General features: G+C 47.6%; 76 protein-coding genes across 76 annotated transcripts; 45 read left to right on the top strand and 31 right to left on the bottom strand.

The window, feature by feature from the left end:
• Positions 1 to 869: 869 nt before the first annotated feature.
• F5147DRAFT_774598 (uncharacterized protein) lies at positions 870 to 3,098 on the bottom strand (the record flags this gene model as incomplete). Its single annotated transcript, XM_041441620.1, has 12 exons — positions 870 to 1,023; positions 1,072 to 1,540; positions 1,587 to 1,855; positions 1,910 to 2,017; positions 2,076 to 2,231; positions 2,285 to 2,357; positions 2,410 to 2,436; positions 2,495 to 2,603; positions 2,659 to 2,730; positions 2,784 to 2,795; positions 2,852 to 2,870; positions 2,923 to 3,098. The coding sequence occupies 12 exons, from the start codon at positions 3,096 to 3,098 to the stop codon at positions 870 to 872; spliced, it is 1,644 nt and encodes a 547-aa protein (XP_041291933.1).
• A 1,727-nt stretch (positions 3,099 to 4,825) lies between these two features.
• On the top strand, positions 4,826 to 8,178 carry F5147DRAFT_746108 (uncharacterized protein; the record flags this gene model as incomplete). The annotated part of the gene is made up of 14 exons (XM_041439818.1): positions 4,826 to 4,972; positions 5,146 to 5,197; positions 5,249 to 5,276; positions 5,325 to 5,572; positions 5,625 to 5,686; positions 5,798 to 5,997; positions 6,046 to 6,108; positions 6,461 to 6,507; positions 6,617 to 6,708; positions 6,761 to 6,869; positions 6,919 to 7,146; positions 7,203 to 7,408; positions 7,463 to 7,594; positions 7,645 to 8,178. 14 exons carry the CDS (start codon positions 4,826 to 4,828, stop codon positions 8,176 to 8,178), a joined length of 2,148 nt encoding a protein of 715 aa, XP_041291932.1.
• Positions 8,179 to 9,997: 1,819 nt separating this feature from the next.
• Positions 9,998 to 11,786, top strand: F5147DRAFT_218248 (uncharacterized protein). The gene is made up of 8 exons (XM_041428654.1): positions 9,998 to 10,209; positions 10,269 to 10,440; positions 10,491 to 10,609; positions 10,659 to 10,826; positions 10,888 to 10,963; positions 11,013 to 11,147; positions 11,208 to 11,392; positions 11,447 to 11,786. The coding sequence occupies exons 2-8, from the start codon at positions 10,368 to 10,370 to the stop codon at positions 11,711 to 11,713; spliced, it is 1,023 nt and encodes a 340-aa protein (XP_041291931.1). The 5' UTR covers positions 9,998 to 10,209; positions 10,269 to 10,367; the 3' UTR covers positions 11,714 to 11,786.
• A 1,646-nt stretch (positions 11,787 to 13,432) lies between these two features.
• On the top strand, positions 13,433 to 14,777 carry F5147DRAFT_578329 (uncharacterized protein; the record flags this gene model as incomplete). The annotated part of the gene is made up of 7 exons (XM_041431435.1): positions 13,433 to 13,505; positions 13,561 to 13,679; positions 13,729 to 13,878; positions 13,939 to 14,014; positions 14,067 to 14,198; positions 14,259 to 14,443; positions 14,502 to 14,777. 7 exons carry the CDS (start codon positions 13,433 to 13,435, stop codon positions 14,775 to 14,777), a joined length of 1,011 nt encoding a protein of 336 aa, XP_041291930.1.
• A 409-nt stretch (positions 14,778 to 15,186) lies between these two features.
• F5147DRAFT_837595 (quinon protein alcohol dehydrogenase-like superfamily) lies at positions 15,187 to 17,929 on the bottom strand (the record flags this gene model as incomplete). Its single annotated transcript, XM_041444081.1, has 8 exons — positions 15,187 to 15,405; positions 16,095 to 16,214; positions 16,267 to 16,401; positions 16,451 to 16,501; positions 16,554 to 16,748; positions 16,800 to 16,829; positions 16,881 to 17,538; positions 17,595 to 17,929. The coding sequence occupies 8 exons, from the start codon at positions 17,927 to 17,929 to the stop codon at positions 15,187 to 15,189; spliced, it is 1,743 nt and encodes a 580-aa protein (XP_041291929.1).
• A 1,801-nt stretch (positions 17,930 to 19,730) lies between these two features.
• Positions 19,731 to 20,931, bottom strand: F5147DRAFT_218153 (uncharacterized protein). The gene is made up of 4 exons (XM_041428653.1): positions 20,237 to 20,931; positions 20,161 to 20,190; positions 19,913 to 20,101; positions 19,731 to 19,859 (listed from the first exon to the last, which is right to left on the bottom strand). Exons 1-4 carry the CDS (start codon positions 20,552 to 20,554, stop codon positions 19,773 to 19,775), a joined length of 624 nt encoding a protein of 207 aa, XP_041291928.1. The 5' UTR covers positions 20,555 to 20,931; the 3' UTR covers positions 19,731 to 19,772.
• Positions 20,932 to 21,754: 823 nt separating this feature from the next.
• Positions 21,755 to 23,939, bottom strand: F5147DRAFT_218151 (uncharacterized protein). The gene is made up of 5 exons (XM_041428652.1): positions 23,689 to 23,939; positions 23,449 to 23,639; positions 22,773 to 23,394; positions 22,514 to 22,725; positions 21,755 to 22,464 (listed from the first exon to the last, which is right to left on the bottom strand). Exons 1-5 carry the CDS (start codon positions 23,921 to 23,923, stop codon positions 21,823 to 21,825), a joined length of 1,902 nt encoding a protein of 633 aa, XP_041291927.1. The 5' UTR covers positions 23,924 to 23,939; the 3' UTR covers positions 21,755 to 21,822.
• A 621-nt stretch (positions 23,940 to 24,560) lies between these two features.
• F5147DRAFT_699009 (CDP-alcohol phosphatidyltransferase-domain-containing protein) lies at positions 24,561 to 26,558 on the top strand. Its single transcript, XM_041437593.1, has 11 exons — positions 24,561 to 24,713; positions 24,767 to 24,848; positions 24,900 to 25,018; positions 25,074 to 25,121; positions 25,172 to 25,227; positions 25,281 to 25,303; positions 25,359 to 25,476; positions 25,529 to 25,612; positions 25,663 to 25,807; positions 25,855 to 26,169; positions 26,222 to 26,558. The coding sequence occupies exons 1-11, from the start codon at positions 24,649 to 24,651 to the stop codon at positions 26,439 to 26,441; spliced, it is 1,275 nt and encodes a 424-aa protein (XP_041291926.1). The 5' UTR covers positions 24,561 to 24,648; the 3' UTR covers positions 26,442 to 26,558.
• Positions 26,559 to 26,714: 156 nt separating this feature from the next.
• On the top strand, positions 26,715 to 29,041 carry F5147DRAFT_699007 (uncharacterized protein). Its single transcript, XM_041437592.1, has 8 exons — positions 26,715 to 27,035; positions 27,097 to 27,441; positions 27,492 to 27,599; positions 27,651 to 27,749; positions 27,797 to 27,890; positions 27,946 to 28,073; positions 28,122 to 28,589; positions 28,639 to 29,041. The coding sequence occupies exons 1-8, from the start codon at positions 26,733 to 26,735 to the stop codon at positions 28,906 to 28,908; spliced, it is 1,815 nt and encodes a 604-aa protein (XP_041291925.1). The 5' UTR covers positions 26,715 to 26,732; the 3' UTR covers positions 28,909 to 29,041.
• A 491-nt stretch (positions 29,042 to 29,532) lies between these two features.
• Positions 29,533 to 30,464, top strand: F5147DRAFT_746105 (uncharacterized protein; the record flags this gene model as incomplete). The annotated part of the gene is made up of 5 exons (XM_041439817.1): positions 29,533 to 29,663; positions 29,713 to 29,827; positions 29,879 to 30,028; positions 30,083 to 30,149; positions 30,202 to 30,464. The coding sequence occupies 5 exons, from the start codon at positions 29,533 to 29,535 to the stop codon at positions 30,462 to 30,464; spliced, it is 726 nt and encodes a 241-aa protein (XP_041291924.1).
• A 5,875-nt stretch (positions 30,465 to 36,339) lies between these two features.
• Positions 36,340 to 37,245, bottom strand: F5147DRAFT_653579 (uncharacterized protein; the record flags this gene model as incomplete). Its single annotated transcript, XM_041433796.1, has 2 exons — positions 36,340 to 36,817; positions 36,869 to 37,245. 2 exons carry the CDS (start codon positions 37,243 to 37,245, stop codon positions 36,340 to 36,342), a joined length of 855 nt encoding a protein of 284 aa, XP_041291923.1.
• A 396-nt stretch (positions 37,246 to 37,641) lies between these two features.
• F5147DRAFT_217837 (WD40-repeat-containing domain protein) lies at positions 37,642 to 38,929 on the top strand. The gene is made up of 3 exons (XM_041428651.1): positions 37,642 to 37,711; positions 37,773 to 38,708; positions 38,762 to 38,929. The coding sequence occupies exons 2-3, from the start codon at positions 37,803 to 37,805 to the stop codon at positions 38,813 to 38,815; spliced, it is 960 nt and encodes a 319-aa protein (XP_041291922.1). The 5' UTR covers positions 37,642 to 37,711; positions 37,773 to 37,802; the 3' UTR covers positions 38,816 to 38,929.
• A 7,915-nt stretch (positions 38,930 to 46,844) lies between these two features.
• F5147DRAFT_774585 (kinase-like domain-containing protein) lies at positions 46,845 to 47,614 on the top strand (the record flags this gene model as incomplete). The annotated part of the gene is made up of 2 exons (XM_041441619.1): positions 46,845 to 47,093; positions 47,144 to 47,614. 2 exons carry the CDS (start codon positions 46,845 to 46,847, stop codon positions 47,612 to 47,614), a joined length of 720 nt encoding a protein of 239 aa, XP_041291921.1.
• Positions 47,615 to 53,713: 6,099 nt separating this feature from the next.
• F5147DRAFT_578343 (uncharacterized protein) lies at positions 53,714 to 54,729 on the top strand (the record flags this gene model as incomplete). Its single annotated transcript, XM_041431436.1, has 3 exons — positions 53,714 to 53,915; positions 53,983 to 54,137; positions 54,190 to 54,729. 3 exons carry the CDS (start codon positions 53,714 to 53,716, stop codon positions 54,727 to 54,729), a joined length of 897 nt encoding a protein of 298 aa, XP_041291920.1.
• A 585-nt stretch (positions 54,730 to 55,314) lies between these two features.
• Positions 55,315 to 55,900, bottom strand: F5147DRAFT_837586 (uncharacterized protein; the record flags this gene model as incomplete). Its single annotated transcript, XM_041444080.1, has 2 exons — positions 55,315 to 55,649; positions 55,697 to 55,900. The coding sequence occupies 2 exons, from the start codon at positions 55,898 to 55,900 to the stop codon at positions 55,449 to 55,451; spliced, it is 405 nt and encodes a 134-aa protein (XP_041291919.1). The 3' UTR covers positions 55,315 to 55,448.
• A 1,367-nt stretch (positions 55,901 to 57,267) lies between these two features.
• Positions 57,268 to 60,408, bottom strand: F5147DRAFT_746102 (uncharacterized protein; the record flags this gene model as incomplete). Its single annotated transcript, XM_041439816.1, has 7 exons — positions 57,268 to 57,533; positions 57,596 to 58,432; positions 58,485 to 59,071; positions 59,125 to 59,433; positions 59,487 to 59,665; positions 59,722 to 60,314; positions 60,384 to 60,408. The coding sequence occupies 7 exons, from the start codon at positions 60,406 to 60,408 to the stop codon at positions 57,268 to 57,270; spliced, it is 2,796 nt and encodes a 931-aa protein (XP_041291918.1).
• Positions 60,409 to 60,929: 521 nt separating this feature from the next.
• Positions 60,930 to 62,820, top strand: F5147DRAFT_774579 (uncharacterized protein; the record flags this gene model as incomplete). The annotated part of the gene is made up of 4 exons (XM_041441618.1): positions 60,930 to 61,157; positions 61,222 to 61,798; positions 61,854 to 62,027; positions 62,078 to 62,820. 4 exons carry the CDS (start codon positions 60,930 to 60,932, stop codon positions 62,818 to 62,820), a joined length of 1,722 nt encoding a protein of 573 aa, XP_041291917.1.
• A 242-nt stretch (positions 62,821 to 63,062) lies between these two features.
• Positions 63,063 to 64,196, bottom strand: F5147DRAFT_774578 (uncharacterized protein; the record flags this gene model as incomplete). The annotated part of the gene is made up of 7 exons (XM_041441617.1): positions 63,063 to 63,307; positions 63,357 to 63,467; positions 63,517 to 63,579; positions 63,631 to 63,756; positions 63,817 to 63,900; positions 63,959 to 64,051; positions 64,100 to 64,196. 7 exons carry the CDS (start codon positions 64,194 to 64,196, stop codon positions 63,063 to 63,065), a joined length of 819 nt encoding a protein of 272 aa, XP_041291916.1.
• A 218-nt stretch (positions 64,197 to 64,414) lies between these two features.
• F5147DRAFT_774577 (uncharacterized protein) lies at positions 64,415 to 66,737 on the top strand (the record flags this gene model as incomplete). Its single annotated transcript, XM_041441616.1, has 8 exons — positions 64,415 to 64,558; positions 64,613 to 65,197; positions 65,243 to 65,362; positions 65,415 to 65,444; positions 65,509 to 65,538; positions 65,591 to 65,701; positions 65,753 to 66,131; positions 66,181 to 66,737. 8 exons carry the CDS (start codon positions 64,415 to 64,417, stop codon positions 66,735 to 66,737), a joined length of 1,956 nt encoding a protein of 651 aa, XP_041291915.1.
• Positions 66,738 to 81,439: 14,702 nt separating this feature from the next.
• On the top strand, positions 81,440 to 81,949 carry F5147DRAFT_653569 (uncharacterized protein; the record flags this gene model as incomplete). Its single annotated transcript, XM_041433795.1, has 3 exons — positions 81,440 to 81,480; positions 81,524 to 81,635; positions 81,689 to 81,949. The coding sequence occupies 3 exons, from the start codon at positions 81,440 to 81,442 to the stop codon at positions 81,947 to 81,949; spliced, it is 414 nt and encodes a 137-aa protein (XP_041291914.1).
• Positions 81,950 to 85,503: 3,554 nt separating this feature from the next.
• On the top strand, positions 85,504 to 86,881 carry F5147DRAFT_217706 (WD40-repeat-containing domain protein). The gene is made up of 2 exons (XM_041428650.1): positions 85,504 to 86,613; positions 86,670 to 86,881. Exons 1-2 carry the CDS (start codon positions 85,940 to 85,942, stop codon positions 86,683 to 86,685), a joined length of 690 nt encoding a protein of 229 aa, XP_041291913.1. The 5' UTR covers positions 85,504 to 85,939; the 3' UTR covers positions 86,686 to 86,881.
• Positions 86,882 to 87,058: 177 nt separating this feature from the next.
• On the bottom strand, positions 87,059 to 89,861 carry F5147DRAFT_698962 (cytosol aminopeptidase family, catalytic domain-containing protein). Its single transcript, XM_041437591.1, has 17 exons — positions 89,438 to 89,861; positions 89,211 to 89,386; positions 89,113 to 89,148; positions 88,988 to 89,057; positions 88,911 to 88,933; positions 88,804 to 88,859; positions 88,645 to 88,744; positions 88,558 to 88,585; positions 88,452 to 88,506; positions 88,327 to 88,398; positions 88,205 to 88,275; positions 88,085 to 88,151; positions 87,990 to 88,035; positions 87,809 to 87,934; positions 87,614 to 87,745; positions 87,420 to 87,472; positions 87,059 to 87,369 (listed from the first exon to the last, which is right to left on the bottom strand). The coding sequence occupies exons 1-17, from the start codon at positions 89,823 to 89,825 to the stop codon at positions 87,333 to 87,335; spliced, it is 1,536 nt and encodes a 511-aa protein (XP_041291912.1). The 5' UTR covers positions 89,826 to 89,861; the 3' UTR covers positions 87,059 to 87,332.
• A 115-nt stretch (positions 89,862 to 89,976) lies between these two features.
• Positions 89,977 to 91,307, top strand: F5147DRAFT_698959 (uncharacterized protein). Its single transcript, XM_041437590.1, has 2 exons — positions 89,977 to 90,716; positions 90,774 to 91,307. The coding sequence occupies exons 1-2, from the start codon at positions 90,067 to 90,069 to the stop codon at positions 91,225 to 91,227; spliced, it is 1,104 nt and encodes a 367-aa protein (XP_041291911.1). The 5' UTR covers positions 89,977 to 90,066; the 3' UTR covers positions 91,228 to 91,307.
• Positions 91,308 to 92,139: 832 nt separating this feature from the next.
• F5147DRAFT_698952 (uncharacterized protein) lies at positions 92,140 to 94,134 on the bottom strand. The gene is made up of 5 exons (XM_041437589.1): positions 94,055 to 94,134; positions 93,867 to 93,997; positions 93,394 to 93,812; positions 93,090 to 93,336; positions 92,140 to 93,034 (listed from the first exon to the last, which is right to left on the bottom strand). The coding sequence occupies exons 2-5, from the start codon at positions 93,972 to 93,974 to the stop codon at positions 92,213 to 92,215; spliced, it is 1,596 nt and encodes a 531-aa protein (XP_041291910.1). The 5' UTR covers positions 93,975 to 93,997; positions 94,055 to 94,134; the 3' UTR covers positions 92,140 to 92,212.
• Positions 94,135 to 94,836: 702 nt separating this feature from the next.
• On the top strand, positions 94,837 to 97,149 carry F5147DRAFT_803567 (pectin lyase-like protein; the record flags this gene model as incomplete). The annotated part of the gene is made up of 16 exons (XM_041443325.1): positions 94,837 to 95,367; positions 95,427 to 95,443; positions 95,491 to 95,575; positions 95,627 to 95,719; positions 95,780 to 95,863; positions 95,920 to 95,936; positions 95,987 to 96,094; positions 96,144 to 96,222; positions 96,305 to 96,366; positions 96,422 to 96,481; positions 96,537 to 96,552; positions 96,607 to 96,692; positions 96,744 to 96,788; positions 96,835 to 96,896; positions 96,947 to 97,026; positions 97,084 to 97,149. The coding sequence occupies exons 1-16, from the start codon at positions 95,071 to 95,073 to the stop codon at positions 97,147 to 97,149; spliced, it is 1,257 nt and encodes a 418-aa protein (XP_041291909.1). The 5' UTR covers positions 94,837 to 95,070.
• A 435-nt stretch (positions 97,150 to 97,584) lies between these two features.
• Positions 97,585 to 98,030, bottom strand: F5147DRAFT_578244 (histone H3; the record flags this gene model as incomplete). Its single annotated transcript, XM_041431432.1, has 3 exons — positions 97,585 to 97,646; positions 97,701 to 97,809; positions 97,872 to 98,030. The coding sequence occupies 3 exons, from the start codon at positions 98,028 to 98,030 to the stop codon at positions 97,585 to 97,587; spliced, it is 330 nt and encodes a 109-aa protein (XP_041291908.1).
• Positions 98,031 to 99,311: 1,281 nt separating this feature from the next.
• On the bottom strand, positions 99,312 to 100,464 carry F5147DRAFT_698944 (uncharacterized protein). Its single transcript, XM_041437588.1, has 2 exons — positions 99,887 to 100,464; positions 99,312 to 99,828 (listed from the first exon to the last, which is right to left on the bottom strand). Exons 1-2 carry the CDS (start codon positions 100,188 to 100,190, stop codon positions 99,548 to 99,550), a joined length of 585 nt encoding a protein of 194 aa, XP_041291907.1. The 5' UTR covers positions 100,191 to 100,464; the 3' UTR covers positions 99,312 to 99,547.
• A 296-nt stretch (positions 100,465 to 100,760) lies between these two features.
• F5147DRAFT_698935 (uncharacterized protein) lies at positions 100,761 to 104,638 on the bottom strand. The gene is made up of 8 exons (XM_041437587.1): positions 103,981 to 104,638; positions 103,292 to 103,918; positions 102,953 to 103,223; positions 102,681 to 102,898; positions 102,105 to 102,622; positions 100,998 to 102,054; positions 100,894 to 100,943; positions 100,761 to 100,845 (listed from the first exon to the last, which is right to left on the bottom strand). The coding sequence occupies exons 1-6, from the start codon at positions 104,540 to 104,542 to the stop codon at positions 101,134 to 101,136; spliced, it is 3,117 nt and encodes a 1,038-aa protein (XP_041291906.1). The 5' UTR covers positions 104,543 to 104,638; the 3' UTR covers positions 100,761 to 100,845; positions 100,894 to 100,943; positions 100,998 to 101,133.
• Positions 104,639 to 104,696: 58 nt separating this feature from the next.
• On the bottom strand, positions 104,697 to 105,694 carry F5147DRAFT_637003 (signal recognition particle, SRP9/SRP14 subunit). The gene is made up of 4 exons (XM_041432927.1): positions 105,538 to 105,694; positions 105,412 to 105,484; positions 105,239 to 105,354; positions 104,697 to 105,182 (listed from the first exon to the last, which is right to left on the bottom strand). Exons 1-4 carry the CDS (start codon positions 105,559 to 105,561, stop codon positions 104,907 to 104,909), a joined length of 489 nt encoding a protein of 162 aa, XP_041291905.1. The 5' UTR covers positions 105,562 to 105,694; the 3' UTR covers positions 104,697 to 104,906.
• Positions 105,695 to 109,346: 3,652 nt separating this feature from the next.
• Positions 109,347 to 111,173, top strand: F5147DRAFT_761464 (uncharacterized protein). The gene is made up of 10 exons (XM_041440530.1): positions 109,347 to 109,438; positions 109,489 to 109,644; positions 109,700 to 109,818; positions 109,869 to 110,030; positions 110,101 to 110,176; positions 110,233 to 110,361; positions 110,421 to 110,605; positions 110,661 to 110,916; positions 110,968 to 111,063; positions 111,123 to 111,173. The coding sequence occupies exons 2-8, from the start codon at positions 109,569 to 109,571 to the stop codon at positions 110,862 to 110,864; spliced, it is 951 nt and encodes a 316-aa protein (XP_041291904.1). The 5' UTR covers positions 109,347 to 109,438; positions 109,489 to 109,568; the 3' UTR covers positions 110,865 to 110,916; positions 110,968 to 111,063; positions 111,123 to 111,173.
• A 1,270-nt stretch (positions 111,174 to 112,443) lies between these two features.
• F5147DRAFT_637000 (uncharacterized protein) lies at positions 112,444 to 114,211 on the top strand. The gene is made up of 8 exons (XM_041432926.1): positions 112,444 to 112,626; positions 112,677 to 112,832; positions 112,886 to 113,004; positions 113,055 to 113,216; positions 113,287 to 113,362; positions 113,419 to 113,547; positions 113,607 to 113,791; positions 113,845 to 114,211. Exons 2-8 carry the CDS (start codon positions 112,757 to 112,759, stop codon positions 114,031 to 114,033), a joined length of 936 nt encoding a protein of 311 aa, XP_041291903.1. The 5' UTR covers positions 112,444 to 112,626; positions 112,677 to 112,756; the 3' UTR covers positions 114,034 to 114,211.
• Positions 114,212 to 114,594: 383 nt separating this feature from the next.
• Positions 114,595 to 115,954, bottom strand: F5147DRAFT_698901 (uncharacterized protein). Its single transcript, XM_041437586.1, has 7 exons — positions 115,860 to 115,954; positions 115,683 to 115,801; positions 115,471 to 115,632; positions 115,337 to 115,412; positions 115,150 to 115,284; positions 114,908 to 115,089; positions 114,595 to 114,853 (listed from the first exon to the last, which is right to left on the bottom strand). Exons 1-7 carry the CDS (start codon positions 115,930 to 115,932, stop codon positions 114,635 to 114,637), a joined length of 966 nt encoding a protein of 321 aa, XP_041291902.1. The 5' UTR covers positions 115,933 to 115,954; the 3' UTR covers positions 114,595 to 114,634.
• Positions 115,955 to 116,688: 734 nt separating this feature from the next.
• F5147DRAFT_653559 (uncharacterized protein) lies at positions 116,689 to 117,388 on the top strand (the record flags this gene model as incomplete). The annotated part of the gene is made up of 3 exons (XM_041433794.1): positions 116,689 to 116,835; positions 116,984 to 117,139; positions 117,161 to 117,388. 3 exons carry the CDS (start codon positions 116,689 to 116,691, stop codon positions 117,386 to 117,388), a joined length of 531 nt encoding a protein of 176 aa, XP_041291901.1.
• A 115-nt stretch (positions 117,389 to 117,503) lies between these two features.
• F5147DRAFT_217299 (aldehyde dehydrogenase domain-containing protein) lies at positions 117,504 to 119,862 on the top strand. The gene is made up of 12 exons (XM_041428649.1): positions 117,504 to 117,836; positions 117,883 to 117,896; positions 117,943 to 118,143; positions 118,202 to 118,305; positions 118,355 to 118,405; positions 118,458 to 118,485; positions 118,533 to 118,902; positions 118,953 to 119,121; positions 119,170 to 119,359; positions 119,409 to 119,521; positions 119,577 to 119,671; positions 119,722 to 119,862. Exons 1-12 carry the CDS (start codon positions 117,718 to 117,720, stop codon positions 119,768 to 119,770), a joined length of 1,503 nt encoding a protein of 500 aa, XP_041291900.1. The 5' UTR covers positions 117,504 to 117,717; the 3' UTR covers positions 119,771 to 119,862.
• A 2,169-nt stretch (positions 119,863 to 122,031) lies between these two features.
• On the top strand, positions 122,032 to 124,054 carry F5147DRAFT_774559 (MFS general substrate transporter; the record flags this gene model as incomplete). Its single annotated transcript, XM_041441615.1, has 14 exons — positions 122,032 to 122,210; positions 122,260 to 122,286; positions 122,337 to 122,365; positions 122,422 to 122,470; positions 122,521 to 122,598; positions 122,650 to 122,734; positions 122,783 to 123,135; positions 123,193 to 123,289; positions 123,339 to 123,531; positions 123,589 to 123,646; positions 123,699 to 123,730; positions 123,790 to 123,807; positions 123,859 to 123,926; positions 123,977 to 124,054. 14 exons carry the CDS (start codon positions 122,032 to 122,034, stop codon positions 124,052 to 124,054), a joined length of 1,344 nt encoding a protein of 447 aa, XP_041291899.1.
• Positions 124,055 to 124,255: 201 nt separating this feature from the next.
• On the top strand, positions 124,256 to 126,575 carry F5147DRAFT_698880 (uroporphyrin-III C-methyltransferase). Its single transcript, XM_041437585.1, has 2 exons — positions 124,256 to 125,708; positions 125,760 to 126,575. Exons 1-2 carry the CDS (start codon positions 124,530 to 124,532, stop codon positions 126,396 to 126,398), a joined length of 1,818 nt encoding a protein of 605 aa, XP_041291898.1. The 5' UTR covers positions 124,256 to 124,529; the 3' UTR covers positions 126,399 to 126,575.
• Positions 126,576 to 126,903: 328 nt separating this feature from the next.
• On the bottom strand, positions 126,904 to 128,501 carry F5147DRAFT_217215 (uncharacterized protein). The gene is made up of 3 exons (XM_041428648.1): positions 128,252 to 128,501; positions 127,074 to 128,189; positions 126,904 to 127,020 (listed from the first exon to the last, which is right to left on the bottom strand). Exon 2 carries the CDS (start codon positions 128,167 to 128,169, stop codon positions 127,120 to 127,122), a length of 1,050 nt encoding a protein of 349 aa, XP_041291897.1. The 5' UTR covers positions 128,170 to 128,189; positions 128,252 to 128,501; the 3' UTR covers positions 126,904 to 127,020; positions 127,074 to 127,119.
• An 893-nt stretch (positions 128,502 to 129,394) lies between these two features.
• F5147DRAFT_698876 (RecF/RecN/SMC N terminal domain-containing protein) lies at positions 129,395 to 135,459 on the top strand. The gene is made up of 19 exons (XM_041437584.1): positions 129,395 to 130,668; positions 130,731 to 130,922; positions 130,975 to 131,490; positions 131,542 to 131,649; positions 131,705 to 131,833; positions 131,976 to 132,120; positions 132,173 to 132,378; positions 132,430 to 132,507; positions 132,572 to 132,730; positions 132,780 to 133,459; positions 133,511 to 134,015; positions 134,066 to 134,175; positions 134,231 to 134,445; positions 134,498 to 134,709; positions 134,759 to 134,893; positions 134,942 to 134,986; positions 135,038 to 135,159; positions 135,211 to 135,275; positions 135,328 to 135,459. Exons 1-19 carry the CDS (start codon positions 129,430 to 129,432, stop codon positions 135,390 to 135,392), a joined length of 4,926 nt encoding a protein of 1,641 aa, XP_041291896.1. The 5' UTR covers positions 129,395 to 129,429; the 3' UTR covers positions 135,393 to 135,459.
• Positions 135,460 to 137,183, bottom strand: F5147DRAFT_698870 (kinase-like protein). Its single transcript, XM_041437583.1, has 6 exons — positions 137,104 to 137,183; positions 137,027 to 137,042; positions 136,787 to 136,972; positions 136,326 to 136,738; positions 135,933 to 136,278; positions 135,460 to 135,886 (listed from the first exon to the last, which is right to left on the bottom strand). The coding sequence occupies exons 1-6, from the start codon at positions 137,151 to 137,153 to the stop codon at positions 135,512 to 135,514; spliced, it is 1,386 nt and encodes a 461-aa protein (XP_041291895.1). The 5' UTR covers positions 137,154 to 137,183; the 3' UTR covers positions 135,460 to 135,511.
• A 3,987-nt stretch (positions 137,184 to 141,170) lies between these two features.
• F5147DRAFT_653553 (uncharacterized protein) lies at positions 141,171 to 143,491 on the bottom strand (the record flags this gene model as incomplete). The annotated part of the gene is made up of 12 exons (XM_041433793.1): positions 141,171 to 141,383; positions 141,430 to 141,545; positions 141,593 to 141,816; positions 141,880 to 141,992; positions 142,026 to 142,289; positions 142,361 to 142,581; positions 142,631 to 142,658; positions 142,747 to 142,767; positions 142,924 to 143,086; positions 143,138 to 143,226; positions 143,328 to 143,382; positions 143,412 to 143,491. 12 exons carry the CDS (start codon positions 143,489 to 143,491, stop codon positions 141,171 to 141,173), a joined length of 1,587 nt encoding a protein of 528 aa, XP_041291894.1.
• A 2,348-nt stretch (positions 143,492 to 145,839) lies between these two features.
• Positions 145,840 to 148,840, top strand: F5147DRAFT_746092 (uncharacterized protein; the record flags this gene model as incomplete). The annotated part of the gene is made up of 13 exons (XM_041439815.1): positions 145,840 to 145,899; positions 145,953 to 146,138; positions 146,169 to 146,324; positions 146,374 to 146,733; positions 146,791 to 146,939; positions 146,993 to 147,226; positions 147,302 to 147,402; positions 147,466 to 147,585; positions 147,606 to 147,744; positions 147,793 to 148,224; positions 148,249 to 148,445; positions 148,496 to 148,743; positions 148,781 to 148,840. The coding sequence occupies 13 exons, from the start codon at positions 145,840 to 145,842 to the stop codon at positions 148,838 to 148,840; spliced, it is 2,442 nt and encodes an 813-aa protein (XP_041291893.1).
• Positions 148,841 to 149,309: 469 nt separating this feature from the next.
• F5147DRAFT_653550 (uncharacterized protein) lies at positions 149,310 to 150,232 on the top strand (the record flags this gene model as incomplete). Its single annotated transcript, XM_041433792.1, has 6 exons — positions 149,310 to 149,414; positions 149,463 to 149,537; positions 149,673 to 149,738; positions 149,811 to 150,017; positions 150,066 to 150,116; positions 150,149 to 150,232. The coding sequence occupies 6 exons, from the start codon at positions 149,310 to 149,312 to the stop codon at positions 150,230 to 150,232; spliced, it is 588 nt and encodes a 195-aa protein (XP_041291892.1).
• A 5,124-nt stretch (positions 150,233 to 155,356) lies between these two features.
• On the top strand, positions 155,357 to 156,697 carry F5147DRAFT_698860 (uncharacterized protein). The gene is made up of 7 exons (XM_041437582.1): positions 155,357 to 155,437; positions 155,488 to 155,605; positions 155,665 to 155,678; positions 155,736 to 155,748; positions 155,810 to 155,986; positions 156,037 to 156,209; positions 156,263 to 156,697. Exons 1-7 carry the CDS (start codon positions 155,404 to 155,406, stop codon positions 156,304 to 156,306), a joined length of 573 nt encoding a protein of 190 aa, XP_041291891.1. The 5' UTR covers positions 155,357 to 155,403; the 3' UTR covers positions 156,307 to 156,697.
• A 4,108-nt stretch (positions 156,698 to 160,805) lies between these two features.
• On the top strand, positions 160,806 to 163,001 carry F5147DRAFT_216976 (carbohydrate-binding module family 21 protein). The gene is made up of 3 exons (XM_041428647.1): positions 160,806 to 160,868; positions 160,919 to 162,143; positions 162,197 to 163,001. Exons 2-3 carry the CDS (start codon positions 160,919 to 160,921, stop codon positions 162,901 to 162,903), a joined length of 1,932 nt encoding a protein of 643 aa, XP_041291890.1. The 5' UTR covers positions 160,806 to 160,868; the 3' UTR covers positions 162,904 to 163,001.
• A 3,771-nt stretch (positions 163,002 to 166,772) lies between these two features.
• F5147DRAFT_613746 (COX5A, subunit VA of cytochrome c oxidase) lies at positions 166,773 to 167,813 on the bottom strand. The gene is made up of 3 exons (XM_041432488.1): positions 167,291 to 167,813; positions 167,160 to 167,221; positions 166,773 to 167,103 (listed from the first exon to the last, which is right to left on the bottom strand). Exons 1-2 carry the CDS (start codon positions 167,676 to 167,678, stop codon positions 167,187 to 167,189), a joined length of 423 nt encoding a protein of 140 aa, XP_041291889.1. The 5' UTR covers positions 167,679 to 167,813; the 3' UTR covers positions 166,773 to 167,103; positions 167,160 to 167,186.
• Positions 167,814 to 168,200: 387 nt separating this feature from the next.
• Positions 168,201 to 169,088, top strand: F5147DRAFT_578272 (ribosomal protein L28e; the record flags this gene model as incomplete). The annotated part of the gene is made up of 5 exons (XM_041431433.1): positions 168,201 to 168,233; positions 168,298 to 168,357; positions 168,410 to 168,463; positions 168,515 to 168,697; positions 168,984 to 169,088. 5 exons carry the CDS (start codon positions 168,201 to 168,203, stop codon positions 169,086 to 169,088), a joined length of 435 nt encoding a protein of 144 aa, XP_041291888.1.
• Positions 169,089 to 169,272: 184 nt separating this feature from the next.
• On the bottom strand, positions 169,273 to 169,759 carry F5147DRAFT_653545 (uncharacterized protein; the record flags this gene model as incomplete). The annotated part of the gene is made up of 3 exons (XM_041433791.1): positions 169,273 to 169,558; positions 169,614 to 169,671; positions 169,723 to 169,759. The coding sequence occupies 3 exons, from the start codon at positions 169,757 to 169,759 to the stop codon at positions 169,273 to 169,275; spliced, it is 381 nt and encodes a 126-aa protein (XP_041291887.1).
• A 144-nt stretch (positions 169,760 to 169,903) lies between these two features.
• F5147DRAFT_698786 (uncharacterized protein) lies at positions 169,904 to 171,102 on the bottom strand. Its single transcript, XM_041437581.1, has 5 exons — positions 170,954 to 171,102; positions 170,881 to 170,904; positions 170,737 to 170,791; positions 170,367 to 170,683; positions 169,904 to 170,319 (listed from the first exon to the last, which is right to left on the bottom strand). Exons 1-5 carry the CDS (start codon positions 170,959 to 170,961, stop codon positions 170,142 to 170,144), a joined length of 582 nt encoding a protein of 193 aa, XP_041291886.1. The 5' UTR covers positions 170,962 to 171,102; the 3' UTR covers positions 169,904 to 170,141.
• F5147DRAFT_698784 (ribosomal protein L21e-domain-containing protein) lies at positions 171,091 to 172,033 on the top strand. Its single transcript, XM_041437580.1, has 5 exons — positions 171,091 to 171,124; positions 171,174 to 171,242; positions 171,296 to 171,410; positions 171,462 to 171,655; positions 171,709 to 172,033. Exons 2-5 carry the CDS (start codon positions 171,182 to 171,184, stop codon positions 171,819 to 171,821), a joined length of 483 nt encoding a protein of 160 aa, XP_041291885.1. The 5' UTR covers positions 171,091 to 171,124; positions 171,174 to 171,181; the 3' UTR covers positions 171,822 to 172,033.
• Positions 172,034 to 176,545, bottom strand: F5147DRAFT_613734 (quinon protein alcohol dehydrogenase-like superfamily). The gene is made up of 22 exons (XM_041432487.1): positions 176,241 to 176,545; positions 176,018 to 176,179; positions 175,933 to 175,968; positions 175,824 to 175,881; positions 175,750 to 175,774; positions 175,332 to 175,697; positions 175,245 to 175,275; positions 175,087 to 175,194; positions 174,805 to 175,036; positions 174,625 to 174,754; positions 174,529 to 174,568; positions 173,776 to 174,472; positions 173,690 to 173,723; positions 173,575 to 173,636; positions 173,387 to 173,520; positions 173,289 to 173,329; positions 173,220 to 173,234; positions 173,019 to 173,169; positions 172,937 to 172,967; positions 172,805 to 172,886; positions 172,568 to 172,748; positions 172,034 to 172,511 (listed from the first exon to the last, which is right to left on the bottom strand). The coding sequence occupies exons 1-22, from the start codon at positions 176,248 to 176,250 to the stop codon at positions 172,213 to 172,215; spliced, it is 2,925 nt and encodes a 974-aa protein (XP_041291884.1). The 5' UTR covers positions 176,251 to 176,545; the 3' UTR covers positions 172,034 to 172,212.
• A 453-nt stretch (positions 176,546 to 176,998) lies between these two features.
• On the top strand, positions 176,999 to 178,101 carry F5147DRAFT_698774 (uncharacterized protein). The gene is made up of 3 exons (XM_041437579.1): positions 176,999 to 177,313; positions 177,376 to 177,567; positions 177,642 to 178,101. Exons 2-3 carry the CDS (start codon positions 177,380 to 177,382, stop codon positions 177,700 to 177,702), a joined length of 249 nt encoding a protein of 82 aa, XP_041291883.1. The 5' UTR covers positions 176,999 to 177,313; positions 177,376 to 177,379; the 3' UTR covers positions 177,703 to 178,101.
• Positions 178,102 to 178,745: 644 nt separating this feature from the next.
• F5147DRAFT_803509 (uncharacterized protein) lies at positions 178,746 to 180,857 on the top strand (the record flags this gene model as incomplete). The annotated part of the gene is made up of 13 exons (XM_041443324.1): positions 178,746 to 178,805; positions 178,860 to 179,087; positions 179,152 to 179,332; positions 179,386 to 179,412; positions 179,467 to 179,619; positions 179,670 to 179,694; positions 179,745 to 179,773; positions 179,824 to 179,846; positions 179,902 to 180,150; positions 180,204 to 180,320; positions 180,377 to 180,419; positions 180,473 to 180,504; positions 180,554 to 180,857. Coding segments are annotated over 13 exons (1,302 nt in total), but the record flags the coding sequence as incomplete, so codon positions are not given.
• Positions 180,858 to 181,185: 328 nt separating this feature from the next.
• On the top strand, positions 181,186 to 183,846 carry F5147DRAFT_698758 (uncharacterized protein). The gene is made up of 17 exons (XM_041437578.1): positions 181,186 to 181,394; positions 181,461 to 181,539; positions 181,664 to 181,704; positions 181,736 to 181,774; positions 181,835 to 181,878; positions 182,062 to 182,115; positions 182,293 to 182,308; positions 182,363 to 182,405; positions 182,464 to 182,561; positions 182,615 to 182,674; positions 182,733 to 182,760; positions 182,820 to 182,874; positions 182,932 to 182,956; positions 183,005 to 183,110; positions 183,159 to 183,182; positions 183,235 to 183,763; positions 183,825 to 183,846. The coding sequence occupies exons 1-16, from the start codon at positions 181,336 to 181,338 to the stop codon at positions 183,364 to 183,366; spliced, it is 903 nt and encodes a 300-aa protein (XP_041291881.1). The 5' UTR covers positions 181,186 to 181,335; the 3' UTR covers positions 183,367 to 183,763; positions 183,825 to 183,846.
• A 592-nt stretch (positions 183,847 to 184,438) lies between these two features.
• Positions 184,439 to 186,976, top strand: F5147DRAFT_698753 (uncharacterized protein). The gene is made up of 21 exons (XM_041437577.1): positions 184,439 to 184,763; positions 184,825 to 184,903; positions 184,967 to 184,980; positions 185,040 to 185,138; positions 185,192 to 185,201; positions 185,255 to 185,272; positions 185,332 to 185,357; positions 185,408 to 185,433; positions 185,486 to 185,520; positions 185,573 to 185,597; positions 185,649 to 185,660; positions 185,717 to 185,732; positions 185,781 to 185,823; positions 185,875 to 185,975; positions 186,021 to 186,080; positions 186,136 to 186,163; positions 186,221 to 186,278; positions 186,332 to 186,356; positions 186,413 to 186,533; positions 186,582 to 186,608; positions 186,657 to 186,976. The coding sequence occupies exons 1-21, from the start codon at positions 184,705 to 184,707 to the stop codon at positions 186,789 to 186,791; spliced, it is 1,017 nt and encodes a 338-aa protein (XP_041291880.1). The 5' UTR covers positions 184,439 to 184,704; the 3' UTR covers positions 186,792 to 186,976.
• A 45-nt stretch (positions 186,977 to 187,021) lies between these two features.
• On the top strand, positions 187,022 to 188,077 carry F5147DRAFT_613730 (uncharacterized protein). Its single transcript, XM_041432486.1, has 7 exons — positions 187,022 to 187,200; positions 187,252 to 187,358; positions 187,414 to 187,476; positions 187,532 to 187,577; positions 187,641 to 187,752; positions 187,805 to 187,847; positions 187,906 to 188,077. Exons 1-7 carry the CDS (start codon positions 187,172 to 187,174, stop codon positions 187,956 to 187,958), a joined length of 453 nt encoding a protein of 150 aa, XP_041291879.1. The 5' UTR covers positions 187,022 to 187,171; the 3' UTR covers positions 187,959 to 188,077.
• A 38-nt stretch (positions 188,078 to 188,115) lies between these two features.
• F5147DRAFT_698748 (autophagy-related protein) lies at positions 188,116 to 189,212 on the top strand. The gene is made up of 6 exons (XM_041437576.1): positions 188,116 to 188,260; positions 188,316 to 188,432; positions 188,493 to 188,588; positions 188,656 to 188,741; positions 188,795 to 188,832; positions 188,884 to 189,212. Exons 1-6 carry the CDS (start codon positions 188,225 to 188,227, stop codon positions 189,060 to 189,062), a joined length of 552 nt encoding a protein of 183 aa, XP_041291878.1. The 5' UTR covers positions 188,116 to 188,224; the 3' UTR covers positions 189,063 to 189,212.
• On the top strand, positions 188,964 to 189,479 carry F5147DRAFT_216548 (uncharacterized protein). The gene has a single exon (XM_041428645.1). It carries the CDS (start codon positions 189,121 to 189,123, stop codon positions 189,400 to 189,402), a length of 282 nt encoding a protein of 93 aa, XP_041291877.1. The 5' UTR covers positions 188,964 to 189,120; the 3' UTR covers positions 189,403 to 189,479.
• Positions 189,480 to 190,577: 1,098 nt separating this feature from the next.
• F5147DRAFT_216455 (uncharacterized protein) lies at positions 190,578 to 191,996 on the top strand. The gene is made up of 4 exons (XM_041428644.1): positions 190,578 to 190,598; positions 190,654 to 191,041; positions 191,123 to 191,763; positions 191,810 to 191,996. Exons 2-4 carry the CDS (start codon positions 190,738 to 190,740, stop codon positions 191,867 to 191,869), a joined length of 1,005 nt encoding a protein of 334 aa, XP_041291876.1. The 5' UTR covers positions 190,578 to 190,598; positions 190,654 to 190,737; the 3' UTR covers positions 191,870 to 191,996.
• A 3,291-nt stretch (positions 191,997 to 195,287) lies between these two features.
• Positions 195,288 to 196,390, bottom strand: F5147DRAFT_216437 (uncharacterized protein). The gene is made up of 6 exons (XM_041428643.1): positions 196,129 to 196,390; positions 196,042 to 196,074; positions 195,813 to 195,985; positions 195,684 to 195,766; positions 195,417 to 195,626; positions 195,288 to 195,359 (listed from the first exon to the last, which is right to left on the bottom strand). Exons 1-6 carry the CDS (start codon positions 196,279 to 196,281, stop codon positions 195,310 to 195,312), a joined length of 702 nt encoding a protein of 233 aa, XP_041291875.1. The 5' UTR covers positions 196,282 to 196,390; the 3' UTR covers positions 195,288 to 195,309.
• A 1,901-nt stretch (positions 196,391 to 198,291) lies between these two features.
• Positions 198,292 to 201,232, bottom strand: F5147DRAFT_636950 (glycoside hydrolase family 5 protein). Its single transcript, XM_041432925.1, has 16 exons — positions 201,097 to 201,232; positions 200,657 to 201,031; positions 200,572 to 200,603; positions 200,455 to 200,518; positions 200,273 to 200,396; positions 200,099 to 200,173; positions 199,944 to 200,044; positions 199,866 to 199,890; positions 199,666 to 199,813; positions 199,331 to 199,607; positions 199,187 to 199,279; positions 199,123 to 199,129; positions 199,029 to 199,074; positions 198,825 to 198,979; positions 198,709 to 198,770; positions 198,292 to 198,654 (listed from the first exon to the last, which is right to left on the bottom strand). The coding sequence occupies exons 2-16, from the start codon at positions 200,755 to 200,757 to the stop codon at positions 198,540 to 198,542; spliced, it is 1,425 nt and encodes a 474-aa protein (XP_041291874.1). The 5' UTR covers positions 200,758 to 201,031; positions 201,097 to 201,232; the 3' UTR covers positions 198,292 to 198,539.
• Positions 201,233 to 201,397: 165 nt separating this feature from the next.
• Positions 201,398 to 203,282, top strand: F5147DRAFT_698721 (acid protease). Its single transcript, XM_041437575.1, has 7 exons — positions 201,398 to 201,716; positions 201,769 to 201,947; positions 202,000 to 202,029; positions 202,085 to 202,251; positions 202,301 to 202,772; positions 202,826 to 202,969; positions 203,022 to 203,282. Exons 1-7 carry the CDS (start codon positions 201,526 to 201,528, stop codon positions 203,111 to 203,113), a joined length of 1,275 nt encoding a protein of 424 aa, XP_041291873.1. The 5' UTR covers positions 201,398 to 201,525; the 3' UTR covers positions 203,114 to 203,282.
• A 664-nt stretch (positions 203,283 to 203,946) lies between these two features.
• F5147DRAFT_636945 (uncharacterized protein) lies at positions 203,947 to 207,036 on the bottom strand (the record flags this gene model as incomplete). The annotated part of the gene is made up of 8 exons (XM_041432924.1): positions 203,947 to 204,379; positions 204,428 to 204,717; positions 204,791 to 205,260; positions 205,316 to 205,404; positions 205,471 to 205,651; positions 205,716 to 206,504; positions 206,561 to 206,602; positions 206,656 to 207,036. 8 exons carry the CDS (start codon positions 207,034 to 207,036, stop codon positions 204,174 to 204,176), a joined length of 2,448 nt encoding a protein of 815 aa, XP_041291872.1. The 3' UTR covers positions 203,947 to 204,173.
• A 76-nt stretch (positions 207,037 to 207,112) lies between these two features.
• F5147DRAFT_698719 (uncharacterized protein) lies at positions 207,113 to 209,180 on the top strand. Its single transcript, XM_041437574.1, has 5 exons — positions 207,113 to 207,228; positions 207,282 to 207,288; positions 207,460 to 207,934; positions 207,983 to 208,617; positions 208,671 to 209,180. The coding sequence occupies exons 3-5, from the start codon at positions 207,545 to 207,547 to the stop codon at positions 208,846 to 208,848; spliced, it is 1,203 nt and encodes a 400-aa protein (XP_041291871.1). The 5' UTR covers positions 207,113 to 207,228; positions 207,282 to 207,288; positions 207,460 to 207,544; the 3' UTR covers positions 208,849 to 209,180.
• Positions 209,181 to 209,431: 251 nt separating this feature from the next.
• On the bottom strand, positions 209,432 to 211,083 carry F5147DRAFT_636937 (uncharacterized protein; the record flags this gene model as incomplete). The annotated part of the gene is made up of 7 exons (XM_041432923.1): positions 210,527 to 211,083; positions 210,352 to 210,470; positions 210,140 to 210,301; positions 210,000 to 210,075; positions 209,816 to 209,944; positions 209,569 to 209,750; positions 209,432 to 209,527 (listed from the first exon to the last, which is right to left on the bottom strand). The coding sequence occupies exons 1-7, from the start codon at positions 210,603 to 210,605 to the stop codon at positions 209,432 to 209,434; spliced, it is 843 nt and encodes a 280-aa protein (XP_041291870.1). The 5' UTR covers positions 210,606 to 211,083.
• Positions 211,084 to 211,085: 2 nt separating this feature from the next.
• F5147DRAFT_698714 (Alpha/Beta hydrolase protein) lies at positions 211,086 to 212,445 on the bottom strand. The gene is made up of 8 exons (XM_041437573.1): positions 212,108 to 212,445; positions 211,901 to 212,047; positions 211,822 to 211,851; positions 211,712 to 211,771; positions 211,609 to 211,662; positions 211,519 to 211,542; positions 211,302 to 211,445; positions 211,086 to 211,235 (listed from the first exon to the last, which is right to left on the bottom strand). Exons 1-8 carry the CDS (start codon positions 212,322 to 212,324, stop codon positions 211,174 to 211,176), a joined length of 738 nt encoding a protein of 245 aa, XP_041291869.1. The 5' UTR covers positions 212,325 to 212,445; the 3' UTR covers positions 211,086 to 211,173.
• An 83-nt stretch (positions 212,446 to 212,528) lies between these two features.
• Positions 212,529 to 213,980, bottom strand: F5147DRAFT_698712 (Alpha/Beta hydrolase protein). The gene is made up of 8 exons (XM_041437572.1): positions 213,557 to 213,980; positions 213,349 to 213,504; positions 213,267 to 213,293; positions 213,159 to 213,218; positions 213,052 to 213,105; positions 212,974 to 212,997; positions 212,775 to 212,918; positions 212,529 to 212,716 (listed from the first exon to the last, which is right to left on the bottom strand). The coding sequence occupies exons 1-8, from the start codon at positions 213,783 to 213,785 to the stop codon at positions 212,649 to 212,651; spliced, it is 762 nt and encodes a 253-aa protein (XP_041291868.1). The 5' UTR covers positions 213,786 to 213,980; the 3' UTR covers positions 212,529 to 212,648.
• A 372-nt stretch (positions 213,981 to 214,352) lies between these two features.
• F5147DRAFT_216204 (uncharacterized protein) lies at positions 214,353 to 216,151 on the top strand. Its single transcript, XM_041428641.1, has 8 exons — positions 214,353 to 214,409; positions 214,488 to 214,593; positions 214,649 to 214,767; positions 214,818 to 214,979; positions 215,046 to 215,121; positions 215,173 to 215,298; positions 215,353 to 215,534; positions 215,588 to 216,151. Exons 2-8 carry the CDS (start codon positions 214,521 to 214,523, stop codon positions 215,804 to 215,806), a joined length of 957 nt encoding a protein of 318 aa, XP_041291867.1. The 5' UTR covers positions 214,353 to 214,409; positions 214,488 to 214,520; the 3' UTR covers positions 215,807 to 216,151.
• F5147DRAFT_215744 (uncharacterized protein) lies at positions 215,866 to 218,220 on the bottom strand. Its single transcript, XM_041428639.1, has 18 exons — positions 218,149 to 218,220; positions 217,933 to 218,091; positions 217,777 to 217,858; positions 217,717 to 217,730; positions 217,558 to 217,666; positions 217,469 to 217,486; positions 217,391 to 217,416; positions 217,310 to 217,335; positions 217,216 to 217,259; positions 217,124 to 217,148; positions 217,054 to 217,065; positions 216,972 to 216,987; positions 216,782 to 216,922; positions 216,667 to 216,726; positions 216,589 to 216,616; positions 216,479 to 216,536; positions 216,206 to 216,429; positions 215,866 to 216,151 (listed from the first exon to the last, which is right to left on the bottom strand). The coding sequence occupies exons 2-18, from the start codon at positions 218,010 to 218,012 to the stop codon at positions 216,095 to 216,097; spliced, it is 1,020 nt and encodes a 339-aa protein (XP_041291866.1). The 5' UTR covers positions 218,013 to 218,091; positions 218,149 to 218,220; the 3' UTR covers positions 215,866 to 216,094.
• Positions 218,221 to 218,403: 183 nt separating this feature from the next.
• On the bottom strand, positions 218,404 to 219,617 carry F5147DRAFT_216175 (uncharacterized protein). The gene is made up of 4 exons (XM_041428640.1): positions 219,419 to 219,617; positions 219,132 to 219,179; positions 218,762 to 219,068; positions 218,404 to 218,697 (listed from the first exon to the last, which is right to left on the bottom strand). Exons 1-3 carry the CDS (start codon positions 219,528 to 219,530, stop codon positions 218,803 to 218,805), a joined length of 426 nt encoding a protein of 141 aa, XP_041291865.1. The 5' UTR covers positions 219,531 to 219,617; the 3' UTR covers positions 218,404 to 218,697; positions 218,762 to 218,802.
• On the bottom strand, positions 219,237 to 220,602 carry F5147DRAFT_698673 (uncharacterized protein). The gene is made up of 6 exons (XM_041437571.1): positions 220,299 to 220,602; positions 220,086 to 220,202; positions 219,884 to 220,039; positions 219,591 to 219,833; positions 219,419 to 219,487; positions 219,237 to 219,258 (listed from the first exon to the last, which is right to left on the bottom strand). Exons 1-4 carry the CDS (start codon positions 220,312 to 220,314, stop codon positions 219,634 to 219,636), a joined length of 489 nt encoding a protein of 162 aa, XP_041291864.1. The 5' UTR covers positions 220,315 to 220,602; the 3' UTR covers positions 219,237 to 219,258; positions 219,419 to 219,487; positions 219,591 to 219,633.
• Positions 220,603 to 222,589, top strand: F5147DRAFT_698663 (uncharacterized protein). The gene is made up of 6 exons (XM_041437570.1): positions 220,603 to 220,737; positions 220,788 to 220,907; positions 220,966 to 220,979; positions 221,031 to 221,440; positions 221,494 to 221,935; positions 222,013 to 222,589. Exons 1-6 carry the CDS (start codon positions 220,698 to 220,700, stop codon positions 222,124 to 222,126), a joined length of 1,140 nt encoding a protein of 379 aa, XP_041291863.1. The 5' UTR covers positions 220,603 to 220,697; the 3' UTR covers positions 222,127 to 222,589.
• A 1,525-nt stretch (positions 222,590 to 224,114) lies between these two features.
• Positions 224,115 to 224,985, top strand: F5147DRAFT_578200 (kinase-like domain-containing protein; the record flags this gene model as incomplete). The annotated part of the gene is made up of 4 exons (XM_041431431.1): positions 224,115 to 224,331; positions 224,437 to 224,474; positions 224,524 to 224,745; positions 224,797 to 224,985. 4 exons carry the CDS (start codon positions 224,115 to 224,117, stop codon positions 224,983 to 224,985), a joined length of 666 nt encoding a protein of 221 aa, XP_041291862.1.
• A 114-nt stretch (positions 224,986 to 225,099) lies between these two features.
• Positions 225,100 to 226,936, top strand: F5147DRAFT_216301 (uncharacterized protein). The gene is made up of 8 exons (XM_041428642.1): positions 225,100 to 225,177; positions 225,236 to 225,355; positions 225,404 to 225,607; positions 225,667 to 225,747; positions 225,807 to 225,854; positions 225,903 to 226,268; positions 226,326 to 226,397; positions 226,448 to 226,936. Exons 3-8 carry the CDS (start codon positions 225,408 to 225,410, stop codon positions 226,641 to 226,643), a joined length of 963 nt encoding a protein of 320 aa, XP_041291861.1. The 5' UTR covers positions 225,100 to 225,177; positions 225,236 to 225,355; positions 225,404 to 225,407; the 3' UTR covers positions 226,644 to 226,936.
• Positions 226,937 to 227,951: 1,015 nt separating this feature from the next.
• Positions 227,952 to 228,739, top strand: F5147DRAFT_698641 (Rho family DH domain-containing guanine nucleotide exchange factor). Its single transcript, XM_041437569.1, has 4 exons — positions 227,952 to 228,283; positions 228,333 to 228,396; positions 228,456 to 228,530; positions 228,553 to 228,739. Exons 1-4 carry the CDS (start codon positions 228,081 to 228,083, stop codon positions 228,703 to 228,705), a joined length of 495 nt encoding a protein of 164 aa, XP_041291860.1. The 5' UTR covers positions 227,952 to 228,080; the 3' UTR covers positions 228,706 to 228,739.
• Positions 228,740 to 229,268: 529 nt separating this feature from the next.
• F5147DRAFT_653523 (uncharacterized protein) lies at positions 229,269 to 230,514 on the top strand (the record flags this gene model as incomplete). The annotated part of the gene is made up of 10 exons (XM_041433790.1): positions 229,269 to 229,319; positions 229,425 to 229,463; positions 229,516 to 229,548; positions 229,752 to 229,790; positions 229,864 to 229,876; positions 229,906 to 229,962; positions 230,014 to 230,091; positions 230,145 to 230,199; positions 230,244 to 230,347; positions 230,399 to 230,514. 10 exons carry the CDS (start codon positions 229,269 to 229,271, stop codon positions 230,512 to 230,514), a joined length of 585 nt encoding a protein of 194 aa, XP_041291859.1.
• A 3,653-nt stretch (positions 230,515 to 234,167) lies between these two features.
• F5147DRAFT_653522 (uncharacterized protein) lies at positions 234,168 to 239,216 on the top strand (the record flags this gene model as incomplete). The annotated part of the gene is made up of 18 exons (XM_041433789.1): positions 234,168 to 234,218; positions 234,282 to 234,879; positions 235,254 to 235,597; positions 235,652 to 235,800; positions 235,823 to 236,180; positions 236,246 to 236,392; positions 236,450 to 236,773; positions 236,814 to 236,897; positions 236,940 to 237,194; positions 237,492 to 237,626; positions 237,716 to 238,082; positions 238,151 to 238,282; positions 238,342 to 238,395; positions 238,453 to 238,512; positions 238,566 to 238,787; positions 238,852 to 238,905; positions 238,959 to 239,009; positions 239,098 to 239,216. The coding sequence occupies 18 exons, from the start codon at positions 234,168 to 234,170 to the stop codon at positions 239,214 to 239,216; spliced, it is 3,504 nt and encodes a 1,167-aa protein (XP_041291858.1).
• Between the last annotated feature and the right edge of the window lie 2,006 nt (positions 239,217 to 241,222).

Below are 241,222 nucleotides of genomic sequence, written 5' to 3'. Positions count from 1 at the left end.
TATGTGCCAAGACTACCCAGAAAACATACCGAAAGAAAAGATGTGTTCCACTTGCCATGTCAAATAGTATTCCACGGTATCGCAACACTTGAGTACTGAGTTCCGTCGCGCGTAATCAATGATCTGCGAAAAGGGGACGTCGTCTGGTAATTAAACGACGTCACAGGGGGACAACCGATCAGAAATATCTTGCTTTCGCCCCGGCATTGGTTTGGCTGCGGCGCTCAAGCGAATTTCTCGATGGAAAGTGACGATAGAACTCACAGGATGTATGTCTACCGTGGACGATATCGCCGCTATGTAATCAGCGCTCAGCCTTTGGGAAACGATACATCCGAATTGAACATCGGAGACGAGTCACTTACAAGTCAACATTCCCATCACAAGATCATACAAGCAAGTTTTGCCCAGGTCCGAGAAGACCTGGGACCCATAGATCTGAAGGTACCGCGTAGGAGAGCCCAGGAGAGCTGGTGCCTACTTGGAGGACTCTCACCAACATCCTAAGCCGACGATCAAACCATGTACTCTTGCCTTCCTGATAACGATCGAGCACATGGAGATTACTGAGACAGTCCGCCCGCTTGAGTTACTTAGCCAGTGTCAGTATCCCCTAGGATATTTTGTCAATCATGGAAGAAAGACAGTTTCTTCCTGCGTAACTTACTCACCTTAATATCATGATCCCATAACACAACCACAGCGTGCACAAACATTAACGGACATCAGGCAAGAGAATAGGTCATTCCAAGATCATCCACTACGATATAGTAGGTACTACGTACAGGCGTACAATATATCACGAAGTCGTATTACAGGCCAGAAAACAAGAAGGCCAAGCGCATAAATGTGAATCGCGTCGGAACAGCTCAGTCAATCCATTGAGGCTCCACCTTTAGTTTCGCCTTGGGCCAGTATTTTCCACCTGTAAGGTTATCCGCCTCCATGCGAATCTTGACACTCCTATGGAATTTGATGCCATGGCTTTGGCGCTGAATGTGACGGCCGCGCCCCATGTTGATCCTTCAATCAAAGTGAGTGTGATAATAAATAAAGCACAAAATGACGCACGTATACTCGTCAATCAAATTGTTGCTCTTGTCATCCTGGTAGTGAAGCATTTGTGGAACGACCTCCAGAATCCACCAATAACGTGCAAGGCGGAGTTGGTCATACATCGGGCAAGTAGCGTCAGCCAAGTCTTCATGTTCCTCACTCACGAATGCAGAACCGTCCGTATAGACGATCATCGCAGGATCATCGGTGACAATTTGAGGCTTTGGAGTCAAACGGTCCTTGATCGTCAATTTCCCCGAGCCAGGAGATGGGGCAGGCGGAGTTTGATATATTGGAGGAGGTCGAGGCTGCCTAGCTACGGATACAGGGTAGAGCGTCTTGGGATCCATGCCAATTTTTGTGAACATGTTCCGGTGGAAAATGATGCCGATATCAAGCTTGAACAATTCTCGAACCATCCACCGAAGCGGTATGCGAGCTAGGCTATTGCGGGTACCGTTCGGGACAGAACCTCCGCCGATGTCTGCTTTGTGATTAGAACTGCACTTCGCCAAAGACAAGGTTCTTACCGCAATGACACCCAGCAAACCAAACCTCTTCGACGTCCGTCTCCCTGATGGGATCCGCGTCTGCAGTTGCAAATAATTGTTCCATTTGATCCTGAGACTCGTGATGGTGATGTGACTTCTTGGTTGCTTCGCTGTCTGGGCTATTTCGACTGTGGAGTTCCTGTACTTTCGGGAGAAGCTTCTTGAAGCTGCGAGGCATGTGTTCACGTTGAACACCACACTTCTTGTGGTCCTCGTTCGCGCGTATCCAAAGACTCGGCTTGAAGCGCCTGCACATTGCAAATTAGATGGCGAGTCTCTGAAAAGAAATTTGAGACACATACACCCGATGTTCGTCAAGAGAAATTGCGTGACGGAAGTACTTGATACTGTCGTTCGCCTTCGTAAATGGGAGTCGTGTAGGGATGAGTCCTACTGAGCTGACGGTATCCCTATTCACAAAATGGAGTTTAGATCATAGCTCATTCCAAACCACCGTCACGAACGTACCAAACACCAACAAATTCGATGTCCACGTTGATGGAGAAGGCCTTCTTGAATTTAGAGCTTAGTGCCCAGCCTTCTTCGTCATCACGGCTGTACATATTGTAGGCAAAAGGAACCTGCTGATGATTGCAGCGGGGTAAAAGTCCGACTTTGTGAATCCTGCAAGTATGGTATGTTGGAGCTATGACCGCCAACGATTTGGGAAAACTTACATTCCAGCAAGCGCGCGCGCCGTGTATGCGCCTCTTGAGAACCCGAATATGCATATCTTATCACCAGCGTCATCTGCAAGAGCTAAAATTAGTCGCATCACGTGAGGAGCGCGTTCTAACTTTACAATTCTGCATGAGAAACTCGTATCCTCCTATTTGAAATTAGTAACTGTAACGTTCAGAAGATAGAAGGAGTTAAGTATGACTGACCCATCACATGAGCGTTGAGATGATTCCCAATCATCATGTCAACAGTCTTGGAAAGCTTGGCCATCGCGGGTGTAGCAATTTCCGGTATAGTGTACGTTCCTATACCGGCCTATGGTATGTCATAGGTAAGCCGAGTTCAGGGTCCAAATACTGTTTAATATTACCTGATAATAGACCATTTGCAGAGCGGGACTGTCCTTGACGAGCATGCTGAATAGCTGGATGATGTTCGAGTTCTGAATGGCCAGTCAGGATCCGAAGGACACTCTAGGAACAAACTGCAACATACATCTGTATCAAACTGTTCACCGAGGATTATCAGCCATTAAGCGCTATAAGAAAACGATGTGCGCTGACCTGATCACCGGTTCCATCACTCAACAGGACAGTCAATCAATGATGAAAACGCTTTATCAAGAACAACGTACAAACACAACACCAGCGTTCTGTTGGTATGTGCAGGAGGTAGAATCTCGTCAGCCAGATTCAACGTATCTTGCCCGCTGGAGATTGAAGAACCATTCTGATTTTGAGGATAGTCAGTGAACAACAGTGGAGCGGGTTGCGGCTTCGCCTGCAACGATGGCTGCATGTTTTGTTCCATAGGGAGGGATGAGGTACAGTCCGGATGGCCTGGCCTGGTATCTATAGTTCTGGTGGCTTTTAAAGAGCCGGAAGGGCGCAACATCAAAGCGTATATTATTGGGTAGGAAAAGCTTCCGTGGATCCTTCCACGATGGCTAACCACACTGGTTCTCGCCTCTCTCCCGGACCGAGTAACGACCGATTAATTGGACCCTGGCGCTAGTCTCCTCGATATTGCCGGTCCCGAATAAGCGCAGACGTACGTCTGACAGTCGCTGCTAGTAATGGTATCCATCATACATAAACGGCCGCTGGAGTATCCTTGAACAAAAGTGCAACACCAGCGCGAGATGTCATCAAGATGTAAGGATGTAAAATGTCTGCAACAGTTATAATTTTCTCAGCGCTACTTCAGCGGCGTTCACGTGCACATAGCTTTAATTTGCTTCCTAAAGAAGAAGTGCCAAGTTCTAAGGCCAAGGCCTAAGGCTTATAGCCGGTTTATTTCAAAATTAATCCCTTATGTAGGAAGGAACCTCCTCCTGGTCTAGTAGAGAAAGCCGACTCCCGAGCTGGAGGCATTGACAATTCAAATTCTCTGAATCCGCTATGTAGGCATTGTCAGGTATCCGAGGAAAGGCAGGTCGTGCTTAATCTGTTGATGCGGTATCACATAGTCTCGCCAGTAGTAACGGCGAAGTATATTCTAAGACAGGAGGGAACTTCGAAACGATGCTGTATCACGTTATAGAAGCGATGTGATATTATATGAGACAAGTCAGGGTGTACACTGAACTTCAAGCTTGCAAGTCTCAAGCTCTCTAGATCGATCGGAAATGCGGCGGCAACACCCACCCCATGCACCAGAGGCGTGCTCAGCTCAAGGCTAGCCCCATGATAAGCCACCAATAGCCCTGAACCTTTTCAGAATGGCTTCTGTAAAAGATAAGGTTCAGGAAGTGCAGCGTAACATGATCCCACTTTAGTGGCTTATGTGATTGTTCGGCTTGAGCTGAGGAACTCATATTACCACATGATGAACGCTGTCACTATCGAAATGGTTAGCTCAAGCGCCGCACTATTTCAGTGGACGGGGCGTACGAAGGTTGCAACGAAATCTTTCACAGGATATGATATGCTAGCATGCTCCGAGTTCGCCGTCCATTCAAACAGGTAGGCCAAGACTTCTAGCGCATCAGCGATCCTGAGGACAATAGCCTCGATATCCTCCCAGCGGTACTTGAACAAATATGTTGATCAAAACGTACGCGCAATGACAGCTATCTTCTGATGGGCCGTCCAAGTTTAAAAATGTACTAGCCATTTTTATATGTTATTGGAGCGACACCGCAAACAGTCTCTCTGAGAGGCGCATATAAGAGAAGGTACTGCAACAGTCAGGTATTAAATTCAAAATACCTTCATGCTTTCACTTATTGCAACATCCTGTGTTGTAAGTAGACGAGCCTGAGGACGACCGCTTGCCAGAGGTCTTTGAACAACAGACCCATATGTGACTCGGAGTCGTGAGAGCCAATGCACTCGATTGATTGTTCGATGGCTGTTACCTGTGTGCTTCCCAGCCTCTGGTGTATATATATCGACTGTTTCCATGCATGATGATGGGGGTCGGTCGGCAGTCGTTGTACCCAAGTGATAACGTCCCGGGCGATCATGATGGCGCGTGCTCATCAATTCGTCAGCGGGTGCCGAGGGCTATGTAAATGTTCAAAGTCCTGCTTAGTCATGTCAAGTTGTCAACGATTCGCGCTCCTATTCTTGCTTTCTTTTTGCTATCATCGTAATGACCAGGACAACAGAGTCGAAGAATGGCGAGCAGAAGGAAAGGAAGAAACCTGGCAGAGTACCCACGTCTTGTGCAGAGTGCAGAAGGTGAGCTTTAATTTGGCTGAATTTAGACGACATGTTTGACGAACCCAGTTTGTGATCCATTGCTCGTGTCCCTCATTCATTCAGACTCAAACTTCGCTGTGATCGCAAGGTTCGTGTCCTGTTATGTACAACGTACTACATATCAGACCATTGCTCACTTGATTGCCATGTAGGTTCCATGCGAGACCTGCGTAAAGCGTGGCTGCTCCACAATATGTCCTAGTGGTTTGCTCTTCCCGTCATTTATAAGATATCTCAAGTCTCAAACATCTTCAGGATCATTGACAGCGGGAAAGGGCAATCGGTACGCGGTCTTTTTGTTTCCTCTCTCGCTGTTCTGAGATCTGCACAGCCTTGTGCTCGCAAATACAGAGGAGTTACACAGCAAAATCGAAGTCATGTCAACGCGAATACGTGAACTTGAGGAAACCCTCCGCCAAATGCACTCTAAAGCATCCGATCTACCTCATCCGCTACTTTCAGATACCGATACGGTCATCTCAAACGATAGTCCAGAATCCAGCTCAAGCAGTAACTTTCCAGAACAACAGCCCCAACCTTCGAATAAGGCCGATGCTGATTCTGTTATAGATGCATTTGGTAATGCCAATTGAACTTTGTGGTTGACGCACGTAGCTAAGTTCGGTTATAGGCACGCTCACCATTGGCACTCGTGGAGAAACCATTTTTATGGGCGGCACCGCCCGTTCAGAAGTAAGTTCTACATTCAGAAGTAATGAATACCTGCTGAACATCCTGGTAGTATCTCATTCAGGTAGGGTCCGTCGTGACCGCTTTGCGACATTTGTGTGACGTTTTTTTTAGCCACCTCTGAAACAACAACCAAAGCCTCCCTTTTCTGAAACCTTTCCCCGACTTTCGAAACAGATTCTCGATGCTTGGTTGCCTGGTTCTGACTGTGTCCCGAGTGATAATGGCCTCTGGAAACCTGTTTATTCATATCTACCTCCATTGTCAGAGGCGGTCCGCCTCAGTGAGATTTACCTTGAATGGGGTAAAGTCTTGTATGTTCATGTGCTCGTGACAGAATGATGCCTAACCACTCCTGCCAGGTGGACTCCCCTGACACGATCGGAACTTTTTGATAATATCCTTCGAAGTGTTTATCATGCGAAGTAGGCTTATTCTGCTCATTCCATGTCATGCTCCTGAGCAGATGTACCCAACAGATGTTACGAGGAAATACCTGGCTCTCATGATCTCTCACTCCTGTTCAGCATATTCGCTCTCGCCACCCTCTTTGACTTTGAAAAGCCATCTTACGCCGTGGAGGCACAGGAGTATCATATTTTATCGCACGTGTCGATGCACTTTACTTCCCCCTGCACGGAAACGAGCGTCCATACTCTTATCGCACTGGTCTGTTTCTTCTCTGAGCGAGAAATTAGCGTGCAGATGCTAAAATTCACATTAGCTGCATATTGTGCAGTACCTGGAAATGAGTGACCTGCAGATGGATTCAAGTAGATCATACTTGTTCATTGGGTTGGCCGTAAAACTTGGGTATAGGGTTCGTTTTTTCACTCCACGTATCACAAGTCTCTTATTCATTTTCCTAGATTGGCGTTCGTACGTCTTTCAGGCTACTCGCTCGGTTTATCTGGGACTGATGGCATCTTCAAGATCTTTCTGGTGCTAGGTGGAAACTCAGCGACGCTGTTGTTCAAAAACGTAGCTCCGTCTTTTGGCAGATGTTCATGTTGGATACCTGGATCGTGCGCCATCCAAATCAGTGCTGTAATTTCTTCCTCATGTCGTATATTTCAGAGTTTCTATGCTGGCCGCCCACCGAACGTCTCTCCCGATTGGATCGACACTCCTTACCCAAATGATGATTTCGCTGTAGTCAACGACAAAGGGGAAAAGGAGATGAGTGGTATGCGTTTCTTGTTATTGTACTTTACTGTCCTCACACATCTCCTTAGGACATATGTGGTCGTGGAAATTTTCGCGGCTCCTGCACCACGTAATGGTCAATGCATTTGGAGCCAAAACACCCACCTACGGCACGATCCTCGAACTCGATCGGAAAATCCGCGATTTCCCTGTCCCACCTCATCTCCAGCCCCGCTGTCCTACAAGCGAAACTCTCACAAAAGCCGCGATTCTCCAGCAAGTCCAGACGTCTTTTCTCCTCACAAACAAGGAAACTAGTGGGTATATGCATCTATTCTTATCAGTCCGTGAAACTTATTTGCGGCGTGTTTAGCGTTGTTAAATATCCATCGACGATACTTCACGCAAGCTTTGGAGGACCAGCCCGATGACCTCTTGAAGCATAAGTACGGCCCCTCGGTCATGGCGATGTATCGCTCTGCATGGCGAGTGATAGAAAGTCACTCGCATGCAGCTAGGAAGATTCCGCAAGTGATTGAGCGATTAGGTCTGTTCTGGTCACATGCTCTATCCGCCGCCGTGAGTAGTCCTGTTCAACTCATTAATTGGAGTGCATGACGACGCGTGTCATAGATCGTCATGTGCATGATCGTTAATCGTGCGCCTCAATCAAACATAGCGCCTCCTTCATTGCGCGAGCTTGATGTCGTTTATGAAGTATTCCAGAAGTCAGCGCCTACCTCAAAGCCTGCCGCTGTGCTCCTCGTAAGCATCCTCTCTATGCGTTCAATGCAGACCCCTCATCCCGCGTCCAGGACTCAATAACAAAAGTCTGGAAAAAAGGCCACGACGCTGTTGATTACCCTCTTTATGACGATCACTCCAGCTTATCTCGCGCCGAGCTCGATCGCCTTGGCGGTGGCAAAACTCATCTAATATCCCAAACGAGCCCTCGGTCTAGCGCCTCACCACCGTCTGTCCAACCTACACCATCAGAAGCCGAGTCAAGCAGCTCGTCCCAGTCATGCAGACAATTTACATGGGAAGGACAGGGCGTCGGATTCGATATACACCCGCGCATCATGCAGGACATGCGCGTCTTTGACAAGTTCGAGCAACCACCGTTCACTGCGGGCGGCTCTTTTGACTCGCATGAGTCTTTCTTCCAGGCGATGAGCGACGTGCAGTTTAGTGGGTCGAGTGTGTATGGGGCAGAGATCTATAGTGGACAGCCGCAGGTGCTGAATACGTTTCATCCGGCACATCCATACAGCGCCCCGAATGGGATACAGGAGGTGCCGGTGCTGGATGCGGCGTGGCAGAGCTTTGTGGAGCAACTGGGGTTTTGACTACTACTGTCAAGATGAACTATGATACTTACTCATGAATGATACTGCTCACCGCTTTTGCGCTCACTTTGTCAGAGGTTGGTTTCGGTGCCGAGGCATGACAGGGAATGTACAAGTGATGAGTACTGAGTACTGAGTGGTTGAGGAACCATATTACCTACAGAATGATTGACGCCAAGAGGTGTGCGATCGAGTAGTTCAAGACACTAGCCTGTCGTAACTTGGGTACCCCCTACGCCTACCGTGACAGCGTGATGACAGCGTTACCGATCATGTAATTTAGCCATATTAGGTAGTCGTTCGTCGTACAATGTTAAGTCAAAATGAATCAATTCAACTATCGCAAAGCAAAACAGACAGCTGCAGCGTGAAAACGAGTACGTATGCGACTGGAATAGGTGCGTAAAGTAAGTAATCAAGCACTAAGTACAGCAAGAGCAATCGGAGCAGTCGGAATGGTCGTTCGAGCCTTCTTTGATGAACGGGATGAGCCTGCTTGTGCTCCAGCACGTTTGGAACCAAAAAAACTTACTGGTTCTTTCAAAACGACCTCCTCGGGAGTGTTACTGATGTGAATGATGATTTGATCCGTAATGCGTCATTTGATAGGAATCGTCCTCGAAGTCCATGATGTATGCAGTTTTGTCGTCGTTATTACTTGAAGCAAACCATGAGTCGTAACGTGTAAATTGATGAGTCGTAGAATACATAATGAATGAGGTTTAAGAGAGAGAGATGCGAGTCGTTGACGAGACGCGTCGAATCGATATTGACGCGTCGTATTGATATTAATCACTCACGTGTTCTCGAAAATCACATCCAAGATCTGACATTTAGCAGGTACCGTCTTTACATGCTCGTGTTTCATTAAGATAACTATCTAAACCTATTCTACAGTAGTAAAAACACCCCCTTTACAGTACTCGCCTAACGATTTTACGATGATTTGAGGCCGCTGGCGAGGAACTCAAAACGTGTCGCTCGTAACTTCATGTGGCTATGTATTAAGGTTTTTTTGCTTATCTAATGTTGAGCTCTGTGTTCGGGATTTTGCGAACGCACACCTCTTGCTTCTTCCCCACCTCTTAGTCCCTTCAACAATCGAAATCAACAAGCTCGTCCCCATGGAGTCAGGACAATCAAGGTCACAGGATCTTCCTGTAGCACGCATACCGTTCACACCGGCGCAACGTCAAAAGCTTGATCAAGCCATAGGCAACACACTTTCTTCCACTTTTGTGCAGATGATTCAAGACTCAGACGAGAACTCGAGTCTCGTAGTGCAGGATTATGCTGCGGTCATCTGTTGCGCTTTAGTTGTGACCAACCATGCACTCAGATGCAACCACATGGAAAATGTGCTCGATAACGATAACTCCCCGGTTGAGACAGTGCGACAACATCCTGAACTATGCAAGATAGTCCGCACCGCCTGTCAGACTGGCTGTTTTTCCACCATATGTGACACAGGTGTGTTTGAGCCAACTATATTAATGCATTTCTGCTGACCGTTACTGACAACACAGAGATATTGCAGATACCCAATACTGGCTCACCCGTGTTGGCCGACTCGGGGTTTACTCGAGGTCAGTTTTATCCTGTGATATCATCCACAGTTTTATCTCATGTTATTCTAGAATAGGGGTAGGTGTTGCGCTTTCTTTTTCTCTTACATAATTTTCCGCAAAGTTCCAGCCACATCGTTTATTGTTTATCCTTACCACATCTTCAAATCGTACATCATGATAGTTCCGATAGTGACAATGATAGCTATCAACATCAAACACTATCGCTGTGGTGCATTTCTTTTATGCCTTATCTAAGTTGAGTTGTGTTCACTTCGATGAAAAGTTTTTACTACCCCAATCCGAATATCAAGCACGACGCACTCAAATCTCAGAGCCTCCATCCTGTAAGCAATCGTTTCATTGGGTTTCAGCGCTAGCGCTCAGCACGTGTGGGAATATTTCAAGTCAAAGTTGTACAGCGAACATGTGTAGGTCACAGCTTCACTGATTCCACGAACGATGAGTAAGGACTAGAAGTGCTGCATATAAATATCCGCCTGATGGATGACCGGTGCCATTCAGGATCATCATGATTGGTTTTAGGTTCTGGTAGATACATGAGACTGGACACGGGACTGTGAATGTGCCAGTGTACATCCCCAGGGCATCCTCATCTCCACCATGGCTATTGGAAAAGGCATGCCGCTCGATAGTGCTGCATTAATGTCAACAGTTATCGAAGGCATTTTATACGGTCAGTTATGTAATGAATATGTTCGTCCATCCCATACTCACGTTCTTCAGGCTTATCTGTCCTCATGTTTATTGGCACCATCTGGGCGCTGATCCATGAACGCCACATGCGGAGCGTCAATCGTCCGATCACAGCTGTGGCCGTCTTGCTGTTTGTACTAAGCACTGCGGTTAGCTTCTCGCCTTACTATCTGATGTCATACGCTGAAGTTCTCCAAGCACATGGTCGTAGACATTATTCGAACTGAAGAAGGACTAGTGCAGCACCGCAACATATCCCAAAGCGGGCCCGGGTCGGAGGCGTTCTTCACAGAAATCTCCCGAGAAACTATTGTGATCCACAATGCAATATACGTTTTGCAAACTCTACTCGGTGACGGGGTGGTGGTGGGTTCAATCATATATTTCCCATTCTGAAATTGATATATAAGGGCTTTTTTGGAAAAAGATTTATCGTTGTTATGTTGTTTGGAGAAGCATCCGGGTCATCGTCTTACCCAGCATGATGTGGTGTAGTGTCGCAGGTAAGGTTTCAAATACACATAGCAAGTCGCGTGCCCTGATGTTTTGAAGTGACCGGTGTGTGCTCGATCTACAAATTTTGGCATGCATCTATCATCTCCGGAAATGTCTTCGGCCTGCTGGTGATTCGCGATTGGATCTCGGCGTTCTATGCCTTGACACTTGCGACTAATTTGTTGAGCTCAGGTGAGCGCGCTTCTGCTCGTGCGTAGTATCATATCCTCATACCAATCCGAATCTGTTCAGGATTACTGGTGTACCGCATCTGGAAAATAGAACATAATGTTGCTAGCAGTCGCACTACGAAGATCACCACGACGAGTATACTACGCGTGGTTATGGATGCTGCTATTTTATACTCTATAGCGCTCCTCTGCACATTAATCGGTGTGGTCTGCTCGAACAATGGATCGCTCGTTATGATAGACATGGTGATTCCACCAATAACATATATCATCGAAGAGTACTGACCTTTGTTCAACCAGCTTACGTCGATCATCTCTATCACATTCTATATGGTGATCATTCGCATTGCGATGGGTAAAAGTACTCACAGTCACATTTTGAGTGTCCGTCACGGGTCGGGCAGTGACACAGATGGAGGAAACTTACAGCATTATGCCCTGCCTTTGCAGGTGCATATATCCCAATTCACCCATGGTGATGGCGCGTCGGTGTACAGAAATGGGAATCTGGACCGACCATCGACAGGCAAGTCAAGATTTGTGGAAGGGGCATCTTGCAACGTGTAGTCAGATGAACGTGTTAGCTTCATACGGAAGTTGATTGTATTTTTAACAATGCCGGACGATAACTTGGAGCACGATAACTTGAATGACTTGTATGTATACTGCATTAGCAATCAATTATTTACTTCGTAGGATGTGGAGAACAGAACTGGACTACAATTTCAACTTACTGTGGGCAATTAAGATCTAACCTGCTGAGGATGGCTGTCGTGACTCGGTGCTTGGTGAAGGAGTAGTAGAAGGCACACAACCTCTATCACGTATACAGTCGTTGTGCCATCATAGGAGAGTTCAAACGAGGATGTGGCACAAGAGATGCAAATAATCCATTGCTATCTGATTTGTACAAACAGTAGGCAGAATACGGAATGCACGAAACTATTTGGCTAAAACCTGCAGCCATCCTTTTGACCCGAAACACTAGCACAGTTTCGAATGCAGAAAAGTCCGGAATCCGTGAAGCTTTGAAGGCTGGTGGGCCATGGTAGCTTCACAGCGCAGAATTTACAAGACATTACGCTGTCAAAAGTGATGTAAGTTCCCAGTAGAGTGTAATGAAAGAGGTCGGTGGTCACCGAGTAAAAGGAGTCGTCAAAATGAGACGCATGCTGCGAAAAGGACAGTTAGCAGGTGCACAACGAAAATGGGAGTTCGAGTTGACCAGTAAAAAATGCGAATGGGGCCTGTAATGATGTGACAATAACGAACTGAGGTGTGAAAAGCTGTGTCGATGCATTATACATTCGTTCTTATCATGATGCAAGCAACATACTGAGGTTATAAGTGTCGTCGAGCTCCGCAACTTCAGATTGATGCAATGACTCACCAGATCTCTCCTTCAAGATATGCATCGTGCATCAGGATCTTGCCAATGCCAGTGAATCAGGATCGATATCGTGTTTCAGGCTGACACATTCAGGGCTGTGGTTGATGGAGGAGACGGAGAAGATGATGAGAGATAATTCAGTGTCCATAAACATACACGCACGCACCACAAGATAATATTTGTGTCGAGACTTACAAGCGACTAACTGAAACACTGAACTCATCCGAATAGACAAAAGCGGCCAAGCAGAATCACAAAGAACATGATTCGATGTCAGGAACATTGCGAGGACGTGTAAAAGGACTCAGAAGGCTGGCATCCTTGCCAGTACATATGGTAACCTTGGAGGTAACTAGCAGGGGACGTCGACGATGCATATCAAAATCTAAATGTAAGTGTCTTGGTCATGATTATGTAACTTAATATTCAAAGTTCTTCGAAGTTGAAATTTAAAAAGCTATGTACCTTCTAGATCTTCGAATCAGCATCACATATCAATTTGATATCATTCAGCACGTAGATTTGATGGTGCACCCGACTAGGTGTTTGCCAGATATGAATATCAAACACTATCATTCATACCTTCAAATCGAGTCCAACGCCAGTGGTCATCTCAGGCTCGATGAACAGTCGCCAATACTACTAGCTACATCGAAATATCAACCACGAAGCTTGTGAATTCCTGTAAGCAATCATTCCGTTTCCAAGCACGTATGGGAAGCAACGTTCGAATTAAAGTTGCATAGCAAACACGTTCAGATAACAGCTTCAGCCGTTCCGCAACTGATAAGTAAGGTCCGAAGCGCTCAATATAAATATCTGTCAGATACCTGCTGATTCAATGAACACGGGACTGCAAATTTGCTAGCATACATCCCCAAGGCATCATCTCCGCTATGGCTATTGGAAAAGGCATCCCGCTCGATAGCGTTGCATTAATGTCAACAGTCCTGGAAGGCATTTTATATGGTCAGTATACGAATGTGTTCCTCCATCCCATACTCACCAAGATAGCATTCTTCAGGCTTTTCCGTCCTCATGTTTATTGGCACCATCTGGGCGCTGACCCACAAACGTCACATGCGGGACGTCAATCGTCCAATCACAGCTGTGGCCGTCTTGCTGTTTGTACTGAGTACTGCGGTCAGCTTCTTGCCTGGTCATCTGATGTCACATGCTGAAGTCCTCCAAGCACATGGTTGTAAGTATTATTCGAACTGAAGAAGGACTGGTGCAGTACCGCGACAGGCCAAAGATGTTATTCGCAGAGATCTCCCGAGGAGCCTTTATGACCAATGGTGCGATATTTGTTTTGCAAACCCTACTGGGTGATGGGGTGGTGGTAGGTTCAATCATATATTTTCCATTTTGAAATTGATATAGAAAGGCTTTTTGAATAAAGATTTATCGTTGTTACATCGTTTGGCAAACCGTCTGGGTTATCATCTTACCCATCATGCTGTGGTGCGGCATTGCAGGTCAGGTTTCACATACACATAGGAAGTTGCATACTCTGATGTCGTTTCGAAGTGACTGGTGTATACTCGATATACAGCTTTTCGCACACAACTGGCATCTACGGACACGTTTTCAGCCAAACGACTCGCGAATGGATCTCAGCATTTTATGGCTCGACGCTTGCAACTAATTTGTTGAGTTCAGGTAAGTGCGCTTTTGCTTGTGCGTCGTGTCATATCCTCACACCAACCCGAATTTGTTCAGGATTACTGGCGTACCGCATCTGGAAAATCGAACGCAATGTCGCTAACAGTTGCGCTACAAAGATCACCACAACTGGTATACTACGTGTGGTCATGGATGCTGCCGTTTTATACTCCATAGCGCTCCTCTGCACATTAATCGGTGTGGCCTGCTCGAACAATGGAACACTTGTGATGTTAGACATGGTGATTCCACCAATAATGTATACATACCATTGAAAATCACTGACCTTTGATCAAACAGCTCACGCCCATCATTTCTATAACTTTCTACATGGTTATCATTCGAATCGCAACGGGTAAAAACACTCACAGTCACATTTTGACGGCTCGTCACGGGTCGACCACAGGCAGTGAAAACGATAGAGGAAACTTGCGGCATTATCCTCTGAAGCCTTTGCAGGTGCATATATCGCAATTCACTCACAATGACAGCGCGGCGGTGTATAAGAATGGGAATCTGGACCGACCGTCGACGGCCAAGTCGGGATTTGTGGAAGGGGCATCTTGCGATGTGTAGTCAGATGAACATAATGACTTCATATGAAAATTAGTTGTATTTTTGATAGCATCAGGCAATAACTCGTAGTACGATTTCTCGAATCACATTGTATTTATACCGTGTTGGAAATCACAGAACAAGACTACAGACTCGACTTCTGTGGGGAATTGAAATCAGATTAGATGTGGCAGAGAATGCGATATGATACATTGGCTGGTATAGTGGGTATACTCGGGGTCAATGCTTTCTGGTATCTACTGAGGATGGCTGTCGTGATTCAGCATTCGAGGAAGAAGGGGTAGAAGGAACGTAGCCTTCATCAGGTACCCTGAGTCGTCGTCTTTGATGGTAGCACCCGATGCAGCATTCGGCTGTAACTGGATGCACAAGACCTGCCAGTGAGATAGACATCGAATGAAGTGAGGAGCTAAAAAGACTCAAAGGCCCACAGCGTGATTATGATGACGTTGTAGATAGAACTGCTGGCGAGAAGTATGCGGTCAGAAGAGAGTGCCAGACCACCGACGACATGAGTGCCCGAGGTCCTTTGAAGGGCGCCCCAATGGTTGGCGCGTGACCCCTCAAGGTCATGACCAAGACCTATGTCAGGATCGATGTGTTTTCTGCTGCACCGTGCTGGGTCAAGCTGTAGGCCATGTCAGTCGTATTTGCAAGACAATGACAATTTGAAGTTGGTAAGTATGCCGGTTGAATATGTGGATATGGATATGGATATGTTCGAGTGCCAGTTGAATTGAACTTGTTCGACGAGAGACGATGTGCTCTGTCTACAAGAATATACCAATGGTATCAGTTCGTCAGTGCAGAACGCAGATGTGGTATTCGTGTGATGACTCACCCTGAGAATGCTAGTCAAGACGAAGAGCAATACCATCAATGTGTATGATGGGCGAGTCTTGCCTTATCTTTTGACGCTCGTCCTCGAGGCTATACATTGCATGTACAGCATGTCCCATCCCTTTCTGGCTTGTGATGAAATTCCTGTATTGCGCCAGCCTCGACGAAAAAATATCGATAGGTTAGCGCTGGTGCACGGTGTTTCAAACTTTGCGCAAGACTTTCCACCTGCGAAGTTCAAGTGTATACAAGCAAACGTCCGAATCCTTTTGCCCTTTAAGGAGTGATCACTAAGCTACCAGCAAACAGAAATACACTGTGATATGCCTTACATCCTATAAAAAGTACACTATGCATACAAGCAGATTCCAATTAGCGAGGGGTCCGCGATGAATTCATCACAGTACCATTCGAAAAGTTAATCTAAAAGCAAAAACACAGCTGGCTGCTTCCATGTTCTCCTGCATTGGTTCTGACCTGCCCTGCTGTGGTCGGCTGTTGCAGATCTGGATTGGGCGAAGGAGGAGAAGAAACATGGTCTTCATCGGGTATCCATTCATCATTTTTGCGGCGTGGAGCACCTGCGGCAGCGTTCCGCTGTGAATTGATATATGAGCACTGAAAAGCGAGAAAAATGGGCCGCGCATACCTCTTTACCCTGCGCGAGAGGAACATCAGCAATAGCTGTGGATGCATGATTTATTTGAAGTGACCACCAGGTTGACAGGCGGGATTTGAAAGTTGTGGGAGTGGGGGCAGAGGATTGGGTGGTCGGTGGCTGAAACTAAAAAAAAATGTCAGTCTAATGTGTGATGATGGCGGTCCCCACTCACATCATCATGCGGATTGACAATTGGACGAGGTAAGGGTGCTGTAGCAGGGAACTGCGAGGGACCGTCGAGTCAACTGTGAAGAAGGTAGATGAAAGAGACATACGTCCAGGGGATTACGGGGCTCATTGATATTTGTGCGGGTGGGACGAGTGGTGTCCGTATGAGAAGAAAAGAGCTTGCGTAAAAAGCCAAGGAAAGCGGGTTGCGGGGGCTCAATTATAACTGCTGGCGGGCGGGGGACGGAAGGTATGACTGATATTGCTGGTTTACGGCGCACGGGATGACGTATTGCGTCAGACTGCGATAGAGAATGAAGTGATTAGATGAGTAAAAGAGCAGGATCACATACGTCAAGCAGTTTAGCGAGGTGAGCGCTTGTCTGCAAGAGATTTCAGCACGCAAATCATGAAATTAATGGGTGAATACATACCTCTTTTGCAAGACTAATACTAGCAAGAATATCGGTTGGAATATCGCATATGTAGATTCTGGCCTTATCCCGGTTTGTGTAAGCCAGTTGGCGTGAGTCGGGTGAGAGTATAAGGGAAATTAGGGAATAGGGACGTTGGACATCAAATGAGGCGAGAAGTTGGCGAGACCCAAAGGACCAGAGCTTGATGGCGTTGTCATACGAAGCACTGACGAGAAGAAGACAATCAAATGAGAGTGCTAGGTTCCGGATGACGTCGGTGTGCCCTTGGAAGGAATCTCCGACAGTCTTGAGCGTCGATGCGTCATACTCGTAGATCGACATGTCGTCATCTAAGCTGAAGAAGGTTGTGATAAATTTGTCTTTTGTCGTCCAAAGTACAGGTAAACATAACCGGGTGAAGTCAGGGGTATTTTTTTCTCTAGTAACAACCAATTTCTGTGCCTGGACGTCCCACACCTCAAGGTATGATTGCTTTGAGTCGGAATTCCAACGCCAAGATGTCACCGCCAGCTTCTGAGAGTCTTCCGAGAGTCCGAGTGTGTCCACGTATTCACCTTCAAGTACGAATGGACCAGCCATGAGTTTGCCTGTGTCCAACCTCCATATCCGTATTCCGATCCCTATTCCGAATTCTGTCGCACCCGCTAGCAACGTGCTGTCCGCCGAGATATCAATGCAGCAGGTCTGACTCTCATCATGAAATGTTCTCACGATCCCCGTCTCGACCTCACACACTTTGAGCTCATCACCAACTGCAGTGACAACCCATCGACCATCCCTTGACACTCCCACCCCATGTACAGGATCTTGTAAACTTCCCGAGCTTCCTTGATCTCCTTACCCTCCCGCAGGTCCCATCGCTGAATGATATTATCGCTTGATCCGCTGATCATTTGCTTGCCGTCGGGAAAATAAGAAATGTGTGAAACGTATTTGGGCTTGTAATCGAGCGAGAACGAAAATGGTTTATGTCCCTCCAAGGTCATCACCGGTGTCAGAATCGATTTCTTTGCTGCTATACCGGGCTGTTTCGAGCTGGAAGCCATGGCGGTTGTATCCTATGGATAGTGTTCGGTGAGTTGTCCTCGTATGCGCTACGTTGCGAAGTCTCGAAAGCCGTTGTGCTTTCCCTGTCTATACTAATCATCAGTTCATCAGCGCAGGATGCTCATGTAGGGAATTCACGTTACACGGATGCTATCAAGGACGAGGAACGATACCGGCATGCATGCTATCTTTGATATATCCCCTTCATGGCTGTGCGTTGTACAGCATGTTCTTTTTGCGACCATCGCCTTACCTATCTCTCAGATCTCCACAGCAATACGTAAGAATACAGCATTGCAAGCGCAGTAGAAATATGATCATTCTGTCACCCTCAAACGGGGACAGGTTCGGATATACCGGCAGCCGAAGGTCCAATTCGGTCATTACAGTGGCTGGGCCAGTCGACGCAATAAGGGTGGGCCATGGGTTCATTGTACCCACCCCAGATTATTCCATTCTCCAATTGTAATACACCTTACATCCTGTAAAAATACATTCACGAACTAATTTTGACGCATCAAACATGTATGTAGTGCACCATACTCGAGCTAATGGGAAGGAACCAATCATTTACGATCACCTGCATAAACTTTGAAACCTGCATCAAAGGTAAAACGTCAGACCAAGAACTCACAATGACACAATAACCACTTACCATCGCCACCGAACTGAAAATCATCAATCGTCTCATCCTCCGCTTCCTCCATCTCCGAATCATCCGTGTCTTTGTCTACTACGGGAGCCCCTCCATCAATCTTGACCTCTTTCTCTTCATACGTTTCGACCAGCGGGGGCGGACCAGCTTCGTCGACGATAATGGGAGAGGCAGATCAGGAACTACATCTTCCTCTATCTCATCATCATCACTAGACTCAATAGGGTCAAGCCCAGGAAGGTGATCACTCTGCCCCTCCAAGCCAACAGCCAACACGGTTTGAACAGGTGCACGAACCTGATTGGGCGTATGCTGAGGTTGAGGTTGAGGCGATGGCACGATCTGAATAGGCATCGGAAGATGCCCATGATCTGTATGTTTGCTACTGCACCGCGCTGGGTCGAACTGGAAGCCAGAACGCTCAGATCTTAGATGTGGTGTTCGTGTGGCAACTTACACCTTCAGAATGCTAGAAAAGCCGAAGAGCAAAGTGTTATGGGCGTGTCTTACCTCCATTTCCTTTGACGCCCTTAAGACTGTGTTGCATGGCCATCCCTTTCAGGCTCGTCGATGAAATTCACGGAGAGCCTTGCAAGTTGGTTAGCGCTGAGGTTTCGGACTATGCACCTACCTTCGAAGTCCCACTGTTATTCGATTCGCTGCCCTGATCACCATTCGCAAAATAAATCATTAGCAAACAGAAACACACTGTAATATGCCTTACATCCTATAAAAATACACTATGCATACAAGCAGGTTCTAATTAGCGAGGTATCCGCAATGAACTCGTCACAGCACCGTTCGAAAAGTCAATCTAAAAGCAGAAACACAGCCGGCTGCTTTCATGTTCTCCTGCATTGGTTCTGACCTGCCCTGCTGTGGTCGGCTGTTGCGAATCTGGATTGGGCGAAGGAGGAGGAGAAACATGGTCTTCATCGGGTATCCATTCATCATCTTTGCGGCGTGTAGCACCTGCGGCAATGTTCCGCTGTAAATTAATATATGAGCACTGAAAAGCGAGAAAAATGGGCCGCGTATACCTCTTTACCCTGCGCGAGAGGAACGTCAACAATAGCAGACGATGCATGATCTGTTTGAAGTGACCACCAGGTTGACAGGCGAGATTTGAAGGTTGTGGGAGTGGGAGCAAAGGATTGGGTGGTCGGTGGCCGAAACCAAAAAAAATGTCAGTCGAATATATGATGATGGCGGTCCCTACTCACATTATCATGGGGATTTACAATTGGACGAGGCAAGGGCGCTGTAGCAGGGAACTGCAAGGGAACCGTTGAGTCCACTGTGAAGAAAATAAATGAAAGAAACATACGTCCAGGGGATTGCGGGGTTCATTGGCGTGAACAGGACGAGCCATATCCGTACGAGAAGGGAGGAGTTTGCGTAAAAATACAATGATAACGGGTCGCCGGGGTTCAATTGTAACTGCTAGCAGGCGGGGGACGGAAGGTATGACTGATATTGCTGGTTTACGGCGCACAGGATGACGTGTCGCGTCAGACTGCGATAGAGAATGGAAGGATTGGATGAGTGATTGGATGAGTAAAGACAAACACATACGTCAAGCAGTTTAGTGAGGTGAGCGCTTGTCTGCAAGAGATTTCAGCACGCGAATCATGAATGGGTGAATACATACCTCTTTTGCAAGACCAATACAAGCAAGAATATTGGCTGGAATATCGCATATGTAGATGCTGGCCTCATACAAGGTCGTGTAAGCCAGTTGGTGTGAGTCAGGTGAGAGTATAAGGGTAAGGGGAGCTTGGACATCGAATGAGGCGAGGAGTTGGCGGGACTCGAAGGACCAGAGCTTGATGGTGTTGTCGGAGGAAGCACTGGCGAGAAGAAGACAATCAAATGAGAGTGCAAGGCTCAGGATCTGGCCAGTGTGTCCTTGGAAGGAATCTCCGACAGTCTTGAGCGTCGATGCGTCAAACTCATGAATGATTGTCATGCCGTCATCCAAGCTGAATAAGCATGTGATGAATTTGCCTTTTGTTGTCCAAAATACCGAACGTAACAAGCTTCCAGTGGTATATCTTTCTCTAATGACAATCAATTTCTGTGATTGGACGTCTTACACCTGAAGGTATTGCTTCAATTTGCCATTGGACTCCCAATTCGATGATATCACCGCCAGCTTCCGAGAGTCTTGCGAGAGTCCGAGTGCGCCCGCGAATTTATCACTAAATCCGAATGGACCTGCCACGAGTTCGCCTGTGTCCAAGCTCCATATCCGTATCCCATCGTTTGACGCACCCGCTAGAAACGTGTTGTCCGCCGAGATATCAATGCAGCTGGTCCTAGGGCCATCATGAAATGCTCTCACAATCCCCGTCTTGACCTCACACACTCTGAGCTCTTCACCAATTGCAGTGACAACCCATCGACCATTTCTTGACATCCCCACTCCGTGTACAGGATCTTTGTAAACTTCCAGAGCTTCCTTGATCTCCTTACCCTCCCGCAGGTTCCATCGCCGAATGGTCTTATCGCCTGATCCGCTGATGATTTGCTTGCCGTCGGGAAAATAGGAAATGTATGAAATGGCTTTGGTCTCGTAATCGGGCGAGGGCGGAAATGGTGTATGTCCCTCCAAGGTCATCACCGGTGTCAGAACCGATTTCTTTGCTGCTATAACGGGTTGTTTCGAGCTGGAAGCCATGATAGTCGTATCCTATGAATAGTGTTCGGTGAGTTGTCCTCCTATGCGTTACGTTGCTAAGTCTCGAGAACCGTTGTGTTTTCCCTGTTTATACTAATCGTCAGTTCATCAGCGTAAGATGATCGTGTAGGGTATTCACGTTACACGGATGCTATCAAGGACGAGGAACGATACCGGCATGCTATCTTTCCTTCATGGCTGTGCGCTGCACAGCATGTTCCATTTTTATCGTCATACAGCATTGCGAGCGGGGTAGAAATTTGATCAATCGATCATATGCATTTTGTCACCCTCAAACGGGGACAGATATTTGCTTCGAATCTTCAGTTGAATTCGTGCATTCCTCTTTATGTCTGGGCCAATCGCAACAAGGGTGGACCATGGGTTCAGATTATTCCATTCTCCAATTGCAAGTACCGTAGTACACCTTACATTCTGCAAAAAAAACTACAAATTTTGACACGTCAAACATGTATGTAGTGCACCATGCTAGAGCTGATAGGAAGAAACCAATCATTCACAATCACCTGCATAAAACCTGCATCAAAGGTAAAACGTCAGACCAAGAACTCACAATGACACGACAACCACTCACCGTCACCACCGAACTGAAAATCATCAATCGTCTCATCCTCCGCTTCCTCCATCTCAGAATCGTCCGTGTCTTCGTCCACTACGAGATTACCTCCATCAATCTCTTCCTCTTCCTCTTCGTACGTTTCGACCAGCGGGGGCGGACCAGCTTCGTCGACGATAATGGGAGAAGGCGGATCAGGAACTACATCCTCCCCTATCTCATCATCACTAGACTCAATAGGGTCAAGCCCAGGAAGGTGATCACTCTGCCCCTCCAATCCAACAGCCGACACTATTTGAACAGGTGCATGAACCTGATTCGTATGCTGAGGTTGAGGTTGGGGCGGCGGCATAATCTGAATTGGCACCGGAAGATGCCCATGATGCAGAGGCGGGATCACCATCATGCGCCGTGCCGGCTGAGAGGGTCTGCTTGGCTCTAAGGACGGGTACCAGTTGAAGAAGAGGCCGGTATCTGTCATTTGCAGACATGATATAGAGGATAGGTATCGGCTGTCGTCGTATTTTGCTATGCGGCAGACGGATAGGCCAGGGCGGCGAGGTGCCTCCGCAGTTAACTTGCTGATTTCAGGGTCTAGAGATACGACAAACAAACCCTTGCGCTGCGATAGGTTTAGCGCTGGGAAGCCCATATGTGAAAGAGAGACTTACAGTTGCTATTGCGGCCTTTTCATTTGATTCTCCGAGGGCTAGATAGACGGAGGTATCTCGGACGTCACTTCTGGAGGCGCTGAAATTGAGGAACGTTGCTATATCGCTAAGAGTGACCTCGCGATGGAAGAGTCGTTCAAAGCCCGGAATCCAAATGAAGATCCCTGATGCGGTGAGGACTGCGATGTCCTTGCCCGAGGTGGATACATGGGCTGCGCACATAATGAGTATATGGTATAGATCGACGTATAGACCTTACCCGCAACAAATGTGCTCGGAGATGTGGAAGAGACGTGATATGCCTCGTGAAGTCGTTGGGGCTGGAAGAGCGATGAAGGGCACAAGACATCGCTATTATCTGGAAGCACATCCCAGGTGATGCGCTGCAAATCTTTCATGCACAGGTGATAGACCAAGGCACCACCGCCCCTTGCAAAGATGCGTAGTTGATTGGACCCGCAGAAGAAAGCGTATTGGTCATTGACTTCAACGTAGCATAGGGTCCCTAAGGTCCCATCTTGATTGGGCGCCTGGATGTTGCTGATCGTTTCAACTGGACGGGAAGTCGGCACATCCCACAAATAAGCGTAATTTGCGCCGGCCGAAAGCAGCGTTGGGTACGAAAAGCGGAATGCACGGGTCGGCTCTGGCATGTGGAGGAGAGCCCACGGTCTGAAATGGCCATGATTTGTTGGGGAGGCATGACGCTGAGCAGCTTCGTTGGATGCATTGATCATGGACTCGTCAGGCTTGAAGACCTCTGGGATTTCAGAGTCTTGGAAGTCACGGGCGTAGCGCCATACTTCCTTGCTATCATCGTGACGGTTGAGGATGATGTAGCCATGGTCATATTCGCAGTGAGCGTAATCGGTTACATGAGTCTATTTTGTCGGAATGGTTCAGGATAGGGTGGACGGGCATGTCAGACGACTTACTGTTGTCCAAAGTACGCGATCAGTATCGTAATCAGTCACGGAGAGGCCTCCATGGTGGCGGGTAGTCATCACGAATTTCTCCTTCTGGTCAACCTTTATTCTATGCACGAATTTGCCGGTGGAATTCAGCTCCCTCGCGACGGACGGAGCCTTGCCTCGCCAACCCCTCTCGATCTGCAATCGTCTTTGACCTAGCAGAGATGGTCAAAAGGTATCAGCTGTACTTGGAGAAGCACAGACAGAGTTGCAACCAGTCTATTTTCTTTGTATCTGGTTTTTGACCAGAGGAATCAGCCTGAAGATCGGTATGGGGGACGAAGCGATGTAGGATGGCTGCTTTGCGGTAAACTGCCTGGACGTTTCCTGTGATCAGACCGTGCCATGCTCTGGACACGAGCGAGATATTGCGGAGAGATTGTAATGGGAGATAGGATGCTATGTAGAGAGCAATCTCTGTAGGCAGTTCGTGCAGCATCGTTGATCAAGTCAAGACCAAGTCTCCAATAATCGCGGAGTTGTAATGTCCTTTTTATACTTTCGACGAGCCTATCGCGGATCTAGTACGTGCCACTCTTTACTTCCACAAGTCTGGACATACTCAGCCCAAACTCAGCCGATCAACTCGAGCGATATTCACCACTTGAGATGTGATCTCAGGCAGTGCAAGTTCCTGGTACCTGGTCTTAAGTACCTCTCGGTGCTGTGCGTCGGATCACTGACCACGCGCGCCTTTCACATCGAGTTGAGAAGAGTATGCCAGAACCGATTTTGCTACCCTTCAGTTGTCTCGCTGATCAATACAATAAATGTCCTGTAGCTCACTTCCGCTCAAGGCGCCTCTTCAGCAGTACTAGTATGAATGGGTTTGAACATAATGATAACGTTTGTACTGTTGGAAGATGATGATCCTGAACATATCTATGACATATGCGTTGAATTATTTCGTCGGACGTTCTGAGCAACAATCTAGACCTAGAACATTCATTCTGGACTTGTTCTGGACTATAGGCTCATTGTCACGTTTAAATCGTGTTGATTGAGGTTTATTCAGTGGCTGTGTAGGTTAACGTTCACTGAGCAAAATTTTGGAGCTTCGTCACATACTACGTAACCACTGAGATAGTTGGCATGTCTGCTCTGTGTATTTGAACATTTCCGACGTTGTTTACAGACCATCTCGTGCAAAGTTACAGCTTTTCTATGGGTTATCTCTCGCAACCAGCGCTCAAAAATCTCAAAAAATATTCCTATAAAGGTGTAGATGAGTGGGTACTGTTCCAAGTGTTCTTTCGCTGTGATACTGAGCTTCGAGAATAAGATCTTTGGTCTCGCACTATCTCCTCACGCCATACTGGAATTGGTTCATCAAGCTCTTTCCATTGAACATAGCCCCAAATACTGTATGTTATCACCACTTTGCGGTTGGTATCAGTTGGATTAATTTTGCTCAGATAACCTTGCTTGGCCTGTGCATCGTTGTTTTTAATGTTGTCACACTACTATATTATGACCCGCTTTACTTGACCGAGAAGGATGGGGAAACAGGACCTCCTCAGTGGATCTACTTTACGTGCGCGCTCTGTTCTTTGCATCAAGTTCGTATCACGCTGACCCTCGAAACTTAGATGGGCGATCGGGTTGTTCATGTACCAAAGTTTAGACGCCGTAGATGGGTGAGTCGATACCTTTACATCAGTCACTATCAATGCTTATCCAAGCGCAGGAAGCAGGCACGGAGAACGGGAATGGCCGGTCCTTTAGGAGAGATGTTTGATCATGGTCTGTGCGCGTTTCCTGATGCATGTCAACATTTAACTTTCTTTTTTTCATAGGTTGCGACGCACTCAACACTACAGTACGTTGTCCGCACTTCAGGTTGCATATCTGGCCTCATCCTTTGTGCTTTTCAGCTCGAGGTCGTTCTTGCGTCGCGCGCACTCAATCTTGGCCGTTCGTGGTGGACTGTTGCATCGCAAATAGCCACTCTTGCAAATTTCTACTTGACCACATGGGAAGAATATCATACTGGTGGGTCTAGTGCCATGTACAAGTCGTGTTCATATATTGACATGCAATCCAGGAATATTGTACCTCGGTCCTTTTTCAGGTCCAGTAGAGGGTATCTTAATGATCGTGATTATCTATGTTATAACGGGAATATTCGGTAGGAGGTTTTTTCAATTTACGAAACCCTCGATCTCACTCGCACCACAGGCCCTACATTCTGGGACAACAAACTCTTGACTTTCACCCGTCTAGATAGAATACCCCAAGTTGTTCAACACGTTCCTAACATCGGTCTCAATGAATCTTTCATGGTTTTCGGTGCTTTTGGTCTGGCTTTCAATATTGTCTCAAGGTGAATACAGCAGCAATCATCTGGTACATATATTAACGTTTCCTCAGTTACCGCAATGTCATCAAAGCCACGAGATCTGACGGGAAGTCGAGTCTCAAACCTCTCGTCTACCTCCTTCCCTTCGTCATTTCCGCGACCCTCCAGATCTTGTGGTTGTTAAGCCCCTCTTACCACGACTCCACCATCATTCACTCACCACTCTTCCTACCGTTTCTTTTCGCATGGGGCTTACAGTTTGCTCACCAAGTAGGAAGGATGATCTTGAGTCATATTACACGTGCACCGTTTCCCCTGTGGCACAACATGTGGCTATGGAGTGTTGTCGGGATGGTCGATGCTCAACTCCCGTTCCTATTTGACAGGTGAGCATCGAATATCAATGCACTGATGTTGAGGAAGCTCATTCGAGAATAGATCGCCGTTAATACAGTCAACACCAAAGCGAACGGCGGTGTTCGTCTACCTGACGCTCGCAGTTTCGCTCATCACCTATGCACGCTTCTGTGCACTGGTTATTAGAGATATCACGGAGTTTCTCGGTATCGCTTGTTTTACTGTGCGCAAGAAGGATGGAGAGGGCGTGTGGAGGGAGACGCGTGATATACAGCAGGATGGGTATGTGAAACGGCTTTGACACGAGTAGTTTAGAATTGGAACATGGAGCACATTTCTTGTCTACACTGTCGTATGATTATTCACTCTAGATCTTCGTCTGCTAAATACCATTGCTTGGACATGGCTCTGGCCCCTGGGTATAAAGACAGTGGTGTAGTAGACCGGACACCATGAATTGGAACCATGTGATGTAGGTCCCTGACCCGTCATCTCTACATGCAGACGTACCCCGGAAGTAACTCCAGCTAAATGGAGTTTCCGGGTCTTGCTCGAGTCACGTCTAATGATCAATCATATTTTTATCTTTTCTATGTTCTCTAGTCGTGCTTTTTGTAGATCATATCGATTAACCGCCAACTTTTGCACTCTGATACCAAAATCCATTGGGACACGTACAATGACCACTGAAACCTCAGATTCACTCATTGCTGAAATCGCACAGGCAACAGGTGCATTGAATGATCTCCGACTACAAAATGCCGATGCGTCCAGTATAGACGCTGCCAAGAAGAGACTTGGCGAGTTGAAGAAAACAATGGCCGCGATGAATATCGCAGGCGGGAGCAAGGACGCTGGAAAGAAGAAGGAGCGGCTCCTCCTCAAAACCGCAAAGGTGTGTTCGAGTGTGCACCGCGATCATACACCTCTGAAGGGTACTCAAGTAGGCTGCATAGGGCACGCGTGATTATGGCGCCGCGGAGATGTTTTGCCGGGAACATGTTGAGCGCATCGTTAAGGATGTGTTCACGTCTTACGGCGGGAGCGCCCTCGACACACCTGTGTTCGAGCGCAAGGACGTGCTTGCTGGAAAGTACGGCGAGGACCAGAAGCTTATTTTCGACTTGATGGACCAGGGGGGCGAACAGCTTGCGCTCCGGTATGATCATACTGTTCCTTTGGCACGGTATCTGGCTATGGCCGGTGCTACGGTCCAAGCGAAGATTTGGCAAGTCGGCAAGGTCTATCGGAGAGACAACCCTGTCATGTCAAAAGGTCGAATGCGCGAGTTCTCACAAGCAGTACGCACTTTCTCACTTATACCCAGGGTATCCTGAACAACTTGTTGCAGGATCTGGATATTACAGGTGCATGGGACCCAATGATCCCAGATGCTGAGATTATCAGTCTACTATGCACTATCTTGACGAGATTGGATGTTGGAGAATTTACAATCAAGGTAAAGTTGTTCAAACAAGGTTTGGGTTTACCCTGACGCCTTTCGACCTAGCTAAATCACCGCAAAATTCTCGATGGGATCTTTGAGGTTTGCGGTGTGCCACAGGCCAAGATTCGATCGATATCCTCGGCTGTGGACAAGTTGGACAAGGTTGGTTGATAGAGATACATTCTTGCTGTTGTTCTGATTGCGTGCAGCTCCCCTGGATAGAAGTGAAGAAAGAAATGACAGAAGAGAAAGGACTTTCTTCAGATGTCGCTGATAAGATCGGAGAGTATGTCAAGCACAAAGGTAGGCCGCCTTGATTTTATGCAGAGTTAAATATCTCATCTCTTTCGTGATACAGGTGGCCCGTCACTACTCGATATTTTGAAAGCAGATGCCACTCTTATGGCAAACCTGAGCGCCAAGCAGGGCATTTCAGACATGGATATTCTCTTTACTCTCCTGCGAGCTTACAAAGTTCTCGACAAAGTAGGCTCGTTTTCTGTGAATCGAAACATGATTTTCACGTATGAATAGATCTCATTCGACATGTCTCTCGCCCGCGGTCTAGACTATTACACAGGCATCATCTATGAAGCTATCGTCGAAGCATCAGCACCACCAGCTCTTACCGCAAACGCAGAGTCCCCAGCCCCAGCCCTCTCAAAGCCGAAGTCTTCGAAAAAAGCCAAAGCTGATGACGGCGAAGAAGATGAATTGGACGAATCGCAGGTTGGTGTCGGGTCCATCGCTGCTGGTGGCCGGTACGATAACCTGGTTGGTATGTTCACTGCCGCCGCCGCTGCTGAAGGGAAGAAGGCACCAGGACTTCCATGTATTGGGGTTAGCATTGGTCTTGACCGGATCTTTGCAATTGTGTGGCCGAAGTGGGTGGAGAAGGGGATGCGGAGCAAGGAGACGATGGTATATGTGTTGGCTGCTGGTGATGGCTTGTTGGAAGAGCGGATTGCACTCGTACAGGAACTCAGGGAAGCAGGCATAAAGGTTAGTGGCGCTAGCATTCTTCAAGTCATGCGTTGACTGGTCTTTTCAGACCGACTTCCTCGCAAAGAAGAAGCCGAAGCTCACTGCGCAGTTCATGGCTGGTGAAAAGGATGAAGTGCCTTTTGCTGTGATTTTGGGCGGTGATGAGCTCAAGGAAGGCTTGGTGACTATCAAGGAGCAAAAGTGGGAATTCGTGGATGGGAAGAAGACAAAGGTCCAGTCGGAAGATCAAGGCCTGAAAGTGCGGCGGGACGAACTGATTAGTTGGATCAAGCAAACACCGACATATCAAGGCTGGTCGAGCGGTCGACTTATCTAGGAGGAATACTATTTCACCGTACCCTGTAATAGATTAGAGTGGCGCAATGTTGTGTGTCCATGTTTGTCCTGTCAATACTTTGTCACGAGGTTTCAACTTTTCCTGCCAATTTCCAGCTTTCTTTTCTCAACCACCACCCCGACAATATCGACAAGGACAGCAACAATGGATGACGGTACGTTTTCAGCATCAGCCCCGACGACGACAGCCAGTTCTACGTTCAATAGTTTCTTCTGTTCCGGCACAACCGCCTCGTACATACCAGCACTATTTTTCTCATCGCATTCATCAGTCTCATTCCGTTCTTGAATTCGGAGCAGCTGGGATGTCTTCACCACCAAATATCGGCTGAAGGCCGATAACGACCTATCTAGAAATACTGATGCGCAACTCGAGTAAACCGAGCTCTCTCGACTTCTCATACGTAGTGCGCCCTCAGTAGTTCATTCGCGTGCACTATGACGCGTACGCGCGGCACAGTATAATCGCCCCATTCCTCCTCCACCATTCTACCCACCGCCATGAATCGACATTGATCTTGTTTTCACCCTTTCCGCCCATTCAGCCTGGCAATCACAAGATATTGCACCTTCTGGGATTAGCATTCCCACGCACGAGGCCAATATGAATGGTGGACCTGCTGGTAGGGAGGAGCAGAACTGGAACGGCAATGCTCGCTCACCTGGCAGAGAGCGTGGGGGTGAACCTCCCAGACGCTCTAGCCGCAGCAGGAGCCCCGTACGGGATGACAGAGGGTGGGTGGCGTTAGAGTTTTTTCACGTCTGAGGCTGACAATATTCGTAGCCGGGGGGGTGGTGACAGCGGTGGTCACAACCCTGGAAACAATCTTCATGTCTCAAACTTAAGTCACCGTGTTGATACGCGTGACCTTGAAGCGGTGTTCGCTAAAATTGGCCGTGTACGTGTCGTCCTGTGGATTTATTTCTTGCTGCTGATCCAATAGGAATAGGTCAAAAAGGCTTCTGTCATGTACGACCCGCATACCCGCGAGTCTCGTGGGTTCGGATTCGTCACCATGGAGACTTCTGAGGAGGCAGACGCTGCCATCACCGCGCTCAATGCGACTGAAATCATGGGGAAGGTTGCCACCGTAGAAAGAGTATATACCCTCATGCTTTTGAATTTTGCCAACGTTTGTTGATTTGGCGTTTAGGCCCGCCGCGGACGTGCGCGTACTCCGACACCTGGAAGGTACTATGGCCCTCCCAAGCGCCATGATAGTAAGTATTTGTGTTGTCAGAGTATTCTTTGGTTCTCACAGCTCTCGAATAGATGAGCGCCCGTACGACCCGCGCCCTTACGACAGCCGCTATTCCCGTGACTATGATGATCGTCGTCGTGGAGGTCGTCCTGATGAGTATCGAGGAGGAGGTGGTGGTGGTGGCGGCGGCGGCGGCGGCAGGGACTACGATCGCGGTGGCTACCGTGACTATGACCGAGGGTACAGTGGTGGTGGTGGTGGTGGTGGTGGTGGTGGAGGCCGCGGCAGTCGCGACTACGATCCTCGTGGCCACGACTACGACAGGAGATACTAAATGTGCCCGCTCTCAACACGGATCATCTCGCGTTATGTTTTGCTTTCGTTAATATGTATTCCATAAGTAACTGTGGTGAATAAAGCCTGTTGCACGATGGATCATGAATGCAATGTTTAGATCCACTGATCTCGAGCCTTCCCATTTCACACATGTATTGATGTTGTTAAACTGCTTTTGCACAATTACTGAGTAGTGCAAGAGTACTTGCAGGACACTACATTGCAAGGGCTTCCTCAGGTTGAATATTGAATATTTGAATGAGCACCTATATTTGTTTCTCTAAATTTGCAGGTGAATGATCCTTCATGAATAAGCGCCTACTGATATATTTAGTCTGCGTATTGCTTTCACGAATAACGCCCCAGAAACACCATGACCCAAACCTAAACTCATACAGAGAAAACGCACAATCTGGTCTGACTATTTCTTTTCTGTCTGCTATCGGAGACTAATTGTTAGTTTGTCATAGGCCCTCTACAAACCGAACCGAGTGATGCGAATCGGCGTGTCGTCCGACGGTCCAGATCTTCGACTATTCACAATGAGCGAAGTCCAGAACTTCATCCACAAACGTCGAGATCAACTATTTGGCAAGGTGCAGGCTTGGAGAGGAACTATGGAAGCTCCGAGTGCGTGCATGAGGCTGGGGATTATGTCCAACAAGAGCTTTGATTTGTGGCTGCGGCAAAGGGGTATTGAGACGAAGGAAGGCATCGATTGGTGTTTGATCAAGCAGGTGAAGTGAATCAATATTGCCAACAGTGCATATTGGAGTGAACATACACAGGGCGAGCCTCTATCCTAGGTTCGGGGTGAGTGAGTTGGTCGGACTTAAGCTTCATGTGCGTCCGCTGGTGGGTTCAAATCAGGCTTTTGACTCGAATTATCATACTATGGGTTGATCCGGCCGCCGTCTCAAGATTTTTGACAAGCTTAAGTTTGATATCAGAAGCTTTGACCTCACAAGTACCTCACTCGAATCGATATATTTGCACTCTATTATGCAACGAGGCAAGGTCCGAACAAGAGAGCCTCGTGGCATTAATTTGGTACAGTGCCGTGTCACAGGCGTGGCACTGCGGCGGCGGCGGCGGCGGCGGCAGGACCGCGCCAAATGCAAGTCACCTACTCGAGCACGATTATTAGCGGCTTGAAGCAATGGTATGTCTGGAAGGGCGATCTCTACTATTCGAGCACACTTCGGTATCTCCCACGCAAAACCCCCCTCCAAGAAAAATGGTTTGAGTGGCATTTGACATTTACCCATCGCGTAAGATGAGTCAGGAAGAAACCTCGCAGCAAGGATCAAGTCATCGTGCCCTCCAAATGCCAGTGGTCCTACAGGGTGTGTTGAAGTAGCAGTATCGTATGATCTGGTAATGCGCTTACAAATTTTTCTTAGCCAGGAGAGGAGTCCAGGACACCGTGCCACAGCAGTGATGTGCGTATGGGCATCTGCAAGCGTTTCTAGTTGGTACTTGCTCTTCGACGATATGTCAGAAATGGTCACGCCCGAACAAGGAGTACTGCTGGTAATCTTTTGGCCGGGACCATCGGGAGAAAATCCCAGACATGTCGGGAAATCTGTACTGCTCATTCGGCGGGACTGGTGTGAATGTAAAATGATACCCTTGACAATGAATGACGGGTATAAGGTGCAGGATATATACAAACGAGGTTCTGCCTTCGATACGAAGTGAAAGCAAGAAGTAAGTGGACTATTTCTCGTGAAGTGTGGTTCATACCAAAATAATAAATTGAATACTACATGATTTTTATAGAGTACACACGGCTGACTTGGACTCCGATAATTGTGGGTCTATCTATCTCATAAAAGCCGCCATGTTTTATCGCCACTCACTTATCGTCTCACCTCTGAAACGTTCCAGGAATTTCCGAATCTCCTCTCACTAATCCTTATATACGCAAAATCATGGAATGCTCTATCCGCAGGTGTTCTGCAGCCATCAGCGTCCCGGAGGTACGCTTTTCCTGCTCTACAGTTGCCTCAATTAACTGAATATTTCTCCATGTTCAGGGTCAACAAGTGGCATTGTTCGACGGAAAGCCTGTTTGCGAGAAGTGCGATACCTTCTTGCATGTCAGTAGTTCTTTTCGCTCTTTGGACAGTGTTCTGATTTAGGCTTTCATCCCCAGGTGCCCCTCCCGACCTTCACTAGAAAAACAGAATCTGTGAAGGTTCGCATCTTCCCTTTCTTCTGTAGACATCATGCTGATTTATGCTGTCTCCACAGAGGCAATACGAAGAGTCCGAGGCTTATAAGAAAGAAGTCGTTCACGACGGACGACCTCTTTTGGATGTAAGTCATTGATCGCTCTCACTCACTCACTCCTCAATATGACTCTTTAGTACCCAGCGCATCTGCCGTTCCCAAAGCAGGGCTACGGGGTCAGGCGCATTCAAGTCCCTGACGAGGATGGTGTTATGCGGTACAAGTACGTCACCCGCCGCGTTGAATCCAAAAAGAAGTGACGGGCATCAGTAAAACTACCTATTCTTTCTTTGGCCTTGAGTTCTTTAATGTGCATTCACGAGAAGTAGTCCACTTGCTTCTTTCTTTTCACTTGGCATCGAAGGTAGAATCGTGTTTGTATATATCCTTCAACTTATACCCGTCATTCATTGTCAAGGGTATTTCACATTCACACCAGTCCCGATCACTACGAACGCCCTGACATGCCTGGCATCTTCGCCCGACGGCCAGAAAATTGCCAGCAGTACTGCTCGTTCGGGGGTGACCATTACTGACATATCGTCGAAGAGCAAGTACTAACTAGAAATGCTTGCAGATGCCCAACTGGCATTTGGAGGGCACGATTACTTGATCCTTGCTGCAGGGTTTCTTCCTGACTCATCCCACGCAGTAAGCTTGTCAAGTGATGGAGAGTTGCTTGCATGGGATACAGGGAGCAGGGTAGTCACTCAACGAGTAACTGTGTCATTGTCAAATGCTGCTCAAACCATTTTCGTGGCGGCTCTATCTGTCGATAGTACTCTCCTTGTATACAAGGGGGGGTGTTGCGAGTCTAGCGATAAATTATTCTGGAATCTTCTGGAGGGAGAATGATTCATCAGGAAGGAGGCAGTGTCGGTTAAGCTGGAGTTCTTGGAGCTGACTGTCCAGGCACATGGATGACTTGCAGAACAATTAGAGACTTGGAGCAGGCACCGCTTGTTTACTCGACTCACGACCGAGTCGGACTCAAGGCGCCAAGAGCGCTTGGTGAGTGCCAGTATGTGTCAAAATTATAAACTATGAGTAATCATTTTTAATACCGGCCGGTGCACTCAAGTAGTGTAGCATAATTAACGTATGCTCCGTGACTCCCTGTAATAGTTTTGTACTGCGACTCGTTCGACGCATGGTTAATGTTTTTAATACTATGACGAGTCGCCGACGCTGTGCTAACATCATAACCTAGGCTGATGGTATTTCGTATAAACTAGCTTATGAGGCTCGCGAGAGATGGGGTTGAAGGAAGGATTCTAAGTGGAGAGGTCATGATCCACTTAGCAATTTTCAACCTTGCCTGGAACAGCTCAGTAGATCTCAAATCCACGCTTCCCAAGTGTGTATACTCCGCATTTTTTGTATATCCTTCAACTTATACACGTCATTCATTGTCAAGGGTATTTTACATTCACATCAGTCCCATTGAATGAGCACCACGGACGCTCCGACATGTCTGGCATTTTCGCCCGATGGCCAGAAAATCGCGAGCGGTACTGCTTGTTCGGGGGTAACCATTATCAACATATCGTCAAGTACCAGCCAGAAATGCTTGCAGATGCCCATACGCACGTCACTGCTGTGGCATGCCAGTCTCCTGACGGACAAAGAATTATAAGCACATCACCAAACCATACCATACGTTGCTGGAATGCTACTTCAACACACATTGTAGAACCACCATTTGGAGGGCACGATGACTTGATCCTTGCTGCGGGGTTTCTTCCTCACTCATCTTACGCAGTAAGCTTGTCAAGTCCGGGATGTCACTGTGCGTAGTAAATTCATTAGGTAAAATCTGGTGATAATGTAATGAAATTCACAGTACAAGGTGCTGAAATCGAGGTGCTGAAAGTTCCGATTTTTACTCTGAAATTTCAGTGATATTGCGCTGAATTTTTACTCTGCTGAAATTCTGCTCGAAAATGACAAAAATATATGTTATTGATCGCCGTAACGCCTCACACAGACATGATACTACCCATTCAGAATTTACCAATGGCAGGAATTGAACTGATGACCCTATGCCATTGGGCTTAAGGTACGTAACATCACTGCCATTGAGCTATAGTGTCTGATTGGTTTAACTGAGAGTTGCCTGTATGGGACACAGGGAGCGGGGCAGTCACTCGTAACTGTGTCAAATGCTGCTCACACCATTTTCGTTGCGGCTCTATCTGTCGATAGTACTCTCCTTGTCACTAGCAATACAAACTTGAAGGGGGTGTTGCGTGGGAAATACCAAAGTGTGCCCGAATAGCGGAGATCGCGCTTCCAGACATACCATTGCTTCAAGCCGCTATTATATCGAGTTGTCAGTACTTGGATTTGGCTACAAGTCTTTCTGGACATGGGATGTGAATAAGGGGAAGCATGACGATGCGCGCTTCGAAGGCCTGGATGGAGATGACATCCCATTTGCCATGGCAGCTTCTCCAGATGGCAAGTTTTTGGCGCTGGAAGTGAGTCAAATTGATGGCGACCTCGATCACCCCACACATTTCTATGATATAAAGGGTCACGAATTCACTACCTCCGATATAAAATATACCCATCCATTTGCATTCTCACCGAACGGCAATTTTTTTGCAGCTTCGAGCGTGCCCTCGGATTTTAAGGACGGCTCTTATAAGCTAATTATACATTCAGTGGAAGCTAGACAAGCAAACTTACCTTCGTTCAATCCTGACTAGTACTAACAAAGTGAACTAAATCCTTGGTTGCAGCGCCCTTGATGTGAGATTTAGGTTCATGGTAGAATACTAAACTCGTGGTATTCAACAGTTCCCTGCAAGTTTGCCATATGATCAATTTCATGGGTACTCCTGGCATGTTGGTTCACGCGTTAATCTGACGACTTCGCATGTAGTATCCAGCTGTGGCTACATGCAGCCTGTTGCTAAGGACTTTGATATTTCGAATTTCCAGACTTTGAGACTGTGTACCGTCCATGGTACGTACACCTAATTTCAAGTTCGATTTGTATTTTCCAGTTTGTTGCCTCGGAGCCAGAGGTGTTCGCTCCCAAGGTGCATGGAGAGTAAGAATGAAGTTACACAACACTGATCTGGGATAACATCTCATGCGGCAAGACACAATTTGCGATGAACGTGATAGTCGAGTGTCAGAGTTGCGATACTGAGTATCGTTCAGCGACATCGTTGTACTAGAGTGATTGAAACATCATAACCGCGAGCATGCAAGTAACCGGCACCGTATACTTATATGGCCGGTTTCATTCTAGGGAAATTACACCCCCGACATAGTCAGGGGACTGGAATCCCTTGAACTACAGAAGCAATTTAACGGCGTAATATTAACGACCAAAGTGATGGGCACATGAACGCCAACAGTGAGAGGGTAGAGTATCTTTTGCAGATCTGCTCAGCTCTCGACTACATGAGCCTCCGCCGTATGCTGTACCACTGTGACAGTTGGTGTTCCCATGCGTGAGGATATGTCAACGACCGTCACGCATACGATGGGATAATTTATAACTTACCAAATGTCCTGACCACCGATGCATCTTGCCTCGCCTCCTTGTCTTATGTATACCCCCAGTAATAGCCTGTTGAATTACCGTGACGGAGATGCCCTCCACCCGTGCAGAGCATGGTGATTCATTTCAAAGCCGAACTTCCGATGCCCATCTCTGTAATATATTTGCCCCTGCCGCGTCTTTTCATCTCTTCCACAACTTCTCCGACCTTCTGGAACTCAGTCCAACCCTGATGATGCTCATCATTGGCCGGATCTATGGGTTCCACGAATCGCACCCTTAGCGCCAGCCACTGCATAGATTTGACGCTGGCAACAAATTCTTGTATATTTTCCTGTGAACCCTGTGCATAAATGACGCCCGGGTAGCCAACTTTGGCGAAGCCAGATATCGAAAGTTCAGAGGACCATCGCTGTAATGACCGCCGTTTTGTTGGGGACACGAGGTGATGAGACGTCAGGAGGGTGTGGTAGTCTGCTGGCTCTGGGAGACGGTTGGTGCTCTGTTGTTCTATGATATCCGTACTCCCAACACTACTATGTCCGTCTTCATGTAGTTTCGGCAGCAAGTGCATGCATAGCAACTGGTAGATCGGAAAACTCCATATAATTTAGGATTCCTCACACTATAACATGCCGTGATGTACTCACTCATTTCCTTGTACCTCGGCCAATTTCTCCTGAACAAGGGCTCGCCAGCGGTAATGGTCATCTCTGGATATGCCCTCCCCGCTGACCGAGATGAAGGGAACCTGTGCGGTGTCGACATCCGAATCCTCCGGATATCGCTCTGGGAACTGTACCTCGAAGAAGATCCGTGCGTCCGTAGCCTTCACTTGGAACTTGACTTGTGGAACTGGGCTGGGCAGAGATGATAGATTTGTAGTGCTAGCAGCAGTGTTGAAGGAGTGGAGTAGCGAGGTCCATATTCTAGAATCTTCTGGAGGGAGGGCGAAGGAGAATGATTCACCGGGAAGGAGGGAGTGTTGGATAAGCTGGAGTTCTTGGAGCTGACTGTCGAGGCACATCGGAACAGTTAGAGACTTGGAGCCGGCACCGCTTTTCTACTCCGAGTCGGACTCAAGAGACGCCAAGAGCGCTTAGTGAGCGCCAATATTTTCGGGTCCAAAACTATGAACTATGAGTAATCATTTTCATAATATCGGTGCACTGAATGCAATAATTACCGGCCCATGAAAAAGTCCGACTTATTATGCTCCATTACTCCACGTAATGGTCCAATTGTACTGTGACTCGTTCGACGTATGGTTAATGTTTTCAACACTATGACTAGTCGCCGACGCCGTGCTGACAATGTTAACATAGCCTAGGCTCTCGGTATATTTGCTAGTGGATCATGACCTCTCCACTTAGAATCCTTCCTTCAACCTCATCTCTCGCGAGCCTCACAAGCTAGTCTATACAAAATCACCACCTAGCAATTTTCAACCTCGCCTGGAACAACTCGGTAGATCACAAACACACGCTTCCTAAGTATGTATACTCCGCATTTTTGTATATATCCTTCAACTTATACACGTCATTCATTGTCAAGGTCATTCTACATTCACATCAGTCCCGTTGAATGAGCACCACGGACACTCCGACATGCCTGGCATTTTCGCCCGATGGCCAGAAAATCGCGAGCGGTACTGCTTGTTCGGGGGTGACCATTACCGACATATCGTCGAAGAGCAAGTACCAGCTAGAAATGCTTGCAGATGCCCATACGCATATAACTGCTGTGGCATGGTCTCCTGACGGACAAAAAATTATAAGCGCATCACCAGACCATACGATACGTTGCTGGTATGCTACTTCAACACACCTTGTAGGACCACCATTTGGAGAGCACGATGACTTGATCCTTGCTGTGGGATTTCTTCCTGACTCATCTCACGCAGTAAGCTTGTCAAGGGATGGAGAGTTGCTTGTATGGGACACGGGGAGCGGGGCAATCACTCAACGAGTAACTGTGTCAAATGCTGCTCAAACCATTTTCGTGGCAGCTCTGTCTGTCGATAGTACTCTCCTTGTCACTAGCGATACAAAGGGGGGTGTTGCGTGGGAGATACCAAAGTGTGTGCGAATAGCGGAGATCACGCTTCCAGATATACCATTGCTTCAAGCCGCTATTATACCGAACAATCGTCCTCGAGTAGTACTTGCATTTGGCGACAAGTCTTTCTGGACATGGGATGTGAATACGGGGAAGCATGACGATGCGCGCTTCGAAGGCCTTAATGGAGATGATATCCCCTTTGCCATGGCAGCTTCTCCAAATGGCAAGCTTTTGGCGCTGGAAATTGATGGCGACGTCGATCACCCCACACATTTCTATGACATAAAGGGCCACGAATTCACTACCTCCGATGTGAAATGTACCCATCCATTTGCATTCTCGCCGGACGGCAATTTTTTTGCAGCTTCGAGCGTGCCCTCGGATTCGAAGGACGGCTCTTCTAATCTAATCATACGTTCAGTGGAAGAGGCAAGCAAACTTACACCACGCATTCAATCCTGACTACTAACAAAGTGAACCAGATTCTTGGTTGCAGCCCCCTTGATGTGAGATTTAGGTTTATGGTAGAATACTAAACTCATGGTATGCAACAGTTCCCTGCAACAATCAGCGCGAAGGCCAAAGGAAAACAACGTTCGTTGGGACACAACCCGGCGTTCTTCGATCAACCGCCACATCCTTCTGGCAGTACAACGGGTCGCCATGTAAGATGTCACAGACTCGAATTCAAGTATATGCTAAAATTAATTTGTTAGATTCGATTTGGAATTGGACCCTCATCCAGCTCTGCTCACCAGCAGGCCTCCCCGAGGACCACCGGTCGGGAGCGGCGTATCCTACCTTTTCCAAAGATATGGAAACGGATTCGTCATCCTCGATCTCCGAAGTCCAATGTAGGGGAAGCTCATCAGACGTCTTCAAGATCTGCCAGCCGGGAACGGCGCATCCCACCTCTTGGCAGCGTTTGGACGCGCATTCGTCACCCTCAATCCCACAGGACAACGTCCACTCCACATGTTGTGGATGTAGCGACTGCACAAGCTAAAAGAGTACGTTCATCGTATTTGTTCTCAATAATGCATCTCAGGAAATTTCCAGAGGACCGTAGTTTCACGTCCACGTAAGACAACGACAACTCAGTCTTCTAGTAGTGCCAAGGCAAATCCCCTTTCGCAGTCTGCGTCGACTGCGGCAGGCTCGGCTCAGGCATCTAGTGACGTCAGGCATAATCACCAAGCAACCGCAGCGTCACCTTTGCCCCGCGAAGTTACATCTCAGAATAACTCGGCACAGTCGTCTAGGCAAGCCGGTCTACCAGGACATACACAAGACCACGTCGATAGAGGGGACCGGGAGAGCGTTGATTCAGGGATCATCTATACGGAGCGTGATACCGAGAGCGTCGAAGCGCATGGATGCTGGAATATTTTCTGGAATTGGTTGTGTTACAAAGGTGAGTTTCTTCAATTCTGGAGTGGACATAGTCAATTCATGCATTGCATTAGCGTTCTGATAGTGCTCATATCCCGCTTGACTATGTTCTATGTAGTATGATATGCTCTATGTAAACATGTAAACCTGTTCTCATGTGGATAGTGCTATGCAGGTCGTGTCAGCATCTTGTACGGTTTGCAAAGAATTGATATGGCAATTACTGTGATGAAGTCGGCCGATAATTGTAGCGATTAACGAGTTACGATAGAAAGCTGGGAACAATCCCCAGTCGCTGACCCTAAATACGATTTTTTAGCAACAAAACGAGTACTGCGCTTGATGGTAAGGCCCGTAAACTTTAGAACATGCTGATGTTGGCCTACCGCTTCTCGCATGTGTTACTAAACCAATCATGATGGATTATTAGTCTCCGTAGTCAGAGCATTAGAAAAAAGATAGTCGGTCCTTCTTAACATTGCATGGACCAGGCAAATTACCCTTGTGTCTCATGACCTTTCAAGCATCCAATCAAACGTCAAATTTCCCTTCGCAACAGCTTGAGAGGACTTTGCTATCTCAGCGACATTGACGAGGCAGGAAAGTAGACTGGGCGAAGCTCACATGTTGCTGCTGATCTGTGAGAGCACGTATCGGAAACTCATTCTTCAGAGACGTGGTTGCACCTTTTAAAAATCATGCTGGTGTTGAGAGGTGCTTCCGTGTTCCTGTTTTAAGATGTCACCACCGTCAGTGCCGAGATAATTACTTACTATTGCCGTTCACATTGGTATCTGCTAACAGTCGTCTGCATCCCGGACAAAACCGAGGCTACGTGGTCCGTGTCAGAAGAGATCAACTCGGAAGTCACAAGCTTCCATATTCACTTATATACGTCTCTGATGCACAAACGTGCCAATTGGCAGACTGAGGAGTCAAACTTTTATGGTGAGCAAACTAAATTCAGCATTATCCTACTGGGTACAAGAAGACAGCGGGTACTTCTTATTCGTCACAGTGCTACTTGCTATTGGTTGGAGGATCGGACTCGACATTCGGTGCCACCTTTCCGGGTTATTCAAGAATGCGGAATGTTGTACCAGATGCTGGTATTGGGTATCATAGTAGGATCCTGGACGTCGTATCTTCAGAGAGGTCAACAAATGTTCCAAAATCTACGCAGAGGGAGAAAAAGATCAGCAGTGGGAGCACAAAAGAAGCTGAACAACACATCCGATAAGACTCCTCGTACCACTTGGACGATGCATGATTGTTGGCCACGGGGAAGGGTATCGAGACAAAGATGAGCGTTGATGAACATTCATTGTCGTCTTTTTCGAGCAGGTAAAGCGAACAGCCCCAATGATGCGTGTCGTACGTGGGTCCAGGGTGAGTGAGTAGGTCGGAGATGTCGAGTATGATTTGATGAGTATGCGATCCAGAACGATTCAAAAACCAACCGCGAAGTCTAACACATACACAGACCTATTGGATAGAAGGCAGTTGTTTTGTTCAAGAAATCTTGATCGCTCGCACAGCCCAGGGTGTAGAGAGTGAAATGTGAAACAAAGAGAGACGAAAAATTTGACGAAGGATAGAAGCGCCTACTGGGAAATGGACGAAACTACATTAATATTGACGGTGCCATGCACAGACAGAACTGGAAGAAATTTGTTCTTTATTTGAATATGGGAAATTGGATATGTTGGAACTTGGAAACGAAGTTTGGCTTACATAAGTGAGCAGGTCTAACACACTGTGGCCTCAGTCGCAGTGCATGGAAACCCTGCCAGGACGAATTTCATTCCCACGATGGGGTCACAGCCACTGGTGTGGATACGCGATCAAGAACATGGCACAATTTGGGACCACCACAATGCTCGTAGAACATAATCACAGAGGCAAACCTTCTTATTTCGACATATTGAACATAAAAAATAGAGTGGATTTCATGTTCACATTCATTTCCCGGATCCAGATACATGTGTGTCTGGTACGAGAAATATTGGTAAACGAAGAAAATTTCAAAAATGGTTGCATTATCCATGATCTAGGGATTGCACAGAGCAAATTCCGTTTTTCATCAACCGTGAAGATTAGAGACATCAACGATAACACCCCGCCAGAAATTTGAAGGACATACCCAACCTGTCACCGATGCAATACAACTGCCCGACGGGCAGCGGATCATCACTTGTTCGATCAGCGGCTCACTGCGAGTATGGAACTTGGAGAGGGGAGAGCAGATGGGGGACGACTGGCGAGACGTAGAAAGTGACAAGTTCACACCATAGCATTGTCTCTGGATGGGAAGAACTTAGTGAGCGGGAGCGAAGATAGTGTGGTGACATTATGGGACGTTGACACAGGCAAGGCCAGCATGAAATGGACTGGACATGGAGATACTGTGACATCTGTCTGCTGGAGTCATGATGAACATTGAGTGGTGAGCGGATCCTTCGATGGTACTGCAAGGCAATGGAATGTGGAAAGTGGAGAAAGTATCCTCGAACCAATCAAGACCAGACATGGAGAAGTGGAGGCATTCGTCTATTCGCCAGACACAAAGATGATTGCGATTTCTAGATTCGACGAGACCTTGCCTGCTGGACCTGGAGATTGTTCGGTTAAGGTCTGGGATGCTAATACAGGGGCAGTGGTTACTACTCTCAAAGGACACACAGACAGAGTGTCCTGTCTAGGTTGGGGCGCGGAGCCTATATCTGGGTCAGCTGATCACTGGATTAGGATATGGGATACTTCCACGTGGAGGCAAATCATCGGTCTGGATGAGTACACTGCCGTTGTTAGTGCCATTGCAACTCATGATTGCATCTTGGCAAGTGCATCGCGCGACAAGACAGCGCGACTGTGGAACCTCGATGACGGCCAGCCAATCAGTTCACCCCTCAAACATGCAGATATAGTGTCCTGCGTGTCGTTTTCGGCTGATAGACAGCTAGTAGCCACCGGCTGCCACGACCACAATGCATACACATGGACAATCATTGGAGACACTCCAAGCAGCCCGCAGGTTCGGCCTCCGAAAAATTCGGGTGAGTTTTGGGGGCTCTTCTCATTGCGTCTGTGTTCGGGGCACTGAGGGCTCCTCCTGCAGGACAGTAACAAGCCATTGCCTGGTCTATAAAAAAACCATCTGATTTCTATTTCATCACCATTGGAGTGGGGTACCCCTCCAGCGGGGGGTGGCACATGCGGGTGTTTGCCACCATTTGCCTAGCTTAGTCAGTAGGGGTGGAGCCTTCGGGCGTTATCGTAGGTAGCAGGACCTGCTACCTAAACAGGTTGAGACCACACCAGCTTCCGTCTGCCAGAGGTAGGCACATTGCCAGCTGCGCCAATCCACTGTTGTCGATTGATTTCACTCAATATCAGATGCAGCAAGTCAAGGATGAACTATCCATATGGCTGGGGAACTGGGAGGGGTGAGAGTGGGTGCACACCCTGGAGGGGCGAGAATGGCTGCAAACCCCGAGGGGGCGAGAGTGGCTGCAGACCTGGGATGGGAACGACTGGCTAAAGACCCGAATGGGGCGAGATATGTTGCAGAGTCAGATCAGGAGAGAGTGGCTGTGAACCCAAGGCGGGCAAGACTGGCTGTGGACCCAAGACGGGCTCGATTGGCTGCAGACCCAAGGCAGGCAAGACTGGCTGTCAATGCACACCCAGGATGAGCGAGATACACCATTTGTACTGCAGCCACCAAGTGAACGAGGGTCGCTGGGGAACCAGGGCAGGCAGGTGTGGCTGCATACCCAGGGCGAGGGTTATATGCCACGCATGGGAGATATACCAGAGCCACAAAGTAGAGAGTGGTCGGATACGCAGGGAGATTGGATGCAGCCTGGGAGCTGGTGAGACTGGCTGGGCAGTGGAGAGTGGTTGCAGACCCCGGCTGGGCAACTTTGGATACAGATCCAGGGGAAAAACTGGTTACAGATTCAGAGTGGACAAGATTGGCTGCGGACCCGGTGCGGGGGAGACTGGCTGCAGACCCAGAGTGGAGAAGACTGGCTGCAGTCACAGGACGGGAGACTCTGGCGGCAGACCCAAGGCGGCAGAGATGTGCTACAGACCCAAGACCGCCTAGACTCCACCCTGAATACTCCCAGCGGTCGAGAATATCTCAAGCACCAGAGACCGGGCGGGTGGCTTTATTCCCAAGGCGGCGAATGGCTGCAGACCCAGGGTGGGCGAGATTGGCTGAAGACGCTTGATGGTCAAGCATATCAGTCGACTTGTGTAGAACATCTCAGCTTTTTCGCCCCTCTGACTTTTGGACTCGAAATTTTCGCCTTATGTGACTCCATTTTGCCCCAAACGGGCCAAACGGGCCAAACCCTACCTTTTGTAATCGATGATGACATCACTGTTCAAGCCGTCTTTGTTCACGCCGTATTTTTGCTTTATATTTTTAAATCCTTGATTATTGTCCTTTGGGGCCGGGCCCTATGATGGACATTACCTACACCTATGTATGTTTGTTCAAATCTATGTGTCAGCAATGGTTCTGGCTGCTGGCGCGAGCGAGAATGGTTTGGCCTTCTTCAGGCATTCCCAGGTTATTTGGGTGGTTGCATCCTTCTGTTGTTGCCTCCTCCTCTTCTTCTGGGGTGATACGTATCCGAAAACGCTCTCCTAAGACTTTTGTCGCTGAGCCTATGGCACAAAAACATCTCCGTTCTTTCGAGCATATCTTTCGCTCTTTCAATTACTCCACTTGAGTCTTGCAAACACACTACCTTAAGGCCACGACATCCACATCGACTCAATCCCACGGTCCAGAAACCATGCTAAATCCGACGCCCTTCATGAGCTTGGAGGGTCACCAAAGAAATATTTCGATCCCTATCCTACCCTCCGGATGGCCGACAAATGTCCGGGGCACCTGATGTGACAAGATGTGATCCGCAGGCGAGTTTATATGTAGCTTGATGAGGTTGAGTATGTTTCGGGTGAAGGGACGAGTTGATATCACTGTTGATGGAAAATTTTTATTATAGCGGCCTGAGCTCAAAGCCTACAGAGTTTGAGTGAGAATCATTTCAATGCGACTCATAGGATCAGCTGATCGACATTTCTGCGAACGACTGGCGACTGGGTCATGGGATGACAGAGCACGGATGCTGAGCTTGGACATTGACAAACTCATAGTGGGTCACCCATATATGCATCACCCCATAGTACCTGACAGCCTTGCTTTGGAGTCCGGCTGGCCCTGTGTGATAAGCAAAGCTTACCAGGTGCGTATTTATCCGTTCTTGCAACTGGTGCTGCTAGCCTCGACGATGGCTGAATGAAGAGACCAGCGTCATTAAGTTCATCAAGGGGTCTGTCAGTAGGGGTCCTGCTTGCCCTCTACGATAGCAATCAGTGAGTATTAAGATGTTGCACATAACTTCCATGCAGGCTTAAGTAGTCCGTATCAACTGTACACCATGTAATGCAACTGCTATTTCTCTCGCTTGAAATTGCCGATAGTTCAGCTCCTGTCCTCTAAAATACGAATCGCCTTGAAGTGCTATACCTTGTGTGGTGGGTTTGAATTGCCCCTTCTGGTATCTAGAGGCGACATGCAAGATACGGATCACAATGTTGATTGCGTATGTACACGAACATGCAGGATAACATGAGACAGTATTGACCTTGTGACAGGCCTCTAAATGTGACACCAATAGTCATAGCTAGGGAGGATACCCTGAAGCCGATCCTCACATAATTTGCTCATGATTGGTTCTGCTAGCACTGCACATTGTGTCCTGCGTGATCGAGTATCCACTAGTCTGTTATATGACTGTGTAGTAACGGTTATTAAATGCTTCGAAAATAGCAGGACAAAGAGCAATAGCAATAATGCGCACGCGAACAGATATGTTGATAGATAAGCTTTATGTAGCATGTCGAAGTGAAGGGTCCTCGTCACGGTATTTCACAAGATGGCGATCGTGAAAAACAGGAGCTGAGCTCTGAAGCAACGACAATAAGTCACACTCACTACTCAGGAGGGTCTATACAGACACTTGAAAGAGGAATAGCCAATATCGACAGGTGTTAGCTGCGAGGATATGGTTAGTCGATTCACATGAATGCAGACATGTGGAGTACAGAAGTCTGGAGGGTAGGCAGACACATTTTGGTGGCCTGAAGAAGGGGGGTCAAGCTAAATCTTCCAGGTGTGAGTGGTAAAGGGGACATTCTATGAACCAACAAACTGAGACAGGGCTTTGTTATCTACCACTGACATGCGTCTGACTGTCAGTGATGGGGTGGGAAGCTGGGCTAAGACGCCCCGAAACCGAGCATCTTGACTTGAAGTGGTCATATAGTGTGTGCATGCTGCGCAAACCCTTCTATGGGTACAGGGTATATGCAGACTATATTGAAGCTGATATCTGCAGATCTGAATGTTGACGATGTTGAAGTCGTCGATCAAACAGCATTGACAACTTGAAATGCTTACTAATAACTTAGTAGCATCAACCGGGCCCTACCTCCGAAATGAACCAGAACCATGATGTTGTCGTTAGTGGTCAACCGGTCACAGGCTGGATCTATGACAAGACTCAAATAATTGATGTAAGTAGTACCCGCTCTGAACATTCTGAACCTGGACCGAACAAGTAAGAAGACTGGCTTGCATTAATTACTTCATTGCCTATACTTACCTCCGAGTCGTGGCATGCTAGTATGCACTAGTACAACCACAGTTTGGCTTCGGCCCGCTCTGGTCTGGCGTTCAGCAGTTTGTCAGCATTTTGGCTATCCTAGTGAGCCAGGCCATTTATGTATAGTTTGGTCTGGCTCGTTAGCCGCACGAAGTGCCACGAACCAACCGTAAGCCAAAAATCGGCTTGAACTGGCTCGAGGCCAGCTTAAGGCGGCTCAAGCTGATTTGTAAATGCTGGAATCAACATCTTCTTTCTTGAAGTCTCGTTTCTGTTTAGATTCACTGTTAGATCCTCAACTTGTCAAGGCTCGAGTTATCACGTACCATGAACCACAAGGTTCCAATACGAGTTGATGGTAGATTCAGACTCGGAGATGTTATGGGATCCGGTTCATACAGTATGTCATTCACAAGTCATCTACAATTGTAAAGATTCAATATACTATGTGCCCTGCTTAGCTGTTGTATACCATGCACGGAACATCATGAAAGATGATGCAGTTGCCATCAAACTCAAACTCATCGCCAACCACTCATCTTCTGTACAGCGCGAATACACCATCTTGAAACGACTTGAAGGTGGAGTCAGAATACCCCGTGCCCTCTGGTTCGGTAGAGAGTCAGCATATCATGCTTTGGTTCTCAACCTCCTTGGGCCGTCATTGCATGATATTTTCCTTGCACACAATCAAAAATTCAGCCTTCACACTGTCGTGAATCTAGGAGACCAGCTGGTCAGTTGGTCTGTGCTGGGCTGTTGCAGATAGGCTAACCCATTTCCCAGCTCTCTCATCTTGAGTACATCCACTCACACAATTACGTTCACGGTGATATCAAACCACAGAATGTCTTGGTGGGTCTTGGCCATTTGAGGCACACTGCATTCATTATCGATTTTGGTATCGCGAAGGAATACTGGGACACTACAACCAAAGTCCATATCCCATTTCGTCAGAATCAATGTCTCACTGGCACTCCCGCATTCGCTTCACTCAATAATCACTTAGGAGTTGACCCGGGTTGTCGTGATGATCTCGAGTCGCTGACATACATGTTAATCTATTTGTTGCATGGCTCCCTTCTGTTACAAGTAACATCGGTCACGTGGCCCCCCTATCATTTTCCCTTCATCCTCGCCCTCACCATCTACCGGCTCGTCCTCCTTTACCGCCTTTCCATTGACCGGATCCTCGGGACTGTTCCCGTCCCTCGCATCGCCCGCCTCTATGCACGTGCACGCACGTTCCTCCTTTGACTCGACCACCAATGTGGTCCCGCACCTATGACCCGGCCTGACTCGTGCCACCAATGTGGCTTTCCTCTTTCTGTTTCCCCTGACTGCGGATTCCCGCACGTTGTATTCTTACCGTTGGTCCGTTCCAACGTTTCTCGGTCTCATTCCACATTCGACCATCCACCACTAATACGGCTCTGATGCCAGCGCACCTATACCATTCTCGTTTCCCCTTTGCCCTTACCTACTGTGCGGTAGCCTTGCCCTTAACCCTCTCCACTTAGTATAAGTAGTCGGTCACACTGTACTAGATTCTCTAACTTGAATCTACTCAATCTTCCCTGGAACATACTTCTCTCTGAAGCCCCCTCAGCTTCAGTCTCTAGTATCTTTTCTTAGTCGCTCCTCGCGACTAAGTCTACTTCGATCGACCTCATCGTACGGACAAGACAGTCCTTACGTTGAGTGACTTCACAAGACATCCGTCTATGAAGTCACGTGACATGCGCGTACTGTGATCGCTGCCGACTCGTTGTCGCCAGTCTCACTTGCCATACCGGACCCTTCCGGTTACGTCACGAACGTTAGCGGACGACACCCCTCTTAGGGCTCCGCCTAACAGATCTATTTGAGTGCGTAACACCTTCCATGGTTAACTAGTGACCATGAGAAGCTCTCTAGCTGTTCTATACTTGAGTGCAAAGTCAACACCACCATCGAAGTTTTATGTGATGGAATTCCTGTTGAGTTTGCAAGTATTCTCATTTACACGCGCTCTCTTGCATTTTCAGAAGACCCTGACTACAGACATCTTCGTTCATTGCTTCACGGTCTTCAAGCCACATTGTCTGCACCAGCTACGCTGGATTTCAGCCAGCCTGATGACCACATCATACATCCACCTCCGATCTCCAATGAACACTGGATGATTGAGGCAGCGCCCCCATGTCCGCTGGATGCAACACCTCTTCGCAGATCGAGTCGTGTGTGAGTGATCTGTTTCATTTTTCTGCGATCTGAAGCTCAAATGATTTCCAAGTTTGCACCCACATAAATGTAATGGCTCTCCGATGCACCCAACTACTTCAGCTCCACCCCAAAAAAAGACTCTAGTTGCTAAATCACGCTGTTGAATAATTATATCTATCTGTACATAAACTATACAGTGCACGAACGTTGGATGCGGCCAAACACATGTCAATGAATCATCAGATTCCTGATTCCTGACTCCCACGCAGCGCTTCTCAACGTGTCTCCTTGTCCATCGCAACTTGAGTGTTATTTTTCCGCAGATCAGTTGGCCTAATCAGCATCATGATTCATGACCATTGGCCAGCCTACTGGATGATGCATGGGGACCCTTCCTTTCACCAACGCCTCGCTCCCATTTTACAAAATTTGACCACGGGAATGAAGGTAAGCTTAACCCATTAATGTGGTTGATATCTGAAACACCTGCTTAGTGATACATACTATCATAGAAGCATTCATTGACAGAATATCTTACCAACACTCATCAAAGACGCCGGCACACAGGGCTTGAGTAGAGGCTTGGTATTCATGAAGATCCTCTATCATACACCCTACTGGATGGTGCATGGGGAACTTTTCGCAAACATGCCATGTCCCTTTCGCTGGATGGTATTGCTGTATTGCGATCTTGCTTCTGGACTTCACTGATCAGCCAATTGACTCTGAGGATGCAGGTAAGGTAAGCTTTACTTCACTTGATATATCCTACTGATTGCAAGATTCAGTGCCCATCAGAACACATGTTTTATGTTATCCTTCTCATCGGGTAAGCTCTATAGGTGCTGGGCATCGGGGAAACCCCACTCACATGTTGTGCTGCCTAGAACCACTTAAAGATCTCACAGTATGTAGCATGTACCCTGGGTGTACGTTCAGTTGTCGCCCTTGTGTCATCACAACTAATGATGCTGTGTTTAGACCCGTTACTTACCTTGTGCAACACATTGGATCTGTCATCTCAGTACTGGGGTTTCCCCGTCATTTCCCCAGGACAAAGCTTTATAATGACTGCCTTTGGATTTTTATCATTACAGTCACTTTAACATGCCTCCTCGTCGACGAGGGCAGAAGTCTCAGGTTGTCACCATACCTACCCCTGCTGCTATACCTCTCATCATTCCCACTGCTGCTGCCCATACCACTGCTGCCCCCATTGCTGCTGCCCCTGCCCCCATTGCCGCTGCCATTGCATTGAATGCATTTATGCTTCAACATCCCCATAGACAATGACAACTGCCTCTGAGGTTCCGCGACAACAGCCCAGTTCGGGTTGGCACTAGTCATACGGCAGATGATGGAGAATACATTGACATTGGCAATGTCTCTGGGGAGGAAGAGGACAACTTACCTGCACCTGGAGTCAGGGCTCCTCCAGTCCCCGGCCCACTGCAGACGGCTACTAGTACTGTCTACTCCACCCAAACTGATCCATTGGCCACAGGTATCTGAGGAATGCAGCCCAAAAGCACTGCTGATGTCCGTTACTTCTTCAGGCTAGATTCAGCTACTAATCGCAAGATCTGCCAACCCTGCGAGTGAGTATGTGTCTGCTGTTCTTTCATTATTTCTTACATCCTTGTCCAGGGAGTTGCAGAAGGTGGACAGTTCACACCAAATCTCTACATACAAGCACACGACTGGCATGTCGGCCCATCATAACCATGCTTTCTATTGTCATACCGACCTTTACCTACAAGAGGCAGAGCACTAGCGCTGGCCTATTCTTGTAAGGTCAGTCAAGGAGCGACTTAATGAAGGGTGGTCTTTGGCAGCCATCCGTGAAAGACTCCAGGACCCCGCTTATCATATCGACTCGCTTGGTCCCATCCCTAATCATGGACCTAACGATTCGCTGCCTGGAATTGGCTCATCTCCTGACGATTACATACCAGATTTTAGCATTGATGAGATGCACCGTCAGTTAGTGAAGTTCATAGTCGCAGATGATCAAGTGAGTTGGTATTTACTTTCTACGTGCCTTGCTAATTGATTATCTGTAGGCAATGAACATACTTGAATGTGTGGAGTTTCGGCGCCTGATACGTTTTCTGCGGAAGGATGTGAATGAGTCAGACATTCCTCACCGCACAAAACTTCATGAATTGATCATTGTCGCATGGCACAAGTATTTCCAGGTGTTGAAAAGTGATCTTGCAGTAAGTGTCTAGTTGTTGAGACTCGAGAGTCCCATCTTATGTATTCTTACAGAGGGTGCAAGGAAAAATATCCTTTACGTCTGACCTCTGGTCAGATCAGAAACTCCGCCCGTTCATGGCACTCACTGCCCACTGGATTGCCAAGGAAGAGCAGACGTCAGTGCTCATCTTGAAGGCAGCCTTGATTGCTTTTCACCACGTTCCGGGAAGCCATACTGGCAATGTTACAACCGCTATCTCATACTTTTACATTCTTACGATATGCCTTCCTTTCTTGAACTTGTACTTACTATCTCACGATGACTTGGTCTGTGCGCACATATGGATCTATTTAAGCACATGTATTACACTTGTATTCTTCACTTGAATCTTACTAGGTTTTACCTGGAATATCCTTCACTTAAGACCTCCAATCTTAAGTCGTCCTGAAACCCGATTCTTAGTCAGAGCACTCCTTTGACTAAGTCCACAGAACTCTCTCTTGTCTGAGAGACTGAGAATCTCAACGACCGAAAACTCTGTCAAGTTGTCATTGTTAGAACTATCCTAGTTCGTAACAAAAGATTCAAGTCGAAAGACACCACACATCTGTGTGTGTCTGATACCAACAGAACAAAAAAGACAAACCAAAAACAAGAAGAACTGCTGAGCAAAACAGCCAGCACGGACAGCAGACCTGACATCACTCACCCCAAGACTACAGGCCTTGAACCTTGGTACTTCAGTACCCCCGCTCAATATGTCGACATCAAACACTAGCAGTGGCAAAGAATTCGAATACAAGATAAACCACCCTCCCATATTCAATGGAGATAGGGATCTGTCTAGATCATTCCTCCTATCCTGTAACGCTTACATGGATATCAACGATAAACTCTACAAAGAAGACAAACATCGCATCATTTTCATCACGTCGTTTATGAACGAAGGAAATGCCAGATTATCACATATTACAGTGACCTATCTCCGTATAATACGAGGGAACGGACGTGCATAATATCCCATACAATATGGGCCGGCGGACCATGGGCCCATGGCAAAAATATCCTCGACCATGATGGATGGGCCGGGAGGGAAATTATTCCCAATGGAGGCGGGTGGGCCCATGCAGGGAATATGTAGAGTAAATGAGTGGGCCGATGTACATGAATATTCGGTAGACGGGTGGGCCGAGGTAGTTGGATATAATGCAGATGGGTGTATTAAGGTAGATGTGTATCAGATAGAAGGGTAGGTACTTGGTATCACATTCATGGATGGGCCCAGACGCATATTAAATTAGACGGGTGGGCCGAGGGTATTACAAAATATTGTATTAGATGGGTGGGCCCAGACACATATTACTTAGACGGGTGGGCCGAGAGTGTTGTACGAGATATTGTATTCGACGGGTGGGCCGAGGGTGGTATAAAATATAGACGGGTGGGCCCATGTGTATCATAATTGTAGACATGACGGAGCTGAGGTAGTTGTACATCAACCAAATCAGAGGAGGTAATAAATCAAAGTTACCAAGTTCCTGGAGCAGCAGGTGATCTCCTGACAATGGCCTTTGATGACATTTATGTTGTCTTGCAGAACATTGAATCCCGAGTGCGAGGCTTGTGTTGCCCTACGAGAAGCCAAGTTCCGACCACCGAAATTCAAGTGAAGCATACCAACTTCCGAGTGCCAAGTGCCGAGGTCCGAGTTCCGAGTTCCGGGACCCAGGACTTGACACAATTCATCAATACTTTCCGTGGCCTTTGATGGCGCTGAGGTTGTCTTGCAGAACATTGAATCCGGGTGCGAGGCTTGTGTTGCCCTACGAGAAGCCAAGTTCCGACCACCGAAATTCAAGTGAAGCATACCAACTTCCGAGTGCTGAGGTCCGAGTTCCAAGTTCCGGGACCCAGGACTTGACACAATTCATCAATACTTTCCATGTTAAATGGCCAACCAAAGTTGAGATGTTTCTGAAGAGAGTAGGTGCTCTCTTGACATGGCCTTTGATGGTACGTAGGTCGTCTTGCTTTGAATAAGACATAATTCACTGTGTAGTATTTCTTCGCAGACTCTGGAACGGGGTTCAGTCACAAGTATAACTCTTGAAGGAGAGAATCACCTCCATGATTGATGCAGTGAGATCGGATTATGGCTCAATGCCAAATCTAGGCTAGGTTGTCTTGCAGAACGCGAATTCCAGCGTGTGAGGCTTGTGTTGCCCTACGACACCAAGTTCCGGAATACCAAGTTCCGAGTTCCGGGACCCGGGACTCGAAACAATTCAGTCAATACTTTCCTTGTTAAACGGCCAACCAAAGTTGAGATTCTTTTGAATAGAGCAGCAGGTGCTCTCTTGACATTGCCTTGTATGGTGGTTAGGTTGTCTTGCAGAACACAAATTCCAGCGTGTGAGGCTTGTGTTGCCCTACGAGACGCCAAGTTCCGACCTCCGAAATTCCAGTCAAGCATACCCAGTTCCGAGTGCCGAGGTCCGGGACTTCCGATCGTGTAGTATTTCATTAAGAAATGGATGATAATACATCTTTGACAGCCAACATCATCCAAGCGTCTCTTATCTGATCCTCACTATCTCCACCCCCTTTAACACTCTAGTCTGGACATCCAGCAATCAGCTTCTGATTTCCCAAGAACAACATCCAGCATGAACGTTTCTTCCTCTTCCACTCCTGATGACATAAACATCTGGCGGACTTGGGCCCTGACTGTCACTTATGCAGCAGGTGAATATACTGCACAGAAATTTAGTGCAGAGAAGACTGGAGGAGACCCAGTGATACCTTCTCCCAACCTAGACACTGAGCTGGTGATGGTGTGCGATCGCTTGGCTGATGTGCTCATCAAGGCATATAAAAATCCCAGTGGGTCTTCCTGTAGATTCAAAAAATTCCTTCATCATTTAAATTCCTTCATGATAGTTCAGATGCAGATGGATATAGCAAGATATAGCAAATTGATCTCCCCAAAGGACACCGGGCATAATGAACAGAGAGAGGCGAAGTTGCTTGAGAGGTGTCCTCCCGGCCATGAAGGCCCAATGTTGGTCGACATGCCCGCCACAATTCTTGATTCATCCGGTGCCATCATCACATGGTACCTCCCAGATGCCCTGACAGACGACACCCAGGTGTGTAATATACATTTTTATTCAATGGAAATTGAATATGACATGGAACCTGCAGAAGGAAATTAGGGCAGCCACCGATTTGCTTGCTCCTACCCTCGAAAAAAGTGTAAAGGCCAATGGCAATTGGCGGACTAATCAAGAGCAGTTCAAACAGGGATCGGAAAATGTTGGCTCAACTCCCGGATGCATAAATATATCTCTGGCATGGTATCAACAGGGACACGAGGTGGGATCTGACAAGATGGGGATTTCGGCAGTCAAACTCACCAATCCCATAGCATCTGTCCGATCCGGACGTATCAGCATCGTTGAAGGGACCTTCCTCCGAGAATATCCTCAAAGCCATTGCAAGGCCAGCAGCCATCACGTCCGTGGCACTCAGGGTGATGCATCCTGAGCAGTACTTTGCAGGGTTGCGAACCTTTTCCAACCTCGGAGAAAAGGCTGTCACCAAGGATCTGCCACAGATGCCAGAGACCCTGCAGTACTGGGCATCCGTGTTTAACACCCTCTCCATCATTTCCAATCGGGAAACCCCTGATCATCGAGATCATTTATCCATTCCTGAATGCTTCGACATTCTCACCACCGTGGGGAACTATTCTTATGGTTGGATGAGAATGCCAAGCCTTCAGCTGGTGCTCAAGTACAATTCTGGGTGTATGATGGCATTTTCTGGAAGGATTGTAAGATGTGGAGTTGATCATGTGGAAGGGGATCGGATTGCTTGGGCATGGTATATGAGGGATTCCGTTCACATCTATGCTGGGGTTCCCTCGTGTGGATGGGCTAGTGTGAATAGCCCATATGCCCTGTGAAAGATGAATGAAATCGAACAAGTGGTTACCCACGTAAATTCAAACACACACATACTTGTATCAATTAAAGCATCAACCTGTCTGGAACTCAGAATGCCAATATTTGGTGCTCAATCAAGTGTCAAATAATGTCCCCTGAGTGCCAGGATACCGAGTCCCGAAACATGGCACTCGGCACTCGAGGTGTGAGACTGATTTGACTGAACCCCAAACCAGTTCCGGATGCCGGGATTCGGGGTTCGGGGTCCAGGACTCGTGACTCGGCACGTGATAGTGAGTTCCGGATGTCAAGATGTGAAACACGAAACACGAAAGTGATGGCTCATATGTCATATTTTCAATCACCCTGATACCCCGACACAGGACACAAACCACCGAGACCCAGGTGCCGAGCTCCGAGTCCCGGTTCCCGAGTTCCGGATGCCGGGTTTCGGAGTTCGGAGCTCGGCACCTGGGTCTCGGTGGTTTGTGTCCTGTGTCGTGGTATCAGGGTGATTGAAAATATGACATATGAGCCATCACTTTCGTGTTTCGTGTTTCACATCTTGACATCCAGAACTCACTATCAAGTGCCGAGTCACAAGTCCCGAACCCCGAACCCCGAATCCCGGCATCCGGAACTCGGGATCTGGGACTCGGAGCTCAGCACAATCTGTGAGGGTCGATAATATTCTACATCTTGCATAAACTGAAGACTACTCCATTCTGAGTGAATGGGATTACACTCCTTTGGCTCTCTTCAATCTCTCTAGCATCCCAGTGTACATCTCCACCTCTCCCATCTTGGCTTGGATACCATCATCTTGCTCCTCCATCAATGCTACCATGCGTTCTCGAATCCACCTGAGTCCCACCAGTGGTGGAAACGAAGTGTCCTTCACAATCTCAGGAAGAATTATACCATCATCCTCAACACCATACTAGAACAGATAAGTCATCAATCAAGGCAATTAAAATTGAATCTTACCACCCAACACTGGTAGTGTTTGATACAGCAGGCTATGACCAAATCCCACTGCCATGGTTCATCCGGGATTCTGGCATTTCCCATCCACCATGGACATACATAATCCTGCACGATCCTGGATGGATGTCCCGGAACTGATTCATCATCAAACGCAAGTAGGTGGGATGAAAAAATGTCGTCCGGAACCGTGTTCCAGGTTAGCATTGGATACAACTTAAGGATATATGCGACCGGGACCGGCACAACCGACAGAATGTTCTTTGAAGCGGAGTACTGCAGGACTGGTGTAACAAACGTCTGTTCAAGTGATTACCATTCACCAACAAAATCATCCGGTCAGCACCAACTTACATTCATTTCCCACTTCAGCCCGGTGAAGGTGAGGAATCTTGACTATAGGTGAAACGCTAAAGCTAATGGGGGTTCTACAGTAAGACCAGGATACGAGAATACGACTCGACCCAAAGGACAGCTACTGAGAGAAGTTCCTCTTTAATGTAATGGAGGGAGTCTTCGCCAACTAGACGGGTGGTAACAGGCGCGCGAAAGCGCGAGAAGATAACGCGCGCGTAGGCGCGAGTAAGCAAATGCGAAGGCGCGCGAAGGGCGCGCACGAGCGAAAGATGCGAGGGGCGCGCGCGTATACGGAAGCGTGCTTTTGAGCGATGGGGGAGAGTGTTCAAGTATAACAGATGCGCGAGCGATGGTAGAGTAGTGAAGTATAATCGGATTTCAAGTACTAAGGTGCACTTATACAATTTGCAGTATACTCAGATAAGGGAGAAGGGAAGGAAGTAAGTTAAAGGAACTTTCCCTCTATTTAAGAAGGGAGATTACGCTATGCGGCGCGCTTCCGAGCGTGGTACCGAACCGAGTAACCATATCAACTCTAAATATATTCTAAAGCCTATGATAGACTTTCTGTATGTAAGCGCGGAGATCGGACCGAAGGTACGTCAATTCAGTGAAAGGGATAAGAATAACGCACCAGTAAATCAGCGAGGACATAGGACGGACGGACGGACAAGGGTATGAAGGCCTAAGGGGAGGCGCACGAGCGCGCGCGAAAGGCGCGAGTGCGTGTAAGGCGCGTACGTAGGGCGCGCGCGTGAGAGCGCGTATGACTGATCCTTCGGATAAGAGCTGGAACATGTAGGGAATTATGTGGGTAATAGGGCCGTATATTCGCATTGAGAGGCGCGAGTCTCTACACCGGCCTTGAAATACATGATCTTGTCAGCAGATGGAACATTGCTAACAGCTTCCCTCTGATATTGAGCGATGCATGCGCGGACGCGCGATCCAGCCATTGCAAAATTGCAGGAAATAGTTGGAAGGTCCAGCTCCAGGGGTTGGTAATGATTTCCGGGATTTGGAGTGCCAGATGATGATGCAGGAGATTCAGGCATGGCAAACACAGCTGTGTGATGCAGGCAAGGCAAGTGAAAGATGGTCAAGATGTGAAGATAAGAGTCACTGATGGATGGATAAGAAATTCAAACTCCGACCCTGACAATTCCCGGGCGTCAATTATGTGTGTGCAAACCAATGATTCATGAGGTAAAACATATTCATTCATCCCCAGCCTCTGTTAACACGTTCCGGAGGTCTTGAAATGCTGCCTGCGCATCCTGTCCCAGCAATGAATACATTTGAGATTGCCTTCCGGAGTAGCATGCATGACCCGGAAGGCGTTTCTCCAATGATTCCTGCATCCGGTCGCCCCATTGGGCTGCTTTCCACAAAAAAAAGTTACATGTCCAATCCATTTCCAATTGGACCAATATCATTTCTTCCTCCCATCGATCCCGTAATGCCTTCGCCCTCAGCCAATGCACTCAGTAAACTTGGGATGGGTCCAGTCAGGTAATCGCAGGACAGGACAAGCAGGGCACTCACATTCCTCATTCCACGATTGATCTGGACCACCGAGGTCGACTTCGACAGACCAAAACCAAGCGAGGGATTCATTCCGTTGACCTCGGGCATTCGGATCGCCCACCGCAGTGCTGATTTTGAGTTGCTCGCGAAGCAGGGGTTTGTATTTCTGAAGCTGGTCTTGCCCCGGCTCAAGTTTGATCATTTGCTTCCTGGTCTTTGTATATATACTGGCATGGAGGGACACTGCCTGCTGCACCGACGTCACCTGGGACCAAGCTCGAGTTTTCAAGGCTTGGGATTTGGCCTGCCTAACAGTAGTTTGGAACAAGATGGCCTTGTTGCACAAATGAATTCGGAGATTGTGAAGGGCATCATTGGCCTGTCCTTCACGAAGCGACATCTCCAGTGGAATCAGGTCCTCAGCCATGCAACGTCTGCATCGATCAACCCCAAGGTTGGATGGCAATGGGATTACAGTGAGCTCAGGAGAATTTGCCCATGTATCAGATGTCTCGGTGAAATCCACTGGGTCATCATCGAGATCATCGAGAATGTCTATATTCAAGTCATCAGGGTCATCATCTGCATCAAACCCCTCCCCGAGATGCGTAAGAGCAGATTGAGTGAAGCCATCTATCTGTCCTTGGAGACGATCTTGTTGCTGGGCGATGTCTAATCTCTGTGTCTCCGTTGATCTTCTTCCAATTCTTCGGACCTCGATGAGCAATGCAATCTGAGCCTCCTCAATTGCCAACCCAGTGGATATCCATGTAGCCACAGATCTGCGAGAGGGTGCTGCATTGCGGGCGTTGCCCTCCTCTAATAATCTAAGCTCGATCTCCTTTTTGCTCGGTGCTGAGTTCAATGTTAACTCGGACCTCGACAGAGACAATCGAACTCCACACACCCTTCTTGATATTGATCTCATATTCATCCATCGCCGCAGGATCGTCTAATCTACTCGACTGAGCTGTCCTCTCCCTGGCTAACCACTCCGTTTTTAAATGTGCCGGTGCTGCTTCATCCAGTCTGTCAAATGCCTTTCCACTATCGACGATGCCATTCCTCGCCAGCTTGTATTTACGGCAAAGAGTTCGTTTCATGCAGATCATCTTGCAGAAATTCGAGTCGTTCATCTGATAATCAAGGCATTCTTTTTGGTGCGGAGATGACATTCCCCGAGCCGCAGGGGAAATCAGGTTGAGACGTGCCCACAGTGTCTCCATGATCTCTCCATCGATCCGGCCGATGCCCTCGATAAAGTTGGAAGCGTACCGGACATAGCAGCTGTCCTGATGTCCGTGAACATGCCACAACCCGATTCCGGGAATGATTGTCAGTCCCGGTGACATTTCGAGAAATCGGCTCCGATCCACCCGAACCCGGAAGTGTTTGTTGTACTGACAGTTGATATCATAGAAGGTGACGGCCCTGGTGATTCCTTCCATGTTGTGCTGGGAAGCCTCGCACAGGGCGTAGTCCATGTTCATTTGTCTGCAAGTGATGCATGGTTAACTCGTGCACGAGGAATCACATACGTTGCTTGCCTTTCGCCTTTCTGAAAATCAACCATGGAGTGAGGGACAAAGCAACCGTGTCGGGCACATGCAACCCCCCCGATCCCGGTGGACTCTAGCTTGTGTCGAGCAGCATTAGCTTGATTGACCGCCTGGTGGTTGTTGCAGCTCGATTTCTCCACCGTGTCAGCAGCCTCCGCTAGATGCATTTTATACCTGTCCTTTCCCACCATGAATCCCAGCCCATCTGATAGCCAAACTTCATCGAATGGCTTTATGGGATGCAGATGTTCGGCTTTGAAATTTCCATCCATCACAAATGACCGGGTGTATTTCCAGCTTGGAGGGTTCATATTATTTCCGAGGTCCCAGTGGCATGGAACAAGACTCACTCATCCAACGACTCATCCCCTGACAACAGCACATTAATGCCGGGCTGAGGACATGCCGGGCAAAATAATGCGAGCTCCCCTGTGCTCGGGTCTTCAGAACGATGGCCAAAGCCATGCCATTTCATTGTCTTCAACTGCCTCCACTGTCGAGCGACCCTCATGAGCTCTCGGTATCGGTCCTTGCCAAATGCTTTGTCAATATCATGTCCAGTAGATGATGGTGGTAACGCATTACCGGAACAAGGTGAGGAAACATGCTGGAGGTCATTCGCCGGAGCTTGCTGTAATAGTTCATCGCCGAGGTGCCACATTCAAGGTTGTCCAATAGAAAATCATCCAGCACTCTGAAGGTGAACACGGTCTTCGGCCTGTTAAAGAATGCAGGGAAAAATCCATGTCGAAACATTTGAATGTCCGGACTCGTAGCATTTGGGCAATCACAGCATCGAACCTCCAGGCAATGAACACCGGACTTGTCGATGATGACCATGGTGTTTTCCTTGGGCTGGAACTCGGGTCCAGACACAAATGGCAGATCTTCAGGCTCAAGCTGGTCTTCTGGTTCATCTTCTTCAAACAAATTCCACCTATCTGCGAGCGCTGGACATTGGTTGCCATCATGGCCAAGGTGAATGATGAGTCCGACATGAGCCAGGCAACTCCGCTCGAAGAATCGTCCATTCCATTGACTGATCCAGTGAAATGGATTGCTACGATGTTGACTCCTGCAACAGCCCGTGCAATAGAGTGGCTCGCCAAGACAATCTTGACATTTGTAGACCCCATCCTGGTCGCAGATGAAGCATCTCCTGTCTTCTGGTGGAGCCTCTTAATCCAGGAGGTGATGTAGATATGATTCCTGTCTCGGCAGCCATTGCCTGAGGTAATCATTTTGACTCTGTAAGTTTTCATGCTCAACCATGGTTTGAACACCAAAACATATAACATGAACTTGCCATGGTTTGTGGCAGTTGCAAAGGCTCAAATGAGCCCAGGTCTTGCTCATAGGCATTGTCAGGAAAGTCCTCCCAAGGAGTTGGTTCCTGGAGTGGTTGAATTGTGGGTGATTCTGGGGGAGAGTTAGGCATAGACCTGTGTGCATGACGTCTTGTGCTGGCAAGTGGGACCTTGACCCAAGTCTTCCTACCTTTGCTGCCCCTGGCTTCTACCCTGTGGGATTTTTGCACTGGGGTGCATCTACCTATTTTCATCTTATTTACTACTGTTGCAATCAAGGCATAAGCTCGGGTGTAATGAATTGTTATTGCGACATGATGCTGTGAGGTCTTGTTGGCTCATTACAAATTAATTTCCATTAATGGCTTCACATCCGATATAGGTCAATTAACCTATTATTAGTCTTTGCTCAAAGTTCAACTTCGCACAATTAATTAATACTTCAACCTTGGCTTATCCCCAGCCCATCCTCCAATCTTATTCACTATGGCAAGAACAGGCCCTTCCACCAACTCGACTTCGGGAAGACAAAGGGCACGCCAGCCACAGTCGCATAAGCTCACGGACAACGAAATTTCAGAGTTGAAGAACTACCTTCCTGAGTGGACTTCGGCAAAAAGGAGCGAGAAGCGAGGAGTTTTCGCTGCCTTAGCAAGGGCAGCCAGATTGTTTGCTCCTAAGGTGGACCAAAAACAATGGAAGAAGAGAAAGCAGGTGATGTGTCAATGTTGTGTTGAAAAACTAAATTTTAACATCGTATACTTCCATGAACTCTTAGATGTACAAGACTTGGTTGTTCAACAACAAGAAAAAGAAGGAAAGGAAGGACATGATCAAGTATGGGAGGAAATGGACGCCCAGGATGGTGGTCTACCAGCAGAAACGTGAAGAGGTGCTGAAGAGGATTGAGGATGAGTCCGGGGCGAAGCCAGGAGATCCTGGTATGTTCAAGCATTATCAGGCGACCGTGAAGAGAGTCATGGCTGAATTGGACGACGACGAGTTGGAGAAGGCGAAGGAAACCGCGAAAGAGTGGTCCAACAACTGTCCGCCTCCGGAGATACAAGCACAAGTTGCTCGCAAGAAGAGACCGGCGTATATGGAGCACTTTTCAAGCGAGATGTGGAGGCAATGCGGGATGAGAGTGTTTGTGATGTCAGCTTGGAAGAATGACAAGGGAGAGGTGCTGTTCGGGATGCAAGTGAATTTTACCCATCTTCCCGGATCTTTGATCTCAACGCAATCATGCAGGCACAATGATAATGAGGCATTAGGAGATGGGGACAGCTTCATGAAGACGAAGGACTGGGAGAACATCAAGCCAGTTTGGCAGGAGTATGCGCAGGAACAGTTCGGTGAGTGTTTGAACTGTGTATACCGGATGTCAAGTGTTGACCCACACCATGATAGGTGCCGGGGCATGGGATGTAGGAAGACAAGTCAAGGGAGGTCGCAAAAGAATCCGAAAGCCAGCTTTCGAACTCGACACGGACGATGATGGGAAGCCATTGCTTCCGGACATCACGGACACGAAGCTGGAGGAGAAGAAAGCCATTGTGAGGGCATTTCTCACATCTCACTATCGTAAGTCTGTCTTCACAACATCTGAGAATCTGTTGAATTCATGGATCCAGGGATATGTTCGGGGAAGGACAAGGCTGTTGTGCCATGGAGTGCCATAGTTCAAAGTCAGGATGACTTCGTGGCCCAAAAGTATCTTCCGGTGGATGTTGACTTGAAGGAGCCTTCGAAGCTGCAAAATTGGGACACCACAGCCTTGCTCAATTTCTGGCATGCCCGGCAGGAAAACGACGAAGGTCCCGCATTTCTATTCAAAGCATGGAAGAACAAAGATGGGGACATGGTACCATCTGTCTTATCCAGCAAGTCGCCCTCTCCTCAGACCCGTGTAGTGAGAAAGCAGCATCGGGTCACAATCCGAAGGCCTCGTGATTCGTCAACTGAACTGTCGAGTGATGGCGAGGGAATAGCTCATCCTACGGAGGATGATGTGGATGATGACTCGGCTGATGGGAGATCCCCGCAAAAGAAACCCAGATATTCCTGGGGTCCAGCCACCAAAGGGACGGAGGTCCGAATGTCAATTCCAAAGCCTCGCAAGGCCAAGCCAGCCACATCAGGTGCACTCCTGACATCTCAAATGGGCGATCTCCTGGCCGGGTTAACTGCTGAAACCACAGGAGATGGTACGGAGGAGGTGGAGATGGAGATGGACAGGGGGAAGACATCGCCTGCACCAAAGAGGAAGCGGGGCAAGAAAGCCGTGGTGGAACCATCAGCGAGGACCACGCGGAGTAAGTCGCAAATGCCAGTCGACAGTACACCTAGAGTGACCAGAGCACGGGGACGTAGGTAATGTACATATACCATAGTGCCCCATGTGTAGTTTACATTCACACATGCCGACAACCGAGTACCGAGTACCGAGTCTGGGGTCTGAGTTCCAAGTACCGAGTCCCGAGTCCGGAGTTCGGAGTCCGGAATATGGAGTATGAAGTTCTGAGTCACTAGTCCCCAGGCCGGAATCACCATCATCCGAGTACTGAGTACTGAGTGGATTATACAGTAATTCATGTCCAATCTGAGATTGACTACTATTTACATATGACTGGGATCCTCACAAGAGGCAATGAGGGTATCCAACACCTGCAGCATTTCAGCAGTTGCCTGTCTTACCCTTTGCATCCTCCGGAGGTCCGCATCTGCTTTGCGGAGTTTGTCGCATGTTTCTGCCCAAGCCATACGAAAAGGTCTGTCAGCCTCAAGGAGCTGTGCTACAGTAGGGTGAGGAAGAGGTCCATGATGGTGTTTGTATTCATGCATGTGATCTCCAATTGATTGAACTGGCATGGCATTAGCAGAAAAATGCAAATACAACAATCGGATACTGACTTTCGGAATCATCATAGCAGCCAATTGGCTTAAACTCATGAAGCATAGCACGGAGCTCTTCATTGGTGAGTGGTGGCTCGGGCGATTGACGTTCAGGAGTCGTTGAACTTGCTTGGGGATAACATGAATAAGAGCCATGACATGGGATGAATAAACGCACAATTCAAGAGGGGCGCTGGAGCAGCCGGAGTGGCTGATTGAGGGTCCGGAGTTAATTCATTCACTGCGAAAAATGCCATGAAACATTTGCAAGAGACAGGATGAATTTACTCACCAGTCAGTGGTGAATCTGGAACAGCCGGAGGATCATCAAACTCAATCAAATCATCCTCGGGCCTGAGATACAAGTCCGGGTCATTGAATAAAGGAATATCATCAGCCTCAGCCGGACGTGATTGATCTGGAATTAATTCAAGAACTCTCATGGTAAGAATATGTGCATTTCAATTAAGATACATACCGGGAATGTCATCCTCGGGCCCGAGATACAAGTCCGGGTCGTTGAAGAGAGGGAGATCATCAGCCTGCGGCAGATATGATTGAGCTGGAAGTAATTGATGAATGTGCAAAATTAGAGTGTGCATGTGAATTGAGATACACACCGGGAATTTCACCCAAGCCATCCGGACCAGTTGTTGACCCAGCATCAGAGTCCAAGTCCTCATCCAGCCCCAGGTAGATATCATCCAATGCATCTATGAAATATCCAGTCAATTAAATGAAATAACACAAACAAAACATACCTAGGGACATCCGGGACTCAGATGATTGATCAACATCCATTGAGGTGTACTGAGTGACCGGAGGATCATGAAATCTGACACCAGGTTGAGAGCTCATGATGTGTGATGAACTGATGGGCTGATTGATAACTGATAACCAGGAAGTTCAACACATGGCCGGTGCCTGCCGAAAGTTGAACCACGACCAAACAAAGACAAACAATCAGCGATTTTCATCAACGTCCTTCAATTGTGTGATTTCTGTTGAAACCTCATCCCAGTGATAACAGATTTCACCCAGCTTTCAAGCTTTTTACTTGTTTCATCTCAAACAGAATGTCTGCTCCAGTTCAATCCTCTTTGGCCGGTCTCCAGGCCTCCACTGCTCAACTTGTGGGCATCATCACCCGGGCTCGGCTCACTCCGGCTGGCACAGGGGAAGCCCATCTTGCTCTGACAGCACAGGCAACCACCCTTGTGGTATGTAGCATTTCTTTCCTTATCTTGCCATTTGTTTCACTGACATCCGGGTAGGGCGCGATCGCCTGGCAGTTTGAGAAGGGGCCTTACATGCCCGGAGTTGTGGCATCTTGCTCCAGGGAGTTGATGAGGGTGAGGTCCATGACTCCCTGGGTGTGGCCTAACTGGCACAGCATCGGCCATGACGACCCCCGCATATCAAAACACTCCTGGCGCAGCAAGATCCAGGCTTGGGACGCCTTGGATGACCATTCCTGTGATCTCCCGGTCGTCCCTAACCCATCCACCACCCCACTGACTGTTGACCTTCCTTCTCCTCTTCCCATTCCGTCTGCTCCTGTCCATCCCTCTCCTCCTGTCATTCCCTCTGCTCCTGTCCCTCCATTCCCGCCCGGCCTCGCCGGACCTTCAACTCTGGCACCCTCCGGGTTCCAGGACAAAGGCAAGGGTAAGGCGGTTGATGTGAGCCTTGAGCCAGAAGTTGGAGGGAGCAGAAAGAGGAAGTCTCTGCTGATTTCTGGCGAATCATCCCAACCTCCGAAGTCCGCCATGAAGTCTCACAAGCAGCCCAAGTCTGCTCGCATCATCAAGTCGAAGCCGATTGTGGAGTCGGAAGATGATGAAGACACAATTATTCAGGTATGTCGTCTGGATTATTTTTTACATTCTCTCAATTTTTTGCAGCCACTTTCGCGTGGAGTTCCGGAGGTCGTCCTTCCCCGGATCTCCACACTTGCTCAAGGGACCCCTCACTTGCCTCGTTCACCCCGTTCTCCAAAAAAGAAATCCTTTGGCCCTGCTTCAGTAAGTCCAATTTGTTCATCCGGATCTCACATAAATGCTGATATGTTATCAGTTGACTGCTGGCAGTCGTCTGGAGGTTCCAGTAAGTCATTTGGAGTTGTTTGTCACTCATGCTAATGATTTGTATGCCTGCGATTTTGTATTAGGAATCTCCCAGCACTCGTCCGGAGGTTGCAGTAAGTCTTCTGCGCTCCTCCGGAACTCGCATTTACACTAATAATTTGACAGGCCACCTCCGGCACTCGTCCGGAGGCCACGGAGGACCATGACACTGAGTCCAACGCTTCGGATGGTGATCCCCCAGTCATTGCCTCATTCGACATTACCATTCCTGGCCCAGTGAGTACTCTATATAATTCCTGTTTGTGCAACAACTAACTTGTTTCACAGAACAACCCCTGCCATTATTGTGTCAAGTTCGATTGGCCCTGCGCCACTCGGTTTGACAGGAGGAGGCGTACTCCCTGTGTCTCCTGCATCCACTGCGCCAGCAAGAAGGTGAAGTGTCAACCTGCATCGATGGGATCCCCGCCCCCACGGACTCGCCCTGGAGGCAAATCCACCACCCATCATACGCGTTCCAGCACACCTGCCCCCAAAGCTCCGGCCGCCTCGCAGTCAAGGGCCCGCACTCGCAGCCAATCTCGTGGCCCCATGCGTACTCCGGCTGTCCCTGCTGTGACTACACCACAGGTGAAATCACGTGGTCGCAGCAAAACAATCACTTCCACCAAGGCACCTGTGCCTGCACCTGCTCCTGCAACAGCTCGTAAGTCTCCTGCATTTGTAATGACCAGCTGAACTTAATTTTGCCTTAGCTGTTCCGTCCTCGAGTGTTGCAGTTCCTCGTTCAGCACTCGATGTGCCCATGCCGGATCTCCATTCCATGGCAATCGCCATCCGGGATGGTGCAGCTCGCATTGCCATGCTTGAGGCTCGTGTACGGGAGCAGGATGGTAAGATTGATACCCTGCAACGCCTCCATGAGAGCCTCCGGCGCCAGGTCGTCGACCAGCACCCTTCATTTCCACTTCCGGACATGCCTGCCAATGCATCATTTTTACTCAATCAATCAGTTCCACCCCCCCCATCCATGTCCCCCCTCCCCTCTGCACTTCCTGCCCTCATCAATTTGGATATGGCTCATATGGCTGTCATGGAACCCACCCCCTTGAAAGTCGAGGATGGCTCTGACATGATTGGGCTCGTGTTTGAGCCCAGCCAAGTTCAGCCTGAGGGTCCACAAATGTCTGGTGAAATTGTGGTCCCGGATGACCCGGGCAACCTTGTGCCAGAGTATAATTCTGTTTCTGAAGAGATGGATATTGAGGTGCCTGTTGAGCCAGCTGGTGGGGAGGTTGACATGGCTACCTAATTGCTTAGTGATAGATGTACATAAATGTTTTGCAATGCATGTTACCTATGGCAGAATTGAATCATTGAATCACCGAAACCCGAAACACGGCACTCGAAACTGGGTGATCACAGTTGATATCACCCGACCTCCGGACACCCGGACACCCGAAGCCCGAAACTCAAACACCATTGTCAAATTTCACCAAGTCCCAAGGCCCGAGTTCCGGGTTCCGGGACTCGGGGTTCGGGGTTCAGGACTTGGTGAAATTTGACAATGGTGTTTGAGTTTCGGGCTTCGGGTGTCCGGGTGTCTGGAGGTCGGGTGATATCAACTGTGATCACCCAGTTTCGAGTGCCGTGTTTCGGGTTTCGGTGATTCAATGATTCCATTGTAGCACCCGGCACTCGGGACTCGGTGTTCTGCACTGACATTTGACCAATATTTTTGTGAGTTTTGGGCTTCAGGTTGTTGGGTGTGTGACACATAGGATATGCTTCACAATGGCTTTGGGACTTATGAAATGTATCTAAACCCACCTGTATATGTACCCCTCTATGTATTATATATATCACCACACCCTCGGCCCACCGTGTATGTCATATTCCACCACCCCGGCCCACCCATATATGTAATATTCCACCACCCCGGCCCACCCATATATGTAATATTCCCCCACGTCGGCCCACCCATCTATGTGATAGATATTGTACCACACCCTCGGCCCACCCGTATATGTGACATTTCCTTACCTCGGCCCACCCGTCCATGTAATACACCCTATGTCGGCCCACCCATCTATGTGATAAATATTTTACCACACCCTCGGCCCACCGGTATATGTGACATTTCCTTGCCTCAGCCCACCCATATATACAATACACCCTTTGTCGGCCCACCTGTCTATGCGATAAATATTTTACCACACCCTCGGCCCACCCGTATATGTGACATTTCCTTACTTCGGCCCACCCATCTATGTAATACACCTTACGTCGGCCCACCCGTATATGTAATACACCCTACTCTACATATTGCCCAGATGGGCCCACCCATCTCCATTTGTGATAATATCCCCCCCGGCCCATCTGTGAACATCAATGAAATATATATCATTGCCATGCATGGGCCCACCCATCTCCAACGGAAATAATATGCCCTCCGGCCCACCCGTCATCATCGAGGATGTACACAACATGGGCCCATGGTCCGCTGGCCCGTCTTGTACGGGATATTATGCAGGTCGGGTGGCCCGTATAATACGGAATTTGTCACTGAAGGGGCTCAGATTATGGAAAGAAGAATTTCTGGAAGACGCTCAATTCATTGACTCCTCCGGACAAAAGAAAGGATATGGTACCATGAAAGATTTCTTAGAAGCTTTCAATAAAGCATTCTCCGCAATCGATCCTTCCGGAACAGCAATGACCAAGCTAGGAGCTCTCAAACAAACCAGAGATCTCCAGACTTATATCGCCAATTATCAGAGGCTAATCGCTCAAGCAAAAGTCAAAGAAGAAACCGCCAAAATCTTTCACTTCCAGCAAGGACTCAATATAGGAATCCTTATCAAAATGTTCAATGCTGGAAACGTCCCAAAGAACTTCGATGACTACATCGCTGCAGTAGTCGACATCGATAACTGCCACACACAGTTACAATCCATTAGATCCCGCTTCCCTATACAACAGAAGAAGAAAAGATTTGGGGATCAAAGATTTGTACCCACAAGGGATCGCGATGCTATGGTGATTGATCGACTCACGGATGAAAGTCGCCAAGAACACATGCGTGTGGGAAAGTGCTTCACTTGCCACCAGATCGGACACCGTGCTCGGGAATGTCCGCAGAAGAAAAAGGGACCTCCCTTTGTCCACAAAGTAGAAGAAGAGGAAGAAGAAACTAGGCGCATTCAAGAGGATTTTTGAAACGGAGAAACATATCAACGGTGGAATCTCCAATAGAACCTGTACGTTTGATACGAGCTGTCAATGATAAAAAAGAACTTTGCATTCCCATTACTCTCATATCTCAAAAACAGGAAAATGTCGAAACAAGCGCGGTAATCGATTCTGGCGCTTCTGGAACCTATATCTCCGAAAGCTTTGTGAAAAAGCTCGGGATAAGAACCCGAAAACTGAAAAAACCATTCAATATCCGAACCGCAGATGGAAGCTATTTCAGCAGCGGACCAGTAAATCGGTACTGCACCCTTATCATCAAAATTGATGAACGAACCATGATAGGAAAATTCAACATTACCAATTTAGGAGCACGAGACTAAATTCTCTTGGGAATTCTGTGGCTCCAAAAGATGAATCCCTCTATCGACTGGGCAGAACGAACTCTCTCACTTCCTTGTACCCCAAAGTCTATCGAAATCTCGGAAAGAATTCGAAAACTTAGCACCCCCCCCCGAACAAAGAAAGTGGACAAATTCCAAACTAAAGAAACAACCATCCAAATTCTCTGCTTCCATTGAGGAAATCCCCGAAGATGTACCGCTGTTGCTACCAACGGAGGATGACGATCTTTTTGACACTCAGGAAGATGTTTGGTGCGCTCCACCGGTACAAGACGTCTCTACCTATAAGCTAGATGACGGGGAATTCCTGGTTGAATACGGTGCTGATGGAGAATTCGTTCGAATTATACAAGAGATTTCGCTCGACACTCCTCTCACAAAGGATGGAACATCCTTTTCGGAACAAATTCCAATCATCACCCCTCTTAAAGTTAGCAACAAGGCGCAAGAGTTTGCAACGGAAGAAAAGGAAAAACAGAAGAAACCTTTCGAAGAACTCGTGCCCGCTTATCTCCATGAGTATGCGGATGTATTTGCCAAAGATGGACTAAAACAACTCCCCCCGGAACGACCAGGAATAGACCACCACATAGAAACAAAACCTGGGTTCCTTCCAAGGATGTCTAAAGTATACCCTCTCTCACCAAAAGAAAGGCTTGCGGTAAAGAAATTTATTGACGAAAATTTGGAAAAGGGTTTTATCACTCCGTCGAAATCCCCACAAGCCAGTGGGTTCTTTTTTGTAGGAAAGAAAAGTGGAGAGCTTCGTCCCTGTCAAGATTATCGAGGCATTAATGATTAAACGATAAAGAACTCTTATCCCCTTCCACTTCCGGCAACTCTTATCGAACGACTACACGGGGCAAACTTCTTCACGAAAATGGATATTAGATCAGGATATAACAACATCTGTATCCACCCGGATGATCGATGGAAAGCCACATTTACCACGGAGCACGGATTATTTGAACCAAGTGTAATGTTCTTTGGGCTATGCAACTCACCTGCCACCTTTCAAGCATTTATGGATAATGAATTCCGTCAGGAAATCAACAAAGGATGGCTGGTAATATACATGGACGACATCCTTATCTTTTCAAAGACACTTGAAGAACATCACGAACGAACAAGGCGGATCTTAACAAAGATTAGAGCGGAAAAGCTATTTCTGAAACCAGAAAAGTGCACGTTCGACTCTCAAGAAGTCGAATTTCTTGGCATGATCATTAAACCAGGATCCATAGAAATGGACAAAGCAAAAACCAATGGCATCAAAGAATGGCCCGTTCCTACTTCTGTTAAAGAAGTTCGGTCATTTTTAGGATTCTGCAATTTCTACCGATCATTTGTCACTCACTACTCGGACATCGCTCGTCCCCTTATCGATCTGACCAAGAAGGATACCATTTTCTCTTGGAACGCTCAACATCAGGAAACGTTCAACCAGTTGAAAACCCGTTTTACCACCCATCCTGTACTCCGCAACCCAGACCCCTTAAAACAATTCGCTATTGCCACAGACACTTCTTTAGTGGCAACAGGAGGAGTTCTATTACAAACTGACGAAAACGGTGTCTATCACCCCTGCGCCTATCTATCGCAATCATTCAATCCAGCCGAACGAAATTATCCAATTTTTGACCGAGAACTCCTTGCCATAATTCGTGCGCTAACCGAATGGCGACATTATCTTGAAGGACACCCCTCCCTGATTATAGTTTTCACAGATCACATGAACTTGCTCTACTTTAAGAAAGCTGAACACTTATCTCGTTGACAAGCACGATGGCAGATGCTTCTGACTGACTTTGATCTGGAGCTACATCACATTCCTGGTTCTAAATTAGCTGTACCTGACGCCCTCTCTCGGCGATCAGACCATGATACCGGATCCTCCGATAACGATAACACCATCCTACTTCCCGATTCCATGTTTGTCCGACTCATTGATGACGACCTTCGCGCTACCCTTGCCAGCTCAGATGCACTTAACGACCCACTATTCGCCACTGCCATAGACGCCCTCAATGGTGTCTGTCTTCCCCCCATGAAATCCGCTTTAAGTGATTGGAAAGTAGATTCAGGGATATTGTCCTACAAGAACCGAGCGTATATTGCTCCTGATCATCGCAAAACTATGCTGGCTCGATACCATGACCATCCAACCGCTGGTCATCCCGGACGTTTTAAAACCGAGGAATTGGTCAAACGCGAAGCATGGTGGCCAGGTATGGGAGCCTTCATCCGGAAATACGTTGAAGGATGTGCCACCTGCCAGCAAATGAAGGCCGATACACATCCCGTTACGCCACCTCTCATCCCCATTTCCTCCCTTGCCACCCGCCCCTTTTCACAGATCTCTGTCGATCTTATCACGGATCTTCCCATTTCCTCTGGTTTTGATTCCGTCATGGTTGTGGTAGACCATGGGCTTAGTAAGGGGGTGATAATTACTCCTTGCCATAAAAATATTACCTCTGAAGGGGTAGCCAAACTATTCCTGAAACACATATTCAAACGCTTCGGATTACACGACAAAGTAATCTCTGACCGAGGACCCCAATTTCTCTCAAAATTCTCCATGGAATTAGCTCGACTCCTTGATTATTCTATCGCCCCTTCCACCGCCTTTCATCCGCAAACTGATGGACAGACTGAACGACTCAATCAAGAACTAGAAACATACCTACGGATCTATTGCAGCAACGACCCAACTAATTGGGTAGAACACCTTCCCATGGCAGAGTTTGTTCACAATCATAGAAAGCATGACGCCCGAAATGCTTCACTGTTCTACATCATGATGGGTTATGAGCCTAAAGGAATCCCCCATGTCTTAGCAGACTCAACAGTACCAGCCGTGGAGGAACGAGTTCGACTTCTTCAAAAGATCAGAGAAGAAGCGATAGCCTGTCACAACATTGCTATGCAACAGATGGCAGAAAGATCCTTTGGCCAGAAGTACCAACCATGGAAAGTAGGCGATAAGGTGTGGTTATCTGCAACCAATCTCCGTCTAAAACTCCCATCTCGGAAACTCGCCCCGAAAAGATATGGCCCCTTCCCCATTTCTACCGTACTATCTCCGACCACGTTCACACTCCAACTACCTCCGCAATGGAAAATACATCCCACGTTCCATGCTTCCCTATTATCGTCCTATAGCGAAAATGACGTTCACGGTCCGAACTTCTTGGAACCACCACCTGACATTCTAGAAGAAGAAGAAGAATACGAAATAGAAGCTATACTGGCTCACAAAGGCACCAGCAAACATCGCCGTTATCTTGTATCATGGAAAGGATATTCCTCCGCTAGCAATGAGTGGATCCCGGAAGAAAACCTGGAAAATGCCGGAGAAACCCTTTCGATCTATAAAAGAAAACACTCACTGTGATATCTTCCCATCAACATAAACATTATGTCCTTCCCAGTTTCTTACACTCTCCCCTATGAATCCACATTCGCCCCAATCGACCTATCCTCCGACGAAGGAAAATTTGAATCCTTCATCTCAGAAATCGAAGACCTTACTCTCATCGAAGTCGCTATCCTTTGTCCCCAACATGCCATTGAAATCAACAAGATCCTTATCAACCGAAACACCTTCTCCATCAATCTCCTCGTTAACGTCATTAGATCCACCAAACTCATTGAAAGACTCGTACGACATGTGGAGGAACCACGTGTTCAACATGGCATCATGCATTTACAGAAATGCATTCGTGCTTACACTCTGCATCTTATCCCTCAGGAGGTTAGGGCAGATATCCAGGAAGTTATTCACATCATTGCTGAACGAGTCACCGGAGTCGCTCGCCCACCATCTCCACAACCAGTTGAACGAACAACTGCGACTCCACCACCTTCCTATGACGGTGGAATTCCCATTCCTCCTCCTCGTGTGTCTGACGAGCTATTGGCTGCTGTTAACAGCCTCACGGAGATTACCAACGCCATGATCGTTAACCTGCAAGAAGAGACCCAACTTGCATTACAACTAGCCTCCACAGCATCCGCAACCACGTCTGATATGGTCGTTGCTCCAGAAGAAACTGTAGAGCACCTGGAAAACCTTTACGCTGCCTTCTCTTCTACGCATGAAGAAATAACCATGGAACAGTCAACCTCTCCTCCCGACGAAACCATCGCGCTTGCTGAAGCACTCAAAGCGCTACACATCCATCCACCAATGACTATCCCATCCACGCTTACTCCACCGACATTCGTAGACTGCCTTGTCCCAGTACAAGCCCTTGGACCTACCGCCCCTGCAGAGTACGCTGAGCTAATCGTGGAAGCAGAACGAATCCCCATGCCATTGTCCTCCATCTACGTACTCGCTAAAGAAGACGTAGCCCAGATTAAAGAATCTTCTCGAAGAAGAAGAAGGTCCCCTAAACATGGATACCGAGGCAAGGGAAAGAAAAGAGCCTCTAGCGATGATGAAGCATTCAGTCACCGTCCCGCTCCTCCCATCATACGGCCTTCATCCTCGAACCCAGACGAAAACCGTGTTTGCAGATACTGTAAAACCCTTGGCCATCGCCAAACCAACTGTCCCGATTATTATTGCAGGATATGCAGGGAACTCTCCCCTGGACATCTATCCTTGTATTGCCACCAATTCACTGGAAGCTCCCCCACTACGCTTACTTGGAAGGACGAAGGATTCTACCAAGAACTCTCTCATTGGGAGAAAAGTTTAGATGAAGCTTACGTCAGCCAGTGCCAGGAAGAAGAAGCCCTCCGACAGGCAGAGTACCTTACTGGAGGAAACGATCAGCTTGACTATTCCGACGACCCTATCTATTGGGCAAACCAGGACGACTCTAACCATTGTGAATACCAAGATTATGAGTAAAGTCGGTGACTTCACGCTTAGTAAGGGGGTAATGTTACAACCGCTATCTCATACTTTTACATTCTTACGATATGCCTTCCTTTCTTGAACTTGTACTTACTATCTCACGATGACTTGGTCTGTGCGCACATATGGATCTATTTAAGCACATGTATTACACTTGTATTCTTCACTTGAATCTTACTAGGTTTTACCTGGAACATCCTTCACTTAAGACCTCCAATCTTAAGTCGTCCTGAAACCCGATTCTTAGTCAGAGCACTCCTTTGACTAAGTCCACAGAACTCTCTCTTGTCTGAGAGACTGAGAATCTCAACGACCGAAAACTCTGTCGAGTTGTCATTGTTAGAACTATCCTAGTTCGTAACAGGCAAATCTCTCGGTTCAATAACACTGCATCTCCTTGATCAGTGCTCATCTTGAAGGCAGCCTTGATTGCTTTTCACCACGTTCCGGGAAGCCATACTGGCAAATCTCTCGGTTCAATAACACTGCATCTCCTTGATCATGCTGATGTTGCAAAGAATGTTAGTGTTTAGCTGTACTATATGACACATGCTGACTTTGTTTAGCCTGGACACTTCATGTTGGACAATGCAGCAAATAATCAAACATCAATGAAGGAGCTCTCCCACTTACTCGAGGAACGCCAGATTAATTATGATCTGATCAAAAACAGAATCCCCTGTTTTCCGCATGTGATCAACATATGTGATCAACATATCGTCGACGACTACACCACTGCGGACTTTTCATGTGTGGAGGACAAATGGGATGTTTGCGGTCAAAATATCAACAAGAAGGAATATGTTGGCGCTATCACCAGTAAAGCTCTCGAACGGGCCAGAAATGTCATGCGCTCCATCTGTGCATCAAACCAACGATGTGGGAATTTTAGGGATACTATCGTGATAGGTAATGAAAAAGGATGGTTCCAAGGAAACAAAGGCGAGCCCATAAAGCTCCCTACAGTCGAACTGCTACTCGACGAACCAACACACTGGGATTCAGTTTATGTCATGCTTAATCGTCTATAAAATCTACGTCAGGTGAGGCCTCATCTCACTAAACATTTGTCATAGACTAACAGTTACCCAGGTGGTTGATTTATTCTTTGAGTCTGCCAATCAACGCTCCATATACGACAAAAAGTTGAGTCCAATAGAATGGCATTTCCTGCAGGACTTCGAAGTAATTCTGGAGGTCAGTATCAATGTCTTCGCAACCTATGTTGTATCTAACTATGTAATGTCAGCCCCCACACAGAGCCCAGCAATCTATGTCGAGTGAGAGCACTCCTATGTTGAGCAGTGCGGTTCCAGCTTTTGAAAGGTTACTCGAGGATTAGAAGCAGTTGGCCGATGGCACCCCTCACTGTGCGCCACTGATTGACATTGGTTTGACTTGGGTAGAGAAGTACGATGACCGGATGGCTTGCACGAATGCATATGCAGTTGCGATGTGTCAGTCCCTCGCATTTTCATATAACAGTTGATGTCTTATAATTGATTTTATAGTTGTTGATCCTATGCGCCGAATGTCATGGGCCACAGATCATTGGGATGAAAATCGAGTTAATTCAGCGAAAGAATTCATTCTCAAACTGGTACGTCTATTTAACCACCAACAGCATGTGCTCATATGTCGTGCAGATGCATGCCAAGAGAGCACAAAGGACCCCCGACGTACCGGTTCCAACCCACCAAATCTCAAGACTACAGTCACGCACGCTAGGCTCACGTATCTACAGACTTCCTGAGAGGGATGTACTGCCAAATTGCCCCGATATTGTCCAGACGGTCGATCAGGAGTTTGGGGCTTACAGTACAGCTAATATCAGCCCCGAGGGAACGAATGTACTCTCCTTCTGGCAGGTGAGAGTCTTGTTCTGTGTTAAATTACATCTTTCGTCATTGACCATGATGTTTCGACCAGATGTCTGAGGCAATGTTCCCAACATTTTATGCCATCGCTATGGACTACCTCCCAATTCAGGCGTCTGCTGTTCCCTGTGAGCGGGTGTTCTCATCAAGCAGCAAAACATATACAAAAAAGTGCAATTGCATCAGTCTGGTCCTCATGGAGGCACTACAGATGGTGAAGTTCTCTGTAAAAAAGGAGCGACTGAATTTCACCAGAGGTTGGGCAGCATCGCAATGGGCCATGGAAAGTGAGATGGTATCTGACAATGGCTCTGACGAGCTTTTGGCACCTGTCTCCAGTGGAACTACAGGTGACAGTCATGCATATGATGCTGTTCTCAAAGCCATTGCAGAGCATGAGTGCAATGATATCGACGACCAGGTTGACATCTATGATACCTGACATCTCCTCTATCTTCATGGATTTTTATTTCGTGTTTCTTACTTTTCGTTTACCATCACACATCTTACGATTCTTCTTGAGCTATGTTTTATCTGATCTCAATTGTCACTTTAAATGCATCTGACAAGTCTCCTGGTCTAGGCTATCTGGATCTTCTTCAGTACCGTTTCTGGGTGAGAATATCACATCCTCAGGATGTATTGAGTTTGAGTCATGCTGACCAGAGATGCTGCTCATCCGTTGACAATGACAGGATGTTGGTTTGTACCAAGAATGGGTGAGTTTGCTTATCATTTGTTGAACTCCAGCCTTGCTGACCAAAGATACTGCTGACAGGACGTGAGCTTGAGGTGGACGATCAACGTGTATGCGAGCCCATGAGTACACCACGTGGATCTAGCCTAGGCTTTGTAGGCTGCACATGAAATCCATTTGACACTTCACTCGATGTATGTGTTTTTCAAAGTAGCAGCAGGCCCATGCGCTAAGACATAGATAAGTGTGTGTTTCTGTGTTAACATCCTTTTTTCACCTCGTACTACCACCTTCTGACACCCGGCCCTGATTTTTAGTCACCCACCCACCTCCCTTTCTCTCTTGATACACCAGCATGATTTGGTTTGGTCTCATTTTATTTTATTGAGCGCGAAGGTTCATCTCTGATCTACCTAATGACGATCTACATTTGACAATTTTCTTTCTTGCACCCCTCTCCACTCACTCAAATGCGATGTCCCCACTCGCGTGAACGTTCACAGAAATAACTTACAAGCTCTTTGAGTGTCTTCCTCGTTCTGTGCTTGCAAGTCTGCAGCGCAGAATGACCCCTCTGTTGCAGTTCGATGTTGTAGGGGTGAGTCTGATGTTCTCTGTCCAGTAGCCCTGACTGATAAATCGATTATTTTTAGGCCCTTCCCACAGAATTATCTCTTTTCATCTTCACGTATCTTCCAGCGGCTTGCTCGCGTGCTCTCTTGTTTCTAAATGTTGGCACACCCTCGCAACAGACCAAGTACTTTGGCGTCATCTTTGCTATTTACACAGCTGGGAATGGCGCACGGACGTTGCTGCACCCACTCCTTGGGATGGACTTGGCGATGCCTTCTCTGTTCCCCACCATGAAAGCTTCGCTTTCGTGGTAAATCACTAATTTGACACTTCACTCAATGTATGTGATTTTCATTTACAATCAAATGCAAGCTGACATTCAGGCCAGATTTTCTACCGTCACTAGAAACCTATACTCAATAGTATTTCGTCTTCATCCCTCTCTTTCACCTTCACCCTCCTGAACGTGTACTTCCTTAACTACAAAGCGACTGGTACTTCACCAAAGGTATGCAGTCGCTCGGCTTTGCCAATACAGTGGATGTGCTAAGAAGCATTCGATGTAGTTTGTATCGTCTCATGCACGCGTCCCCACAAATAGCTCGATGTGCAAGTGCATTTTTACTGATAGATTCTCCATACAGCACAAGTTCTGCGTACTTCTGCGATGACTATTCCTCCCGCACTTTCCAACCCGACCTCTCCACACATCTGCAACACTCATTCACTCCCGCACTTTCCAACCCAACCTCTGCGCGCCACCAGTTCTTCATTGGCCGTTTCCGGACTGATCTCTCGCTTTGTGAAGCTTTCACTAGCTTCGCTGCCCTTATCCTCTTCAACTCCACCCGCTCTGCCTCTATCTTGCGAGCGTGATCAATGCTGCAGTACAACTAATTTTTTTTTCAACTTAGCTTTTTGTACACCAGATCCAATCACTTACGTTTCTTTGAGGACCCATCATGAATCGCGATTCTCAGTATCGAATTCGATGTGCGTTCAATGATTTTGGAGTAGTGTTGGCGCTTGGGCATCAAATCCGATCGCTACGGCCTACAGCACATTTCCTTTTTCGGTGTTTGATTCGAATTTTCAATCTATTCTACACAACAAGGTAAGCGTCATTTTCTATTTCTTCAATAATTTCCCTAATACCTGCACACAGGTTGCAATTGACTTCAAACCAGAGGGCAAGTACTCAACGAGTGCTTCGGAACTCATCGCGCCGTTGGTGGTGGTCTCAATGATGAGGTGGGTCACGTGCAAACTCATTCGCTAATCTCCGAGAATTCACTGCCTCTGGAGGTCTCGTCGGATCTGAAGTCTGCTTCCTCGTCCTTGAATGTTTTCGAAGTATGCATTTTTCTGAAAAAAAAAGCCTAGTACTGACGATTGACAATTTTCTTCCAATCCAGAATCAAATGTGTACATTTTGAAATCATACATCACAAACTGTATCTAACTCACTTTCCACAGCCTGAAGTCCCACTGAGCCTTCGCAATGTCATCTAAAGACGCACTTGGCGTTCATGTATCTCTATTTTCTCGGGCCTTGATTCAGTCACTTTCCGATGTGCTATTATACTTGCTAACGTATCACTTACCCTCCGCCATGGCTAACCACAGCAATTCGTTCGCTTCAAGAACAATACCCAGATGACAAGTTCGAAGCAATCCTACATCGAGCTCCCCCCATACTATATTAGAGGGTGAAATGTTTGGATTGCCCTGGCAAGGTTCGTCCACATCACTAGACTTGGACCAATGCAGACTTATTTGGTTTGCAGTTATATAACTCTGGGCCTGGGGATACACTGCAGAACTATGAAGTCCATCTCAGAAACCGACAACATCACTTACGGGTGAACTTCTGCCTAATGCAGGCGCCAGCATCATAACAGACGATTTGCATTGTATTGGCTGCCTTGCGCTATTCTAGTATTTTTCTTTGTGCCATCTGTTGTGCTCATCTGCTATCTGTATAATGAAATCGCCATGTCCATATAATATTTGGCACCCCTTTAGCGATATCAACTCAGATGTTTCCGTACTGACACTGTTTCTACCACTACTTGGTATCTGTAAGCCTGGTGGCTTACGTACACCTGCATATGGTTCATTGCATCGTAAACACCTCTTTTCCCTTAGCTTGTACCTTACCATCGTCATTCCGCAATTCAGAACGTGGTTCTATTCTGTTTTGCGTGTCTCGTCAGTGTTTCTCATTGTTGGCCACGACTTGGTTTCACTTTTTTTAAAACTTCAACCACTGTTCCCTTTCTCCTGCTGTTGTCTGCACTGGATCATTCTCGCAAACAGAAGCTTCACGCTACTGAATCTAGTTTGTGTGTTCTACGCTCTGCCTCTCGCTTGCCAAGCAGAGACAATCTGCCTGTCCCTGTCACCACTGCAAGGAAGCATGATCCCCCTCCGCATCTCATGGCACATCTGCCTTCTCATCATCCAACCTCATAGTTCCTGCCTTGCACGCCCACCTTGCCCATGCCATCTTCTAATTTTGGCACACCCCCAGTCGAGGATCCAGCTGCAATTTTTCAACCTGTACCGTCACCTATGCTCTCGGTACCCTCGCATTCTTCTAAGATGACGAAACTTGACATCCCCGCTTCTTACTGTCTTTACAGCACCGAGATGCAACAGCTTGTACCAAGGACACAAGTGTATCATACACGAATGCAGCCTTAGATAAATTGTGGGCTCGGAGATGCGCAAATTTATATATATTATATTATATTATATTATATTATATTATATTATACATATTCTGATTAAATTTGGCTTGAGCTGGCTTAAAGCCTGTAAATATAGCTTCATTGGCTGGACCGGGCCATGTATTACATATTGTATAACTACATACACGGCTTGGCTAACTATGGTTCCGGCTCCAGCTAAAGCCGGACATAAACTGAAACTGCGGCAGCACTAGTATGCACTATCACTGTTCAAATCATGCCCTACACATTTCGATCAATTTCCGTCATTTCTGTGACAGGGTTTTCAAAGGCTTGTCCAGATCTCTTTCCCTGCGCCTCGGAACTCCATGGCTGACAATTATGGTTGGCGGTTCAAGAATCAAGTAAACGCGCCGGCCATGCTTCAAAACTTCTGCCAAAGGGTATTTAGCTCGTACCAGAATCCTCTCCCTTCTCCCATACTTCTTGCATCTCCACTTTGCTCACACTAATTCACCACTCGTGCTCAGTGAAGATTATTATAATAGGTCATATCCTCCAAAAACCTGTGAAGCAACCGTTCGTAAAAGCTCGGTATGTCATCTCATGGGCTCACTAACTGTGGATGAGTGCTCATGAATTCCATTGCTGCCTCTGATGCTTTCTTACTCCAGAGCTCACCCCTTAGTCGGGTCCAACAGGCCATGCGGAAATGTGCGAAACGCTGAAGGTTCAATGACACAGCGAGGCACGAACAATGCTCCTGACTGTATCTATAATTGTTGTAAGGTCGTGCATTGCCTAGTCTGCTATACTTGAGACGACAAGTGCGTTCGACCCTAAAGGGGAAGCGAGTGCAGCAAGGATCTAGAGGTATGCGCTGAAAGCGCTACTGGTTGGCCAATGTGAAGCGCGAGAAAGCGCAGGTGCGCGCAAGGCGTGGGAATGCGCGCGTGTATGGCGCGAAGCGCGGGAAAGTGTGCGTGTGTATACAGATATGAGAGAGAGTAAGAGTGAGTTTGCTTAAGTGATGATATGATGTAAGACAAGAGAAGAGAGATGCGAGGTGTAAACAAATAGATTTCTACTATGTTCTGCTAGGTGAATAGTGGGTAGTAACCAGTAAGTCCTCTGTCGTTCTGGTGGGAGAGTAAGTTTCCTTCTTTTTTTCATAGTATGTACTGCTGGCGCTTAAGTATGGCGCCTAAGCGCTGTCATGCGGAGCCGAAGCGCTACCGAGTAAGGTATGTAAAGATATATGTAAGTAAGGGTCCATGATAAAAATAAAGATGGAACGATAAGCAAATGTGAGAAATGGAAATATACGCACTAGGGAACTTGGTGGACAGTGGATGAATGCTTCTGGATGGCTGGCGCTATAGGGCGCTCAGGCGCGGGAAAGTGCGCGCGCATATACATCGTGAAGCGCGGGAAAGGTACGCGCGCATGGCGCGTGTTGCACGGGAAAGCTGCGCCTCATATAGAGATAGCTGTGGGTAGCACACAGAGTGATGCTACAAGTTCGTGCCATGTACTCCCCAGTGAAAACTGCCATATTGCACAATGAGAGGCATGAGTCTCTACAACGCATCACCAAGAAAATTTCTGTGAGTAGACTACTGAATTGTTTCAGTCCTCGTTTTGAATATGGCTGACATTGTTCAGAAACTCTTCAAGCAGTCTCGCAACCACATTCCTGAGATCCAGAATGTCGACCTTCAAGATGTCCCATCAAATCAGAACATTGAGGTAGGTCCTCAAAATCGTAATCCCAGATCAACTTTTTCATCAGAGGCGCCCAGGACACGTCACATCCACACCCTTTGACCGACGACAAGCTTCCCACAGCTGAAATCCCCAGTGACTGCGTTAACCAAGGTACATCTGGAGAATCTGCTTCGAAGGTACCTGCATCAAATTATATGGTTGTCGTCTCTAAATTTTGTTGGTCGTACAGGTTCTCGACACCCTCTCTGGCATGGAGGAAACTCCTACTTTCATATTGGTTCATGCTGAACTTCAGGGTGCTCATGAGGCCTCAGAACGCGTGAAAACACTTGGGGGACACACGCTATCTGTGACATCCGCTGCCAACAATGCCCCAGCAAGTCTCGCTGCTGCAGATGATGTCAACACCGCATACCTCCAACCCCTGAAAATTTTTGACACTGCCATCGAGAAGATTGCAGATGTAGGGGCCATTCTCCTTCGTTGGTAGCAAACTAATCGAGTTGTAGGTGCATCCATATGCAAAGATGGCATTGGGCATACTTTCTGTTGCAGCTAAAGTGCGTTCTATGTTGCTCAGAGATCTGCCTCCTCTCAGAAGCTATGGTTACATGCAGATTATTCTTGCTCAAGCGGAGCACGACGAATCAGTACATCGCCTTCTCCAGAAATTAGATGAAGTCTATGGTTTCATTGCTCAAGACGATAATCTTTCCAAGGTTAAATCAATGCATGATGTCATCGGAAAGATTGCTCAGCAGACTCTCGAATGTGCCCGTTTTATCAGGGAATACTCAGAGACAAAGAGCTTCTGTGAGTTGCGACTATCGTATTCATACATGACTCTTATACTTGCTATGATAATAGGGAAGAGAGTCAGTAAAAACATCGTTGCGGAAACGGATGATATCATCACACGGTACAGCAACGCCCTAGATGGGCTTATGCAGCAATTTCGGGATCAAGCTCATCAGGATGTAGCTATCTTTGTCCACTCTGCAGGTGAGGATTCCCACGTGCTTCTGATTCTAGATGTACTCATACCCTTACAGGTGAAACACTCGATCTCAGTGGCATGCTTTATGCAGGGGGCGCCAGATTAGATACTGCGAAGCAATGCCTATCAGGTACTCGCACGGACATTCTCTCCCAAATCACCGAGTGGATCAACAACAGCGGAGATTCTGTTCCGCGTGTAATGTGGCTATCTGGCCCTGCTGGCAAGGGTAAATCAGCCATCGCCCACACGATTGCCAACTGGTTCAAGGAAACGGGGGGCCTCGGCTCATGTTTTTGTTTTGATCGGCAAAGAGAAGCAGACCGTCGCCATGAAAAGATTTTCTCCACCGTCACGCACGACCTTGCTGATCATGATCCTGGGATGAAACGAGCGTTAGCGGACGCAGTCAAGGATGCAAACTCACTCAAGAACACGACAGACATCATCCAGCAGTGGTGCGAGCTTCTGATGAAACTGCTAAAGAAGTTCTCTGCATCAAGCGTAGGGCCCGTCTTGATTGTGATCGAAGCACTGGATGAGAGTGGTGGAGTGGAGACGCGACGCAACCTCCTCTGGATACTCACGGGTAGACTTCAGGACAAAGGACTCCCCCAAATCACCGAACTTCCTTCCAACTTCTGGATTCTCGTCACCTCTCGCCCACTTCATGATATCAAAAATGACTTTGAAGGTGCTGATCATATTCTACAGTTGTCCATGGACGATGTTCCATCAGAAGTCGTGCAGCACAACATTCACGCCTTCGTATCTGAGGAGCTTAAAGAGCTGTCAGAATTTCAGGACAGTCATCTTGCGACGCTCGCTGCAAAAGCTGATGGACTCTTTGAGTGGGCGCGTCTTGCGTGCGGATACATCAAGGAGCCCGAGCTCGGCTCATCCTCAATGGACTGTTTCAATGTTGTCGTGAACCACAATCCTGGGGAGCGGGAAAACTTGTTGTATGATGTGTACCGACTCATATTAACAGAAATCATGCCAAAGGATAAGAGTTCAATGACCTACAAGCAAGCAATAGCAAGATTTCATTCCATGATGGGACAAATACTTGCCACAGCCGAACCCCTCCCATTAGCTTCATTAAATGTTATGCGGACCCATTTTCCAGAGGACCACAACCACTACAAAGTAGATCTAGTGATCAAACGTATGGGAGCCCTCCTCAGCGGCACCACCGACTCATATTCCCCCATCCGACCCCTTCATGTGACATTTCAAGAATTCCTGACAGATGAATCATCCAGCGGAGACTTCTTCGTCGAAGTCACGAAGGCACAACAATGCGACCTTGCATTTGCGTCACTGCGAGTGATGGAACATGACCTTCACTTCAATATCTGTGATTTAAAGTTGTCGTACCTCCCTAATTCCCAAGACACAGGGCTACCTCAATGAGTCAAAACATCCATTCCCCCACATCTCTCCTATTCCTGTCAATTTTGGGCTACGCATGTATCAGCATCGAACTTCGACTCGGAGCTCGCCAACGCAATAAGATCATTCTTCAACGATGAGCGACTGCTCTTCTGGGTTGAGGCCCTCGGCCTTCTCAGTACATTCAGGGGCGCAATAACCGTGCTTCCACTAGTTGCCAAGTGGCTGAAGGTGAGCACATGCCTACCAGGCAGTGTCGGATAAACATCTTACAATCACCTGCAGGGCCATTCTGGATATGAAGATGTGCAGTCTACCACAATGGATGTGCAAAGATTCATTCAAGTCTTCGGGACCATGATTTTGCACAGCACGCCACACCTGTATTTATCCACGCTGCCATTCTCACCCATCAACTCCACTATCACTACCAATTTCACCGCGAGCTTTCCCAACAACCTTCGCGTGGCATCCGGACGGCATTTAAACTGGGGGGCTGCTCAGATCATGATCAACGCGCATGCTCACGTCTATTCAGTCATGTTCTCACCGGATGGTACTCGCATTGCGACTGGTTCTTTTGATAACACTGTGCAGCTGTGGGATGTAGCGATGGGACAGCCATTGGGTGATCCCTTGCAGGGGCACACTGGAGCCATTTTGTCAGTCTCGTTCTCACCGGATGGTACTCGCATTGCATCTGGTTCGGCAGATTAGTGCTGCCGTGGTCCGGTCCGGTCCGGTTCAGAGGGTCCTGGACGAGAACCGAGAACCGGACCATGGTTCGGTTCTGCAAAATCTTCGAACCCCGAACCGGACCACAGAGAACGGTTCTCTGTGGTCCGATTCGGTTTTTTTCTGGTCCGAACTCAAACCGAACCTGAAAATTTTCAGTGGCAAGCACGAAAAACAAAACATTGAAATACTAGTTTACACATTGAGTAGCTACTCTAATGACGACTCCATACCCCTCTGCCTCTGTAGCTGCTGAAGATGCTGACGTGGCCGGCGCTTCAGAAAAAATTGTGATGCTGGCGGCCGCAGGATTCTGCGAAAAGTGGAAAGCCCACATGATGAGAGCCATATTGATGAAGACTGACCAATTCGCGAGGACACACTCTGACATTTTCAAGTAAGGCGTAAGAAATGGTCGAGAGATGAACGATACTACTCACCGACGGCCAAAGCCAAAAGTGAAAAACCGGAGATCAACCGGAGATCATCGTGTGGGTCGCGTCCAGCGGGGTGAGAGACAATGGGTGAGAGACAGAGGGTGAGAGACAGTGGGCGAGTGAGACACGGCGAGCCAGCCAGCAAAAGCCAGCCAGCAAGAACAGCAAGCGAGTGAGAGGGGATGCAGTGAGGTGGCAGGCATCAACATAGGCGCAGGTGGCATGGTGTGTGATGGGTTGTGCGCTGGTAGTGATGGGTGCTGGCCCTCGAGGGAGCCATCAGCATTCAGAGCACAAATATGCACCTCTGCAGCATAGCGCAAGACACAATCCCTCCAAAATCCACCTTGACCACGCCTAACATATCCACCTCCAGTAAAAGGTAGTCTTGCACAGTGTTGTAGCCAGTCCTCAATGAATAGAACTTCCTGTTATAGAGGTGAGCGGGTGAGAGACTTGAGAGTTTAATTAGTTAGTGCTTACCGGTATACCTTCAAAAAGGCTAAATGTAGCTTGATTAATCAACAATGTGAATCCCGAAGACGACAGTCTGACGTCGAGGCAGGTGTTGTCGAAGTCGAAGTCGATAAGGGTTCGGAATGGTTCGGGAAGGCCGAACCAGAACTGGACCGTTTGGGAAGATCTAGAACCGAGAACCGTTTTCCGGTCCGGTTCTGGCTGGCGCAAGAACCATGGACCGAACCGCGGAGAACCGGACCAAAAGTCCGGTTCGAACCATGGTTCTGGACCGGACCGCGGCAGCACTACGGCGGATAACACTGTGCGGCTGTGGGATGTAGCGACTGGACAGCCATTGGGTGAGCCCTTGCAGGGCCATACTCTGCCCATTTGCTCAGTTTCGTTCTCACCGGATGGCACTCGCATCACATCTGGTTCAGGGGATGACACTGTGCGGATGTGGGATGCAGCAACGGGACAGCCATTGGGTGAGCCCTTGCAGGGGCACACTCTAACCGTTTTCTCAGTCTCGTTCTCATCGGACGGTACTCGCATCATGTCTGGTTCGCAGGATACGACTGTGCGGCTGTGGGATGCAACGACTGGACAGCCATTGGGTGAGCCCTTGCAGGGGCACACTGGAGCCATTTTGTCAGTCTCGTTCTCACCGGATGGTACTCGCATTGCATCTGGTTCGGCGGATAACACTATCCGGCTGTGGGATGCAGCATTTGGACAGACATGTCACGACAACACCGAGACAAATTCATTCTCATTCCCTTCGCATACAAGCTGCACAACCCCTCGCGCACGGCAGCATCCCATCATGTCGCCCATTACTTGGAACCATGGCTTCATTTCCTTCTCATCTGACTTCAAGTCCGAACGCGCGCTGTGCAACCCTGCTGACCTCATTGAGGGTATCTCTCATCATCATTCCAATTCGACCCCTCTTTCGCTGCAGGCTGATGGATGGGTGATGGGACCCAATCGTCGGCTCCTTTTCTGGATACCTCCCGCTTCCCAGCATGCACTTTGTACTCCTTGGAATTTATGGGTGATCCCAAGAGGTGCTGAGCTTGATTTAAGCCGCATGGCACATGGAACACGCTGGTCAAGCTGCCGAAATGCGTGAGTTCTTAGTCTTCACCGTCCGTCCTTGCATTTGCTAAATTCAATACATTTAGCCCCACTTCACGATGATGTTTTTGCGATAGTTGATTAATGGAAATATTAGATAGATATGAATCAAGCGTCAACTTTTACTTGTCGATCTTAATTGCCGCTCAATGTTGTTACTGTGATATGGCCAGACTAGGTTACGCTCTGTTCTGGCGCTTGGTTGTCGTTGTGTTCCGATATAATATAATTGATTCTATTAACATTGAGCATTTTACAACCTTGTCTTTTATGTGATACGTCACCAACGTATGCAGGAGTGATTGACTCATACTCACTTCCGAACTCTGGAATAGCTGGCGCCCAGGAACAATACTTGCCTGCCATTACTATTCATGAAGAAATAACACAAAAAATTACTCGAGTTCCTTCGATCAATCGGTCTCCGAAGAGTACCACAGCACATCAGTGTGTTGCATTGCTGAAATTCTTTGAGCGCACTGACAGTAGTATCGTCTACGCAGTACGGGACCATGCCGTTCATTACACTGGTGATTCAGGCATAGTCCCATAAACGTCGGACATTTAGTCCACACAAATCAAGTAACCATTTGATCAAATATTCTAGCGTACTGCGCATATATTTCACTGTTAAATTCATTGACGTTTTGCAAACGCGCAAAATGGAGGCCTTGCGTAGTGTGCAATACGCATCTTTACACATCTCATCCTTAGCTCGAGAGACGTCTGACAAATTCGACCAATGCACTATACGATGATATTAAATAAATGTATAAAATTTATTGAAAACGACTTACCGGACAGGACGCCCAGTCATTCCTTTCTCTTGATATGGTATTGGCCGCGTGAACTGAAATGAAATTATCAGCGAACGGAACTAAACAGAGGCAGTCATGATAAAGGGCGCGTTGCGAACTAAGCCATTGCTTAGATCGCACTTATGCTCATGGCAGACGTCCTGCATTTGATTTCATAAGCGGCAAATTCTGACCTCCATAGTTCCAGCAATGTCAAGGTGAGCCCATCGGACAGAGGGTTCTTGTCCATCCTTGGCCTCAATACCATCTACGAACGCCTTGAGGAACAGTGCAGCGGTACATGAGCCTGCTGGTTTCCCGCCAGTCTAAAAAAAACAGAAGACAATGTCAAGTTCGAGCAAAGCTAACGTGAAGAATAGGCGACCGACGTTGCACAAGTCAGCGTTAGAGGAATAGATTTGTGGTCCATAATCTTCGTCGAGGGGCATGCGCCAAAACCGGTCGTACTCGTTCTCTCCGGCAACACTCAATCGCTCCCAAAGGGCATCGGAGGTCTAATGCAAGAGTTTAGTTCACGGCGTGTCGGTGGGTAGTGATGAGATGACGAACCGTGAAAACACCGGTGTAGATCTCACCCAGCGCGACATCCATAGCCCTATTCAATAATGAATTCAAGCTGAGAAGTGTGGACAATCAATATATACCCGGTGAGAGTGGCAACGTCGATGATTGTGTGCGGCTTGAACTCAGTTGATGCGTAGTACAACGCATCTTTGAGAAAGTGAGTATTCATCACGACGTTAGTAGTTAGTAAGAGTGCTCACCAGCTAGAACAAGGCGACCTTCAGCATCCGTGTTGTCGACCTCGACGGATTTGCCGTTCATAGCGTATATTCTGACAAATGGTCAGCCCAAGACATGACGAATATCGTGCTCCAAGTCTTACACATCACCTGGCTTGGTAGCTTTGGGACCGGGCAAGTTCTCGCAAAGCGGAGTGACGGCGAAAACATTGATTCTGCAACAAGAATAAATAAAAGTGAGGGTAGATCGAAGAGGACATCAACATACGGGAGTTGGAGCTGAGCGATGGCGAGTAGAGACGATACGACTGTAGCTGCCCCACCTGCAATTCAAAGTTAGTGACCGCTCTCAAACTCAGTTCAATAGACTATACCCATATCGCCGCGCATCAGCTTCATGCCCTGTATCCAGTTAGGTACGGTGAGCGGAAGACCAACCAGTTGAAGAGCGATGGTCTTACTGCTGAAGGTTTCAAGCTGATTCCTCCACTGTCGAAAGTGATGCCCTTGCCCACGAAAGCAAGAGGTTGTGCGTCTTTTGAAGGGGCACCCTTGTAGTGGCTTTTGAAACCATCAAAGTGTAAACGATAGTGCAGAAAAAGAGGACAAGGTGTGCTTACATCTCGAGGAACTTCGCTGGCTGATCAGTCCCCTGAGTTACCGAGAGGAAAGTGCGCTACATGAGAGCACGTCAATATTGAACGTACATCGAGTGTAAAATATGTACCATGCCCTTTTCAGCCGCCCAAGCTGTCAAGACATTAGTACATATATTAGAACTTCAAAAACTAGAGAACATCTAACCTTCATCGCGAACAATAACCTCCACGTTGGGGATACCGCTAAATTCTGCTTGGACACGCTCGCAGAATGCCTTGCAACATAGTGATATGAATTCGATCCCTTGGAGAGCTCAAAGATGAACATACAGTAGGTGTCATCATATTCGCGGGCAGTTCCATTAACTAAGGAAGTCGGTTATATTCTCCCACATAGATCAAGAGGCCATCCAGTTCCATGAACTCACTGTTCTCGCAAGGTTCTGCGCATTCGCATAGACGACACCACGATCCCAGTCAGCAGAGTTGGTATTCGTTGATATTTTAAGCTTCTTCGGCACGCCCGCCGTTCCCCGTGGGTCGAACGCCGATGGAGGCGACGTTTTGAGCGAGAAGTTGTAAAGGGCAAGATGAGCAGCGACAGCTTTGAGAGGTACATAAGATGAGGCAAGGTATAGATCAGACTATATCTTACCAGCAGCGTGAGGATCTGTTGATGCATCGATAACAGCCTCAGAAACGCCATCACCGAGTCCTTTGACACTCTTTACACCACTGCCAATGGCCTTGCGGACAACTTCTCGTCTTACATCACCAGTTTTGGAGTCAAACCCCTCACCAAGTGACACAAGTGCAGTTACATCGAACGCGGGAGTCCCATAGAAGAGATGGGACGTGCCAACCTTGGCAGGTTTCTGCGTCTGAGGAAGTGAAGACCACAAGGATGCTGGGTTGACACCTGGAGCAGCATTTCCTGCAGGATTCTTTGGGTCAATGGGAACAACGTATGCTTTTGACGACATCGTTCGCAGTAGGACTGATGATCGATGAACTGCTCTTCTGGTGAGCAAGTGCAATGTCATGTGTCTATATAGACTCAGTGCGTCGGGACTCGGAGCCCGGCGGAAGACTTTAAATTAGAAAGGCCCATACACGTGCACAATGCACATGACAAAGCGGGACTCCACCGAAAGACTGTCCAGTGGCTTCGTTGTCAGTGGATCAAGCTATGTAGTTTCCACAACACTGAAAATTCCTTATAAGCGCTAGCTCCCTTGATGTTCTCTTCCAACTTCACCTATACTTGTGACTTTGATCCCTTGAATGTCTCCCGCTGCTGATATAGATACTCATACTGGAGGCGCAAACTACGACAAACCTGCTGAAACAGCGATTGGCAAGTCCTCCACAACGTCAGACAGTAGTCTGCGTGCGAAGGGTACTACTCTACGACGCTTCAAGAAGGAGGATGGCGTGATCTACCACATTCCGTCAAGCCCAGACCTAGCAAGCCTTTTCGCATTAGACGAGAGCAAACCCATCTTGGTTATCCCCCCTACTCTCAACAGGAAGTCGTCTTCCCCGTCGATTGCCATAATCCGTCCCCTCCGAGCCGTTCGTCGACTCCTACGCAGGTCAGAGACAGTGGCTTCTCCCAAGACAACTTGTGCGCATGCAGTCAAGAGCTCCACACCATCTGCGGCCAAGTCACCTTCAAAAAATTCAGGCGCTCACAGACTCCAACGATCAGCATCTTCGAATGGTCCTAAAACGGACATCGCAAGCATTACTTCACGCGTTCTCCAGCATCTCGCTATCCCTCAAGTTCCCTTTGATATCGACGGTGTTGGAAGGCCAAAGCCCATTTCACAAACTACGGTCGACGATACGCCGGGGAAATATGCCTTAGAAGACCTCAACTTAAACGTTCGTTGCTACGAACGCCACGTCACGACATGGGACGCCCCCGACTAGTAAGTTGAACAACTACATGTTAGCGTTCCTGCGCTCAGTATTTTACGAACGCATAGCGCGTTCTTCATCTTCCCAGCGAAACTGATAATTGCATATCCCTCCACAAATAATTTCGACCCTCTGGTTATTTCGGACGTCACGATCGTCGATCTCGTCTGCACTACGGTCGCGATAAATGGCCACTACAAGTCCCACCCACAAATTGCGCTCAAGACGTTTTATGATGGCGCAACGATACGCTACGTGAACCATGCGCCTACCCCCGATTTGTCTCGAGGCATTCATATTGGAAATGTTCCTTGGTGTTCTACCATGGACCGGGCTGGTAATTTCGGCTGGCACTTGCGCTTCTGGATCCCAATCCCGTTCGTACTTTTTCAACGAGCGGAGACGAGGACTTTCAAGATAGATGCCAAGGTACGCGTCAATGGAGAAGATGGTAAAGAAGTGGTTTTAAACGCTTCGAGTTATTTTACGTTGTCGAGGTTGCGGAGTGGCTTGGCGATGTAAATGTAAAATCATACGAATGTCACCTTGTGCAAGTATATACTGATACCCATAAAAATTGATACTGGACTCTTGGCAAGTGACGGAGTGTGTCTGAATATCGTTGCCTACCCTTACGAAGTATCATGGCTAGTGTCAATAGATCTGGCTTCCCTTTCAGCTTACATAAATATGATAACGAGTCTTCATGGAATAAAGGATCAAGCGGACTTCAAAACCACTTTTATCATCAACCAGCTCGAAAGCCACGAATGCTCATCACACACAGGGCTGCTTCGCGCATCCAAATTCCTGAGCGGGCTAAGGTCTGAGTATTCTAATCCTCCTCGATTGGCTCTAGCAGAGCCCAGCTGTAATCAGCTGCGCGACGTACCAGAAAAGCAGCTCCATTTTTCATATCCCCAAGATCCTGTGTACAGCAGAGGAGGGCGAGAATGAAAGCTTTGAAAGGCGTTGCGGGGATCGGGCGAACTCATTCATCGTTGATGGATGTTCAGTCAGTCGTCGCTATCGCGCCTTCGCCTGTCAAGAAGGCGTTGACAGAAGCCTATCGGGCGCCTGCGCCTGATCATCGACCTACCTGGGGTCACCTTTTCTGGCGAACGTTAACGTTTGCCAATCTTCACTGCCTGTACAGGCTGTACTGGAGACTCCAACTCCTTGCGTATGAGGTGTGACTGATTGTATTTGGCGATGGGATTGGTTCGTCCTTGAGTTCACTTCGTGGCTCGCGTATCCTTCGTGGATCGTGAAACTCGATTCAGACTACTCTCGAACTGGTTCATGTTCGAATTTTTTTTACTTGCTCCTTTGTGGAGCGTCTCTCTTTGTGAGGATGATCGGTATTATCGGATGTTGGTCAAGGATTGATAGTTAAACCATACTTTTCAAAATATATGTATTAACCCATGTCACAAGTTGATGTGCACGTTAGACGCAAAATGAATTAAAATGCTCAAATAACATGATGCTCGAGGTAAAAAAAAAACTACTCGAAATCAAGTACTTCGAAGCCCTGCAGAAGCTCATGCTGGACGAAGCTTTGTCCACCTGCATTCGGCATCCTAATTGTGTTCATGACTTCGAAGGACAGCAACGTCACCCTATTTACTTCCATGGTCATATCAGTCGAACGGAACTTCTCCTCAGTGGTCGTCTCAAGATACGGGAGACCAGATCCAAGTGGCTCCAAGAACAGATTCGAATTGGGCAAGATCTCGCCACCTTCGACAAGCCGTTGATTCCATTTTGTTCCATTCCCAGCCTTGAAGTCCACCACTCGATGAGGGTTAAAGTCGCGGATGCATAGCGGTCTCTTCGAGTTCTGGTTGCCGACCAAAGATGCACTCCGGAAGCCAATGACGGAGTGTTTGCAAGGATCGAATGAGCTCTCCTCGAACGTCCGAGTGTGATTTGGGCCCCAGCTGGACCAAGGCAGATTGGGGGAGTCTTCAGTTGCTTTGCCGTAGCAGCTCACGTAGGTGGACTCGAGTTTTAAGAGGGTATTGCGCTCGACATAAGACGTAAAGCAGGGATTTTTAGTGAAGGACCCCCCTGAAATGTCCATACTGAGAGCGATCATTTGGTTGTGCGCGCAGGCGTGGGATGGAATGGGGCTGAAGCCGATGCATGCGTATTCAAAAGGACTGTGCAAGGCAGGGAGTGAGAATTTAGCGGTGAGCTGGAGGACACTGGGGGCATGAACGAGTGAATACAACAATAGTTCCCTCGCGTTAACGACGAGAATTCTTTCGTTTGTCAGGAAACTGAAATTCATCGTCTTGCAAGCTGGATCAAAAACTTCGAGGCACTACAAGTCCGGATCATTCATCAGTCATAAAAACGATGCCAGAGGATTCACTGACCTGAAAAGTGTCCTTCGATTTCCAGTTCCAAATTTGCAAATAGTCGGCCACTCCGCCATTTGCTTTGTTAACGTTCCTGAACAAAACACCGTAATAGTCCCCGAAAATTGAGGATCTCAGAGTATAGGGGTCGAGTAACTCCAAGTCGACCTCGTTGTCGAGTGCTTTCACAGAAGGGAATGCGGCTTCACGATGGACTTTGTCTTCTGAGAGCGATCTGAAAATGACATCATACGCATGGCTCTCCCTTGATGACCGTTGTTAATATGGCCTGCCTGAGATGCGACTTAAAGGAACCACTCACCCTGAGGGTGCTCCGAAAACTAGAGCCACGAGATCCCCTGCGACAGAGAAGTTGTAATGCACAAGTCGTAGCGCGGCCGCGCTGTCCAATTGGCAGCTCCATTGACGCAAGTTCATGGTATTGGAGTGAAGCTGGGGTTGGAAAAACATGATTTGTTGTAGGGATTCCACTGGGAATCCCAAAACGCCGCACGACCATTTGTGCATGCTTGGAGGGTGTGGAATAGCGATGGGATTTCTTTTGGAGTATTCGGCTTTCTGCCACGCGGATTCGCTTTGTAGAAGCGACTTGCGAAGTGTTGGGATGGAATAGTCCGAGCCAGGGATTGAAGGCACCGGAATCGCATTGAAGTATTCGAGGTCCATCGAATACAGCAGCTCCGAGGAAGAGTCGATCGCTTGTCGAATATCGTTGCATACCTGAAGAGATTGATTTAGTAATTCTGACACAGACTTGAAAAGTTTCGTACTTACTCGACGTGCTCGTACTAGATCGTGGACATCTAGATGGCTGAGGATGTCTAGGATGATTTCTATGGGGAAATCTAAGAGTCTTGTGGCGATATGATGAACTTGGTTCATTGTTGGCGATTTGGAAATTGGCACTACGAGGAACTTGGAGGTGAGAATCATTTGCGATTGACAGAAGATGTCAGACAAACCTTGCTGGCTTGAAAGTTTCGGCGACAATCGCAAATGAATTCTTGTAGTAGGCAAAGCTCAAGCAAGGCTCCATTTTATATGTGAACGCGGATAACCGTTTAGTTGATCCGAAGTTCGGTACATAACGCCACAGGGACTAATATCACGTGAACATAGTTTGGGTATGACGTAGTCTTTCAAATTTCAATTTCAACCATACCCATGCAACGCACTCGCTAGACACCCCAATCATCGACATCCTACAACATTTCCAACTAAGTCACCTTCAAGCTTCAAGCTTGGAGGTCATCTGCTCAAAATGGCATTACATCACCCACTCGCGATCCCAAAAATGTCGAAATCCTAGAGCCCCACTTGGTCAACGAGACGTCTAGAAAGTATCCCTCGCCATTGGAAAATCTCTCCACGAAAGTCGGGCAGAACGAGCGCCATGTCACGACATGGAATGAGCCCTACCAGTGAGTCAACTATAGATGTCAGTTGTACCCGTTCTCATTCAAATCTGTAGTGCTAGTACAGAATGCATTAATGAGGTTCTGCCGTCGGCACAGACCGGCTTATTTTATCTGTTTGTTTGCTTCCTTTAGCAGTACTATGTTCACGCGTTCACGCGCACATATAATTAATCATGTCCTCTGGATACTGGAGAAGCAATAGAGAAAAACCGGTATTTCGCGATGTAGCCTTGAACTCTTGCACTGACCACATTCAATTTTGTAGCGAATCGCTGCGTCCGGTCAGCTAGCAATAAGAACTGGTGTTGGACTCGCGTCTGGCCTTTGCTGGTGTCCTTTCAGGTCTTTAATAGCGTGGTTGACGCGTTGATGAATGATCAGCAGGAGCAACCTGGAGCCGTCTTGTCAACCGTGACTATCCAGGTTGCGGGAAGTTGTATATCATGATCCTTATTCCGGGCCCCAAGACTTGCCGTCCCTAAGGCTACAATAACCGACACTCGCACATATAATACGCTCCTCATTTTCCACCAAGACACAGCTTAGCTTTAACTTGCAGGATGATGTTCTCGAGGATGCTACTCTCATTCTCTGGTCCTCTCGCATATGCTGCCATTGCAGTCGCATGGTCGACGTTCGCTGTCCCACACACCAAAGATGGAGATGACACGCTTGCTCTGATGGCAGCAATTTCTGACTACACATCTGACGCGTCAATTGTGTTCGAGGCTGACACAACCTACAACATATGGTCCCCAATCACGTTTCCGCATTTCACAAATGTCGAGGTGGTGATTAGCGGGAATTTAACATATCCGACGAGCATCAAAACTGTGCAAGGGCATGTTGCTACCGCTGTGAGTGCCGATCAATCACTGAATTATATGTATCCGATATCTGATACGAAGGCTTCCAGAATTACGCTGGTGCATGGTACAGGCCAACATATTTTAACGTCTTATAGCTCACAATTTCATCAGGTTCTCGTTCACTGGAGGACATAACGTCACGCTCCGCGGTAATACTGATCCTGACTGGGGTTGGGTTGATGGACATGGCCAACAGGTAATAGTTATATGCTCCAATTCTTTGATTGCGCTGAAACGAATGGTTCAGTGGTGGGATATCATGCAACAGACCGACCGACCTTCCGGTTGGCTGTTTAAAAACGTCACAAATGGGATCATCAGAGATATGAAGATATACAAGGTCTTATGTTGATACGCATGTTTGAGAGCGTCTTGGCTGAATTTCAATCGTCTCTTGCAGCCTATCGCATGGAATTTTGGCACTATAGGATCAAGCAATATGCACATCTTCAACAATATCATCTTGGCTAATTCTGAAAGTGCCGTAAGTTTGATGATGCGTCGCTAATGCATTACACTGTGACTTACACTTGTGAATAGTCGTTTCCATTCAATACGTGCGTTATTGAGCTCCTGATTTGATTGGTGTTTAGCTGAACATATGCAGTGATGGATTTTCAGCTGGAGGCAGCAATTTTCTTTTCGAAAACAACCATGTCGTCAATGGAGATGATTGTTTGGCTGTTGGTAGCGGCGCCAAGAACGTCACTTGGAGGTTTGTCAACTTCCGCTAACGCAATGAACGAGCTTATGTTTGGCCATAGAGATGGCTACTGCGAGGGATCGCACGGTCTGTCAGTCGGTTCACTTGGCGCGGGTGGCCAAGTGGCATCCGTAGAGAATGTATTATTTGAGAGCACGATTATGGCGAGTTTTCTCGCCGATGAAGTCTCCTTGCCTGACACCCTATATCGTCATCTACTAGAACCGCACTCTTTATGCAGCTCGTTTCAAGAGCTGGACTGGCGGAAATGGTGCTGCCGTTAAGTTCGTATTTTTTGATGTTTTCGACAAATTGTGTACTGAAGATGTGTTGTTTTAGTATAACATGGAAAAATATCACATTTATCGATGTGATGCTCCCTATTTTCGTGACCCAAAAGTATGTCTTTGCCTTTCCGTGTGCTCCTTTTATAATTGTGCTACTCTCCTTAAAGCTACCAGGAGCAAAGCGTAGGCTTGATGTTGCATGTATCAACATATCTATTTTAACTGAACGTATAACAGGGCGGCCCTTATCCGAGCTCCTCGTCCGTCAACGAGACTCGCATTGAAAACTTCCTATTCGATAACTTTGTCGGCGTTATCAACGAGTAGGTTATCGTTATCACTTCCTTCTGTCATCTATTCACCCTAATCTCTAGTACGCCCGGATACGTGGAAGGCTCATGTATTACCGAACCTTGCTGGTAATAACTTTTTCCTTTTCCGAAGCATGTACTAAAAAGTCATCAGGTACCACGTATCTGGTGCAACAGGCAAGGAAGGCGTCATTTTTGACTTGTACCCCAAGACCGGTTCGTCCCCGAGTTTCGTTGCCAAATACCACTGTAACTTGATTTCGTAGCGACCAACATTGTCGTGAAGAACCTTGTTGCGCACACACTTAGTGGTGCCCCTGTTGCTGCGATGTGCAATTCCTCCACGGTATGCGCTGTCTTGGAGTGAGTGGTTACGCGAGTATGCTGACAACGGTTGATACAGATCTCGAGTGATGTTGGATTTGTGTGCTCGGATGGACCATATGTTCCCACACAGGCTGGCTTGTAACATGTGATGCGCATGAGTTCTTTAGACTTGAGATCTAGTCAAAAGACTCTCGAATTCATTGACTTCGCGGTTAGCTTTATCATCCAGGTTGTGAAAGCCGTTGCAACTCGTCATATGTGAAATGTTCGTGAGTAGCGCGCGCTATAATTATCGCAATACAAATTGACGTCAACACCAAGCCATCAAGATGTTTCCGTGAGTGCGGTAGAAGCACATGTATTACATATCGCTTTACAACAATTTTATCTACCCAAACTGCGGGACGCAGCCCGTCCAGTCCAATACATAATATCAAAAATGAAGGAGACGAATGGCTGACAAGGGTTGGGGGCGTTCAATCGTACACACTACGCGCAAGGGCCTATCATATAGAAATCACAGGCAAACAACAAAGTAAAGGAGGAGACATGTAATCATGAAACAGTCGAAGGGTAATTAAGACCTCTCGCCTCTCAGACGGCGAGCAAGAGCAAGATCTTTGGGTTGGATAGTCACACCTGGTAAATTGGAGTGAGTCAGCATTGTGGAGCACGGGAGAGTGCATGACTCACGCTTAGCGTGGATGGCAGCCAAGTTAGTGTCTTCAAAGAGTGACACAAGGTAGGCCTCAGCGGCTTCCTGAAGAGCCATAACAGCAGAGGATTGGAAGCGCAAGTCAGTCTGGTGGAAAATAGGCACGTTAGTCACCTCAAGTTCATTCAGATAGTGTCATGGGGACATACCTTGAAGTCCTGCGCAATTTCACGAACGAGCCTCTGGAATGGGAGCTTCCTAATCAGAAGCTCGGTAGACTTCTGGTACCTTCTGATTTCACGGAGGGCAACAGTACCAGGGCGGAAACGATGGGGCTTCTTTACACCACCAGTGGCGGCCTGTATCATATAACACGGTATTGAGCATTTAAGACGCGAAATGATGGAAAACAGTGACATACGGCAGCAGCAGTCTTCCTAGCAGCCTTGGTTGCGAGTTGTTTACGAGGGGCCTTGCCTATAGGATAGAAATGGCGTTACAACGTGGATAAAAACGAGCAGCGATAAGGTCGCACCTCCAGTGGACTTGCGAGCGGTTTGCTGGATAAAGGGTAAATATAGTGTACTGTAAGGCAAAGTTCTACAAACACACCTTAGTACGAGCCATTACTATGGTCTATAGTCAGGAGGTAAAAGTGTTGGTTGATGGCGAAATGACGGTGATGGAGGTTGCGGACGAAGACACGAGCAAAGGGAAGGTCATTTGTTGAATGGCTTCTGCGCCATTCCCACGCCTCTCAGCTTTTCAAATTCCGCCGGGAAATCTTGTGCAGTGCACTGACCGCATCGACATAGCAAGTTACATCGAAGTATGTATTTGAAGACTTCGACCTTTTAAAAGTTCAAGCATGCAGTGCTTCTAAATACTAAGTCCTTCTTCCTTCACATCATCATCTTTTAATCCACTTGGTCGTTCTGCCGCTACGTCCCCGGAAAAGGCGATGCATCGTTTGTGTCAATTGCAAGTATGTGGCACATACCTATTGTGAATGGTAGAATGATCCCCAGGCCTTAGTCTTTCCCAGTAAGTAAGTGGAATATAAATACTCCAGTTTTCTGATGTGCTTCCGAGGCGTAGAAGTAAGATCCGGGCAATATTAAAGAAAGGCTTAGAAAGCCCTAGTCGCCTTTGAACCTTGTCTGCAAGGGGACAGATGGGCATACAGCAAGACTGCCAGCTTCCTGTGTCTTTATGTCTCCCCCACCGGATCACTGAAATTACACGCGCAGGAGAGGCCCGGCGGTTGAGGACACCGTTCCGAAAATTCCTACCCACGAATTTCTATTTTCCTCTCTCCCGGTGTCCAGATGTATCTATTCTTGTACCCTTGCATTGAATAGCGATTTTTACTCCGATGTTGCGGTCCGACTTTTTCCACAGGTATGCGAGAATTACTCGCCTGATGGTTGTCTTCCGTCCAGGCGCAGCCGGGTAAGCACGCATTCTATTTTCCGCGTCAAACGGCGATATCGTCCGAGTCGTATCACCGCAGGATAAAATAGCATCCTCATATATTTTTATTCGGCCATTGCTCTCAATAGATATCTGCGCCATGGAGAAATGTTTTAAGATACTACAGTAAGTTCATTACTTTGTTCTGATATTCGTTGGTATGTTCGCTTTGGTTTCTTATTCAAAATTCATTTCATTTCCGTCCATTGGACGTAGGACAATACATGCGAAGTCTTAAGAGACCCCCTTTATCCCTGGAGCCGCGGATGCCCTGGTGTAAGGTGCGCCCCACCAGTCCGCCACGTTTGCGTTTGAAATCAGGGTACAATCACATGTATCGACTACATGGTATTTTTACAAAGTTGAGGGTATCGATTCCAGTGTGTAAACGGCAAAAGGTATAAATGTGTGATCAAAAGCCCCCTAGGCAGCTATTGTAGTCCAGAGAAATCGGTGCAAACCCCACACAGTCGCCACCGAAATGATCCGGCCCCTTTCTATTCGAACTTCTCTTCATCCTCCGCTTTTCCTTCGCCTGCGAAAGATGCTGCGAAGATGTAAATGTGGGATCAATCTCATCTTGTGTATGTCGTGTAAAGGGTATCTTCGGGTCCGCAGCCGTGAAACGGACAGGTATTCGGCTTAACATAGTATCAGGTGGTGATATCACCAAGCTGTCAGGTTCATAAGACACTGACGAGATGATGTCAGGGGTAAGCAAAGGAGAGCGCGGGATATAGACGGGTGTGACCTGATGGCTCTGGGGCACACGCCTCGTAGGCACGAGGGTGAAAATAGCTTCCTTTTATCTCCGCTACTTGATATGACCGACTGTCATCGCTGCAGACAAATTCCCGCTCATGACGCCCAGGGAGCGCACAGTGATTGGGAGAGACTGAGACAGGCGAGCGGTCATACGTAGCTGATGAGTGGGCAGCATACGTAGAAGTAAGAGTTGGCGTTGGTGGGAAGTGAACACGACGGGGTGGGGAAGCCGTCGGATGTGCAGAGAACGGAAACTGTGGACATTGTTTAAGGATCGGTCTCGGCGACATTGAACCCAAGGTGATGTGTAGGATTGGGTAGATAGAAGGGACCTGACGAAGAGCCCAGAGGCTCAAAGCAAGTTAACAGGACTCGGAGAGGAAAGGAAAGTTGATGGTGTATTAGTGCATCACAGCAGCGGAATATATATTGTAGGCTCGGGTGGAACGAATTCCCGGGTCATAAAGTAGCAACAAGGCCAACTCCGACTGGTGGAGCTGGCTTGCCTACAAAAGCGGAACGCTGAGCTTGTGACTAAAATGGGATTCCTCAGTTAGCCTCTTTTGTGGGGAAAGTAAGATGAACCTTATTATTGGATGTTTCACATTAAATCAATGCTCAGAAGGCCTGTTGCTACGAGCACATTGTAAGGAACCATTATTTGCGACAAATCATTAGTAACCCGGCGAACATATGTACTGAATAACCCGCAGTCATGATCTAGACGATGTGCTCGTTAGAACGAGGTTCAAATGGCGGAAAAGACTCACCTTGAGAAGCGCCAAGAAATCCCAGACTGTCTGCTCAGTTCAGCTTAGTATACATCGAATGTTGACTTCTCATGGTGGAAGATTATGATAAGCGCATCTCAGTGGTTCGCTGATCTCGCTATTTCAGATCCAGTGCTAAGGCCTAGCCGCCCCCGGGCCGGCAGCTGGCGACGTGGTACGATGTCCAACTTCGACTCCAACTGCTTATTGACCTGTAGTTCAGCTTGAACTTATCGATCTGATCAGTGATTCAACAGAGAAGTCGGAGAGCCGGTACGAACGTGCTTGGTATTATAGACTAGTCAGATATAGCTAATTCAGGAAAAGTGAAGTGTGCTGTCGTTTCTACATATGTGCAAACCTTGAGAAGATCCAGATTATGTTACTGTGTGCATAAAATCCCATAGATGTATGTAGTGGGCATGCCTGTGTCCGACAATGACCACACCTTGCGCCAACACTCTCAAGTTGACCAAGGGTTGGCCAGATAATTGGGAGTTTTCTTCGGGTCAACAATACTCCATGGATCTCGCCCTATACCCTGCGAAGTTATCGTCCCATCTGTTCCACCAAATGAAAGCGATGCTGAGGGACCAGCTGCTGGAGGTAGGTCATTCGTCGATCGACTGGAATTTTGAAACGAGACCGCGCCAGTCGCAAAGGGATTTCCAAATGGAGAAGTTTTCTCTGGTAACGGAGGAGACCATATTGATGTCTCATTTCTACCAAAAGATATCTGAGGAATAGTGTTATGGGGAGAGGTGGCTGAAGAAAGGGAGCTCAGGTGATCTGGGGATCTAGGGCGGTCATCTACAATTGGTTGACCATCATCGACGTCATCGCCAGAATCAGGCACATTGTGGAGTGACGTGGCAAACGTAGCGCTTAAACCAGCGCTCGAGTATGTGTCAGCCACAGATAAACCCGGAGGGTTGGCAACGTCTGTAGGCGTAATTGTGTAGGCAGGTGGAGATTCTGATATGCCTAGGGATGAGCGAATTTGGGAAGGCTGAGGAACCTGCATATCCTCCGGGTTCTTCTCCGATTGTCCTATCATATCTTTGATGGCCTTTAGATCGAAGCCTGCATGAACAGGGATGTCAGTAGAAGAACTCGGTAATTGACCATCGGAAGGCTGTGTTGAATGAGGGTTATTCTGAGGCGGGGGAGTCCCCGTGAACTCCCGAGGTGGTTCATTGTCATCATCAGTTGGTTTCCCTAGTGAAGAGGGCTTCCGCCTCGATGAGGCAAAAGAAGCTGTCGAGGGTGGCCTCGATACTGGTGTGGGTGACGCTGACGGTTTCTTCTTTCTAGAAAACCACTTCTTTTTCTGCGTATGGTCCCCTTCTCTCACAACAACCCTCTCCTCATTGAATTCGGGTTCCTATAAATAATAATTAGGAAAGAGCCGGCCCGACAAAATGAGACACGTACAACGGGCTCATCAAAATAATCACACGAAACAGGGAAGCCAAGCTGGTCTAATATGAGCGGCATGAATGCGCGATAGCTCATATGCCCCGAAATCTTATCCGTAACGTCAACATTCTCTAAACCTGGCACATTCTCAATTGGCCGCAAGCCTGCAACCGTATTTAAACCACCACTGGTTGCACGAAAGAGGTAGTTAAGGACCCAATCGTGTCTCGCAAATCCGTTAACAAAGCGCCCCGAAACGACGCTGCGGGCATTGCACCACGTGCTTGTTGATGCCGTTAACGTGGCTCCGAGGAGAAAAACGTCTTGCACGATGCCAAAAGCTTTTGCCTTGGCGAGATCGAGGAGGGCATAGAAAATGACACGTGCGCCAAGAGAGAACCCGATAAGTGTAATAGGTCGAACGCCGAGATGACGGTGAATAAGGAGCTGCGCAAGAACACTGCCAGCTGCCCGGGCACGGTCGAGCGCATTATTCCAAGGATTATCAATCAGGTAACCAAGTTTTGTGAGAACTGATGAAGTGCTGGTGAGCTCATCTCTTTAGCAAATGCAAATCGACATCACGCCTACTGATTGGCCACTGGAGTCCGCTCATGAGGGCAGTCATCACCGTGTGTTGGAGTACAGTCTGAACTGTTTGTGACAGAATCTCCCCAGTAAGAATCTTTAGCGCACTACCGGTTTCTTGAATCATCTCGGGCTCCCAAAGTATACTAAATACATCGCCCACGATGGGATCCAAAACACTGAAAGGTAGGCGGACGTCATCAAGCTTGCCAGTCATGAATCTACATCACAAAGTTTGAGGTAGTCAATATACCAACATTTGACGATGGACGCACCCAGGAACGGTCAGGATGCAGCTGACACGCTTGTTGTTATGCAGCGGTAGCACATCAAATGTTCGTACTTGTTGGGTGCGTCGGGCCATTCCTTGAACAGCGATCCCAGAGCCAGTCAAAATTCCTCCAGTTGTGATCACAGCGGCCCCACCGGCCCCAGCGAGAAATCCTGTTGTCCCAGATATGCCGACAGCGGTAAAGGCTGCACCCAGTCCAGCACCAATGACAGGCGCAAGAAGTCCAGCAGAAAGTCCGATAACCAGACCACCACCTGTGTTCAAATACGTGTTAAATTCATTAGCACTCGTTCCACATCTCGATTGGAATAAATGAGATCACCAAGTGTAGCCAGACCCATCATCATATACCGCTTCTTTCGCGCAGCCTTTGATGATCCCTCAATAATCTCCTGATTCTCCATCTTCTCGACGCCTTCTTGAATCTCAAGCGCCTCTGTCACGCGAGCCTCAAACTTTACTACATCCAACCAGCCAAGTCCGAGTTTGAAAGCAACACTCTCCAGTAATACACGTGATCTTGCGTCGTAGACACTGTCCGCAATAAGCATAAGGAACAGGTCGCACAGTACGGTCCACCGAATATCAAGTGTAACGTCTTTTTCAACGGATGAAAGCGTCGTAGTGACTCCCATCGATGCAGAATCAACAGCAGTGCCCTTAAGAACTTTGGCCGTAGTCTGAAAGCTCATCTGAGTGATCGAAGAAGGAGATGTTGGTGTCTGAGGAGGACTACGACCGTCCGAGACCAGGCAGGAAGGTCGAAGTTTGTCGTCTTTGGAGTTCCGCCTGCTCGTTGTATCTTTCCTGGATCCTCGGGTTTCAGCCTGCCGCAGTGCTTCAGCAGGGTCGTATTCGGGGTTGGCAACGGTATGGGTTGTCATTAGCGATGGTACAAGATCTATCGCTTGCACACCATGCACAGCTAGGCTGTCTATCATCTTCTGCTCTGATATAGCGTTTGAGCATATATGATCCCGCCTGTTCGACTGAAAAGATGCGCAAGTTTACCTGCAGTTTCAAGTTCCATGTGGTAATAAAGCCGGCCCATGATCTTCATCGCCCACAGCTCCATATGTTGGAAAGATGCTTTGAGCTCCTTTCTATTAGAAGTCTTGTACTTCTGTACCATTTCTTTCACCGTGAGGGCGCAGACACCAACGTAGGCAATGCGCTGTGCTTCGGTTAACATATTCTTGGTCGCTTGCATCTGGCTGAGCGGGGTCATAGCCTTGTCTTCATCAAACAGGTATCGTGTGCGCAGGTGAACCTCATCCGCCTCATCTTCTTCGTTGACCCGCAGTCTGGTATATTCATTCTCATTCTGTTCTGTCTTGGAACGCCATTCGACACCCTCCTCGTCGAAATAGATGAGATTGCCTGTTGCATTTCCAGCTGTTGATGCAGATTGCGACGGTTTCTTTGATGAGGGCATGTAGTGATATTTCTTCTGATCTTCTTCGTCAAGACCGCCTCCGAAGTCATCCTCTTTGATGACTGGCATTTCCTGCCATCCTTCGTCGTCATCGTCAAAGGAAAATGGGTTTGTCGGGTGAGTGGCTTCCACTGGCATTTCTGAAGGATATGGAGGGTTTCGAATGGCTCAGATCAAATACATCGAGCTGGGAAATCAACGGAAAGTGGTGGACCTGTCATACTTAGTTCCCTCTCTAAAGATGGAGCCTTGATTTACTTCCCACGCTCTACATCAAGTTTGAAGGGCAGACATGAGTTTCTCCCTAGCTTTCGACGCGTCCCCTTTCGTGTTTGGATGATGAGCCAGGAGCACACATCACTATCTGACGAAACATCAGATCTCAGATCATAAGGATCCCGAGCAAATTCCGCATAGATATCGTATCGTTACGGTCGACGTAAGCAGACAATTACAGCAGCGTACAACATACTTTTTCCAACACACGCTTACGATCGATTTCTCACTGCTTTGTTCGTGCCTCTTCTCTCTTAGCTGCGCGCTCCTTCATGTCCGCATGCTTAAGGGCTGCTTTGACTTGTCGTTGCCTCTTGCGTCGACCATTCCCTCGCTTAGGTCCATCGATAACAACCGGGTCTGCCATGCGCTGCTTCCTCTTTGCGAATTGTTCGGCGCGTTGCTTTTCACGTTTTTTGTCGCGCTTGCGAAGGGTGGTCATGGATGATTTGAGCAGAGCGCCGTAAGCAGAATGGAATTTATCGAGGTCTACTGATAAAATCTGTAGGGTGGTATATCATGAGCATAACGAAGCCGTGCAAAAGATCTGTTATGTACCTTGGTGGAGAATTTCGCCTTCTTGCCATCAGTGACACGAACGATACAAGGATATTCTCTGCTCCCATCGCTCCCGTCTTCTTCTTTCATTACGGTGTCATCACCATCATGAGTTACTACATATAATCAGAAAGTATTAAGTCAAAATAACAAAGCGATCGATCAAGACGCACATCGCTTGTAAGTGAGCCATATCGTGCCCTTGTCTTTGGTCGATTCGAAGAGAGCGCCCAGCTGCTGGAGAAACTAGATACTGCTTGAACGATCACACTAATAACTGTAAAGGTAGAGGGACGCACTGTGTTATTATCAACGAGCTGCATGGGCCTGATGCAGCGTGCGCGTGAGCGTTGAGAACATGTTCGTTAAGTCAGGAAACGTGTGGGGTTACAATATCCAAACAAGGGCAAAGAGGGGGGTTTCAATCCTGGCAACCGCCTCGCTGCTTGAGACAACTTGAACTCGCGATCACACCTCTATTTTCGCGTCTTTTATAGTTCTATATTCGATTGCATGCAACATTTCCAAGGAAAATATTCAACGTACAGTTTTGAGGGTACGCTACTGCCATGCTCATAGACCCTCAGAGTAATGTTTCCGCCTGGAGCTCGAGTTCTTCCGTCCATAGGTTTACCAAACGCCTTGGAATTTGGACACGATGGGGAAATCCTCCAGCTTTATGAGGTCGAATAGCTGCAGGACAGCCAATGGTGTGTGGGGAGTTTCTCAAGCACCATGAATGACGCAGCGTTCGATGTTTTTCTTGCACAAAAACTATCTTGGTGCATGGTTAGGATTTTTCCTAGGCCACCGACTCTAGAGATGCACCTGCAGGATAAAGTATGAGCGGCATGGAAAAGTACGCGATATAACGGTAGCAAATTGGAGCCTGCGGATTGACTTGTCTGGGATCCGTATTATGATGTGTCGACCGCTAAGACTTGAACGTTTTGAACGTTCCGGATGTTCTAGCCTTGTCTTCTCCTTCTGCCACAGAAAGCAAGACTTGCACAGATGCTCTGAGGGCCAGTCTGAGTAGCACGAATAGAATTGTCCACGCCGATCACCTCCAGACGTCCATGCACGTGGAACCCATCATCACATGTTCGTCTTTCCGTTCTTCCCCTGCTCTACTTGCAACTGAGCTAACTATCTCCTTTGTGATACAGAGAGACATGCTCATGCCTCGGGCATTTTCTCTTCTGTTTTTGTAAAGGATGGCACGCATCCTGAAATACTCATGCGACTTGAACCTACTTGTTCATGGAGTGCCTTCATGAGTATGAACGAGCCACCAGCGTCTTACTTCGTGTAAGGTCCGGATAGGGCAGACTAATCAGGAAGCTAACCACCATTTCAGTGATTCCAAGGACACGCCAAGCACTCTACAAATTGTCTGGCCGCCGACAGTTCTGTCTCTGTCCTGATTCTGACACGGTAGTCTTCTCCTATCCCAACAGAAGTTGAAAGGAGATCCCCGTCGCTTGGATCAGCGGGACTCGAACTCCACGGATCAACAGATAACATCCTATGACCTTTGCATGTATGATGTTCTCGAAGCATTGAAGCATTATACTGATCTTGATTAGATCTCGGAGAAGAGATGTTGTTTTATGTGCGAGCATGGCGATCAGAAGCTGCGAAGCACAACTTATCTTTGCATCGTCGTCTCGCTACTTCCCGAACCCGTTGTATGTGATGCATGGTATTAATAACGAAAGTATGAAAAATCATTGCAAGCAGTGTTCCGGACGGAGACCGCTGACTGATACTTTTCAGGGTACGTCTCTGTTTGCATGGACGTTCGTGATCAGGCGAACAGGTTTCACCCTTTACTTTTTAGGTGATATTGTGCATCCGCATCTCGAGAACCCTTATTTTGATCACCCGATGGAGAAAAAAGTCTGTTGAGCAGGTTACGACTAACGTTGAAGATGGTTGGTGCTAACGAAACGCTCGCTACCATCCTTTCCAGCATACGTGACATCAATATCTCTTTTTGCAGTGCGTCTCGTTTCCTGTCTGTCCGTCGTGGAGCGAAAATGAGATGAACCGAACTAGGTTATCTCGTCCGTTGTGCCCTATTACTTCTTTGGCGACACTGAATCAAACTACCGGCCTGACCATGACTGCTGGGGATGGCTTGCGACTGCACATAAACCTGCTATCGACGTGCTCCAGACAGCTAGATGCTGTCGAAGTGAACCATGGTATCTATTGATAGGAAGCGAAACCATGGAATCAGCCCGATTATATCATTTCCGAAGTTTTGAGTTCGTAAGCACTGTTCTTCGGTCTTTTTTCTGCCTGATTGCGTCATCGAGGTATTCTAGAGCTTGAACTATGACCACTGACCAACGTAGGCGGCCAAATACAGCTCATGCCATATCGTATCACTTCATGTGATCTCAATTTGCTTTTTCACTTGCTCAGGGGTTGAGGGCTTCCGGCAGCCATGGTGGGAGATAGAACGAATCATAGGGATTGCAACTTCTGATTGATACATCGCATCATGCCGACGCCGTTCTCTACGGTCGATGGTCGCGCACTGGCATCCATGTCATGTCAAGAACCACTGTACAGCAAATATTACGTGCACGGGCATTGAGGAAGGCAGTAATACTAACAGGATGTTATCCGCCCAATGAACGTTGATCTAAACTTTCAGGTTTTTCAGTTCTCATGTTTATAGGTATCATCTGGGCATTCACCTACAAAAGACATGCGAGGTACGTCAATCGACAGTCGCTGCGGTTGCCATCTTACTGTTTTTACTGAGGAGTACGGTTAGGTTTTCGCTGCTCGAATCTGATGCCATCTACTAAAAGCTACCAAGCACATAATCAATTATTCGTGTCGAAGATGGGCTGGTGAAGTCTCGCGACACATTTCCCAGGTGGTCTAGCGGCATTCTCTGCAGACGTCAAACAAAATGTTTATGGCCAGCAGTGTGGTGAATGTCATACAAATTTTGCTATCGGGGTTATAATATTACCATGCATGATGTGCGATTGTAGATTTGGTTTCGCACCAGGAGAGGTATAAGGCCTATTGCGCGCGTGCGGATGCTGCTGTTTTATGCTCTGCGACAACCTTCTCCCGCGATAATATATTTTGCCCTTTCGAACAATGGAACATTCTCTGAGCGCTGAGTGCCAAGTAGATTCCGTATTGATGGTATTGACAAAACTGACCCTCAGGCTGGAACGAAACTGAGAATCTAAGAAAAAGCATATTAATGTCCTTGTGGTCAAACCACCTGCCCAAGCATAACCGCCAGGCCTGCAGGGTTGGCTTGTGACTGTACAGAAAGCTCTCATCGACGCGCCCACGCGACTAGATGCTGTCGAAATGAACCACAGTGTATTGTCGTTATAGCATCGCAATGTCTGTAAAAATATGACCATGATATCAGCCCGATCCTATCATTTTGAGGCGGCGAGGTTCGTTATTCGGTCCCTTTTCTGCCCGATCCAAAGTTTGGACTATAACCGGTAACTGCTGAACCAACTTAGGTGGCCAAATACGTCTCATCTCTTACAGGGAATCCTAAAGACAGGTGTAAAAATGATTGACAGCCAGAGATGGACATATATATAAAAGAAGATTTACGGTACGACAATAGGATCAAAAGGGGTCCAGGAGGTTGTGAACTAAGCCATCTGTGAAATCGCTTCAGATGGGTGGCAGGAAGCTTTCGGAGAGATTGACGAAGGAGATGGAGAGTGACTCGTCACGATGTCTACATCTACCTCATACTCCACGGTTTTCTCGACGTTGATTTCCAGCTGCAGTAAAAGTCAGATAAACCTTATGGCAAAGGTGAAAAGTCGGAGGTTCGATTTGCCGATTTGCCGCCACTTATTTAGAAGTCCGATCGATGTGTGCTCTCGTGGTGCGGCTATTTTTTAGTATACCCTTGCAGGTACATACGCGTTCTCCAATAAAATTTCTGGGTACGCAGAGCAAACATCGATCGGACTTCGAAATTTGTCGCGGCAAATCGGCAAATCGAACCGTAACCTATCGTCCACCATACATTCCAGTTTTGCGGACTTTCACTTTCTCAGGGGTTTGAGCTTGCGGGAGATAAGAACAGTTCATATATATAGTGACACACTGGCGACTTCCTACCCCCGCGACTGGGCGCGTTATGCCGTCATCCACGACCAGCATCACTGCGCATCTATCATTGCCAAGGTTCCGAGAACATAGCATACCTGATGGCCTGATACTAAAGTTATCTATAGCCACTTCGTAGCATCATATAATGTAGGTGGCTAGCGATGCTACCCGCACCGTGGTACATACCCAAGGTATCATTTTCGCCATGGCTTCAACAGTCACTGACATGCCGCTGGATGCCGTTGCCCTCATGTCAACAGTTCTGGAAGGCATCTTATATGGCGAGTGTTGCAACAAGTGTATCCGTTTCATACTCACCAAACTAGCATTTTTCAGGCTTTTCAGTTCTCATGTTTATAGGTACCATCTGGACATTCACCTACAAAAAACGCATGAGGGAGGTCAATCGGCCAATCGCTGCGGTTGCCGTTCTTCTGTTTTTACTAAGTACTATGGTCAGGTTTTCGTCACTTGAATCTGATACCATCTACTGAAGACTCCCAAGCACATGGTCGTAGACATTATTCAGCTCGAAGATGGATTGGTGAAGTATCGTAACACATTCCCAGGCGGCCCAGCGGCATTCTTCGCAGACTATACCCAGGAGACGTATGTGGTCAAGGTTGCGGCGATTGTCACGCAAACTCTGCTTGCCGATGGGGTGGTGGTAGGATCAAAACTTCGCCTGCCAACTTGAAACCCTCATAGCTTATATAAATTCCCTTTCTGACAAAAAGGTTTATCGATGTTACATCGTTTGGCAATCTGTCCGGGTCGTGATTCTACCATGCATGATGTGGTGTGCAGTTGCAGGTTTGGTTGCCATTATACTCAGAAAGTGTGCGCTCTGATGTTCATTTGTTTCGAAGTGTGCGGGGGTTTTACGGTCTACGGCCTTTCACTGGCTAGTGATGCCAACACTGTCTTCACTGATCAGACTGGACATTGGCTCACGGCGTACACGTTCTTTACTTTTACAACCAATTTGTTCAGTTCAGGCAAGTACATTTCTGCGTAAGCACGATATCGAGACACTTGCGAACTTGAATATGCACAGGATTGCTGGCATACCGCATTTGGACGATCAAACGCAATATCTCTAGAATTCACACCAGGAGAGGAATAAGGCCTATCGTGCGGGTGCTTGTGGATGCTGCTGTTTTATACTCCGCGACCACCTTCTCCGTGATAATATGTTTTGCCCTTTCGAACAATGGCGCATATGCCATAGGAAACTTCTTGGTAAGCGTCCACTTTCCACACTTAATATAAGAATCATTGAGCTTCCGTCAACTAGATCAATCCGATCATCTCGATTTCCTTCTACATGGTGTTTATTCGCATCGCAATCAATAAAGATACTCGCCCGACTGTTTCTGGGACAGTTGAAACAGACCGAGGAATCCCGCTGCATTATCATATGCAGACTTTGCAGACTGCATGCAAGGATAATGACATCCTCCTGGCTAAAATAGGGATCCATCCAGCCAGCCTGATATAACTCCCTTTCGTACTCTCTTGTTTCGGATGATGGCTACGTCACTCTAGGCCCCGTGAGGAACACCAAAATGTCTCACTGTACTTTACCCTTTACTTCTGAATAGGGTTCGAGATAAATTATCTGCGGAAATAGGTGTTATTGACTTGTTGTCGGAAATTGGCTCAGGCTGCTTCGGAGCACCATTCGTCATGATATTGTGGTAAGTCATTCGACTGCTCTTAAAGAAGGGTCCCTATGCGACAATTTTTGGAACGACAGAATGTCTTTACAATTCGCATCAGGAGAGGTATACGGCCTATTGTGCGCGTGCTTGTGGGTGCTGCTGTTTTATACTCTGCGACCACCTTCTCCGCGATAATATATTTGGCCCTTTCGAACAATGGCACATATTCTGAGTGCTAAAAAGATTCCATGTTGACGGTATTGATCTAACTGACTGTACAGAAAGCTCCCATCGATGCGCCCCTACACGACTAGATGCTGTCGAAATGAACTACAGTGTATTGTCGTTCCAGCATCGCAATATTGTCCGTAAAAATATGACCATGATATCAGCCCAATCCTATCATTCTGAGGCGGTGAGTTTGTAAGTACAGTGTTATTCGATCCTTTTTCTTCCAAATCGAGTCCTTGAAGCTTGGACTATAAATATACAAGCGGTGATTTTTTACACTATCTTTGCACCAATTTTTTTCGTCTCCTCTTGAAACTCGACGGCATTTGACACGGGACAAATAGTTGACCAATGAGCAAAAGGATCTGTTCTGGAATCGAGAACTGTGCGAGAGAGTGAAACCTTGGCAGCCTTTGAGAGTAGTCGCAAAGGAATCTGTTTGCGTTTCACTGTCCAACAGGAGTAGTAAGGATGAAAATAAAACGTACAGTGGTTCTTGAGCTTTGTGGAGAGAAGAAAGCACGTTCGAGGTAAGCGCGAGCTCGTTAGCCAGTATATGTGCACCGGGAAAAGACACGATTGCTGTCACCGAGAGGTTCTATTGATTCCTGTGCAAATAGCATGGGCAACTTGGGTGAGATAACAGCGGGCAACAAGAGGACAGTGAATATTATTTTCATATAGAGGTGAAGTGTGAGTAGGAGTGCCATCATCTGTCACTGCAGAACCAATCATGGTATTCATCATTCATGGTGCGAGCTGCGAGCATCATGGCGTTAGATCGCTCCAAATGCTACCGTTAGGTGACCATCAGGTAGAACAAATGTAGCTGTCATTGTCGTATTGCCATGATCAATACCTAGATCCATTTTGGATAGCGACCAATTCATGAAAAGTACAGGTAGTCGCGACTCGCCATATAGCACTGGAACGAAAGAACAAAAAAGGAGCAATGAGAAGTGGTAACAGGATGTGAGCTTGTGTCAGTGTTGTACAGGGTGCTGGAAGGTGTAGATATACGGTATCCACATATGGGTGATAGTGTCGTGAAACAAAATGGAAGAGCAACTTGGAGGTCAAAAGGAGGGAGGGCACGCAAATAGAGCAGTACAGCATGACACAATTGATACCGAGCCGGCGGCTACTCGTCTCCTAGATAACCGCTGACCAACGTCACAGTGGCCAAATACATCTCAACTCGCTTCACCCCAGTTTTGCTTTTTGCAAGGACTTTCACTTACTCTGGGGTCTGCGCTTGCTGGAGATGAGAATGATTCATAGTGACACACTGGCGACTTCTTATTTCCGCGACTGGGCGCGCTATGCCGTCATCCACGACCAGCATCACTGCGTATCTATCATGCCAAGGTCCCGAGAACATAGCCTACCTGATGGCCTGATACTAACGTTATCTATAGCCACTTCGTAGCATCATATAATGTAGGTGGCTAGCGATGCTACCTGCACCGTCGTACATACCCAAGGTATCATTTTCGCCATGGCTTCAACAGTCACTGGCATGCCGCTGGATGCTGCTGCCATCATGTCAACAGTTCTGGAAGGTATCTTATATGGTGAGTTGCAACGAGTGTATTCGTTTCATGCCCACCAAACTAGCATCTTTCAGGCTTTTCAGTTCTCATGTTTATAGGTACCATCTGGACATTCACTTATAAAAAACGCACGAGGGACGTCAATCGGCCAATCGCCGCGGTTGCCGTCTTTCTGTTTTTACTGAGTACCATGGTCAGGTTTTCGTCACTTGAATTTGATACCATCTACTGAAGACTCCCAAGCACATGGTCATAGACATTATTCAGCTCGAAGATGGATTGGTGAAGTATCGCAACACATTCCCAGGCGGCCCAACGGCATTCTTCGCAGACTATACCCAGGAGACGTATGTGGTCAAGGCTGCGTTGAATCTCACGCAAACTCTGCTTGCCGATGGGGTGGTGGTAGGATCAAAACTTCGCCTGCCAACTTGAAACCCTCATAGCTTATATAAATTCCCTTTCTGACAAAAAGGTTTATCGATGTTACATCGTTTGGAAATCTGCCCGGGTTATGATTCTACCATGCATGATGTGGTGTGCAGTTGCAGGTTTGGTTGCCATTATACTCAGAAAGTGTGTGCTCTGACGTTCATTTGTTTCGAAGTGTGCGGGGGTTTTACGGTCTACGACCTTTCACTGACTAGTGATGCCAACAGTGTCTTCACTGACCAGGCTGGACATTGGGTCACGGCGTTCATTTTCTTTACTTTTACAACCAATTTGTTCAGTTCAGGCAAGTACATTTCTGCGTAAGCGCAATATCGAGACACTTGCGAACTTGAATATGTACAGCATTGCTGGCATACCGCATTTGGACGATCGAACGTAATATCTCTACAGTTCACACCAGGAGAGGTATAAGGCCTATCGTGCGGGTGCTTGTGGATGCTGCTGTTTTATACTCTGCGGCCAACTTGTCTGCGGTAATATGTTTTGCCCTTTCGAACAATGGCACATATGTCATAGGAAACTTCTTGGTAATTCCACTATCAACACTTAATATAAACATCATTGAGCGTCAATCAACTAGATCAATCCAATCATCTCGATTTCCTTCTACATGGTGTTTATTCGCATCGCAATCAATGAAGATACTCAAGATTTCCTCTCGACTGTTTCTAGGACAATTGAAACAGACCGAGGAATCCCGCTGCATTATCCTATGCAGACTTTGCAGACTGCATTCAGGGAGAATAATACCTCCTCCTGGCTAAAATAGCAATTCATACAGCCTGATATTTGTACTCTCTTGTTTCGGATGGTGGCTACGTCTAGACTTCACGAGGAACGCCAAAATATCTGACTGTACTTTATTTTCTACTTGTCTGAATAGGGTTCGAGATAGATTATCTGCGGTAATAATAGGTGTTATCAACTTGCGGTTTAATTGCTCTTTAGCTAGTCATCGAAGATCTGATGCCACGGAAATTGGCTCAGAGTTCTGGATCAGTGTGCTGCTTCGGAGCGCCGTTCGTCATGATGTTGTGGTAAGTCATTCAACTGCTCTCAAAGAGCCCATGCGACAATTTTGGAAGGAGGGGAGCCACTTTAATACGTACTCTCAACTGACCCCTGAAAGTTGCAACGTTGAGCGCTGACTACCGAGCAGATTCCATGTAGTATCTTTCAACAGGATATAAATTGGAATCAAGGAAACAGAGATCAGTTGCAAGTATCTAATATTTCGAACCACAGCGCATGATGAAGTGCATTGTCAGATCCTCGTGTCCTCGCTCTCGGAGGTAACCACTGCTTGAACGAAGTTGTCATATAATTATAAGTGGGAGGATATCTGTATAAAATTATACGTGGCTAGATGATTATGTTAATGGATGTGTCTCTACTTTCGAGCTATCACCCAAGGAAAATCCGGAATCATTCGGCCTTTGTATCAACGGCTGCAAAGGATGTTGCTGCAGTTTTCTTCGTTCTGTCTCCGTGGTCTCTCTATGGACAGTCGAGGGGTAATGTTGATTGCTTTGACTGGTCGCGACGCGAATAAATACCATGTAGAAGGCAATCGAAACAATCGGGACGATCTAGTTGATTAAAAATCAGTGACTTGCGATGGCAGGTTTCAACAGCCGAATTACCAGGTCTCCCATCACATACAGCCCATCGTTCCAAAGGCCGAAACATATTATTGAGGAGCCAAGTGCCGCAGAGTACAAAACTGCAGCATCTATAAGCACGCGCAATATAGGTACTTTGCGCTTCGTAGTGCAGACTGCAGAAACCTTGTGTTCGATCGTCCAGATCCGATATGCCAGTAATCCTGGACAAATTCAGGTTAGTATTGGGTATCAACATCGCGCTTATGCAGAAGTGTGCTCACCGGTACTCAACATATTAGTTGCAAGTGTGGAGGCAAGGAAAGCGGCGACCCAATGACCAATCTTGGTAGCGAAGAAATTTTCAACTTCGGCCATTGACGCTTGAGAAAAGTAGTAGACCGAACAAACGCCAGATGCTTTGAGACAATATCAGAGTACACGGCTTCCTGAGTATGATTACGACCTAACCTGCGACGCCGCACCACATCATGCATGGTAAGACAATGACCCAGGCAGATTGCCAGACCACGTAACATCGATAAATCTTTTCCCCGAAAGACAGGTTCTGTAAGCAAAGGAAGGTCTGATAAAATTTGACGCACCACCACCCCGTCACCAAGTAGAGTTTGCAAGGTATATATCGCATTCTTGATTACAAATGTAACTTGAGTGACGTCTGCGAAGAACGCCACTGGTCCTCCAGGAAACGTGTCACGATATTTCACCAGTCCACGTTCGAGATGAATAATATCTACGATTATATGCTTTTGAGGCTTCAGTAGATGACATTGGATGCATGCGGGGAGAAGCTAACCGCAGTGCTCAGCACGAACAGCAGGGTGGCAACCACAGCGATTGGCCGATTGACGTCCTGCATGTGTCGTTTATAGGTGAATGTCCAGATGGTACCCAGACACATGAGCACTGAAAATCCTAAAGAACGCGAGTCGGCCACTTGGATATGGATGGGAAAACTCATTGCGATACATACCGTATAATATGCCTTCCAGCACTGATGACATGATGGCAGCGGCATCCATCGGGATGCCAGCCAACGCAACCATGGCAAAACTGATGTCTTGGGATGTATGACGGTGCAGGGTAGCTTCAGCTCCATCTATATTGTTATATAGCAGAAACGGCCGCCCAAATCAGAGAGTAGCTGATTGTAACAATACATGCTGTAGCAATTGGTGAATTTTGGTTTCAGTTTTAATAAGGCTTGAACCGAGACATCCTGGACCAGCGCTCGACATTGCATCAACACGTTGTGACTTACTCTCTTGTGAACCTATTTGCTGTACAAGGCATCAGGTATATATAGTCTTGAAACACGATGCGTGGTGCTGGTTTTGAAGAACGATAATGTCGTTTTCTGTTTCATCATGGCAATCAGAACAAGTTAAAGTGGTGGAGGATATAGTACCGCTTCATTGTCCTGCTATTTCCCATACAATTAATAGTACATCGATCATAACAAAGGAAGTGATTCACGCCAAGTGATGGGTCTCGACCATTTTCATTCTATACACTTATGGTCGGCTCGCCTTGTCACTACATAGTATTGTGCCGCGCTCCGCAACGTCCAGGTGAACTGAAATAATTCCTTTTCAACACCTTGTTTCGTCCACATGTTGTGACGAATGTATCATTGGATAGCTGGGTGACCGAGTACCAAGACCCACGGGAAACCAAGCCAGGGCTGAGGAAGTCAGAGAGTACACAGGGAATATGACAGTCATAAATTTAAATCAAGTGTTTTTGAAGGGCCAGTCTGCACTAAGGAATACGCGGCTTGGGGGTTGCCTGCGACATCTAACATGGCAACCAAGTATGCACTGCTGGATGCAAGCTGGCCGTTTCCAGTGCTTGTCACGATCATAGTCACTGGTGACTTTATGATGATCATGAATTCTTCCATGTCTACGACTCGTCAGCACTTCAGCGCCAGTACTCGCGACGGGCAGGTCTGTAGGTTCGATGTCGATGAAGTCCAGCTCATTTGCAACAATGAACACTCACAACAGAGGCGTGCTCGTTACTCTTCTTTGCGGACCCACTGTAGGCGCCTGTCTCATTGCCAGTCACAACGTCAAACACTCCTTGAACATATAGGGAGGAGCAGATCTGAGGAGCTCGAGGAGTGGCAGGCGCGAGATGGTCGACATTGCAACTCCGCTCGAACGTAGCCGCCAAGGCATCTCTGAATTTTACAAAATAGCCGGTCTGGGTCAAAGTCTAGGACATCGGCATTTCCAAGCGGAGTGGAGTGTAAGTATTTTAATTTCGAAGGCGGCGGCAGCGCCTCCAATGGTGGGATTGATTGGCATTGGCCGTTCGAAACATCGAGCGGAGTTTAAAATATGCTCAGAGTGCCGTTGCTGCCGTCGTGTTCCAGATAGCCAATTAATCTCTGACATTCTGGCCGCCGAAGCCCCAGACCGCCAAGCTCTAACTGGCCCTAGACTTTGGCCCCAGATTGGCCAGATCCCTGACTTTTACCTCATGATTGAAATCTGACAAACCCCACGTAGTCCCTACACGCGCAGAGTAGTGACTTATCACTTTTTATGCACGACCATGATCATTGGCAACATAAACCATGTGCATGAGCCCATCCGCACTACCAATTTAGTAGCAGCTCGAAGGTTTGCCATATCAATATATCAATATCGGAGCACCGTGACGGGGAAGAGGTATGTATAGTCCCTTCTTCCCATGAGAATTGTCATTTCTAGTTGTCCATGTGCTCATTATACAGCGTGATCGCTCCTAAGGCTATAAGTAGCCCAGTGCAGACTTGCTCAGGTTGACCGTTATCGTTTGCCCTTCCTCACAGCTCCCTCGTAATGCCGTCCACATTCACCAAGACTTTCGACACCCCTGCATACAAGGGGACTGTTACGATCCCTTTGGGCCTCTACATAAATGGAAAATTCGTCGACCCTGTTGAGGGTGGCACAATCGAGTGAGTGTCTTCTTCGTACACTTGAGTGTCGATCTCATTCGTACAGTGTTGTCAATCCTGGTACGATTTTTTTTCGTCGCGCATGGTTCATAGCTTACTTGTGCAGCAACGGGCAAGGTGGTCACGTCTATCGCAGCTGGGACAAAAGCCGATATAGACATTGCTGCGAAGGCAGCAAAGGAAGCCTACAAGACTTCATGGGGCCTGAAAGTTCCTGGAACTCAGCGCGGAAAGCTCATGTCGAAGCTCGCCGTTTTGATGGAGGAACATATTGCGGAGTTCGCTGCTCTTGATGCCCTTGCTAATGGTATGTACTTCTTCGCCACCGCTACTCTTGAGTTAACGAAGCAGCTCATACCTTACAGGGAAGGCCTACAATACCGCGTACGGTAAAGACAATAAAGGGGCGATTGCCGTCATGGAATACTATGCTGGCTGGGCTGACAAGATCAGCGGGAAGACTATCGAGGTCCGTTTTTCCTCTCTCTCACACCACAGTCAAACTCATTTCGCCCTAGACCAATGAGAAAAAACTCGCTTATACCAGACATGAACCCATCGGTGTTGTGGTAAGGATTCTTCTCTGAATAATATCTAAATGGGATCTCAGACCATGCCTAGGGTCAAATTATTCCATGGAATGTTCCGAGTGAGTGAATTCAAGGAGCGTGCTGGACTACAGCTTACATTAATTAGTGTTCTCTCTTTCTCTCAAGGTCGCTCCTGCACTAGCTACCGGCAACACTATCGTCCTGAAGCCTTCTGAGATTACCCCGCTTTCTGCTCTTCTCTTCTGTACCCTGATCGAGCAGGCGGGCTTCCCTCCTGGTGTCATCAACATCGTGAACGGATATGGTTCAACAGCAGGGCAGGCAATCTCTGAGCACCCTCTTATCGAGAAAGTTGCATTCACTGGAAGCACTCTGACGGGACGGAGGATTATGGAGGCTGCTGCAAAGAGCAATCTGAAGTCTGTCACCCTTGAGCTTGGCGGAAAGAGCCCCAGTATCCTCTTCGATGACGCCGACCTGGAGCAGGCAGTCAAGTGGGCTATTCACGGTATCTAGTATGTTGCCCTGTTCGCACGACTTATGCTAGGTCTCATCGTTTTTGTAGCTATAACCACGGTCAGAATTGTTCTGCAGGTTCTCGTATCTTTGTTCAAGAGGGCATATACGACAAGTTCTTGGACCAGTTCACAGAGCAAGCACGCGCGATCAAGGTTGGCGATCCTTTTTCACCTGACACGTACCAAGGGCCACAAGTATCCAAGACTCAATTTGAGGTTCGTTTATCCAATGTCATTATAAAACATACTTTGACGACCGTAAAGCGCATCATGGGATACATAACTTCCGGCCAGAACGATGGTGCTACAGTACACCTTGGTGGCAAGCAGATTGGTCAAGAGGGATACTTCATCGAGCCAACAATTTTCACGGAGTGCCAGCCCAACATGGAAATCGTCAGAGAGGAGATATTTGGTCCTGTCGCGTGCGTCATGAAGTTCAAGACTGAAGATGGTGAGATTGCTCTTGTTGCACGACCATCATATCCCTAACAATTTGTCAGAGGTCGTTGAACAGGCTAATGATACAACATACGGACTTGCCGCATCGGTGTTCACCAAAGATATCGACAGAGCAATCCGCGTTGCACACGCTCTCGAAGCAGGTACTGCATGGGTTCGTTGCTTTGTTATCTCATCTTGCGCGTCTTTTGTATGATGACGCCTGGCAGATAAACTGCTCCAACCATGCTGAAATATCGATGCCATTTGGAGGCTTCAAGCAGTCTGGAATTGGTCGTGACCTGAGCGAGTATGCTTTGGAAAAGTAAGTTCAAGTCCTTCAAAACGATACCGCACTAATAATACTCGATTTAGCTATACGAACGTTAAAGCCGTTCATGTCAACATTGGCATGCGAATGTGATCGCTTAGGACTCTCGCATCTTGTATCATTAGTACGCATGTCATGGATGGATGCGCCAACCGAAGGTAGACTGGAGAGAACTGGTTGATGTCTGGCTAGGGTTTTTCCATCGACGTGTCTTTGACATGCCTCGTAGCACAATGACAATGTAAGTAGGATAGGGAAGGGGATACTCTGATAGCACATGGACGGTTCATTGATACAGATTGCTATGCCTTCTACCTTCCCACATCCAGTACCCAACCATGCATACCAAGCAAGAATCAACTGAAAGAATTTAGCGCCCGTTTCAGTCAGGGCAACGGTAATGGTAGTTCTCTGAAGGCTGGTCTTCCTAAGAAGGTCATCGAGCAGGCCTTCGGGTCGCTCGATGCGCTCAAGAAGTTCAATGCCACACTGCTGGTATTCAAGGTTGGGGCTGGCTCGTAAGTTCCTTGTTTCATCATACACGACTAATGTAGTGCTCATGGCGCTTCACATCCAGGGTTTGAACGTTAACCCCACCTCTATATCACCAAGACCGCAAACCAGGACCCGTTTCTGATACATCCTTGTCGACATCCGGGAGCATGCTTTCTACCTCTAGTATCTTTTGATGTGAGTCATCATTCTTCGTCCGAGTCGGAGCGTGGATCATATCTGTAGTATCTGGATGCCATTTGGACTGTCATCGACTCTGAGGCTGAAGAGGGTCTTTCCTGCAAGCTACCGAGGAGGGTAGAAATGAATTCACGACGCGTCACTTGTCACGAATCGCTGTAGGACAAAGCTACGATAAGTTTGATTGTCCGTTGAAAACCGTTTGCTGGTTCAATTTATTTTCCTTGGAAGTCGTTTATAGCTTTTACTGTCACAAAGAAGCCAGCGGGAATCTTTCTGAGACCAAGGGGGATATCAGTCGCACGAACGGCCTGGAGAAATACGTGCTGGGCAGAGACGAATTGGTAACGGCGACTTGCACTCCCCTGAAGTGTGCACTGGCTTCTCACCCAAGGGTGTGAGGGTACCTTTCTAGATCGGTACCATCAAGTGGCTGAACGAACATAGGAGGTACTCAGAGCTGAAGTTTCCGAGGTCTTTTTACGTTACACTGCTGGCACCAAGTTGTTTTCGCCACGGCTTGGCAGCCGAGACTGATAACCAAGTATTATTTTTTGTATCCTTACGGTGGGGCGGGGCCCTATGATGTACAAAACCTACACCATGATGTACACTGATAACCAATCACTACACACTCGTTTGTCTCTTCCAAGCAGGTGATCTGGCTGGCTCCGCACCGCACCAACGTAATCAACTTGTCAAGGAGCGACTATCTTCCTTCTATATGGTCTGACCAGGGAAAACTGGCCCCAAGTGTGCCGCAAAGGCAATCAGGGATGGCATCGATGAAGCTTGAATATGACTGAGGAATCATGTTGCACAATGCAGAGAGAGAATGGATCATGCATGCTGGCAGCATCAAACGCGGACAGATGCCGGGTCGGCACTGACAGATACACGATCGGAGATTGAATCGTCGTTCCCTGGTTGAACTTTGTGTTCACGAGTGTCTGCCTGATCCAACTTGGATCCAATGTACCCTTTAATGATGGGCCACCCCCTGTATCAACGTGACAACAGGAACTGAAACCCGTTCGAATTTTGCCCTTAAGGGTCTTTGGCTCTGCATTCTACAAATTCACCAGAAGCTTCGAAGCCCTGTCTTATAACTCCTGTCTTCTCTACGTCTGGAAATTGGTGAACCGGTACCGTGTTCATGTCATGCGTCATCCATACATTCGTGCCTGAGGCCTGAGCTTCCGAAAGACACGCGTAGATTATGACGTTCGTTGGGTTCAAAATGGTATGTGCTCCGAGCAGTTCTGAATCTTCTGATCAACACGCTGCACAGCGGACTTTCGTGAACGGCATGGCCAAGCAATTGACATTCGTCAACAATTCACCAACATGATCCGCAACCATCACCAATCACCTTCCAGCCATTTCGATCTCGAAATCTCTTCTGGATGCGCAGAATTGAGCACCAAGATCTGCCGATTGATATTGCGACCCTGTCATCTATCTAAGTTTGATGGCGTCTTCAACATCAGTGATTCGTGTGTGAAGCAGATGTGCATTGAATGTTGAACCGTCCGTGTAAGTATTTATGCACGCCACACCCCACTCCAGGTCTGCAGTATGTATGTGATGTAACGATCAGCGCTAAGCGCTCAGACGTGTGTATATGTACAGCTCCTGCCATTCCATGTCTCACCCCACGAATGGCAGTCGAAACCAAACCTCAGATACTTGTTGCGGAACCCTGGGCTGCACAAGAGCATAAAGGGGGGTCAGAGGAGCTGGGAGTTGAATACTCAGACACCAAGGACTCCGACCTTCCTTCGCTCCTGCAAGAGTTTCCAGAAGGTGGTCTTGCCGCTTGGTCCACTGCTTTTGGAGCGTAAGGAGACACAATTTTGGTGGGACTGGCTCTTACTTGATTGGTTCAGGTTTCTCATAATGTTCTGTACTTGGGGGTGAGTGTTGTGCCCTATCATTGATGAGGAATGTTGCTGAATGTCAAAAGTTACACCGCTTCATTTGGTGTCTACGAAGGTATTGCCTCACATAAACGTGAGGATAGAACTATGTTTGAACGGCTTGCGCTCCAGACTTTTATACTCGGCATTACCTCAAAAATGAGACATCATTTGCTATTTCGTGAGTTCTACAGGCTTCTCTATCGTGAGTATCCTCATGGTCGCTTGCAGATCCATCGGGAGCTTGACAGGGTTTTTAGGCAGCGCTGGGGGTATTATATCAGGCTCACTCTATGATCGAGGTTATTTGTGAGTGTAGATGCAAGTATCTTGGTGGTAGTGCTCAGCAGGCCTACCTAGTTACCATCTTGTCATTACCGGATCGCTTCTGCAGAGTTTCTCTCTTTTCATGCTGTCATTGGCAAAGCCACATCAGTACTTCCAGGTAACGCCCTCCGGCTTTCTGACATTTCGTTTTCTGACATCTTAATAGATAATCCTTACTCAAGGCTTAGGTTCAGGTATCGCGGTAGGGTTGCTGTACGTCCCGGGCCTGGCTGTTGTCTCGCATTATTTCAGACAGAAACGCACGCTGGTGATGACGTTCGTTACTTTGGGCTCATCGTTCGGTTCTCTCGTCCATCCGATTATGCTCAATAACCTCCTGAATGGACACCTTGGCTTTGCCAATGGCGTGCGTGCAAGTGCAGGGTTGACCAGTATGCTCCTTTTGATTGCATGCTTGTGTGTGCGAACTCGCCTTGATCCGCCGACGACCCCAGTGAACTATATTGCGACAGCTAGAAAATGTTTTCATTATGTTCCGTTTCTTTTTGCGGTATCAGGGTAAGACCTGCAATACGGCATCTTTCGAATCCTCCCAAATGATCATTTGTTATGCAGGGCGTTTATGTTCAAGATTGGCTTTTACTACCCAACATATTTTCTCCAACTCGACTCTATCAAACACGGCATCAACATCACCTTTTCATTTTACACTGTGCGATCTAGCACTATACAAGTGACATCCCTACTGATGCCGTCGTTAGCTTGTGATTCTAAATGCGTCCAGTTGTGCGGGACGAATTACATCAGGGTATATCGCAGCGTTTACAGGAGTACTAAACTTGACCATGATTGCGGCAATTTCGTGCGGATCGGTAATTCTGGCCATGACCGGATTGCGTACCCTGGCCAGCGTCGCTATTCTTGGTGCGTTTTATGGCTATTTTTCAGGGGTGTGTAAGTATTTTCTGTTTCACTACATGCTATGGCTGAAGTTGTTGATCGATAATGCAGACACCGCGATGGAGGGTCCACTCGTGGCTACCCTAGCATACAACCCCTCTGAACTTGGGTGAGTGATAACTTGAGCTTCGGTATGTGCGAATGATCTGATCTTGTCACAGCGGGTGGATGGGTATCTATTTCTTTATTGATGGTGAGTATGATCAGATTTACTTCTATGTTATTTTGAATTCGCACACATTCATTCTGCAGCATTCGGAAGTTTACTTGGTGGGTACATTTGTAGCATTTTCTTACTTCACCGTATAGATGTTCATTTAGGACCACCTATATGCGGTGTTCTGCTTACATCACATTATATTTGGTGGAAACCCGCTCTGTTCGCTGGGGTGAGTCGACTACGCTCACCGCTTCTCCACTTTGATTAAATAAATCATAGATCGCTTCACTGACTGGTGCCGCAATGTACGTTTTCATGCGGCTCGTTTATATGAGATTGCAGGAGAATGAATCCTAAGTGAGCGGCTTAGCCTTATCTACGGGGCAATATTCACATATATATGGTACAATCAACAGATGATGACATGGTGACACAGGACATGCAGGGCTGTTTGTGATACATGAAGGACGGTATATACAGATTATGCCGAAAGATAATAAAGGAGTACAAACAGACTCCAATTCTGCCAATGAAGACGTGTATGTCTCACGACTGTGGTACAATACTTGAAGGAAATGATTTATCGTCCTGTCACCACTCCTTGGCGTTCGGCTGCCAAGCCGTGGCGAAAACAAGGTACCAGCAGTGTAACGTAAAAAGACCTCGGAAACTAGTGTACCGTGGACGGAAACCTGCTCAGCACATAGTCACGAGCCTGCTCAGCAGAGTCAGCACACTCTTGACATATATTTATGTAATTATTTAATAGATGTGATTTGCTATACCATGCCAGATTTTGAAAGCACACCCTGCTCCTCTTTTTATCCTTTCCATGGTCTCCAATGGATTGAGTCAGTACCCCGCGCCAGTAGGTGGAGCGTCCCTCCTTCTGACATTCAAAGGACCCAGAAACACCATCCTTATTATTGGCGGTGATGTCCTGGCCGCCTCTAGGGCATTTGCGGCACTCGAGGCAGGTATGCAAGTGATCATACTTGCTAGAGGGTTAGTATGCGACGAGCTGAGATGGAGAGCGGACCAACAGCAAGTAAATCTCACAGACTGGGACATGCTTCCCTCTGTGTCTACTTCCCCACTTCCCTCAGCTCCAGAAGAGTCCCTTTCTGCATTCCTCGCCGAAAACCCATCTATATCTCTTATCTGCATCACCACACACACGGTGGACACACCCGCACTTGCACGTATCTGTCATGCACATAACATCCCCGTAAACGTTACCGACCATCCTGCACTATGCGACTTCTCCTTTGCATCCACGCACCGTTTCGTTGATACATCTACAGGCGGGCAGAGTGCGCTACAAGTGGGTGTGACAACCAATGGGGAGGGATGCAGGCTCGCGGGGCGTGTTAGACGAGAGATTGTCAGCATGCTTCCTAAAGACATCGCCGGAGCTGTCAGGCAGGTCGGAAAGCTTCGACGTTTGGCCAAGAATACAGATGACGAGGTCGGAGAGTGTGAAGAAGGTGAGGACAGTAGTGTCACCACTCCTAACAGGCCCGTACCTGGTTGGAGTAGTAGTGTCACCGAAAGCAAAGACGAGTCCTCCCGCCGCCGCATGAAATGGGTTGCTCAGGTCAGCGAGTATTGGGCTATCACACGGTTGGCATCCATGTCAGAAGACGACATGAAGCTCATATTATCTGGCGACTCTCCCCAAACGACCTCACCATGCTCAGTTCAGGTTCCAAACGAGAGTTCACTACATAACCTGACGCTTTTACCGCCTCCGAAGAAAGGCCGTATTCTCCTCGTTGGTTCCGGCCCAGGACATCCCTCCCTTCTCACCATTGCGACTCATAATGCGCTTACGAAACACGCAGATCTCGTTCTCTCGGACAAGCTCGTTCCCGCTGCTGTACTGGCTCTCATACCTGAAACTGTCGAGGTGCGCATTGCACGCAAATTCCCTGGCAATGCCGAAGGCGCGCAATCAGAGATGATGGACGCAGCTGTCGAAGCTGCTCGACGTGGCCTCACTGTCGTCAGAGTACGTCCGAGTCTTTGTTTCTTTGACACTGACAGTTATCTCGTCACACAGCTGAAACAAGGAGACCCAGTCGTCTACGGCCGTGCAGGGGAGGAAGTACTCTTCTTCCGAGCACACGGGTTCGAACCGCTCGTTGTCCCGGGCGTTTCGTCTGCACTTGCAGCGCCTATTTTTGCTGGAATCCCAGTCACGCAGCGTGGCGTTGCAGAAAGTGTCGTTGTGTGTACCGGGGTCGGGCGACAGGGCAAGGAGGTCAAGCTTCCTGGTTACGAACGCTCGCGGACTGTGCTCATCCTCATGGGCGTCGCCCGGATAGCCCAGGTTGTTGACGCTATGATTCGCAACGACAGTGACAGTAGGGAAGGCTTGCAGAATAGTGAAGGGAGACGGGAGGGGCGTCCATACCCTCGGAACACGCCTATTGCTATTATCGAGCGCGGCTCGATGCCTGATCAACGGGTAGTCGCAAGTACGCTTGGAGATATATGTGAAGCGTTGGATATTGCGGGAGAGCAAAGACCTCCGGGTATGATGGTTGTTGGGTGGGCTGTATTGGCGCTGCAAGGCGCTGGTGACACAAGCGTGTTGGAAGAGGGGGAAGAACGAGATGATGAGAGGATAAGAAAGTGGTTAGGGGGGTGCAGGTGGGTCATGCGAGAAGGAATCGATCAGGGCTGGGCGGACATATAGTTTAGGTCTGCGACTGATTATTAACATCCATTCCTTGATCTGTAAGAATTTTTGTTGACATTCGAGGAGTCGTGTAAGGTGTGTTCACCGGTATCTAAATTAGATGATAGTGTCACTCTGGAGCTCGGACTGGAAATTCCGGAGCTCAAATATCGACTTGATTGATGTGAGACGGCCCAGTCCTTCCGTAGAAACTCTTTTCGAAAGCCTGCCCGATAAATGATGGATTGTATTCGATGCTCGGTGCAAGTGACACTACTAAGGGACTGGGCTTACTGTACAAAGAAATGACTACTATAGCGGTCCCCGAGGCAGCTACTCGTCAACTAGTACTGGTTGGGTGCACTGCTCGAATGCCAGGATAGCAAGTCCATAAGATAAACCCAATTATCGTCTCAGATACGTACGGGCAACAAGATCAAGCGACTGAAATGCTCGTGCATACCCTTCTTTATGACCATGCTTTGTCCGAATCCAATTCATAAGTTGACGTACGTATTTCGTGATACAATATTTACAGTAGTAGCTGCAGTCGTCTACTAGTACATCTTCCCCAAGAGTCCCTCTTCAATATTGTGAGAACGCCCCTTCCAAACTTTCTATAGTACACAGGCAACCATTTCTATGTAATTTCATCAGCTTTCTACACCGTTAGAAAAAGTTTAAAATACGAACCATTTGTACAGTAGTAACACAGATGCAATCAATTATTGGTCTGCACTCACTTGGCGGTAGAGGAGCGGAGGACACGCGAGGACGAGGTGGCTTGAAGACGCTGGCGCTTGCGTGGAGGTATGTATTCCTCGGCCGACTCATCGCTACTCTCGGAAGAGCTATCCTCCCGATAACTGTCCTCGTCCCCCTCTTTCTCCTGTGATTTGCCAGCATCGGAATACTCATCCTTCACAGGACCAGTCTGCCGGATTGGACGCCGGATCCTGATATACAGACGCGGCCTGTCCGATACAGCCTGATTTGCTTCTGCTAGGCTTGGTGACTCCTCTTTCTCCTCCTTCGGCTCATATTCCGGCGTGTTACCTTCGTCCTTCACAGGAGTCTGCGGCTTTGGACGCCGGATTCTGATATACAGGCGCGGCCTGTCCGATACAGCCTGATTTGCTTCTGCTAGGATTGGTGAGTCCTCTTTCTCCTCCTTCGGCTCGACTTCCGGTGTGTTACCTTCGTCCTTCACAGGATCAATCTGCGGCTTTGGACGCCGAATTCTGGTATACAGGCGCGGCTCGTCCGATACAGCCTGATTTGCTTCTGCTAGGATTGGTGAGTCCTCTTTCTCCTCCTTCGGCTCAACTTCCGGAGTGTTGCCTTCGTCCTTCACAGGATCAATCTGCTGCTTTGGACGCCGGATTCTGATATACAGACGCGGCTCGTCCGATACAACCTGATTTTCTTCTGCTAAGATCGGTGAGTCCTCTTTCTCCTCCTTCGGCTCGACTTCCGGAGTGTTACCTTCGTCCTTCACAGGATCAATCTGCGGCTTTGGACGCTGTATTCTGATATACAGACGCGGCTTGTCAGGTACGGCCTGATTTTCTTCTGCTAGGATTGGTGACTCCTCTTCTTCCTCCTTCTTCGGCTCAACTTCCGGCGTGTTACCATTTTTGACTTGAGAGTGTCCTGGGTGGGAGCTCTCAGAAGAGCTGGAGCGCCGCTTCCTCTTCAAGTTGGCGAGGCGTTGCTGGAGCGAGGGGATGACAATCTTGAATGAGGGCTTGCCGGGTACGTTGGAGCCAACCTGCATGATATCGGGCATTGTGATAAGTAGCAGGTAGTCTGAGGATAAGGGAGGTGTTTTTTTAGGAAGGGGCGTTCAGAGGGGAGAACTGGATAGCTACCTTGTAAACATGCACCCTTTTGAACGATTTAGAGCTGTGGGTACATTAAGCGGTCAGTGTCTTGACCGACAGCGCGACCGTGGCATTGGACTATGGGTAGCATTGATGACCACATTTGTGAGGGCCCATGGGTTGGTCATGGTGGTAAGCGCGATCAAAGCCTGTACAAGCAAACAATGACAACAAATTCGAACGTCCACTGGCCGTATGGCCCCACCAGACGGTCCAGAACATGACCTGGAAGTGCAGCTGACACATAGCGACTACATGAAAAAATTATAAGCACTGGTTTTATGCTTTTAAAAAAATAGACTTGACCGGCTGCTAAACGTCCTATGAGATTTACTTAAGGTTGAAGGTCAGCTGCGCGAATGCGATGCCGCATTATATTATTCAACTCGGAGGAGTCAGTCATTTTTATGAGAGCTTTTCCAATTCTGTCCCATATGATATTCTGCTACCTCGCCATGATGCGTGGTGCAAATTTATTGAGGTGCTGTGGGCTTCAGCGCGAAGTCAAAGATAGTGTTAGGACCTACATTATATTATCATTAATAAAACTTCTACTTCGACCTCGAACTGAAAAACCAATGGTATACTCAAAGTGTTCGTTTCTTGGGTGCAAATATAAATGCTATGATAATCAGCAACAGCGACCCAGAGATGATAGTACACCACAGCTTGATAAATGAATGTATTTAATATAGTCGAGGACGGCGTCGGCAAGGGAAAGGGGAATGTAGTGTTGAGTTAGATTTGAAAAAGATGTGATGTCTACGTCCTGAGGAGAAAAGAACGATTGAAGGGAAGACTGCACCTTATGCCTTGGACAAACTGAAAGCGGAAAAGGATGGAATGATTTGATGAACATCATGATTGGCAACAACTTGAACATGACGATCTCATACAAGGGATAGTCAAACTCAATCCATCTTCACTTATTCGTATTTTTGCTTGTCTTGTTTGACCGAACGACACACCGCGACGACGCTCTCCGAAGCTCCGAACTTGCAATGCGAGAGATAAGTATTAAGTCGTGAAGAAGGAGGATCGGGACAGCCTACAGCCTAGTCATGTGATGTGACACACGCGAACAGTCACACAACGCATCACATCACGCGTAGAACCTTTCTCCTGGATCAACCAAGATCGTCGTAAGTTTGGGAAACTTCCCAACAATGCCTCCCCGCAGGTCATCTCGCTCTTTACGACCGTCCACTGAGCAAGAGGCCTCAAACTCTGTGAAACGCAAACGAACCGACGCAGACGATGTAGAGGAGAAAGAAAATGCGCCCGGAGCACGCAGGATATCGACAAGAGGCAGCGTGGGCCCTTCTTCAAAAGTACCTGCAGCACCCTCTTCCAGAGCATCTGCAAGAGCATCTACACGCTCGTCTGTGAAACCTAATCGCGCGCTGCAAGAGGTGGCTGAGACAGAAGAGGATGAGGAGGAACCTGTGAAGAAGAAGTTGAGAAATTTTGTTGAGGGTGAGGATCATGATGACGATGACGATGAAGTTGTGGAGTTGCAGAAACCAAGGAGAGGTCGAGTTCAGAAAATTGTGCAGGACGACGACGACGACGAGGTGCAAGAAGTAAAACCCTCTCGGAAGGCATCCGCGAAGCCCCGGGCAACTCAATCGCGCAAAACCGTGGTAGAAGATTCAGATGTAGAGGAAATAAAGGAACCTATTACTATCTCGGAAGACGAGGAGGAAATTCAAGCAGTCAAGCCCGCCAAACCCAAACGCGGAAGAACATCTCGCAAAGCACCTGAAGACGATGACGATGTTCAAGAAATCAAACCTGCATCGAAGGCTAAGGGAAGGAAACCTCGCAAGGCAAAAAATCACGTCGAAGACGATGATGAAGCACAAGATATCAAGCCCGCAAAGCCCAAACCGGCTCCCCGATCCCACAAGCCCGTCAAATCCGAATTCGACAATGACGAACATAATCCCATTACTATATCCAGTGATGAATCTGATGCTACACCTCCTCCCAGAAGCTCTAAAGTGTCTTCTAGAAAGCCAAAGGCAATGCCGCTTCCCGCTGATGTCGAGGTCACTCCCAGGCCTCGCAAATCTGCCCCTGCTACACCCCCCAAGCATCCCTCACCCACTGCCGGAGACAACACAGATGACCTCGACGGATTCCAGGAAGAATTTATGCAGACGCCTCGGCGTGTACCACGTCAATCGCAACTGTCGCAAATGACGCCTAAACGCCCTGCCCCACCGGAGGAGGAAGAGGAAGAAATTTCCCTCCTTGAGCCCCGCGTGAAACCTGTGTCGGTAATGCGACCTCCACCCGCTGAAGAACCTTCAGGTCCTAAGCCACGTCTTGTGATACACAAGATGGTACTCGTCAATTTCAAGAGTTACGCAGGCAGACAAGAAATCGGGCCCTTCCACAAGGTACGTTTCTAGTGCGTTTTTTAAAGTTAACGTGTACTATACTTAACTTCGGTGACGGGTAGTCTTTTTCGTCCATCGTAGGCCCCAATGGTTCCGGGAAATCCAACACGATCGATGCGCTCCTTTTTGTGTTTGGTTACCGCGCGTCGAAGATGCGCCAGGGGAAGCTCTCGGAGCTCATCCACAATTCTGCACGGTATCCTGACTTGGATGAGTGCAGCGTAGAAGTTCATTTCCGCGAGATCATCGACCTCGTAGGTTCCTTCACATTAACGTTTGACCGAACTAAATCGCTCAACCTCCCAGCCTGGACCCGACGCATATAATGTCGTCCCGAACTCCTCACTCGTCGTCGCTCGCACAGCAACCAAATCCAATAATTCTCGGTATACGCTCAACTCACGACCGTCCACTTACACTGAGGTTCAAACACTTCTTCAGGGGCGTGGGATTGACCTCACGCACAAGCGTTTCCTTATTCTGCAGGGCGAAGTTGAATCTATCGCGCAGATGAAGCCTAAAGGTAATTCTGAGCATGATGACGGATTACTTGAATATCTAGAGGACATTATCGGTACTGCTGCTCTCAAAGCACCAATCGAGTCTGCTCTTGCCGAGGTGGATCGACTAGGAGAGGAGAGAACCGAGAAGGTGGCCAGATTGAGGATCGTGGAGAAGGAGAAGGCGAAGTTGGATGCAGAGAGGAAGGAAGCGTTGGCATGGCTGAAGCTTGCGAACGAGCATGTGCGGGCTCTCAGCCGGCTGTGGCAGTATTATTTGTGGAAATGTTTAGAGAATGATGAACAATTCGCCGCGCAAATTGTGAGTGCTTGATCTTTCTACCCTTATTTGCGCTGCTGATATGTGGGGCAGGAACATTTGGAGAAGGAGCTTGAAGATGAGAGGGAACGCAACAAGGATGACATCACTCATTTGGAATTGCTTGAGAAGCATTACAAGGAGCGCGAGAAGGCTTACGAGGTATGGATGTGTGTTGCTCTTCCTACTTCAATGCTGATGTATCCTATCTTTTCAGGAAGTGAAAGCAGCAGCTGAGGAAGCGGCGAAGGACAACGCGGCACGCGAGAAGCAGTCCGTGAGCCTTGAGGAGCGCCGGAAGCATGCGAGCGCAAAGGCGAAAAAGCTGAAGAAGGCGTTGGCAGACGTAAGGTTTCTTTTGCTGTTCTGTTCTTTCTTTCATTTTGTTTGACACATCCCCGTGTTTCATTTGTTTCCCTGCTCCATACTTATTTCCCGGCCTTCATTGGCATTCTGAGTGGGACAGATCTAACATGTCGTTTAAATAGGATGAACAATCGAAAAAGCAAGCCGATAACACAGTCCAGGACTCCGATACCAAAATCAAGACGAAGAAGCGTGAGATTACGGAGCACGAAGCGAACCTGGAGAAGGAAGAGAAGGTGCTCGAAGGGATCCGGGATAGCTTGAAGGGTGGGTCCATGGTTTCGCCACGCTTGACACTATTGTTAACATGGATTGGTAGACAAGACACAAGTCTTTCACGAACAGATTGAGGCGAAGCAAAAAGAGCTACAGCCGTGGACTGCCAAGATCAATGTCAAACAGGCTGCGATTGACGTAGCAAGCTCTGAACGGGACGCACTTGCAAAGAAAGCTACAGGGCTCAAAGACGCTGTTACGCAAGCGGAGGTGCAGTTGGCTGAGTTGCAGGTAGAGCAAGAGGGCAAGGTGCTGTTCCATTTTGTCAAGCGGGAAAGATGACATTGATGGAACGTTCAGCTGAATGAATTGGATTCCTTGAGGATGAAAAAGGCAGAGGTGCAGAAGAAGTTGGGGACATGTGAAGAAAAATTCCACGTATGTCTGCGGGCATGCAGGGTGTGATCGACTTTGACGTTTTTTCTTTTCCCTTTCCGTTCAGGCTGCTCAGGCTGGTGTCCAGGAGCTTCGATCCAAGGCAGGCTCCCTGCGGCAAAAGGCAGAGGAGGCTAGAGCATCCCAAGCAGCCAGCACATCGCAGAACAAAGTCCTGGATAGCTTAACGAAGCTCAAGCAGACTGGTCGGATCGATGGGTTCCATGTATGGTCTCGTGCTCTGTGCAACCTTTCAACCACTCATTGTCTCACAGGGCCGTCTCGGTAGCCTAGGAACGATCCCAGACAAATACGATATCGCAGTCTCTACCGCCTGTGGCGCCCTTCACAACATGGTTGTAGACACTGTCGCCCAGGGTCAGGCATGCATCGAGTTTTTGCGCAAGCAGAACATCGGTCGTGCATCGTTCATGGTGCTGGAGAAGCTTCCCACTGACAAACTCAACGAGCGTGTCGTCACACCCGAGGGTGTCCCGCGGCTATTCGATCTCATCAAGCCAAAGGATCCCCGCTTTGCATCTGCGTTCTACAAAGGCGTCGGGAACACCCTTGTTGCTGATAATTTGGACCAAGCAAACAGGATTGCATTCGGGAGCACGAGGCGTTGGCGTGTCGTCACGCTTGCAGGGCAGCTGATTGATTCATCAGGAACGATGTCGGGTGGTGGGAACCACGTCTCGCGGGGTGGAATGAGCTCGAAGCTCCAGGCGGAGGCAGTGAGCCCACAAGTTCTGAGAACCTATGAGCAAGAGAGTGAGACGGCGGCACGTGGTCTTGAGGCGGCACAGCAGGAGCTTCGCAATATCGAAGCAGAAGCCGAAAGGCTTACTCAAGCAGTCCCGGAAATAGAGCTTAACATCGAGAAGCTTACCATGGGCGTCAATAATGGGAAGAAACGGCTGGCTGATGCTGAGAGGCGTGTGCATGATCTCAAGTACGTGCATTCAATTTATGCTATGCTCGATCGCCACTAAGTATTTTCTAGAGCACAAAGCAAGCCCAACGCTAAGGATCTAGCTCGAATCAACACTCTAGATGCCCAGATTGCATCATCAACAGAAGAGCTTGAAGAACTGCAAACCAAAACTGGCGCTATCGAGGCCGCGATTAAAGATCTCGAAAAGAAGATCCTCGAAATTGGTGGCTCCAAGCTGCTGAAGCAGAAGTCGACCGTTGACGGTATTCGCTTGCTGCACCAGCTAGCTAACGAAGAGGTCACCAAGGCTGAGGTTATGAAGGCTACCGCAGAGAAGAACATCGTAAAATATACGTCTGGCATTGAGACCAACCGCGCAGCGCTGGAGGAAGTCGAGAAAGAGCTTGAGGAGTTGAAGGATCAACTGGCGGAGGTCGCACAGTATTTGGAAGACCTCAAGGAGAAGGTGGAGGCCGCGCAAGCTGCTCAGGAGAGCTCGAAAGATGATCTCGATCAACTCAAGCAGCAACTCCAGGAAAAACGGGAGGAAATCGACGAGTTCAGGAAGAAAGAGGTTAGTTATTTGCCATGCACTTGATATTTCGGTACTCACAGGTTTTGCAGCTTGAGATCACCCAGAAGCTTGCTGACAAGAAGAAAGAGTCTGCTGAAAATGAGCGTGTACTTGATCACTGGCGGACGGAACACGACCAACTTAAGCTTCACGAAATCGAGTGAGTCATTGTCTATTGATTGTTTCAAATTTCGTAGGCTCACAGCTACTGGTAGTGATGATGATGACGACGACGAAGAGGAAGGTGCTGATCAAGTCGCTGGAGCTTCAGGCAGCGGTGAAGGGGTAGTGAAGCAGGAACATCCAGACTCTGCACCTGCGAAAAAGGCTCGTCAGCGAACACCATCTAACGAGCTATACATATACAGTGCCGATGAACTCGCACGCTTCAAGAAGAGGGATATGCTTGCAGATTCTGAGTATCTTGATGGTATGTTCCCCCACCTTAGTCACACGTGATTACTACTAACTCGTCGCCTTAGAGAAACTTAAGAATACCAATCCAAACCTCGACGTTCTCAAGGAGTACAAGAAGCGAGAGGAGGAATTCATGAAACGCGCCAAAGATTTAGAGGAGACGACTGCAGCACGCGATGCGCAGAAGCAACTCTACGATGGTCTACGGAAACAACGCTTGGATGAATTCATGGCAGGCTTCAGCTTGATTTCATTGAAACTCAAGGAAATGTACCAGGTCCGTGCTGACGTTCTTTGGTTCATTGAAATTCTATATTTTCCGTCAGATGATCACTCTTGGGGGCAACGCAGAGCTTGAGCTTGTCGACAGTATGGATCCCTTCTCAGAGGGCATCATTTTTAGCGTCATGCCTCCGAAGAAGAGTTGGAAGAATATTTCAAATCTCTCTGGGGGCGAAAAGGTACATTCTGCTATGAGGATTAGAGAACGCATACTAATCGTTCTCCAGACCCTTAGCTCACTTGCTCTCGTGTTCGCTCTGCATGTGTTTAAGGTAAATCTTATATCAACTCCGAGTAGTTCCAGTAACCTGAATCTGTCCTAGCCTACACCACTTTATTTCATGGATGAAATAGATGCGGCCCTAGACTTCAGGAATGTCTCGATTGTAGCAAATTATATCAAGGACCGTACAAAGAACGCGCAGTTCATCATTATATCTTTGAGGTGACAATTCCCTCTCTCCCGAGAACCACCTTGGCTAAGATGAATTCGCAGGAATGACATGTTCGAGCTCAGTCACCGTCTCATTGGCATCTACAAGACTGCAAATGCAACACAGAGTCAGTGAGATGATTATCTCCTGGGACATGTTTCTCATTTGTTCTTGCACAGGTATATCCATCGATAACCACGCTCTCGCTCGTCGAGCCATCAAGCCTGTGCCTGCGGCAGCCTAAGATACATGCATGCACCTCCAACTCTGTAATGGTGAAGTTCTAGCTTTCTATCATGCTTTGTAAATTATGCGCATTGTATAACAAATGATTTTGTCGTATCCCTCGTTCTACTCATCCCTTCAAATTGCGCCACTGGGAAGAACGTCTGAAAGCCATTCTCCCAAAGACTTTGCGCCCCAGCTAAGGCTTATTGGGGCCTCACCAGGGATATTCGAGACAGGAAAGTCGTCTGGCAGAAGTAACAGTGGTTCGGAGGTGAACCAGGGGTGAGTTAAAGCCCTGGAAGGGCGGAGACGCTGAGATGGTTCGTACACAAGGAATCGGTGGATAAGATCAACAGGAGTTGGTGACATGGTCTCTCGGGGTGTGTGGTTTTTCGTGTCGGCCTCGTGCTGTTGTGCAGATGAAGGAAAATTAGGTAGCATGGAGGGAAGGTCAACAGGGTCTGCATTTATGAAGGACAACTTGTTTGCATCCGGTAAGTTCAAGAAAGACTTGTTCGAGTCAGAAAAGAAGGTCCCAGCAATGAATGACACTCACTGGCCAATTGGTCTCATTTGGCGAACCTCGTGTCTTGAAAATACTCCATGCTAAACCAATCTCTCCACGTGTGGAATCAAACAGTGAATCCCTAACCCACCTGTTTGTGGGGTCTCCAATGCGAAGTCTCTTTGGTATGATGAACGGCTCAGCTGGCTTCGATAGGCCGCCGGGGCTATCGTCTCCTGAGTCAGACTGCTCATCGCCGAAGTCTTCATCGTCAAGTGGGTTAAACAGACGAACAGAAGTGAAGAATTCCGCAAAAGTCGCTCCGAGGCTCCAAGAGTCGATCGCGAATGGGTCATAATTCCTAGGCCCAAACAGCAGCTCAGGGGCGCGGTATGGTCTACCTCCGAGTGAGCCCGGTTCATACTCGCTCAGATAGGGACATACCCCGTAGAAACTTCAAAGTACATCTTTTCCGGGGTTTCAACCCATAAATCGTTTTTCTTCGCGGCAAGATCTTCCCCTTCCTTCCAGGATATGCCAAAGTCAATGAGCTGGACTCGGCCAGATGACGTGAGAAGTATGTTGCTTGGCTTGATATCTCGGTGTGCAATTTTCGCGGTCTCGTGAAGGAATGTCACGCCAATTAGGATTTGAAACATGAGCGATTTCACGAGAAGGACGAAGCGCTGTTCGCGCGGACTGGGATTTAATGGATCTGCGGCCATAATTGAAATAAGTGGATGAGGCGAAAAGTCGTTCGAAGACAACAATGCGATCAGAGACGAAGGCACATATGGCATCCAAAAGCTCATGGCCTGCCGGGGTGAATCGATGCTATGGCCTAAGATAGAAACCACCTAATGATGAGACGTAAGACTCGCCCGACCATTCTGCGCGAGACTCACATTTGGATGACATGCAGAGGCGATCAGCCTCGCCTCCTTGATGATATCGTGCGGCTCTTTGGCATATTTGCGATGGATGGTAGATGTCTTTATTGCGATCCACTGAGTCTGCCCTTCACGCTCGAGAAGGCTCTTCGAGACAAGAGAAACCGGGCCTTCAGCGACTGTTTCGCGAGAACCACTCGGCTGTCACCATCATAGTCAATCGCAGTTATCTGGTAGAAATGGACGCATGCCAACAATGGATGGTGTGCTGCTTGGAGGGCAAAAATGTTGGCGAAGAACCCTTGTCTCGTATCTGCTACAGATGGACCTACGTTTCCATGGCGAACCCTTTGCTCTTAGATTTGGCAGTGTTAGTGGTCATACGAAAATCATCATGGCATCGTGATTCGTCGCATCGAGTTCGGGGTGTATTATTTTTAGCACACGATCGATCAACATTCAATCGCACAGCCACTGCACAACACGGTACTAATTGGCAATTGCTGACATAGTGGCCTAGTGCTCCTGGACATCGACCCATTGCATCATCTTCTGACTGCGCTTGATTATAACTACAGTATGGCGGAAGAAGAAGGCTCGCCCTTCGCTGTTCTACAGTCTTTCCGACGATTCTATAGTACATCGTCAGTAGAATGACACAATCATGGCAGTTCTCACTACCCCTGCGTGTAGGATTTTGAATCGATAATCCTGAGTGAACTGTGACTGTATCCCATAAGTACTGCAGCAGTCACCAGTGTAACTCGATCGTTGAGTGCACTCACGAGTAGGGATCTGCACGGGTGAACCCCCGGGTGTTGGCAGGTCAACCCGCACCTGCACCCCGAGGTAAACCCACACCCGCAGCAAGGGTACGGGTTGCACAGTGGGTGTTACGCTGACCGTCGGTCGGCGTGTGTGAACTAGGATAGGTCTTCTCAGCAACGACTTGAGTGAGTCTACTGAAGCTGAGGGTGGTTCTCGGCTTGACGGAACGTCAAGGGTTCCTCCGGCGATCTCGGTAAGATGGCGCTCATCGAGATGCAGGGCTAGCGGATATGTGCTAAGTCATAAGGGGGCGACTTAGAAGTGCGGTCTCACACAAGGAAGCTGGTAAGGCTTAGTTGAGCAAGTTCTGGGGATGAACCTAGTAGATTAAAGTAAAGTCTAAGTACAATAATCCTGTCTACTTATAGGGAAGTACTACAAGTATTCTAGCTCAGTCTGTAATCAATAGTATATCTAGGATCTATGATAACAAGACATGAGGTTCAGATAACGTACATGAGGCTTAACCTCTGATCAAGCATGCTGCGCCAAGGGCAGCTGCGCGTAGGTACAGGAAGCGCCAAGAGCGCTCCGGATCTTCATGAAGCGACATGTGGTATGCATGCGCTGATCTAGGGTGACCATGAGGCGTACAGCCTCCATGGATCAGGTACAAGGCCGTCTAGGCCAGGGGCGGGGTCATAGCACCAGGGGCGGGGTCATAGCGCCAGGGGCAGGGTCACAGCGGTCCAGACCGCTGTCTTTCTAGGCGCGGGCGGCGCACCGCCGCGCAGGGAGTCTAGCAGAGCGGGGGCAGGTGTAGGCAGAGCAGGGGCTCCTGTAGGTGTTACGGATGCCTGTAACAGTGGGTAGCGAAGTAAGGACCCGGGGTACAACCCATCAAGGGTGTACCTGCGGGTCATAGATCCACCAGTGCTTAGCACATATGTCCAGCACACGTCAGCGAATGCTGACGTGACTCGAACATATGTGGATGGCACAAGAAGGAGGAGGGGCGTGCGCTGGGCATTCGCGCATGGCATCCGTCACGTTGGGAATGGCATAGTGGTCGTTGGTGATGGTGTCGCTGGGGTATGCGCTAGTGCCAGCACGAATGACAAAGATGGTGGTGCGAATGATGGCGAAGGTGACGCGGATGGTGGTGTTGGCGTCGTGGATGGTGGCGTTGGCATGAAAGCTGGTGGTGGTGCGAGTGCTGGGCGCACAAAGATAGGCACCGGCAACATGACGCGTATGACGTTGTTGTTGTTGCTGGGGGTAGAGTCTTCAATGTGAGTACTCACTTCCAGCGTGCCCAAAGTCTCGTCTCCTCGAGTTCCTCTTTCCTCCTTCATCTCTATACCATCCCTTCTCCCTTCTTCGATTCTCTTGTCCTTTCGTCTTCGCGTGTCGTCCGCGTGCGTTTGCATTGCGTCAACACTTGTTGATGCGTTTCGGGTGCGCGTGCTGTGAACGTGGAGTTGGTGGACTTGGGAAGGCGCGTTAGGTGCCGGTGTTGGTGGTGGTGCCAGTTGTAGCGTGCACGCGGGAATGCTGGGTGCGAAGATGTTGATAGTGGCGTGGTGAGCGAAGACGTTGATGATGGTTGCAGTTGAGGAGTGTGCGAGGACGAGAGGTAAAATTACCGAAGGCACGGGTATAGCTGGGGTACGGGTAAGAGCGCGGGTCTTAGAATCCCGACCCGTACCCGTACCCCAGTAGTACCCGTACCCGTGACCCGCGCGGGTTACCCGTACCCGTGCAGATCCCTACTCACGAGTCACTAGTCATGACCCTCTTCAGCCTTGGATAACGTTCTAGCATCAGCCTATATTGTGATATTGATACATTACTTACTTACAGTAGTAGCATAAATGTGATACATTAATGACTACACTGCATGGCACCCTTACGGTCAGTAGGAAGTGATGTATCACTTGGGTGGATCCAAAAGGGATGCACCTTGTGATACATCAATCACTACAATATAGTGTATCCCTATAGTCAGTAGTGAGTGATATATCAATTGGTAGTTCTAAATGTGCCTGGGCTCTTCTTGTTCCTAGACCTGTTCCTTCGATTGTTCCTTGGGTTCTGACTTGTCCGGATATATGTGCAGCATGAGTATTTTTAGACAATCTTAAATTAGCATATCCAAAGAAATTTCACTAAGTCCAATGACACCGTCGGCACAGTCGTGAACTCTGGTTACACCAAAGGTTATAATTTGACATATGGGATATCAAATTTCACGAAGTCTTTTAGAGATGTAGGGACTGATATTTCTCATGGACACACAATAGCGAGGTACTCAAGACAATTGATTCCAAGAAATACATTAAATTCATGCCTAAGGCATTTTAACTTGTGGTACTCGCAGAAAATTTTATTTGTTACCACTCCCAATAGCGTTGGCAGCAGCTGCTCGAGTGGACTGGAACCATTGCCGCTTTCCCCGGCCTTCTTCCAAACAAACTGCCAGCTGGGTGGATTCTACTGCAGTTTTACGAGTGGTCCATGTTTTTCGTTGACATTTTGCAGGAGGGTCATTCTCTATGACATGGTTATTCTGGGGATAAGCCAATGGCGAAGAACACTTGGTAGTGGATGATGCTGGGGGTAGCGCAAGAACTGGCGGGAGTGTGGTTGTGATCACAGTGGGAGTAAGAGCGGTGTAGAGATACAGCAATTGCTGGACACTACACAAAGTAAGTAGCCAGCAATATAAAAATGTTGTGGTCGTGCACAGCCTAGTCTGCTTATACTTGCAAGACAAGTGCGTTCGACCCGAGGGGTTTGCTGTATGGTATTAGAATAATCAGTTATAACAAAAGGAAGATAGTCCGAAGCGTGGGAAACAAAGTCCGAAGGTATAATTACGAGTCCAATGTCAAAAACATCGGGTCCGATGTTTTCGGGTTAGCAGGTTTGCCTCGGGTTGCGTTGGGTTAGTGTCGGGTTTGTGTCGGGGATATAGCAAATGTTGGGGATAGCAAATGGCGGGTTACTGTCAGATGTTTTGGATAAAGAAAGGATGATATTGCAGAATCCAACTAAGAACTACGAATATTGGATGACCTCCTCCTACTCGGAGGTAGAAAGGTAAAGTAAATAGGTAGGAGGTATGCGAAATATATAGTATCTATGTAGAATTTCGGAGTGCTATAGGCGAAAGTAGTAGCGCTGATTTTTGGGTCCGATGTCCTATGTAATAAGACACGATGTACTGCGGACATGTAATAACACGTTCTACAATGTTAGCGACGTGAAAATGAATAACTGCGCACATAGTGGGGATAGATACAACAGGACAGGACATAGGGAGGACAAGTGTGCGGGAAAATATCGGGTCTGTCGGGTTTGATGCATGGGAAACGTCGGGTTCATCGGGTTAGCGTCGGGTTTAGCGGATAAACATTGGATTGAGCGGATGAGTGTCGGATAACATTGGAAGTGATTCGTGTGTTTGACATGTATGGGAAAATAGCTGAATATGAGCCTAGCATGAGCTCGAGTGCTACAGCGGGTGTCAACGTCGTAGAGGGGGTGGGAGTGGGACATGTAGTATCAGTGTCATTGACAAACTCAACATTGGGATTGAGTAAGGCCTGGATAAACGACATCTCTCGACCTATTGCAGAAAGAGCCACAACCGGAGGCGCTGGAGAGACGACATGAGGTGGAGGGCAGGAGGGGGTGTACCCATCTGGAGAGAGGACGTGAGGCGGAGGGCAGGAGGGGGTGTACCCATCTGGCATGGTAAGGATGGGGGTATTGAACTTGTCGTCGATACCATCATCTTGAGGACCAGGAGGGAGATTTCCAAAAAAACTTGCATCTTGTTCTATTGATGGTAAGGATGACATAACTGGAGGTGGATTTAAAGAGACTTCTGGGTCTGTTCCAGGAATATCGTCAGGAGCGGCGGAAATGCGGAGCAGAGTGTCATCCTCAAGGATACTCTGGGAAGATGTTTCATTTGAAACATTGTCTGTCCCAGCATCCGCTATACTTTCCTCAGTTTAATGTAGAATAAACACAAAAAAGACATACAAAATGCACGAGACACAAACTCAAAGTACGGTACCATTACATTTTCATCAAACTTCGGGAACACCTGATTGAAGGGATTACCAAGTGTCGTTGATCCTATGTGCAAGCTGCTAATATCAAGTTTGCCTCCATTCGCTGGGTTTGGACCACCAAGCAGAACACTGAAAGTCCACCCTGTAGTGTCATGAAGCTTGCTGAAGAATGTTGACAAAATTTCCGTAAGTCTGGATACAATTCTGGAGTCTAGAATCAGCACAGTATAAGAGAAGAGAGGAGAAGCCGCTTACAATTGAGCATCTGTCACCTCCGGTGAGTGATCTTTCTCATCCTCTAGTCCCCTTGCTTCCTTCATATCTCTTGCAAGTTGGGATATCTCTTCCTTCACCTTGGCAGACTCATTCTCCCAGTGTTGTTGAACATGTTTTCAAACAACGGTAAGATTCCTGTTCTTGCGATCATTGGGGGGATTAAGTTCTTCTTGCAGGCTACTTAGCTCTGCTTTCACTCCAGGCTGAACCCGAGAAGCATAGTACTTTTTAGCATAGACTTCCTCTGGTTTGAGATGACGTGTTCGGCTGGTGGGTGAGGCTTTGATGATTTTGCTAATAAGCTTGTGAACAACTGAGTTGCCTGATGCATTTGCCTTACGGCCAGCCTTCAAATTACCCAAGTCATTACGCAATTTGGCAGTTAAGCGCTAGACATATCATGTAGTACATAAGTACACAATAACCACATGTGAAGCAAGACACCAACTTTATGAATTACTTTCCTGGCTTCTGCCTCCTTCTCCAACTGTGCATCAGTAAGCTGATCCAGAGAGGCATCTGGAAACAAGGAATCCCTTGTAGGCCACTTCTCTTCCCATTTTTCAAAGAAGGGCAGCCAGAAGTTAGCATAATTCCCTTTTTTTTGCATTTGAGGTACTCGTTGTGGAACATCACGATGAAGGCTTGTTGTTCTGGGGTCAGCCATGTACGGGGTGCCATCTATTCATGTCAGCCAGCAATAATAACTAAAATTAAGTTGTCATCATACCTTTGAGCTGAATTTTGGTCGCGTTCAACTTTATGAAATGAAAATGAAATGGCTAACGTTCATGGTCTACGTACTCTTAAGTAACGTGATGGCAACAGTGTATCATTTGTACATACTATAGCTAGTATGCTCATCGACTAGTAGGTAATGACAATGCAATAATTCTAGACGAGTTCTCATTGATATAACAGTTCTTTTAACAAAAAAGCCTCGGATAATTCAAAGTCGCCACACATTGTGTGACACAGTATGTCTTCTAGATATGCAACGAGAGATCGAATGTACTTGCACACCTCATCCACTGCATGCCACTCATCACAGATACCACACCTTTCATAGATCCAGTCAAGCCCTCGGTGAGCATTGTCACTGAAGTCTTCGAGCTTCTCTATGGCTTTCTCAATGATGGTAATATCACTGCGGCCTGTGGTTTCAACAGTGGTGTCAGGGGCCGAGCTTGGCATTGACATTGTATAAGCTCTTAGGATGTTCTCGATGAAGCCTCACAGAGTTTTAACAAATTGCACTGTCTCATCCTTGGTAGTTTTGACCAGCGCCAGACATTCCGATAGTGTTGAGCTTGAACTACTAGTTAGCTGTGAGAAAGAAAAAGGGTGTATGTGACCTACATTTGAGGCTCAACATCCGAGTCATTCTCTTCATCGACAGGTCTAACTTGTGAACGTTGAGCACGCACTTGATGCCTTTTCAAATTGATGCGCTCGCAGTGCCTGTAGCCATTTAGTACCCAGCTGGTATGTCCGATATCAATGACACATACTTTTCATAATATCGACACCGCTTTTCTCTGGCAGCAATTTGCCTCTTGACCACTGTGTGGTGTAGAGTTGGGCGAGCCATACTGACAACTAGCGTGCGCAAGAGAGAAAAAAAAGTATGTGTATGCAAGATGAACAGCTTACGTTTCATACCATCAAGACGATTCAAATCCCTACTATGGGTTTTGGTCCTACCATGGTTTTGGTCCTACCAGGGTTTTGGTCCTACCGTGGTTAGGATCCTATGAAATAGTACATATCTTAGGTGAGCGGTCTGCTACAAGATGATCAGAAGATGGTTTGATACTCATTTGTGACTTGCTTTTGGGTTAGACAGGTTGTTTGTCTGCCAATGTGCTGTGAAGCCATTGATATTTAGAAACAGTGTCTCATGGTCGCTGGTAAGTGCTGAGCAAAGTTGTAGTTAGTTACTAGTAGTCATTGCTACTGTGGTTTGGACTTTACAACTTGAACAACAGTTGAACTTGGTGTAGGGATGTGACATGTGTAGTAGATAAATATTTTTGAATTAAAGCACATTCTGTGACCTCTCTGGTAACAGATACACAAATTATCATTGCTTTCCATGTAATATATGGGACTTATGATGATATCAATACAGTACAGTACTTGTACGCCCCGCGGTCTTTTCGTGATGTCTAAGCCCAGGTGTTTCCATTTTTGGATGTTGGGAATCAACAAAGGCAATTGATTACCCTTTCGCGTTTTCTCATTGACGTCGGCTGATATCACAAGTATGTATATGATGAGGATATTCACTTATCTGGCTCGATTCTCAGTTTCTATTGGACAACAGACACTTACTCCCAACAACACACCATGCAACGATCAGTTCAAGTTTTGCATGAATCATCATACCTACCACAGTGCCACTTGCTGCCTGAATGACCATGATCTGGTTAAGCCCAAGCATTTGTCGGCACAATGGATGAGTGTGGGCCAGGGAAAATACTCGGTCTGCAGAAGTGATTTGCTCAGATGGTGCGTAGGATTTGTCTGTTATATTTGCCGACTTGGAGATTCTCCAATGAGCTTCTCTGAGGCTCTGAGGCCTAGTACTGAGCAACTAATCCCTAGGCTCTCTGTTGACTACAGTGCATTCATGTCCCATGGATGCCCATCCAAGAGGGCTGTGTTACGCACTCAAATAGATCTGTTAGGCGGAGCCCTAAGAGGGGCGTTGTCCGCTAACGTTCGTGACGTAACCGGAAGGATCCGGTATAGCAAGTGATACTGGCGATGACAAGTCGGCAGTGATCACAGTACGCGCGTGTCACGTGACTTTGTAGACAGATGTCTTTGAAGTCGCTCAAGGTAAGGACTGTCTTGTCCGTACGATGAGGTCGATCGAGGTAGACTTAGTCGCGATGAGCAACTAAGAAAAGATACTAGAGACTGAAGCCAAAGGGGCATTCAGAGGGAAGTATGTTCCAGGGAAGATTGAGTAGATTCAAGTTAGAGAATCTAGTACAGGGTGACCGACTACTTATACTAAGTGGAGAGGGTTAAGGGCAAGGCTACCACACAGTAGGTAAGGGTAAAGGGGAAACGAGAATGGTATAGGTGCGTTGGCAACATAGCTGGATTAGTGATGGGTGGTCGAATGTGGAATGAGACCGAGAAATGTTGGAACGGACCAACAGTAAGAATACAACGTGCGGGAATCCGCAGTCAGGGGAAACAGAAAGAGGAAAGCCACATTGGTGGCACGAGTCAGACCGAGTCATAGGTGCGGGACCACATTGGTGGTCGAATCAGGGGAGGAACGTGCGTGCACGTGCGTAGAGGCGGGCGATGCGAGGGACGGGAACAGTCCCAAAGATCCGGTCAATGGAAAGTCGGTAAAGGAGGATGAGCCGGTAGATGGTGAGGGCAAGGATGAAGGGAAAATGATAGGGGGGCCATGTGACCGATGTTACTTGTAACAGGCTGCAATAAAACGTGTCACCTTTATGCCCCCCTCTGCTAGTGACCATGAAGCTACACTCTTGCAACTTCGTGCCGCCAAAATTACTGCTCAAGGATCTACGCATCTCACAACTCACTATATCACTGCAAGGTCGTCAGAGATCCCATCAATGAACAATTTGTCTTACACAGATGACTGGGCTGAGCACACCGCCGACCCCGATGCTGAAATTCATGTTGAAACTCCTCCACACGAGATTATTTGTGAAGCACGCTCTGACAAACATAAACGAACTGCAGCAGTAAGTTATCATTCCATCAAGTTAATCATTGCTATAACCTAGAGTACTTTAGGATGCACCTTTGCTGGCCTGGATTCCAGAACAGCAAGCATTCCTTGATGAAATGCTATGCCTCGACGGACATGGGTCAGAGGGCATCATTTGTCGATGTGGAAATGATGCACCTCAATTCTGGTGTGGCAACTGTTTTGGCACTGAGATGTTTTGCCACCAATGCATGCTTGACACTCATGTTTATCACCCTTTGCATAGGATCGAAGTATGAGACCTTTTCAAATTTACTTTCGCAGCAGACTTACAGTTCATTATCAGATGTGGAATGGGACCTTTTTCCAACACACTACACTCAAAAAGCTTGGACTTCGCATACAACTCAGTCATACCCAAGGAGAAAGGTGTTATAACCCCCATCCCTCTGCTGGTGATGACTTCATCGTCATCAGTGTTCACGGTGTTCATGAGGTTGCATTGGAATTTTGTGGCTGCACTTCAGCCCAGGTTCGGTACAAACAGTTACTCTGAGTGCAGTGGTACCCAGCAACCATCTCAGAGCCTCACACAGCAGCAACCTTCAGGGTTCTGCAACATTTCCACCTTTTGTCCTTTGAGAGTAAGGTGTCTACATACGAATTCTATCACTCACTTACAAAGTATTCCGACAATACAAGCTTATCAGCCATAAAGGTAAGTATTCCTTCAACATCTCTTCAATTATCTAAAATATAGATTCTAGGACCGCTACTCCACCTTTATGCGCATGGTGCATGAATGGCAGAACCTCAAACAACTTCGCCGTGTGGGAAGGGGTCATGACCCCGCTGGTGTGAGTGCTACAGCCGAAGGAGAACTCACCATACTATGCCCCGCATGCCCACAGCCAGGAAAAAACCTACCGCCTAACTGGGAGAAAGAACCACTTTTCATTAGGTGGAAATATGCATTATTTGTGGCTATCGATGCCAATTTTAGACTCAAGCGCAAGGCAGTGTCCTCCAATATTGCCAACCCTAGCCTTAACACTGGAGGGGCATATTTTGTAGAAGAGAGAGCCTACAAGTCATACCTCGCGGATCATTCGGGAGACAAACAAGAGGTAATGAAAACACAACTTGGTTTTCTCTATTTGCCACTGACTATTGTTACACAATAGCGCAGCATGTGTGTTAGCCACAACGTGGTCAACATGGCGGATACCAAGTCCTCTCATGGGCTTGCAGCCACTGGCGTCGGGACCATTGACTATGCAAGGCATGAAATGAAGCTTGCAAACAGCATTGGAGACCTTCAAAGAGAGGAATGGTATGTTGTATTCTCATCTTCCCTTACCTGCAGCTAATCAAAAGTGCCCTCAGGTACATTAATATGGACTATATCATGTTTTCTGCACTGCTCACATTCACTGCATCCATAGTTAACATATCTTACGACATCGCCTGCCAGTGGCACAAGAAACTCTGGACTCGGATGGAAACAATCCCAAAACGGCTGCATCCCCCCTGTGACTCCATCATTATTCGATACTTTGTTCCAAAGTTCCACATCCAAGCACATGTTAACAAATGCTGCACGAACTTTTCTTTCAACTGGTCAAGATACATTGGCCGAACAGACGGTGAAGCACCTGAATGAGGCTGGTCCAATATCAACCGAGTGGCATCAAGCACAAGAGAGATGGGTCCAGGAACCCGTCGAGATACTCTTGATGATCATTTTGGCGACTGGAATTGGAAAAAAATCACGGCATTAGGTGAGCGGTTCTCTTGTTAAATAATCTCAAGCTCTGACATGGACTTAGGGTGAACACTGCTGCACAAGATGTGTGAAGCTGTCAAATGGACCAAGGAGCATTCTGAAGCACTCACAGAAGCATGGGAGGCAGACAATTCTTCTCCCAATCCCTTTGAAAGCCAGTTCACTCATAAGTTGCACTGCACTTCCTTCCTTTGTTGTACTGATAATATATAGTGGTAACACAGGCAGCCATGTGTCTGCACTTCACTGAGCTCAATGCCCAAGAACTTCAAACTGGAGTCCATCTCTCGCTTCATGCTGACATTTTACTGAGTGGGTTGATAACTTCAGGCATGGATCTCGAAGACCAGCAGTGAGTTTTGTGGTCTGTTTTCACTACATTATTTTGATAAATCTACAGAGCATGCCTGAAATCAGAACTCGCCAATGTCTCTCTCCATGCCACTGACAAGCAGAAGGCAACAACGCAGACTCAGATCACCTCTCTCCAGCGACGTCTTGACGCCTGGGCTCACATTCAAGAGCTGTACATGCCAGTTGTTTCTCAACTTCGTCATCGATCATCTGAAGCCAGCAGGACCATGCATGAGCTGAAGCCCGAAGATTTCAACCTCTGGTTCCCTTCTCAGCTCCCGATCCACGTGCCCTGTGACAAGAAGCTTGTTGAGTACGAATGGGAATTACACTATGCACAAGCCCTCGACGCCCTCAATGAACTTCACTCACACCTTCGACTTCGCTCGCATATGTATATGTACAAGGATAAAAACATCCATGGTCAAGTGGCTAACACCCATGCAAACCAAATAATCGAGGCTGTGGAATCAAGGAAGTGTGCTACTGTTCTGAAATATAGATGTGCATGCAACACACTGTTATCTCTCAGCTGCCACCTTCAGAAGTCTAATTGGGAGGCTGTCATGCGTCCGCTTCTAGATTCCGATGTCAAACCCATGGGTGATATGGAGCAACAAGGGACAGGAAGAATCTATTGGATTTGGTTAGACTCCCATGCTGACAACAGCTGCATGGAGGACAAACACGTGCAAGACTGTAAGTTTGTTATTCATTCACTGGTACTTTGATTGATTTCTCATTACTAGGTGTTTGTTTGGAATGGTGTAAGGCTCACGCATGTGCACACCGTTGGTCAGAAGAGGTAGAGCTGTTGTTAGAAGAGATGAGACGGGTCCTGGCATTTCTGACATGGCAGGCAGAGTGGTGGAAGGAGCGAAGCTCTCTCCGAATGCTCGACTCACCATCCACACAAGAAGGGCTCATGGCATATGCATGTTGCCAGTCAGCACTGCGCTTGTCACTGGTGAGCTCATTTCAGGAGCTGTGGAGCGGGGTGCCTGCCCTTGTGTCCGCTGGCATGGATATTCCAGAGAGCGAGGCAGCAGGCCCAGCTCCTACTATTGATGCTCCTCCACATGTTGTATAATTAGTCAATAGAAGCTCATTAAAATTTGTACCTCGATTGCGATATACATATATGAGATCTCAGATATGTCGGTTGACATTGCTTCCCATCGGGCATGGAAGAAATAACAAACTCATGGAAGAAATAATGGACTGATGTATCACCACAGTGCTTGCAGCTAGGTTATAAACATAGTGAATTGATGTATCACTCTTGCTATGGAAGAGAGTAATTGATGTATCACATTTTCACTACAATGAGAGTAAGTGATACATTATTACTACAGCTACAGGTGCTAGCATGGTATCAGTGGTCTGGCCAATCAATAATGGGCGCTTCCAAGCACATATGGTTTATCGTTAATAATAACCGTCATTGCCGCAACATGCAGTAGTGGGCGCCTGTCTATCTTTCATGCCACCCACCACTCACCACCCTCCTCGTTCCATTTTCACCAAGGCATTATCCACATATCCATCCTCCCCACTTACTAGATGAATGAAAACAATCCTCCTCAGAAGAAACCCTGGGAGTGGTTAAAGCCACATTCAGACCCACATTTGGTAGAGGACAGAGGCAGGAAGGGAGCCAGTCAAGATGTATGAACTTTTGTCTTTAGAACCACGCATTGTTTCTAATCATATCAGCCATCCTCTCTCTCACCTTCGACGAGTGGGTCTAGTGGACGATCCTCGGGGTCAGTTCACAAGCTCTTTGGCAAGGTGACCAAGGGCTTCGCTCCAAGCGCTCAACAGTCCCACAACCCTGAATCCACTCAGTCCAACAAGGCATGTCCAATTTCAATTCTGAGCATTCCCAGGGCGCTTGCCATTATTTCCTACTAATCACCTCTACAGGATCTCACCGCTCCCACTTCTGAAGCATATCACAAGCAGTCTTCCGATTCAGGGATTGTAGCTAAGGTAAGTTCGACCAACGAAGTTTGCAAAATTTTCATTTGTCTCTTTCGACGACGTGCTGACGTCTCTACTTAGGCCGAACATCTGGACCCAAAGTTTGTGAACAAAAGAATCGCCAATGCTACCAAAGGTGTCGCAGGCATTGGCCAGGTCCCAACAATAGTCAAACATGCTTCTTCCACAGTCAACAACCTACCATCTGTTTCTGATACAATCGATATGTTCTCCCCGTTGCTTAGACCCTTGAAGGCATTCAACTCCATTGCCAATGAAATTGCAAATGTACAGTCATCTATCTCTTTTCTGTGCATGGCTAACTTTCACATGCAGGTCCATCCCTATGCGAAGGTAGCACTGAGTATCTTCACTTGCGCGTCCAAGGTAGGCCTCTTTCTCGAGCATTGCCATTGTAGGTCAATGAATTTTTGGTCACAGATGATTCTCGATCAGGCAGACCACGATGTCGCGGTTTCCAGTCTACTCTCAAAGATATCTGAAGTCTATACTTTCATTGCCGAAGAGGAGGAATTGGCCAAGATTCAACCCATGCTAGCGATATACGGGAAGATAGCGCAGCAGACACTGGAGTGCGCTGATTTTATCAGCCATTACTCCGAGATGAAGAGCACCTGTGAGTTGATTCCACTGCTTCATCACCTGGGACTCAATGTTTCCTGCTTTTATAGGGAAAAGACTCGGCAAGCACATTTTCGACGAAACGGACGAAACAATTCAGAGCTACAACAATGTTCTCGACAGTCTCATGCAGTAATTCCGAGATCAAGCAGCTCGTGACACCATCGTGATCATTCACCGTATGGGTAAGAGACACTGTCAGGTCTCTTTGAGCCTTATCTGACATTCCATGCAGCCGAGATTCTGGACCTCGCAGGGATGGAGTATGCAATGGGCACTGGATTGAATACATCTAAATGCTGTTTGCCAAATACTCGGCGAGACCTTCTGAAGGACATTCAGAATTGGATCAGCAGCACCGAGGAGGGCGCTCCACATGTTCTATGGTTGTCTGGCACAGCAGGCAAGGGCAAATCGGCTGTCACCCATACAATAGCCAACTGGTATATCGAAAATGGCGGCCTTGGCTCATGCTTCTGCTTCTATCGCACTCGGCAAGCAGATCGGCGTCAGGACAAAATATTCACGACAATCGCAAGGGAATTGGCGGACTGCAACCCTATCGTGCGATGAGCCTTGGCACGAGCAGTTCGTGATCATGACAGACTCAAGTGCACTCCAGATATCATAAAGCAATGGCAGGAGCTCATTGTTGGACCAATGAACACGACCTCAAATGCCATCACGGCACCCATGCTGATAGTCATCAATGCGTTAGACGAGAGCGGCGAAGCCGACTCTTGGGAACAAATTCTTTGTCTGCTCGCTGGTAAACTGAACACTTCCACCTCACAACCATGCAAACTCCCAGCGAACTTCCGCATTCTCCTCACCTCCCGTCCACTCGAAGACATTCACAACACTCTGGACGCCGCACCACATGTTTGCCACGTTTCTTTGGATGGTATCTCGTCTGCATCCACAGAAGTCGACATACAGCTTTATATCTCCCACAAGTTGGAAGGTCTGCATCGTGTCTTCAATGATGCGCAATTCAAGGTGCTTGCCCTGAAATCCGACGGCCTGTTTGAATGGGCTCGTCTTACCTGCGAGTATATCAAGGGCACTAACAGAGTTGGCATGGATCCAAAGGGTCGGTTCGATGCTGTGGTTTCTGGAAGATCTGCAAAAGGAACATGTTTGTTGGATGATATGTATCAACGGGTTTTGGCAGACATCATGCCAGAGGACGAGCGCAAAAAAGGGATCCCCATATTTCGCTCTGTGATGGGGCAAATTCTTGTATCGTTGGAACCACTTCCCATGCCTGCATTGACCACCATGCGACTCCATTTTCCCAAAGGGACTTGCGATTACAACATGGACTGGGTCATTGGACCACTGAGGTCGCTTTTGACGGGCACCTCAGATTCCCATACTCCCATACGTCCCCTCCACGTGTCCTTCTATGACTTTCTGACCGACAAATCACAGAGCCACGACTTCTTCATTGATACATCATCGGTACAGAGCGACCTCGCCTTTTCCTCACTTCGGGTCATGAAGGACGGACTTCGCTTCAACATTTGCTCCCTAGAGAATTCTTACTTGCCCAACTCTTTTGTCCCTGATTTGGAGACACAAGTCAAGGACTCTATTTTGAGGCAGCTATCATACTTGTGTCGATTCTGGGGTATGCATGTAGCAGCCATGTCCTTCGAATCATCGCTAGCCAATGAAGTCGAGGCTTTCTTCGATGGAGAGCGCCTTCTTTGGTGGTTGGAAGCACTGGCTCTGACAAAAAACCTCAGTGGCTCAGTAGTGACCCTCTCATCCATCGCAAAGTGGTTTACGGTGAGTAGCTCAAGCTCATTCTTTTCCCACCGAATTCTCACGATTAGCGGGGTGGTCGTAGGGTCATGCCGAGTTCACGCACATTAGTGACGCCACCAGGGATACCCTGCATTTCGTCCGAACCTTCGCAGCCACCATTTTATGCAGCACTCCCCATTTATACTTGTCCGCTCTGCTGTTCGCTCCTACGCAGTCAAGAATGTTCTGCAAGTTCGCATCAAAGTTTCCTTGCACCCCCCACATCGTCACTGGTCATGTCAAAAATTGGCCTCAGATGGAGAAAATAATCTGTGTGAGTGACATGATTTCCTCGGTTGCACTGTCACCAGATGGGAAACACATTGCGTGTGGTTTATATGACGGATCGATCCAGGTGTGGGATATGAATACTGGCGAGGCATTGTATCTCCCTCTTCAAGGCCACACTTTATTTGTTGCATCCGTCGCATTCTCGCCAGATGGACATCGCATTGTTTCAGGTTCGTGGGATGGAACAGTCCAGGTGTGGGATGCGAAGACTGGCGAGGCAATAGGATCTCCCCTCCAAGGCCACACTAATGGATTTGTGTCTGTCGCAATCTCACCGGATGGTAAATGCATCGTGTCTGGTTCATTGGACACCACAATTCGGGTGTGGGACATGGAGGCTGGCAAGGCATTTGGTGCCCCACTCCAAGGCCACACAGGCGATGTTCACTCTGTTGCAATCTCCCCGGATGGGAAATGCATCGTGTCTGGGTCAGCAGACAGGACCATCCGTGTGTGGGATATGATGCCCGGTGAGGCATTGGGTGCTTCTCTCCGAGGCCATGTTGGCCCTGTTTGGTCTGTCGCAATCTCGCCTGATGGCAAACGCATTGTCTCTGGCTCAGAAGATAAGACAATTCGGCTGTGGGATATGCAGACTGGTGAGGCAATCGGTACCCCCCTCAAAGGCCATACCCAAACTGTGAAGTCAGTCATGATCCTGTCAGATGGAAACCGCATCGTGTCTGGTTCAGATGACCAGACCATCCGGGCGTGGGATGCAAAGACTGGCAAGGCAGTAGGATCCCCTCTCCAAGGCCACACCTCCTCGGTTCAGTCTGTCAAAGTCTCGCCGGATGGAAGTCACATAGTCTCTGGTTTGATTGACAAGATGATTCGGGTGTGGGATGCCAATACCATACGCAAAGCATTGGTTGCTGCCCCCGAAAGCCACACTGGCTCTGTTAATTCTGTTGCAATCTCGCCCGATGGATGTTCTATCGTATCTGGTTCAAATGACATGACAGTTCAGGTGTGGGATATAGAGACTGGCAAGCCATTGATTGCCCCTCTTCAAGGGCACACAGACTCTGTTCTGTCAGTTGCAGTCTCATCAGACGGGAAGGGGATTGTGTCTGGTTCAGCTGACAAAAACATCCGCATGTGGAATGTGGAAACTGAGAAGGCATCAGGTGTTTTCCAAGGTCACGCTAACCAAGCTCTGTCTGTTGCAATCTCACCGAATAGAAATCACATCATATCTGGTTCCACTAACACAATCCAGGTATGGCATATTGAGACTGGCGAGGCATATTCTCTCAGTGGGCTCTCTGGCTGGCTTTGGTGTGTCGCAATTTCATCAGATGGAAATCGCACAGTGTCTGGTTCGGATAATGGGACAATTCAGGTGTGGGGTAGTATGGAGGCTGGCAAGGCACCGAGGGCCCGTCTCCAAGGTCACACTGGTTCGGTCATGTCTGTTGCAATCTCGCAGGATGTATGTCGCATTGTATCTGGCTCAGCAGACAAGACTATCCATGTGTGGGATATGGGGACCGGCGAGCAAGTGGGCGCCTCTCTCCAAGGCCACACTGGCAATGTTAACACTATTGCAATCTCCTCAGATGGTAATCACATTGTGTCTGGCTCAGAAGATAGGACCATCCGGGTGTGGGATATGAAGACTGGCAGGGTAGTGGCCACTATTCGAGGGCACGCCGGACGTGTTCGGTCTGTCGCAATCTTGCCTGATGGCAAACACATCGTGTCTGGGTCAGACGACAAGACCATCCGGGTGTGGGATCTAGAATTTCTAATCCAGCATCACCAATCATTTGAAGCATCTACAATATGTTTCTCATCTGACCTGACTCATGCCCTTCATTCTGCCTCCTCCTTTCTCCAAGATTCCAAGTCTGAAACCCCAGCCCCACCCCCATCCTCATCCTGCGAGTCTGAAACCTCAACATCTTACCTCCCGAACGAGGAGGGATGGGTTGTAGGTCCCCAAGGACGGCTTCTCCTCTGGATTCCGCTCAATTTCCACCCAGTGGTGTATGCCCTGGGCAACACACTAGTGATAGCCAATGATGTCCTGCACCTGAACTTGAGTTGTGCCGCACACGGCACATCATGGCAAAAGTGTCGTGAACAGTAGCAGGCTGCATCACTTTGGCATGTCCTTATGTCAATCGACTGGAGATTTATGCACATCCTACCAATTTCATATAACACCTGTTTACCATCTTGGATTTCGTTCGTTCTGTTCCACTTAATGGGCTCGCTCTCGCAAAATGTTTAGGAGTACACAAAGATTTTATTCACCATGTTTACATACACTCATCCCATCGGTACTGTACTATCTGGAATTGCTTCCCCAAGGATAAGTTGAAGGCGTACAAGAACTGGACGTGAACTTGAACCACCACTTGACTCCATCGCCTCCTTGTCTGAACAGATGGATCGCCGCAATGCACTTCTTCACCCCTCGAAACCATGTCCAACAGCATGGACCAAGGAAGGGCAGATGAATAAGTGACGGTGACCAGAGGAGGAAGTGAGGCGAAGAGAAGCCAGTTAAAACACCTATATGAGTGGTAGCAATGAGAACACAAACGGTACCATGATGGTATCGGGCTGGATGGATGTTGAGTTGCTGATGATGTCCGAATCCACATTGTTCGGGGTAGGGCACGATAACGATGGAATGAAGACCTCGTGTGCATCGAAGTGATTTCGCTTGTGAGTGGAGTGGAAAATAGGCCCGTGTTTCAAGAGCATACGACGTCAGTTGTGAAAATGGAAGAGGGAAGGTCATACGAAAATCATGGCATCGAGTTCGAAGCAGAGATGTATTATTTTTAGTACACGATCGATCCGCACAGCCACTGCACTGCACAACACGGTACTAATTGCTGACATAGTGGCAGTGCCCCTGGAGAGTCGAGACATCGACCAACATCTTCTGACAGCGCTTGATTATAACTACAGTATGGCGGAAGAAGAAGACAAACGCAAAACTATCAGTGCGTTGGAGACCATTCCCAATGCACTTCTCCTCAGATCTTCATCACAGATAGATTGCTCCTCATCAATGCTTTAACTGAGGGGGCTTTGGAAGAGATGATGGAAAACCCTGAATATTTTGACGAGAACACTGAGGAGTTCCTTGGAGACTTGAACTGCACAGACGCGTAAGCCGCTCACATACAGAGTGATGTTGTGCTGATGCATGTGGCGCTCGACACGTTAGATTGGGAAATACCGGTAAGTCGTATTCAAAGGCTACTTTACTAGTGCTCACTTTCGCGAGGGATCGGAAAGCTCTTCACCTCGCGTTCGTATCGCAAGCTTTAATACCGTGATGTGATTCCTCATATCCATCTCGCGATCTTCAGTGTACGTCAAGGACATCCGGCTGATGTAGTGGCTCTCTGTGGCGGGGCTGTCGACCTTGACCTCCGCAACAAGAATGGCGATACACCACTTCATATCGCTTTAAAGGAGATGGAAGATGATCAGGAGCGTTTTGAAATTGTTCAAGAACTAGTATGCTGTGGCGCAGAGTGCAAACAGTGCGTTCCTCGCGTCTTAGTGAAACGAAAGTGCTGAGCGCCCTCTCTAGGGCAATGTCAGGCGGCCTCACACCACTGGAATATGCGAAAAGTCGATATCCTTTAGAAAACGCTTTACACGAGATCATCGCAAATCCCCCATGTGATGACGAGGATGAGGAGGTTGAATTACAGCCAGAACAACTGAGGAAGCAAATGTATGACAAGAGTGATTTCGTAGACGGTAAGATATTTGTCGATTCTGCCCTGATGACCACCTTCACGTTCTACTTCCAGATGACGAAGATGGAAGCGAGGGATCAAGCCTGGAGGCCGAATAGATTATATGTTCGTATCATTTACACTCCTTGAGTATTATAGACGAATGGGTCCTTCAAGTTCTAGAGTTAGTTCGGATGTGCTTTGCCTTTGATCTTATTACAATCTTGCTTTGGGACATGATTCATCAGCAGCGACTGACTTGGACAACGACAGTTTTAGCATTCTTACTTTGCAACCATATCTCTGCGCCGTGTGTTACAAAATTTGAACGGTATTCAATCATCTGCTCGGTGCTTGACACTTGAGCTCAAAGCAGCGAGGACGTACTATTGGCATTGATATTTGGTAACAAGAGTAGATGATGGCGTGGGCCGGATCCTTCGAATTCGAGAAATGAATTATCTGTATGAACTTGTCGGGCTCATCGGGTAACGAGTGTGGCAGTGGAAGCCTGGACAAAGCCGTCAACGTCAGTGAGCAGATGACGGGATGAAAAATGCCAGCTTCACTTCCGACTCGGAGAGTCTCGATCAGGCAGACTCGGAACATCAACGTTCAACACCGCCTTTGAAGTGAGTGGTCCAGGCCCCAAGATCAGAACTGTACGGCACTAGTTCGACGTCGGAGCCATCGACCGTCATGATGCTCAGCGCTCAAGTACTACGTTTAGAGAGTGATTCGGTGATATCGGTAAATCCTAATCGACAGCTCGGCCCATCTGCAACGCCATAGCAGAGAATGATGATCAGACGCCAGTTTCTAAGCAGCCTGGCCATCCCTCTCTGTTAAGTACGTCAATGCGATGGAAACGCAGAAGCTGCACCACAGCTATGTGGTGGATATCGATAGCGATGTGATTATCCGCGGCAAGCTGAAATAATGCGGAGATAGAACACGAATTTAAAAAAAAGACCATATTAGGAAGTTGATGCCATTTGAGTCATTAATTCTGGAATCCTTAAATTTACAGGGGGACTCTAGACCCAGGGCCCGGGGGGTCCCTTCCTAAATTAAGTTGACTTCCCTTTTAGGCCACTAACGCCAGCGTAGACGCTGACATAATCTACTGCTGACTTGCTCACAGCGACTTGGAAGGAACAGCCAAACTCTTGGATCTTCTGACGTCATCGGATCTCCACTATGCTCTTTTCCCGTATGACCCGGTTCCTCCGCATGGCAGGGCCTCAGTCTTTTCAGACAATCAATCGTTCAATGCTGTAACATAGGATTGTTGCCACCTGCCAGTGAGTAGTACCATCACAATATGTGCTGTCTTCTACTTGGTTAAGAACTTTTCATCGTCATCCGCTGCAGCCGCAGTACGTATACATTCGTTATCAAGGTCCTAACCAAAAATCCCGCACGATAAGAGTTCCCATGCTTTATGGTTTGTTTCTTATAAAAATTTCCTTTTCGCTAAGCGTATTCCATATCATATAGTCATCCAATCCCACACAAACTACGCTGGCGTGTATTTCCAGGTCCATCCGGCTTCTCAACGGGCATCGCCACTCCCACGGTGGCCATCACCGCCACATACCTATGTCTAGACTCTAGACTCGCTGAGTACTAGTACTCCTCGTACTTGGCGTCAGAAAATTCTCGACGGTGAGCGCTGAGCCTCGGTGTAGTGTCTGATAATTAATCTTCTCCGGTATGTGTGGACAACTGACAGACGTACTTGGGCGCAGCAGTACTCCCAAATTCGCCCACAAAGTGCCTTACACCGTGAGTAAATCTGCAAGCACTCAAATCAAAGGTAAAAAATTCCGATCTGGTATGGAACTTCATCCCAGTAAGTACTAGTAGGAGACATACTGACAAGAGTATGGTGTAACCCCTTCGGCATTTTATCTCGGAGGGCATTTTTTCCTAGTTAGGTACCGCTCACCATGTTGCTACCAGGCTAGCGCGCCCGATCTATCCCCTTCATTTCTCCCGTCTTTGACCCTTTAGGTGAGATTCTGTAATCTGCAACAAAGTAGAGCCTATCAGCATGTGGTTGCTGGGGTCATTTTACATTCCAGAACATTAACCGCGCGCCAGCTGCGGCCGTTCTTGAATCTCCGTGCCCGACGGTCTCGCTCCGTGCCAGCAACCATCATCGTCAATTTGTATTATATGACGCATATCGTACGTCCCGCACGAAGATTCACTTCGCCAATCAACCACTCTGATGTATCCACGTCCTTTGATCACGTTAGCTCACAACTAACGACATTTTGATCCTACTTCAGCTTATCAATAGCAGGTCGCGGCACCGAGAACAATACACGCACGGGATCTAATCAGCGATCAAGATGGCGGCTGCTGTCCAAGAACTCATCTCATCATGGCTCCGCCTTCAAGATCCGCTTCCTGGAAGATGGGCGCAATAGTGGACTAAATGGAAACATAAGCTAATCGACGGCATCTTTATGCGACATCGCCACAGCCACATGTGGCATGGATCTAATCGCCCGTTCTCGAATTAAGCCTGGGCAACATGACGCGAGAATGGTGAGCGTCGGCGGTAACCACCCGATGGGCTTTTCGACATTGTGTTGCATCACGAGTCGGAGTCGGGACTTTGTCGAACGTGCTCAGGTTAGATTCGGACCTATCGTCCGTTGAATTGTTTTGAGAGTTGGGATAGAACTGCCTTCTACGATTGCTATGCCAGACCTGTTCTCGATGACACGTCCGGGCTCCACGCTGGGCACTTCAATTGTTGAAGCGATGTTTCAAGTTGACACAAGATTTGTAGAACAGCCTGAGTCAGATTGTCGATAGGTGACTATGATGGTGTGAGTTAGTGTTAACACATCTGGCTAGGACGTGGCTGCCTCGCGCTTGCCAGGCAATCAAACGATGTCGGGGAGGGATATCAGCACCGCGATGAGTTACAGACGATCTGCCTGTCCTTACTTTTATGAGATTTTAATGTTAGATATGATACGAGGGTATGAGTGCCTCGTGGCTCCAACGAAGTGGCACGAGCGGCCGATCTAAGCCTCACTAAGCATGGGTGGCGATCTCTGGAATTTGGAATCGATAACAACCAAGCGTTATCACTATTGCAATAGCCACTCACCTCTATGCGAAGATAATGATAGTGGAGCCATTGCTGCGGTATCTAAGCGCCCATGCGCGTAATTGAATTGGAAAACTCGATGAGGAAAGCCAACAAAGAGCTGGCATTTAAAATTGGGCGAGGCCGTGGTTCTGAAGTGAAAGCGCTACGGCATCAATTCACAGACTTTCGAGGCTGGCTTCGAATGATGTATGAAAAGGAAAGATCTAAAGAAGGATTTATGAGGAGTGAGATTGCCAACGTGCACCAGCGGCTAGGAACGAACGTGCCACTGTGTAGGTGTCTGATGGGATCTCATCGATGTATCGACAAATGTTGGAGTGAACCTGATCAGCAAATACTATGATCGAAATCGAGGCGGGGCGAGTCAGTAGCCGGAAGCTTGATATGGAAAGTTAGACCATTGACAAAGGGATGGATAAGGGGAACTGTTTGACCAATGACTGATATCGTCTTCCCCACAGGACAAACATAGTCGAAAGATAAGTATTTGATTGAGAGGCTAGTGTTCGACGAATGAGATGATCGGCTTTAAAATTTAAAAGGCGATACAACTGACGAGCGACACAAAGTCACTTCCCACGTTTGATCGTTTTACATAGTACGGTCGTGTTCTGCAGGGCTTATCGATATCGCCAGTACTAGATGAGTTTCTTCAGAGAGACATATGCCAGCTGTACCAAGACTCGGGTATATCACAATGATAACGCATATGTGGGCTTGGCCATGAAGCAAGGGCCATAACCGAGTGAGTGCGAAATTTAATGTCCTTGGCGATTGGCATGAGTATTAGGTGCAAGCGTCTGCGGGAGAAATAGGACAGAGGAAAAAGGAGATGAGAAATCCGAAGATGTCAATCTGTTTCGAACATCCGAGTCAGAAGCGGTGCGTTGGAGAATGAGCCAGAGATAGATTCTCGGGTGATGTAGGAATCTGATAGCGATGATAAAGGAGCAGCAGAGACATACAAGGAGAATGGAGAGTGGAGTCAGTCGACTATGGCAGCTGGAATCCGACATCTTGTTGGTAGGTGGCAGCGACTCAACCATAGTGACGTCATGGGAAATAAGAACAATAAAAGTGAGTCAGGCGTATAATCAAGCGTGATCGTGCACGTAGCGAGCCTCAACGCAGACCGGAACATGTTCAAACAGTTCTTCTGGCATGTCCGTGAGATAAGTTTCGGGGGTTATAGTGGTTGAACAGTATTTGCATGTACGGGCAGTGTAGCATCTTATAAGGATTAAACAAATTGTTTGCGCAATTTATGCGCGATGCCAGGAAGAAAAAAGATAATGGAGGGCTAGAACGGAGTCTAGAGTAGTTGCTGGCTTGATAAAGGACTAGATAAGGAACCCGTGAGATCTCGATCGCTGGAGTGAATTCAGCCGTGTATACCATTTATAGATGCCGAATCCCGATCAAATCTCGGAGGAGATCACTCCAATGTCGTGAAAAATGAACAGTTTCTCTTGTTTCAGTGCACCCATCTCCTTCTACCCCCCCTCCAGCTCGAGGCTTGGTGCATTTCACTTAGCGCTCTCAGAGGTATTTAACAACCGTTTCTTATTTTTTCTATCTCTCTGACGTCACTTCAGATGACTTTTGCAGCAACTGATGTCTCCCGCACTCGCTCAACAACACCAACTTTCTCAAATGAACGCGGTCCAGGAGCTTTTGTATCACTAGGATCCCTTCCAAGGCGAAAACATCAACCTCCCACTTCTAACCAGGGTCGAAAGTTGCCTGCATTCCATATTCATGGTGCTGACAACCCTGATGACTACTCGTCTGATTCCCTCGACGAGCAGACTACTGCTCAGTCTGCTAACGTCAAACCCTCAGTGAAAATTTCACAGGGCGCTTCCCAATTACCTCCGTCTGTTCCCTTTCCACGCTGTTCCCCTTCTCCACCTTCTTCACCCTCAATCATATCTTCTCGACCACAACCGTCTCGTACATCATCAATTATTCTTCCCAATGGCAAGCCACTCAAGTCATCACTTAAATCATCAACCTCCACCCTCTCTATTCCCGCAACTCCACTTGAACCCCAACGCAATAGTAACCATCTCCACTTGCGTTCCCGATCCGCACCATCCACCCCCACTGCCCATGCTCCGAAAAATGTCCACTTCCCCGACACTGACATTGCCCTGGCCTCTATCCGCATATTCAGCCGCTCAGCCTGTCCAACGGCAGTCAGTACCCCCGAGGAAGAAACAGAGACAGAAGGCGAAGATCACCCCTCAACTGGGTTTCCCTTCCCAAAACTCCCCTCCGCGTCCCCGAATTTCGAGATGGACACCGCTATCTCATCAGTGGTCCCCGCTACTAATCACTCTCTTGATGCGAATGTCTTGATCGAGTCTCTCACTTTCTCACACGCTTCATCAAAAGGCGTCAACCCTTATTTAAGTGGTACCCTTCTAGTGCGCAATCTGGCATACGAGAAGCACATCGCCGTGAGGTTTACCCTCGACGACTGGCAAACTGTCAGCGAAGTGAGAGCGCAATATGTTGTTTCCATCCCATCACTTCCCCACGTATTTTCACTATCTTCCTCGTCCAAGACAACTGTTGGCGACCTCGTTGCTCTAGGGGCAGACAAGTGCGGGTGGGATCGTTTTTCTTTCCTTATTCGCCTGGAGGACTATGCACACAGTTTGGGGTCACGAGTGTTGTGGCTTGCCGCACGTTATAGGGTGACGGGTGTTCCAGGTCCTAGTGAATGGTGGGATAACAACAATGGCGGAAACTACCGTGTCGCTTTCCGTGCAGCACGACCGACATCTGGTAGGATTCGGAGAGAGACAACACCTGGTGAGCTTTTTTTCATATTTTTCAAGACGGTCAGTTCATAGCTAAATTTGTAGAACCTATTATTCCCTCGATGGTGACACCCCGCGAATATCCTTCGGGCCCATTGAATTCAAATTCGCCCCCCACATTCGGACACAAGATGACATTCTGTTCCTCGCCAATGCAAGACGGGAAGGAGAAAGTTCCATTTATGTCGAGGTCAGGGAAGCTCCGTCTCCCTAACTATGCTGCACCTCCTGTGGTTTCCCAAGTTTCTCCTACTTCCTCTGCGTCACCATTGCCTATGCGTTCTAATTCTCCACTCTCGCACCAACGCCAAGCGCTTCAAGTCCCTGTCACACAATTACGTGACTGTGACTCCCCTTCACCTCCGTCTTCGACGCTTTCGACCCCCTCCGCTTCACCCAACATAGCCCCGCGCGTAATGATTGCCGGGCATCCAGCGAACTATGCACGCCCTGAGCAGACACACATTGATGACTGGGAGTGGATGGCGCCGACACACGCTGTGATGTCGAAGCGGCCAACCATGCAGAGGAGTGTCACAGATGGGCCAGTTGATCTTACTGGATCTGATGTACCTGGATTACCTCCTCGAGCGCATTCGTCTGCACCACTTGGCGCGCCAGGTAGCGATGGCATGTCAGGCGATTCGCTCTACAATGCGTTTGTGATGCGGTGGTGCTTTGCCCAAGGGTCGCCCACTGCGGGTGCATATCACGGGCCACTTACAAGCAGCGACGAGGGTATTTTGGCGTGAGACTTTTTCAACTAGGTGCATTTTTGGAGAGAAGATTTGTACGATCTTGACGACCTCGACCCTATCACGACTGACGCCCGCCGTCGACGGTGGCACTCACGAACTTGTGCTATGTGAGCACAAAAACGTTGCTGTAGCCATTTGTGCATCCCATCTCCTGCTTCGATTCTGTTTCAATTTATTTCGGATCTCCTCATGTTCCGTACTCAGCTGTACCAACACCCCACCATCTCACGTTATCTCGTCCCAACACACGACCTATGGACAATATTTTCCCTCGGTTACTGGATTCTACTTCCCTTTCATAGTATACCTACTCACACCATCATAAAAGCGCTTAGCGCATCGCATTGACATATCACGCTCTGACGTTCATGTATGGCTATAACTCGTCCATCTGTTGTATAATATATATGCAGACTTATCATAGGGATTTTGGGACTCTGGAATACAATACTTACGTGGTGTTCTTGAAAATCGTGGAGCGTTCTCTACACTTTGTTCTTTAAAACTCCGCTTGAGGACTTGTCCTTGTTCTTTGAGAAGGTTCTCTGAGGATATCATAGGTTCGTCGTTTGTGTGGCCACTGGCTGGCCGCAAGCTGTACGGACCTCTTCACACTTTCAAGGTTCACATCATGCCAATTGACTGCGGAATTCTGATTCAGGGCCAGGTATGTATAGACTAACTTCTGACCTCTGCAAAACAATAGGTTCGTCGTTTGTGTGGCCACCGTGACTGGCCGCAAGCCGTACCGACCTCATACTTTCAAGGTTCAAAACATCATGCCAATCGACTGCGGAATTCTGGTCCAGGGCCTAACTTCTAACCAGGTCCACGCAATACAATTAATGACGCCATCGCTGGCGGCTATCGCCTAGTACCAGGCTCACTCGAGACATTCCTGCAATTGGTCACTAACTCGTGAGCAGCGTCATCGTTTTCAAAGATTTAAGCTCTTTTTGTTGAAGCAGGGATCAATAAATCGATCACTGATTTTTTTTTCTAGTCCCCGGTGGCAAATGTTTCCGAAACATGTGTTGTTTGCTGGCGCTCGACGTTTTTTCTCTTTCAGGGAGTCGATGTCGCCATTGTATCACGCTGAGATGCATGTGTGATCTAGGGACGAACCACCACCACCATCATCATCATCATCATCAGCTTGATTGAGCAGTGACGCCATTGCTCTAGTCGTGGCTCTCTCGTCAGCGGCGCCTTTATCTCCGGGCGTTCGGATCACCAAGGCTGTTGTCGTTCAGACTCGCACGAAGAAACCTGTGGCTTGATCTTCGTCTTCGAGGAACCGCCTTTTTTTAATGAATGTGTGGGTCTTCGTGAGTCGTGAGTCATTTGTCCATCTGGAACTTTGTTTACTTGCATAACAGAGATCATGTATGCCAGCGTGCGCTTGCAAATCGATTATTTGATCCCCCTAAAGAGTATGTAATATCGGCATGGTGATAATAATGAATATGCCGCTGTGATACATCGATCACCGATGTCCTTTGACGCGGTGACTGCCCAAAGCCCAAGTGACTTCTTTCATGACGCGATGTTGCAAACAAGGATGTCCTGAGATACAGCCTACTTGCTTCTGGACTAGGCCAACGCCGCCGCATCCGTATGTCTCGGGGGGATGCCCGAAAATATGTTCGTTTTCAAGTACCTTCTGATTCAGGTTTATCTTACTGTCATTTATGTTCATGTCTCGCGAAGTCCTTATACTCTTTCCTTGATAACTGCCTGTTTGGTTGACTTCTGGCATTAGCTTTAACCTAAATAAAATAGCCCCGAGCTTCTTCCAACGACTGACATTAATGAGCGATAAAATGAATTTCGTGCTTTCTGTTGTGATTGTGGGGTATCCCTGCCCAATCCCAGCCCGTTCCACTGGTGCTTACCTGTCCCAGTGCCTGGAGAACATAATAGCAAACACAGACCGCAATCATTTGAATTCTTTGTTCACGAGGCAGGTCTGGGGTAAACTTCGCCCCACATCGCCTTGCTGACCAGTGAACGCGGCTTTAATGGGACTTGAACGCTGCATACGTCATTTAAATATATTTCCCTCATTAACGCCTGATCGACAATCATAATATCTGGATCGACAGGGCATTACGATGTCATGAAAGCAGTCCCGAAGAAAGAGTTAAGGGGAGTGATAGGCTTCAGTCGCGCTCGAGTGCATGGAGAGCTATTTTTGAACCTGGAGCCAACTCAGGGGGCCTCAGTGTTCAGATACTGAGAGCGAGAAGCGCGGTCGGACAGTTGCGCCGCGCGCAAGACGTTTGCGATATATTTGAAGTCGCGCTGAGCATTTTTAGAATTTGATTTGCGTTCAGTGCTTCGAGACGGTTATAGCAGGTAGTATCCTTTGACAGCTACAGTGCGTGGGCGTGTGCCTCTCATCGTGACGAAACTCGGCCCAGCTGCTGTCGTCTCGAGTTTGTGGAAGCTTGTTGCCAGCAACCAGGACTAGTCTTGTGTAAATGGAATCAATGTCGTTGTGGAGTGATGGTCGCAATAACGGCGGCGGCCTAGATTTTTTTCTTGGTCCGCACGACTAGGCCGCTTTGTACAATTATAACCGACGGGTTTTATCTAAAAGGCGAACAAGTTTCCTCGCTCGAATTTTTCGTTCCTTCACTTATCTCCGCCATTGCATGCAGCTTTCAATAACCAACCGATGAACGTGACCAACACGCAGTTTTGTCGTTGTAGGAACATAATTCCGTATATTTTCGCAACCGGCGGGTCTTTCAATGGCCCTTGAACAAACTAATGGTGAACTTTGGTTGTAAAGATAAGCAGTAGGGAACGCACTGATATCAGAATAAATTGACCCGCTGCTGCGAGCGGAGATATCGACGACAGATACCGAGGCCAGGTCCCAGCATCCTACGATTGTCCGGCATAGGGTCTATGATAACGAGGGGCAATAAATGGGTTTAGATAATAAAAAATTGAAATTGCGGGGAGGTAACATTTGTTACCTGAAGTGGCGTGATCAAGCTGGAAAATAAAAATCATGTTGCGAGCGCCGCCGGAATGTTTATTGAGGCCCAGAATTCGCGCCTGGCAGGTCGTGTAATGGCGACCTTCCAGAATGTGCAAGGGTAAGCTTCGACAGCAGCGCTTGTATCAAAATGAGGTCAACAGAAGTCAGTGTGTTTTTTTTTGAAAAAGGAATTGACCGTAAACTGTATAGTGCGTGGCGACGTTGATTGGTCGGATTTTTAAATTTTGGCACGAGCAGTCACGTGTGTTGACCATCTCACTGAAGTAGAGCGATGGATCCAATCCCATTGAGACAGCTGCAGCAGCTGGGGAGTAGAAGAGTCCCGGGTTGCGAGGGCTACTGGAGTGTTGCAAAGGCTAGATGACAGATCAGCCTTGACTACGCCACTTGGGTTGTCCGTGGAAGTGTATACCAGGCTGGTCACGAGCCTAGATCACCGCCTCCGACACATGTAGTACTGAAACAACATACGTCATGCACTAGTAGCATGCAAACGCTACGTGGTGGGTTGCCGTAAGTGAATTGTTCTTGTGAAAGGAGCTGCGCTTCAGTATAGCCGAGACAGGTGGCCATGCAGTTCTAAAGACTTTGGTAATGCAGAGTGGTGCTCGCCGGGCGGCACAAGGGTCGGTCACCCTGAAGAAGATGAGGGTAATTAATGTGGTGCATCACGGTGGCAGCTCTACTCACTAGTAGTCGTGTTTTCCCTCTGATATCAAAACGTTCCATGATCATACACAATATAATTTGCGTTAGGGGATTCAGGGAACGATCCGCTCATGGAAACAAGCACACCCGATCCAGCCACTGGTTCAGCTTAAGGGTCCAAGGAGAAGTTTATACACCTGTACCCATACCCACAACCACTATGTCCGCGGGATCAATAGGAACTGAACCCTCGGATTGAACAGCTTCAGCGATTATATGTCTGCATGCTTTTGCGCATGAATCGGTCTCCCCAGTACGCCTGTAGTGAATCCTCACGTACAAAATCACAAAAGTGCACGCAAAAAAAAATTCTTTCAGAGAAGACCTTGCTTAAATGAAAGTTTATTGGCCTCAACGGTCAATATCGCAGCGAGTAAAACAGTGCTCAATATAGGCCACAACAGGGTGTAAATCCGCGCACTGTGGATTAGCAAAAACTATAAGTGACGATAATATGTGAGGCACTGCATCTACTGTGTACGCGTGGCTTGTGAGCTCCAGCAAGAACACGTGAATAAAGTTGGCTTACATGGAACCTGTACTGCTCGGGTAGAGCTTATGAGACGTAAAGGTCCTCTTTTGTGTCAATTCCTATAACGCAGACAGAAAAGCGACGGTCAGTAGACAAGCTACATGCACCCGAATAACATGAGCACTCACCAAGTTCTTCTCTAACCGGCTTCAACTCGTCCAAGTAAGCCTGGTATTGTTGCTTGTTCTCAACCTTTTCCCTGATACCCTCGAAGACACGGACAGCGGTTGCATAATCATTTACGCGGCGTGCTGCACGGAGGGCAGCCTCAACAACGCCTGGTGAAGGAACGAGGTCGTGTGCAAAGCAGTTGTTGAGGCCACGTTGTACCTCGAAGAGGTCCTGTGCGCCTTGGAAGAAAGCGACGTAGCGCTCAGAGAACTGCTCAAACGTTTCTTGGCTATGCGAATCTGATGATGAAAAACGTTGTGGTATTGTGAGGGCAGGGGTCGCAGCACGACGAAGGACGACATTAGGCCGTGCGCGAAGGACGGAGGAAAGCATGCGCTGGCTCATGATGACAGTGAAGAAGGAGCACGACAGACCGGCGACAACAACAGTAGAGAAAAGTCTCAGGCGCGGAGATAAACGTAAATCGGTTTCAACGTCGTTAGCAGTGATCCGGAAAGCTCCGAAGCGTCTAATGCAAAACCACATATTAGCGCTTTAGCCTTGTAACATGTTTTCTAGTATCTACGACTATAACCACTTGCAGTAGCCATGCGGTCCAGAGGCTGGACGCAATGCAGGCCCAATACTGGCTTGGAAATGCAAAATTCAACCCTTTCCACACCTGTCAATCTACCGTAGGTCGTCGACCGGTCAATTCGAGAACTAACTAGTACTACAATGTTAGCCTAGACGAAGCCCAGCCCGGCCGGGACCGTTGAACGTTGAACTTCAAAAATAAATTATTGACCAAGTGTATCGGCTATCCCCGGCACAGTATTTGCCTCTGTTTGGTTCAACTGTACAGTTACCTCAGCCACACTTGGTCGCTGTTCAGAACAACCTGTAAGGCTTAGCAGCATCCTCAAAATGTCGACCGACCTCCAGTGGCTCCTTATCCGCGTCAGTTGCGTCGTCTTTGTACCCCACAGTGCAAATACTGAATTTTTTTGCTCCATATCTACAGAAATACAACTCCTTCCTTGTGAAGAAGGTCCCTGAGGGTCCCATCTTCTCCAAGGAGCCTGTATGTCGCGTATTCGGACTTGTACACGAGTGCTAAGCTTACTTTGTATTAGGGTAACCTCCTCAACCTGCACTCGCATAAATATTCCGGTCTTGCTAACTCCAAGGTGTGTAGTCCTATTGTGATCAAATGACCTCCATTAACGTTGTATCAATAGACCATCGACATTCAGAGCTCTGAGTCTGGACTACAAATCACCACCCTGAAATCAAAGGCATCACCACACGCTGTTCGTCCCGCACGATCAACCGCAAACGTTCGCAACCGCTCAGGAGGCCGTCGTTCATTGGGAGTCGTTGCTTCCGTCGCGAAGAGGGGGTACCGTCCCGACCTGAGAGCTGTGAGTGTTGATGGTTTATATCTGGACATGGAACAGGATTCCTTTCGACAACACAAAGCACTCTCGTTAGAACCCGCTGGAAACCACCGTAAGGTGTATGAAAGTTGGGCGTGGACATGTTTGCAATATCAACTCAGCCCTGCTTGGGCTATTCGTCATAATTCATATTTACCACTGCGAATTTTCCATCGCAGTGGGCCGATACTGACGAGTACAGTCGTCGCAACATTTCTGTTGTATGATCCTTCGAAGAGCTTATGCTGACACCTGTTTCTTCGCTTTCTAGGCTGCTCTTGGTCGTACATCTGCACTGCTCGCTGCACAAAAAGAGAAGAAAGCTTCGCCACCGAAGAAAGTCCGGGGGAAGAAGGCAGCAGCATCCATTCCATGATTTGATTTATTTGTATCTCTAGTGCCTTCATTGCTATGTTCGTCCATGCCGAAATAAGCACACCATGCCGCACATTCCTAGTTGGCTGCAAAGATGATGGTACATTTCAACGAGAATGACACCTATACAAATACATCTTTCACTTTGATGGATCCAGCATTCTCAAACAGAACATGGCCTTTTCCTAAATCCCAAAGGTCTTTCCCGCAGGTTGAGCGATCCTTCCACCACCACCATAACCGCTTTTACCACCGACATGGTCTTTGGTGGGCCTGCTAGCTTCTGCCTTGCGATAAGCGCTCTCTTGAAGCCTGTTATCGTCATGGCTGCCCTGTCCATGATGTTTCTTCTTCTTTGGAATCTCTTCTTCATTATGCGGAGGGGCATGTGGCTCCTCCTCGGTGTGGTTTGCCGGGCGCGGATAATCAGTGTCTTCGGTTTTATTTGCGCCAGTGTTTGCAACAGCTTCCCTGCATGTTGGATCGGTTACAATGGTTAAATGCTCAAATGTCGACTAGCGCTCACGAGTTGGCACGAGGCCTCGGGCGCGAAGTAACTGAGAGACGACGACCGCCTACTCTGACTGCAAGAGACTCGTCAGTAACTGCATGACTGTCGTCACTCTTGAACGTACTTGCAGGGGGGTGTTGAGTGACTGTTGCATCGGACATGATAAGATGAGTCTCAAGCGATGGTGACGGTCAATATTTATGTGTGGAGCCTCCGGGTTTACCGTGGTATAATTAGTCGGCCGAACTAGTCGAGACCCGGTGACCTCAAACAATAGGTGTACACTCCGGAGCATAATTCGATCACCGAACATATAGGGCAAAATTGCAGCTTTCGGTCAACGATAGGTTGTTCAGTCAAGATACTCGTACAAGTCGAGTCGGTACGCTACGAGCCACCCCGCTGATTTCAGTTCTGTGGCAGCAAGCTGCATTGCGCGATGTCACATCGAGCGCGTCAAAGGGTTGTTTTGCATGTGTCCATAGCATGGGGACGACATAAATGTGAAAATGACATAGAAACCGAGATAAACACGCAGAAAATTTACTCTTCCTCCTCCTCCTCGCCACCCTCTTCTCGCTTGGCGGCAGCGGCAGCGCGTTTGCGCTTGACACGACCGGGGCGTCCGCCTCCGTATGGCGATGTAAGAGCGAAGTCGATGTGCTTTTGGGAGTCAAGACGAACGACGAACGATGGGATGTTGACGATTTGCTTGCCGACGCTATACAATGTTCAGAATCACAGCAATGAAAAATGAGATGTACATACCGAATGTGACGTTGTCTGATCAAAACACGGGCGTGGTGAATACTCTTTGCGAGGTTGGTCTTGAAGACCTGTGTTTGGAGACGACGTTCCAAGAAATCCTCCACTTTCAATGCCAACACGTAATCCAGACGCATGCGGGTCTCGTCCAACACACCAATCCGAACGAGCCGACGAATGAGGGCGTTACCCTCGAAGAGACGCTTGGGATCTTTGTCATCAAGTTTGAGCAGTTCACGGGCTGCACGACGGATTTTGGAAAGGATGAGACCGATACGCCAGATCTCACGCTTGTTTCGTAGACCGTACTCGCCAGCAAGCTGTCAGATGCAAAACATGAGAATTTGAATCCAGGATCCTGGGTTGACCAAACCTTCAACTCAGCATCGAGACGAGCTGAACCGAATGGGCGACGAGGGACTTTGTATCTGTAGGATTAATGCGATTCCAACAAGGCCATAAATCAGCAAGCTGAAAGCCTTCCACTCAAGTGGATCTTGAAGAATGAGACGCTCACGTCTTGCTGTGATTCCGCGGGGCCCTAAAAAGCTGCTCAACAGTCTATTCATCACGTTCAATGACATTCATACCTGGGCATTTTTCTTGAGGGATGGCCTTGACGGTGTACACAATGTTGGTGGCCTAATTAGGATGTAAGCCTCGCCTGTGCCACAACTGTAAAGTACCAAGCAAGCCACCCGGAGATTTCCGGTGCAACAAGCTTTCACATACTCAATATCGACACCGCCGCCGACGACATTGTACGTCTCCCAAATTTCATCCTAGCCCGCTGCTAACGTTCAACTCAAGCCCTCAAAATGCCTCACTCATTCGGTTACCGCGCGCGTACGCGCCACATGTTCAAGCGGGGCTTCAAGGGTCGGTCCTTTGATCAAGTCCTTGATAGACTCGACGACTGACATTGCATGCAGACCATGGCCCCGTCAAAATGTCTACATACCTCATCAACTACCGCATTGGTGACATCGTCGATATCAAGGCCAACGCCGCCCAACAAAAGGGTATGCCTCACAAATACTACCACGGGTGCGCTACTTCAAAGTCACATCTATCCTCTGTCATTTAATCATCTTCCAGACGGACTGGCATTGTCTACAACGTCACTCCCCATGCCGTCGGTGTCATTGTCTACAAGGTTGTAGGCAACCGCTACCTCGAGAAGCGGGTGAATCTCCGTGTCGAACACGTGAGGCACTCAAAATGTCGGCAGGAGTTTTTGGACAGGGTGAAGCGCAACCACGATGCACATGCTGCTGCCAAAGAGAAGGGTGGTAAGTGATCATGACTTCCCGGTATTAGATGCACCTTATAACCCGCCGTTCAGAGCGTGTATCACTGAAGCGTGTCCACGCTCTCCCTCGGGAGGCACGCACCGTCTCGATCGCCCAAAACACGCCGCAAACGATGACGCCCGTTCCTTACGAGACCACCATCTAGTTGGAATTGTGTTTGTGCCACTCATATGAGATTTCCACTATGCATCGTATACTACTGTCATGCTCCCATGCAATCATGACTTGAACGCATCATCACGGACGAATCTTACCAGATCAATTGAGGAAATGTTACGCCACATCACCCCGGTTCTTTAATCTACTAGGTTGAGTAGCTTGTTAAGATGAGCACAGTACGTGCAGGTCGACACGGTCGACAAACCCAGTTCATTGCCAGGAAATATTTTGAAACACAGTCCTAAGTATATGTAAATACCAATGAAGACCATAGATACCTATTTATGGCGACAACGAATATCCATGCGTGAACACAATACATGTTTTGCTTGCGTATAATGCTAACTGAAGGTTTTGGTGCGTATGGTCAATGCTTTTTATCGGTGTCCTCGACTGGATCCAGGAACGGGTGGTGGGCCAAGGATGGGTGAAGACGTATGCTGGTCCGCTCCTAACATGCCTGCATGCTCAAGATACGAACCGCCATCAGATGAGCAGTCCCACATCGGAGTCCTCCATATGTGCACTGTACCGTCATGGCTGCCTGTCGCTAACATGCAGGGGTCGTCAGTGGAATGATTCCATGCGACACATGTCAAATCTCCGCCGAACGCCTGAGGTCTAATGTAGTGGAGCAAAATTGCAGTATCACGTTCCCAAATATGGATATCGCCCGCTAAGACGGATGATTTAGAATCTGGGTGTTTGAACAAGATCTTAGCCGAAACACACCTTTGCCGGCACACAACACTAGCTGATCGTCCACACCGCCGAAGTAGCTCGGACCCACAAAATCCACATGAACCGTCGGCACATACGTGTGACGGAGAATAAGCCTAGCGGTTTGTGCATAGGGGTTTCCACGGTCTTTAGTATCCCGAACCAACTCCATTTTCCATAACTGCGGATGTGTCTGCAAATATGAAACGGCGTGAATAGAGAATCTGACGCATATCCCTGTCAATATACCTTGTGCTCGAATGAAATCAATACATTTCCACCCCTTTTAGACATCGTGATGTCGCGCACATCGTTGAAGACGGGTGTTTGACTTTTGAATTATATCAGTGGAAAGGTTCGGAGACATTGAAAGCAACTGACTTTTCAAATGTTCTGGTCTCCATATTGAGGACTGTGGTAGGTGGAGTCAAAAGGATCACTCGCGGATACGTATATCACTGACCTACTATACACTTCTCAACCCTAGTAGTGCGGCTTGGATGCATCCCGTTGGGTGCCGCGAGCAGTGGACCTACACCTAGCAACCGCTGACCATCTGGAGTCACAGCCACATTGTGCAACTGGATGCCACCGAAGTCGTAAGAATCAAGAACCTTGGAAGAAATTCAAACAAAATTCCTTTGGCGCAGAATGATCTAATCACCCTTCCTTTAATGTCCTGGTAATGGATCCATGAGTAACAAGGAGGCACGGATGATAACGTTTCACTGACCAGTTTGAGAACTCTGCTACCTTCGACCGAAAAAAATTGTGCTATTATAGGAATGCATCAGCAACATGCATCCATACAAAAAGGATGAAACCAATCACTCTCGTTCGCAGGAAGCCATACAACGGATGACACTGAGTGCGGACGTTCAATCGTTCTCTTACAGAATCCATCCTCCGTCCAAACCTTGATTCCGCGGGGTAACCTCGTCAAAAGAAGGGTACCAGAATCGGACCTGTCCGTTCATGTTTGATGTTTAGATACAGAGGAACATTTGTGCGCCACATACCATGCAACCTGACCGATAAAGCCACCTACGTGTACCAGAATGGCATGAATTGAAAAAGCATCCTAGGCAGGAATAGTGTAAACAACTATGGGAACGTGGCACTTCATATGCTTACCTCAACACGAAAGATGACGGAAGATCGATCCCAACTTAATGCTTCACCTTAGCACGAGAAGCTCCGATGAACTTGTCGCAACGCACCTTGACGTAGCTAGATACTTGCCATTTGGGGAGAACTGTAAATGCCGGACAAGGGCAGTGTGCACGGAGAGGTCTTGTACAGGCTCTAGGGTTTTAAGTTTTGGAATTAAAGTGGCTCGTGGTCCTCGAATGGCGTCCAAATCCATGGACGAGGGCCGGGTAGGAGACATCCCCACGGCAGAGTTCCAGTCAAAGGATGGGATCCGTTGCGGCATCATGGGTCGTCCTGCTTTCTGCTGTTGCATCACGATGATAGAACGCACAGCTCCTCTGAAACGTTGACGGGCGATGGCTGGGTGAGATGGCTTGCTATCCTCACTTGCAAGCCCTTTTATCGAAGTGGGATGCTCAGTAAAAGCCGAGCATGCGGATGTAGAGGTGTCACGGCGGTGAGAAAGATCATCCATCGGCGGGCCCTCCTGCATAGTAGGAAGCGTACGGTCCCTATGTCCAATCCGGGTAATCATGTCGGGGAACTTGAGAGGCACTCGTCTTAACAGGCCGCTAATGGCGAAGAGGCACCAACGAATGATATCTCGCATTGCCACGACTAGAGAAAAGCGGAGTACGCGGTGGATTACTTCATTGATTGCTTCATTGATTGCATCATCCAACCAGATTTGACCATGGTAGCGAACAAAGACCCTGCGCTCCGAGACGAACCAAGCCGAAACAACAGCCAAGCCGAACGATGTGACTACCTGTGATTCGGGTAAGGATGCGTTTCAAAAGCAACTGGAACTATCCATGGACTTGCCGTGAAAACAGTGGTGATCGTGGACGTGACGAATCCCTGAGTATGAATGTTATGTCTCGGATATCTTTTCTGCAGTAGAATAGGTCCCATACCTGTTTTGTAGCATATGTGAATAGCATCAAGCCCACGGAAAAGCATGCCACAGACATCACGAGAAACACCAAAGGCGATCGTTTGATCCATATCAACACCCACCAAGGTACCTTATGGCCTGGAGAGCGACTGAGGACTGTCATTTGACCGAACACAAGAGGCACATTGAATAAACTTACTAGACTGCTTGCTTCCAGGTGAGACCAAGAAGACTGTTCACAGCGGCTGCTATACTGAAAACCAATGAAGAGAACCAGAACGCATTGACAGAAGTCTCCAGCACGCCGTCCGTGAACTGGTATGAGAACTGTAAGGTCGTCGCTGTCACAACTGAAAAGAATGTCGCGACTGTCGATAAGTTTAGCAAGTTCGATGCTGCATGCTGCTGGGCAAATCGAATCGTCGGAACACCTGGAAGAAAAGGTAAATATAAAATTAGTAAGGAGAGACTGGTTGTCTACCGATTTCAATAAACATGGACAGATTGACTGTGATGATATCGATGTGCTCCCCAATCTCCGATGTCAAATCATGGATATAACGCTGCACTGCTGGATACCGAAATTGACCTGAAACTAGTCTGCACGATTCACCAGTAGATGAGCCGGAGGCACACTACCTTTGTACTCCTGAAGACACGAGGCCCAATACTAGACAACACGGTAAACAAAGAGATCGACTGCATGTCCGGCCAGAAAAAAATTACCTTCAGATCGCACTCGAAGGTACGCATTGATGTATTGACGGCCTCGTCTGTAAACTCCGGGAACTCGTTCAGGCAGTTCAGAAACGTTACGACGTCTTCTGCGAAACCAGCAATTTGGTCGGGAAAACTTTCAGGATCAGTGTGGGATTTTGTAAACATTTGTTTTTCTGTGCGCCGTTGCTCTGTCCACTGATGAATGATGGGCGCTTCTCGAGGTTGACGCGAAATCTTTCGGGGAAACAGAGTAGCTGCGTTCTCGCGGAACAGAAATAGCAATTTCGCAAGGCGCTCTCGTAGTCGAAAACTAGAGGATAAGATTCCGATGGAACTGCCAAGCTGGCGAGCAGCATTAGCAAAGTTGCGCAGCTACATAGAAGATAAGTGTCAAAGTATAAAGTGCGCCTAATCATATTCCCACCTCTTTGTCAAGATTTTCTATTCGTCTATCAAGATCGCTCAGTGTGAAAGACAAATGTACGAGGGCACCCCCACCTCTCAAGTTTGTTGAATGATTCCGATCCTGCGATTTGCAGTTTCTCATCTACTGTCGCTGAACGGGAATATAAGGCCATCGTTATGTGCTGCACTGGCCGATACTCACGATCGTCATCCTCCAAGGCAGGAGGAAGGATGGTATCTGAGGGTGTACGATTAGCAGTGTGTGATGGCTAGTGGGGGTGACTAACCGCTGTCTAGAGAAGACTCGTTACTAAATTCGTTCAGGACATTCAAGAGACTGATGATAGCCTGATCCCGTCTCGAGTTTCCATATGCTTCACCTCGAGGGTAAGAGTTGGGTGCACCTGAAATACTTGAAGCTGCGTCACGGAAAGAACGGGCTGCATGAACTACCCCAATGCGTTGAATCCAAGTTGGAATGATTATGGACTGTTCCCTTGGGATACATACCTCGTAACATAGTGAGCCGGCACTATGTGTTCGTTGCGTCCTGAGATACAAAGGTGGAAGGATTGGAGAATCTAGTCCTGACACCCGGGGGGAGGGGGAAGAAGTGAGTGAAATAAGGTCCTTTAAATACACTCTGCACAGCTGAGCAGCCTTACAGATAAGGACAGCTCGTAAAGGTCGTAATGAAATTATTCATTCACTCAACCTATCTCCGGACTGAGGAATGGTTTAAGAAGGTTTGAAACGACGGCATGTTATCGCTAGAGAACTCAGCAATTGGAAGCGTGATGGCCTTGCGGATTGTATACAGGGCAGTGACAAACCCTGACGTCAACGTGGGGGTGATCTCTGCAATTAGAGTGTCGCCAATGCTGATACGGAGTAAATCAATGTATGCGCGGCGAATCATGCTCGAAACACGTAAATATGGACCGGGAGGGAAGCTGGTGAGACCACTTATGGGCAAGTTTCAAGGCCAAGTGGTGTGCACGCTACACAACTACTGATGGCGATCAAAGGTGTGGATGCAACGTTTTCAGGAGTGAAGTAAATTAGGTGAATGGGTCCCAAAACTGAAAAGACGCTTAGCCATCACGATGGACGCAGAGCGGTAAAGTGTTGTCAGTATTACGTATTAGGTAGTTGCAGGGAAAGTTATTACCGCATTATTGAACGCTTCCGAGTCCTTCCTTGCTTTGCATTACAATGGTAGGCTCCAGGAAACAAGCACTGGAGAAGTACAGCGCATAGGCTCAGGCTTGACTTGAGTATCAGCGATTCAGTATGTCTTCATTTTCAGAACGTCCGCAGTGCTCAGTGCTCAGATGAATCCCGCAGCATGTGCATTTGACCGAATCACTCGCGGAAGTTCAAACAGACGCGGACATGACTCTAGCCTTGCTATATGCTTCGATTGACATCAGTTTCTCGCAGAAAATGGCTAGGTCCATTGACTCCCTCATGACGGATGAAGGGATGAGGTGGAGTCTCACGAGTTGGCACAAATAGTCCAGGTAGAAGGAACGACAGCCTTTCTTCCATCAAGGTCACCCGACTGTTGTGAAAGAATACAGGTCAGTAGTCGTATCCGTTCTTATGAGATCATCATTGACTCTGAGAGTGCTTGCTGATCCAGTAATATGTTAATTTGTAGATCTGCTCTACGATTCTGCCACGTAACACTGCCCGTAAACAGTTGCCTCGCGATTGAGGCGAGAGCGAGGATCCCATTCTTGATAGCTATGATCCAGGACTTGAGTCATTTAACCGCGGACATGGGCAGCTCCCTTCTTGTTCGCGAGCGATTTGGACAACAACGCCACGGGCGGTCAGTTTTGTTTATAAATATCCAAATTGTCTCTCGGACCCGCCGAGTCACTGATGACTGCGTGACACGTGTAGTAAACAAAAGTGTACTGTGGACCGTGGTGATCGGATGAGGGAGTTCTCAAGTGCGTTTTAGTGACATCCCCATGCAATACTGCACAGTGGGAATACAAATTATACGCATTTGTTACCACACGCACACGCACACACGGTTTCAGCAGGTATCCCTCAATCTTGCAAGCCCCTATGGGCCTATTGAAGGTTCCTTAGCCATGCTGTTTATTCAACTTACGCTTTTTAAGCGCCGAACTTCCATTTCAAGTTAGAGGTACATCGTGGAACAGAGGTTGCTCGCACGGGGTGGCTGCTAGACCTTTGTTGCGCTTAAAAGGGAGTCGTGCCATTTCACGTCTATGGTTTGTCGCTTTTCTTGTGGTTTCAATTGGAAAACATGTTTAAGTTTACAGCTCTAATACTCTGTAATCACGGCTTGAAGGACAACCCAAGGCACTTAATCGGTATCCTCATTCCTGTGGTACGTTGTCTTTATGTAATAGCTACGGACATAGCCCACGAGTGTTACACGGACACAGAAGAGCACAGGTGATTACTTCGAAGGCGATGCTAAATGGTTACGCCGCTTAGAATTTGCTGGGCGCCGAGCCTTGAAGCACCCGCAGCAACATCTCTCGACTGCAAGACACGTACTGCTGAGCCTGTGGATATGACATAATTCGTTCAAGGCACAGAGTATCACGTCAAGGTGACTGGGTAGCTGTACGTGGCGTCTACAGCATCGCGCCCAAAAATATTATAAGGATGCCAAAATCAGGACGGACGTCCTTTTATTCGATACCTCTCTCGCTACACAATTTGCGACCATGCAGCGGCTTTATTTGTTGACCCGTGTGCGACGGCAGTGCCCAGTGATTTCTGCGCGAGGACTTATTCCGTCGCGAATTGGACGCGTCAGGACTAGAAAGCTCGATGTTCGATTCCATTCTACGCACTCGCGACAGGTACCACAGGCAGACAATAATTCTTCCTTCCCACCAGGCGGAAGTGGTACTTGGAGCAAAGTAGATCCTTCGCTAGTCGTTGACATTGCGCTAAAGACCCTGATAGGGCTGGGCGTCAGTAAGTGCACTCTCAGCCGATTCGCACACTGATCAACTTCTTCTAGTTTTTATCGGGGGAAATTTATATGTGTTTTGGTACAAACATAACGTCCTTTCAAAGGTGAGGATAAGTGATGAATTATACAGGCAAACGTATCTGATGTGGTCTTACAAGATTGAAGCAGCATTCAACAAAACGTGGGATGATGCAGCCCTAGTACAATTGATTAAGCAGGAGCTATCGCGGTTTGACCTTCTGACACCTGACCTGGAGCACGCTAGCTTGCAAAGCTTGGCAGCAAAGCTCTCCGAAGTACATCCACGGCGACAGGAACAAGACTTCGTCGATTCCATTGTGAAGGGAGAGATGACAGGTTCGTATTTTCTCCTTGTCGGACCGAAGGTGAGATACTCGTGTGCATTACCTGGCGCGCTAGCGTGGTCTGACAGTAACTTTTATGATTCAGGGGGCGGGAAAGTCTGGAATGGTGTTCGATGCAATGCTGAATATACGTAACAAAGGGGCGGTATTTCTTGAGGCCCATCCCGACCTTGAGGTGTTTCGTTTGCGCCTAGGAAATGCTTTAAACTATGAATTTAGCGAGGATATGCAGGCGGGACTGTTCCAGAGACCGGACCCTCGATCCGGTATGACATCATCTATTGATGCTTTAGGTGTTATAACTAATATTAGTTCACAGGCGGTCCCGCGATGGATATTGAACGCGGTGCGTGTTCAAAGAGGCTACGAGCCTGCATTGAAATTCAACCTGGCAGTGCAGCACTAGATAAGCTATATGAAGTTGCTATGCGAAATGGACGACGTCGTCCGCTCGTTCTCGTCATCACCAAAATTCAGAATTTTCAAAACAATGACCAAGGCCGAAATCTTCTTTTACAGATCCAACAGTACGCTGAACGTTGGGCCATAAGAGGTAGCGTGTTCATGACACATACTTAAGCAATCTTTCTCAATTTTATTTAGGCATCGTCACTGTTGTATTCACCACGTAAAGCTACCTGTCTTACTTTGCGCAGCATTATCTGATGAACATTTTAGGGATGATGTATGGCCGTATACGTTATTGCGTGAGTCACAAGAAAAACATCTCGCAATCCCATTACTGACCTTTTGGCAGGCAAAGCAGCAACTTTGATGGAAGTCAGTTATGCAGTTGCGTAATAACATGCTCATGCTCACTTTGGTAATTATTTAGGTGCGATCTGTCCAAGATCTGGACTGGGAAATGTCAAAGCGCACTCTATTGTGCAGACGGCCAGATGCTGAAAATGTAGACAGTGTCGTGCACGTTGTGGGAGGACGTCAATCCTACCTCAATAAGGTGTCCAGGGCCGAAGAGATGCTGCAAGCTGCGGAGGACCTTCTGCGCTCGGAGAAGGCGTGGCTCGAGAACTGCCTCGGGCTGATACCAGATTGCGACAATGATGGGGAAGTTGTCGTTCAGGTATGTTTGACGATCATGATAGTTGCACAACATTTGAAAATTGATCTCTACAGCAAAAATGGAGCCTGCACTGCTGGACTTTACTCCGAGAGTTCGCACGTCTATACAGAGCTAACCAGAAGGAATCGGGGGACTCTTGGGATCCTCTCAAACTCCCCGTTATCCCAGCGGTATGCTATTTGATTTGTTTTCTGATCCGTGCTTCATATGGTTGACACATTTACAGTGGCGATGTCAGCAAATCATGACACGGCCCGATTATTTGGACGGTAAGATGATTTTCACTAAGCTCGCTTGCTCGGTCTCAAGTTTCTCAATTTAGAGCTTGATAGGTTGGACGTAGTCTATATTGACGTTAGTGCCACATTATCGTGACGGGCCTTTCTGACATCACACATCTCAGATGAATTCAAACGTGCAGCCCGACTCAATGCTAGTCCTCCGCGCCGCTTTAGACATCGTTGAGAAGGAAGGCTTTGATGAGCTCCTAGAAGATGTCCGCTGCAGAATAAAGGAGATAGAGAACCTGCGACGATGAAGGGTTCCTTGGAACAGGGCATATACTTCTTGACTTGAATCGATCTGTCATAAAGCAGGAAGAGGAAAGACCAGCTAGTATCTTTATGGTGATTTCTGTACACCCTGCCATCTTCAAGAAAATATCAGATATGGCATCACTAATTATAATAACTCATGGTCCACGCCCACTTTTAGTACTGTCAATGTGCCACCGTAATTAACCGTGGGTGAACTCGGCCGGGCTTACAACTCATCCATCAAGGTTTTGGCACTTCTATTCTATTCGCAGGGTGGCATCAATTGCATGAAACACTGGCCAAGGAGCAGCTCGGAGACTAAATAGTTGCTATCAATCATTGTTTTGAAGTAGGTCGCATGGCCAGATACAGTAGTATCACTATGACTGATCAGTAATTTTCATGAGTTTTGACGGCAGAAAATTAGAAATTTCCAATTGTGGATGCACATGAACTTGAAGTGCCTGGATCATGTGGATGAGCATTGAGCAATGAATGGGCGATCGATGCTACCACTACAGCCGCTGTCTTTGTGCGGAAATTGTCACCAACGGTCGACAGGTCCAACCTTCATATATCATGATGAATCTTTGCTGTTGCATGCTTTTCCGCCTCCTCCTTCATTCATTCTCTAATTTCTCTTCAAATCATGGCTAGTTTATCAGCAGTATACGGTGCTGTTCTTCTGGGTGGATTTCTTGCTTCTGTGTATGTAATGCTCAGCCTGACTCACCCTAGTACGGATTCTGACTGGTATATGGATCACGCCACCAGATTATCTGGGGTCATAACGGCACAGACAGTTACTTATATCAAGCAATACCCCAATGACACACGCATTACAAAATTGATTGTGAGTATAGCTTCTTAGTCTGTTCTGGAGTGTCCATGCTGACTGTTTGTATTCCGACACGGGACAGGTTGCCGTAACTTGGTTTGTTTCGTCGCTTTTCCGCTCCTCGCAAAATGTTCAGTAGAGCACTGTCAGGATAATAGACTCCACTCACACCGGTCTCGTGTGTACGGTATCATGGATTTTCATGGTACAGTGGTTCGGCTGATGACAGCAAAATAGACTACATACCTGTGTCTGTGTTTTGTGTGCTTATCGGCCCGTTTCACGTCTGATTTTTTTGCTCGTCATTCAGTCCATTAGCAATATCCGTTGCGCTGACGGTGAGTTTCATATTTCGTTAAGCGTCGTTATGATCTCACAGAACCAGGCTTTTCTTACTTTGATTGTGCACTGGTGCGCTGCTGTTGTCCTGTATAAATATTGTATACAAACACCATTTCAGTTTCTTTGCGCATCGCATTCACAAGCGTAAGCTTCACCTCATACTATGGGACCTTGTCACTTACTTGTGAGCTTCAGTAACTCATAACGATTGGCGGATCAGTGGTCCTATTGTAAGCCTCACCCTTCGATGTTTAGAATGTCATGATTGATTGTGCCGCAGGTTGTATTTACTTTCTTACGATTGGGTAAGTCAACCTGAGGCTTTTGTGTGCTCTTGCTCACTAGGCTATGCCACCAAGTTGCTGCACTTGGTGAGTTACCTTACATGCGGACCCGAATTCACTGCTTGATGCCTTTGCGTGCTAGTTAGCACCGTTGAGATGTGAGTTCTTTCGCCGTACTCCTTTGCATAGAAACGAAACTGAGTGACATTCAGGATCGAACTGCAGACAATGACTGCATTCAGAGACAAGGTTGAAGTAGGTTCTCGTCTTTTGTACACTGGGCTTTCGATAATCTCTGTATTCTCCCTACTAGTGGGTGTTTACCATGGGTCTCTCATTATCATGTGTGGTAGACATCCTCGTCACCGCAGGTCTGTGCTTTACGCTGCGCAGAAATCGTTCGTTTTCGAAGTGAGTCGCATCACATTAGGCGACCTGGATGCGAAGCTCACACACCTGGGCAGCATGGACCGCGTAATCAACACCATGGTCTTGTATACATTGGAGAACAATGCGCTCACGAGGTGCGTAAAGCTCAATTTGTCCATGATTGTATATTTATGTATTGTTTGTTATGCATAGTGCCGCCACCATTATCTCGATGATATGCGTAAGTGAAGTCATCCAATGTGATGTGCCTGTTTCCCGTTTGACACGGAATGATGGTAGTGGGTGACCATGGACAACCTCATCTTCCTTGGGATTCATTTTGTACTCAGCAAACGTGGGTGTTTTACGGTCCATCTGTTTTCTGTCGCTAAAAAAAATTTTCAAAATTCAGTTTACGCTAACTCTTTGCTAGCAACGTGAGCAGCGCGACGCAGTTGAGAACGAAGTTTGACTGTATTTTCCAGCTTGAATTCTCGCAAACAACTTCAGGAAGAACGCTCACGTGGACTCGGAGCTCTCTCGAACGAGCTTCCGGTTGCTTTTCCCAGCAGGTACCAATCCAAGTATTCGGTAAGTTTCTTTCTTACAGCAGCACAACTGTACGCTAACAAGACAAAGAAACGTTTGGATCCTGGAAATAAGGTGATGTGATATAGCTGTCGCGAACTTTAGGTGTGACTAACTTTATTCTCAGTTGGAAATCAATGTAGAACGGACTATCGAGTATGAAGCAGTCGACGACTTTGCGAAAGGAAGTCCGCATATCCCTTTGGAAACTCCACCCTTAACAGTTGATCCGAATCATATCCCGTCCAACATAGTTTAGTGATTATCTCACCACCGCTTCCTCCTCGTGAATGCTGCGCGAGATCTCCTTAACTTATTTTCTCCTTACCTCTTGGTCGAAGTCCGATTTTCCGTCCACACGACAAGCAAATCACTTCATTGTACACGTCTCCTCTGTGCGTCTTAATAGACATTTGTCTTCTATGCGTATACGATTGGTCCAGTTGGACCACGACTGGGGGACTACATTTTGGTACTGCGCAGAGATCAGGGGTATGGTGTTGTGTGGTGAGGTGTAACAATTAACGTACTAAAGGTCCCTTGGCCCTTGACCCTTGGGGATACTTTGAGTCCTTTGATCGGCGGTTCGAAGCCGGGATTACATAAAGTAATTTTCGAGGAGTCGCTCTGCAAATTGGCAATATGATATGCGGTAACTGAAATGACACAAGTACTTAAGTTACATGCAGGGCAGCATGTCTAATGTACGGTACGAACCCCCCAAGCGAATGCGAGTCCTCGGATCCCGGAGCCGGACTATGTAGTGATGTATGAACCTGGATCAAAATTTGGTGGATCAAAAACAAATTTTGGTGTTTTGTCACCCCTCGGGCCTCTTTACTTCAACGTTGCCGTGCGAGGAGTGGCATCAACTTGCGTTTTGGACTTTGACTTGTTTATTTTGACAACCAACCGTATCAACGTCTCCCACAAACTAACGTTTTGTTGCTATACTTTATGAAACGTTGGACTCACCGTCGCCAGTGAAGTGCCGAACCTATCGGAAGATTTTGATCAACGTACCATAATAAAAGAAGAGTGCTCTTTTTGGAATAGCTCAAGGAACGTGGTATAAGGCTATAAGCCGCTGATAGGCGAAGACTGGCGGGACCATTCCTAGCCTTTTGGTGCTGAGGGATGTGAGTCTGTCAACTTGAAGTGAGTCTGAAGAGATTTTCTAACAGCTGGTTTGTGAAGCTTTGCTTGTCAAAATCCTGCTCAAGCTCGACTGAATTGATGCAATGCCGGCATGTTAATTAGTGGGCGCCTTAATTTTGAGACATGGATCATAACATGCTGTCATTGAGCAATCTGAACCTGGAACAAAAAAACACGGCAGTTACGTAAATGTCCGCAAGTAAGAATTCATGTCCCCTCATTCGTTCTCGCTGGGGCCTACGATGCCGTTGAATAGTATTGCCTCTGGAATACTGGGACCTCATGACTACATTAAACCTTCTTAAACCCGTTCTCTTCGCCTGTGTTCAACCTCAGTTCGTTTTTCCTCCCGCTCGCTATTTCTTCATACTTTGTGCCCTCTTTTACTATCTTTTCCGTATTTCGATTCTTCTTCTTACACACAGACTTCCTGTGCAATATGGTTAGCGTGCCCGCGACATATGGCGCCATCCTTCTGGGTGGTTTCTTGGCCTCTGCGTAAGTTTCAACTTAATCCCGTCCATCCACTAGTCCTGATGGGTTTCTCGCCACATGCTAGACTTTCAGGGATCGTTACAGTACAATCATTCGTTTACTTTAAGTTATACCCCACAGATCTACCCTGGAGGAAGGCCATCGTGAGTGGCATATAGTGATCTGTTGCTTCGTTGAACCTTTGACGACTGGTGTTCTTCGGAAAGGTTGCCGTGATATGGTCGGTACCTCCAGCGAACATGACTCTCAAATACTGACACTAAGTTACCGCATGTTCAGGGCATTGGATAGTGTTCATACTGCACTAGTTTGTGCATCGATATGGATTTATCTGATACAGAACTTTGGCGATGCATCGAAGATAAATGATATACCTAAGTACGTCCTTTCTTATGACAATTGTCTGTTCTCTGTTTGACTACGTTGTGCAGCACCGTGGCAGTGCGTAAATTCGATCCAAGTCTACTCACGCTCTGATTTTAGTCTTGTGTCAGATGACAATAGCACTGACTGTGAGTCTCAGACACTTGTCATTCTCAAACACGATCAAAGTTTCTGACTAATTTTGCAGGCAATATTGACGTTCATTGTCCACTGGTAAGTCTTTTTGGTGATACATGTCCAGAAATTAAGGCCAAACTGTGCAGCTTTTTTGCCCATCGCATACATAAACGTAAGCCCTCTGATTGATCGTTATATTAAGCGCATACCACGTTCCGTTACAGTGAGCCATTGTGATTGGCGCATCACCGCCCCTCTTGTAGGTCTTGTCCTGTTCAAATTGGATGAGTGCTGAACCCCCTTCGTTGAAGTTGGTCTTCGCATTTTTGCGGTTATGTGAGTCACCTCGTTCTTCTTCAGGCCTCTTGAAATTAAGGATTGTTTTAGGTTCTGCCTCTGGTAGGTCGGCGTTATTGACCACGATACGATGCGCTGATCTATCTTTGTCGCTGTAGTAACGACGGCTGAAATGTAAGTGGATGATATGTGATGCTATACAACAATCATAACGTTGCATAGGATTCATCTGAAGACCTTCACAGAGTTCAAGCGGGAGTTCCGAGTAAGTGCCACATTTTGTATCACAGTGCCATGTAACGTTGTGGGAATGTAGTGGGTTTTCACGTTGGGTCTCGCACTGTCATCTCTCGTCGACATTCTTATTGCGGTGTTCCTTTGTCACTCGTTGCGATCTAACCGCAAAGCTTCTTCGAGGTGAGTTCACGCTCCGTGCACATTCACGAAGGCTTACACGAACAGTATGGACTATGTCATAAATTCCGTCATCTTGTATACATTGGAGAATAATTCCCTCACCAGGTAATGCTGAAGCTTGGTCAATTCGAGGTTATCAGTTGCTCACTATTAGTATCAGCGCCGCAACTGTCGTCTCCATGATTTGTGTGAGCCTGATAGTCATCCGTTTCTGGTTGTATCCCTAATCCATGTTGACCCTACAGTGGCTTGTAATGCCCACCAACCTCATTTTCATGGGGCTGCATTTCGTCATCAGCAAATGTGGGTTGCACTCGAGTCATCCTGACGAAATGATGATTCTGACCCACCTGTAGTGTATGCGAACTCCCTGTTGGCCACGTACGTATACTATAAACTTTTCGTTTTTATGCATATCTGATGTTTACTTTGGTCAGATTGAACGCTCGGAAGCAACTCCGGCAAGAGCGAGCTCAGAGGGGCTTGTCAGCAGAACTCCCTTTGGCGTTCCCGGGCTTGGCGCCGTCAAATCGCTTCCGCTCAAACCACCATGACTCTGTGAGTGACCCGAAAATAAATTATTAGTCTAGCTCATTTCTGCTGCAGTCGCGGGTGGATCCTATTGGAACCAAGGTCCAACTTTTCACCTTTGTCACGAGGTTTATCTGACTTTTACTACAGCTGGAAATCAATGTCGAAAAGACCGTGGAGTATGAGGTAGATGTAGACATCGTGACGAGTCACTCTCCGTCTCCTTCGTCGATATCTCCAAAAGCTTTCCACCATCCATCTGAAGCGATCTCACAGATGGCTTAGTCCACAACCTCCTGGACCCACTTTGATCCTATTGTCGTATCCTAAATATTCTTTTATATATGTCTATCTCTGGCTGTCAATCATTTCTACACCTGTCTTTATTGAAGAGCTGTACTACCTTCCTCGCTATGTAGCAACACATCGTCCCATATCTAATAGTATCTCTGCGTTGTCTGTTGGCTGCATTAATTTATGTGAAAGAGCGACGTTCAGCAAACCATGGACTTCAAGCCAAATTACTCTCAGGCTTGCTAATTTTAGTCACTGTGCCCGTACTGGAATGTTGTTTTCCGGCGAGATTACGTGTCCCCTGTCGCCGGGCGACTCACAGCTCTGAGCTGACCTGTCCTACGTGCACAAGTTCTTTCCAAACCGCCATCATGTCTTCATCTATCGTTTTCCCCCCCAGGTAAGTCCCTCCGCGCTCGGCAGAATGGTGTCTTACATCACTATTTTCAAGTTTCGGGTATGTAGCAGCTGGACTGGTATCCACTGCTTGGGTTCTTGGCTGGCAGGCACTAGTTGTAGGCGGCCACAGAAAAAAATCCGGGATCAAGTACCCTCAACGTACGTGCTATTGCTACTAAGTAATGTCGGAATGCTCAACAAGGGTGTTTTGCAGTGTATGCCGAGAAAGCAGAAGCTGATGCTTCTAAAGAAGCCCTCCTCTTTAACTGTGCCCAACGTAAATCATCATTCACCGAATACATGGTCCCGTTCATACTCACGATGATTCTTAGGCGCCCACCAAAACACGATTGAGCACATGCCTATTATTATTGTGACGTGAGAGTTCTGCTACATCCCTGTATATCTTCTCACATCCAGGTTCGTCTGCGGCTGGTTTAGCACTTTGATAACTTCAATGAGACACCCTGTCTTGGCCGGATATGCAAGTGGTTTATGGGCACTGTCTCGTGTTCTGTATACTCTAGGGTACACCACTGGAGATCCAGTCAAAGTACGTGAGACTTGATCCTTTTCGGAATCACCTGCTCATGATGTCCGTGTAGCGTAATACACGCGGTGGCATACTTGGTGAACTTCCTCTTTTTGGTATGTGGTTTTTAAATAGTATCACACCGGGTGTTGATGTAGCGACCGTGTCCACTAGTACTTTTGCTGGGCTCCACCTACACGGCGTTTGATCTTCTACGTTCTGCCTGAAACGTTCCCGTTGCAAGATTCAATATATCTGATGCTGACGGGAGAAATATGTACACGGCTTGATAATATGTGCAGAACGTTGGATCAAAATTATAATTCAAATTGACACGGAGAATGAAATTAGTTTCGAGCTAAGATAAGATTACCGACAACGTACAACCGATCCACATCCCTTTTAGAGTTCCAACGAACCTAGGCGATCGACTGCGAATCGTTTGTTTCATGCTCCACTAACTCAGTTCACACTCTGCAGTCTGCCTGCAGGTATGAATGCAAATCTCGCCACCGTGACAATCGATGTCGTGCGTACCCACTCGTTCTCTCTTTGCCAAAACCTCTGATGCGACGCTAGCCCAGATCCTCGACAGACACAGCGCCAAAGAGGTTCCCACCGCAATTCTTCACTCAATACTGTTCCATAGGCTGTTCGGCACCGTGAAGCCTCAAACATTCGAGGTCCTTGATGTCACCATGGTGAGTTTCCTAAGTTTCACACCGCTCAACTAGGAGCACCAAGTCGTCGTTATGCCTCAGCCAGGTGTTTCGGATCCTGAGATGGAGCAACTCGTGACGGAGAAAGTGGATATATTTTGGAAAGGCATCGAGAGTGGCGCAAACAAACGTGGTCAAGTGGGTTTTTCTTTGTTGTCTATCGTGCATAGAAGTTGGGTCCCTGTTCATCTCGTTCTTCATTCAGATCATAGTAACATTTTCGGAGAAAAAGGCGAAGAAGTCCTGGTTTCAGGTGTACGTCGGGGAGGAGGAGGTGCCATGGGAACAATGGTTTTTTCTTTGATGGTTTTCGTTGGACGGGGCGGCTGACGTGTGTACGGCAGGATTGTGAATGTCGAGATGCGACAACCCAAATCAGAAGGTGAGGATTTCTCCATCTGACGCAATTTTGTCGTAACATTATCGATTACAGACCGGCAAGAATTTAATGCAAATATTGCGTCGACGCTTTTGAAGGCTTTGAACGTGATGCTGACCCATACTTCGTCGGAGCGCGGGCGCACGGCTGTTCCTCTCATCACGAACGCGTCAGGGATATCTCCTTTTCCAATCAAGATTGCAGTTAAAGTTGGCGGGGTCGAGCTTGGGTAGTGTGTATAGCTTCCGTGTTGTGCAGAAAGATGTTGCAGATGCGATAAGCACAAGATGTATGTTTCAAGACTTTGTATTGATTTTTTGTTCGATTTACTGGCGCTACTTATCTCTGGGGTTCGTCATGGCTACAACATGTGTGAAGGCAGCCCTCTACACTTCTAGAATTGGCATCACCACACAAGGGCTGGATGCGGTGTGTCCATCGGTCGGTTTCGTTCACCAACATTTCACATGCACATTCAAGGCGTGCTCCGTACGTGCCGTCTTTGGATCTAACACGAAGTACTGGCTTTATCCACCTATAAGTGGTTCGCGCAAAGAATCACATAAGCATTGAAAACGTTTATCTGGCAGTCTGATGGTTTGAAGTGACACTTGAAGCTTATTGCAATTCTAACTAAAAGTCTCCCTTCCACACATGGACTTCTCAGTGCTAAACCTATCGCAGCGCAAGGGTTTGTATCTCTAGACCTTGAAATCAGCAAGTTGACTGCGGAGGCGCGTCGCCGCCCTGACCTATCCGTCTTCCGCATAGCAAAGTACGACGACAACCGATACCTATCCTCTATATCATGTCTACAAATGACAGATAGCGGCCTCTTCTTCAACTGGTACCCGTCTTTAGAGCCAAGCAAACCCTTTCAGCCAGCACAGCGCATGATGGTGATCTCGCCTCCGCATCACGGGCATCTTCCAGTGCCTATTCAGATTATGCCGTCGCCCAACCTCAACCCCAGCATACGAATCAGGTCCATGCACCTGTTCAAACCATGTCGGCTGTTGGGTCGGAGTGGCAGAGTGATCACCTTCATGAGCTTGAGCTTATTGAGGCTAGGTCTAGTGATGATGAGTAGGGGAAGATGTAGTTCCTGATCCGCCTTCTCCCATTATCGTCGAGGAAGCTGGTTCGCCCCCGTTGGGAGGAAGAGGTCGAGATTGATGGAGATCTCGTAGTGGACGAAGACACGGATGATTCTGAGATTCGGAGGAAGCGGAGGATGAGACGATTGATGATTTTCAGTTCGGTGGTGATGGTAAGTGGTTACGCGTCATTGTGAGTTCTTGATCTGATGTTTTACCTTTGATGCAGGTTTCATGCAGGTGATCATGAATGATTCCTTCCTATTAGCTCGAGCATGGTGCACTGCAATACATGTTTGTCATGTCAAAATTTATAGTTTTTTTACAGAATGTAAGGTGTATTACAGTACTTGCAATTGGAGAATGGAATGATCTGGGGTGGGTACGATGAACCCATGGTCCACCCTGGTTGCGATTGGCCCAGACATAAAGAGGAGCGCACGAATTCAACTGAAGATTCGAAGCAAGTATCTGTCCCTGTTTGAGGGTGACAGAATGATCAGATTTCTACGCCGCTCGCAATGCTGTATTGCAGTGAAGGGATAGGTAAGTTTGATGGCGATGGTCGAAAAGAGAACATGCTGTACAACGCACAGCCATGAAAGATATATAAAATATAGCAAGCCCATCAATCATGGTATCGTTCCTCGTCCTTGATAACATTCGTGTAACGTGAATACCCTACACGAGCATCCTGCGCTGATGAACTGACGATTAGCATAAACAGGGAAAGCACAGCGGCTCTCGAGACTTGGCAACGTAGCGCATACGAGGACAACTCACCGAACACTATCCATAGGATATAACCGTCATGGCTTCCAGCTCGAAACAGCCCGGTATAGCAGCAAAGAAATCGGTTCTGACACCGGTGATGACCTTGGAGGGACATGAACCATATTTTGCGCCATCCAATCACGAGGTGAAAAACATTTCATGTATTTCCTATTTTCCCGACGGCAAGCAAATCATCAGCGGATCAGGCGATAAGACCACTCGGCGATGGGACCTGCGGGAGGGTAAGGAGATCAAGGAAGCTCGGGAAGTTTACAAAGATATTGTACATGGAGTGGGGGTGTCAAGGGATGGCCGATGGGTTGTCACTGCAGTTGGTGCCGGTGAGGGGCTCAAAGTCTGTGAGGTCGAGACGGGGATCGTGAGAACATTTCATGATGGCCCTCGCATTGAAATCTCGGCAGATAGCACGTTGTTAGCGGGTGGATCACTCGACGGAACAGTGCGAATATGGAGCTTGGACACAGGCAAACTCGTGGCTGGTCCATTCAGATTTAGTGGTGAACAAGTGCAAGTTCTTGGACTCTCTCAAGACTCTCGGAAGCTGGCGGTGATATCCGGGTCAATATATCCGACGTGCATGGCGCAATTATGGCTTCAGGTGTGGGACGTCCGATCGCAGAAATTGGTTGGAGAAAGATCTACCCCTATGATCAATGTTTTCAGTCTACCATCTATACAGGTATTTTGGACAACAAAAGGCAAATTCATCACAGGCTTATTCAGCTTGTATGCATTCTATGAGTATGACGCATCGACGCTCACGACTGTCGGAGATTCCTTCCAAGGACACACCGGCCTCATCCGGAACCTAGCACTCTCATTTGATTGTCTTCTTCTCGCCAGTGCTTCTGTCGACAACACCATCAAACTCTGGTCCTTCGAGTCCCGCCAACTCCTCCTCTCATTCGATGTCCAAGCTCCCTTTACCCTTATACTTTCACCTGACTCACACCAACTGGCTTACACGACCTGGGATGAGGCCAGAATTCATGTATGCGATATTCCAGCCGATATTCTTACTTGTATTGGTCTTGCAAAAGAGGTTTGTATTCACCCATTCATCATTCGCGTGCTGAAATCTCTTGCAGACAAGCGGAAACCTCGCCAAGCTACTCAACGTGCGTGGTCCTGCTCTTGTACTCATCTAATCGCTCCATTCTTTATCGCAGTCTGACGCAACACGGCATCCTGTGCACCGTAAACCAGCAATATCAGTCATACCTTCCGTCCCTGGCCCGCTAGCAGTCACAATTGAACCCCGGCGACCCGTCATCATTGGATTTTTACGCAAACTCCTCCCTTCTCGTACGAATATGGCTCGTCCTGTTCACGCCAATGAACCCCGCAACCCCCTGGACGTATGTCTCTTTCATTTATCTTCTTCACAGTTGACTCAACGGTTCCCTTGCAGTTCCCTGCTACAGCGCCCTTGCCTCGTCCAATTGTAAATCCCCATGATAATGTGAGTAGGGACCGCCATCATCATATATTCGACTGACATTTTTTTTAGTTTCAGCCACCGACCACCCAATCCTTTGCTCCTACTCCCACAACCTTCAAATCTCGCCTGTCAACCTGGTGGTCACTTCAAACAGATTATGCATCGCCAGGTATCGTTGACGTTCCTCTCGCGCAGGGTAAAGAGGTATATGCGGCCCATTTTTCTCGCTTTTCAGTGCTCATATATTAATTCACAGCGGAACATTGCCGCAGGTGCTACACGCCGCAAAGATGATGAATGGATACCTGATGAAGACCATATTTCTCCTCCTCCTTCGCCCAATCCAGATTCGCAGCAGCCGACCACAGCAGGGCAGGTCAGAACCAATGCAGGAGAACATGGAAGCAGCCGGCTGTGTTTTTGCTTTTAGATCGACTTTTCGAACGGTACTGTGACGAGTTCATTGCGGACCCCTCGCTAATTAGAACGTGCTTGTATGCATAGTGTATCTTGACACAATGTAAGGCATATCCAAGTTTATTTCCGTTTACTGGTGGTTTAGTTTATGAACAGTGATCACTTCTTGAAGGACGAACGGACTCGGATATTTTCTTGTGTACACTTGAACTTCGAATGTTGAAAATCTTACGCAGAGTTTGAAACACCAGCGATAACCTATCAGTATTTTTTCGTCAAGGCTGGCGCAATACAGGAATTTTATCACAAGCCAGAAAGGTATGGGACATGCTGTACACGCAATGCATAGTCTTGAGGATGGGCGTCAAAAGATAAGGAGGTAAGATGCGCCCATCATACACATCGCTCTTCGTCTTGACTAGCATTCTCAGGGTGAGTCATCACATGAATACCACATCTGAGATCTAAGCGTTCTGCACTGACGAGCTGATATCATTGGTTTATTCTTGTAGACAGAGCACATCATCTCTCGTCGAACAAGTTCGCGTCGGAGTCAGAGTCGGAGGACAACGACAGGCAAGCGACGTCATAGTAGGTACGAGTGCAATGTGTCAGCGTTCAGCTGAATCTCCTCGTCGAAAAATTTCAAACAAATTTCTATCCCATTCCTATTTTCTCCTGACTGAGAAAATGGATATATTCTGGAAAGGCATCGAAAGTGGAGCAAACAAGTGAGTTTTTTTTGCTGTCTATCGTGCATAAAAGTTGAGTTCCTATTCATCTCGTTCTTCATCCAGATCATAGTAACATTTCGGAGAAAAAGGCAAAGAAGTCTTGGTTTCAGGTGTACATCGGGAAGGAGGAAGTGCCATGGGAACAATGGTTTTTTCTTTGGTGGTTTTCGTTGGAAGGAGCGGCTGATGTGTGTATACGACAGGATTGTGAACGGCGGGATGCGACAACGCAAATCAGATTCTCCATCTGACGCAATTTCGTCGTAACATTCACGATTATAGAGCGGCAAGAATAGCTACAACAGTGCATTAGAACTTAGCTGCCCACGTGGGGCCTCTATATGATCGGAATGCCTACCTTAAAAATAGTCCGACGCATTGGAATTGTAAGTGCTCTCGTCGCTGTCACTCTCCTGGCTATCGCATTCGTCACGGTCGACTATTAAAGCTTTCAGGTTTCTTGCAAATTCTTCTTTGGATATAATAAGGTTGCGATCCCGCGCGTAGTTCTCAAGCTGATCAAGTAGCTCATCTGATTTGGCAAACGATGCCGAATCATTGCGGTAGGACGTTAGGCTGAGGTTGAGGTCATCTTGCAGTTCTGGCAAGGACCGGTCAGATAAAAACTTCTCAAACCAGGAAGCCTCGTCGTTGGACATGTCCGTATTGGTGCGCTGCAGCAGACGTAGGAGCTCTGCGTAGCGTTCTGCCTCTTCTATCTCCCACGCTCTTAAGATGACACGGATGCGACTGGTTTCACGCGAGGCCTGCTTTGCCATAGTAGCTTGCTGAATGGCATCATCTGTCATGCTCATTAGACCACGTTTCAGGACATCCTTACACTGTATGACAACTTGTGAACCAAAAAAACATGCTGGGAAAACTTACAGATTCTGAGTCTATCAGAGCAAAGTCACTTTGGTGACTTCTTGCAAGGGAATTTCCTGCGAAACGGAGATCCGTTGGGTTTGGTCCACCAGGCTTTGCGCGTGTCTCCAAATTACTGGCAGCTTGGGTGCATGCAGTCATACGACGGACGATAGCATTTGGTGGATAAGAAGGAGAATCCAGAAATTGATTCATAGAACGAGGTATGTGACCCTTAGTAAAACGAGGGCGTTTTGGGTCGCTAGCAGTAACAGACTGCCAACTAGCACGTCTCTTTGTGACGCGGCTACCCATTACTTTATCGGGGGTCGGGTTCTGCACATTCGGTGATCAGTGAAAACTTCTAGCGATCCGAACATGATGCTTACATGGTCACAGCCCTCCTGATGACGGCGTGAAGGTGAGCACCTAGGGCTCGACGTCGTTGTGAGATCAACTTCCATGCTAGAGGGTAAGCCTGTAACTAATAGGTAATATAGTACTCGGAACTTGTCCGAACACCTGGCAGCACGTGTCTTCCACATGTTGCTGATACCTACTAGGCCATGCTGCAATGCACACGTGTGTTCACCGTGGTTCACGGATGTCAATGCAAATATTGCGTTGACGCTTTTGAAAGCTTTGAACGTGATGCTCACCCATACTTCGTCGGAGCGCGAGCGCACGGCCGTTCCTCTCATCACGAACGCGACAGGGATATCTGACTTACTCCCCCAGGCTGCGTACTGTCTCGACGAGCATCGACAATGTTGTCAGTCGTCATGCCCGTTCGCTTGAGCATTGAAGCATACTGAGTTAGTTCTGACATGATTGAAAACAAGAAATAACAATGATCACTTGACGAGTGTAAGCCTAAATCTACATTGCACAAAACAGAACGAGGGATGATGAGAAAAACGGGTGTTGAAACCCGATACAGTCTGCAGTGCTCAGTAGTTGAAGCTGGAGTGCCGAATATAGCGCATGGCATGGGGGAAGAGCATCAGAAACAAGGAAACATCAGTCTGCACCACTCAGGAGTTGAAGTTGGCGTGCTTGGTATCGTGCACAATACGAACGCATAAGTGTGGGGAAAACGCATCGAAAAATAGGAAACTTGGCTCGAGCATCATCTACATTCCAGTAGATTATTACAGTTTGTGTTCTGTTGGTTCATATCTAGGACGGTTACCAATATCAACTTTGATATGGGACAAGTCAATCTGGACCACTTACTCTGCAAGCATACATGATACTTAGAACAGGCACAGTTTTCGGGCTTGTACAATTCATTCAAAACACGTGTGTTTGTGAACAGTTCTTCGACGCGTTGGGCAATCCTCTTCGAGTGTTCTTCTCCTGATACCCCTTGTAGTTGCTTCTTGATTTCTCCATACGCAAATGGACGCAGAGCTTCGAACTTGGTGAACACCGCGACCACAGGAACTGAAGATCGATCATTTAGTCTGAGGAGGGCAAGTGATAATGAAGTTGCAAGCTCACCGTGCCCAGTGTCGCACTCTAAGAAGAAATTCTCTTCCGACCGCTGGAATGTTCGACTCGGGCCGTCCATTGGAATACAATACCTGATGGCAATTAGCAAGCACGGAACATCAGAAAGGAGTTACTTACCAGATAGTATGGGTTCGCTCCTCCAATTTCGTTGCATGTGCGCATTGCGAGACAAATCTTTTCATGTTCTCGAATTCTTCTTCAGAGCCTGCTTCGAAACCGCACGAGTCGTGAAATACGAAACCGGGATTGCTCTTGAATACCATCTCGTTTGTGATGTCGTGATTTCCACGCTGAGTGTCCGTCAGCGCATATACGCATATGTCCACAGGGCAAATGATGCACACACCTTGATCGAGGATTTCACAATGGCAGCATCGGTCTACCCACAATTGATCAGCGATAGATACGTGCATGACATAGATATCATCCGCACCTTCTTTCCTTTGGAATTGTGTATTTCTGGGTCGTCCGTGGTGTTGCAGACCTTCTGAAGAATGGTCGTTTTGCCTGCGTTTGCTCTCCCTACGATCAGAACTCGAAAGCGACTAATCATCCTTCGGAGGTCCTGGGCAGCGATGATTTCCATTAATATTGGGAGATCTTGGTGTGCGTCCTGAAGTAGAGGTTATTTGGTTTATCGTGAAACCTTTCCTGTGAGAACGAACTTCGTCGTGGCGAGATATGGCAGCGAACGAACGCGAAGCCTATGGCTTATGACACAACAGCTATACACGGCGTCTATCTCTTATCTATACCACTCGATTATAGACACGAAGTTGCAACTGTTCGATCGTTCGTACGATAAAGCACAAGGATTATACAACAAATGATGTCGAACAATGAAAACGTTGATAGAAATCTGAACTATAACGAATGATCAGAATATGATGGAAACGACAGAATTTCGCTCTTCCCTACCCGTCTACACTAAAAGGCAGCGATACCGAAAATCTCTGTAGATGGAGGTGAACTTGATCTTCCAAGGTCTTGCAGATTATTGATCCTTAAAACATCTCGAGAGCAAACAAAATGTGGGACACCCTCTAGAATGGGTGACATCCCGCGATGCTCGACAGGGTCTGCGTGACATCTGGAGTTCCCTCGGGAAGATAGTCGTTCTGCGTATGAACTGAGCAACGGAGCAGTATGTGCTTTGCGTGTTGGTTGAACTCAAACGTCGACCACGCTCATTGGTACTGAGGAAAAGGGCGATGTAGCGGGCCGCGGGAGCTTGTGTATTCATGGATAGTTCGGGGCAGGTTTGGTACACATCCGCGGATGAGTCCGACTGTCTATCATACTTTATAAATTGGCGCATATATTGTCAAGCATCAAAAAAGACGTACCGACCAACATACATGTAGATTCGGAGGGCTAGCGTGCGTCTTACTGGATTACGACAGAATCCGCCCCAAGAACCCTTGAATACTCACTCATGAGCACAATAAACAAACTTCTTGCAGCCTCAAGAGTCGCAGTGGCAGCCAGTTCTGTGCGCCACCATTTAAATGGGCCACCTTCGACTCTTCCCGCCCTGGTGTCTACTGTGATGAGTGATGTTGTTCAGGCTGGCTCCTTCTCGGTTCATAGCAAGATCCCTGATGTCTTTCGGCGGTATTGAGATCACATTGAGATGGTATAGTGCCAATGGTGGTGATGTAAGTGATGAAGTACATGACCCTGCGCCTGGAACATACAAAATAGCATGCTTTGGCAAGAACACAGTGAGTATGAGGACTCGTGGTGCGAGCCAAGACTCACTAGTTTGAAAGATATGCGTGACTGTATGCCTTGGGTCTAGCTATTTCGAAAAATGTCGATAGGATTGATCGATGTCTGCTGCTCTCTGCTAGTGTCAATATTCTCGTGGTGTCCTATATCCTATCCAACGACATGGTCAATAAACCGGGTGAAGAAATTATTGTATCCGTGAAACATAATAGCCTTCTGCGAAGTGACTTCGCTGTAGCGGGAAAGGAAGAAATTGTAAGTGCTGAATTGAAATGGAGATAAGGAGGGAAGCGCCACAGTTTAAGTGCTCATTAAGATGGTCATTTGCTAGATATCGATGAGTTGGACGTCCATCCTGGAGAGGAATAAGACATGGAATGTATGACGTTGCTGCCAGTGATAGGCTAGTTCTTTTTCGCGACGGCCCGAGAATTTCATCAGCAGTAATGTTGTGTTGACCTGCTTGAAGGAGTTCATATCAGTAGTAACTTGGACCATAGGTATACCCGCAATTCAATCAAGGCAGTATGCTTCCGAAATGTGCTGCTACATATCACGGCCTGTAATGTTAGCATTATCATCCAAGTAGTGTTGCCACGAAGTGAACTGCACTGAAACGAAGTGTGACTCGTTTGGTCACACTTCGTTTGTCGAAAGTCAAACGAACTGAACTAGTAAAAGAAAGTCGGCTATGAAACCAGTCAATCAGGTGTCCGAGTGATATACACAGCATGTACTCGAGATATGAAATGGCTATATGCGCCAAGCTTAAATAGATATCCTCGTCCTCGTCTGTGATCGAGTTAACTCGAATGAGGTCCTGAAGTTCATATTATCATATCCATTTGCTCAGATTTCCGGCCTGTATCAATTTCAATTATCTTATCAATTGTAATATAAGTAGGCAACTTCGCGCTAGTTTCCTATAATTTGTACTAGACTAGTGAGCTTAGGTCTAACTGAGACCGATTTTGTTACAATAGCAAACCTAGGAAAACCAGCACTAAACATTCTGAGGAATCAGTGAGGAATGTTGACAAAAGGATGGTGGGTCAGCAGGGATCAATATAGGTGCGCTCTGCGCTGTCGCTTGTTAGGTACCAAGAACGCACATCATGAACTTGTGCTATTGGCGGTGCTGTTCATGTACGGAGCGCACACGTTCGGATCGTGGAGCGCCGCAGGGTCGTGGGTCAAGAACCCGAGTTTTAACCCCTCAAGGTAAGACCTACATAGACGGCCGTCAGATCTTTCGTAAAGCACCCTAATGCGCTTGACTCACCATTGCCTTGCAAGTGCACTCCCATTGGTGAGGGATGATATCTCGGTTTTGAAGTTCCAGTACTGAAGCATTCATCTTTGAGCAAACATCTTGATCAAATGCAATGGAACACGTACAATCCATCCGGCACCTTTACTGTAGGCCAACTTCTGTGCGTCAGCCCATTTGTAGAGGAACTCGTCCGTAGCATTGAACTCCGTCGAAAGTCCCCACTCTCCGAACCAGAGTGGAGAGTCGCCGACCGCTGCGTCAGCCTGGATACGTGAAAGATCTTTACCAAAAGTGAGTGCATCATTGGCGAACTGACGAAGAAGACGCACTGCAAATACTGATCAAGTAAGACGTTGGGTCAGCAGCCGCAACTCCCTATAAATTTGTTAATGCGAAGCAATAGGCTACGTGCATGCGACATACACCAAACCTGTAAAGAGAACATTAAGAAACCATGAGAACTTGATGTAGTCAACTGCGTGCTCACGAGTAATACAAATGATTGTCATAAGCTTGGGAACCAATCGCCACATCAGCTGGATTAGAGGGATTATCGGACTGCCAGTTCACATCCATGAAGCTATCCATGCCATCATCGATGTATCTTAGCAAGGACCTGTGGTGAACTCACTTGGCCACCAATGAAGTACAGGACCGCTTGAAGGGTGAGGCTTCGAATATGGTCTGCAAACCTGACGCCACTCCAATCTCTAGTAAAATTGGAACGGCTTCTACAAGTGCCGTTCGCACCTCCACTGGGAATATGGTTGCTGAAGATGTCGCACTCAGTGCAGCAGTGAAGTTGTTCGAGACTGACAGTGGTACCGATAGCGATAAACTGGATGATGGCACATATATTCCGAGTGTGAGCTCAACTGCACGGATCACCTGGACGAAGTTCCTTTGGACTGTAGGAAATTCAGAAATCATGAGGGTACAAATAAAATAATGATAAATGACACATACAGGCGCCATAGTGAGGTGTTTGAGTCGCGTTCATCATGGGTTCATTGACTGCTTCGATCGCAAAGACACTTCCAAAATCAGGGTCCAGGTGAGAAAGCGCAGTCATGACCGTTGTCCACACCAGTGCACGGTGGTAGTTGTATGGAGTCTGTATGTAAGGATTTGTAGTTATTGCTTTTACCGGCTGCGAAATGGCTCACGTAGAATTGAACATCGGAAGTGCAACTGATAAAAATCAATCTCAGTACAGAACAGATAGGATGCAAATGGGAACTTACTTTCCGGTGAACATTTGCGCAGGCGTTTGAACCCCGGGTAATGCATGATGATCCAGAATCGCTTGGATCCCAGCATCTTTCAGCCAGCCTAAGCCCCGACGCTACACACTCGAGTTTAACTAGAGAATTGAAATACAGGAGAAACCTTTTCTAACCAGATACTTGAGACCTCCCCGAGGGTATGATTCGTGAGACCTATCGACTAAGGCCTCCACAATCCAATATCCCAGCTATGAATGAACGCGATGCATAACGCATGAAAGGAAAAGCAGATCGAATGGTCCAACGTTAGTTTGGCCAAGTTCGCAACGACCTTGGAATCGACTCACAGGAACCCTGACGGTGTTAATACCAGCCGCCTTCAGCGTATTGACATTGTCCTGCGTAAACCATGTGTCCCAGTGTTGAGCGAATGTAGTGTCGACGGTGTCTGGATACGCCTGTGCAAATGACCTATTTTATCGCAGAACAATTAAATTTCACATACGAACAGTGGAGAACTGGAACGTACGACTCAGTTGCAATGCATGTCCAACAATCATCAGCGCATGACTGTCCACCCATATCCAACCACTCTAGAGTAACTTGTTCAGTGAACACGTATTTGCCGAGTTCGTTGGTTTATCACCTTGAGGAAGCATCCAAGGCTCTAGGACTAACCTGCGCTACCACTTGAGTTAAACAGTCGGTCGGAGGCATAGAGTAGCGCTTACCATGAACCCAAATTAACACCGTAAATGTGAGTTGGTTGCCCATCCCACGCACGGGCAACAAGCGCGCTCGAGAGCACCAAACCTGCCAGGATATGTCTCATTGTACAACTTGAACTATTAGTCCGGGTGATAAAATATGATTCAATGCTAAAATCAACTTCAAAAAAATCTTAATTTATAACTGGTCCAGGCGTGACAGATCGGAGCAGTTGGAAGCGAATAATCATTGATTGCTCGGAAAAAAGACTCTCAAATACCTCGATGTATATCTCGCCACCATGAGGGGATAGAAACCATCCCAACCTGGCCGCACGCGTTACATATAATTCGATGTTGACGCCTCGTAGACGTGCGATAGTGACATTGAAACCAACTCTGAGTTGGGGGTAGCTATAGTATTAGTATAATGTTACTCGATCATTAATATTCGCGGGTCGTACCTTTTTTATGATTGCAAGGAGGCGAGCAACCACACTAGTACTGATCGGGGGTTTCAACGTTTCACCTCTTGCAAGATTTCAATCAAAAGCAGATATGGACCTGGCTAGACCATTCCAGACCTAGCATAGAGCGTTCCAGTCTTCCAGAGCACTCGAGTGGATTACCTTTCGAATGTAATTTCACTGGCGCGGTAAATGATGTTAGTTTCCCCGCTGTGACAGCTGCCCGACCTGCCCGATATGAATCACGTGACTTCTAGCAACGCCATCAATTTGGATCAAGTCTAAGACTCCAAGTTACCTTCAGTTCAAACTGAAAGCTTGCATTCATGCTCAGGCGCGATGACTGCGGCTTTCTCGACACACACATTAAAAACTGGTCGTTGCGTTTCCTCTCATTCTACACCACCAACCTGATACACCTACGAAATGATGTTTGCTGCAATCCGATGTGCGCTTTTTGTAGTAGCAGTTGTCGGGTCACCCACTCCTCCGCCAAATGCTCATTCTGATATGGGTCGCACACAACACATTCTTCTCAACTCCAGGTCAAATGCTGCCAACTTCTCCAAAGTGTTTGATCCGAGCACTGTGTGGGAACAGCTGGGTTTTGTATCTCGGTATGTCTGGAATTCTTTCTTTCATTAAATTCATCAGCCTGACGCCAACTAGTAAGTACAGTACTACTATGGGAGCCTACCAACGGAACACTGGGTCTCCCCACCCTCTGAGTAGTCGCTTCGACTTTCACTCAGTTGCAAAGCGGAATGGAAACGTATCCCTTGTCAACTACAATGCAGACCTCTGGTACGGCGAGATCGAGGTGGGCACGCCCCCAAAAACATTTACAGGTTAGTTTCATTTACTCTGCAATGTGATACGTATAACACCGACATTCTGAAGTGGTGTTCGATACTGGCAGCTCAGACCTATGTAAGTCTCAGAAATTTATTTATTTATCTCTGTGCTGACAGCAATATTTGCGTAGTCCTTCCATCTACCGAGTGCAGTGTTAGTTGTGCTGGCCATACACAGTACGACCCTGCTGCATCTTCGTCTGCCAAAGATTCTGGTCAACCGTTCGTGCTGACGTACGGCGCTGGGGAGACAGCAGGCGATGAGTACGTCGATGACGTTTTTGTTGGGGGCTACGAAGTTGGTTATCACACGTGTTCATTTTATTTCTACTAATATGGTTTGTCAGGCCAAGGATCAGACTGTTGGCGCCGCATGGATATATTCGCCAGAGTTCAGCAAGGACGGGTCTTTCCCCCCTGACGGTCTCTCCGGTCTGGCATTCAGCGAAATATCAGAGTTCGAGGGATCTCCGCTGTTCCAAACGCTGGACGAAAGTGGCAAACTGCCACAAAGCGTCTTTGGGTTCAAGCTATCTACTACTCCAGGAGATAGCGAAATGGTCATCGGAGGAACAAATACTGATCTCTACCACTCCGATACACTCACTTATGTTGCTGTGACGGATAGAGGCTATTGGCAGGTAGAGATGGATGTCATTTCGAGGTTGGGACAGGAGGTCGTCGAGTCGCAAGCCGCTACTGTCATCATTGATACCGGGACCACTTTCATCATCACGTCCTATTCAATCGCACAAAGTTACTACGCAAATATATCTGGAGCTACGGCCCACACGGAGGGCGCGGATACATACTGGACAAGTAAGCTTCTTATTTCTTCCACGATTTCCAATTTGATCAACATCTGCATCCAGTCCCGTGCGATACCATCAATTCCACCGTGCCTACATTCACGTTCGGCAGACGTGCCTTCAAAGTCTCTGCGCAGACGTACAACCTCGGGCCAGACGTTCTTTCCAGCGACTGCTTAGCAGGGATTGCTGCGTCTTCAGAAATGGGTGCGTAGTGGTATCTTGGACAAGACGATGTTGCTCATAGTACTCACTGTAGATTTCACGATCATCGGCGATGTTTTTCTTCAGAACGTTTATTCGGTGTTTGATTACGCAAACACGAGGGTAGGATTTGCAGAACTTGTCTGATGTAACTCGTGGATGCATCGATTAATACCCAAGGTGCATGTATACCTCTTTGTACTACGAACTTTGACTGTTATACGTAGCCAAGATGGGCCATGACATCTTGCTACCTGTATTTCATGATTTAAGTTGCAATGGATGTCGACATTGAGCTAACATGTGCTGATTTCAAGAGCTTGAAGGGGCGTAATGGGGCACAATGTTTTTCCTATCTCCTAAAGCCTGTGGCGTTCGACTGGATTCATAGACGGGATTGTACTTCATATATTTTGCACAGCGGATGTGCTCTGCAGAGCCCAATAATCGTGCAGGTAAGTGTCCCTGGTACTATAACAATCGACCCGTCGATTCTGCTGGTTTCGATAAGGCACATACTACGCGTTGAGCACTCGTCTCGTCACTTCAAGCGCAAATAACTGACTGGCACATGAGTCCATGTCATCGCAGAGCTGAAGCCCAGGGCCTGAGGGAAGAAGTACAAGCAGGGGACGGCGTTGAACGTTCAAAAGCATTTCGAGCGGAAGGTATTAATGCGTTGTGATAATATTTAGATCATGACTAGGATACCATGATAGTTTATCGAATTCCAAGTCTCTTCCTGCGGCAAGCGTCGAAACTGTGATAATCATCGTGAAAAACAGCTATATAGATGTGTATCATTTATTTCTCGAGTCTATCATGTAATCTGCGTGGCTGAAAAGTTGCGCTAGTTGAGTCATATTGCCCATCAATTGAATTGAATTACACCTTACCTCTCGAGTGCTACTTACCTTACGGCGGAAGATATCCCAATGCTCGAGTAAGCCAGCCATAATGCAATGATTATACTTGAAAAACTTGGACTTTGGCGTTATTCTACAAGGGTGCCTGTGTTATTGTATGTAATACTTGCTTGATATGCTATACGATGGGAGTGCAAACTTTATGTGATCAGACGTGGAGTATGTTGCGAGTATCAATAACTTTAAGTGCTTCTAGCAAGGTCAGTCCAGTCAGCCGGAAACTGCAGCGTCCAAGATAAGTCGCCCTCCGTCACCCTCAAACGAACGAAAGGTGCAGGCACCTACATCTCGACATCCTGATCTGCGTCCAGACTCTGCATTTTGACGTCTTCCCCGAAGTTGGTAGGCACTATTTCACCATGATCAGATTCCACCGCAGAAGGCCACCTCGCCCTCCCAATCATCCCTTCTACCGCACCCCGATACATAGCATTATACACCCCCTGCTTTGCCACTCGGTGCGGCTTATTTGCGCGCTTAAATATCTCTGTGCTGGTCTGTCAGCACTGAACTACATAAAAGAAAGGAAACATACCGAGAAATCGTTCACCGACCCAGAGGCGAAGCGGGGCGTTGCCTAATGAGCCATCGCTACCCTCCGTGTCTCTCTCTTTCTCCTTTCCTTTACCTCCACCTTTCACGCCATCCACATCCTTCTGCTTCGCGCCCATCCCAGCGCCAAGCGTCTCGCATACTGCCAACGTCTCCATCGCATGCGCAGGTGCTGTATGCATATACTGTGCGCCCACTTGCGCGAGGAGCAACGCGCGGAGATGGTTTTCGCCTGCTAAGGTTGATAAAGACAGCGCAGATTTTAGGTGTGATCTGTGCCAAGAATCAATTTGTAAGTACAAGTCAGTTATTGAAATTTTTGGCGTGAAATAAAGAAGTGACGCACTTGGCACCAACAATCTCCCCTCTCGCACCCACCACAGCTGCCTGTACCACCTTCCCGACTGCTTCAAGCGTCCCTCCCATTCCATGGCACCGCTGAATCGCAGACCTAGCCAGTGCATGCGTCTCAGCATCCAACCAGTCGCTTTCGTCAGTACTAGCGCCTTCATTCACACCAGGGTTCGAATTCTCGTCGTGAGCCTGAGCACGTAGTCCGATGCGTAATAGTGCTTCCCCAGCGCATGCAGCAGCGCCTACATACCCAGCGCCTGCATTGCGTTCGTCATCTACAGATTTAGCGACGCGATAGCATACGCCTGCACGTTCGGTGTCTCCGAGTGCATGCGCGAGATGTGCGGCGTGGAGGGTGATGCGGGCGCTATATGAGTGGAAGAGGTCGTGTGTGTGGGTTAGGGTAAGTAGTGCGTCTAGGTGTGTTTCTGCAGCGTCGAATTCGGAGCGTTGGATCGATATCTATGTTTTAGGATAAAACAATGGATACGAGATTGTGATATGTAATTGAACGTACCGCGACAAGCTCGCATAAAAGATCGGCTGTGAGTTTTACTGTGCGCTGTATAATTTCGTCTCTGTCTGCTAGGGAAGCCCAGAGGGGCACTGAAGATGGATGAGCGTCAGTATCAATGCAATGGTGATTAACGGCACGACCAAAATATAACATACGTTCGATGTCCTCTCTTGCAGTATTGAGAATGTTGATTGCTGCTTCGGCCCAGAGCCTTCTCTTTGGGTTTCTGCCCACTGGATCCCGTTTTGCAGTGGCGCTGACGAGGAACGTGAGCGGGAGAAGTATCAATGGGTGGGTGGTATGGACCACCAGGGGTGGATGGGGTGGGAGAGCGATCTATACAAGTTGCATGGTTAGGACCCAAGGAGAGAGAAACGCAAATGAGAGACGGCAAGCATACCTGGACGATACCATCCTTGAACCCCTCGAGTGCTCCACTATCAACAATTTCGTGGAGCGCGGCGAGCCTTTGCTCGGCTGCACGAATGTTTCCGGAGAAAGTAAAAAATATGGTAGCGGAGATGAGTGTATGAATGACCAGAGAAGCATGAGCAGGATCCGATTGCGTGTTTTCCTCCTCTTGATTTGGTTCCACATTTGACTGGTCGGAGGTGATGCGCACTTGAGAATATTCGCGAGACAAAGCATTAACGTCGTGGGCAGTTATAGAATTCCAACGGGGAAGTGCATCATCAGGTTTGTTGTTTTTCATCGCCATAATATGACCCTCGTCATTCTTAACTTTGCCGTTCTTGTCGAACATCAGACCAAGCACGACTTCCGCTGTATCGAGTGCAGCCCCAACTTGGGCCCATGCACTTGCACGAAGAAGGACGCGCAACCTGATGACGTGAGCGAGGGCAATAATTTGGGAGTGGTGGTTTTTGCGTGCGAGAGTTATGAGAGTATCTATGGCAGTCAGTGTTGCTTGGAGGGCGGGGGCCCCTAGTGGTGCAGGGCTGGTATTAGCAGCAGTATTAGGTGAAGGAGGCAGTGTAATAATCTGGGTGATTAATGCTAGGTGTGCATCATATACGGTGCCTGGAGGATCCGAGGGTACAAATGATGCGATGAGGCGTCTGAGGATGGCACGTGCGAATTTTGGCGATGTGGAAGAGGAAGGAAAAGTGAATGCAAAATGAGCATGGAGGAGTGTGAGGTGGTGGCGAAGCGGCCGAAGTGAAGGGTGCTAAATTTCAATGGTAGGGTCAATTGTTTATGTCAAAAAAATAAGGAGAGACTGACTTTTTGTGCGATGAGAAGACCTTTGCCAAGTGCTTTCTCGGCCTTTTGTATAACACTTGTCAGCATGCACAAACGACAAAAAAAACTTGTAGTACCTCTGAATGAATACCTACAGCCCAGTCACATCCTCCCTCTTGCGAGCAAAAGCCACTCTCCATGACTCTCATGCCGACTTCGGCCAGACTTGTCCAAGCACGACATTCTATATCAGGGGCAAGACCAGGCAGTGCTAAACATTGTCTCAATGAGCGCAGTGAGAGAAAGAGTGAAAAGCCAAAGTCTGGATGAGTAGGAGGAAGGGTCAGAAGTCCTGGAAGTGCAAGGAGTAGGATTGCTGGAGGCAGCGGGCGGAGTGCTGGAGTTGGGTATGATTTTGGAGAGTCTGGAGGTGGGGTGAGTGACGAGGATCTCGGTGTCGGCGAGGCTGATATGGGGAGAGTGCGCTGACGTTTTAGCGAACGTGTCGAGTCGTACATTGAGGAGAGACGTGACGCGTCAGTCACGCGTTTAATGAAATGTGACATGTCGCGCATGTGCACTAGGTGGCGTGGTGCCGAGTCGGAACTCCACGACGACGTTATTCGTCTGCGGCAAAACGTACGTGATTTCAGGATTCTAACCGACATTGCTCAAGATTTGATACGAGAAAACGTGTCAAATACTGTACGGTAACGTTTATGCCACATTTTTCTGGAACGGTAATTGAGTAAGTATGTACTAGTGTGCAGGTTGGCTATGTTGGACTATTCAAGTTTTAGCGGGTAAGTTGTATTTTTAATCTTCGCTTGTACTCCTCTTTATATATAAAAATCTTTCAATCCACCGTCTTTTCCTCCTTTATTTTTTACTCGACACCATCCTAATTTGCGCTCCCAGCCACATACTAATCGCTTCCCCAGCCACATCCGTCGACCCTCCTCTCTCACCTCTCACGCCCGGTCGTCCTATTCACTCGCCCCTTCTACCAGGCCAATCATTGGAGACATGCAGTTTCCCCTTGAGCCCCCCACCCCTCTCTTCGTCGCTGATGAATCTTCTTCCGCCCCACCATCTCCCCGCGCGGAGAGTACCACCCTCTCAAAGGACGTCTCCCTTTCCGTCAATTATCTACCTAACAAGTTTGCTTCTGGCTTGCTCTCTCCTACTCCTCGCAGACGTAGACCAGGGAAGGCCAATGGTGACCATCCCGCCATGCACAAGAGAGGCGGCGGTAGGGAGGCCTTCAAGAGTGGTGAGGCACGTATGCCCGCAGAAGGCGATGAAGACTACGACGGCGTCACCGGTGGTTGGTTCGGTGGCAAAGAAGGTGGTCACACCCGTCCTCACATGCACTGGAACAGGTTCAAATGGGCACTCTTCATTGCCAATCTTGCAGTCAGTACCTTTTCCTTTCCACACTTTTCATTTCCTGATCTCCTGCAGTTATCTATATACGGCCTTGCGGGCCTAATTTTCTGTCTTCTCACATGGTTTGACATCTTCGAACACGCAGACATCATTCGTGTAGGCAACCGAACAGAACTCGTTTTCTCCACAGCCGCTGCCGTCCTTGCCTCACTTACTTCCATAATCGGATGGGCTGGCATCCTCCTCAATAACCGCTCTTTCCTAGCAGTTTACACTTTCACTCTCTGGCTTTGCTTTGCCCTCCTTGTCACCCCTGGCTACATGACCTACAAACAACGTACATTCAACCTCGAAGGCAAGCTAAATTCCCAGTGGTCTCGCGATCTCGGTGCAGCCGGCCGTCTCAGGATCCAAAACAGGCTCCATTGTTGTGGGTATTACTCCCCCTTCGTCGAAGCTACTGTCTCCCAAAGCTGTTACGCCCGCTCCGTCCTTCCGGGGTGCAAACAGGCATACGTCAACTTTGAGAAACATGCCTTGGACTTCTGGTACACTATCGCTTTCTCCCTGGTGCCGCTCCAGCTCGTAATCATGCTCGCGGGGCTCTTGTGCTCAAACCACGTAACCTACCGCTTCGGTAAAGGCATGATGCCCAAGGCCTATAGGCTCAGCATGGCAAGTATGGCTGTCATTATGGATAATTATGCCAAGTGGGTTATTTCCTATCTATCCCCGCATGTATGTATTAATATTCTCACCACAGCCAACTGGCGGAACAATACGGCACCGAAATCGCGTCCGATATCTTAGCGCGGTCTCGGCACCTTGATTCTACGACGTACGCCTCCGGCGTTGCGAACGGGACAGGCACAACATATGCACTTTCTCAAGGCAGGTACGATTCACTGGCGGTGAAGTCGCCCTACGCCGAGAGAATATGAACGAGCGAGCAGCGATAGATGGACTAGTTTCTTGCAAAATTTCTTGCGCTGATACACCTGCTCTGATATACTGTCTCAAGTTCTTGCTTTCCTATTTACCCTGACGATTTTAATCATGCAGCTGCCGAGGTGCTGGCTGCACGTTCTTGACTTACCAGTTTCGCTCATTTCTGCTATGCCTCGTGCGCGATCGTTCCGGTGTACTGACGTACATACAGCTATTCAATTTCAATAGCTACTTCCATTCTTTACATACTATTAACAAATATACCGCGTGTTTCTCGCGTTTAAGGATGTGTAACACGAGTCGACCAACCAGTCGTTTCAACAAGTGGTCATTTAAATTCGCGATGTCCCTACTTCAAGTAAACGGTCAAGGTCTCTGTTCCTCAGTGAAGTGACCGCCGTCCTCAAGCGGGAGGATAAAGCGATACTATTAGAAGAAATTCTTAGACTACCGGGGTAGACAAGGTTGCATCTATTTTTAGCCTGTCTCTGTTGATCAGGAAAATATCATTCCAATCTGCATCGAAGGCTGCACAGGGCATCTCGAAGAGATTCTTCGGTCTGATTCATTTGTTCCTCAACAAAGAGTAGCCGAGAGGCATTCGTGGATCTTCTTGCTGATTGCGACGCGGATAAACACCATGTAGAAAGCAATCGAGATGATGGGAACGATCTACGTGGTTGATCAAAGCTCTGATCAGCGAAATAACACACCAGGTCTCCTAAAACATAAAACCCGTTGTTCGATATGGCGAAACATACCAGCGAGGCGCAAAACGCTGCAGAGTATAAAAGTGCGGCGTCTACGAGTACCCGCAATATAGGCATATTATTCTTCGTAGCGTAAGCTCCAGAGACATTGCGTTCGATCGTCCAGATGCGATATGCCAACAATCCTGTATATATTCATGTCATTAATATCATAGACCTCAGCATGGCGCTTACGCAGAAGTGAACTTACCTGAACTGAGCAAATTAGTTGCAAGCGTCAAGGAAAGGAACGCCGTGATCCAATGTCCAGTTTGGTTTCCGAAGACATTTTTGGCATTGGTAGTCGGTGCTTGCACATAGACCATACAAATACCGAACGCTTCGAAACAACACACGTCAGAGCATCCAAATTTTTGTGTATGATTGCAAATAACCTGCGACACCGCACCACATCATGCATGGTAGGATGATGATCCACACAGATCGCCAGACGACGTAACATCGATAGATCTTTTTGGGATTCGTGTAAGTCACTGGGGTTTCAAGCTTGCAGGCAAAAAAAACTTGAACGCACCACCACTCCGTCACCAAGCAAGGTTTGTAAAGTGATTATCGTATTCTTTGTCACAAATGTTTGTTGGGTCACATCTGCGAAGAACCCTGCTGGCCCATCATGGAAGGTATTGCCATACTTCACCAGTCCATCTTCGAGACGAATAATACCTACGATCATGTGCTAGGGAGACTTTAGTGAATGAAGTTGGATGAGAGTGGTAAGAAGCTAACCACAGTACTGAGTACAAACAGCAAGGTGGCAACCACGGTGCTTGGCTGATTGATGTCTCGGATGCGTTGTTTGTAAGTAAATGTCCAGATGGTACCTATGAACATGAGGACTGAAAAGCCTGAAAAAAGAACGCTAGGTTGATAGGCATGCAACGTAAGAACTCATGGTACTCGCCGTATAAAATACCTTCTAGTACTGTTGACATTATATTGGCAGAGTCCAACGGCAGGCCTGTGGTGGATTTGGAAGCCATAGTGGTGATGTCCAGGGGATCTACAACAGCGTCAGTAGCTTTACCAGCTCAATTTGCAGTTTGCCGAGATTGCTGTGGGGGGCGCCTTTCTCGATGTAGTTCTCGAATTCTGACAGAACGTGACGAGACCCTAGATCAGCTACATCAAACGAATAGCCTCTTATCGCTGCTTCCCTCGAAGCACAAGTACGTATTGATATAGGGTTTGGGGCACTGTTAGGGGTGTTCTTGAAACATGATGGATGATGCTGATCCAGGAGTATGTATTTTCTGCTGCGAGCATACATAAACAACCAGCTGAATTCAGGTTGCTTATCCTATTTTCAGCTCCAAGGAGGCGAACAATGCGGAATCAAGCAATTTCCGCAGATATATGGATCCATGATCGAGAGTCAATGGCCGAGTCTATGACCGGTGAGTCGGTGACACGGATTGTTTTGCTTTGGTTTGATAGTAACTCCGCCTTATGTAATTCCACGGATGCACAAGACGGATATGATTAGAGCTTTCAATGTTACCCATGATATGAAAATTCATTCTCCCAACAAACGTGCACATCGTAACCAACCTAGACCGTAAACCTATCAAACCAACTCACGATTCCCCTAGCGCTCTCCTCCTTCGCCCAGCCTGCATCGGCATTCATTCAGTGCCTTGCTAATTTCAATGTGTAAGAAATGAAACCAGGCCACTCACGTTGCGTGTCAATAGCAAGATCACACCGTACAGCAAACCCATGTTTGACGCCTGAAAACACCTGGAAATGATACGTGGATTTGCGAGCGACCATGATGTCTTCTGCACGTCGACGCGAGGCCAGCGGGAATGTGTGGTCTTCCTCTACATGAAAGAATAATAGTATTGGGAATCAGCTTAACGGCCATCGTGAACATCTGTAAGAAGACACTTTTACCTGCGCAGGAGAGAAGGAGAGGTCCTGTGTTGATGCAATGATTTGAATTTTGTTAAGGCAGCTGGATGATGTCAAGTATAAGAAGCGTACCGTCAAGTTTCTCAAAGTGATCTTCATCGAGGAATGCGGGGTGAGCCAGTGCTCCTGCAGTTCTCACGTGGGCATCCTTCTTGAAAGCTGTCGAAACACTTACCAGCAACTACAGATCCATCAGAACATAAGTCCATGACGAACGGGGCTCCAAAGCAGTACCCTGATTACACGAATTCAGCGTCGTTTGGCGCGATTCTTGTATCGACGTACCGACAGCACAGTATTTGGTATTCTCCCTCCCTGTACACATTTGGGTGACTCAGAAGCGACCGGAAACAAACCAACATACCATATTTTTCTTTCACAGCATCTAGCCAAGCGGGGAACGCATCGATAGCAGGTTTGCGGGAACTGTCGATCCACGCCTGGCGATCTGGGCCATCGTGGTTCGGCACGGAGTCGCCAAAGAAATAATCAGGTCCAAGGACGATATAGCCTTGTTCCATTGAAATCTCATTATCGGTTCACAATGTACAATGTTGACAACAGGACGCACCACAGGACGCGAAATAATCTTGGATCAACTTATTGTTAAGGTAAAGCGGACTCCAAACGTCTGCTAGGAAGAGTATCACTTTCTGTGTGGCAGCAGGAGGATCGGAGATGTATGTTGGGATTCCACCGAGGTCCTCAACGCGGCCAACGGGTGTGCCTGTGTGTTTTACACCGGTGAAGCAGCAACTACCAGGGGCAGAGGCGAGTGTGGGGGACATTATCGATATTCTGCGTAGAGATGAACTTCGTGCGACTTTTATATCTTCGGAGTAGAAGAGCAAGCTTGGGCTATGAACGACACATGATGACCTTTGTGATCACCCGACCTCCAGAGCCATGTGGACAACTCGGGATCTCGGATGTCCGTATGTTCGATGTGGATGTATTTCAGCAAATGACTTCATTATAATTATAGCTAGCTCCAACCTTCGAGAGTTCACGGAAAGCAAATAAGGTCTGTCCATTTGAAACAATCCAGAGTAAGGTCACAATATGAGTACAATTTATTGAGACAGTCTGTGATTTCAAAATAACAGCATAGATCACTTGCTACTCGCAAAGCGTTTGAACCATCCTACCATCCCACGTTGGCATTCTTCCTTCGCCCATCCTGTCAGAAGCAAGAGTATTGAAAATTCATATCACTGAAAAAGGCGACAAACACTGACTTTCAGTCTCGACTTCTGGATCTCCCCTTGTTCCAAAGCCGTGCGATACACCGCTGAATATCTGAAAATAGTATGTGGCCTTCTTCTCCACAAGGATGTCTTCAACTTGTCGTCGGAACGTCGCTGGGAATGCAGAGTCCGTTTCTATGGGGTGGCATGAGTGAAGGACACTTCAGAGGACCGGAAGACGCGTCTATACCTGCACAAGAGAACAACAAGGGCACTGATTGTATGGCTTGGTCAATGCTGTTGTTGAAAAGTATAACACGGAACCTGCCTTTGCTGGCCCTCAGAAGCTCCTCGGTCAAGCTCGTAGGATGGGCCACAGCGGCTAGTAGATGATTTCGCATACAGACACCAAAGATAGAACGACACGTCACATACCACACGATAGCATATCAGTAGCTGCAACCTGAAAGACATAGGGCGCGCCAAAACAGAAACCTTGATCCAGTATGAAGGTAGCAATCTCATAAGAGCCGACCTACTTACCGACGGCACAGTATTTCACATTCGTTCCTTTATATCGCTGCTTAGTATTTGGGTATGCCACGTATGCTGGGAAGGATCGTACCAAACATTTCCTTGACACCATCCACCCACTTTGGGACGCTAGCCTTCGCTTGCTCGACAGACTTTGTTCTCCACGTTGGGCGATCAAACCCAGGCTTGTTGAGATGCAGATGAACAGGATCACCAAAAAAGTAATCTATTCCAACCACGGTGAAACCTGCCTCCCCAATCAATACGCACACCAAGAAACTATGCACACAGAAACATACCCTGGGAAGCGTAGTAATCTTGAACCAGTTGAGCATTGATATAGAATGGCCCAAAGACATCCGAGAAGTATAGGATGACAGTGTCTACTGCGGACGCAGCGGAAGCTTGCGGAGTAGATAGGTATGTCGGTACGCCAGCGATGGTAATGCTTTCACCCTTGGGTGTGCCACTGTGTGCGACCGAAGTAAAACAATGATCTGTCAATGGGCCTGCGAGTGTGGACGACATGGTTCTTGGCAAGGAGATGAGGCCTTCAGGCGTCAAGTGGGCAAATCATGTGGTTTCCTTTCGAGCTTGTGTCCCACGCCGCGCAGCGTCGGCGTCCCATGCAAAAGCTGATACTATGTTTTGATGTGGGCGTTTTTGCTAGTACTGGTCACACTGCCAAGATGACACTTTACAGCCCTTTAAATTTCGTTCAGGGCCAGCCGCAGGCACAAACTCAACCAACGCACGCTCGCCCACCCCTGAATTCCGCGCGATATCACGTGACTTCTTGAAGAGCTGAAGCGTCAATTTCTCGACAAAGTATCTCCACCGTTGCCGTTACTTACACTACTTGCATTGTAGGCCATTTCACCGACGAGTACGATAATTGCCAAAAAAACGCCAAAATAAGGCTAGTCAAGTTAGGAGGCACCTACTTTTTCAACTTATACTTGACAACGTTGAACTTGAAGTTGACGGCAAGTTGGTGTCACCATTCTTATGACCAATACTTTTGGGGAATTTACCCGGCGGCAAGCAGTGAAACAGGCCAAGAAATATGTAATTTACTAACGGCGCTTGTGTCGCTTGGTGTTTCAAGTAGCTTCTATTTTTTCAGAATGCCGAGGATGAACCTGCAGTAAGGTGCGTCGCAATTAACTGATCCCTGAGTCTCAAGCTTGAGCCGAATACTTGGATATAACGTCTAACTAGTGTCCACAGCGTCGTGCATTCCTAGGCATTGGTATTTGCGTCATGGCCGCTTCACCAGGTATCCCGCTGGATACCGCTGTCATCATGTCGTCAGTGCTAGAAGGCATTTTATATGGTGTGTATTGCAATGAGTTTTCCTGTCTCATGTCCACCAAGCTAGCGTTCTTTAGGCTTTTCAGTCCTCATGTTTTTGGGTACCATCTGGATAATCACCTACAAATGTCGTACACGCAACATCAATCGGCCAGCTGTTGTAGTTGCCACTCTACTGTTCTTACTGAGTACCGTGGTTAGTGTCTCGCCGCTTGCGTCCAGTGACATTCGCTGAAGCTTCCCAAGCACATGGTCGTAGGCATCATTCGTGTTGAAGATGGACTAGTGAAGTATCGTGACACGTTCCCAGGCGGCCCAGCGGCTTTTTTTGCAGACATTTCTGAAGAAACGCTTGCAGTCAAGGATGCGATACTCGTCTTACAAACCCTGCTTGGCGACGGTGTGGTGGTGGGTTCAAATTTTAATCTGCAAGCTTGAAACCCGCGGCTTATAGAAATCCTCCTCGGTCAAAAGATCTATCGATGTTACATTGTATGGCAATCTGTATGGATTATTATTATACCTTGCATGACGTGGTGTGGTATCGCAGGTTTGTTGCAATCATACTTTCGAAGTGATGTGCTCTGATGTTACCTGGAAGCGTTCGGTGTTGTTACGCTCTATGACTTTTCGCAAGCGTCGAGTAACAATGTCTTCACCAACAAGATTGGACATTCGGTCGCGACGTTCATGGCCTTGACACTTGCAACAAATTTACTTAGTTCAGGTAAGCAGACTTCTGCGTATGCGCGATGTTGGGTCTCATTGCCCCTGATGTTAGGGCTGTTAGCTTATCGTATCTGGAAGAGCGAACGCAAGGTCTCCGGAATCCGCGCTACCGATAGGAAGATGCCTTTATTGCGCGTGTTCCTAGACGCTGCTATTTTGTACTCTGCAGCGCTCTGCTCCTCGATAATATGTTTCGTCCTCTCGAACAACGGACTGTATGTTATGGCAGACTTGGTAATTCGGCTGTTAACATTTGTTATCGATATCACTAAGCTGAAATCAACTAGAACGTCCCGATCATCTCGATTGCCTTCTACATGGTGTTCATTCGCATGACGATTAATCAACACAATCGAGATTACATCTCAACTGTTCTTGGAGGGGGAAGTGGATTAGAACACAGAAACTCGCAGCAATATCCTATGCAGTCTTTGCACGACATATACAGACAAAATGATACTACATCCTTCTTGGCTGATAACTCAAAAGCGCATACATTAGCATAATAATCTTTCTAGTTTAATATATATCTGGATATATAGGCTACCGTCTGTCTTATTCAACCAGCTTCGGCGGCCACTAAATACCTTACGAGATTATAGGGTTCTGAGCTTATCTGGCACAAGGAGAATGTGTTCGGCTCCGAACCTCGATGTTGAAGGTATTTGGAGAGCCTAACCCTGGGTTTAACCATGCAGTACATCAGAATGCACAGAGGTAGTAATCGATGTTATAATCCGTGGCCTCAAAAGTCTATAAGAGACAGGCGGACGATATACATGCATGACAACCTATTAAGCTGACGAGAAAGAACTTATCTCAACTGTGATGGCAATCGGTGGAGGCTGTGGCTAAAGGGTGTCATTTAGTCCTCTTCCTCGAAATTCGATAAATTAACCACAAACCTTGTCAATCTGTACAGGACGAGTGAAATCCGTTTCATCGTCATGTTTACATATGTTCTCCTGGGAGGCCTGGAGTTCCTCCTCCACTTGTGGCACCCTAATGTGCGGCTCCGGTCGGTAGAGGAATTGGCGCGCACGGTGCGTGTTGACGGAATCGATATTGTTCGCATTGCCCTGCAAGTAGTATCGCATATTCAGGAGTGCGAGAAACGAGCCGACATATACTTGAAATGGTAGTAGTCAGCACCGTCCTCAGAGAATGCGTGGTCATACATTTAGCTACTAAAAATGCAACGCCAAGATAGATAAAGTTGTTTGGCATCGCTGCGCACTGCAAACGACCCTCAGAGACGAGGTCGACAATAAGATTATTTAGACCTTACTGTGACTATAATTGCCACTGAACCTATACTGCGCAAAACGTCAATCAAGGTATAGTATAGTCTGGATGGACGGAATACCTCGTGATACAGCCAGTATTAACGGTGTAAGCCATAAGCTTGTTGATGAAGGAATCCGTCCTTAAAACTCAACGTCAATATACCAGATCCTGACAGTCAATGGGTCGTTCGTTACCTAGAGAACCCAGTGCGGGAGGTAGCGAGGAAATACCACATCAATGATGCAATAAGGATATCGACAAAAGTAACCGTGCCCAAAGCCGCGTATGCCGCCCACTCTACTCTAATCAAGTCTGAAAACTGATGGCACTGATACCTAATCACGGTTAGCACCTCGCGAGAAATCGAGCAGATGGTTCACTCACAATACCCAAACAAGGACTGGGTCAAAGTGGAGATGATGAGTCGACGGCAGCAGCACCATGACTAGTACGCTAAAACCCTCACCGATGTCAACACCTAAAAAGATCTTCATGTTCGAGATTTCACGAAGAGAGTTTGCAGATGACATCCTCACCTAAAGCGAGGGCCACGGTTATGCACTAGGAGTGATTATGATCATATGCAGAATGAATTACTATAGTACATGAGCATTGATTATAAACCCACCATCATTAATATTATAAAGAGAGCTCTCGATCGGCCCTTGCTGACTATGTTTACCGCATTAGTCATAGCAGAATGTTGACCGGAGGACAAATACCTATCCATAGGCGGTGGACATACAGACTGGACAAATAAATATGACGAACATTGCGTAGAACTCTATGCAAATCGGACTCACGCTTGTACACCCTTTGTGATGAGAGCCTGTGGGGTGTGTGTCTGAGGCGACTCACAGAGCCTAGGAAATACAACTCACATAACATATGACCTGAAGCTGCACGAGTCTATCAGTATCATAGTAGATGGTGACATGTGCACAGAGGAGAAGGAAATTCGAAAACTCACTTTAAAACTCCATACAATGTTTGAGAGCGCACCCATTCTTGCGTGATTTGTCACTAAGTAATAATGGATGCAATGGACAATGAAGACCAGGTGCAGAGCATCAAGTATCCTAGTGAACGTTTATAGTGTTCGACCATTGTAACTCGAAAGGATATCTACCAAAATAAAATGACCTGACATAGTGTCAGGACAAGAACAGACAAGATAACAAAGACGTACAACCACTTTAAAGAATGTTATTCCTGTGCCTCTATGCGTCTGAAAGTAGAAAAACGTTTGAATATTGCTTATACCCCAGAGGCTGTTCCGTGAGATATGTTACGACCATAATCAACGTTTAGTCTTGACTGCATAGTGAGCAAATATTTTACTGACAATGCCGCAAGAGTGACCCCGATAAAAAGTGCTCCAAACGTGTTTTCGATAGAAGGCTGTAGGAGTTGGAGGTCCTGCATGGAGAAAGACAGAACCGATTCTGAATGTGATGGCAATCATTTTATCCGTACTGTGTACTATACTAGTACAGCCACTAATCTGTCGTGTGATGGATGAAAGCTTCTAGAGACTGCTCCCATGGAGATTGGAACAAACCTTTCACATACGGCGATGAGAGCCCACGGAGTGGAACGTGAATCCGAGTCGTTCGACTCGGACTCATCAGGAACGTATCGTAATCATCACATTTGTTCCTCTGAGCTTCCGACTCTTAGACTGCCCGCGGATGATGATCGATGATCGGTGACTCCGGTCTGATCGCCTGCAAATGCAAAACATCATAATACCGAACGATTGGAGATTAAGTGGTATCAAATACTGACGCCCATGCATGTATGTGTACCTACCGTTATGCAGTAAATCAAGTGGCCCCAACATTGCATTCGCAAATGGTGGGGCACCGATTCAATTATGACAACCGAATTTGCCGTGTTTAACCAGGGTGTACGGTACCTTTACCGGTGCCAGCTGGTGCCACCTAGGGGCGCCAAGACTCGGGGAAATATGCATACAGGGACGTGTGACAATGTGGAACAATATGGGGCCTTGATGAATTTGAAAGGATTTACGAGAATGCAGGGCAACCATTTCAAGAATTCACACGCTTCTTGTATTGTTGTTGCATTGTGCTTTTAACGTTTTCTCCTGCAATTATTTTTTCCGTTACGTGGTCAAATATTGAGTCGTAATGAGAAATATGCCCGCCTACGTTGCAGATTTGTAGGTACAGTTGCAGTAATCCCAACTCTCCTAACTTCTACTTTTGGAATCCCAGCCCGTTTTCGAGTTATTCAGAAGTTCAGTCCCACTTTGATGGACTGACAACCTGAAGGCCCATGCCCACATGTATTGACGTGGAAGGAAGTATACTCGCGGAGTCGATTGGCTTGAGAGTGAATAAGCTTGCTGAATTTGCAGTCCGACGCTTCGTTTTTGTGTCTGGCCACCAGTACTAGGGGATTCGGCAAGCCAGGACAGAATCCGAGTCGTTAACCCAAAGTGCCACGGTGGATTATCTATTCAAATTGCAAAGAGCTTGGAGGTGAGAAGCGAGGTTGAAACGTTGAAGGACAAAATACCTATATGAGTACCGTTATACCGCACCGTAGTATGCCACGCTCGTCGTCCTGGGATTCGTTGATTATTTAAGTTGTGAAACGTTTGAACCATGCGACCATGCCACGCTGACACTCTTCCTTGACCCGTCTTGGAGGATCATGTTAATAAGAAGACTATGGACAAGAGTAGAGGAGAAAGTAGAAAACTGTGCGTCAGAACAAGAACCGGAATGGAAAGGTTGGAAAAAACACCACTGACGCGCATTGCCCACGTTCTGATCGCATCTGATCGCAAATTCGTGACTCACCGCTGAAAATATGGAAGTGGTAAGTCTTCTTTTGCTCAACGAGCCTGTTTTCAACCTTTCGACGTGTCTCTTTGGGGAATGTGTGATTAGTTTCAGCGCAGGAAAAGAGCATTAGGACCAGTCGATCGGACGGGTCAATATGCAGATCTTGGGAAAAAGAGAAGGGACGGACAGGACATTCGTCGATCTCCGTCAGATCCTCGGTGATAGCAGGGTCAGCGATTGCATCTATATGATATCACGCATACATATTGGCATGATGCTAGAACACGCGCACCACAGATAATTAAGCTACCTTCCTTGGCAAGATCGAACACCTGCGGTCCGCCAAAGCAAAAGCCTAAAAAGAGGTATGGAACGACGGCAAGACAATAACAAGCAGGTGTACCAACAGCACAGTATTTCATGCCTGAGCCTACGGGGAGTTGAAAGGTAAATAGTGAGTTTGAGAAGAGGTTGCCATACCGTATTTCTTCACGACAGCGTTAGCCCATGGGCGGGTATGGGTGTCAGCGTTACTAAACGCCCTTTCTATCCATGCCGGCCTGTCGAAGCCTGGTATATCCATGCAATCATGGATAGGTTCTCCAAAGAAGTGGTAAAAGTTGAGCACTGTGAACCCTGTAGACGGGTCAAAACGGGAAATCATATGATGAATCATGATTACACTTGCTGCACGGAAGCACACCATGATAAATATAATAGTCCATGATGAGCTGGTTGTTGATGAACAAAGGATCGAAGACTAGAGGATGGCGCCGTTGGACTTGGATGTGTTTGTGGGCTTAGATACATGTGTCTGTATATTAGCGATCTTCTCCTGATAGCCGGCGGCCAACTGGAGTACCAGAGTGGGAGACAGCGGTGAAACAGTGCTCACTGAACTGAGGGGTCATTCTGTGTCAGGGATAAGAAAATAAAAAGATGTCGAGATAATGCATGTAAACCATTTATACGTCCGTACAACTGGTAACCACGGAAGGCAGCGACCTGCGTGCCGTACCCTGCGTGGCCCACCGGCGTTGTCTTGTAATCAAGATTCAAGAACACCTGAAAATAAAATTAGCATACATAGATTTTATGGATACATACGAGAAATAATGAGCGATCTCTTCAAAGCAGAAGATCCAGCTTGGCTAGGGTGAATCAGAATTTAGAAATGAGAGCGAGTCGCCGAACAAACGGGAGGGTTCTGGAGTCTTCCCGCGCTGTAGTAAGCAGATTTGATGATGTTACTACTTGTGCCAGTGCACCCACACAACGCTTATCCTCCTCCATCATGAGCTCAACGCCACAGGAAATTCAGATAAATGTCAAGGGTGCGATTTATTCACAATATATGATTGCAAAACATATTGACCAGAACTAGGACCGAGCGAGCTCAAGCTGCAAATCACAATCAGTACTGACAAGACTGTGCTCGACCTCAAACGTGCTATCGCAGAGAAGTCTGATGTAGAGGCTGATCGGCAGAGGCTTATATACTCTGGTGCGTGTTAATGCATTTGGCAAGGTTTCCTTTATTCAAGTAATATTGTATCTACAAGGCCGAGTATTGAAGGTATATATCATTGCACATGCCTCTCATGATCACTGATAATTTCTTGCACAGGATGAAGATGTTCTTTCAACATATAAAATCCAGACGTCGCACACCATCCACATGGTCAAGGGCGTCGCTCGCTCAAACATATCTGGCTCTCAGACCTCCTCTGTCCCAGTCCCGCCCCTCCCCACAATGCAAGCCGGCCAGAATCCCCACGACCCATTGACACAGCTCAACTCTCACCTCGGCTACGGTGCCCTCAACAGTTTCAACCCATTTGCAGAAATGGGTCTGAACCCCAACGATCCTAACATGATGCAATCAATGATGCAGAATCCCCAATTCCTCCAGCAGATGAGCGGCGTCATGAGCAATCCCGCTGTTCTCGACCAAATTATTGCGAGCAACCCTCAGCTCGCTGCTATTGCCCCTCAAGTCCGCGAAGTCTTCCAGAGCGAGAGATTCAGGGAGATGATGTGCGTCGTTTTGTATACCACTACCCCTAGAAATGCACGCTGATCCGAATTAGATCAAATCCTGAATCTCTCCGCTCGATGCTACAGATGGCGGCAGCATTCCAAGGTGCAGGTGGGGGTACAGGCGCCAGTCCATTCGGTGGAGCATTCGGCTTCCCCGGCGCAGGTGGCAGTGCCGCATTCCCGGCACCAGGTACTCCATCTACAGCACCTGCATCGTCTCCCTCCTCCAACCCCTCCACCTCCCCTACAGGCAGCCAACCAGCCCCAAATCCCTTCGCAGCATTTTTCCCTCCTGTCCCACCAGCAGGCGCGGGGACTGATGCAGGCGCAGGCGCTAATCCGTTCGGCATGTTCAACCCCGCGGCTCTCGCACAAATGCAAACAGCCTTTGGAGGTGGCGGTGGTCAAGGCGGATTCGCGGGCTTCGGTGCGCCTCCTGCTGCACCCGCAGATTCGCGGCCACCCGAAGAACGCTTCCAGGTGCAGTTGCAGGTGCGTCTTGTGTGCTGTGTGTGGCTAGTGATCTAATGTGCTTTTTGCTCTTGCTTGGATTTATATTTGGGAAATAGCAACTACAAGATATGGGATTCACGAATGCATCGCAGAATGTCAGGGCACTCCTTGCAACTGGCGGAAACGTGCATTCGGCGATTGAGTATATACTAACTGGAGGAGGATTGTGATTTGAGAGCGAGCCTTAGATGTCGGGAATGGGTAAGTGATACGGACGTTCCTCCTTTCCATGTCACGTTCGAGATAATTGTATTGTGTACGGCGTAATGAATCCAGCGATCTATACTATGTGGCGTATTGTAAGAATGGAGGAGATACATTCTATTGAAAGAACGCTAAAGGACACAGTCGGTGGCAATCACAGAGAGATATCTGTATCTTACGGCAGATCGCACAGAAAGCCTCTCCCGCTCGAGGGTATCGGAAAAGATGCTCGTTTCGAGGTCTCCATTGGAGACTTGAGCGTCCAGCTTCGTCTAGCTCTAGTGTCGCTGACATGTTCTAACAGGTTGGGCTGGGCCGAGCGTTAGCTCGGGGTGGTACGCGAGCAGGTGGAGCCGCTGGGAGGGCGGGATACCTGCTCACGAATTCGAACATGTCAAGGACTTATAAGAGTTTATTCGATGAAATATGTGATGAAAGGATCTGCTAATATGACGACATTTCGGTAAAGAAAGAGGGAACTATGGTGTGTGGCGCATTAAACTAACGGATATTAAGATAAAGGGAGTGGTGGGCGGGATTCGAAGAACTTGAAGGAACGAGTGAGGAGGTGTAGAGAACGACGAACTCGACAGTGTGGATGGAACGACAAACGAATGAAGGAGAGAATCGGCGCAGCCGCTCAGCTGGACCCATGGTGCCGGGACATTCCGGCAGGCTGCATGACCCGGCACCAGTATAAGTCTGAAGTACGGTTGGGAGCCAATATGGCAGCACTCTAAGCCCTGTCTCAGGCCGCCAGGAGAGTAAGTTTCCTAGTTGAGTTGTGATTGTGGTAAGAGTGGCAGCCGGTGGTGTGGTGGTAGGTGGCGCAGGTGGAAGTGGAGGAGCTGAGCAAGGCGTTCTCGTCATAGTGAGCCTGAGTCTTTTGAGACGTCCAGGGCGCTGAGGTCGTGGCTGGGAATACTATAATGAACGATGTGAGAGGCAAACGAAGGATCCATTATTGTGCGCACTTGATGCATTCTATGGAAGAAATTGGGTTCTATATCATAACCATCCTAACCTGAAAGATTTGATCAAGGAAAAGAATAAAGCATGAATTCGATGGTGTTGATGCTAAGCATATCAGGCTATGGAAAATTTGAGTAATAGACTGATGCCACGATCTGGAAAGTTGCTGGTGCTGACCGTATGATACTTGAGGGTTGATATCGACCCGAAGAAGTTAGGGCAGTGCGAGCGTGAGGGTGTCCAGGCATCCTGGAGGTGAAACACGCAAGCAGCCCGGGGGAGGGCAACGAGGTATGATATTATCACGGGCCTTTCAGACTGGTTTCTCATAACCTAGGAACCCGGCCTGAAAGCCTACCTTTTGCCCCCGAAAACTGCTGTCTGAGCGCTGAGGTGGAGGACAACGCCAAATCGGAGTGGGCCGTAGCCGAACTAGCATCTGTTACGACACCTTCTCAGAGAATGTTCTGCAAACGTGGCTGTTTGCAGGCTTTCTGACGAACCTCAGTGCCTCGCCGCATGAGCTTAAAAAGATTACATCGCGAAATTGTATAGTCTGCTGTGGCACTTGCTAACTCCTGACGCATCACCTGTAAAAGTAATAGTCCAACCCATGTCAAGACTTGCGCCCGAAGAGTGGGTCTTCTCCCATAATGTGCTTGACCATCTCTTCATCGTTTTACAGCAATATGCCTGCCGATCTCACATCTCAGATTTCTGAGAAGTTAAAGCTCGCATCTTTATGTGTATCTGGATCCTTCGGCGTAGTTCATCGGTGTACTATCGAGACCAGCGAAGGCACAACAGAGGTCTGTCTGACCAAGTCACCAAGTCACCAATTTGCCCAAGCTTATCGGTCATCAATCAGGTCGCGGTGAAGGTGTTCAAGGTTGATCTTGGGAGAGCTATAGAGAAAAATGAAAAGGTCAGTTACCTAACTGAATTGTGATCATCCTTCCGAATTCCATGATATATGTAGGCAATGCGTCGGGAACTCCTGGTGTGGTTTAGACTGAAACACAGAACTATTGTGCCGCTACTTGGCACCGCCATGATCGAATCCCCATTTCCGGCTCTCGTTTCCAAATGGATGCCATCTGGGACATTATATGTTTACCTTGAGGAAGCTACAATACTTACAGCTTCCGCTAAAGTTGGATTGGCGAGTCCCCTGCTCATACCAATCATGATCAAAAATTGTTTACTGACTTTATGCAACTAGGCCAAGGGCGTTGCCGATGGCCTCCAATATCGTTCGTCGATTTCTATTAAGTCATTATTTTTGTTCTTGATGTTTACATAAGTGCACTCGGAGAACGTCGTTCACGGAGACCTTCATCCCGTATGTATGGTTGTCTCTGTGCGGATTTTTGACTGATTGTTAAGTTCAGGCAAATGTGCTTATAGATTGTTCAGGAAATCCGCGCCTGATAGATTTTGGTCTCGCAACAGTCGTAGGAGATGCAGAGTTGCAGTTGTCCATAACGACCGCGAGCCGCAGCTTGGATCCTCGATGGCGTGCGCCCGAAGTCATTGGAATCGATCCCGATCTTGACCCTGAACGACCGAATTTCATGAGTGACATCTATTCTTTCGGTGGTATCATGTTTTTTGTGCGATCTCATTATCTTTCATGAACTTCAACCTAAGCTTTCTCCTTTTAGGTGATCTCCGGGGAGAGGCCATGGAAAAAGAAGCAACCGCATCATATCTACGTTGAGCTGTCGAACAAAGCCAACCCTGCGCGTCCCGACAATATCCTAGACAATCATTGGGACTTGATTCAAAAATGTTGGTCTTGGAATCCGAAGGATCGCCCAAGGGTTATTGAAGTGTTTGAATGTATTTATTAGTTTTGGATTCACCCATTAGTCCGCCTCACTAAAACCCGCTAGCCATATGTATAACTGGACTTGAAATCGAAGAGTGGGTCTCTTCCATGATGTGCCTTCACCCATCGTCATACTTTATAGTGATAGCCTCAGCAAACAACCGAACCCGCATGGCCATCCGTCAACTTCTCAGGGACAATTGGAGCGAAGGAGGTATATACTGCCTTCATCTTCCCATTTGGTTGTTCATTTTCCCAATTTTCTTTGGAAGGAGCAGCTCATACACCTTGCCACCTCCCTCTCGCGGAAGAACATATGATCGAGATATCCGTCCTTTACCTTCTCAATACACAAAGGTGGATAACTCACCGGGACAGGATGTGGAGCTTAGGTATGGAAGTTCAGTACCATTTGGCGAAGTACTAATCGCTTTCAAAAGGTGCATGGAGACCTACCACGACAGTCGGCAACAGCGACCCGTCTCCTTATCGGTTTTCAATGCACCGACAGCAACGTACACTTGGGAACGGTATGAACCCGAATCCCAGATACCCTATCCACGGCCCCTCTACATCGGTCAAAATTTCATGCGGTCGTCATCGTCAAGCTCTATCTCTAGCTTGCGTGAATCTTCTCGCATGCCGTACGTTTTCAATCAGAAAAAATATGAAATAGGGTGTTAAAATGCAGTCGCTTTTGCAGCTCCCCGGCACTATCTGACTTCAGCATCCCCACCTCAAATTTGCCGCCCAAAATACGAAGAAGCTCATCATCAAGTGAACAGTGTGTGGTTTTTTTAATTCCCCGCGTCTCTTCTGCTGAAGACACCCTTATTTCATTAGCTCTCCTTACCGTGCATCCTCTGTTATGAAGATCATGGAGCCGCTGAGGTACATAATTTGGGGTTATTTGCAACCTCGCGCTTAACGCACCTGCAGACATGTAAACATTGAAGTTGATCGTAGCTGGCCTCCTGTGTCCTCCAGGCCTTACCAGCGAACGCCTACTCCTCCTGAAATGATCAGTAGCCCATCATTGCACAGATCTCAATCGGATCGTCACCGCAAACGCAAGGACAGTCCTAGCGCTGGTGAATCCAGTGATCAATCACACGTTAGAACCCGCCCAACAATACCACCGAAGGCAGAATCAGAGGAGTGGGAGAAGTACGCCTGTTTTACTCTGGATGGTACGACACGGAAATGGTTGTGCACCTGGTCGACAGAGTCAGGCGGACAATGTAAATACATGTCTAAGAAGCAGCTAGTCAAACGTCACATTGAAACGACTCATTTGTGTTATAAGTAAGCAACACGGTCATTCACGAGCTTCCTTCGCTAGCTAATCTCGCCCATTTCAAGGCCATTCGTATGCGGTGTCTGCGGCAAAGGTTTCCCCCAGAAAACTTCACTTGATACTCACATGCACGGACAGTAAGTGGCATTTTATCAATGCCCGGTCCTCAACTCACTCAACTCATCAGCACTGGATCTACGCCGCACGCATGCCGGTATAATTGTGGGATGTGGTTCAAGGATCCTGCACGTAGACACAGACACATGGTCGACGAGCATCAATATGTTCCAACACAGTCTAAGAAGAAACACGGGAGCGGACAGCCTCGAGACAATTTGGACTTTGAATCTGTGCAACGATGGGATGTTGCCAGTAACCCTTAGCACCTCGCCCCTTGGACAAGAAGACTACCTATCCGAGTTGTTAGCTATGGTCCCTTTGAGTTGAAACGGTTAGCACTGACAGAAGAGCTTGTTGACAGTTGTTGACAGTCGGACGCATGCTACAACGTCTTGGAGGATTAATCTCCGAGCTTCTTTTCCGTTGTTTCTCTTGGCACCTTCCTCACCATATGATAGCCCTCCGGTGTTGTCGTCACTGGTATCTCTATGCCATATATATTACCCTGTTCATAGGACAGTACTAATGCACAATGAGCTTATATCTCTTCTGAACATGGCAAGCAGTGGGCACAGCCTCAGCGCTAGTTAGATGGGGTGACGCTTGCAGGGGTGCACCCGCCCTACCAAATAAATATAGTCTACCATGACATTAATAAGTTCATCGGTTCAGTGATGTACGAGGCAGATATCCTCATGATCTACCAACTACAGATATTGACACTTGAAGGTTCGGCCATTTCCACGCCTTCTTCATGTCCTAACTGTATGCGTTCCGCCCAGATCTTCTATCCAAACTTGCTCCACACAGATCAATTGTCTCACCGGTGGCCAGTTTTTTGCTGTGCTCAGGCTTGTCCTTCGCGCTGTGTCAGGTAAACGCGTTGATAGAACTCTCGCGTTTGTCCAAGGTATGCATTACCTCCTCACCCTTCAGCCAGTACTGACCGGAATGTCTTGCAGCCCACCCAATCCCAGAAGTTCTTGAACGCTCAAGATCAACATCTCCCTCCAAGCGTCAAGTCCACGCTCCGCCTCTTCATCCAGACCGACCCAAACAACATGCCACATCTTCAAACTCTTCCTCTCCAGACATAAATCCCTTTCGTTAATCACTCGAGTCTGGTACACAGCACTCTGTTCCCGGTCAATCTGACTCCCCTCCCGTTATACCCTCCCGTCTACCACAGAAGATCAGCCATAATCCGTTCTTGATGCGCAACAAAGCAAATGGGACAGACCCTCCTCAGAAATCGCCCGAAAGGCCAAAGGATGGTAAAATCCCACCGTTTCCTCCTCGAAAACCAGCACCCTTGGTTGCCCAAGCATGGTCAGAACATGAAGCGCGTTGAAGAACAGCTGGATCGTGAGCGTGTTCTACAGGTGCCAAAGACGACGTCATCCGGTTCCTCCATGAGCAGCAGGACGCGCAGCCTAAGTCCCACAAAGCGGTTCCACAAAGGACTCGGAAGTTGTTCCTCTGGGTCTGAAGACACATGCCCTGTACCTCCGCTCCCCCGTCGACGAACACCCAGCTCTCCAACATCAACGTCCAGTTCTCTACCGTCCATCGACCAAGTGGCGAGTGCAAGCTTAAACACCCAGTTCTCACAGCCGCCCACCCTTTTCCGCCCACCACTTCCCACCAGAGAATCAGCCCTTCCAGGAAACGCCCTCTCAATTACAACAACAGAGGCGATCATGAAAGAGACAACTGAAGGCAACCCAGACGCATACTACCATGCAGAAGCCATTGAAGCCATCAGGAATCTTCAGAATGTTGCACAGCTCCAGACGTTCCAGACTGCGATGGGCAAAGGTCCGACTGGGAAATGGGAGTGGCACGATATCGTAGCCAAGGACGTTCCAGAGAGCCTCAGCAAGGCTGAGGCTAAGCGCCAGTCGTACATTTGTCCTTTTTTGAGTTGTTATGAAATGCTCAACGTTGTGCAGCATCATATTTGAACTTATCAAAGGTGAGATGGCGTACGTCAGGGACCTAGAAAATATCGACTTGGTGTGTTGTCCTTTGCAAGTACTCGATCTGAACATCATAGCTCATTCTTGCCACCACAGATCTACGTCCAGGCCCTGCGAAAAAGTGATCCTCCAGTCATTGGTCGTGAGAGACTGAACGGTTTTATCACCGACGTCTTCTACAAATTTTGCTGAGCTCCACTCGCATCATCGGAAGCTCCTGGACCAACTGCATGAAATACAGCGTGATGAGCATCCGTTGATTAACAGTATTACAGCACCTATGTTTGACGCTGCTTTGAACTTCAGGGATGCATACATGGAGTACATCCCCAACTTATCTATATGAGTTGAAACATTATGGGGGCATATAGTTTTTTCCTTCACCTCCTCACTACAAGATCAGGGCCCCACTCCCCCGCGCGCCTTCGCATTCATAATCCCACGCTCCCTGCTCCCGTCCAGAAACCATCTTCTATTCTAGTTGTATGAAACATCACTTCTAGGCGCTCTACATATACCTGGATTTTTTTTTGGTCAGGTGAGCATGCCGTTGGTTGTTATGAACTTTCTGCTTATTAGTAACATATTACGTGGAATGATAGGAAATCGACCCACAGGATTTGAGATTTACGGTGTCATTCGCGAGGTGCTGAGGCCCTGAGTACTTATAAGGTCCGTGACACGTTTGATACTCTGCGTTCTATCGTGCTGAGGTGCCTTGAAGCAGTCAAATATGTTTGACTGGTCGGCCCTTGATTGGCATGTTACTGTATCATGGTGCTGTTGCTAAAGGCAGGCCTGATGAGTCAACTAGTCACGCTTGACCCTGATTGGAATTGTTATATATTCTGCCTACCAGGCACGGCGCCGTGCTCGATACTGATGCCTTCGTTCGACTCTCTCTTAAACATGGAATCACATACCTTCATTCATCTCTCAACCATCCTCCAGTCCCAGGATGTAAGTGACTGATATTTATTGACATCTTCGTTTCACTCATCTATAATCTTGGCACTGGCAGTATTTTTTCGGTGCTGTCATTTCGACCATAATAATATCTCATAGCTAACAGGGTTCGCGCTAGCATCACTAGTGGCCTCTTGGGTGGGTGCTCTTGCCGTTCGTTCAGTCGTCATTCATAAACATTTCGTCACAGGTCTACGATTGTTTCCTAACCTTGGACCAGGAGGTGATTTCATCTTTGCGAGATATGATAGCATGTCTATCGACAGGCTGATTGTTGTGTATAGGTATCTTTGATTCATCGGCCACCGTGGAGCAAAGGAAGTATTCTTTATATCATGGCGAGATACATGCCAGCCTTGATGCTCTCTGTATACTTATGCAGTGAGTCCAGATCGCATGCTCCATCATCAACATGTAGCTAATTAGGATACTGAAGCGAACTATTTCCCGAATGAAAAATTTGTGGTGAGTATTAGTCGGAAACAATGTCACCTGCGATCCTGAGGATTCGCCGATGTAGACTTGTAAAATTCTACAGTCAGCGTGGTATTGTAAGTATTGTAACAATGGAATTTTCCAGTCCCGCTTCAAGTTCGTCCCCCAGGTACTGTTGCATTGTGCATGGCTGGTGCAGAAGGTATTACAATGTTTATAGTGTACTCACGCAGAATACTGACAGGATCTCCAGGTATCTTCATCCTTCGTACCTATGCATTATGGGGGACAAAAGAAATCCATTCTGGGCCTTATGTTAACAACGGTACTGGTGCGCATACAGTTGCGTTCCCACATTATGTACTCTGACATACTTCACTTCAGTGCCTGGGGATCTTGAACGTGGTAATAACACTGAAGTTTTGGAACCAGTCGAAATGTGAGTGTCTTGAAGAAGAGCCGCATGTAAATCGCTCAGTGTAGGTCGATGACAGTCCAACTATCAGACATAGGTGGCGGTTGCTACTCATTATACCACGACACGAAGGCTGCATATAATTGGTCACTTATGGCAGCATTCGAGCTTGGTGAGATCACGAAGCCATAAATGTAGTCGAGTGCTCACTCTGTTGCCACAGAGGTCATGGTACTCACCATTATTCGTGTATATTGGGCATACCGCGAACGAAGGTATCTGCTGCTCGATATCCTTGTACAACACAACATTTTTTACTTCGGAATTGGGCTAAGCTAGTAGTACCCTATTATTTTACCATCTCGCGGTATCGCCAATGCCCGCACCTCCCCGCTATGGCCTTCCATCTTCTTCAACACAACACCTGTCTCCAAGTCCTAAAGACGAAGTGTCTTGTCGTCCGAGCCAGTAATCATTCGTCGTTTGTCGGGGAACACTGCGACGGCGGTTATGCCCCTCTCATGATCTTCAAAAGTTTGAATGGGTGTGGTGCTTGGAATGAGCTGTGACATTTTACTGGAGGTTGATGGTGTTGAGTACGGCCGAGGGATTGTGGGTGTCTTTCTCTAAGCCGCAGAGGTGTGCGTATTGTACGTTTTTATGTTACTTCACCGCGCTAATCTTCCTTGTTTCCATAGACGCCCGAGACACGAGGCAGTTCGCCATTACCGGTTCAACAAAAATGCTCCCAACCTGTCATAACTGACTGCACTGCCTACATGCGTCCGACATTTGTCTTCACAGTTTCAAGCCCTACCGAGACATCAAGCGAGCATCACACCTCCAACAAACTTTCAAGCTCGAGTCTTACGTCTCATGACCGCTTACGGCTCGCTGTAGACTAGTAAGTATTTGCGTGTCTATGGTGCATCTTGATTGTTTATCCTCGTCAGGAAGGGGACGTTTCCAGTACTGTGTACCAAGAACATTGAGCTTGCTTTCGCCTGCAATGAATTCGAGCCTGAGAACGACCATCATGCGCATCATAAATAAATAAAATACAAGAACATTGTAGCGAATGATTTGTGAAGCGCACAGTAGTCTCGATCCTAGCATTCCGATCAGCATCTACCCGTGTATAGGAAGTCAGTCAGAGTCGGATGACGAGCGCTGAGCTTGAAGATGCAAAGAACTTGGAGGGTGCTGCTTACAAGTTCAACACAGATTGGAATCGGACGAAGAAACTGTCAACACAGATTTGTTTGATGAAGACGAGGAATCGGACAAAGAAACTGACGTACATCTATCTAGTACTTTCGCTGAGCGCTGCTAGCGTAGCTCGCAATTCAGTAATTTCTGTTTGCATTCGAATATGTTCAGCCTCGGCTCGGACCCGTTCAGCCTCTCGTTCTGCCTGAACTCGGACTCGTTCTGCCTCAAATCGGACTCGCTCTGCCTCCAATTCTGCCTTGATTTGGTCTTGCCCTGCGAGACCTTGTGCGAGACCTTCAGCTCGCAGCTGAAAAAAAAACAACGACATATCATCATCAGGAGAGGTCATGACAGAATAGTTACTACTACCTGTTGCTTATTAGCTTCATCAGCTTTTCTCTTCAGTTCCTCTTCATTCTCTATATCTCTCCATCTCACATCATAATCTCTGCACACAACCTCCACACTTATATGGTCAAAACAGAAATAGGTTTCAAAGTTTGAAATTTTTTTCTCTTCTTGGGCTGGTACATATTTTAGAGGGATGCCCAAGGATTAATATGAGCCCGGAATAAAAGAAATCGGCGGTTGGGATCTGTAGATAATGTCAAAATACTGAGTTTTTCATCCCACCAGCCAAGGTCAACAATGCTGACCTCCAGAGACCCTGGGACCATCACCAATCGATTTCTATGCTTTAAAAACACTGGGACAACCATTTTCAGTATCGGTTTTGAGTGAAATGTGAGTGTTGTAAAATATATGGGGTAGGAGGGGGGGGGGAGGACCTTCTGTATCTCAACAACCTGATTTTTCCTGACATATTGGGCTTCACCATCTTGTTCAGGGACATCAAGAGCACCCCGGAAAAATACTCCTAGAGCACAAGCAAGTCATGGGAAGCCTAGAAAAATCGATCTTTGAGGGGGGTACCATGAAAACTCGCATATCTTAATCAGGATGGGCCCAAAACACTCTGGGACCATTTCCAATCGTTTTATATGCTCTTAAAACAGTAGGAACACTTATTTATATACCGGTATTTATATAATACCAAGATATATGAGTTAGGAGGGGGGAGGGGGACCCTACATATCTCAATAACCTGATTTTTTCTGACAAATCTGGCTTTACCATCGTGTTCAGAAGCATCAAGAACCCCCAGGAAGGATACTTTTGAAGTGCTGACAAGTCATGTGAAGCCTAGAAAAATCGATCTTTGAGGGGGGGTACCAGGCAAACTCACACATCACATTCCATATTGGTTCAGAACACTCTGAATCCATCTATAATCTATTTGTATCATCATTAAACACTAGGAACATCCCTTAGCACATCTGTATTGACATAAAATCATGCTTCTTGGTGGAGTAGGTGGGGGGAGGGGGTACCATGACTCTGAAACATGATTTTTTCGGACGAAATAAGCATTGCCATCAGATTCAGATTGGTCAATAACCTCTGAATCGAGTTCTATTCGAAGCCAGGCAAGTCAAATGGAGGCTGAAAAAATCAATCATTGGGTGAGGCAGCATGACAGGGGTGACACTGCTTACATAAGCGAAAGCAGTGGACTTGAGCACGCTTAGAACAAGACTTGATAGATCAAATATTATATAGGATATTTGTAAATGGGTTCGGTTAAATATATGGTTATGTTAGCCCCCTGGCCCTGAAAAACAAAAAAGGCAAGCCTGTCAAATTGATTTTGGCAATGTATCATTAAGAAATGCAGCATATATATCATATATCAAGTGTAAAGATAACCATTTCATATATCACACAAACTGACCACTATAACCACCCAATATATCATTGATAGACATGTAAGTAACCTACTGTATCCCTCCTATGGGGTAAACATATGAACAATATTATATATATATGATTATATACTTTGACATCCGCGTTCGCAACAGTTTCAATGGCGTACTGACTTAAGTAAATCAAATGAATCACACCAATGCACGTACAATGAGATGCAATCATATATGTATTGTAAACCTCCGCAGATGGAACAGTGCCAAGTGCGGAAGTTTACGATACTTAGTTTATACAACCTATATACTATAGAGTAATAACCTCCGCAGATGGAACAGTGCCAAGTGCGGAAGTTTACGATACTTAGTTTATACAACCTATATACAATATATAATGACAATGACATTTATATTTTAGTACATTATATACCATCAAGTTATGGCTTCCGCAGATGGAACAGTGCCGAGTGCGGAAGTTTACTATCAGTAGTCTATACAATGTATATAAAATAGATATAATGATGTAATTGTAATTGTCATCTATATCTTTATATCTATTTTATATACATTGTATAGACTACTGATAGTAAACTTCCGCACTCGGCACTGTTCCATCTGCGGAAGCCATAACTTGATGGTATATAATGTACCAAAATATAAATGTACATCGTCATTATATATTGTATTTTATATAGGTTGTATAAACCAAGTATCGTAAACTTCCGCACTTGGCACTGTTCCATCTGCGGAGGTTATTACTCTATAGTACATACTTAGCATATATACATAAAGATATAATATTGTCAATACTCTATCGACTACGTGTATACTAATTTGAACATCACGTGACCATACCACGTGATGCTCGCGGACCTCAAGAGAACATGAGGCAGAGGCACAGGGCGGAGGGCGGAGGGTACAGGGTAAATAGAAATTCTGGGAGTCGGATAGCGAAAATTTTTAACTGTTAGTTACTTACCTTCGTGTTGCCCCTACATTGTGACCATTTTGTCGATCTAAATGCCTCCCAGGAAAACGAAAGGTGGAGGAAAGAAAGCAGCGTCAGGAGGAGTGAGTATCTGACGTTGAAAAGTGAAAAGACAGACTCACGAAGGAGATACTAACGCGCATCAGGACGAAGGTGGATCGCACCTGCACCTGGATCAAAGGCCGATAGAACCTACTGGTCAGAAGAAAGACATCGGGAAAGAGACGCAGAAATTGGACGCACAGGTTGCGAAATGCAAAGCTGGCGTTGCATGGGTGAATTTGCTGGATATCGCAGACACCCTGAAATTCGGGGTGTACAACGATCGACCTGAAAAAGACGAGGAAACGAACAAATTAGTTACGTCCTTCAAGACGTTGGGTATCACACCGATGAAAGACACGGCAGCAATCCCAATCATCGTGGATATGAAACGCGTAGAGAACAAGGACTCACTGTTGAAGAATTTCGACGAACCGGAGAAGGTTAGCGAACTGAAGATGAAGGACAAGAATCATATCGTTGTCGCGTCGGGCCAGCATCGTCTTTCGGCACTCAAGCGATACACGCAGTCCTTGCGCGACGAAGTCGAAATGTTCGACAAGAAGCGAAACAAGATCATGGGCATGTCGAAACTAACGCCAGAAAACGTTCAGCAGCACAACGAGTACCGGGCACAACAATGCGACATACTTGATATCCTCCACAACATCGGCCAGTGGGGGGTGATCGTGTACGATCAAGGTGAGCACTGATCTGATGTTCCACGAGTTCCAACGGTGTGCGTAAGCGAACGTGTATCGAACGTCAGCGGGACATATGTTGTCAACGCAATGCACTGACCGTGACGTATGTCCGCGCATGGAACTGTTCCATGCGCGGGTCATGGGCAGTTGGTTGTATCCTTGATATACGATCGATCGTATTCTGGGAAATGGATGTAGATCAGATACGACATCAAGTGTCGAATATAAGACAAGTACCGTGATCACGTCCGCGCATGCCACCGTTCTGAGCGCGGACCATACCTGAACAACCTGTTTCACCCGCCGTTGGAACCGTTCCTACGGCGACGTTATCAGAATGATGATACTTAATATTGACGAACTTGTTGACAGGCAAATTGCTTGCGGATGGGGATGAGTTGGCCAACCATCTGAGTAGGAATAGTACCTTGCACGAATACAAGGAGACGGATGAGGAGTCGCTCGTCAGGGCGTTGAAAAAGATCAAGGTCGTGTACGACACATCGCCTGAGAACAAACGCGATACCCTGGCGACAAACATGCTTAGTGAGATTCGCGCCACGGCAGACAAAAACTCACGTCTGCAGAAGGTCCTGCATCACGACAGACTGTGTATGTTTCTCGCTACGCGACTCCTGACATTGGGACGGCACGTCAGACATCGACAGGAGTTTTCGGTGACATGGCTATCAAAGTCCATCGATGTTTGCATTGGAGTAAGTTCAATTTTCAATGTCGAGAATGTTAGCATTACTTACATTCGTGCGAAGATATATATGTCCTGGTGTGAAATCCGCCTGGGCACTTTGAGGAAATTAGGCTCGGAAGATGAATTTGCGAGTTACGAGACCGTGATGAAGCTGCTTGACAAAGCCGAAGGAGGAAACGAGGAGGCTAAGAAACAAACGAAGGCAGTTACGTGAGTCCATGAAGAAAGGCAGCAATGGCTGCGACATGGCCATATGGGCCCAAGTCCTCGAGGCCATGGACAAACACGCGAACGACGCGTTTAGCGAAATAAAGGACCAGATTGGAGAGATGTCGCCGAAGTACATCATGCATTTAAGTTCCTATCGGTCCAAAGTCATCAAAACGCTGCGGGACACGTGGCATCTAACGTCCAACGCCAATATCAAGAATAATCAAATTTTAACGCACCTTGACAGCATCGTCGCACGCGTTGCGCTTCACCTCACGCCTCAAGAAGGCAAAACAGAAGCTCCAGAGCCGTTGCTGGGAGGCTTCATGATGACATACGCTTGGGCGTCGTTCACGAAGATAGAGGAAGGTATCGGAGAGGTAAGCTTCCCTGTGTTCAGGACGTGCGAAGCGACTCGCTCACCTACACATAAATTCATTCGAAGGTCTGTCGATGGTTCGAGGCGCTCATCGACTATTATCGTCCGTTGCACCCCAAGACCCACACGATGGACGATTGGTCGAGCGTGATGTTAGCGAACATCGCGAAAGATCCGCGATTCGCTGACCACGGACATAACAACCCCAGAGAGGTCAGCACCTACATCGTTGGCATGTGTATTCGAAGACGTTGATGTTAGCTCCTGCAGGTCACCAAAATTATTTGGACTCACAGACGTACCTTGATGATGCGGTTGAACAACTGTATCGTGAACGACAAGCACAAGCTTCCGCCAAGACCGAAAGAGAAGAAAGAAGTCGAGGCCGAATACTTCAAGTTACCTGAGGCTGAGACCCTCGCGAGTGAGGCACTCGGCAAATTTCTTGTCTCGAAAAGGACGAAGAACGGTCCCAAAAACCGTAACTTGGCTATGGAAGCCCACGTCATTGCAGGCATGATGGCCCTGCACACGACCGGTTGGGATTGGCTGAGCCCGGCGCTCAAAAACGGTCCCAGAGACATCGAGCCCTGCGTAAAGGCAATTGCCGTCGAACTGCATGTACATATCGAAGTACCGTCCGAAGCTCTTGCGTGACAAGTATGTCGGGGCGCTTCGTCGGCTGATCGAGCAGGCACTGTCTTCTCGCCTTGAAAAGGTACAAATATTAGGTGAGGCGGGACAGTTGAAACACGTACAGGAATGGGTTTGGTGGGATGGACTAAAGCTTGGCGAGTCCCAGCTGGACCCCAAGGAAGTCCTCAAGACCATCGAAGGCAAGGCCGTCGTCGAGCAGCAACAGACGCGTGACCGTCTTCTTCTTGAGGACAAAGACCGTGATGCTCTCAACAAATTCGTGAGTCATGTGATGAGCATGTCGTGCGTTCGCTCCGGTACCAGCCCACACTCGCTGCTGTCCGCTGATGTCGCACGTCCCTTGGTAGAAGTCATTAAAGTAAGTCTTCGTCCGCCGTGGCCACGGGTCTATGTGCGGCTCATGTGTATGTGTGTTCTGTTTTGTTCCATGTAACCTCTACACTTGAAGGTACTTGGAATAAAACGGGGCACGTATATACATTGCCGCGGATGACACTGTTCTATCCGCGGCGCATGCGTATGTGTCTTCCATTTTATACCATGTAACCTCTACACCAGAGAGTACTTGGCATAAAACAGGGCACATATCTACATGGCCGCGGATGCCACTGTTGTATCTGCGGAGAATGATTGAGCTGATTGTTTCATTACACAGGGAATAGAGCTCAATTGTGCAAGACTTCGTTACCGTATTCTCAACAATGACCCTACCAAGCCTTTCGAAGTAGATGTACACAAAGTTGCCCTTGGTATCGACATACCAGAGTCGTACGAAGACCCATTCACCATGGTACGTCGTGTCATCTTTTCATATGTCTCATAAAACACATCCGATATATTCATCCCTCTAACTTTATTCTCACACACATTATATTGCAGGCATCGGCAGATGGCGAAGAAGACGAACCATTGGAGAAGGAGCCTGCTCCGAAGAAGAAGAATAAGAAAGGGAAGAGTCGAGCAGTTGACGTCGAGGGTCCTCCTGTCCCGGAGCAAGACAAAGAGCCAACAAATGCACCTGCACGCTCTGAGTCTCCTCCCGTTCATCACGTCGACGATCCTCCTGTTGACACGCAGACCCCCGTTCCTCAGTCCAAGACACTCAAGACTTCGGCTGGTAAGCCCAAACCTCGTCCCGTCCCTCGCAAACAACGTCAACCATCCCCGCATGCCTTGGACGACAATATCGAAATCATCGACGATTCACTCAACTCTGTGGGTCGCGATGTTCAAACTAATGATGATGGTACGTTTGTCTCTCATTATTTCATCGTCGCACATTCACCAATATTTTATCGATGAAATCACACACAGAATCGGTCACTCCACGTCCACCCGTGCTCACTCTCACCGAACAGACTTCGTCTTCGGATGGACCTTCTGGTAACACTGAGACTGACCAAGCTCCCGCACATGCCACCGTCTTACCCACGGCTGGTTCAATAGGTATGTCCCTCTTTTGCTATTGATATGTACATCAGTTTCGTTTTCTGATGATCGTATAGTTGCTCCCGAGGCTTCCGCACACGGAACAGTTGCATCCGCGGACAATGCACCAGGTATTTGTCTTATATTCGTTTTCTAAACACTTGGCTGATATGGTGTGTTTCAACTAGTTCCTCCTCCGTCTTCCGCCGTGGCAACGGTTCCATCGGAGGAAACCAACAAAGATCCTGGTGTGTTTCGTGTATATTCTCCTCCGTTTGTTTGTATCTCATTTTATTGCTAGCTGGCATTCTCACTGGTACCGTCCCATCCCTCACTCCATCCCCGTCTGGTCTTCCCCATGGCTTTGGGACGGATGATACCAGTTGGTATGATCCAAACGCCGGAGAAGACGACGGAGACCACGACATGCAAGATCGTTCCAGCAGCAGCGAGGACGAAAATGGAGACGAAGATTCGCGTAGCACTAGTCGCGTGTCAGATTTTGACGACCCTCGTGATGCAAGTAAGTCCGCCGTTGCATCTGTTCCCACCGCGGCGACTCAGTCTATCTCATCTTCATCTTGCAGCGTACGTCCCAACTCAGCCGTTGACTCAAAAGTCCTTGCCCCCTCGTACCAAGGGTGCGTGTCCGTCTCCTCGTTGATTGGTGCTGGTGATAACCTAACCCACTTAGAACCTCGCGGTGTCGTTGCTGCTCCTACTAAACGTTCTCGTGCTGCAACTGGTCAGTCTGTGTCTTGACTTTGTCTTTTATATGATTCGCTCATAGCCTTCCAACCCTTCAACATCAATCAATCAAATCAATCGATCAGGCGCTTCTTCTTCATCTTCCATGCATGGACGTGGCAGACAGCAGAAGAAGAAGTCCAAAGTCACCGTCGAAGATGATGAGGATGATGAGGAGGAAGGAACTGTCATCCCGGGCGTTTAGTATTCCGTTTTTTCATGCTTTTCTTTCATTTCGCACTTTGTACTAAATAGCCTTTCCTTACGGTTCTTGTTTCTTGTTTCTTGTTTCTTGTTTCTTGTTTCTTGTTTCTTGTTTCTTGTTTCTTGTTTCTTGTCTTGTCTGTGTGCTGTTCTTCTCGTTGTCTCTTGCTTTTTACGTTGCTTCCTGTACGTTCGTCCGCCTTGCTGTCCGGTCGTCATGTTTTCGAATACGTTCAATGTTTTATTCTGTCTGAGTCGTCGCTCGCTCGCTTGCGCAATCGTAACTTTCATCGTCGCTTACTGCCATCCTTCGTCTGACCTGTCGAACGTAAAATTCAAAATGAACGCATGTAGATGTGCTATCTATCCCTTGCTATGGTCTAAAATCAAACTATTAGTCCGGTCCTGTGACGTTGGTTCTCCTCCCTTAAGCTTCCGACCCAGACGCATCCTTGTATCATATGTAGATGTTCGTGTTCAAAATCATATGAGTCCGAATTTAAACGCCCTCACAAGACCCTGACCGATATGAGTATCTCATGTTTTACTGTTTGATTTATGTGCCTTTGCTGATTGTGCATGCCTCGGTCCCATTCGCTTCGTCCTTTTAAGATCTGTCCATCTTTTCCAAACATCTTTGAAACCTCGGCTCGTGCGTTAGGTCAGTTTCATTCAGTATCTTACTTTGAAATCGGACGCTCAATTCCCGCACGCAGCGTTACTCAAGAACTTCCTTATCTTACGCAAAATCGAACCCGCACTGTTCGATCCTCTCTTTCGCCTCACATTCATTCTAACCATAATTTTGTAACTACCTTTAGGTTAAGCTTGCGTTATGGTATATCAAAGGCCCTCATTTTGCGCAAATATGACATGTGGATATTTGCGCAAATATGCAGATGTCATATTTGTGTGGAACACTTGCAATCTCATCTTGCACAAATATGACATGTGCATATTTGCGCAAATATGCACATATCATATTTGCGCAAATATCCAAATGTCATATTTGTGCAAGATGAGGTTGCAAGTGTTCCACACAAATATGACATCTGCATATTTGCGCAAATATGATATGTGCATATTTGCGCAAATATCCAAATGTCATATTTGTGCAAAATGAGATTGCAAGTGTTCCACACAAATATGACATCTGCATATTTGCGCAAATATGATATGTGCATATTTGCGCAAATATGCAGATGTCATATTTGTGTGGAACACTTGCAACCTCATCTTGCACAAATATGACATGTGCATATTTGCGCAAATATCCACATGTCATATTTGTGTGGAACACTTGCAACCTCATCTTGCACAAATATGACATGTGCATATTTGCGCAAATATCCACATATCATATTTGCGCAAATATCCACATGTCATATTTGTGTGGAACACTTGCAATCTCATCTTGCACAAATATGACATGTGCATATTTGCGCAAATATCCAAATGTCATATTTGTGTGGAACACTTGCAACCTCATATTTGCGCAAATATCCACATGTCATATTTGTGTGGAACACTTGCAATCTCATCTTGCACAAATATGACATGTGCATATTTGCGCAAATATCCAAATGTCATATTTGTGTGGAACACTTGCAACCTCATATTTGCGCAAATATCCACATGTCATATTTGCGTGGAACTTTTGCAATCTCATTTTGCGCAAATATGACATGTGCATATTTGTGTGGAACTCTTGCAATCTCATCTTGCACAAATATGCACATATCATATTTGCGCAAATATGCACATGTCATATTTGCGTGGAACTCTTGCAATCTCATCTTGCACAAATATGCACATATCATATTTGCGCAAATATGCACATGTCATATTTGCGTGGAACTCTTGCAATCTCATTTTGCGCAAATATGCACATGTCATATTTGTGTAGAGCACTTGTAATCTTATCTTGTGTAAATATGTACATGTTATATTTGTGTGGATTTATGTACCCTCATCTTGTGCAAATATAAACTTCTTATATTTGCATGG

Source organism: Suillus discolor (assembly GCF_016758755.1).
Source record: "Suillus discolor strain FC423 chromosome Unknown F5147scaffold_33, whole genome shotgun sequence".
Classification (NCBI taxonomy): domain Eukaryota; kingdom Fungi; phylum Basidiomycota; class Agaricomycetes; order Boletales; family Suillaceae; genus Suillus; species Suillus discolor.
Note: the sequence above shows the minus strand (reverse complement) of the source record. Positions and strands in the feature narration are given on the sequence as shown.

Excerpts from the sequence above, each read along its gene's own strand:
- F5147DRAFT_218248 (XM_041428654.1), top strand. The coding sequence starts at position 10,368 with ATGGCTATTGGAAAAGGCATGCCGCTCGATAGTGCTGCATTAATGTCA. Across the intron at positions 10,441-10,490 it reads TATCGAAGGCATTTTATACG|GCTTATCTGTCCTCATGTTT; the intron begins GTCAGTTATGTA and ends CACGTTCTTCAG. Across the intron at positions 10,964-11,012 it reads GATGTGGTGTAGTGTCGCAG|TGACCGGTGTGTGCTCGATC; the intron begins GTAAGGTTTCAA and ends GATGTTTTGAAG.
- F5147DRAFT_218153 (XM_041428653.1), bottom strand. The coding sequence starts at position 20,554 with ATGACAATCATTCATGAGTTTGACGCATCGACGCTCAAGACTGTCGGA. Across the intron at positions 20,102-20,160 it reads ACCTCACTAAACTGCTTGAC|TCTGACGCGACACGTCATCC; the intron begins GTATGTGTTTGT and ends TCTCTATCGCAG. Across the intron at positions 19,860-19,912 it reads AACCCCGCAATCCCCTGGAC|TTCCCTGCTACAGCGCCCTT; the intron begins GTATGTTTCTTT and ends GTTCCCTTGCAG.
- F5147DRAFT_218151 (XM_041428652.1), bottom strand. The coding sequence starts at position 23,923 with ATGCTGCACGAACTGCCTACAGAGATTGCTCTCTACATAGCATCCTAT. Across the intron at positions 22,726-22,772 it reads TCCGAGCACATTTGTTGCGG|CCCATGTATCCACCTCGGGC; the intron begins GTAAGGTCTATA and ends TTATGTGCGCAG. Across the intron at positions 22,465-22,513 it reads AAAAGGCCGCAATAGCAACT|CGCAAGGGTTTGTTTGTCGT; the intron begins GTAAGTCTCTCT and ends AACCTATCGCAG.
- F5147DRAFT_699009 (XM_041437593.1), top strand. The coding sequence starts at position 24,649 with ATGGGTTATCTCTCGCAACCAGCGCTCAAAAATCTCAAAAAATATTCC. Across the intron at positions 25,228-25,280 it reads AGGAGAGATGTTTGATCATG|GTTGCGACGCACTCAACACT; the intron begins GTCTGTGCGCGT and ends TTTTTTTCATAG. Across the intron at positions 25,477-25,528 it reads ATGGGAAGAATATCATACTG|GAATATTGTACCTCGGTCCT; the intron begins GTGGGTCTAGTG and ends CATGCAATCCAG.
- F5147DRAFT_699007 (XM_041437592.1), top strand. The coding sequence starts at position 26,733 with ATGTTCTCTAGTCGTGCTTTTTGTAGATCATATCGATTAACCGCCAAC. Across the intron at positions 27,036-27,096 it reads TCCTCCTCAAAACCGCAAAG|GGCACGCGTGATTATGGCGC; the intron begins GTGTGTTCGAGT and ends TAGGCTGCATAG. Across the intron at positions 28,074-28,121 it reads CTTACAAAGTTCTCGACAAA|ATCTCATTCGACATGTCTCT; the intron begins GTAGGCTCGTTT and ends ACGTATGAATAG.
- F5147DRAFT_217837 (XM_041428651.1), top strand. The coding sequence starts at position 37,803 with ATGAGCACCACGGACACTCCGACATGCCTGGCATTTTCGCCCGATGGC. Across the intron at positions 38,709-38,761 it reads TCATACGTTCAGTGGAAGAG|ATTCTTGGTTGCAGCCCCCT; the intron begins GCAAGCAAACTT and ends AAAGTGAACCAG.
- F5147DRAFT_217706 (XM_041428650.1), top strand. The coding sequence starts at position 85,940 with ATGTGGGATGCAGCAACGGGACAGCCATTGGGTGAGCCCTTGCAGGGG.
- F5147DRAFT_698962 (XM_041437591.1), bottom strand. The coding sequence starts at position 89,825 with ATGACATTGCACTTGCTCACCAGAAGAGCAGTTCATCGATCATCAGTC. Across the intron at positions 87,746-87,808 it reads CTAACGCTGACTTGTGCAAC|ACTGGCGGGAAACCAGCAGG; the intron begins GTCGGTCGCCTA and ends TGTTTTTTTTAG. Across the intron at positions 87,473-87,613 it reads ACATTGCTGGAACTATGGAG|TTCACGCGGCCAATACCATA; the intron begins GTCAGAATTTGC and ends ATTTCATTTCAG.
- F5147DRAFT_698959 (XM_041437590.1), top strand. The coding sequence starts at position 90,067 with ATGTCTCCCGCTGCTGATATAGATACTCATACTGGAGGCGCAAACTAC. Across the intron at positions 90,717-90,773 it reads ACATGGGACGCCCCCGACTA|CGCGTTCTTCATCTTCCCAG; the intron begins GTAAGTTGAACA and ends ACGAACGCATAG.
- F5147DRAFT_698952 (XM_041437589.1), bottom strand. The coding sequence starts at position 93,974 with ATGAACCAAGTTCATCATATCGCCACAAGACTCTTAGATTTCCCCATA. Across the intron at positions 93,813-93,866 it reads ATCTAGTACGAGCACGTCGA|GTATGCAACGATATTCGACA; the intron begins GTAAGTACGAAA and ends CAATCTCTTCAG. Across the intron at positions 93,337-93,393 it reads GTTTTCGGAGCACCCTCAGG|GGAGAGCCATGCGTATGATG; the intron begins GTGAGTGGTTCC and ends ACGGTCATCAAG.
- F5147DRAFT_698944 (XM_041437588.1), bottom strand. The coding sequence starts at position 100,190 with ATGTCGCCGAGACCGATCCTTAAACAATGTCCACAGTTTCCGTTCTCT. Across the intron at positions 99,829-99,886 it reads GTGTGCCCCAGAGCCATCAG|TGTCTTATGAACCTGACAGC; the intron begins GTCACACCCGTC and ends TCATCTCGTCAG.
- F5147DRAFT_698935 (XM_041437587.1), bottom strand. The coding sequence starts at position 104,542 with ATGCCAGTGGAAGCCACTCACCCGACAAACCCATTTTCCTTTGACGAT. Across the intron at positions 103,224-103,291 it reads GATGGGTCTGGCTACACTTG|GTGGTGGTCTGGTTATCGGA; the intron begins GTGATCTCATTT and ends ATTTGAACACAG. Across the intron at positions 102,623-102,680 it reads CGGACTCCAGTGGCCAATCA|TTCTCACAAAACTTGGTTAC; the intron begins GTAGGCGTGATG and ends GCACTTCATCAG.
- F5147DRAFT_637003 (XM_041432927.1), bottom strand. The coding sequence starts at position 105,561 with ATGCAGCTCGTTGATAATAACACA. Across the intron at positions 105,485-105,537 it reads AGCTCGTTGATAATAACACA|TTTCTCCAGCAGCTGGGCGC; the intron begins GTGCGTCCCTCT and ends AGCAGTATCTAG. Across the intron at positions 105,355-105,411 it reads ATGGCTCACTTACAAGCGAT|TAACTCATGATGGTGATGAC; the intron begins GTGCGTCTTGAT and ends GATTATATGTAG.
- F5147DRAFT_761464 (XM_041440530.1), top strand. The coding sequence starts at position 109,569 with ATGGCTTCAACAGTCACTGACATGCCGCTGGATGCCGTTGCCCTCATG. Across the intron at positions 110,031-110,100 it reads TGCTTGCCGATGGGGTGGTG|GTTTATCGATGTTACATCGT; the intron begins GTAGGATCAAAA and ends TCTGACAAAAAG. Across the intron at positions 110,606-110,660 it reads ATGCCATAGGAAACTTCTTG|ATCAATCCGATCATCTCGAT; the intron begins GTAAGCGTCCAC and ends TCCGTCAACTAG.
- F5147DRAFT_637000 (XM_041432926.1), top strand. The coding sequence starts at position 112,757 with ATGGCTTCAACAGTCACTGGCATGCCGCTGGATGCTGCTGCCATCATG. Across the intron at positions 112,833-112,885 it reads TCTGGAAGGTATCTTATATG|GCTTTTCAGTTCTCATGTTT; the intron begins GTGAGTTGCAAC and ends AGCATCTTTCAG. Across the intron at positions 113,363-113,418 it reads GATGTGGTGTGCAGTTGCAG|TGTGCGGGGGTTTTACGGTC; the intron begins GTTTGGTTGCCA and ends TTTGTTTCGAAG.
- F5147DRAFT_698901 (XM_041437586.1), bottom strand. The coding sequence starts at position 115,932 with ATGGTTGCGTTGGCTGGCATCCCGATGGATGCCGCTGCCATCATGTCA. Across the intron at positions 115,413-115,470 it reads TACTTGGTGACGGGGTGGTG|ATTTATCGATGTTACGTGGT; the intron begins GTGCGTCAAATT and ends TTCGGGGAAAAG. Across the intron at positions 114,854-114,907 it reads TGTATGTGATGGGAGACCTG|ATCGTCCCGATTGTTTCGAT; the intron begins GTAATTCGGCTG and ends TTAATCAACTAG.
- F5147DRAFT_217299 (XM_041428649.1), top strand. The coding sequence starts at position 117,718 with ATGCCGTCCACATTCACCAAGACTTTCGACACCCCTGCATACAAGGGG. Across the intron at positions 118,406-118,457 it reads ATGAACCCATCGGTGTTGTG|GGTCAAATTATTCCATGGAA; the intron begins GTAAGGATTCTT and ends GACCATGCCTAG. Across the intron at positions 119,522-119,576 it reads TCGAAGCAGGTACTGCATGG|ATAAACTGCTCCAACCATGC; the intron begins GTTCGTTGCTTT and ends GACGCCTGGCAG.
- F5147DRAFT_698880 (XM_041437585.1), top strand. The coding sequence starts at position 124,530 with ATGGTCTCCAATGGATTGAGTCAGTACCCCGCGCCAGTAGGTGGAGCG. Across the intron at positions 125,709-125,759 it reads GTGGCCTCACTGTCGTCAGA|CTGAAACAAGGAGACCCAGT; the intron begins GTACGTCCGAGT and ends CTCGTCACACAG.
- F5147DRAFT_217215 (XM_041428648.1), bottom strand. The coding sequence starts at position 128,169 with ATGCCCGATATCATGCAGGTTGGCTCCAACGTACCCGGCAAGCCCTCA.
- F5147DRAFT_698876 (XM_041437584.1), top strand. The coding sequence starts at position 129,430 with ATGCCTCCCCGCAGGTCATCTCGCTCTTTACGACCGTCCACTGAGCAA. Across the intron at positions 131,834-131,975 it reads TGAAGAAGGCGTTGGCAGAC|GATGAACAATCGAAAAAGCA; the intron begins GTAAGGTTTCTT and ends TCGTTTAAATAG. Across the intron at positions 134,446-134,497 it reads AGATTCTGAGTATCTTGATG|AGAAACTTAAGAATACCAAT; the intron begins GTATGTTCCCCC and ends TCGTCGCCTTAG.
- F5147DRAFT_698870 (XM_041437583.1), bottom strand. The coding sequence starts at position 137,153 with ATGACCACTAACACTGCCAAATCTAAGAGCAAAGGGTTCGCCATGGAA. Across the intron at positions 136,739-136,786 it reads CCTCTGCATGTCATCCAAAT|GTGGTTTCTATCTTAGGCCA; the intron begins GTGAGTCTCGCG and ends TCTCATCATTAG. Across the intron at positions 135,887-135,932 it reads CAAATGAGACCAATTGGCCA|TCTTTCTTGAACTTACCGGA; the intron begins GTGAGTGTCATT and ends GACTCGAACAAG.
- F5147DRAFT_698860 (XM_041437582.1), top strand. The coding sequence starts at position 155,404 with ATGGCGGAAGAAGAAGACAAACGCAAAACTATCA. Across the intron at positions 155,987-156,036 it reads TGTGGCGCAGAGTGCAAACA|GGCAATGTCAGGCGGCCTCA; the intron begins GTGCGTTCCTCG and ends CGCCCTCTCTAG. Across the intron at positions 156,210-156,262 it reads CAAGAGTGATTTCGTAGACG|ATGACGAAGATGGAAGCGAG; the intron begins GTAAGATATTTG and ends TTCTACTTCCAG.
- F5147DRAFT_216976 (XM_041428647.1), top strand. The coding sequence starts at position 160,919 with ATGACTTTTGCAGCAACTGATGTCTCCCGCACTCGCTCAACAACACCA. Across the intron at positions 162,144-162,196 it reads TCGGAGAGAGACAACACCTG|AACCTATTATTCCCTCGATG; the intron begins GTGAGCTTTTTT and ends CTAAATTTGTAG.
- F5147DRAFT_613746 (XM_041432488.1), bottom strand. The coding sequence starts at position 167,678 with ATGAGCCAGCGCATGCTTTCCTCCGTCCTTCGCGCACGGCCTAATGTC. Across the intron at positions 167,222-167,290 it reads GCCGGTTAGAGAAGAACTTG|GAATTGACACAAAAGAGGAC; the intron begins GTGAGTGCTCAT and ends TCTGCGTTATAG.
- F5147DRAFT_698786 (XM_041437581.1), bottom strand. Across the intron at positions 170,792-170,880 it reads CCGCGGAATCACAGCAAGAC|ATACAAAGTCCCTCGTCGCC; the intron begins GTGAGCGTCTCA and ends TTAATCCTACAG. Across the intron at positions 170,684-170,736 it reads GTCTCGATGCTGAGTTGAAG|CTTGCTGGCGAGTACGGTCT; the intron begins GTTTGGTCAACC and ends TGCATCTGACAG.
- F5147DRAFT_698784 (XM_041437580.1), top strand. The coding sequence starts at position 171,182 with ATGCCTCACTCATTCGGTTACCGCGCGCGTACGCGCCACATGTTCAAG. Across the intron at positions 171,243-171,295 it reads GTTCAAGCGGGGCTTCAAGG|ACCATGGCCCCGTCAAAATG; the intron begins GTCGGTCCTTTG and ends CATTGCATGCAG. Across the intron at positions 171,411-171,461 it reads CCTCACAAATACTACCACGG|ACGGACTGGCATTGTCTACA; the intron begins GTGCGCTACTTC and ends ATCATCTTCCAG.
- F5147DRAFT_613734 (XM_041432487.1), bottom strand. Across the intron at positions 173,521-173,574 it reads TTTATCGGTCAGGTTGCATG|GTCCGATTCTGGTACCCTTC; the intron begins GTATGTGGCGCA and ends ATGAACGGACAG. Across the intron at positions 172,887-172,936 it reads GAGACCAGAACATTTGAAAA|TCAAACACCCGTCTTCAACG; the intron begins GTCAGTTGCTTT and ends ATAATTCAAAAG.
- F5147DRAFT_698774 (XM_041437579.1), top strand. The coding sequence starts at position 177,380 with ATGTTAATTTGTAGATCTGCTCTACGATTCTGCCACGTAACACTGCCC. Across the intron at positions 177,568-177,641 it reads GGACAACAACGCCACGGGCG|TAAACAAAAGTGTACTGTGG; the intron begins GTCAGTTTTGTT and ends TGACACGTGTAG.
- F5147DRAFT_698758 (XM_041437578.1), top strand. The coding sequence starts at position 181,336 with ATGGCTAGTTTATCAGCAGTATACGGTGCTGTTCTTCTGGGTGGATTT. Across the intron at positions 181,775-181,834 it reads AAAATAGACTACATACCTGT|TCCATTAGCAATATCCGTTG; the intron begins GTCTGTGTTTTG and ends CTCGTCATTCAG. Across the intron at positions 182,675-182,732 it reads GAGAACAATGCGCTCACGAG|TGCCGCCACCATTATCTCGA; the intron begins GTGCGTAAAGCT and ends TGTTATGCATAG.
- F5147DRAFT_698753 (XM_041437577.1), top strand. The coding sequence starts at position 184,705 with ATGGTTAGCGTGCCCGCGACATATGGCGCCATCCTTCTGGGTGGTTTC. Across the intron at positions 185,824-185,874 it reads AGTTCAAGCGGGAGTTCCGA|TGGGTTTTCACGTTGGGTCT; the intron begins GTAAGTGCCACA and ends GTGGGAATGTAG. Across the intron at positions 186,534-186,581 it reads GCTCAAACCACCATGACTCT|TCGCGGGTGGATCCTATTGG; the intron begins GTGAGTGACCCG and ends TTTCTGCTGCAG.
- F5147DRAFT_613730 (XM_041432486.1), top strand. The coding sequence starts at position 187,172 with ATGTCTTCATCTATCGTTTTCCCCCCCAG. Across the intron at positions 187,578-187,640 it reads ATGCCTATTATTATTGTGAC|CACTTTGATAACTTCAATGA; the intron begins GTGAGAGTTCTG and ends CGGCTGGTTTAG. Across the intron at positions 187,753-187,804 it reads CCACTGGAGATCCAGTCAAA|CGTAATACACGCGGTGGCAT; the intron begins GTACGTGAGACT and ends ATGTCCGTGTAG.
- F5147DRAFT_698748 (XM_041437576.1), top strand. The coding sequence starts at position 188,225 with ATGAATGCAAATCTCGCCACCGTGACAATCGATGTC. Across the intron at positions 188,261-188,315 it reads CCACCGTGACAATCGATGTC|ATCCTCGACAGACACAGCGC; the intron begins GTGCGTACCCAC and ends ACGCTAGCCCAG. Across the intron at positions 188,433-188,492 it reads AGGTCCTTGATGTCACCATG|CCAGGTGTTTCGGATCCTGA; the intron begins GTGAGTTTCCTA and ends GTTATGCCTCAG.
- F5147DRAFT_216548 (XM_041428645.1), top strand. The coding sequence starts at position 189,121 with ATGTTTCAAGACTTTGTATTGATTTTTTGTTCGATTTACTGGCGCTAC.
- F5147DRAFT_216455 (XM_041428644.1), top strand. The coding sequence starts at position 190,738 with ATGGCTTCCAGCTCGAAACAGCCCGGTATAGCAGCAAAGAAATCGGTT. Across the intron at positions 191,042-191,122 it reads TGTCACTGCAGTTGGTGCCG|ATAGCACGTTGTTAGCGGGT; the intron begins GTGAGGGGCTCA and ends AAATCTCGGCAG. Across the intron at positions 191,764-191,809 it reads GTATTGGTCTTGCAAAAGAG|ACAAGCGGAAACCTCGCCAA; the intron begins GTTTGTATTCAC and ends AATCTCTTGCAG.
- F5147DRAFT_216437 (XM_041428643.1), bottom strand. The coding sequence starts at position 196,281 with ATGGAAATCATCGCTGCCCAGGACCTCCGAAGGATGATTAGTCGCTTT. Across the intron at positions 195,986-196,041 it reads TTGTGAAATCCTCGATCAAG|CGTGGAAATCACGACATCAC; the intron begins GTGTGTGCATCA and ends ACGGACACTCAG. Across the intron at positions 195,360-195,416 it reads GTATCATGTATGCTTGCAGA|ATATGAACCAACAGAACACA; the intron begins GTAAGTGGTCCA and ends TAACCGTCCTAG.
- F5147DRAFT_636950 (XM_041432925.1), bottom strand. The coding sequence starts at position 200,757 with ATGAGACATATCCTGGCAGGTTTGGTGCTCTCGAGCGCGCTTGTTGCC. Across the intron at positions 200,045-200,098 it reads GGGGAGGTCTCAAGTATCTG|CGTCGGGGCTTAGGCTGGCT; the intron begins GTTAGAAAAGGT and ends TCGAGTGTGTAG. Across the intron at positions 198,771-198,824 it reads GTAAAGGTGCCGGATGGATT|TACTGGAACTTCAAAACCGA; the intron begins GTACGTGTTCCA and ends TGAATGCTTCAG.
- F5147DRAFT_698721 (XM_041437575.1), top strand. The coding sequence starts at position 201,526 with ATGATGTTTGCTGCAATCCGATGTGCGCTTTTTGTAGTAGCAGTTGTC. Across the intron at positions 202,030-202,084 it reads TACTGGCAGCTCAGACCTAT|TCCTTCCATCTACCGAGTGC; the intron begins GTAAGTCTCAGA and ends ATATTTGCGTAG. Across the intron at positions 202,970-203,021 it reads TGCTGCGTCTTCAGAAATGG|ATTTCACGATCATCGGCGAT; the intron begins GTGCGTAGTGGT and ends TACTCACTGTAG.
- F5147DRAFT_698719 (XM_041437574.1), top strand. The coding sequence starts at position 207,545 with ATGCAGTTTCCCCTTGAGCCCCCCACCCCTCTCTTCGTCGCTGATGAA. Across the intron at positions 207,935-207,982 it reads TCTTCATTGCCAATCTTGCA|TTATCTATATACGGCCTTGC; the intron begins GTCAGTACCTTT and ends GATCTCCTGCAG. Across the intron at positions 208,618-208,670 it reads ATTATGGATAATTATGCCAA|CCAACTGGCGGAACAATACG; the intron begins GTGGGTTATTTC and ends TTCTCACCACAG.
- F5147DRAFT_698714 (XM_041437573.1), bottom strand. The coding sequence starts at position 212,324 with ATGTCCCCCACACTCGCCTCTGCCCCTGGTAGTTGCTGCTTCACCGGT. Across the intron at positions 211,852-211,900 it reads TGCTGTGAAAGAAAAATATG|GGAGGGAGAATACCAAATAC; the intron begins GTATGTTGGTTT and ends AAATGTGTACAG. Across the intron at positions 211,772-211,821 it reads TACCAAATACTGTGCTGTCG|GGTACTGCTTTGGAGCCCCG; the intron begins GTACGTCGATAC and ends TCGTGTAATCAG.
- F5147DRAFT_698712 (XM_041437572.1), bottom strand. The coding sequence starts at position 213,785 with ATGTCGTCCACACTCGCAGGCCCATTGACAGATCATTGTTTTACTTCG. Across the intron at positions 212,919-212,973 it reads CTTGTTGTTCTCTTGTGCAG|AAACGGACTCTGCATTCCCA; the intron begins GTATAGACGCGT and ends GCCACCCCATAG. Across the intron at positions 212,717-212,774 it reads TCCAGAAGTCGAGACTGAAA|GATGGGCGAAGGAAGAATGC; the intron begins GTCAGTGTTTGT and ends TGCTTCTGACAG.
- F5147DRAFT_216204 (XM_041428641.1), top strand. The coding sequence starts at position 214,521 with ATGGCCGCTTCACCAGGTATCCCGCTGGATACCGCTGTCATCATGTCG. Across the intron at positions 214,980-215,045 it reads TGCTTGGCGACGGTGTGGTG|ATCTATCGATGTTACATTGT; the intron begins GTGGGTTCAAAT and ends CTCGGTCAAAAG. Across the intron at positions 215,535-215,587 it reads TGTATGTTATGGCAGACTTG|AACGTCCCGATCATCTCGAT; the intron begins GTAATTCGGCTG and ends GAAATCAACTAG.
- F5147DRAFT_215744 (XM_041428639.1), bottom strand. The coding sequence starts at position 218,012 with ATGCAGGACCTCCAACTCCTACAGCCTTCTATCGAAAACACGTTTGGA. Across the intron at positions 216,430-216,478 it reads TGCATTTTTAGTAGCTAAAT|TATATGTCGGCTCGTTTCTC; the intron begins GTATGACCACGC and ends TACCATTTCAAG. Across the intron at positions 216,152-216,205 it reads GTCCTGTACAGATTGACAAG|CCACAGCCTCCACCGATTGC; the intron begins GTTTGTGGTTAA and ends GACACCCTTTAG.
- F5147DRAFT_216175 (XM_041428640.1), bottom strand. The coding sequence starts at position 219,530 with ATGCTCTTTTCCTGCGCTGAAACTAATCACACATTCCCCAAAGAGACA. Across the intron at positions 219,180-219,418 it reads CCACTTCCATATTTTCAGCG|GACGACGAGCGTGGCATACT; the intron begins GTGAGTCACGAA and ends AACGAATCCCAG. Across the intron at positions 219,069-219,131 it reads GTATAACGGTACTCATATAG|ATAATCCACCGTGGCACTTT; the intron begins GTATTTTGTCCT and ends CAATTTGAATAG.
- F5147DRAFT_698673 (XM_041437571.1), bottom strand. Across the intron at positions 220,040-220,085 it reads TGTGCTTCCGTGCAGCAAGT|GGTTCACAGTGCTCAACTTT; the intron begins GTAATCATGATT and ends ACCCGTCTACAG. Across the intron at positions 219,834-219,883 it reads CGCTGTCGTGAAGAAATACG|GCTCAGGCATGAAATACTGT; the intron begins GTATGGCAACCT and ends AACTCCCCGTAG.
- F5147DRAFT_698663 (XM_041437570.1), top strand. The coding sequence starts at position 220,698 with ATGAGCTCAACGCCACAGGAAATTCAGATAAATGTCAAGG. Across the intron at positions 221,441-221,493 it reads GAGAGATTCAGGGAGATGAT|ATCAAATCCTGAATCTCTCC; the intron begins GTGCGTCGTTTT and ends GATCCGAATTAG. Across the intron at positions 221,936-222,012 it reads GCTTCCAGGTGCAGTTGCAG|CAACTACAAGATATGGGATT; the intron begins GTGCGTCTTGTG and ends TTTGGGAAATAG.
- F5147DRAFT_216301 (XM_041428642.1), top strand. The coding sequence starts at position 225,408 with ATGGAGACCTACCACGACAGTCGGCAACAGCGACCCGTCTCCTTATCG. Across the intron at positions 225,748-225,806 it reads AGCTCATCATCAAGTGAACA|CTCTCCTTACCGTGCATCCT; the intron begins GTGTGTGGTTTT and ends TTATTTCATTAG. Across the intron at positions 226,398-226,447 it reads GATACTCACATGCACGGACA|CACTGGATCTACGCCGCACG; the intron begins GTAAGTGGCATT and ends TCAACTCATCAG.
- F5147DRAFT_698641 (XM_041437569.1), top strand. The coding sequence starts at position 228,081 with ATGAAAGAGACAACTGAAGGCAACCCAGACGCATACTACCATGCAGAA. Across the intron at positions 228,284-228,332 it reads GCTGAGGCTAAGCGCCAGTC|CATCATATTTGAACTTATCA; the intron begins GTACATTTGTCC and ends AACGTTGTGCAG. Across the intron at positions 228,397-228,455 it reads ACCTAGAAAATATCGACTTG|ATCTACGTCCAGGCCCTGCG; the intron begins GTGTGTTGTCCT and ends TTGCCACCACAG.